The sequence below is a fragment of the Struthio camelus genome, chromosome 1 (assembly GCF_040807025.1).
Source record: "Struthio camelus isolate bStrCam1 chromosome 1, bStrCam1.hap1, whole genome shotgun sequence".
Taxonomy (NCBI): domain Eukaryota; kingdom Metazoa; phylum Chordata; class Aves; order Struthioniformes; family Struthionidae; genus Struthio; species Struthio camelus.
Genome location: NC_090942.1, coordinates 89,039,120 through 89,318,308, shown reverse-complemented (window position 1 = coordinate 89,318,308; position 279,189 = coordinate 89,039,120). Strand labels below are relative to the sequence as shown.

Sequence of the window (279,189 nt, the reverse complement as noted above, 5' to 3'; positions counted from 1 at the left end):
TGAAAGAACACATCACAATACAAGCTGGCCAAAACACAGAACCCAAGAGCAAGTTTTAGTGACTGCAGAGAGCAGGCAATCCTGACAGTCAGAAAGGAGAATTTTCCATCTTCGCTCAAAACGCTGCAAGCAAGAAGGACTGTGCTATAAATCACTAGAGAAATTAGTTGGTCTAGTTATTGAATTTGCACCTTCATGGGATCAAATCATGTTTCCAAGACAAATACTGAGGTAGTTCATTCCACTGCTCGCTCCTGCTAGGGTAAGTAGTGCATCCCACAGCATTTCAGCAACATAGAGGAACACTATAGAATAGCTTATTATAAGCTGCAAGATCAACTTGCAACTGAAACTTCCAAGTGAACTGAGCAAAAGCTGCATTATTTCCCTGTCATCTGAGAGACACCACTGTCTTCACTCCCAGCTCAGCAGGAGAGGAGGGACACCGCTTGCAAGAGACAAAAGCTGGAAATCAGGGACTGTGCAAGAAGAAGAATAAAGCACCACAACAAAATTTGTAATGTAAATTGTTTCAGTATACAAATCACCTGCAAAAACTCATTCACTGAAAGCAATCCCCACCTAGCAAGTGAAAATAGAGAAACCTTTCTAAACCAGAAAGAACCAAATGCCTTTTTTAAGCAGGCCTAACACTTTGGGCTTGAGCAAGAAATGTACACATGGAAATATTAATTGCTTGACTCAGCTAAAGATTTTTTATCTCAGTAGAGTGCAGTAGAGACAAATTTACACATAATTTTGTTTCTAGTAGTAACTCACTTGTAACATGCCAGCAGAGTTCGATGCAGGGCTATAAATTAATGATTGGTTGTAGCTACCTGACAGTAACTGTATATCTGGGATGTATATCTGGGATGTCATGTGATATCCTGAATACGCTGCCAGAAAGATTTAAGGCTAAGTACAGCAATAATGAGAAAAATGTCTAAATAATCTGAGGATTGATGCTTTATACCCCATTCACAACTTTGGAAGTTTTGGCCTGTTTATTTCTAAGACCTACCCTTATTCACTGAAATGCTTGTTATCCTCCTTAACATAGATTAAAATAAATACTACTTACTTCTTGCTTCAGTGCCTTGTGTCATGACTTTATAGACTGTTACCATATTGGGCACAACATGCTACATGCTCTTTCTTACTAGAAAGAGATATTGTAACTGTGCTAGCAGCACTTTTTGGTTTTTATTCTATTTTGGTTAGCAGTGGCACAGAAGTTATTTTAGATCTCCTCAGAGTGGGAAAATGCATTTGAATGTACAGCAAGATACTTGCATTCCATCACACTGTTACTTCTACTACTGGGTTTAGAGTTCACCATAATGAAGTAAACAGGGATAAGCTGACGAAACAATAGTTTCTTCTTACACAAGGCAAGGGCAAGCCTTCAGACAGTAAGAAAGTGGATGTAATCTGTTCTTGTAGCCTTGCAATGCATTCCTCAGACACGCAGAACTCTGAGTTTCTTTACAGAGTCATGAGCGTAATTCTAGGTGCTCTAAGTTCTTTCCTCCCTGAACACATGTGGAAGAAGTCAGCTGTTAGGCAACTGCAGGGTACGTGACAGAAAGGGCACTCTTACACTGCAGAAACATTGGTACAGTTCCTGTTTCACACGGAAGACATTTTGCCATTTTAATAAGTCCAGCAGTCTCATCAGTTTGATGTCCACGCTACAAACTTCCTTCTTGTCTCTCTTCAGGGACCTTGTTCCCCTGCCGTCTTGAATCACCTTACAAAACCCAGGGCCTTGCAATTTTCAGTGATGCCATTGAAACAAGTCCCTGGAGAGGCCAGCGATGCATCACAGTCAGCACAAGGAAAGGAAGAGGGAAAGAGCGTGGCAACCAATAGTGAGATATTCAGCAGTGTGACATCTGAGGTCATCATCAGTGAAGCCTCAGAAAGGGGGGTATCACCCAGACACAGACTCATGCATAACTCAGATGCCCAGGACTGTCCTGTACGAAGCATGTGCACAGGCCCAGGAGGCATATGCCAGTGCTAGCACTGCAAAACAAAGCCGTGCCAGCGAGCGTGGTGCTCCCACTGAGCCATGAGCAGGTTTTCTCCTGGAAAAGTAAATTCTGCCATCCACCTTCTACCAAACAGCAGAAACTACTCTCTCTTACTCCAACATCTGTGCAGCACCCTAGCTGGGCACCACCCAGCTTCCCCTGGGAGCTTCGTATGCCTCTCCGCGTGGCTGTCGCCTTGGCTTGCCTGAACCTCCAGGGACCAGGCAGGGAGAGCCAGCCCGTCAGCCTAGTGGCTTCTTGCAGCATGTGTCTGAAAGTGGAACAATTCTCTTCTGAGGCAATAGCTCTCTTTGATAAATAACAGAGGCTGACTCCATCTATTAGTACTGTAAAACAAGAGCTTCTCCTCTCTTTTGGTTGAAGGACTTTGCCTTCTGCTTAGAAAGCCAGAGCATCCCTACAGATACTGTGCACAGTAGCTACACGTTATTGCTGCAGCTGTAGTGAGCAGGGCTTCAGAGCAGGGCTTCAGACAATTCTTGGTCTCTCTGAATGGCTGCAGACGTTCATCACTTGCCCACTGCTTGGGTCCAGCCTCCTACTCTGATAGAAGGCGTATCTTGAATTATTCCCACCAGTTTGCTACCAGACCCTCTCCTCTTCCTCCTTAGCACTCTTCCCCTTGTCAGAGGGCAGTTCTGCACTATTTGACACAAGAAAATTATCCAGTGATAATTTTGCCCTTTAGCTTCCTTTTGCTTCCTGTTCACTTTTCTGTGCTTTTAATGACACACCCGTGTCCACCACTCCCAGTTCCTGGCAGTTCCAAAGACAGTCAAGAACGTCATCCGGAGAATTTTGAACGATTGCTGCTTAATTAGAAGTAGCCATCATCAGATAATGAAAACAGTAATTATTGTTTATAATGGTGCTATTCTGGTACATCTTGTAAGAGTGGTTTGGCACTGTTGTGGAAGAGCCCCGGGGAACATACTACGGCTATAGTGAAGTGCAGCATCTCCATACCAGTTCTACTTTAGACTACTGTTGGAGGGCCTCATTCCTCTTTGTATAGGGCAGCCTTGAGTTATGCAGCAGGGGTCATTCCTGTGTTCCCTGAGGAACTGCAATTGTTATTTCCTCTTATGCAGCCTAAACTAGGAGCAGAGAGCTACAACACAACCGTATAATCCAGGATCATAGTGATTATACACAGGGTGAAGACGCCACGTATAGTAGCACAGGGGAAACATTTAGTGACTGGTGTCACTGTGGTGATATAGGTTTATCTCTTCAGTTGCAGATTGTCATTTTACTGTCTAACTTTTGCCAGAGGGGCTCCAAATTCAGTGCTGTTCTTTTTTCATGGCAGTATCAGTCCAAAAGTGGAGTTTTATAGGTTAGAAGGCAACATAGCCCAGTTCTAGGGAGTCTCACACTTGTCTTGAGTTGTAGAAGCCCCCAAAGTGTTTGGTTTCAGCACTGACCTAATTGTGTTTGCTGCCTCATAAGAGAGGTGATCCATTCCTATTAGACTGACCTGAACTAGACACACTAAGAAACAGAACAAGTACTAACCTAACAAAGTGAAATGTTTGGGCCTTGATTATATACTTTAAAACACTGCTACTAAAAATAAAGGTGCATACAATAAAATGTAGATTTGGGCTACACCCAGAATTATTCTCTTACTCTAGTAGGTACTCAGAATGTTTTTCTGAGGTATTTCTCAGCTACAAAAAAATACAGCTCCTATATACGTTTCAGAGTAGTACCTGTCTATGTTCTGTTACATAGTTATATATGAGGGTTCTCTAGGGATACTGCATACAAATAATGTTTCAAAGCACTTCTCTAGAAATTTAAGGGACCTTTTTGCATTATAGCCTTATTTTTAGCAACTTGGCAGCTAAGAGCACTAATAATTTCCTAAGATTTACACTGATGAGGAGAGGGAGACCTGAACACTGATGCTTCTGCTCATCTTCCTTTTCTCTTAGGAAGCCAGCTGAATTATGAGTTTACACAGAAATAATTTGCAAATCAAGTAACATACTTTTTCGGAAGACTTGCAATAAGTTGTCTTTCAATACACTGCATTTTATAGAGACCACACATTAACACACAGAACACACTGAGCATGTTCTGTGCAGTAGTCATTGCATAATATGTACTGCAGGTAAAACTGATTAATGAGCTGTCACCTGCTGGCTATGCAGCCAGAGAAACACAGAGCTCTATGTAGCTTAACTCCTTCTCCATTTACCGAGCTATCTGGGATGAGTTTGATGATTTTCACTGAGCTCTGTACAGTTGCAACCACTCTTAGCAGTACCTCTTAGCTGAAGAGGAAGTATTCTAACAGGCAAACTAACATATGTGCTTGGCTATAAGCAGTGAATTCAGATACGCTGATGTAAGGATTTTTTACGGAGGAGGCTTTCAGTTTTTTGATGATTTGTGGATCTGCACATCCATGCAGTAAAAGTGTGGACTCCTTTAGAAATGTCATATATCCTGACTGTGGCCAAACACAAACAAAACTGTTTTTCTGATTCACCTTTCAAGAACTTCTTAGAGATGCTCAGAAGTCCATGGCTTAGAAGTTGAAAGTGACTGCTCTTTGAAACATGGATGCAGTTCTGATCATTAACACCTTAGGAAACAGTAATTTTTTTTTACATTTCTGTACAGAAGAAACCAATAACACATATGACTAAAAGCATAAATTGTCCTCTTTTCATTTAGCTAGTTTATGTGCATGTATGTTTATTAACATTTATTTATTTTTGTTTGAATTTACCGTTCTCTTGCAAAACAAAATGTTAGCAAGTAAGGTACAACAGATAGACAATGATGTCCATGGCTTGAATGTGTTATATAAAGATGGATAAAATTCTGTAGCTCACTGTGGGTCTTCTTTCATTTATCTGAGTAAACTGCTGTGATAAAAATTCAGTTTTGATGCAATTCTGTCCTGTGGTTCCAGATTGCACAGGCAAAAAGTAGCTTATTGTTCTCAGAAGAGTGGAAACATCCAACACCAGATGAGTTTCAGTTTTGGGCTTCTGTTGTTACCTACTGAAGGGAGCTACTCATCAGGTTCTTGTTGCCGCAGTGAATTGGCTATGATGTAGCCCAGCGCTCCTCTAACATCAGATCTGATCTACAGACTGACTGAGAAACAACGTTTTGGTAATTAAAGCATGGAAAGAGGCATCTGCTTTACACTTTTTTGTTATTTATGACACATTGTAATCAACATACTGTGTTTTCCTTTTCCAAGCAATTGATTGAATTTTTTCTTTTAGACAACTAAAATATGGTGACCTGTATTACACTTTGCATCTTGTGTGGCTTATCTAAGCAGTTACCACTGAGGTAATTGTTGATTGGTTGCTGTTGGTGACAACCCCCCAAGCAGACCTGCTGTGTTCAAATTCTTCAGTACAAACCATTATTTTTTAGGTCAGCAACAGGAAAGAGTGACTCCACTCAGGGAAGTAAATAGATTCCCTCCACATGGGAGTCAAGTGGTTTACCAGTGAATATATTCCCAGATAATGAGGTGTTAGCTTAAGGAGTACAGGGTGACAATGTGAGCTGAATACGTGACAGTGGTGGTGTGTAAAGGTACACAGGGCTATAAAGGTTGTAATACCCTGTCAGGGCTTTGTAGCATCCAAGGTGTTTCTCCTTGAAAATGCAGGTTCTTCCAGGATCCAGGTGATCTCTTTGGTTGGAAAAAAGTAGGATGAACAAAAAAGTGAAGTGATTTGAGCTGGAGAGTCTTTGTTCCCTGATCCCTGCAAAGACAACTGGCTCTTCAGAATGGGGAGGGATTCAAAAGTCTTGTCTTTGCTGCCTGAAGAATGGCTCTGGAAGGCTTCTCCAGCTTCCTGTTGCTTACAGATGAATTCACTGAGCGCTGCCACTTGCAAAGTTACAGTGGATATCAGAGCAGGTACATGTGGCAACTGCAGTTGTTTCATATCATCAGGAAGATGGAGAAGTTTCCAGCAGCCCAGCAGCTTTTGTTATAGGAAATAATAATACACCTGAAAATGTCTTCTAGAAAACAGTAGTCCTTGGAGCTATGAGGTATGTGTTGCAGCCATTATTCATACATTGCTTGAAAGACTGGGAAAAGCCAAACTTAGAATGCAAAGATGAATAGTATCACTTTATACAGTATCTCTTGCGTCTCTTAACTGCTGATTCTCGTAAACTACTGGTGATCCAAAGGCTGTATTAAGTAGTTCTCAGCTTATCCATGAGATCGTATCATCTTTGTAGTGCTTTCAATTAGAAGTGTCAAGATTAAGGTGCTTGATAATCTGTGGGAAACACATGGTGATCCACTCATGTTTATCAGTGCTTAGTAGTGGTTCATTGGACCAAAAAGTTGGGGAAATATTGCTCTTAGCTATTTTGTCTGACTTGATTCTAGCTGATGCTACAGAGTCAGTGATGATAGAGTCTGTCCTGGCTCATGCACCAGCCACTGCTTCAACCTGATACACATTGTAAAAACTTTATTAGCCAGGATCATCCCAGAGCAGGAAAAGTAGCAATCCTTTTAGATCTCAAGTTTGGCTTTGCTATAGTTACAAAATATTCCTTTGAGTTTTAAATAGTTTGGATGTTCCCAAACAAGTGAAAATAAGAGGATCCCATGAAACGGGCGGTAACTGAATGGGCTAGTGTGTGGGCTGGCTTATTGTTTTCTTTTTTAAAAAAACTAGGTACGGACCCCAAATGGATTCCTTTAAGCACAGTGAGCAGGAAGTTGTTCAAAATCTGAATCTGGAGGGAACTGATTCTAACCCATTTTCTTTGTAACAGATCGAATTGCAAATTTTAGATACTAGCATTCCAAAAAATCTCTGTCAAATCTCTTTCTTTATTTTAACTCAACTACTGTTTGCCTTTTTTAAAGCCCTGTGTCCTGCTCTGCCCATTTCCACCTGAAGTAGCAGAATGGTATAGAGAGTGGATAAAGGAAATAGTGAAGATAGGAAAACTTTACTACTGAATGCGAAACGATTTTTGCCCCTTAAAAGGCTTCATATTACACATTTTGTAGTCCTCTATGTTCAAGTTAAACACGTGTTTATGGTCCTCTATGACAAAAGTTTTTAATAACCAAGTCTTAAATGAAATTGGTGTATTATCAGACCTATGTCTTTGGTTTAAGATTTTGAGCTTATTCAGAATGGCAGTGATATAATTACTGCATCAAAATTGCACTGTCTATAGCTTTCTGAAGTTTTTTACTTCTTGCAAAATGGAATTCTATATCAAGTAGTTTATGTGAATATGGTAATATTTAATATCTATTATATTATCTAAAACAATAGTGAATAAAAGTAATTGTACCACTGTTGCAAACAGTAAATGTTTTTTTTCTTTCTTAACTGTATCTGTATCTCAGTCCTTTTAACTGGTGTACCAGAGAGTGGATAATTTCCCCAGGGTTCTCTAAAAAGAGAGGATGAAGTTCTGCAGTGTGTGATTTGAATATGACTGTCTATACAATTGCCTATGTTAGTAATATATCAGATCCAAAAGCAATATTCAACTCTTACCCTTTCCATCTGCAGCCAGATAGTTCAAAGCCTAACTGCACAGTGGAAATTAAAAATATATATATAATAATAAAATGAGGGAAGAAATCACTGCTCCACAAGGAGAGTCATTCCTATGTTTAAAGAGACCTGCATAATCCAAGAACCCCTAGGATGGTCAACTGAAGCTTCTCTTTTGTTTACCTAAAAGTTAGCTTGTTAATGGCTACAGTTTCAAGCAGATGAGGCATATTTAAGTTGTTTTGTGTCAATACAGACTTTGTAAGTCTTACAATAGTGCATTCATTGACATAGTCATAATTCCACTAAGTTGGGTAATGTAGATGAACTTGAGAAAATCTCTTATTAACAAAAGAAAATGACTTAAGTTTTATTAGTTAAAATATACTTCAAACACGTTCCAAGGTTTTTGGAGGCATTCACATGTCATCGACTAGCCCACAAAAGAACCTAGAATGTCATCTAGAATCAACATAAAGGAAAATAATCTGTCAGCAATACATTTCTGTAGTGATAATGATTTATCAACTCTATTTTTGCACTCACAAATATAACCTGAATACTCATCCTTGTAGGAGGTTAGCCAGCTGTTCAAGGCCAGCTCACTAATACAAGCTGTTGAGCCATTGTGAAGAAAGAACTGAGAAGCCTTAGTAGGACCTCTCCTCACCCTCACTTGGAAGTTGCTTTTAAGCTTTTAAACCCTTGGCCCTTGCCTGAACTACACTGCAGCTGCATTGCAGCTATGTCTGTGCCCATTCTTGTTCCCCCTGATTCTGACCCTGATCATGACCTGGTTATGACCTTCTGATTTGACCTTGGGCTTTCCTCATCTCTAAGGACTTGCTTGGTGATCCCTGGACTGTTGGATTTCCCTGGTTACTGTCTCTAGATCTGATCCTCACCCTGATTGCTGTCTTGACTTCCTGACTCCTTGTCAGTGAGGTCACTGTCCTTGCCTGCTTCACTGTGATTCCCAGTTCCTGGCTCACCTTCCCTTGCCAAGCAGCCTGCCCTTGCTGCTGTCTGACAGACTGGCACCAGCAACAGCATTTGCTGAGTGATTGATACTACAAGAAAAAAAAAACCATAACAGATCTATTCAGAAATTTTAGGAGACAATTGTTCTGTTGTAGGGCAAAGGCATCTGCGTACAGAAACAGGTAGAATAGTATCCTTTGGTGACTGGTTTAAATATGGTGGATATTGTTTTATTGTCAAAATTACTCATACTCTGACAGAATACCAGAGAATTCTATAAGTCTTTGCTATGCAGATCAGTGTTATTCTCTGTTTCTCTCAGAAATTTAATGAACTGAAAATAAAGGATAAGGAAAGAAAGGCAATTCTATGAAATATCCTCAGAGAGAGAAAAAAATTAAAAAAACTATTCTTTTGATCCAATTTAAGCTAATACTGCAGTCCTTGGCAGACTACAGTTGATAATAAATATAACTTCTCAGAGTGTCATCAGAATTGTTTTTCACCTCCATCAGCAAGTATTTGAAAATATATAAAGGTACAATATCCCGTTTGATGTTTGCAAATCAGGCCAATTTAATGTGTCACCAAAAACATTACGATAACAGATCTTGAAGGTAAATTTAGATTGCCTCAAGATTTAGCACTTGTTTTCCAATAGTTTTAAAGTACCAAGCAAGAAAACAGAAGTCACCATTTATAAAGGTGTCACCAACACCATTTTGGCTACATCAGGAATCAAACACTGTCTCATCTGTAGAAGAGAGTAAAGTTACTTCTATATGTACAAAATGTCAAACAGAGAAAATAGTTCATCTGTATGGATGCTGATTCTGATATAATTTGGAAAACTGATTCTTTGTTGAACCTGGAATGGCAACATTTTCCCATTTATTAATGTCACATAAGAATGGAAAAACTGGGTCAGACCAAGACCTGTATATTCCTGATCTCCCCCAGAACATAGTTTAAAAATTACCATCAGATTTGGTATTTCCACACCTCAGGTACAAGGTTGCTTCAAAACAATGATTACCCACCACCATTAGCAACTGTACTCTCTCATCCCAGAGTTCTTTAGAACTCCTTGGTCCACCTTGCGTGGTTCCGGCAACATGTCATTACTCATTTTGCCTATTTTTTCTACAGTTCTTTCACAATCACTTCTGTTTCAGACAGATCCTCTGATGAGTTGTCCCTAAAGGAGTTTTCCAGTGTGGGAATTTCCAAAGTTTCTTCCATGGTGAACAGTGATGATGCAGTTAATTCAGTTAGCTCTTCTGCAATCTACTTGACCTCATCTTCTTCCCTGCTCATGGTCCTGTGGATGGTGCTGACAGCATATTAGTCAATTTATGATCAGTCTACCTGTAAAAAGATCTTACAGGGGTGGAGCAGTAGGCTGTTTACTTTTCTGACTACAACAACAGTGCTGCAATGCTTAATATTGCGTGATATATATATATATATATGCATTTTATTACAGAAAATGACCGATACCAGAAACTGTTCCATCCATTCAACCTGAAATAATATAGTGTATTGTATCAGCAGCACTATGAGCTGTCTGTTGTCAGCAAACATTCTCAGAACTGCCATCAGTTGCTAATCCAAAAGCTTGCAGCTTGGGATATGCCTTGGAAGACTGGAAGGCTGTGAAGACAAATTGATCTAAAGTATCCAAACTGTGAAAGCACTTGTAGAATACCACTGTAAAAAAGGTACAAAGTTATGCAGTCCTCTAAAGTGTGACATATACAATACTATTCTGAGACATGTTGGCTTTTTAGAAAAAAACATTTTGTCAGAATGTGTTTGACGAATGTTCTGTGGGAAAGTATTTCTCAGACTTAGAATAGAATTTCTTTAGAAGCTCACAGGGTTGCAAATAGTCCAGAACTTTTGATAAGGATATCTGCATAAATGATATAGAAGCTGAGGCTCTGGCCCCACATCTACCTGTTTTAGAGACAGAAACTGGGCTGTAAAAAGATAATGTAGCATGGAGTGGATTGTTTGAACTTATGAAGTGAAGTTATGACTTAGAAAGTACTCTCAGTCCCTCAGTGTTATGCAAATGTGAAGTGGAGCCACAGAAGGAAAACTAGTAATTATATATTACTCAATCTTTTGGAAAATCCAAGGCTTCACTGCTGAAAGAAGTTCATGTTTCCATTGCACTTTCTGCTCTTTTTCTGACACAACGGAAAACAGGAATGTCTTAGATCTATACTGACAGAGAATTTGAATGTCTCACCTCCACTTCCAGTGTTCTGCATAGCCTATAGTGAGTCTTTGACTTTGTTATTTTCTAATTTATGACTATAGTGACTAGATTCTGCACATATGGTTATATTGAACATTTAGGGACAGTATAGTACTGCTATGAGTCCTATAGCAGTCCTGTGTGATGCTCTACATAAGCTAACTAGGATGTTGGATGTGGTTTAGCCACAGTCCCATAGAATTCTCTATTGAGAATGCAGTTTATATGCAAAACACTGAGCTTGTTGTAAACCTTTACATTGTCCTGCAGTTATGTACATCTGATGTAAAAGAGAAGACAATCACAGAAGCATCTGATGTGATAAAATGGATTGGCAGATTCAGCTTTATTTGTAAGGAAAGTAAATTGTCAAAGTCGTGTCTCCAATGCACAAACTGCAAAAACTGTCCCTCTGACTCATAGCCATTCTCATTTCAGATCTAGAAAAAGAATGAAATAAGGATACATGTGCATGTGTATATAAGGTTTCTTCATAACAGGCAGAAAATGCATTAACTTTCTGAAGTCCAGACTGAACCAGTTGAGGACAACTTGATTCCCTGTTGTCTTAAGAGCATATAACACGACTCTTCTATGAAAAACAAGTATACTTGTAATATTTACATTTGGATATACATTGTTTTCATCTTGAAGGGCATTTGAAAATGTTTCTCATTTCATCAGTATTCTAGCCAGACTATCATCTCTAGCTACATCCTTTCTTAGGGCAAAAAAAGTATGTGCCAGTCTAAAGTTAATAGGTTAGTTTATATGGTCTCCAGTATCAAGGTATCTTCTCAGCCCCTGTCTTGCAGCAACTGCTCTATGTGAGTATTCACTGTTTCCCCACAAGGTAAATCCTGATCCCCATACTTCCAGATGACTATTCCTTTCCCGTTCCTTGGTCCTAAATCATACAACGCAAAACATTTTATTTTTTCCCTGCTACTAAGGACAATTGGAATAACATTTTAATTGCACTGTGGTCTTCTTAAGAATAGTACTGGCACAGTACAAATGTGTATGAAGAGCTGAGCTTGTTTTTATATCACACCATTGCTACAACTTAAAAAGTTCCTCTGGGATCAGAAAATTCATTAAGGTCATGAATTCAATAGCAAGTCTTCAGAGAAATATGTGCTACTTAATTGCTCTGAACATAATTTCTAATAAAAATTCTTTTTCAAATCACAGAATAGTTGGAGTTTGAAGGGATCTCTGGAGATCTGGTCCAATGATCATCTGATTACCTAGTGCAAATGCCTTTTCCTTTTCATGTCTATGTATCATCAAAAAAGTCCTTTTATATAAAGGCATATTGCAATTTAACAAAAGGTGAGTTTCTGGAGCAATTTCCATCAAGGATCTGGAATTGATTACTATTTCCTCCTCCTTTTTTTTTTTCCCTATTGCTTTACCCCCTCACTATTATTTCCTAATACAATATTGCCCAAGAAAACATAGTACTTTAAGTTCTTACCTTGAACATGCCATCATTGTCCAAATATTTCTGAGGGAGCTTTTAATTTTGCCAAAATATATTTTCAAACTTGTTTGTCAGATAAAAACTTTAACTAGCTCTGTAAAGCATATTCTAAGAATCTTCCAAGCTTTCTCAGAGGCTTGAAGATCAGAAAAAAAGAGGGTTCTGTTTATGGGTTTTCTTTTACCATTTTTGACAAGATTGTGGCCTGTTTGAAGTAATATATGGGGTCTGAGGCATTTCAAAGCTGCAAACACAGATATGTTTGTAACATTTTCTTAGCTATCTTCTGCCTTCTACAATCAAAACAGCAGCTTTCTTAACAGTTGGACTGCCCTATTTGCACAACACCCACTTGCCATGCAGCATCATCACACTGATGTCAGGTCTTTCTGGGAACCTTTGTGCAATGTTTCTCACTAACATGTCGGTGGGAATAGACATTAGCTCCAGCAGCACCTGAGGCAATTTTCTGTGTGTCCTAGTTGGTCATCAGAAAGCTGCTGGAAAAGATGTGTAGCTGAGCTGGATAGACAGGAATAGTTCAGGGTATTGCCTATGCTGCTAGAAAGAATAACGACCGTATGGCTGAATCATTAGCAAGACCATATTATACCATAAGCAGTGAAATTACTAACGTCTGGTTTTCAACAGTTCTACCTCCCTTTATACCTCATCACTATAATAGTCTTCATTCCCTTCTCAGACCTTCTACAACTGAAATAACTTCAGACTCACTCTGCATTGCCTAACCCCTTCTTCAATACCCCTAGCTCTCATCCATGTCACTAGTTACTCCTATAGTATGCTCAGCTTCCTCTTCCCATTCATCACCTGTTTGGCTGAGGAAGAGGAAGGGAAGTTGCCTTTTATTTTCCCAAGGTGGGAGCTACACATATGTTGATTGGCTACCTTGTTGATTTTTTTTTTCTTTTCCCTAGGAAAGAGTGTAATGCACTCACCCACTGCCGCAGATTATGTAGTTTCCTATATTTGGGCTGTATTTGGAAGAGTGTAGCTAGTAGGCCAAGGGAATTGATTCATCTCGTCTATCTGACATTGGTGAGACCATATCTGGAGTTCTACGTCCAGTCTTGGGCTCCCCAGTATAAGATGTTGACATACTGGAGACAGTCCAGTGGAAGGTCACTAGAATGATTGGGGCTGGAGCACACAATCTACAGAGAGAAGTAGGATAGTCGGCTTTGTTCAGCCTGGAGGAACAAAGGTGGCCTAATTGCCATCTTCCAAAACTTAGAGGGAGGTTGTAGAGAAGACAGAGCCAGATTTTTCTCCAGGGTGCAAAATGAAAGGACAAGGGGCAACAGACACAAGCTTTAGTAAGCAAATTGTGATATAAGGAAAAAGGTTTTCCACAACATGAGTAATTAAGCATGGCAGAGATGATGTGGACTCTCCATCTTTGGAGATATTCAAAACTTTACTGGACAAGCCTTGGTAACTTGCTTTTGCTTTGGAGTTAGCCCTACTTAGAAGGAGAGTTTAGACCAGATAATGTCAGGAGATCCCTTTAAATCTAAATTGTTTTATGATCTTATGCCTTGATTATTCTGAAACCTCTACTTCTTAGTCAAATTTATTTAATATTCACCAGCAGGCTTAAAAGTTATTTGATGGGGGGACAGGTGTAAGGGGAAGAAGCTGACTGACAGACAGATGAGTGAACAAACGAAATAATGTCATAAGATTCCTTTCTCTAAAAAGAAATATACTTGTCCTGACCACTGGCAAAAATGATACACAGTCAAGGTCATTCCTTGCTAAGTGTTACTATGTACAGTAAAAAATTCAGTTTAGGATTAGGAGTTTCCTCCTGTGCCATACTGAGTGCAGATACAGTCTAATGCCATATTATTACTGCCCAGCCCCCCGTTCAGGCATACAATAGTGTTATGATTACTTTTGTTTTGTGAGCTGTATCTGGGAGATATCTTCACAGAACAAGGAAATACTTAAGCAATTGCAAACACAAGTTGGAACAAGTTGGAACACTAAGGGATCTTCAGTGACAAGGAATCAATGACATGATAATGAGAAAGGTAAACTATAAAACATTCAGATGAGCAGGAACCGGTTTGGCTTGCAGTACTTAGCAAAGCTATTTGAAATATGAAAGCTTCCCTATGCTATTGTTTGGCAGTTCAAAGAGCATGAGAACAGACAGGAAAGGCAAAGATGAATCTATGCAAATTTTATGTAGATCTCTTTTATTGGAATATGACTGAAACTGTGGAGGAGGAGCATTATGTCAGGCCAGTTTAAAAGCCAGAAGACAGGCTGCCTGCTTGAGATCAGAGTCTCTACTCTTTCTTCTTCAAGGACAGAGATGTGGTCAAGGATTCTTCTGAGTGTTCTTTCCTTGCGCTGGGTTGCCACAGTGTCTCCTGAACCGTAAGAGATCATGCATTCTGTGCTTTTATGATAAAATACTTCATTATATTTCCTACCAGTTAATTTCTTCAGGGACACTGCTATATAATATCTGGGCATTTGAGACCTAGGTTCTGAAATGTATCTGAAATGAATGTTGATGACACTGAAGCATGGTGTGGAATGATGGTATCCATCACAAAATTGGTATGAAATCTGATTTGAGTGTCAGAAACCTAGAACTGGCCTAGATAAAGTTCTAACTGCATTGGTAAAGTTGGGAGGAGAATCAAGACTAGATTAGCAATAATGGGATTGACGTGCATTGGCAGTGAAGAGAACATGGCGTATGAAGAGATGTTTCAGTCCAGAACTGAGTGCTATCAGAAAGATGTGCTGAACGGTAATCCTATTATTTTATAACTGCTGCGCTGTGACGGCTTATACAGATCTCTCAGTGTGCATGGCTTCATACAGACAGAAGATTTCACAGACAATTTTCAAAAATATACAAACACTGGAGCTTAAATCCCCATCTCAAAAGTGCTTAAGGAAAGCACTCTGTGAAAGTCAGAGGGCTTTAGGTTTCTCAGATACACATTTGATTTTAATCATTTTACTCCTGGTCTCTGAATATCATGAAGTCTGAACTGGGTAAGTGAAAATAGCAAGCAAGATAATATAAGCAAACAAAACTGTGGGGGAAAAAAGGAAAGAGATCACATTATCAAAAGACTGTGTGATTCATGTTGCTTTGCAGACCTAGCTCATCAGTTCTGTCATGAGTTATTTGGAAAGACCAGTCTAGGCAGCAGAGAAGGGGAGGTCAGCAACAGAAGCTCAGCCAAATATAGCAAACCTTGAGAAAAGATTATAGAGAGGAAGAGTTTGGGGGAGGAAGACTGCCCTAATTACAAAGGACAGCATAACTAAGAAAGTCCAAAGGAAGAAAAAAGGGAAGGCAGCAACATAGTGAGAGGTGTGGAAAGACACTAGAGTACTCAAATTAGGTTGAGTATTTCCTGGAAGATTCTGCAAGATGGGATAGCTATGGCAGGATCATTTCTTGCACATTATGCTGTTTGACTTGTGATATGTCAATTCATATCCCGAGGGAGAGACGTCCAGAGAAAAAGAAATGAAAAAAAAATGTTGCAACAAGAAATTGGTATTTTTGTCAATAATCTCAAAAGGAAGGTAAATAGGACTCCTTTTTTCAAGAGGTTTCAGGGTTTTATGTACATATATACATATACGCCATGGGAGGATAAATGCATCTATGCCTGTCAGGAAGTTAGATACTTTAGTAATTGGGGCTCTCTACATACCTGAAATGGAAAGATGGATTTTCATGCTGGATAAGATACTGCATAGAATAATGCCAGTCTTTCAGCTCAGAAAAAAAGGTATGCAGGACATAAATTTGTCATCTGTACTTTACTGGCATATTATGAAAAATCCACTGTAATAAATGGAAATCCTTCTACCACTTTGAGCAAGCTTTGGACCAGGTACCACATCTTCCTTTAGATATGTGGCATTTTTGCAGTATTTTCCTGTCTTTTTTGCTCTGGCCTTCCTCCATAACAGAACTCTGGTCTCTGGTCTGATCTTGCTTTCTTGCAGACAATATGTGCTGCTGGTCCCTACCGTAGTGCGGAGTGATTCTCCACAGAGTGCTTGTGTGCAGTTCCACAACCTCAGTGAGCCTCTGTCGCTGAGCGTTTTCTTGGAATACAGCAGTACCCAGACAACTCTTTTTGAGGAATCCGTGATAGAGAATGATTTCTTCAAGTGCAGCAAGTTCAAGGTATTTTCTATTTTGAGACTATTAAAGAGGGAGTAGAAGCTGGAAATACCTCAATCTGAAACTCTCTTTGTCAATGAGGGCAAGAAGATGGAGAGAGTGGGTGTGGAATATGAAATAAAAAGGTAAACTTCTGGAAAAGCTGACATTACAGACATAAAAGAAGAGAATACAGATGGGTTGTAGGGGAGAGCTGGAGAAAGACTTTCCATCTCCATTCACAATGTGAACAGAAAAAAGCTTTTGACTGCTGTCCCCGGTGCATGTGCCCTATGAGACTGTCATAGCTGCCATGCTGGAGAATCCAGCTGGAACATGCTTGTTCCCTTTCCTCTGACTCTGCAGGATTAGGATAGATATCACAAACATGACTCAAGATTAGATCTTCCAGTATGCAGCAGGAGAAACACTTCAGAACTGGGCTACATGGCTGGGCAACCTGCATATAAGCAGACAGCTGTGTGAGATCAGGAAATGCTTAGGGCAGAGGATGGTTTAATACCTTAGCACCTAGTAGGAAATTATGGGACTTCCACAGCCTCCACTCTCAGAGACTGTGTCACTAGCAAATATGGGGCTTCTCATGACTTTGCACAAGCTTTTTATGATTCACTTAACACTCAGTATTTCACTCAAGAACTATGGGTAGTAGGGGACCTCAACATGTCTTATTTGCCAACTTTATTATGGGAATTTTGTTTCTCTCCAGGTTCCTCCTGCTACTTCTGACCCCCTGGCTTTCATTACCTTCTCTGCCAAAGGTGCCACGATCAGCTTAGCTGAGAGAAGATCAGTGGCAATTGAGAATGTGGATAACACTGTCTTCATTCAGACGGACAAACCCATCTACAAACCAGGGCAAAAAGGTGGCTGTGCAGTTAGTCAGCTAGTGAAGTGGGAAACTGAGTGCAAGGGTGGGTCTAGAATGACAAGGACTTCTCTTTTGGAGGAAAAGTCCATGGACTGTGATGGCCATAAGCAATCCTTTAGATAGTGTATATTTGTCATCTGAGGTTGGGCTCATCAAAAGGCAGTGAAAAATAGAACTAGCTCATAAAATTGCAACAAGTGAGTAGAATTCATGTGTCTGTACTGAGTTAATTTACTCTACAGGAACATGACTTCTGCAAGGTTTACAGGGCCCAGTTACATAAGGAGTTCTATTTCTTAAGGAATATAGAAAATAGTAGGTTAAACTTTTAATTAATAAAATTCATATTAAAAAAAAAATATCATTTCCTTTCAACTGTTTCTTCTACTTAACTGCTAATCTAATTCGTGGATAGTCCCACTGAGTCAATATGGAAGATATTTCAGAGAACAAGGTTATTCTAGTTTTCTTTTTCACTAGCTAAAATAATATTCCAATCCTTTCCAGTTCTTCAGAGGCTCTTTATTACTTCTAAATAGCCTGGAAAAACTTTGTTTCAGTTATATATTACTAGTGACATACCACTGCTCAAGTGAATTATTTTTCTTTCCTTTATCTCTTTTTCAGTGATGTTTCGTGTGGTCGCTTTGGATAGCCAGCTCAGACCTGTTCAGGAGACAGTAAGTGTGATGGATAGTCAAGATTTTTCAAGCACCATCTTGGGCACACTCTTCACTGAAGCTCTTCCACTTTTAAATTGAAAACAAAGGGTCTGAGATAGGCCTCTTGATATTTTTGAAGGATAGTTTAACTCCTTAACTTCATACTTCATCCCTTCCCTGCCTTTATAGAAGGCAAGGGTCTGAAAACACTCCTGGAAAACTTACAGATTTCAGACTTTGTAGTCACTTCATTTCCAACCATCCCAGATACGTTTTGAGTAGAAAAAAGAAATCCATAAATAGATTATTCTCCTTTAATTTATCACTTCATTACATAAATGAATTTCAAATTGTTTTCTTGATCCAGTCTTCTGTATTCATAGAAAGGGTTCACAGCCTTCTTTGTATTCTAGTATTTTTCAAGCTCCAAGTTAAGCTTTCAAGTTAATTTCTTGATATTTTGACCATTTTTGTTCTTTCTCTCTCTTTTCTCTTCCTCCAGTATCCCCGAATCATCATAGAGGTAAGAGATTTACCATGTCATTAAATAGCAAGTTGCTTTGGAAAGCAAATTGCTTTGGGAAGCAAACCTCGACTAGTTGTGCTCATTTACCTCTCCAAGGGTATATTACTCACTATTCCTACTGTGAGATTGGGGTAGCCAGAACGAGTGAAATTTATTCCCACCACCACTTAAGGATATATATCAATCAATGAATATGGTAGAAGGCTGACAGCAAAGTGTCCCAAGATGATACCAGCTCTGCTGTGCAAGCATGGGACTTTCAGGTGCCTGTCATTACCTGAAATGGGCTCATATCTAACACTAAAGAAGAAAGTTTACCATGACTATAACAGGAAACTGAATTGTTTGTCTTAATGGAAGTTTCAAGAATCATAGCTCAGCCAAATATCCATGAGTCAGAAGATGTTAGCTTTCCTCCCACCTTTGCTACATCTGGCTGGGTACAACTTTGGCTTTAAAAGTTTTATCTGACATTATTTGTAAGTTAGAATTGATTTGTGTCAGTCAGACACTTTAACATCTGCAGATGGAGCATAATAATAGTAAATAGCCATTTTCCATGCACTCTATTACCCCAAAGAGAAAATAATTATACCCTTCTGCACAGCTATAGTGTGGATCCTTCTCAAGTAATTTTGACAAAGAGCAAAGCCACAGTATCAAACATGATTTTGATTTATTATTTTTAATGTATTATTTACATATGTATTTAAATTACAGCGTTAAATCCAGACCTTCATCTCCCTGATATTCTTTCTTGATGCAATATCTCTCATTTGCTTTCACAAATATGATCTCCCCACACTGCCACAACAAGGTGGGTGTGCACATGCTAGCATATCTAGACACAGCTCATCAGAGAGTGAATAGCAGAGGAAGGCTTGCCCAGAGCTCACTGTCTAAAGCAAATGGACTTGAGGCTGAACAGTGGCAGTACCAAGTGTCAAACACTGGAGGGGCCAAGATAAAGGAGTCAGCAGAACATTAGTCAGAGGTGGCTTGGGGTTATTGCTGCAACTTTTGTTAGAATTTGAACAAGCTGTTCAGTGTAATCTTACCTTGGTAAAACTACAGCAAATTGGCTGGTGAGATAGCCTTATTCCCATATAGACATGAGATTGGTGTCTTTCTGAAATATCATGTTCTGCAGAGGACAGGCTAACAATGATTCAATCTTCTACAGCATTTCACATCGCTAGCTCTCAAAGCACTTTTCAAGGAAGGCCAGCTGTACAAAACTGCCATATAATACTGCCATTTTACAGAAGGAGGAGTTGAGTCAGAAAGACTTATGCTAGAAAAGCTACAGATATTCAATCTGAGTCCCAATCAGGTAGTACTCCTGGATGATCCCTGATCATCAGGCAGCGTAGAGAATTTCCAGTTAACATAATCTTAGGCTTGTTTAACACACAAAGGAAACTGGAAAACTAATGGGAAGTCAAAGCACACTTCTCATCAGCCCAAACTCATATTCTGTAATGCACTAAACCAGTATGCCAGGATACAAAACTTAAAAGAAAGCAAGAACACAAGAAAGAGAATGATAAAGGTTTTGGTATTTAACTCTCTCCCACTCTTCAGGATCCAGAGCACAACCAGATCTTCCAGTGGCTGGAGGTAACATCTAAGCATGGCATTGTCCAGCTTTCCTTTCCATTAATCCAGGAGCCAATTTTGGGGTCCTACCACATCATTGTGGAGAAGAAGTCAGGAGAAAAAGAGTACCACTCCTTAATAGTGGAGGAATATGGTAAGCATGAACTGTGAATTTCCCTACAGCAGCAATAAGGCTGGCCCTGCCTAAGTCAGAAAGGGGCAGCTAGTGCAGAGTTGAAGTGCTTTGAAATCTCCTATTCATGCCTGAGAAAAAAGTTAGACATGGAGAGCAACGGGTGGAGAAAGTGAAGGCAAGCAGGAAACAAAGAAAGGATGAGAGAGGTGGAGTAGCATTTTTTTTTCCAGATATTATATTAGGAGCCTGGTTCTTTTCTGGGTTTGGCACAAACTCACTGTTTGACTTCGGGATCCACATCCTAACACTCAGGCCTTAATTTCTTCATCTGTTCTGAGGTAAAATGAATGAATCAGGCCTCCCCTGTTCCGTGGAGGTCATCACTGTATAAAGGCTAAAATATGCAGTAAAAATCTGAAGATATTATGTATAAGATAGATGAAATGATGGGTACCAGGTTGTTACTGGGGGAGTGCTGGATAACGAGTGGAAGTACAGGATGGAAAATATTGGGCAGTGGAGGTGCAAAAGCCCTCAGTGCCTGATCTGCTTACTCTCTGAAACAGTCCATATCAAGGGAGTCGATCTACTTTTTTTTATTTCACAAATTTCCTGATCTTACAGTGGCAACTTTTCCTTAATAGTCTGCAGGTAGGGCTTGGACAACTTCCAGGGGTGTTTGTTTGTTTGTTTGTTTGATTTTGTTTGTTGTTGTTGTTGTTTTAAAGATAGTAAAGCACCTTTCTTGCTTACCCTCCAGAATTATTTCCTACCTTCCTGTCTCCCGGGTACAAGTGAGTGAGAAAAAGGCCTGCTCCAGCTGTGATGTCACTATTGCTGGTGACCTGGAACAAAAGATAGGCTGAAAAGGGAGAGTAACAGCGGAGTGGGATCTGTTTGATCTCTTTTAATTTGTTGCCTTTGTCCTTTAGTGGAGTACAATTGTGTCATACATTCTGTTCTTCAGGGCTTTAAATAGTTTTAGACATCAACATTATTCCCTCATTCCTCTTGAAGACAATGTACAGCCTGATTAGTGATTTATCACTTTTCTTACTGTGGCTATTATATTAGCATTAGTATTAGTATTACTTTTTAAAGAAGTTACTCATCTTACCATTAACAGTTCTTTATTTCTCCAGCAATATCCTACAGCTGACTTCCGCACTGAACCATTTCATCCCCCTTTTTGGTGGAAATGCCTTTACCAACTGTTTTTTACTCTTAATTTCCACATGCACACATCTACCTGTGGTGTGCAACTGCTGATCAGTCATATTCACCTTACGTTCCCAGTGCTGCCAAAGTTTGAAGTGGTAACCAGTGTGCCAAAGAGGATCTCTTTCTTTGATGAAGAATTGAAGGTCAACGTTTGCGCCTTGTAAGTATCAGGGCTGAGAACAACACATATGCGGTCAAGAAAGGTGAGCTGAAGGATGGTGTGCTATGCTGGGAAATGGGAACACTGCTACTGATTCAATGTGTGAACTAGAGCAGTTCCTTTAACTACTACTTCCATGACAGGAAATACAACGATAACTCTCCACCTGCTACATAGCACAGTTAGAACTGGGAGGGTTTGTGTTTGCCCAACAGTTTGAAGGTATCAAGCAGTACATACCCACTAGCTGTTGTTTTTTATTATTACAGAAAATGAGAGAAATAGTATAGCAGTAGAGTCTAGCGTTAAGATCACTGGCTATGGTAGTGCTAAAGGTCAAGGTCGGATGAGTCTGGGCACCACGGGATTAATGAGAGCATTTTTGTAGTACATCCTGCTTTGTGTAAAGTGCTTATGAGAAAAAGCAAACAGCGGGGAATGAAATTCCAGCCCTGAGCCCACCATTACCTTCCAGCTTCAGACTTTAAGGAAAGGTTACATCACAGGCAATAGCACAGCAGGCTTTTTTGACGAGACCCCAGAAGCAGCCTAAAAATAGTCAAAGGGAATTCAGCAAGGGCTGACTGGTTCTGATATCCAGCTGCTCTTCTGTCTGTGCTCTGGGCACTCTTGAGGGGTTTAGAGTATGCATTGCTCTGCAACCTTGACAGGCGTCATGATAAATTCATGACTGGGTTCTTGTATCTCCTCCTCTCCTAGGTACACTTACGGCCAGCCTGTGCAAGGGAATGTTCGAATCAGTGTGTGTCAGCAGCACTTTTATAGTGCACGATGTGAGCAAAACCAGAAAGAAAATTGTGAGACTGTCACTGCACTGGTATGATACAGGGCAAGACCTTTCTTCCTAGTGAGCTTTATTACCCAACATGTAACATAGTGATTGGAGGCCTCATTCACTTCCTGGGGAACAACAGAGAAACAATGCCCCAGGCATATGTTTTCTCAGTGTCTCACAGACAATGCTGAAAGACCATGGGGGTAGATTTTCACAATGACCTCATTAAGAGACTTTGTTTTTATGCACCTCCCTTTCAACAAAGTGGTGGTTGGGGTTGGGGCGGGAGTGGGGGGGAACATACCATTCATTAGAAATTTTAATACTATCTCAGAAAGATCAGTAGAAGAGAGGGAAGTTTATGAAGCTCTGAATTTATATTTCCTAAAACTTTTGAGCTGTATTCTTACAGAATATAATCAGCGCACCTCTGTTGGGAGTGTTTGAGGTCACTTAGTGTTAAACTAATGATGAATTTCTCCACTTGCTTAGGCTCAAACTGAGCTTTGCTGAGAGAGCTCAGGCATCATATAAGATGTATTTGAAAAGGAAGCTGAGGGCAGAGAGGTTTATGGGAAATGAGGAGAGAGGGTTCCAGGTGCAAGAATAGTTCATAATGAAACAATGAGCTGAGAGGGCAGCCAGGGAATGAGAAATGTGAGGTAGGAGGACAGTGAGTAGAAAGTAAGAGCTGAAAGAAATGTAAGCAGAGGCATGAAGACCTTTGGAGACCCACTGATACAGGTCGAGGAGCAGTTGTCCAAACCTTGAGAAAATTAACTTTCCTCTTTGTGCTCTTTTTCAGTTGGGCAGAAATGGCTGCCTCAGCACTGTCATTTCCACCAAAACCTTCCATCTCTACCGCAGCTATGCCAAGATGTTTGCTAGTCTCAGCGTAGAAACCACTGTCACTGAAAATGGGACAGGTAACACCAAGTGGAGGTTGGGAAGCAGCTCAGTGAAGCTTAATAGGTGGAACTTTCTGAAAGGAATCCCTTGAATCCTAACCCATGCAGCAAACAATGATCAAGCTCGTTCCTCAGAGCAGAGCAGAACTCTTCTTTCAGAGCTTCACTGCTCCATATAAACTTTCAAAAGAAACAATTATCTTCCCATGTCTAATTCCTGTTTCCTTCTCTTCACACTGGGTGTGTCTCACAGGTATTCAGATGAAAGACTCTGCCTATGTTCCAGTTGTCCAAGAAAATGACAGAGTGATGTTCAAGAACATGGATCGCTACTACAAGAGAGGAATTCCTTACTTTGGTCAGGTGGGTGGCTGAGAGGGTACATCCAGAGCAAAATCTCCATGAGATCCAGCATAATTTCTTTGTTGGCCTATTTATGACCATCCTCTAATTCTATACTGACAATTCCCTTCAAAATGTTGCATGACAGTGACTACTGTATAGTTTTCCCAACAATTTTCATTTCCTGCTTCTAGAGAAAATAAGAAAATTATATCATAAAACCTGTAGTGTTGGGGGGCTCTTTTCAGCCATGATTACATAATGGCTAAGAGGTAGGATAATGAAAGGTCATATCAGTGGAGAAGACAGATCCATAAGAAACTACTTCAGCAACAGCTGTGCTGAAGGCAGAATTTGCTCTACATTGCATCACAGTCCTGTGGCTGTTTGCTTAAATCAGTATAGCTATTGGAACACATTTCAAATTCTTCCTGACCTGCACACCCAGGATAAGCCCAGGCATAGGAGGAGGATGAGCCCTACAACACTGTCCTGATACGCAGTGGGTGGGTGTGGAGGCCAAGGAGTTAGGAAGTGCTACAGAGCCCCACAGTTTGCCTGTGGCCATGGAATCATCTGATTGCTTCAGGTTTGTGAATCAGTGCCCTCCAAAGAGTGTGTGCTCTGGAGTCCCTCTGTCTCTATTTGCTCAGGAAGGGAGAGTATAAGGCAAGAATTTAAACTATGATGTCTCACACAGTGGCTTTTAACTTATATGATGGCCCACTGAACTAAGTCTTTGGAGGATCACAGAGGACTTCTCATAAGAAGAATCTTCTATACCATACCATGTATATAAACCATACCTTCTCCCTCTGTGGCACAAGGTTTGTCCCTGCACTGAAAAGAATTGCCTCTCTTTACTTGTCACAGAGTTCCTGCTCCTTCAAAATATTGAGGGACATGTGACTTTAATACATTTCACTATAGATTTCTACTCCCTGCAGTTGTCCTAAGTGCCTAACTGAGTGTCCTCTGATTAGCAGAGCTTTTCCTGTCTTTTTTTTTCCTGAATTCCTTGAGTATTTGTGTTCAGGTCACTGTGACAAATGTGGATGGCATGCCCATTGCCAATAGGATTGTCCTGCTGGAGCTCAACGATGAATATATTGCAAACTATACCACAGACAAGAATGGCACTGCTGCCTTTTCCATCAACACCTCCAACTTCTTTGATCCCAGTCTTAAGCTGAGAGTAAGTAACTGCAGGACCCAGTTTAATTACCAGAATACTTCAATTGGGAGAGGGATTAGAAGCAAGTGAGTGGGTGTTGGCAGGATTATTTCAGGTGAGGAAAGTAAGCAGTCATTTCTTCAACAACCTACAGCCTGTGTGAAACTTATATGAGGGAACATCAATGCCTGAGGAACGGCAAGACTGCACCACAGGAGTGTTTGGGCTCTAGGGATTTTCAGCATCTCCCTACTTTCTCCTTAGCTCCTTTCTGTAGCCATCTTCTTTCTCTTTATTCTGTGTGGTATAGGACTTTCCTCACAGCCTGCTTGGCCGTCCACACCCAGCCTGGATGCATGTCAGCTTCTTTCCCTGCTGCTGCCTGCTTCCTGCATTCCTGCTGACACAGATTCATGTCTGTCCCCCACTACATAGTCTTCTCATGGTCTCATGCCTTTTCTCTGGTGTCAGGGGAAGAGCTTGAAAGACAGCAGAAGCAGGCTGTTTGAGATCAATGCTGTTCTTTCAGCAATGACCCCTAGCAGCTTACACAACCTGTCCCAGTTTGATAAGGATCTGAAATTACCTCTCTACTGCAATATGCCATAGATGTCTGGATGCATTAACGTCTCCAGAAGGATACATTAAGGTCTCCTCCACTCTGGACTTGTTGAGCAAGCAATTTTCATACCAGCTCCTGCTCTTGGGTTAAATAGCCCCACAAGATAAGCTTCCACACAGAATATTCTAGACAAGGGAGGTGCCTTTGCCTCACACCTGCCTGCTAACATTTTATTTTCCGCTTGGTTGATTCCCATGTATTCCTCAGGCCAGACAGGCACCAGATGGCTGTATAGACTTTCCTATGTGGACAAACCATGATGAGCCCCATGCCTTATTCTCTGTCCGGCGTTTTTACTCACGGACCAACAGCTTTGTGAGGATCGAGCCAGTGCAGGAGAAGCTAAGCTGTGGCCAGCAGAGAGTAGTCAATGTTCTCTACGTCCTGAACAGAGAGGGGTATGGGAATGCCATGTACACAAACTTCTATTATGTGGTAAGTGCTGAGTGCTACCTTGATTCCTGAATGTCTCTTTCCTTTCGCCTTTCTTGAGCACCATATAAGGCAGAAATCTTCAGGCCAGCCAGCAGCTACAAATTGTAGCAAGACTTAACGGCCCTTGAAGCCTATCAGAACACCACTCAAAATGAAAGATTTCACTGGGAGAAGGGAAGAAGTGCTTTTGATTCTGTCTCATGTTTTTTCTATGTCCAGGTGATGACAAAAGGAAAAATTGTTCTCAGCGGCCAGCAGCAAGTCAGTATTTCTGATGGTAAGTTCTGGGCCATATTATTACTGATGCTCCAGAGGACCATAACATTAGTACGAACTAACCAGAACATTATTCTGAGCACCAGAACATTAGTAAGTTATGTGAGATGGGACGAAAGTAGAGAACTGCAGCCAAATTAGATATAGTTCTGAAAACCCATCATCCATCACCACTCACAGTATCATTAGCTTTTGCTGCACTGAGTGGTCACTCAAGTCACATCATATGATATGACATCCCAATCTTCCCTGAGTGGAAAACTAAAACTTTTTAAAGACTGAGAATGACAGATATCCTGTTTGACAGGGGTATTTGGTAAATTACTGCTTTGGAATTCATTACAGTTCAGAAGTCTCCAAATATACGAGTGACAAGGAATATGATCCTACTGATCACAACAAACTGAACTCTGTTCTTTCATTGTTAAATATAATTTATTTCAGAAGCAGGTCTATTTCTAACCTGTCTTCAGTAGGTGGCTTATGTAGGCCTCATTCCACATATAGGACTTAATCATTGCTTAGTATTTGCCGTCCTTAGTCCTTCTTCAGGTGTTCATGACTATGGCTACACAGTATATGTTCCCCTATGGTACAGGGAGGAGCATTTCACTTACCAAAAGGCAGAAATATTATATGATTTTCCCTTCAGAAAAATGGCTTTAAGTGATGGGGTTTTTTGTTTTGTTTTGTTTTGTTTTCATATTATTGATGGCACTAAGGTCTGTGATAGAGTGAGACTCACCAGTACATATATGAAAGCTTAGTACTCTGTCCCTGCTCTAGAGGTTGTCCTCCAAGTTGACAACAACCTCTTATTTTTGGCATTAAGAGAGACCTCTCATAGGTCAGGAGATAGTCCTGTCTCATCTGGTATAGGAGGTTCTACAGAACCTCCTTTGAGATTCAAAGACAATCTTGTGCTCTGCTTGTAGCAGTCATGCACAAGATCATGCACATGGAGAGATTTCTCTGTCCAACTTCTGCTCAGCTCAGACCTCTCTCCGCAAAACACCGTGCTCTCAGCATCCTCCAGTTTGTATCTGGTATCTTGCTGATGGGAGCTGTTCCTCAGCCACTAAGAGATGGATCTCCCAGTATTCAACTTCTCTCTTTTAAGAGGTGCTGTTAGGTTATGGACAAACATATGATCTTTCTACCAAAGCTCAGGTTTGCCTAATCTCTTTTGTTGACTTCCCCCCTTATTCTGTTTTCTTTGCACAGCTCACGGAGGCACATTCTCCATCACACTGACTGTCACTGAGAAGTTTACCCCCAGTGCCAGACTGCTGCTCTACACAGTGCATCCTCACGGGGAGATAGTGGCTGACAGTTCTTGGATACGCAGCGATGTATGCTTCAAGAACAAGGTGAAAATGTTTGCTTTCTTGTGAAGGACTATACTGGCTAGCTATTTGCTGAGTGAAAAGTCAAGGAATGACTTCATCAACAGCCCTGCTCTCAGGATGGCCTTTACAAGTGGAAGAGGTACAGATGTGTACCTCTGTACAGAACAGGAGAAGCTATCCCTTGAATGGACGTGTATGCTGAAGTTCAGACTAGGCTTTCAAAGAAATGGGGAGAGGGAGATGGTGAGAGGATTACACATCTAATCCAAGTGATGTGTATTTTCACAGGAAAAGGATTCAGGAGGACCATTTAGTGGTAGGAGTTCTGCCCCATAGAGAATGTGTGTGTGATGGTGAAAGATGAGTTTCAGCTCTATGCACCCAACTGATTTTCTTAATTTTTCTGTGGTTCTCTTGGATTTACTCATTTCCAGCTCCAGCTCCAGTTCTCCAAGAAGGAGGGTCTCCCAGGCTCTAACATCAGCCTCCACCTTGAAGCTGCTGCCAACTCCTACTGTGCCTTGCGCGCTGTAGATAAGAGCATCCTTCTCCTTCAGCCTGAGCGAGAGTTCTCTCCTGAGACTGTAAGCCATATTCCCAACTCTGTGTTCTTTTGACCTAGGGACATCCTGAATAACACTTCCAGGGACCAGCTTCTGATCTCTTTGGTGCTGGTTCTGTTTATCTTTTCCCCCTGTAAAAAGACATCTCAGTGATTGAAACAAGGTCTACAGGAGTTGTGTACTTCAAAACTAGAAATTAGGAGTGGAATATTTATTTTTGGAAAGCACAGAAGTGTAAAACATGTCTTAAGACTATGCCTACTGTATATCATTTAACACATAGTCCTACTCTGAGGAGTGATTACGTCAAAATCACATCTTCTGACTCAAATAGGCCTCGGTCCCAGACCAAATACTATGGAAATCCCTTAGAGTCTTGCCAGAGTCCAGTCTCATCCCTGAATACCTTAGCAGTATATCTTTTTGGTTGTTGATCATGTTCAAGCCACAAAACCATTGCAGCTCAGAAAAAAGGGGCCAGAGGCCAGTCCTTCTCCTGCATCACCAGTAAAATTGCCTGTTCATCTCTAAGTAGACATCACTGTGCAAAGCCATCATAGGCTATGGGATTGCTCGGGGGCCATCATGAGTTTAGATTCTAAGTGAGAAAGGAGCGCAGGAAGAAATAAACTCACATGATCAAAAAAGAAGTCTTGTGTTTCTGAGAAGTGACAAACAGAGGCCTTGCTAGTGCCGTGCTTTAAGAGAGTCAGTTTGCTCTTAAAGTAGGAGGGTGGATATGTGCTGTGCAAGGAGAAAAGACTACACTGTAATCCCAGTCTCTAAGATAGTTTTAATGAGTTTTCTTTCTCCTTTTATCAGCCTGCAGTCATACTGAAACAGCATTTTTTTGTGGTATGATAGAGCCCTTATGTTATACCACTCTGTCTTGGAGCTGGCTAACAACTAGTCAAATGCTTTGGTGAAGCACTATTTTGCACCTGCCTGGAACCTTTCATTATGATAACATGAGTCATTCCCACCTCCCAGGTGTACTACCGGCTTCGTGTGAGTGATTTGTATGGCTACTACTACAATGGGCTCAACCTGGAAGATGACAAGCCAGAGCAGTGTACACCAATCAAAACAACTTTTTTTGATGGCTTGTATTATGAACCTGTGAATGTCAGCCATGATGGTGATGTCTACAGGATTTTCAGGGTATGTATTCTGCATGATTCCTTAAGCAGGAGATATTCCAGATGAATTCATGTGCCTTAACATTAACTTGCTCAGGTGGTGGCTTTTACTGCTAAGAGAAAGGGGCTATTCTCTGGAACTGACTAAGGTCTCCAACCATCCAGTTCCTGCCTTCTCACCTCCACCTCTTTTCTCGGGGAGGCTGAGAATCACTGTTAGATATATTCAGTGGGATCCTGCCCATGCTTCAGTAGACATTTCCTAAGCAGGACTATGACCTTGACTTATGACCTTAGGCACTCTTAGTGAAAGTCTGAGTCCATGATGCGTACTGTTTGTTTCCTGATGCACTTCCCTCCACTCCCATTGGCCCCAAGTCTCATGACTCCCCTTGTCCAGTTGCAAAGACCTAACATGCTTTTCGCAGAACAGTAGGTCCTACTGCTCCTTGGGAAAGAGCCAGAGGTAAGAAAGGAAGAGTGGTTTGTGACTTTCAGGTTTGAAAAGGCAGGATGTGAGGAGAGAGGAGGTGTGTTAACCTAGATATGAGAAGTAGTAACATGATTGATTATTTTATATTCAGGATATGGGCCTAAAGGTTTTCACTAACTCTATGTTACGGAAGCCGGTTCTGTGTCAAGCAGACAAGTCAGACCTGGAAGATGACCGTGTCTATGCTGATTATACGCCCAAGTTTGTCAGCAGTGGCAGTGGCTCTGGCACAGGTAAAAGAAGATTCGTGCCATGTCTCCAGTCCCAGTCTGCCTGCTCTTTCATACTTTTGCCTGCGTAAAAGAACAGTTTCTTTGGGGATAGGTCTCTGTGTCACAGTTTTCCTCAAGTAATCTCTTGCAGAACTGAAAAGTCAGTTCTCTCTCGCTTAGCTACAGGGTGCATATAGAAAAGACAGGGAATACTGAGACTCTAATTCTTCCATAAGTCAGTATTAGTTTTTCAGGGTTTTTCATGATAGAACCTTTCACCAATTCAATTAAATGATTAAAAGGAAATGGTAAAGCAGAAAAATAATGGAAATTCCTGCTATAAGAATTCATGGGGCACTTTTAGCATACTTAGCACATAGTTTCCAAAGCACTTTATAGATGGGCAAGAATTTTCATTATCTTTCTCTAAGTCAGAGTTGCACAACAAAATGCCAAAAGTAACAGTTGTAGGTTGCCACGAGGGAAATTGCTATTCAACATGAGGAAAAAGTTATTCCCCATGAAAGCTGTGCTGCACTGGGACAGGTTCTCCAAGAGGTTTTGGAATCTCTGTCCTTGCAGGTTTTCAAAACTCAGCTGGACAAGACCCTGAGCAACATGATCTGACCTTGAAGTTAGTCGTATTTTGAGGAGCTTGGACTACAGACCTCCAGAGGTTCCTCTTAATCTGAATTTTTCTATGATTTTGTGATTCTATGATTTTAGTCCAGCAAAATAAGGAAGTATAATTATTTTGATGTTATGGCTAGGAAATCTAAGGTTCCTCCATGCTAAATGAGTTGTTTGACATCACAAGCAAGGCAAAACCGGAAAGCAAATCTAGGTCCTCAGTCTCAGCCTTGTATTTTGACCATTTGAGCCAAAGTTGTTTTCCAATGGCATGTATATTCAGCACTATTTTTAAATACTGTACAGGGTAAGAACAACTAAGTTCTTGGGAAAGTTTTAAAGCAGTATATGCTTTGGTGACAATACTGGGTCCTGTTGCCCATTTGCAAAAAGAAGAGAGCTAATGGTAGAGGAGAGGGAACCTGCCATCCTAACTGGATGATAAGGCCTTCTAATATGAAAAAAAGTGAACTGTCATTTGAAATACTAATTTCTCCATATTTCCCCCAGAAAAAGAGACTAAAAAAGAAATTGTTTCTTCTCACACCCTCTATCTTGTTAGAATTTTCTTTTTTTAGGGGAAAAAAAAGAACAGAAAAATGTTCAAACGGGATACTTTGTGTTCATTCATGGTGTTGAGCATGTCACAGGTCAGACCTTATTTCACTAGTTACTGCTATCCTGACCTCTCTAATACTACACTTTAATCATACACACTCTCCCTAGATGAGGGAAGAATTAGTGGTGGCCCTGTTAACAGTGTTCGGAAATTCTTCCCTGAGACCTGGATTTGGGATCTGGTTCATACTGAGTGAGTATTTTCACTTTCACTGCTTTCTACCTCTCTTGTGGCTTTCTGAGTTAATGCATGCTGAATGAAATGAAGGTTGTGAAGGAGCTGTGGAACACTGTAGATCTGAATCTTCTCTACCCATCTTGGTCAGTGACAGTTGCGCTCCCAGCCTTTTATGCTGTGTCAAACTTACCTGAACAGTGAATCTAACCTGCTCTGTGCTCTGTCTCCCACCCTCCTGATGAGGAGAAAGAATAAGGGCTAATGGTATAATAACAGCATCTGGTTAGGAAACATCAGGAGCAAAACCTTTGATTTTTCATCATATTTTTAATTTTCATTAGCAGAAAATTTAGGTTATTTTGTTTTTCTTTTCATTATACCATCTGCAAAGAGAATATCTCCATCTTAACTGTGCATCCATGGGCTGTTCTAGAATATTAATCCCCGGCTATTGGTTCTAATCTGTTGGTTGTTTTTTCTTTTCTTTTCTTTTTCTTTTTTTACAGAACTTTAGAATATTGTTGTGCAGCTCTTTTAAACAAATGGCATCTATTATTTTTCTAAATTTAAAAAGCCCAGTATTTTTCCCCCAAGTGCTTTTTACACTTAGTTCACCAGCATGAACCTTCATCTTTATTTCCAGCTTGATAATAGCTCTTTTAAATATGGAAGGGTATCTTGTAGAAACTAACGTGAAAACAGAAGCTCTAACTCAACCAGAGACCCTATTCTATATTTGTCTTGAAAACGGTGAAGCTCATTTCTTGTTCTGCTTTTCTTACATTCCTCAGTTCCAATGGAGAGACCAATATCTTCTTCACCATTCCTGATGCCATCACAGAATGGAAAGCCAGTGCTTTCTGCTTGCAGGATGACGCTGGGTTTGGCATGTCCTCAACTGTTTCGCTAACAGCATTCCAACCATTCTTTGTTGATCTCACCTTGCCCTACTCTATAATTCGAGGGGAAAAGTTTAATTTAATAGCCAATGTCTTCAACTACCTTGACAAATGCATCCAGGTACATGAAGTCCCTCTTTATTTCCTTTATGGTTTACGCATTTCCCAGAGTTCACAGCATAGTTCCAGCTTCTTGCATAATGCATTAGAAATGCAGAAATGAGTGTTTTATTTGTCCTGTAGCCTAACACATTCCTCTCCCCACTCTGTCCCAGGACTTATCCCTGTGTCATAACATTAGGAAAGTGTGACTGATGATCACTGTGGCTGGTCCACAAAAGATGAGAGTCTGCTACTATTTCCTAGATAATTCAGTTCTTCCTTGTACTTCTGAAGGAGGGACTTGAGCAGAGAGTACTGGTACTGTACTGCGCAAAACAAAATACACACTGAATACGTAGTATGTAGCGATAGCTCATATGAAGACTTGACTGCTAACATGAGCACAGACACCCTGGGATTGCTGTGTTAAAAACAGCCACTGACACTGGGTAGAATACAGACAGGTTTGTCGCTTCCTCAGAAAAATGACCCATCCTTCTTTTCTGGTACCATCCCACAGGATCAGATGACAAATAGCTTCTCCAGTGAGAAACAGTCTCCCTTGATCCTGCAGCCTGGCTTTAGGGGCAGTCTACCTCTTTGTATTCTTTCTCTTTCTCTCTTGTTTCTCAGATCAGTGCTACACTGGCAGAGTCAAGTGACTACAAGGCAGAAGTCCTTTCACCAGGGGAAAACACAGGAAGAGTGTGTGCCAATGAAAGAAAAACCTATATTTGGGCTGTTAGCCCACACAGACTTGGTAAGCTTGTCTTTTTGTCACCCCGATATATCCCTTTATCTTTTCTACCTTTGTCACTCCCAGTCTTCAATGAAACATCAATAATCCACAGACAGGCATTATGGAGCTGCTCCATTAATTGCTCGTCAAATTTACCATTGGACCTTGGCTAAATTTGCTTTATATGTACTGAAGGGGGAGTGAACGGGTGTTTTATCTCTTCTGATTTTTACCAGTCCATTTCTTGTCTGTATTAGGAAGGATTGTTCAGCTTATTTCATTATATGTGAAATACTGGTAGGATTTCTGTGCTATGATCTTTCTATTCACAGTGCCTACTTTTTTGCATATGCGGAACTTGCCACTCCTCTGCAGAGGAGTGGCCTTCTGATCACCAGCTTCTAGACTTTGACAGTTTGGACATCTAACCAACCATATTCAGTAATAATAAAATTCACAAATAATTTTGGGCTAGATTTTCAATGGTCTAGAATGGCATTGCTTCTCCCTTATTTTACATTGCCTGCAAGTCAACATTGTCTTTTAAAAAGCAGTTACAATGGTTTGCATATGTACATCCCCACACAGTATTAAAAAAAAAAATCACTTTTAATTTCCAAAGCGGGTCAGAATGAACCACAGATGGGCCTTTTCTTTAAAAAGTTGTTTCTAAAACTGCAGAGGAAGTATATTAGTATGACTGATTTCTTCCAAACTCATTGATAAAGGAGCAAACTTACACTGAAATGAAAACTGATATACAAATAGTGCTTGCAAGGCTGAAAAAAAGCAAGGTGCTATCTCTCCCTAATAACTTTTATGTTATTACATTTTGTTCCAATTAAAAAATTCCTTTGGATTTCCAGTGTGCAATGATTGCAGAGGTGAAGTGAGCAGTGCCTGCCAAGCTGCTCCTGTTGATGGCCTCTGAGTTATCTCTTGATTAATAAATTATGTATGCAGGATAGAGGCAGCAGAGCTATAAGTATTCCAACACTGTCCTAGGCCAGAGAGAATTGGGCGCGGGGCTGAGAAGAGATGGAAATTGGTAATGAGTATGGTCAGTTGTTTAGGCAGGATCTTGATTTTATTCCTTGTACCAGGACTGCAGGCAACCACTTCTTGCTGCTAATGCACAGATCTGGAGCCTTAATGAAATTTATTCTTCTTGAACTGCCTTGGGAGGGAATACATTTCTCAGCAGTCCAGCCTGGAAGGAGGTGCTAAAAACAGGCGTGACTGTAGACATTGAAGATAAATTTCTTTTCTTAGGCAGTGGGGCTGGGTGGGTTCCAGGTGAGGAGAATTTCATAGTTACTGCTGAAGTCACACTGAAAATGAATTTCCTTTCTTGGGCTGGTGGCTGGATTTCCAGGTGAGGTGAAGTTCACAATTACTGCTGAGGCTAAACTGAATGCTGGAGCTGCTGGACACAGCACATCCTCGGAAGAGGAAACAATTCACAGGGACACCCTGATTCAAACTCTACTAGTTGAGGTATGGTAGAAAATCGGTATATATTTTCTGCTTTCAGGAAAATGCAATTTCTATAGCTGGGGGTTAGATGCAGTTAGCTACTGCAAGGAGGCAAGATTCATGACAATGGTGGAGCTACATACGACTGACTTTTCCACATGTAACTCAGAGCGGAATTTACAATAGTGACATCTACACTCTTCCTGTCACTACGTCTTTCCTGGGACCAAAAGTATCCATTCCTTACCCATATGTGCCTTTAACCTGTGACTCTACTAATACTGTGGCGGGGCGGGGAAGGGGATATGAAGAGGAAGTGTGGATATGAAAGGAGTAAGATTTATCTTGAGCACCATAAAGCAGCAGCTACAGAAGATTAGTTAGATAGAGACACCCCCAACTTTTTTCCTGCAGTTCCTCTTGGAGGTTGGAACTGACTATAGTGTTCATTTTATAGCTGCTTTCTAAGAAGGAAGGTGCTCTGGACAGTCAGTTAGGTAAGAAAGAGAGAGAGCCATGTATCAAGAGATATTCCACTGAAGACAGGGCAGGACTGTGTATAAGGGATGAACTGTCAGGACAACCACATTCATGTAGTATTTTACACTGTTAAATTGCTCCTGAGTTCATGGTGATGTTCTACACCTTTGTTTCTCTCCCTGACCATTTCCCTGCAATCAAACAGCCTGAAGGCATTAAAAAAGAATTGACTTGGAGCTCCCTCGTCTGTACAAAAGGTAAGGCAGGTGCATAACACTCATTCCACTGAGTGAGTTGAACTACTTCACTCTGTCTTGTATAAGTTTTGTCCTACAAACCAGAGACCCCTTCTGGGGAGAAAGGACGATCTCAAGGTTAAGGTACTGGATTATAGTTCAGTATATTCATAGATACCTTTGACTCAGTCTCTCCAGTTTCCTCATCCAGGCTGCAGATTGTAGCAGTCATTGTAATAAGACTTGCAAACTGCACACTTCTGAGAAAAAAGATGTTTTTTATCATTCTTATTGTTACATTTTATCATCAGACAAAACAGTTTCTGAACCAGTGGCACTCAACCTGCCAGCAAACGTGGTGCAGGGATCAGCCAGAGCTTATTTTTCCGTCATCGGTAAGTTTAGTACTTAGATTGAAATTGAAATGGAATGATTTTTCCTTTATGCTGCACCCAGTGCCATCATGCATAAACGTGGAAAATTAATGCAAAGTTGAGGAGATACTTCATCCTATTTTTATAGAAAATGTTTCCTACTTTGTAAAATGACAAAGGCAAGAGTTGCTCAGTACTCTGCCATATTACATCAAAACATGACAGAACAATATATTAAAAATATTTCAATTTACATCACACTTCAGTTTATACCACATTACCATATACTGTTCTGTATATTAAAACAGTTAATTCAGCTGAAAAGTAAGATAAAGCAGATATCTTTGAAAAAATATTATTTTAATTTATTGGAAAAAAAAATCACAATCTTACTGACTGCAAAATTTCAAGTTTATGCTTTGCATAATGAAAAATATTTGCAAACTTTTATGTTCCTATAGAATAAGACTTTTAGGTCCCAATCAGTTCTACTAATCTTCAAGTCCTTATTAAGCCTGGCAGTTCTCTTCAGTGCAAATTTTATGAGGTTCTGAACTCAGATTAAAAAAATATATGTCTTGCATGCCTGGGTCTGTGTGAAGTGTGTTGACATCATGAAATGAAGCCACATGTTCCCAAGCCCTGTCCTCACATGTACACGTTAAATGTGATGCATGTTGAAAAGCCAGGAAATGCCCTTTTTAGGGGTTAATAGCTATTTCTTAGAATCCATTCCTGCTAGTATTCATGCTGCATTCCTTTTCATATTCTCAGATTTTGTCGTGTAACTACTATTTCTAAATCAAAATTGGGTGTTTTCAGCATTTCTTCTTGGCTGTGGCTTCGCATACCATGCTGTGATTTCTCTATCAGTCATTGCCCATAAATTCATAATCTGGTAATTTAAAGCAATGTATAATGTTATGTATTAAAAAACATTTTTGAACTGCACTCCTCATACAGGCTATATAACTCCTTATATCTTTCATTCTCCAGGGGACATTTTGGGCACAGCCCTGAGGAACATGGAGAACCTGCTCCATATGCCTTATGGCTGTGGAGAACAGAACATGGCCTTGTTCACACCCAACATCTATGCCCTGGATTATCTGAATAAAATCGGGGAGCTGACTGAAGAGATTAGAGCCAAGGGTACTGGATATTTATCCAGAGGTGAGAGCTTTTCAGATTCTCCCATCTCATTTTGTGACTGTGCATGCTGAACTCTATGGATTGCGAACACTGATCTCTGAATTCTAGCACCACATTTACTGCATCAGAACTGACGGTGAGAGTACCCCAAAGAAGCATTTGGTACTTCCAGGAGCAGCTACAATTCATAATAGCTGATATGATTTACCAGACTTCCATTACTTAATCTGAAGTCCTAAAGTCTTACTGCTTCAGTTGAACAAACAGCAGAATTAGACCTTTATTATGATTAGAAAATGTCTTCTTTCTTATGTCTTCAGGGTACCAAAAACAGCTATCATACAAACATCGAGATGGATCCTACAGCTCGTTTGGGACAAGAGATAGGGAAGGGAGCATATGGTGAGTGTTGACACTTCCTAAGATTCCTGAGCTAGAGAAACAGACTTGGAAGCATAATCAAAGCACTGTTATTTTTAATAAGCTAAATGATCACAGCTCACACTTGGACCACAGAATCATAGAATTGTTGAGGTTGGAAGGGACCTCTGGAGATCATCTTGTCCAACCCCCCTGCTCATACAGGGTCACCAAGAGCACATGACCCAGGATTGCGTCCAGACAGCTTTTGAATATCTCCAAAGAAGGAGACTCCACTACCTCTTTGGGCAACCTGGTCCAGGGCTCAGTCACCCTCAATACAAGAGATGTTAACAAACTGGAGAGAGTGCAACAGAAATAAGATAAAATGGTCAGGGAGCTGGAGCACATACTGTTCAAAGAGAAGCTGAAGGAATTATATTTGTTCAGCCTGCAGAAAAGAAGGCTAATGGTGAACCTAGTCGCAGTCTACCACTACCCAGCTGGGGGCTGCAGAAAAGGGAGTCAGGCTCTTCTCAGCGGTGCATAGAGAAAGGACAAGAAGTAACACGCAGAAGCTGCAATGGGGAAAACTCCAATTGGACAGAAGGAGAAAAAAAAAAGTCTTCCCCAGGAGAGTGGTGGAGCACTGGAACAGGTGCCCATAGAGGGTGTGGAATCTCCATCCCTGGAGATTTTCAAAACCTCACTGGACAAGGCCCTGGGCAAGCTGATTGAGCATTGAAGTCAGCCCTAATCTGAGCAGGTGGCTGGACTGGAGACCTCCAGTTTTCCTTTCTGCCTAGATTATTTCATGATTCTATTAATTAAGGTTATACATTTCTATCATCAATCACCAAGCTGTATCTATACTTTAGTGATATGCTGCAGGAGTGGCTTTAGCACAGTAATGGAGAAATCTCTGCTCAGTTTTTATTGCTACGATTTTAACTACTCTGTTATCTAAAACTAATGAAACGCTTGTTTCTTTTGCCTTATGGAGTTCATTCTGTGCATTCCCTATGCATGTCCAGTTGCTGGTAAGCCTTTATGATCTTGTTCACACCTTGTCTCCTTTTTGTTTATGGTTGACCTTCAGGCTCACTGCCTTTGTATACAAGTCATTTGCACAAGCCAAACGCTACATCTACATTGACAACACCGTCCAATCTCAAACCTTGATCTGGCTGGCAAGCAAGCAGAAGTCTGATGGCTGCTTTGAAAATGCTGGGTCCCATTTCAACAATGCTTTGAAGGTGACTGAGCTCAGTATGTTCCTAAGCTTCCAGACCTGCCATTGTGGTAGAGTTGGGTCACTTCTGCTAGTTGCAGCTTATCACCACACCCTTATTCTGTCACATTAGACTAGGTAGTGCAGCTCCATGCCCCCAAGACCAACCAGCAGTGAGACTTAGCATATATTCCCAACAGGCACACACACAAACAGATGTACACAATTCACATCTAGACATACACACACCAGCCATACAGGTCAACACAGACAGAAATACTCAGCACTCAAACACAAACAGCACCAAGGGCCTCGTCCTTTTCCTCTCTCTGGCTGATCAGGCTGAAGGTCCATTAGTGGGAAATATATATATATATGTATGTACAATGTAAATCCTCCAGTAGCTGAGCTTTGACACTCAACCATCCTAGCAACTGCCCCAGTCTTCTCATGTGCTGGAAGCTGGGCGTATAAGCCCTGAGACACGTAGCCCCACTCCAGTTGCTGGTACAGACCCCCCCCCCCCACTCACAGATACACACAGACATATATAGACAGGCACACTGGATTCCTCAGTAGTTGGCCTTGGACACACAGTCTGTCCAGTAGCTGGCCCATGGATCCCCAGTCTTCCCGGTTACTGCCACCTGGGCATGTGAGTCCCTGAGGCCCACAGCCCCACGCCAGCTGCTGGTATGGACCACCTTATACACATCAACACACACACCAACACAAACACACACTCACTGTGGATGCTTCCAGTAACTTGGCTTAAACACACAGTCCATTCAGTAGCTGGATCTAGATCTGAGCTATCCCCAGGTGCTTCACACCCAGAGACACACAAACATGCATATACACCCAAAGATAAATGGGTCTTTCAGTTGACCCCCCAGAACCCATGGTCTCTCTAGTCTGGCTGAATCTGATTATGAATGCATTCATATTTTGTTTCATTTTAAGATAGCTGTACTCTCCTGTTCTTTGCTTGTGTTTTCTTTAGGGTGGAAAGGAAGGAGAATACTCACTCACAGCTTATGTCATGGTAGCCTTGCTGGAGGCTGGACACCCTGTTGTGGTAGGTATTTGATGCTTTTCTGCTTTATTAGTCTGATCAGGCACGTGTCAAACAGTGCATAGGTGAAAGTCATCACATCTGTATTCTTTAACAGTGTCATAAATATTGATTCTAGGATACCAAGCCTTTGTATGGTCAGCTCAAGAAATCTGTTTCCAGAACCCTGCAGTGCCATGAGCATTTGATGTGTGTTACAGATTAGTTATGTATCCAGTTCCTATGAATTCATATGAAGGTGAAAAATCATAATCTCCAGACCTACAAACTTTCTCTATACACACAGATCCAAGCTGTGTATCCATTTCCCTTTGCCATTGTTAATAATGGAAGGAAATGATAAGCTGCTGCTTAGAATACTTGCTAGGAGTTGGGGTATTAGAGCTGATTTCTGTTCTCTGCAATATACTTTCTGTATATCCTTGAGACTATGACCTGATTCTTCGCTTCTTTGTAAAATGAGGAAGGAGGTACAAATTGTTCCCAATTTGAAAAGTGTGTTCTAGGCACACAGAGTTTTGCAAGACCTTCTCATACTGTAGCATGGGGAATAATTGTAAGTACAAGATGTAAGAAGTAAGTAGGCAAGATAAAAACATTGTGCAGGATCAAATATTACTTCAGCAACATGGGTTTAGATCCTGTTATGTTCATATGAAGCTCCTAAACCTGGTGGCACATCTGTGAGGTTCTACAGAGAGACTGTGGTTAGTAGTCTGCTGGTGATGTCTGAGCTCAACTAGAGTTCACAGAGATAGTCTATGAAGCTAAAAGGGCTGAAAAACTATCTTGATAGCTTCAGTGAGCAAATGAGTAATAATACCCATCTGAAAAGGCCCGTTTCATCTTGAGGTCTCAATACAACTTACATAGCTCTGTAAAAATGATCCCCATTTTACAGCAGAGGATTGACCTGCATAAGGTCATCCCACAAGTCAGGAAAAGAACCAATGCTCTGTTAATCTGGCCATGCTGCCTCCAAATAAATACAGAAAGAAGGCAGCATTGCTGCATGGTCACTTTTAACAGGAGATGTAAGGTGCAGGCCCTTAAACATGCCATGTGTATACTTTTAGCATAAAGTGTCAGTGATGTTACATTAAGCAGTGTTGGAAGTCTTTAAGGAGAAGCTGAGGCACAAACCTGACAACCCTATTATGTTTTGCATTACTAGCATCCTGTGGTTCAGAACGGCATGAACTGTTTGGAGACTGCATTTAACAAAGGGGTCCACAACACTTATACCCAGGCCCTTCTTGCCTATACTTATGGCTTAGCTGACAAAGAGAAAAAACAGCAATTCTTTCTTGAGAAGCTCGACAAAACAGCTACCAGAATTGGTAAGTGATGTATGGCCGTGATACAGGCAATACAACCGGTGGAATGGCTTGTTGTATGATATAAGTTATTCTGATGGTCAGTATTGTCATTCATGCTGCTCTCTTCCCATTCCCTGTCTGCTGTGCTACTGGATTTCTCCCTAAACTGATGTGATGTCTATGAACTTCTCTATCTGTATCTCTTGGCCTCACTAAAGGGTGAACTGTGGCCTGATGTTCTTAGAGTTATGAAAGGCAGAAAGGAACTTCTGGAGGTCTCCAGTCCAGCCACCTGCTCAGATTAGGGCTGACTTCAATGCTCAATCAGCTTGCCCAGGGCCTTGTCCAGTGAGGTTTTGAAAATCTCCAGGGATGGAGATTCCACACCCTCTATGGGCACCTGTTCCAGTGCTCCACCACTCTCCTGGGGAAGACTTTTTTTTTTCTCCTTCTGTCCAATTGGAGTTTTCCCCATTGCAGCTTCTGCATGTTACTTCTTGTCCTTTCTCTATGCACCGCTGAGAAGAGCCTGACTCCCTTTTCTGCAGCCCCCAGCTGGGTAGTGGTAGACTGCGACTAGGTTCACCATTAGCCTTCTTTTCTGCAGGCTGAGCAATCCATTTCCCTTGGCTTCTTCACATACACCCTGTGCTCCAGCCACCTGACCATTTTAGCATCCCTCTGCTGCACTTTCAAGCCTCCTTTGATTTATACAGCTCACTTTCATTAATACCCTTTGCATCCCTTTCTCTTTGCTTTTCCTTTCTTGAACTAAAAAGCCATCATGTGCAGCACATTGAAATCTGTAAAACCTTCTGGGCAAGGGAAGAGAAAGAATAGTATGCCTGTCTCCCAAATGATACTGTCATGGATTAGCCAGCAAGTCTTATTTTCATTCTCCTTACACCCTACCTTTCTGCTTTCAGGTGGTTCAGTTCACTGGGAGAGAGAAAACAAGCCACCAGCAGAACATTTCCCTGCCTTCTATTCCCGTGCCCCTTCTGCTGAAATTGAAATGACCAGCTATGTTCTGCTGGCTCTGCTCAACAAAACCAAGCTCACTCCAGAAGAATTATCAAACGCTTCTCGCATTGTGCACTGGCTTGTCAAACAACAGAATCCCTATGGTGGTTTTTCCTCTAGCCAGGTGACAATTAGGGGTGATTTAAAACAACAACAACAACAACAAACTTCTGGGAACAGTCTGCTGTTGCAGCTTACAGGCTGTATCTCAATATTATCATATTTCTTCCTGATTGTATATATTTTGAATAATGCTTGATGAATGGTGCTTGCAGAAGTCTCCTTGACAGGGCACATCATGCTCTTCGTAGGCAGCTTCTTATATTTTTTAGTCTTAGGAAATGAGAATTTACCTGAGTTTACACATCAAATTAGCAGTAGACAGCAGTCATAAAGGTGTTCTGAGATATTCAAGTCCATTGCCCCAGAACTTGCAGCTCTTTTCAAAGTCCTCCTCCATTTAGGGGCACTGACAAAGTGCTGGGGAAATAGGAGCTGTGCTAATCTCATGCACCATCTCACAGTTGGGAACCTCTCTAATTAGGGATCATGTTGGTTTTTTTTTCAGGACACTGTTGTTGCTCTGCAAGCTTTGGCTCAGTATGGGTACCTCACCTTCTCTAAGAAAAGTCTTAATACAATCAAAGTCAGCTTCATGCAGCTCCCAAGTAAGGTTTTCCAGGTGAATGACAAGAATCGCTTCTTACTGCAGCAGGCTTCTTTGCCTACTATCCCAGGGAATTACAGTGTGGAAGTGAATGGCACCGGTTGTGTCTATCTGCAGGTAAAGAAGCTGAAACTCAGCACCACCTAGCTGAAGACTCAGCAGACTTTCTCTCCATGCCTCATGCCAAACCCACAACAAACTGTAGATCTGTGACCATCTCACACTTTCCATTTCTTTTAGACAACCCTGAGATACAACATCCACCTACCCAAAAAGGTTGCAGGATTTTCTCTCTCTGTACGGCCAGACAATGTGTCCTGCACAGGCAACTTCCCACCGAAGTTTGACCTTGTCCTCTCTGCCAGGTAACTTCTTATTGACCACTTCCTTGCATGCTCAGCTGGGTAAAGCATCCAGGGAAGGATTTACATGCAGGCAGTTAACTGCTACTGTGCAGCTGCAGGAAGACAAACAGGATTATATCTTGAAGAACTCTCATTCTTCCTTGCTAAATTTCACACATTTGCTGTAAGCAAGTGGAACACCAGAACCATCCAGTACAGAGATTATCTGAGTTTTCTGTGGGTGGAAGCTGAAAATGTCATTCACTGGTCTCCTCCCTGATTGCAGTTCAGATAAGCAGAGCTTTTTTCTTTTCAGTTACACAGGAAATCGCAATGTCTCCAACATGGCCATTATTGATGTGAAGATGCTCTCAGGTTTCGTTCCCATCAGATCTTCCCTGAAAAAGGTAAAGAATGGGAGCAAAGTAATTGATCCACCTTGAAAATATAGGAGGTTGATAAAAATAGTGTCTGATTAGCAAATTGTAGCATCATGGAAATTCTGCAAAATCCCCCAGGTGCAGCCTTCTGCCATATACTCTCTGTTTCAGACTGATAACTCTTCATCTGTTGAAGATAGATCTGTTAAGAGTTGCCAAATCCAGTAGCCCAACAGAGGTGAGGCTGCCACAACTTCCTGTCCCCAGGTCCAGCCAGCAGTGAGGCCAAGTACATATTCCCAATAGGCACATGTGAACACAACACGTATATATACGTAGGTATGCATCCAGCCACACAGATCAACAGATACAAAAGAAGCAGCACTCACACAAATACAAATAACACAAATGGTCTTATCCTGTTCCCTTTTCTGGCTGATCAGGAAGAAAGCCCATTAGTGGAAAATATATACATAGCTATTAATACATACAATATGGATCCCTTCAGTAGCTGGTCTTAGACACTCAATTTATCCGATAGCTAGCCCCTGGATCCTTATTCTCCACAGTTGTTGGCACCTGGACACATAGGCCCTCGAGGGCCATAGCCCCACTCCATTTGTTAGTACTCAGACCCTCTCGCGTGAATACTTATCCCCCTGTGGATCCCTCCAGTAACTGGCCTTAGACACTGAAGTCTCCCCAGTAGCTGCCAGTTGCTTCTCACACACACACACACCTATATACACACACGCACACACACATCCATGCAGGCGCACAGGCAAATGAGCCTCTCTGCTAGTTGATCCAGACCTATGGCCTTCTCAATAGCCATCCCTAGGTCTTACTGTCTCTACAGTGGCTGGCTTGGACATCCTGGTACCTCAAGTAGCCAACTCTCAGACCCTCTAGTCTCTCCAGTATGCAGTCCAAACTTATGCTCTCTTCAATACCTGGCTGCCAAGCCACTTATCTCACTTGTCAGATAGTTCAGCTTGGTATTTGCTAGCGATCACACGCTGACATACACACCCACACACTATGCATTCACTCTGGTCCCTATGGTCCCCTCTCCAGTGGCTGGCACTAAGACATCCATAAGCACACATTCGCACAGAATAGAGTGTCCCCTCACCCAGGGAGATAGTTAGAAATGGAGTTTAATAAGAAGACTGGACAGATTGTGCTGACCAGGTGCAGGGCACGGCCAGAAAAGCATACTGACCAGCAACTTATTTACACAAAACTAGCCCATTTTATCCCATTTTCCCTCTATTTTGTGATGTTGTTCCTCCTCAATCCACCTTCATCCCTCCCTTTCCCATCTGTGGTTCTTCCCCTTACAATCCCATAGCAAGTCTTGCATGATTCCAAAATGCTCTTCCCTGTATCCTATAGTGTATCCTATAGTGTGTCCCATACCCCTATAGGGGGCATCTCCCCTCAGTCTGCAAGGTGATCCAGGGGTCCTCTCCTCTTGATTCACCTGGTAGGTCCCATGCCCAGAAAATGGAGATCATCGCTGTCTTGTGAGGGCCCTCGGAGGAGCTGGGTCAGCCCTGTTTGCTCTGATTAGGTTACTGGGGTTCCTCTGCTTGCCATTGTTCCTCTTTGCTCCTTTGTGTTAATGGAGATGAGCCTTTAGTCACATGATCTAACTAAATCTATGTAGGAAATGGCATTGTTCAATTGCTTAACACAGGCCTTTTGCCCTCTTAGTCCTCTGAGATGATTATTCATTCCTATCTAGACATCCAGTATGTGATTGTGCTAATATATGTTCAGTGCAGTTTAACAAACACAGAAAAAGTGGGTATTGCTCTTCAATTACTATCCACAAATTTGGTCATGATGATGATAATACTGAGAAGAGCTTTGATAATCAACTTGTTTCAGTTCCCAATGCAATTCAGGTTCTACAACAGATGTATTACCTTCAAGCCATGCATCTTTTCTTCAAGTAGATAAAAAGAGATTTGGTCTGGAAGAGTACAATTAATTGCAGAGTCTGCTCATAGCATTTCTACTGAGTCATCACTCAAGTTTGAATTTCTTTGTATGAAATTCATAACTTTTCTTTGAAAGATTTTTTCATTGAATGCATATATATATATATATACACTTGGTAAAAATATAGCTGTTATTTAATATTTGGAATATTTTATTTTTGTATATTTTCATGGTAAAATAATTCTGCTCACATGGTTTTAATAAAACCTTTAAAAATATTTTTAAATATACAATTCACTAAAAAGTGAGTCAGTTTAAGCTGCAGAAATGATCAAATCATCACAAATTCTCACCGAAATGAGGGCACTGTTAAGCTGATAAAAAAATGCACACACACCAAACCTGACTAATAGAGGCAGTTTATTTTTCATTGTTTCATTGATTTGCACTTGCCACCTCATGAAAATACAGAACTACTCCTTTTACGCTTCTTATTTTGGCCATGAGATGTCATGGTGACACAACAGGAACAAGGCAACTGCTTCAAACATACTTTGCCAAGAAATGGTTATTTGTACTTACTTGGCACATCTCCTATGTTAAAATCACTAACATTTATTTTATTTTAAGCTTCAATACCATGATTCTATTGTGGCTCAAGTAGACATCAAGAACAACCACATCCTCTTCTATCTGCAGAAAGTAAGTTTGGGGAGGGGGTTGTCTTTGGTTTTATTAAACTGGAAGTTTGAAACAGGCTCCAAGATAAAACAGAAATTTCATCCATAGCAGATTAGCAATATATGTATCTTAAAGAAGCAAAAGGACTGCACTCATTCCATCATCAGTAAATGTCTTGTTCTCCTGACCTAGTCATAGTATATAGCCTCAAGTACTCTGTTAGGCATATTCTTTTGTCTACTTTACCAAAATAAGTAGAGTACAGATCTACAGAAACACAATAGTTATAGTCTATTGTGAAGAAAGATATGTATTTATTACTGCTCTTTATGAAGAATGCTGCATGACTAAGTAGTATTTCACAAACATAGCTAAGTTGCATTCCCTGTTGCAAAAAATTCAAAGTCTATGTAATAATCCTCAGCTTCAGTTATCTCCGAGTGTTTTACAGAGAGTCAACAACATGAAGAGACTTCTGTAGAAAGAGAATACTCCTTCCACACTAAAGACTTACTAATAAAAGGAATGAAAAAAGATGAAAATCATTTAAAACACAAGCGATCTTAAAATGCCCAGAGGGGAAGGAGAGAGAAAGTAAAAAGAAATAGTAATGATATCTACCTCTCGAATAGTAATTTTTATCAATTGATCTCCAAAAGTCTTAAAAGGAATATTAGAGTAAGGATTGCATAATCACAGACAGAGAAGCTGAGATGTGGAGATGTGAAAGATCTTCCCCAAGTTCACCTAGCAGGGCATCAGTGTTGGAGAATGTTCTCCAGAGTCCCTGTCCAGTGCTCCATTCCTATAAAGAGACTGGTGAGATAACAACAAGGACAAAGGGAGACAAGGGCAGGGGCAGAGTCCCAGGCATGCAGAGGAAAGACTGAAGCTGAGGAAGATGAGGAAGGAAGAAAGTTTGGGAAGTCTGACTGCAAGAGCACAGAATGAGGAACAGAACCACAGAGGAGGTTGGGGATCTTGAATTCAATGTCATGAGAGAGAGGAAAGTAGTGAGGAAGTTCAGACAGGTACTGAAGGTGGTTTAAGCTAGGAAAGGACAAGGAAAGGGACTGAAAGCAACTTGCAGTCACAGGATGATTGTGTGTTGAAAGCAGCAGTATTCAGGGCATGACTGGAGTATTTGGCAGAGAAAATAGGAAGAGGAAACAAAAGGACATACAAACTTATCAACAAAAGGTATTTAGCAACAGATTTTAAGCAATTATCTGTTTTGACATCAAGTATACAAGCTGGAAAGGAGAATGGCACTTTGTCACCCACTCTGACCTAGAAATGTATCTATTCAGCTTTAGACTTAGGAGTAGATAGAAAAAGTCTGATGTGTTTTCTTGCCCTTCTGTTTCCAGGTGTTCCAGAAGGAAATCAGTTTCTCCTTCAGTGTGGAGCAAAGCCTGCCTGTGTCAGATATTAAAGCAGCCTCTGTACATATTTATGACTACTACGAAACAGGTGGGCAACCTCAGTAGGCCTGAGAAAAACCTATGAAATCAAACTACTGATCTCAGTATTTGCAAGATGAGGACAGTAGATTTTCCCTTGCTGTTTCTGTGCAAGTTTCTCTTCCCCTTTCTGCATTTGCTGCCTTTGTTTCTCAGGAGAGGTGAGTAGACAGCAAGCTAGTGATTCTGCTGCTTTCAAGCAGTCCTTACTTGTTACTAGACTGCAAAGGGATTGCAAAGGTGTATAGAGTTTCTTTCCCACATCTTTTCATTTCTATTTGCATTTTAACATAAAGCAGCTTAGAAAGTGATAGAGCAAGAGTACTTTCTTTACAAACCTACAGAAATAAGTATGGTTCCACATAAATGTTCTGGCCCATCTTGTATACTTGTTTTACATTGCCAGAGTAGGCTGTGGCCAAATAACTGTTCTATAGTAGAATTTAAATACTTAAGTGGGAATTACAGTTTAAGCATCTAACTAGAATATTAAGTGCCTGAACTCCTTTCTAGATCTGACCTCAAAGAACTACAAAGGCAATAGACATTATTCAGTTGCGGTAGTTATGTTATCAAAACTGTGCATCAAATTCCCATATGCTTTTCTCAGGCTTGGTATAACCTTTGGAAAGTGCCTTTTAGCAAATTAGCAGCAGTATCCAGATAATTCTATCTGGTGTGTGCATTCTGTCACCTGATACACATCCTATATAGTCACAGTGATGATGTGTCCTGCCAAACACTGCCAGAAGAGTGTATTGGGCACTGACTTTGCAACCCTAGAATTGGGTGCCTTGACAAGTGGAAGGCTACAGCAAAATCTGTCAGATATTTAATGGTTCGGCATAACGTGTTAATCACTAGTGCACATGAACTGGGATCAGAATGACTTCTCACTCTCATATAAATATCATCTTCCTTTTCTCTTTCTAGATGAATATGCCCTTGCAGAATACAAAACACCCTGCTCCCAGCCTTCCAACTGATATCAGAGACATGTCAGAAGAGGTGATAGGTCAGAAGGTAACAGGCAAGCATTAGTGAGAGAATAAGAGGATAAGAGAAATGGTTGTTCCTTGGGATGGCAGTGACAAGCACACAGAATAATGACAAATAAGTAAATCCCAAATTGTTGTAGATCAGAATGACCCATTCTGACCCACACGTCAAAAGTACTTGGGGTCAGTGTGGATAAGAAATTTCAAATGAAGTACTTTTCCTAACAAGGGAGATACTGTGGAATTGCTATCCATGACCATCTATCTTTTTGGAAACTCACGATATATATTTCAGTGGGAGATTTGAGTAAGAGTAAATTATTGAAATTTGTATTTCTGGCAACAGATTTGTCTTAAGAAATCTAAGATTAGGAGAAAAAAACTTTCTGCTACTGCTTCTTTTGAGGATTTAAAATTTTTTTTGATCTTTTTATTTATCCCGATGAAAGAGTTCAAAGACGTGACTTTGATACTCCCTCTTTTTAGTGATTGATCTTGGAGAGCACTGTTTAAAGATGTGGAACTTCTAGTCATAGGAAGACAACTTTTATGTAATTTTAGGAAGACAACTTTTATGTAATTTTGGTCTCTATTTAGAAAGAAAGCTTCTCTCCAGATCAATGTCTCATATTCTACTATTCTTTGGAATTAAACCCTCTGATTGTTAAAGGTATTTGTCCCAGTCTCGACTCTTTGTTGTATCTATCACTGGATGCTGTAAGATATAACCTAATAATATCATATTATGCACCAAATGATCAATGATATCCTGAGGCACAGACAGGATCAGGTCCTTGCCTTTTCTGATGGAAGCTTCACAGCCAAAGCAGAGGTCTATCTCTGGCCACATTGGACCTGCCACAGCTGCTGATCAGTGTGTGCCCAGGAGAACCCTTTCACACATGCAGAGCCTATACTCTCTATTTCATCAACTGTCTCATCTTCTGTGCTCACATGCATACTGTGCCCAGGAGCTCCTGATCACCCTTTGATCTGTGATGTGCAGGAAGCTGTTCAAAGCTACAGGAGTCTCGCCCAGTTGATTACATAAAATGAATTCTAAACATCAGCAAGGACAGGATGCAAATAGAACAGTACAAGTTGGATAGTCTAAGCTAAAAGAACTGAGAAGTGGATTGGTCCTCAGAGTTTCAAGTAAAGTCATGGGTTAGCATTGTAGTAAACTGATTCAGTGGAAAACCTGGGACTGCCCAAAGCTGCAAGCAGGAAGACTGTATCTGACACACAGATCCCCAGAAGCATCATCTTAACCTACTGTAGGAGCTAACTTATAATATATGGCTACCATAAACACAGGGCTTTATAAGGAAGGTTTAAAGGGAAAAACATCAGGATTTGCCCAAGGGGAAGAGAGCAAAGCAGGAGTTAAAAATGAGTCAAGAATGGGGAAGGAGGAAAGTGGTGTGTAAAGAGGAAAGACAATAGGAGAGAAACAGGAACCCAGTGAGAGGATGATCGTAATTGTGGAAAAAAACAGAGGAGGGTAACACAGACACCTTCCAGAAGGGGCTAGGAAGGACTGGTGAATCCCATGGAGCCCTTAGCTTTGGATGGAGAAAAATAGGAGGGTTTGAAGGGAGTGGAAAGGAAGAGAGCCAAGGGGAGCTTTTGATGGGGTGACAAAGTACAACAAATTTCCTGCCACGCTCTCTGCATTTAGTGAACAAGAGCAACAAACAGCCACATACTGGGGCTACAGATGCTCATAGCCTGCTTGGACCTGAAATGACTTGTCCTGACCACACCATCCTGGGGAAAGAGGCAGAAACCATTCACATATCCGTAACAATTTGAGCAGACATCTGCCCATTGAATCATACTGCTCAGCTGCTACATCTCCACTCTGGGATGCGAGAACATTGTCCTGACTAGTCTTGCAGGAAGTTATCTTATTTGCTATGAGAATGAGCTTCTCAAAGCAGATTTTGATTCCTACAAACAAACACTTTACTCCAATAGCAATATGTCTGCTGTGGGGGAGGCCATACAAGGAACAACAGCACAGGCAATGGTAAGAGAGGAGAAGCCCTTTGAACACCCTGAGAACACTGTTCAGTGAGATGTCAGGCTTGCCCAGAGATAGTTTACATGCAACTGAGCAGTACTGGAAGCTTTGTGCCAAGTGGCAGCTTGGCAGAAACCCACAGGCTTAATCTCAACCCAGAACGATGAAAAAGACATTTGGAAACTGTAGAAACACAGAAATGTTGGTTTGGAAGGGACGTGGGGAGGACACCGACTAAAACCTCCTGCTCCAGTCACAACTAACCAGTAGAAACCTTCAACCCATAGAAGTAGACAGTTCTGAAGGAAGAACCTCTACTTAGTTCCCAGGAACTCAGCACCCTGCAGCTGTCAACACTGGACAAGGTCACCTGTGGAATGCACACTCTGTAAGACAAGGACTAACTGCGAGCAATGTCTCTATACCTAGATATGTGACCCAAGTGATCAGATCACATTGAGACCTGCGTCCAGCCCTGTTTATCACTCGGTATGCTCTGCACTTACTGTTGCAGATCCCAGTCCCTCCACCACATTGCATCACTATTTCCTCCAAACTTTCTCTTCTTTTTCCCCATTTTCCTTTTTACAGTTCTTAGTTTTTTCAAATACATTACCCCTCATTATGAGCCTTGACTACTCTGTGAGTGAAGGGATTGTGGGGATGCAAGGACAGTCACTGTTCTTGTGTTGGACAGTCTTTGTGAACCCATCTCTGCTCAAGTGCCTTTCTGGATAAAGGGCAGGGGCTAGAGGCTGTGGCCTCATAGCTCATATTCCCAGAGAACCTGCCAAAGAGACCCCAGCTCTCTGGAATGCCAAATCACATTGCAGTTAAGCCAGCTAAGCAGACAGGTGTTGCAGAGTGGGGCTATCTCAGTCCTACTCAGCTTTTCCTGCTTTCTCTCCCACCCCTGCACTCCTGACCCTTGGGCTGGTGCTAGTGATCCCCCTCAGGGAGCAGGTCAGAGACAAGAAGCCAACTAAAAACTGATGTGATTTAGAAATAGAATATGTTTGTTTCCTTTGATCTCCTTGAACGGCTTGCGCTGGGGTCAGATAAGCACTATGCAGAAATGGATGCACTTGTCCCTTTCAGCAACAGTGAGGCATGGCATCAGATTGTCTGTATCAGAGACCCATGCTGCAAATCTTGGGAGCCTTTGTAGGGAGCAGTGCTGGCACTCCATCTCCTATCCCTATTTCCCTTCTTATAGCAGTTTTCCTTGGTGTGTGCTCTGTGGCATCTGGTTGCCAGTGTGATTTGTAACAAGTCTGAAGTTCCTCCTTCTCTCCATTCAGACACCCAATGACAGGATAAGTCTTCCTTTCCATTGCTATAATTGTCCTGCTTATGTTTATGAAGTTGAAAATAATGTCCTGGTACAGCCTAACAAAGCCAGAGAGCTCTGGTCTGTGAATGCTCAGAGTTCAGATCACAAAGATGGTAATAGGCATGTGTCTTATGACAGCCTTGGTACCTGAATGCCAGCCATCATCTAAAAAGAGAAATGGCCTGCACTGTGGTATTTCTACTCATATGAGAGTCCATCCTTTCTTCTCTTTGGAAATCCATTTCTATTTCCTCACACGTCCTATGAAGTTGTAGCTGTGAGCAAGTTGAGCTGTGCTCTGAAGACATGAAGGACTTACTTAAGAAAAAAAATCAACCAAATAATGAATCTTCTCTCCCTGCAGGGTCCCAGAGTCTGCTGGGTCTTACATTTCAGTAATTTCCACAGTTTTGTCTGTGAAGATGGTTTCACACCCTGAGGCCAAAGAATGGCTCTGTGCATGGCTGTCTCTGCTTGGTCATGCATCAACAGGTCCAAACAAATAAAAATCCTTCTGCCCAAATCTGGGTTGAAAGTTGGAGGGTAACTGGCCTAATTCTGGTTAAAACCCAGATGTCCTACCCCTACTCTTTCTGTTCCCATCAGAAGGTTCTCCCTGAGAATGACGCTTGACACTTGCTGAGGAACCAGCTACAGCTGTGAAGAAATTATGGTACTCAATGACCCCAGCCTCCCCCTCATCCCTGTCGGCAGAAAAGATCGTGTGAGCTTCAAGAGGGGTCAGTCAGACTAGCACAAACTACCTTATTCAGCTGTGTACTCTCAACCTGCTACTGAACAAAAGCCTTTATTCAATGTAATTCCAGTGAACGGCCAGCTGCAAGGCTGGGCAGATGAAAACTGATATGAAATGCAGCTTCTTTCAAAAGTGCGATTTACATCTTGTTACAGATCTCCAAAACCCTCAGCAATGTGTTCTGGGCTCAGAGGGAGGGGCTGGGACAATGCCAGCAGTATCTAGCAAAATCTGCTTTTTATAGCTTCATTTTACCTCTACAACTTTCCTCTTTTACTTCTAGCACAACTAGTCCTGTGACCTAGTGAATTTGTTCTCATGGAGCTTGCATCATATCAAGTCCTTGATGTGGAAATTCAGGAATCTACTCAATCCCAGTGCAAGTCAGATAAGTTGAACTATATTCCATGCTTTCATTGTATTGAGACTTGCATTTTGTTTGTTTGTCAGAGGTAAAAAATAGAGCTTTGGGCATTAGTGCCCTTGGCTTAGGCTCACTGTGTTACTTCTGCATATCTTTCTCTAACTCGTGAAGCTGAGAAATATGGCTACCTCCATATTATGCTGTTTTACATTCTTTCTCCCCAAGCATTGCTACCTAAGCAATTTTATGTATAGGTGATTTGTGAGTTCCATTAGAAGATCTTTTATTTTTTAAATGATGAGAAAAATTAGATCCTGCATATCTACAGCAGAAGCATATCACATGCAGTAACAATCAGGTCACCTTGCTATCGTCCAGTTGGTTGTCCGCTACAGTTTTTTTTCCTTACGAGTTCCATCTTTTTTGCACATGACAGCCACCCAACTCTAAACATAGCCTTCTAGAAAGAAAATTCCTTCCTGTAAAAAAAAAAAAAGCTTACTTTAAGTGGTAAAAATATAAATGAAAGATGCAGTGTGCAGATACAGAAGAAATCTCTAGAAATGCCACATAAGCCTGAGAAATTGATTTGGGAGTGAGAGAAGGTCAAATGTTTCTCACTCGTGATGATTCAGACGAGTCACTGGAAGCCATTTTAATCAGGCCCATTTTCACTAGCAGAGGATGCAGCTTTCGTGTCCTCTCTCAGCCAGTAAATAAAAATACTGGTTTCCACATTCTTTGAAAGTTGCCTAGCAAGGACCTTCTGTTCTATTTCCCAGGACAAGAAGGAAAAGGGTCATTGCTCTACTCAAAGAGATTACATGGGATATGCAGCCTGTGTCCTCCAGCAAAGGCACCCATGAAAACCTAAGTCACTGGGAAGGTATAATAATCTTCACCCTCTTTTGGACACCAAAAAAGCACATGAGACTCTGAACCAAAGGAATTTTTTGTTGAAATTGCAGATGAAAAGATGTTACAGTTGCCAGAAACTTCATATAAGGAGTTTTTAGCATCATATGAGTCAATGACTTGGGTTCCCCCCAACCTCAAAAAATGTCAAATATTTTCTCATTAGATGCCAAATACATCACGGTTGCATTCAGTTCTTTAGTTTTTACACATGCACGTATCTTCTGAGCATGTATGTTGTTTTCCTGTTTTAAAAAGTCTTTGAAATGGCCCACCTGTTTAAAAGCCTAAATTCTTATAAATTATAAATTCTTGTAAATTCTTATATTAAAGTCTTATTCTTTTAGCAGCAACACCTGGCTACTAGGTAAGATTTTAGGAAATGCCTCCAACTCAGTTACCATCCTCTTGGATCCCTCAGCTCAGTCATCTTGTGGAAGCTCTAGATTGATGCCTGAAGCTATGCTAAACTCATGGCTAGTAGATTTGCCCCAGGAGTCTCTCCCAGAGCAAGCACATGCAGCATTTGTTGCACTGTTTCACCTTTATTCTTTCCTTCTTGTCTACATTCTCTTTGCATTTGTTAGGGAAAAGCAAAGAGCCATTGGCAAGGAGCCCCTGAAGGCAGAGGGTAATTAACCAGAGAACTAGATATGGAGGCATGAATGAGGAAGCGACAAATAAAAACTTATCTCCAATATTTCAAAGGGGGGGCTTTATGCACTTCCTGGGCATCTGGTCTGATCTGAAAATCAAGATGCCATGACTCTGAGACAATCTTACTTTATCAAATTTAGCTCAGCTACAGAATCACAGAATGGCCAAGGTTGAAAGGGACCTCTGGAGATCATCTAGTCCAACCCCGCCCTGCTCAAGCAGGGTCAGCTACAGCATATTTCCCAGGATTGTGTCCAGGTGGGTTTTGAATATCTCCAGCGAAGGAGACTCCACCACCTCTCTGGGCAACCTGGTCCAGTGCTCAGGCACCCTCAGAGTCAACAAGTTTTTCCTCATGTTTAGATGGAACTTCCTGTGGTTCAGTTTCTGCCCGTTGCCTCTTGTCCTGTCACTGGGCACCACGGAGAAGAGTCTGGCCCCATCCTCTCAACACCCTCCCTTCAGATACTTATACACGTTGATCAGATCACCTCTCAGTCTTCTCTTCTCCAGACTGAACAGGCCCAGCTCTCTCAGCCTTTCCTCATAGGAGAGGTGCTCCAGTCCCCTCACCATCTTGGTAGCCCTCCGCTGGACTCTCTCCAGTAGTGCCATGTCTCTCTTGTACTGGGCAGCCCAGAATTGGACACAGTACTCCAGGGGAGGCCTCCCCAGGGCTGAGTAGAGCAGGAGGATCACCTCCCTCCACCTGCTGGCAACACTCTGCCTAATGCACCCCAGGATACCCTTGGCCTTCTTGGCCACAAGGGCACACTGCTGCCTCATGCTCAACTTGTCGTCCACCAGCACTCCCAGGTCCTTCTCTGCAGAGCTGCTTTCCAGCAGGTCAACTCCCAGCCTGTCCTGGTGCATGGAGTTCTTCCTTCCTAGGTGCAGGACCCTGCACTTGCCTTTGTGGAATGTCAGGAGGTTCCTCTCTGCCCATCTCTCCAGCCTGTCTAGGTCCCTCTGAATGGCAGCGCAGTCCTCTGGTGTGTCAGCCACTCCTCCCAGTTTAGTATCCTCAGCAAACTTGCTGAGGGTGCACTCTGTCCCTTCTTCCACTGATGAATAAGTTTAACAGTACTGGACCCAGCATTGATCCCTGGAGGACACCACTAGCTACAGGCCTCCAACTAGACTCTGGGCCACTGACCAATATTAAAGTTACCTTAGTATTTTCTGGACAGTCACCAGGATGTTGTTTAATCTCAGAAATAAGTGGAGAAATTGATTGCTGGAGAAAATTGATTTCTTCTAGCTACAGCCACTATTGGTACTATTCAACTAAAACTACTGAACTAACATCTGCTTGGTACTCTCTTGCACAGAGTCATAGGGAGTAGAAAAGATTTGTCTGATATATGTGCTGGTATAGTGTATTCTTCAAAGGATCTTCCTTCTGGAGAGTAGTCTGAACTATTCATTAAACTGAGGAACTCTTCCTCTACATCTTTCTTGTGTCCCATGATGTCTTTAGGTCTCCAGCCTGCTTGGCTTTCCTAGGCATTTTCTTTCCTTCTCTGTACTTATCTTCAGTCTTGTTTTTATTTCACTGTTCAAAGTAAGGTTTGAATGGATTTTGTACCGGATAGATTACTTCTAGAAGAGTTAGAAAAGGGCTGGGTAGTCCCATGATGTCAGGAAGCACTAGCATTAGTTTAAAGAGGATTATTTAGTAAGCCTGCTGGTCATAATTCTTGTCCCAGACTGACTACACATTATGAGACACATTTTCAGAGACAAACCTAGCATCGAAACGGAGTTACCAGTTTGTTGTTGAAATGGTTGACATGACTGAAATTCTTCTGAACATCCTTGAGAGTTCACTCCAGCACCTTATATAGGGGTTGACCTCTTCTAATAATCAAAGGTAGGAGTCACATATATCCAAGAAACAAACAAGAATCTAACCCAGTTATTTTGTTTAGTTTCTGTGATTTATGTTTCCTTCTTAAGCTTCACTTCGTCTTCCTGGACTACATAAATATGAAAGCTAGGTGTGTGTGTGCGCTTTCAGTATTCCAACTGTTTGCAGGATCATGTCTCAGATCATGCTAGTCCATGTCATCACCATTTGTTTGATGTAAAAACAGTGGGAGTATAACTTGAACAATGCTAAGTCACTGAATCCCCTCCAAGCATTCTCACTCACCCAAATCAAGCGTCAGCAAGAATAAAAAAATCACCAGAGAACAATGAAAAAGCCATGATAGATGTAAAGCTCAACAAGAAGGGTTTAACCACTGAAAGGTCAAGGGAAAAATGCATTGAATACACAGTATCTGCTGACGATCAAATTCTGCCCAATTCTATATTCATTGCACTCATGAGCCTATCTTCATTTTATATTTGAATAGCTGTGGAATAGATACTTTATTTCAAGATTTCTGAAGTATTCTTCATCAAAGGAATTTTCAGAGCTAAGCTATAGAAGTCACCAATTTAAAAATTATCTTTTTCAATACTTACAGCATTGGCATAGTTAAGATATAAGTGTGTAATGCACTTATCATGGGAAGGACTGATACTACAAATAAAGGATACGTGAATAAACTCTCTTTTTTTTTTTGCCTAGGTGTCTTTTTCTTCTTAATTCCTCACAATTATCAATTCATGTCAGAGTAAAATGTAAAGGATTTACTATTTCACACCAAAAAGAATGTATCATATGTCTTAACTTGGAACAAATCACTTCCATTCTAGCCAACTTTAAAAACAGAGATCAATAAAAATGAAGGACTAAATCCTGATTCCCCTGCATAGAAAAGCTGAGAGCTTCAGTTTGTGCTCTGCTGTGTGCTCAAAAGGGACTGTTCCCAAGCTTTTCTGCGGGAATTGCTCTCTTTGTGTATGGGTGTAGTAACGTCACTTGTACAGCTGACTGATAAACCCATTTTCTCAGCAGTGCCCAGAAGATAGAGATTTTTGTGTTCAAGTATCCCTCACATTATCATGAAGAGGGACCTTGAGACATGTGAATTCCCTCTGGGGTGCCGGTCAGTCACATTTCTTTGGTCAGACAGATCATACAGTCACCTCCCTGAAGAGCAGAATGTGTGTGATATGGCATGGATAGCACTAATGAGTAGCATTAAAATGCTGTGTTCTAAGAAGCACTTCAGGTTCTATGTCTTTTACATTTTCTCTTATTGAAAAACCAAGAACATCTTTTAATACTTACTGAGAACAGTCTTGATGCCTCTTTCTCCTCCCCCCACCCCCAACTGTGAATGTTTTTGCAAGTACATAGTAAATAGTATGTGTAAATAGCGAAAACTTCACTGAGCCAAAGCCAGGGAGCATTTGATAGCAACTTTCTAGCCTAGTGATCAGGACACTTATCCACTGAGATGGGACAATTGCTTTTTAGTCTTTGCTTCAATCTGTATTTAAACTGTCTGTGCTGCAGGAAGGGAGGCTGAGGCAGCTCCACCTCAGGATGCTCTCTACCTAGTGAATAGTATGGGAAATGGGAAATATCAAAGTTCTAATTCATGCTATGCCAGAGTCAGAACCAAGAGTTGAACCACTATCTCAGTGAATCACTGAATATTGCTCTAGGTTCAGGTTAAAGCTGCAGGGTGTCCTTAGCTCTTACTGCAGATTGGAATGCTGGAATAGTCTTTGAATGAAGTGTGGGACACAGGAGATCCTCTACTTGCCTAGTGTCATTCTTTTGCTGTCTCAGTGAGTAGCTGTGCTTAGCATGCAAAGCAGGGAGTTGCAAATGGAGAGCCTGAGAATCATCTCCATCCTGCAGAGCTCAGACACATGTAGAACTCACTCCATTTCTACTTAAATCTGGAGGAAAAAGAGCACAGTCATCCTTCCTTTTTGTGACTCAGGGCCTAATAATGCATGTGCAGCTGAAGTGATTTGGCAAATATGCAAATACTCAAAGCTTTACCAAAACTGTATGTTTTTGGAAAATGAGCTATTCCTCCACAATAACTCTTAAAAAAAAAAAAGGTACTCCTGGCCTTACCTTTAGTAAGGTCGTGTTAGTTTTGAGAGACTTAGGAATTTCTGTTTCTATGTCAGCTGTCTGGATTTTGACATTTAGAACAGGAGATAGATAAGTGGTTTAGTTATAGGATCAGCAGGAGGGAGTCATAGCATTAGAGCAGAAGTAACAGTTAGTGTAGATATCTGAAGAAAAATTAAAATAAACACTGCACAGAATGGTGTAAAAATACAGTGAATGAGAAATACAGTTGGGTCCCAAAATTGCACGTTTTCTGAATCTGTTCAAACATACAAGTCCTAGCCACATTCCTATTGCTTTTGTGGCTAATTCTTGAAATATGAAATCCTGCCAGTGTCAGTGGAGACCTCACAAAATAGTTTAAAGAGTCAAGCCTATTGGTATATACTGACGGAAATAAAATGATGGAAAGCCAGAGCAAAGGTGAGCCAAAGAAATCAAGAAGTCAGCAAAGCGGGTAGATCTTAGTCCCACAGAGCTGCCTATCACTAATGTTTGCTTCACTGACTACTTCTGGCACTCTCTTACCTGACCAATTAATACAGTGGGACACCTGAAATATTTGGAATGCAGTACTCCATAAAGTCAATAACTACACCCTGAAGAAGGGAGCCTGATCCTTATGCAAAGGTTATTTCAGTAGCTGTGTTATAAGGACATAACACAGGGAGAATCATTTTCCAGTTCCAAACTCATAAACACTGTGTTATATGACTGGGAAGGATAGGTAAATGGTATCACTTCAGTATTGCAGGGTGCAGATATTTTTTAAATTAATGCCATTTAAAATTACTTTAAATTCAATTTTAATTGAATATACACTTTAAAGCTTCTTTAAATTAATACATTTAAAATAAATATAAGTTTGAAATCAATTGAATTTAAATATATTTGTTTTAAATTGCAGTTATATACAATAAATGTTAATAAAAATTGTGTATGTGAATCAATCTTTTGAACAGAAAACCTTCCAGAATCATTGTCTCATTTTCAGAGTCAGTATAAACAGGTGACAGTCCCCAACAATATGGCTCTGACAGCCTCTCTCCTTCTTGTCCCATAGCATCCCTTCGGTATTCCACCCCTGGGATAACTCCCTGCTATCTCACAGTAACTACAATCTACATTCACCATTTCTGGGAGGAAAAAAAGCCTTAAATTAAGCAACACTAATTTCAGAGACATTTATTTATTCTTCCAGGTTCACTTGGAAAATAGATTTTTGCTTAATGGCAAAAACTCATTTCAAGGTTGCAGAGATCACTCCAGTGATCCTGTATCAGTCTAGGTGCCAAGAAGAAAAGGATACAGCTTTAGAGGGATTTACTCTGTATCTAAAAAATATTGTTCATTGTTCACATAGGCCTATGATTTTGTGAAATGATCTTGTTAGAAATTATCACTGAGCAAAGCAGATTTTTTAGAAAAGTCTTTTCAACTACATCTCTCTGTATTCAAGTCTGAAAAAGAGCAGGGAAACTTCCCCTCATCCTATTCATCATCATAGTTTTTAGGGATCCTTGGCCTAGTATCCTTAAGATTCCTGACTGCTTCATTATTTCCTCCACTGAAGTTCTGATGGATGTGTCAGAGATTAAAGATGGATGAAGTCTTGTAATTCTCATCTGATAACTAGACTTTGAAGAAGTGATTTGAAGTCGTACCACTATGGTTCTGTTTCCTTTGATTTTTTCTAACAATCAACTTTATTTCTTCTGGTCTGTACCAATAGAGCAATGTCTCCTTAGGTTTTGCATAAGCCTTACTTAGAAAATGTCTTTGTTCTGTTTTTCAAAAATAAGCAGTTACCAGACATGAGAGAGGCAGGTATTACACTGAGGCCTTGCATGCAGGAATCTATGAATAAAACACATTTAGGGGATCCATCAATGCCTGATTGCTCCTTCATTTTATTTTTGTCAGATAAAGAAAAAGGATTTATTGTGGTTTTACTTTTTTATTTTATTAATATTTAATTAATTAAAAATAATTTAATCAAAAATTAATTTTATGCTCACTGTATCTTTAATAAAGAAATCTTTGAATATTCTGAGTTCAGAACAGTTTCTGAGGTATAACTGCCATTTCAGTTTGAGTGTAAATCACACAGGCTATGTCTATTCAGCTCAGGTCTAATGAACAGCCTCTCATTGATTTCATTATTGCTGTATCCATCCATTTCTAGAGTCTGGATCCTACTGAAGTCACTCTTCCTCTTGACTACTCTGGACTTTGGAAGGATTTGAAGTCTGCTGAGCTCTTACACAGAAACACAGGACTGATAGGAACAATTGCTCTCCTGTCACAGCCAAACGTGCCATAAAGTTTTGTTCTGAACTGGCATGCTCTGTCTTAAAAATAAGTGAGTTGGGTCATGTTTTGTTACCCTGATTACTCTGGTTAAAAAGGTGTTCCAGAATCTTAACCCCATCAGTGATCAATCTTTTCTTTAATTTCCAGAGTAAGAAAAAGTTACCCATCTGCTTCCATTTCATCCAGCATTTCATACAGGATCATTGTCCTGCAATGCACCGGAACATGACAGGGAAGGTTGAAGCTTTCCTCAAAAAGGTGAGCAGCCAGGCCTTTGCCACTCAGCGTAAAAGAATTTCTTTATACTTTGTCTAATACTAAAGTCCTTGTGTTAACATCAAACTAGAAACCAGGAGTGACATTACACACGGACGGAGTCACACTCTCCAGTCCATCATCGATCTCTGCCCAGGGCCCTCCAGCAAACAGTCTTTCCTGTCACTGGTCGTTTATGATCCAGTAGCCTTAAAAAAAATCTAGTTCATTAAAAGGACAAATTTTCAACCATAACTGTCTCTTCCTCATTTTTTGGCTGAAACAATTAAAATGGAGGACTGAGTCCATTCAGAAGCATTAGATGTTTAGAAAGATAATAGAAGATAATAAGGATTGACAGCTCTTTATCAAGGAAACATTCTCAGATTGTTCTGTACCGTGTTCAGCAGTTAATTATGTACCTGCAGACTATATTAGCACTGGAGAGGAAGCAGGAATAGCCTTTATGTGTGAGAAATAAGACCAGAAAATTTGTTAGGTATGAGGTCAGGAAAGGGAGACACAAATACAGGCTCTCCCTGGGAGGTATCCTTAAATTAGTGCAATTTAACATAAGAATATTGTGGTGGTGCCAAATAGATAATAATAATAGATAAAGGTAGAGAAACCTGCAGGCTTTGAATAGAATTTGCATACCTCCCATAATGCGACTGCAACAGGTTAAATTTCTGGTATGTCAAGGCGGAAAAAAAAGTCTTTGTAATAGACAAAATGTTTTTGGAGGTTAGACTTTCGTAAATGGCAAGAGCTCAAAAATGATGCCTTTGTACTCATAAAGAGACTGCAGCCTCCAACATTTGCTGTTACCAAATGGAGTACTCCTAAGCCTCCTTTGCTTTTTCAAGTTGGAGTCGTAGTGATATCATGCCTACACAGAAGACAGGCTTGAAATAAATGAGAAGAGGCAGCATCTGCTCTTGAAGATGTAAGTTTGTTCCATTTCTTGCATTTGTCATCTTCTACGAACTCCTGGTTTTGGAAACGTCATCATTTAACAACCTTGAAGTGACTACACCAAGATACACCGTTTCCTGCTCAGAACAGCTGGAACAGTCATACAGCTTTTTCCAGCCCCAAACCTGAAAATGTCTGAGAAATGAAGCTTATGGCCTGGCATGCGGTATTTCATTTGGCCCAGATCCTCATCACAAAGTTGCATTCATGTAGCTGTGTCTGAAGAAGTATGTAAAGACATCATACTCCTCCACAGCTCCCTTCTGACAGACAGCCCGACCTGCTGTTCAGAGAAATGATTCATATCTTTTATCTGAGAGTGCAGCTAACAGAGGCAGCCAACAGATGCAGCAGATTGCACAGCAGTTCACGCAGAAGGACACAAAGAAAGGGTCCCCATATCTGCTCAGAGCAGCATACACATTCTCAGTTATCATAACATGCCACAGGGCACATTCCCCAGTAGCTTCTGGAGTTGCTGCCTGTGCCATGTCAACAGGCTTTGACGCAGACAGACCTTCAGGTGGAGGTTGCAGCTTTGCAGATCTCAGACTGCAGAGATTGCCTGGGATCTCTCCATGAGATTGGGAGTGACAGACGTCTTTTCTGCAGAAGGTGTGCTGTTGTTGATGAGTTGTGTAACTAGGTAAAGGAGTTATAGGAGGAAGTCAGCAGGCTGTGTAGCATCAGAGAAGACGAGCGAGAGAGAGAGGATATTCTCAGAGACCCTACAGCTTCAAGAGCCCCAACCCCCAACTGCAGTGGAGATGCAAGTAGAGTCCATGTCTTGCAAGACAGTAAGTCTTTGAGGAAGGCGAAAACTGGAAGCTGGTGACTTCTTCTATGAGGAGGAAGACTTCTGCTCCTCCAGAGGGCTTGCAGCTACTGAAGAGGTTCACTGCCCTCAAAGCTCAGGAGGAACTGGGTGTGCATTTGAGTGAAGCATCTGGACTGTTGGACCCTGTGCCATATAGAAGCACCTAAAGGAAGTGGCAAGTAATAGTAGTGGGTGCCTCCCTCCTGCAAGGGAAGAGGTACCCATCTGCTAACCTGACCTGCTGTCTAGAGAGATTTGCTGCTTGCTAGAGGCTTGGATCCCAAATGTTGTGGAGAGACTGCTGGGGCTTGTCTGGCCCTCTAACTCTTACCCCCTGCTGCTCTTCCATGTGGGTACCAATGATACCGCCAGGGGCAACTTGGGAAAATGTGAATACAGAGCTCTGGGGTGGTGGTCAGGGGTATGAGGGCCCACGTGGTTTTCTCCTTGGTCCTGCCAGTGAGGGGGAAGCATGGGAGGAGGAGTGGATGGATACTGCAAGTCAACAATTGGCTGTGCAGCTGATGTTGGCAACAGGGTTTTGATTTCTGTGATCATGGGACCCTGTTTGAAGAGTGACATCTGCTTGGAGAGATGGGATCCACTTTACTAAGCTGGGCAAAAGCATCTTTGACAACAGGCTGGCTAACCTGGTAAGGAGAGCTTTAAACTAGGAAAGATAGGGGAAGGGGAGAGTTATAGGGATCACAAAATCAACAAAATAAGACTTATTTGGGGGTACCCAAATGTACTTGGATGCAGGCAAGGAAGCGCCTACAAGAAAAGACTATGGAGAATCCTCCTGCATCCCTTCTGTGAAATCAGCATGCTTCAATACCTCTCTGAGGTGCCTGTACACAAATGTACGCAGCATGGGGAATAAACAAGAGGAATTAGAGCTCTGTGTGCAGTTGCAGGGCTATTATCTCATTGTGATTACGGAGACGTAGTGGGATAGCTTGCATGACTAGAATGCTGCAATGGATGGCTACAGGCTCTTTAGCAAAGACAGGTAAGGAAAGTGAGGAGGGGCAGTCACCCTTTATGTGAGAGAGCAGCTGGAACGTATGGAGCTCTTCCTAGGGGTGGATGATGGGCTGGCCAAGATCTTATGGGTAAGGATTAAGGGGCAGACTAACATGGGTGACACTGTTGTGGGTGTTTCCTGCAGGCCACCTGATCAAGAAGAAGCAGCAGATGAGGCGTTCTACAGACAGCTGGAAGTAGCCTCACGTTCACAGGCTCTCATCCTCATGGGGGTCTTAAACCACCCCAACATCTTCTGGAGAGATAACACAGCAGAGCATAAGCAATCCAGGAGGTTCCTGGAGACCATTGATGACAACTTCCTGATACAGGTGATAGAGGATCCAATGAGGAGAGTTGCTCTGCTGGACCTCATACTTATAAACAAGTAAGCACTGGTTGGATATGTGAAGGTCAGGGGCAACGCTGGCTGTAGTGACCATGAGATGGTGCAATTCAGGATCCTGTGAGGAGTGAGCAAGGCAAAGAGTAGGATCACAACCCTTGGATTCATGAGAGCAGACTTGGGTCTCTTCAGAGACCTGCTTGGAAGAATCTCGTGGGATAGGGCCCTAGACAGAAGAGGGTCTGAAAGAGCTGGTTGATATTCAAGGATTACTTCACCCAAGCTTGAGAACAGTGCATCTCAATGAGCAAGAAGTCAAGTAAAGGGGGCAGGAGACCCGTATGGATGAACAAGGAACTCCTGGCAAAAATCTAACATACTAAGGAAGCATACAAAAGGTGGAAGCAGGGACAGGCCACTTGGGAGGAATATAGGCATGTTATCCATGTATGCAGGGATGGGGTGAGGAAGGTCCCTCTAGGGTTTAATCCACCAAGAGATGACAAGGATAAGAAGAAGGGCTTCTGTAAATTACATTGGCTACAAAAGGAAGACTAGGGAAAATGTGGGCCCACTGCTGAATGGGGCAGGGGTTCTGATAACAAAAGATATAGAAAACACAGAGATACCAAATGCCTTCTTTGTCTCAGTCTTTACTGCTAAGACCAGTCCTCAGGAATCCCAGACCCCGGAGACCAGGGAGAAAGTATGGAGAAAGGAAGACTCTCCCTTGGTGGGGGAGGTTCGCGTTAGAGATCACTTAAGCAAACTTGGCATCCACAGGTCCATGGGCCCTGATGGGATGCACCCACGAGCGCTGAGGGAGCAGGCAGACATCATTGCTAGGCCACTCTTGATCATCTTTGAAGGGTCATGGAGAACAGGAGAGGTGCCTGTGGACTGGAAGAAAGCCAGTGTCACCCCAGTCTTCAAAAAGGGCAAGAAGGAGGACCTGGGGAACTACAGGCCGGTCAGCCTCACCTCCATCCCTGGAAAGGTGATGGAGCAGTTCATCCTGGATGACATCTCCAAGCATGTGAAGGATAAGAAGGTGATCAGGAGCAGTCAGCATGGATTGACCAAAGGGAAATCATGCTTGACCAACCTGATAGCCTTCCATGATGGGATGACTGGCTGGGTAGATGAGGGGAGAGCGCTGGATGTTGTCTACCTGGACTTGAGCAAAGCTTTTGACACTGTCTCCCATTACATCCTCACAGACAAGCTTCAGGAAGTGCTGGCTAATTGAGCAGACAGTGAGGTGGATTGAGAACTGGCTGGATGGCTGAGCTCCAAGGGTTGTGATCCACAGTGCAAAGTCTAGCTGGAGGCCTGTAGCTAGTGGTGTCCTCCAGGGATCAATGCTGGGTCCAGTACTGTTAAACTTATTCATCAGTGGAAGAAGGGACAGAGTGCACCCTCAGCAAGTTTGCTGAGGATACTAAACTGGGAGGAGTGGCTGACACACCAGAGGACTGCGCTGCCATTCAGAGGGACCTAGACAGGCTGGAGAGATGGGCAGAGAGGAACCTCCTGACATTCCACAAAGGCAAGTGCAGGGTCCTGCACCTAGGAAGGAAGAACTCCATGCACCAGGACAGGCTGGGGGTTGACCTGCTGGAAAGCAGCTCTGCAGAGAAGGACCTGGGAGTGCTGGTGGACGACAAGTTGAGCATGAGCCAGCAATGTGCTCTTGTGGCCAAGAAGGCCAAGGGTATCCTGGGGTGCATTAGGCAGAGTGTTGCCAGCAGGTGGAGGGAGGTGATCCTCCTGCTCTACTCAGCCCTGGGGAGGCCTCCCCTGGAGTACTGTGTCCAGTTCTGGGCTGCCCAGCACAAGAGAGACATGGATCTCCTGGAGAGAGTCCGGCAAAGGGATCCTAAAATGATTAAAGCAACTGGAGCATCTCTCCTATGAGGAAAGGCTGAGAGAGCTGGGCCTGTTCAGTCTGGAGAAGAGAAGACTCAGGGGGGATCTCATCAATATGTATAAATATCTGAAGGGAGGGTGTTGAGAAGATGGAGCTAGACTCTTCTCAGTGGTGCCCAGAGATAGGAAGAGAGGCAATGGGCACAAACTAAAACACAGGAAGTTCCATCCGAACATGAGGGAAAGCTTCTTTACTGTGAGGGTGCCTGAGCATTGGAACAGGTTGCCCAGAGAGGATGAGATATTCAAAAGCCATCTAGATAGGGTCCTGGGAAACATGCTGTAGTTGACCCTGCTTGAGCAGGGGCGTTGGACTAGATGATCTTTAAAGGTCCCAACCTCAACTGGTCTGTGATTCTGAGTTACTTCAATAGCATTTGCAACTCTGTTAAAGGGCTTTAGGGATACAACTGTGTCAATAAAGCTTTTGTAGGTTTTGTAGTCTGATGACTGAGATGCCACTATTACCTAGTGAAATGAAGGAGAGGCAAATAAAAGGGACTAATGGAGAGTCCTGAACACATATATTTTAACAACATATTTGTGAGGCATTTCTGCAGGGGGAAATTAAAAAACAGGCTTTCCATAAAGCAGAAAAAAGTCATTACAATATGAAAGCCTGGGACAACTAGTACTTTCTACATGTGATTGAGATGAGTTGTCACCTGAAATCAAAGCAAATGCTTCTTCCTATGGAGTGCAATTGCAGCTCAAAAGAGAGGACAGCTGTGCATAGCTGTGAAGGAGGAACAAGGAGTTGGTGTTTCGTTATGGGCTGAAGCGTGAAAGAATATGTTTGTCAATTTTCAGCCTGCTAGAGAGGGCTATTTTAGTCTTAAGTGCCATGATAGACATAAGAGTGAATACATGGCAACATCACGTGCAGCTTGTGTCATCTTTCGGTAGACAAGAAGATTTCCCAGTTCTTGTCATGAGTTGAGTGTTATCGTGCAGCTTTAAGGAGAGAGCATACAGTCAACCTAGTTGTCTCACTAAAGGAGAGGATTGAACTATTTATATTTTAAGAATTAGGTATTTCATGCTCCTGTCTTGATATATCTTACTTTTAATCCCCTTCCTCCCTCCTTCCCCCCTCCTTAATAAAAACTTAGTTCACATTTACATGTAGGAAGAATGAACTTACTAAGTACCACAGATTTTTCTTGGGGCTTATTCAGGGTGTTTTACTAGTGATCGCTTTACATTTGAACCTAACCCTTGGTGCTGCTTATTAAGACCAGGCAGAAGACAGGGTTGAATAGTCCTTGGTTCTGTCCATACAAGGAGAGAAGTATAATAGCAAAGCACTCCCAGAATAAATGCAGATTAACATGACAGCCTAACTAAACCACTGTACGTATAGCTTAGTCCAAGTTCTGCCATGTAAACTGTATATAACTAGGAAAGTTAATTTCCTTGGTATAATGGTATCCACACCTGGTCTTATATAGGTGCAATGACAGCAGTCAGATTCCAGTTCAACACACTTTTGACTGTCACTTTTGCTAGAAAAACTGCACAGCAAAGACAGTTTTACTACTTTAGCTTACACACAGCTATTTATGCTCCGACCTCAGCCTCTTCACATAGGAGGACAAAGGTCCCAATTTTAAAAACAGGCTCAGGATGACTCATCCACATTCACAAGAGTCTTTGGAATAGCAGAATTCCTTGACTCCTTGCAATTGGCTGACCATCACATTCACTCCTTACACTATTGCCTTCTCCAAGAATGGAAACAACATAGGCCACTGAAATAAATTACAGCATCTCTGCACATAAACACATACATATTTTGTTGAATGAAATTCCATCACTCATCAAAATCACTGCAAGATGTGACTTTTCATGTAGGGAATTGTATATTTTCTTTAATGAACTCACCATTTTCTTAACTTGCTGAGGTGCTAGGAAGCTTTGCCAGGGCCCACATGTCTTAGAACAATGAAAGAAATTGTACATGCTTGACTGGAGAGCCTACCGGCCAAACAGGACTTTATCTGTAGTTACCATGTTTCAGCATTGTTTCCCAGACACCTGGACCAAACCAAGCATTTCGACCTTTACTATGCCTAATCAAATTGTTACAATCTAATCTGCCTAAAAAGGTTTTATAGGAAGCAGTCATAGTCAAAGACACAGACTGCTTCAGTGCTTTTCAATTAATTTTCCTTTCTGTAATGACCAAATTTCTTTGTGTTGATCCTCCTTGGAATGCAGCAATTAACCCACTTACTCGAAAGGTGTCAGTTCCTGTCTACACCACAAAGATACGTCTACAGCTTTTACGGACATATACAGGTTGGCTTCACACTGCCAGCTGGGGTGCTGCAAGCAAGGCAATCCTAGAACTCCTCAAATGGGTTTTGCCAGAGGTCATGCCAGTATCTACTGCAGTGCCTAGCTAGCTATTTTAAGCTAATTCTGATGTGCTGTGTAAAATCTCTCAGTACTGACACTTTCCACTGATTCAGTCAAATGCAAAGAATGGTTGGAGGAGGACTGTAAACTGCAAGAGTATGAAGGAGTATCAGAAGGCATTGAAATGTAAGCAGCTACAAATACCGCAACACAGAAAAAAATATGGATCTCTAGGGATCACTGGAATTTTCCTAGAGCCATTTTGTGACTCCTGCAGGAAAAAAAATAGGGCTCTTCGCAGCAACAGCAAGTGAAATTTGAGGCCAGGTCATTCTCTTATGCAGAAATCACTGTGAGTAGTATTAACATAGTCTATAATCATAACACAGCTTCTATTAGCAAACATAAACTTTTGTTGATAGAATATACACAGTGCCTCAAATAAACCAAATCACAAACATAAAGGCACATGTTTTTATAGTTCAACTATGCCTGTGGCAAGGTTGTTTAAGTGGAAGAAAGCTATCTATCTTCCTCAAATACAATCTCTTGACCAGATGAAGAAGCAACATCTCTAATTTTCTTTTAGAGCAATGTCCACAAACTTCTTGAATATGCATAAATGAGCTAAGTGGAATAGGAAGGATTTGAAGCAAGGACATTCAGTCAGCAGCAAAAATAGTCTGGTACTCTGAATTGTTACTTTGGTGATTTTGCAAATATCTGTCCTGAAAACAACACTTTTGTTAATATTGTTTTATAAGGTGGAATTGTGTTTGATTTTTCTATGAAAGATAAATAATTCTTTTTCATTGCCATGGAGATGAGCTAACCTCTAGTTTCATTTATTATAATAAAGGATAGTGGCATTTTTTCATCAAGAGCATCTTTCACCTGCAAACACATTGGTCCAATAATTACTGTATTCTAGAAAATTGCACTTCTCATTATTGCTTATTTCACTACTACATTCACTATCTCCTTTATAGTTAGTAGAGAGTTTAAAATAGTGTGATGAGTTATTTGGCTATGGGATGCATGGATTATTTCTGTCTTACATTTAGTTACCATCCAGAAGGCAAATACGCACAGGAGACACTGTGGCTAGTGCCAGTTCTTGGAGATATGAGTGCGGACTTTCTAATCAAGGCCAGAATCCAATCTATATTTGGGCCAAAAAATCTGCACATTGTAACAGAAGGATTAGCACAGCTACCCCACCCTATTTGTACAACCTCTGAATGTCACCTAACCCACTTATCTCTTGTTTAAACTTTCAAAATTCACCTCAAAAAACTACTCTCTTCATAGGGATGTGGACCACAATGATTAACAAATAGGCTTGTTCCTGTATTATGTTGCAATAAATTCACATCTATCTGGGAAACCTGGAAAGAGCAAGCCTATGCAACACTGATCATTGGAGAGTACTCTCTTATTTTACAATTTCAACTCAAGTTCAAGTCTCTGTCAGTGGATTTCTGCTCTTGAGCACTCCTGATGGAGTATCTCATTGGAGAGAAAATCGAGCCTGATCCCTAGTGAAGTTCCTGAACTGTTAAAGCTCATGGAAATCCTCTTTAATAAAAATGATAAAGACCTGGGCTTTCAGAGCAGAACATCATAATGTGGTCTGCAGTAGGATCTAAGCAACCACAGCGTGCCACAGAGATCGCTGTGGGACCACCGGTTGCTGCTGCTCTGGTCCAGTTTCATATAATTTGATATTTGTGTGAAAAATTACAGATATAAATTAAGAGTTTCACAGCTGCCCTGTGAGGCAGATACTAAGGTTCCCTGCATTACACACTGGGAAGTCACACAGTAAATCAGGAGAGTAGAGAAAAGCACACTCCCACAACAGATGCTCTACCTTTGAAATCATATCCCTCTGGATTCAGGTCTACAAAATTTAACTGTGTTGCTAATGAACCAAGATGAATGGAAAAAAAAGAATTATAGTTATTAAACAACTGCTTTCCAGCATTGCTTTTTTTTGTGGGGAACAGAACAGAGAGGACTGGTGTTTTATTTTCTCTTTAAAACAAGAGAGAACAAAAAGAGGAAGTAATTCTTTATTCTAAAATAAGATCATCAGCTGCAAGCAGTTTTATTTTCCCTAAAAAAACTGTATAGCCACCAGAGAGGTGGGAAAATTAGAATTCTAGGGCATTGAAAAATCTCTGTGGACCCATCAGCTGGTTAACACCAAGTTGAAATAAACAAACCTTCAGTAACACTGCAAATAAAAGTGTTCAATGTCCAGGGTAGAAATAACTTAGGCCTTTTAGATCTCTTTCTATCTTTTTTTTTCCTATTACATCACCTCATCATTATATTCAATATTCAAAATATTTATAAAGCAAGAAAAAAGAGAGATCAACAGATTATTTCAATAAGAATCAAGCACAGAAATGTATAAAGTAAGTTTGCTCCACCCAACCTGTGAATCCAGTAGGCAGATTCCAAAAATGATAGAGAAGACTCTCAAATATTAATCTAACAAACAGACTCATTCTGCTTTGGGTCATTTTATGCTTTTCTGTGCCAAGTATCAGTGTAAGAAGCAAAGCTTCTCACCTTGAAAACAAAACCATTACAGACATTTTGCACAAACATTCAGAGAACTGTTGCAAGGTGTTTCAATCTGAAGACAGCGAATTGGTTTAGGCCGCAGTAGGGTAAGGGGAGGTTCTTGAAAACAGTGGGATAGACTAGGATCTCCACCCCTTGCTGCAAATATAAAGGCACTAGCACCTAAGGAAGGAGCCAGGGAGGAGTTGAAGAGCAGATTCCTTTCCTCTGGAGGAATGTTGCAGGGCTGTTAAAACTAGTGGGCAATGCATTGTTCCTTGGGAAGAAAGTTCATCTCTTCCTTCCGTCTCCCTGGGAGAAAAATGTGGCTAAAGTTTATTTTGGCTATTTTTCTCCTGCATATAACAGCTACAAAGGAACCTGAGCCGTAAGAACTACCACATTATTACTAACAGTATTCACTGTAAGGCTTTAAAGGCAGTGCTAATTGGTGCCACTACTTTTACTTCAAATATTGCTATGATTCACCTTTTGTATCTGAAGAGCTAAGTTAAACTGGAATGTGGGTGGCAAGTGAGTGGTTCTTAGTTAATACCAAATAGACCTTCTGCCTATTGCAGAATTTCTTTAGAAGTTGATATCTATGTTCAGAAAAAGGTAATAGCAGAGGGATCCAAAACTCAGGTAATGGGCTAAAGAACAAAATCTGGGGGCACTGGCAGAGCTGTGTGGGGAGCCCAGGCTAGGCTACTTGGGTGCTAAAGGGCAGGAATGAAGGGCATTGGCTGAGTGTGTGGATTCTATGTTTTGATCTAAACTAATCAACGGGTATTGAGCATTGAAAAGGAATCCTAAATACTTTCCATTTGTTTCTTGCTGATGAGGCTGCTTTTTCATTCTCTATGATGTGATCAATGTACTGTTTGGATCTCACAGGCAGTATGTCCTGATGGTACCGGCAGTCCTCCAGAATGACTCTCCGGGTCAGGTTTGCTTGCAGTTCCTCAATCTCAATCAGACAACATCCGTAAAAGTCATCCTAGAATATGGTGCTGTTAACACCACTATTTTGGAGAAGACCATGATGGCAAGCAATGGCTTACAGTGCTTCAACTTCAGGGTAAATTAATTTTTATTTGTGTCCCAATGAAAAAGTCATAACCTAGAAAGCCTGTGTTGGAATACCTGATGCCAGAGGGTTATGAGGAAGGTAGGGAGGAGGAAAGAATAGAGACCAGGGAACAGAATAGAGGAACAAAGCAATGAAAGGAATAAGACATGCTGAAGGAAAATGGAAGCAAAAGAGGGAGAGAAAGTGAGAGACAAGTAGAGCTTTTTAATAGGTAGTAGAAGTGAGCAGGGTGTATCCTTGCAGGAACCTAGGCTGTAGGTTGAGCTGTCCTATAGATTCTGGAGCTGACAGCTTCAAGACTAGCAACTTCTCCTTCGCTTTTCTATTTCCTCACAGATTCCTCCTGTCAGTTCTGTCCCATTGGCTTTCATTTCCTTCTCTGCCAATGGCACCACAGTCAGCCTAGAAGAGCGACGGTCAGTGATGATTTGGAACTTGGAGAGCATTGTCTTTGTGCAGACGGACAAACCCATCTACAGACCAGGACAGAGTGGTGAATATCAAGTTTTACTTAATAGTAATTACTTCCTTTAGGAAGTAATTTCTTCAGACTTAATTTCTTTGCTAGGTGTTCTTCAGACTGAGACATAGTCTAGACTGGATTCAGCTTCTTTAGAATTTCTTACAATATTTGTAGTTTCTGTTAAAATGTTTGTGAGCGCTTGCTGTGGAGCTCAGAGAGCCATCTTTAGGATGGCCAGAGAACGTCATTCCATGGTCTATTCATTTTCTTTGTTCCTTCTGCCCAGATAAAGGAAGAGGGGAGCTTTTGCTGCCACTGTTTTATTGCTGAGGGTAGGTCAAGCAAGTAGAAAGAAATGATTAGTCACTATTTACCTGCCTGGCATAAAACAATGCTCCCACAGTCTCCTGTCTGTAATACCGGTCAGCATCAAAGACAGTCGAAAGAACAAGAGTCATTTCCATGATTTAAAAATGAAATATAATTTTTTTGAAGACAAATTCATGCTATTTACCCTCTGAGTTCTGAGGTTTTTGGACTGTTTATTTTCATGGACTATTTTTTCATCTAAGAGTTGGACACTTATGCCATTCCATTATCCATACGTCTTATCTGGCTGTAGAATAGACCTTCATGTATACAAAGAACTCTTTATGTAGATATGTTCCTTAATTCACTGCTAGGCTTTCAGACTTCTAGGATACAACTAGAATCCTGTAGGAAAAACTAGGAAGGCAGCCAAAGAATATAGCAGTTTGCCTGTATCAGGCATACTTTAATTAGGGATGAGTTCTATCATAATACATAGCACAAAGGAAAGCTTTCCAGTCAGAATTTGGTGGCAAATTCTCCTAAGGTGTCTCACGAGCATGTCTTACTTGTCAAATTGCTTGATTTTGAGGTTGAGGGAGCAGTAGATTAAATTAAATTCCAAAAAGGACATTTTTGAACCACATTTTTCTATTTTTCATTGTGCTGTAATTCATAATTCTCCTTTCAGTTTTTGTTTTGTAAATAAAAGAAAAGTAAGGAAAAAAAGTACGCAAGATGAGGAAAAATTGGACTAACAAGAATTACACTGCATTAGAAAAAAATGATACTTCACCTAGCACCAGTAATATTTGAAACTTTCATATATTCACAGCAACAAACCCTGTTGTAAAGATAGATAGGGAAATGAAGAGGAAAAAAATTTGCCTAGAGCATGCAGACAGCCATTGAAAGAATTATGATTGCCACTTGAGACCACCTGACTGCACTGCAGTCCTTATTAATCGAGTTATCCCCTCTTTCTAATGCTAAATAAACTTTGATGAGAGAGAGTAAGAACTCAATGTTGCACTAAGCAAAGTCTCTGTAGGATTCTTCTGCCCTCAAAGTTTATCACTTGCATCTTTTGCAAGGGGGAGTGTTAGAAGATTCAATGAAACTGGAAGTACTAATGAAATGAAAACATTCATGAAAATGAAAACTCAGCCAAACTCCAGCTAATGCTAACACCTTGTTCCTTATCTTTCCAGTGTTGTTTCGTGTTGTTGCTCTGGATTTAAATTTTAAACCTGTTCAGGAGATGGTGAGTGAAAAGAAAGCAGAAAGCAGATTTTACAAGTTACTCCTCCGACTTTTAAATTTGTTCAGAGACAAAACAGTTGCTGTGGATAAAATAAGCTTTTGCATAAACTAAATGCCAAAGGATAAACATCATTTCCTAAGCGCATGCAATATTCTACCCTTATCTCAGAGTCAGATGGAACAGTACAAGCGTGTAGCAGATTGTATTCCTGACATAAAACTTTCTGCCATTGCTGAGAAAGAAGCTCAAAAAAGGCTCTGCTCTGTTTTTTCAGACATTACTTATAACCCTGACCAGAAAGCCTGCTTGATAGTCTCCTGCTGTTACTGTTTAGCAATTTTTGCTTGCAAAAATAGGCAGGTCATCCATCTATGGTACTTCATGCATTTTAGAAATGGGGAAATGAAAAGGAAAACACTTACTACAATCATTTGTATCATCTCATCAGAGGCACACTCTTTTCATTGCCAGTAAGCTGTCTTCAGACACATAGTGCAAAAGTCAAGAGATGGAAGGATATTTACTGGCCTCCTCTCATTTAGTTGTAATGCTGAAGAGAGCAAGATGTTACCCAAAGAGCTGGTGCTAGATAAGCAGAATGAGGATATAAAAGAAACCCAGATCACAACTTACTTGTATTCCTAGAACTCTATTTACTCAAATGCTCCTGGCTTGCATTAAGTCCAGTATGGTTAGAATCTGCTCCAGCATTCTCACTTCATCTGCTCCCTTTATGTAATATTGCTATTCAAGTAAAACTGTTATTTAATCTAGCTATAAGAGGTGAGGTTGTCTTATAACTGGTATTATACTGATAATTATTCAGTTCTCATAAGCCTGAAAGAAACTTACTTGTATTTGTTCAAACCCCTAATCTCCTAATCTCTTCTCTCACTTTTTTTTTTTTTTTTACTTTTTCAGTACCCCTTGATTACAATTCAGGTAAGAGATTTTTCTCTTTGTAATGTATTGTACCTATAAAGATAAAATCTAGAGCACATGTGCTTACATTAGTTTGTGTGTTTATACACAGAATCAAATTCTGTTCTTGAATAGATTTACAGAAATTAACAGTAACTCCATGGAATTCAAGAATGCTGTTTAAGCTTTACTGATATGGAAAATATAGTTGCATTCATCTAGCAGCCATAACAGTTGCCCTATTCTTACGTGTATCTTTGACTTCCCTCCACCTCCTCCAGTTTCTTCCCCTTGTTTTGGTGGATGACTTTTCATAACTCAAGCCTGCTGAGAACTATGAACAAATAGAGGCAAGGGATACAATTATATATATACAAGCTGTAAATATAAATATACAAGCTATATTAGCATTTTCATGGTACTTTGTGCAGTTTTTAAACATAGCAATAGTAGTCCAAATCTGGACAACATTCTTGCAAGATTCGATGCTATATGGTGAGGTCAAGTCACTTCTTTGCTTTTTTTTTTTTTTTTCCAGAGAAACATAAATATTACCTGCATCTTTTGCAGTCAGTGCTCTAAAGAGTTAAAGGAAATGGTGTGAATGAGTTTTTAACCAATTATCTAGCATGAAATATAATCAGAGGCAAATGACAAGCCACTGAATGTGGAAGAAATGTTTCCTTCCTTCATTTTGCAGCTGGAAAAAAATGGGACTGCTAAGGGACAAAATTTGTATGGAATAAGCTAGTCTGAAGGGGAAGCACAAAGAAGAAGGGATTTTCTTTCTCTCCCCCTTTTACACAAAACTAGATACTTGCACAAAACTAGAAAGTTCCCCACTAAAGAGTGGGGAAGGACAGTATAGTGCAACTTTCTCTGGTCATTGAGATTTGTACCTGGGATGGGAGCAGATGGCTAAATCTGAAATCAACAGACAAGAATATAGCAGCATTAATAATAGGATTACTGTGGCATAATTTAGCTCAAAGCATATGCAGTAAGTGACTTTCTCAATGCAAGTTAAAGCAACTTGCCCTATTTGTTTCCCTGTTTCTGGTTTTGTATGCTAGTAGCAAAAGTTTTCCAGCGGAAACAAACTGTGAGTCTATATTCTTTTTCTTTCAGGATCCAAGGGGCAACAGGATCTTTCAGTGGCAAAATGTGACATCGAAGATGAACATTGTCCAGATTGAATTCCCATTAACTGAAGACCCTATCCTGGGGAACTACAAAATTATCATAGCAAAGAAATCTGGAGATAAAACAGATCACTCATTCTTTGTGGAGGAATATGGTAAATGCCACCTGCTGTTTTTACTCAGAGTAGAAAACATTATTAGAGATGAGACCCTATCACTCAATCCTTTTGATTACTAATACTTCAGACATCTTCCTGGCAAATGTAACCTTAATTAAATGGCATTAAGAACTAAAGGAAAAAAAAGACTGTAAAAAGCCAAAAAAGAGAAATTAACCATTTCACATAGATTCAGTCAGGGAAAAAAGCTGTATAACAAATCAACCAGCTGAATGAAAAATTCACTGTGACAAACCAACCTTCTCCCAGCCATGTCCGCAAATTTTCTTGGTCATAGATCTGCAAAGCATCTAAACATTGCAGGATTAATCTCAGAAGCCCCTGACTTCCCTCCAAAGGTTTGTTGAAATAGTTAAATGGAGCTTTTAATCACCATGAACCTGAAATTTTCTTGATCATTTTGACACTCCAATTCTGAGAGCTCTCACTCCATCTGTGACTAATGCTGATGATATATCCTCCTTCTCTCTTTTATATTGGGAGAGCCTGCAACCTGACAATGTGTTGGTGGTTTTATTTTCTTTTTATTCTTCATCCTAGTGTTGCCAAAATTTGATGTCACTGTCACTGTGCCAGAAAGCCTTACAGTCATGGATACAGACTTCACAGTGAAAGTCTGTGGAGTGTAAGTACCAGATACAGAATGATTAGGAAATATGCTGAAGAGCAAGAACTTCTCAAAGATGGGGAAACAGAAAGGGCTTAGAGGGACAAGAGAACAAAATCAACAGGGCATCAGAAGAGGTTGGTCAGAATTGACTTGATGGTTGGAGCTTCCATTTACTTGTGTTTGCTCACATCTCATTTTATTTTCTGAGTATTCTTTTCATGTTGGTGTTTGATGGGTTGCCCGAATCTTTTGAGGGATCCTCTGTTATAGAAGAAGGTGTCCTTTCCCAATAACTCACACCAGAAGGAGGCCTTTATGTAGCAGACTACTGTTAAATTCCAGTAGGGGTTTTAGAGTTCCAGCTGGCTTTAGTTCTCCCATTAGACTTAGTTCTTCAGAAGGACCTTGGTTACTCTTCTACCAATATCTTGTAATTTAGAAACTAGCTCTAAAATGCTGATCCCCTTGTAGATAGGAATTTTACTTTGATTTCAGCGGGTCCAGGACGCACTCTAAGCTGAAGAGCGGAGAGAATAGTCATAATTTGTTTGGAAGCCATGTCAAGCCATCATATTTATAAAAATATTTGTTTTGAGGCTTAAGCTGTGGTTTTGTTTCATGGGTTTAGGGGTGAAATAAAACTCCTCAATATTTCAATTTCTAAGTTGCATTAGCTTTCTGCAATAGAAGGGGAGTAAGTTAAAAGACAGTGAAACCACTCCAGTCTCTGTCTTCCCAGGTCAGTACTCATCCTGGGTCTATCCCTGCATAAGTTAGCTTAGGTCAATTTTTCAAGCATCAGCTCATGGACTTATTTCCTCTTTCACCAGGTATACCTATGGCCAGCCTGTTGAGGGGAAAGTCCAGCTCAGCGTGTGCAGGGATTTTGATTCATATGGGCGGTGCAAGAAAAGCCCAGTTTGTCAATCATTTACCAAAGATGTATGATATGTAATGATTATTCCTCTCCCCTGTGTTCTTCCTTCTCTCCCTTTTGTCATTGCACTTTTCTTTCTTTCTTTGATGCTTCACTTCACTCTATTTGTCTATTGCTCAGATTACTAGCTAGAAACTCAGGACATAGCTTTTCTTCTTGGTTTTCCTTCAGGCCTGAAGGGGGACTGACATGGTCTTTCTTCATGCCTCAGCTTTCCACCTGAAAAGTGTAGATAGTGATGTTTCTGTCAATCCTGTATAAACAACTTCGAAAGTTGTGGGAAAAGACCCCTGTTTTAAAGCAATGGAAAATTGAATTGTTTCCCTACTCTCCTCTTGACTACTGAACACTCATTTCAACTGATAAAATTCAGTAACCACTTTTTCCCCATTTTTCACTCTCCTGTGGAAGGCTGGCATCCTTTAGGAACTATTTCCCAGTTATAGAAGATTCAGAGATACCTTGGCTCACTGGTTAATTACCTAATCTCATTAAACATGGCTGTGTTCATATAGTACAGTATGCAGCATTGTATTTCCGTATCTGTAGACTGAAAAATTCTAACATAACAATGGGAAGAAAGTAGAACATGTGATGCATATACAACCGTGTTGCATGCATCAGGAATCTCCCAGGCAGAGCCAATATTTGTCTGACAGGGAGAGGAAGACAACTCTGCAAGTTTCTTCCCTTTTCTAACTCAGAAACAGATGGGAGCAGATTTCCTTAAAGCTCACTTGAAATATGAAGAAAGTCTTCTGCCTAGTGTGACACGCTCTCCATCACTGCCTGTCAATGATAGCCCTAAGCACCTTTCGTGAGGTAGAGTAAACAGAACTGGAACAGACTTACAAACACTGAATGCTTTAACAACAATAAAAATCTCACTAAAGCAGGGTCCAGTATATTGCCATTATCCTTTGTAAGCTATGAACCTTGCTAACAGCATTTGTTTTCTTCCTTTTCCAGTTGGAGTCAGAGGGCTGCCTCTCCCAGGTTTTCAGCTCCAACATCTTCGAGCTAAACCGCATTGGTTACATGAGGAATCTTGATGTGAAAGCTACTGTCACCGAGAAAGGAACAGGTAATACCTTCTAGACAGTTAGAAATAGCAACAGAAGAGAATAAGAACTATTCAGTCTCTGCCTGCTGAGCACAAGGATCTCTTCCTGAAGAAGAAGAAGATCCATTTTTATAAGCACATCTCCAGGCAAACACTCTGACTCTGTTGAAGCTATATGCAAGACAACGTATATTTTTCTGACTCTGGGCATGTCTTACAGGCCTGCAACTTACAGCTACTCGGTCTATTTCCATAACTCGGGTGATGAGCAGTATCCAGTTTGAGAATATGGATCGCCACTACAGAAGGGGAATTCCTTTCTTTGGGCAGGTAAGCAAGTGGATAGAGAACTCCTTGTATTGAAGATGACTGAAGAGAGATCATATGACAACAGCAACAGGAACATCTAGGGGACTGTTTGGATGATTTTTTTTTCTCTCAAAGCTTCTCTCTTTACATATTGGTTGCCCTATTAGTAATTCTGAATTCTGAGGAATATAAATTTATTCTGAGCCCTTTTCACTTTGAATCTGAGAATATTTTGATCAAAATAAACTATTAATTAGCATTTTCCTTACTTGCATTTTCAGCTTGATTCAATTCACTGCTCTCCTTTCAGAACTGACAATGATATCCTAGCCACAGGTGACTAGATGCTGTTCAATGGCAAACCCGGCATAACTCTGTCGGTGGTTTAATGTGGTGGAGTAAATCTCATTTTCTTTCTCTTTCCTTCAATTCCTGTTTTTCCAATGAGGAAAGGATAAGGAGGGTATCTTACCAGTAGCACTGAGGCAAGGGAATTAATTTTCTTTTAAGGATTTTTTTTCCCCTCTGAAAGATGGCTGTATAACTTTCTCACTCCCACACCAATTCTTCAGACTGTTATGCACTTTACCACCTCTTACTGGAGAAGAGGGGTCAACAGGTTCCTTAGGCTGATGTGCCATAGTGAATTCCTACAATACACACAAACATTCTCACACACACTAGAGGTTAATCAAGATGGAAGACACTTGATAGGAGGCTGGGGTGTCATATCTCAGACTAAAGGTGTTACTGATAACTTTAAGCTGTTTCCTTGTTTCTGTGCAAAAAAATAAAAAAACAAAAACAAAAACAAAAAACAAAAACCCTTGAGGTTCAAATCAGGGGAGCCACTGACACACCTTCTCAGATCGCAGCCCCTATGCTGTCCCAGTCACATGCCATTCACAGTTCTCCCCTGCACAATGAAGCATTATCATCTGCTGCTGGCATATTCTGCATGCCTTCACTTCAGGTGCATTCAATTCCACTGATGTCAACATCCATTTGCATAACTTTTACTTTTCTTGTATTTCTTTTTCCAGAGTTAACTTGTCTCCATGCTGTTTATGGACAGTAAGGGTAGTCAGTCTCTTAAGTTTGTATTTAATATGTTCTTACCTCTTTCATCTTTTCTAGAAAAAAATAAAATAGATGTCCAGTTCTAGCAGCTTAGAATTTACCTAATGGTCTCTGCTATTTCTTATTTGTTAATTTAACACAGAAATAGCACAGATACTGGAGACAGAACCATAACAATTGTCAAAGCAAAGATTTGGACAGAAGGCCTTCAGATGTGGAAAGTACCACCAGCAGACTCTGAAGACTAAGAAAGGAAAAAAAACAGAGGACAGGAAGTGTATCCTTAAACTGGAAATGTGCAGTGACAAGGCACTGGGCAGAAACGAGATGAGAAATAAGTCCTTGATTTACAAAAGGATGTCATCAGTGATGCAGCATCTGAGAAAACTTCTAAGAGAGCTGCCAAGTTTTAGTTCTTAAGTATTTCTTAGAAGGGGGAAGAAAAAAGCAGTTTTGCTGTGTAGAGAGCAAAGGTATGCAAAACATGAATATCTATATACAGAAAGATATCAAGCTGAACACATCTGGCATTCTCTTCTCCTACAGATCAAGCTGGTAGACAAAGACAACTCTCCTATTTCCAATGAGGTTGTTCAGCTATTTGTGAATAACAAGAACACAGACAACTTCACCACTGATGTTAACGGCATCATTGATTTTAGCATTGACACATCTGAAATGTTTGACTTTGAGATCAATCTAAAAGTAAGTACAAAACAAGGCTGAATAGGGAGAGAGAGGGCTGATCTCAAACTGAACCCAAAAAGATGGGATGAAGCTTAAGTTCTAGTAATAAAATGTGCTTTCGCTGGCTTATTTCATGTTCCAGAGCTCTCAGCAATACCATTAAATAAGTGAGGAAAATATCTGAGTAGTTTCAATGCCATTGTTTGCTCCAAGGCTGAAAGACCATTATGCTACTTCTTCCTCACCTGTTTGGCTTTAGATGCAATGCTCAGACTTGTGAATTTTGTGAACGGATCATTCCGATGTCGATTTGTGATAATGATTTGGCATTCCATAGTGAAATATTTTTGTTTTGCTTTTCTTCCCTCCTCCCTGTCCTAATTAGGCAATATATAAAACCAGTGACCAGTGCCATTCTGAAGGATGGATAGAGCCTTCCTACCCCGATGCATCTATCTCTGTCCAGCGCTTTTACTCCTGGACTAACAGTTTTGTGAGGATTGAACCACTGTGGAAAGATCTGAGCTGTGGGCAAAAGAGGGTAATCACTGTGCACTATCTCTTGAATACAGAAGAATATGAGAACATCAACACCATGAACTTCTATTATGTGGTGAGTGTGGGGTTTTTCCATGGCTTTGCTGAAAGAGGTTGACTAGGGATTTATCTGGTAATCCATTCACTGCAATTATGGCAGTGAGTGCTCTTCCAGCCTTTGGATTACCAGCCAGCCCAATACATCCTTGATCAGCAACCCAAGGACAGAAACAGCACTGAGGTGGCTTGGCAAAGCTGCTTGCACAGGCAAAATGGGACGCACTTCTGGCCATGTTACTCCATTTCAGAGTAAGGAACCACTTTCATAATGTCACAGGCAAGGGTTCTTGTCCCTTCTCTCCAAGCAGCTCTTTACAGTATTCTGTGATTCCCCTGCTATCTGATCCCCTCCTTTTTCTGCTGCTTCCTGAGCAGTGTACACAGCCATAGCTGTAGTAGCAGCAGTGGCAGCATCCAGCAAGCCCTAGGGTTGATGCTTAAAACATTTGAAGCCATCTCAACACACATGCTATTCCTTGAAGTGGATTTGTCACTGAAAATGACAACTTTCTCCCTCCAGCCTTCACCAACCCATAAATATGTTGTTGTTCTCTGCACAGGGCATGGCCAAAGGCAAGATAGTCGTTACAGGGGAAATTAAAGTTAATATCAGAGCTGGTAAGTGAAGTAGCTGTGCATAGTTCTACATAAAAAAGGCGGGGGAAGGTGAACTGGGGATCAAGAGAAGACTTCTTGGATGTACATAGCAGTTATTGGGCGGGCTTTTTCTCTGTTCACCCTTGCATGTGTACATGATACTGGCACTACCAGTAACCTTACTGTAACCTGTTAAGTTCAACAATCTCAACATAGAGGCAAAGAGGAAGGAATCAGTTGACACCAGCCAAGAAGCAGTGTTCTGTAAAGATCTGCCTAAAGGACAGCGGGAGGGAAAGCAGAGAGTTTGGCATGGAAGCCTGTCTGAATCTGAACACGTATTCAAATCCACAATAAATCTGAGGGCATTTTTGTCTGAACTGATTCGTGTCACCTCCAGGTCACTCCATGTTATTCTAGGATTCTTTAGTTTATTATCCAAGCACAAATTGCTCCACTAACTGCATGTCAGCCTAGGATGGCCACTGTAACAGCAGACCCTCAGGTTTCTCTTTTTATTAGTCCCTTTCCTTCTACTGACAGATCAAAATGGCACTTTCACCATCCCACTTGTGGTCAATGAGAAAATGGCTCCAGCCCTTCGATTGCTAGTATATACCTTGCACCCTGCAAAAGAGTTGGTAGCAGACAGTGTCAGATTTCCAGTTGAGAAGTGCTTCAAAAACAAGGTGAGAGGCACTAAGATACCACTAGTACTACCTGCTGTCAAATAAATATGAATTCTTTGCACACACACTCACAACACATTTCCAGTCTTATTTCTTCTTTGCATCTATGCCTCTCACTATTACTCTCTTCATTCTTCACTTTTTAACTTGGCCTTGTATCCTTCCCCTACCAACACCTCTGTCTGTCCTTATCTCCAATGAGTAAATCCTCTTTTAACATTAAAAACTACTTTCTCAGGAAATCGGCAATACTCCCAAATTGTACCTGATGCTCTTGAACTATGCTAGTGTCCTATTTGGTCTGTTCTTTAATATAGCTTTATTCTTACCTCACTCTACTGTGTAATCTAATTTCTTATAGTCCATAGCTTATTTGCTGAAAAATGCAATTTTGGTTTATCACAACTAAACACATACATAAAATAAAGTAAAAATAAAAATCTTAGGAGATTTTTAAGTTTCATTTCTGTCTAGTCAGATGAGCTGTACTTTAATTTAACAGATGAGTCTTCTGCTCTTCTTCTTGCCCTGCCATCTACACAGACATACCGAGCAGCCCTGAGCAGAAGAGGTTAGCCATACCAACAAGTCTCTGATCAATTTCAGGTCCAGTTGCAATTCTCTGAAAAGCAGATGCTCTCAGCTTCCAATGTCAGCTTAGTCATTGAAGCTGCTGCCAACTCCTTCTGTGCTGTGAGGGCTGTGGATCAGAGCGTCCTGCTCCTGAAGTCTGAGACAGAGCTGTCTGTTGAAACTGTAAGCTACTAAAAAAATACATCTTATCCTTCTACTGCAGCACTGCTTCCTTCTCCTCTATTACAGTGTCTCTCCATTTGTGATTGTTAGACTGTACTTTCTCCTACTGCTTTTTGCACCTGATTGATAGTCATTCACCATCTAACATGTGCAATACATAGCTCTTATTTCTTGGCAGTCAGAAGTTTGTTTTAATTACTAAATTATTTAATCACTAACTTAGGGGTTCACACAATCGTTCTGGATGCTTCAGTAGATGATCACAAGTCAACAAGTGTGAGTATTCTAATAAATACCACAGCCCCATACAGGCATGAGCTCTGTCCTAGGTATTATATACCCAGAAAGGCCAAGAACAAGAAAAGACATTCCATAAAGAGTAAGAACCCAAAAAGGAAAAAGAAGCCCTAGCATATTCTCCAGGTAGCAATCCCACTGTCCTTGTGGTATATGAGAAAAGAGCATAGCTCAAACACACCAGCATCTCAGCTCTGGCAATGGCCAGCACATGATTGCATAATCTTAATTATCTTTCCACACATTGGTTTTAGTTTTTCCTCCCTCTCACAGGTATATAGCCTGCATCCCCTGCAAGATTTACAAGGCTATATCTTCAATGGGCTCAACCTAGAAGATGAACCCCAAGACCCATGTGTCTCATCTGAAAACATCTTTCACAATGGCTTGTATTACACACCTATAATGTCTGGATTAGGCCCAGATGTCTATCATTTCCTCAGGGTAAATGTCCTACAAGTTATTCAAATCTTTTGAAATGAGATTCCACTGATGAAACTCCAGACCTTCCTGCAAATGGCACTGTCAGCAAAACTCATATGTGACAAACTTTCTGTGTGGATGTGCATTCTCAGTTGACTCCCATGCATACTGTGATTTTCCAGCATGTGCAAAACTCCCACGGGTCTCTGCATAGACTATTCTGGCCTGGGCTTCTCTGTGGGACAAAAGAAGTAGTGGGAAAGAGGGAGGAGCAGAATAAACCCACATGGCAATATATTCGTGGCTGATACCATGATGTGTTTTTTTACAGGATTTGGGCATGAAATTTTTTACCAATTCAAGGGTTCGGCAACCAGTCATGTGTGCTAGTGAGACTGTAAGACCTCAGCCGTATTTCTTGAATATGGGATTCACAGCTTCTACACATCATGTCAAATCATCAGGTAAAACAGGGTACAGAAAAGACTTTAATACAGGGCATAGATAAAACTGTGTTTTCCCCCTTATATGAACAGATACTTCTGTGGAAAGGAAATGTAGCATGGATAGTACTCATGAATATCATTTGGCAATGTTCAAATCTTTACTGTGGATCACTTGAATCCTGGTCTGGCACAGAATGAGATGGTTTAGGATAATGGCCAATGCCAAAAGAAGCCTTTCAGATCTAAACCTTTGATTCATGTTCAGTTCCATGCTGGGAAGTGTTGGCCACGAGGAGAGTGTCATACAAAACTGGCACTGTAGGCACTGATTCCTTTCTGACCAGAGCCTGTTTGGAGAGACAGTGTGACATTGTAGCTAGCACACAGATCTAAGAGCCGAGGACAATTCCAGTAACATTTTCTTTATCTGTGATATCAAGTTATACCTACCTCAGAGATGTATTAGTGACATTAATACTTGTGTGGAAATGTTGACAGTCTCAAGCAGAAAGAGCTGGGTAAACATTAATCATCCTTCACACTGGCCCAAGCATATTAAAGCCTGTCCTTCCTGGGAGTCTTCACTATGTGAACCAGGTTTGACCTAACCTTCCATTATCTCTCAGCAGGTGAAGTTGCTAGAGAGGAACGTGGGAAGAAACTCATACTTGAGACTATACGAGAATTCTTCCCTGAAACTTGGATTTGGGATATAGTCGTAATAAAGTGAGTACTGCTTCTTTTCTTTTTTCTTTTTTGCCTTGTCCCCTGATGTCCTGCAAGATGATAATAATGGTCTGGAAGATCTAGCTGCTTCAATCCTCATCCAACCTTTTGCCCTCCCCTTTTCCAGGATAAAATTACCCTGCTGGGTAAGTGATTTGGGTGATGAGTTCTGGGGGCTTGGTGTGGGATTTCTGTAAACAGAGTTGGAGCAGTGCTGATAGGGACAGTGTTCCCTGTACTGAGAACTAAGTATGTGAAACTTCTCTTCCAAACTCATTCTCTATCTATTCCCATCAGCTCTACTGGAAAAGCAAGTATCCCATACACCATCCCTGACACCATTACTGAATGGAAGGCCAGTGCCTTTTGTGTGCAAGACTTGGTTGGATTTGGTATCTCTGTGCCTGCCACCCTAACCGCCTTCCAGCCTTTCTTTGTGGACTTGTCTTTGCCATATTCTATCATCCGGGGAGAAGATTTCCTGCTTAGAGGCAATGTCTTCAGCTACCTCAACCAGTGCATTGAGGTATTACTTATGCTCACATTTTTAGTCCCTACTTCATCCCTAAAGAAGTTGCAGCCTTTGTAGTCTGAAAAACACTGCAACATAATTGGTATACATGACTAAAGCTGTCTTTGCTCTTGATTGGTGTATTGCTCTATCTATCTGATGAAAGATTATCCTGATTGGTTTTTTTCTCCTAAGCTACTATGAAGCAGAGGAAGATCTGTTTGAACTGTGCCTAAGCTTGATGTACAAGCAAACTTCTCTAGAGGTCCACAGAGGAAGGAAACGATTGTTTTTCAAAGTCTATCATTCACCCTTCACAGTCTTGCAAGCCATTAATGGTTTCAGTAGGGTCTTTAGAATTAAGTATGAAGTTGTGAAGAACTGAAGGACTTGTGGCCCCCTAATAGAAGAAACGGGGAAAGGCAAGAAGTGGAGAACAGACAATCCCTACTTCTCTCTGGCAAAAGTCCCCCAAACTATGAAAAAAAGAAGCAGAAAAGTCCCAGTACTTCTCCTTGGGAGTGATTGTTCAGCTAGAGATTCTCTATTGCTCCAAGTTCTGGGAAATCATACTCTCAGTACTTAGTACTCTCCAGAAAAAATGCCTCCAGACCATACCTCTGTAAGCACCTCTGTACTGAGGGAGCTTTCACACAGTATAACTATTACTTAAAGAAAGAAAAACAGACCTTTTCTATTTGGCTGCCCTTTTTTTTTTTTTTTTTACCTCCTTATATGTTGCATTTAAGTATCCTGAAAAGAGAGGGAGGTACAGAGTCTCAATTTTGTTTACTTGATTCGAATGCTGACAAATTAGCTCTCTCGTCTCATAAGGAGATCATCACCAAAGGAAGAAAAATCAAGACACAATTTAAAAACATTTTTCTAAACTTTCTGTTAACACTTTGACCTAAAAAAGCAGAAAGGTCTAGGGTAAACATCCTAGGAAAAAATTTCTGTTGTTGAGGCTTTCATTTCTTAACCTCAGTTTTCAAGGATTCCCGTAGTAACAAAATCAAACATTAGATAGTGGTTTCCTTTGCAAGTCAGTTCAAAGCCATTGGCACTAGGTCAGCTGAACATAACTTAATACCCTGATCAGGAATCATATGCATGCATGGGATATTTAACACTGAGAATGCCAGTACAGCTAAAAGATAACAGTTACGATTTGCTCTGATGGATGGTTCATCTAACAGCATCATCATCCCAGGCCTTAATTCTTCTCCACACTGTTAACACTGGACATAAGCGAAGATCTCACTTCCCCTGACAATAAAGTAACATTTGTCTGTGGTGCAGAATCTTCATTCCATCCCATTTTTCTTTCTGTTCTCAGGTTGATGTTTTTCTGTCTGATTCCCTTGATTATGAAGCCAAACTCATTTCCACAGAGGGAGATGGATGTGTATGTAGCAAGCAAAGAAAGACTTATGTTTGGAATGTTTTCCCCAAAGAAATCGGTAAGTGCCTGTGAGTGCATCTGCTTTTCTGTCCTGAAGTAGACGCTAAACAATTTATACATCGCCTAAAAACTGAGCCTTGAAAACCTAGGCTACCACTATTTCAGCTTTCTGGGCCAAAGAGCCCCTGTAGAACTGCAGTGCAGTTATTGTTCCCATTTATAGAGATCAGTTCTCTTCCCTCTGTGTTTCACCTAGAGTCACTGACCATTCATTATGTTACATCATTCAGTATCTGTGGAGATTCATTATCAGATGAAACCACTTAGTTTGATCATCATTCTGTACAATAAAGGTCACTTTTTTCTCCTTTTTTGCTACCATTTAAGGTGATGTGCTATTCAGTATTACTGCAGAGACCAAGGACAATGGAGACTGTGGAGATAAAGCAGCCAGGAACATCAGTATTGACTACAGGGACACCCAGATCAGAACGTTGTTAGTTGAGGTACTGTTGACAGGTCTTCCTGTTTTCTCTTTACTTCCATCCATGAAGAAAGAATAAAGCAGCAAAAGTATCAAAAGTAAGTAAAAGTTTTCCAGATTCCCTAAAGAACTCCTAGTTTGGCTCCACCTTCAACTGGCTAGGACCGTGTCTGGCTATTCAGTCTAAAAGCAAGTCTGTTCGGATCTGATGTCCTCTTCCATGAGGATCAGTGGTTGTTGGTAAATGCACAACATCTTCCTCATGAAGAGGAGAAACTGGAAATGAGGGGCTTCATTTGACAGGAACTCCCCTTTGGTAGCAACAACATCAAGCATCAGTCCGTGAATTATTGTTTGAATCCAGCCTTCTTATGATGCAGGAGGATGAGATTGGGGCTGATGCTTCTGTCACTGCATTATTTACTTCTGCTTTGTTCTCATCCGCTGCATGTGTCTCTTTTTCCCATCACCATTCAGCCTGAAGGCATCAGAAGGGAAGAGACTCAAAACTCCCTCATCTGCACAAAAGGTAAGGGCCTTACATACTTATGTTCTGAGAGGATCTGAAAGGAAGGTTTGCACTCTTTCCTGCAGTGCTCATTCATGCTGTCCCTCCCCTTTTCCCTGAGGTGTTCAGGTCACTGTGCAAATGGAAACTAGTATGAGTGTGATTGCTTATAGATCAATTCCTTGCTACAAACTTCACATGTGATCTGGTGCATATCATTTAGGCAGTGTCTGTGCTGCAGGCAGAGGTGCTCAGAAACTGAAGGAAGGCTGCTGTGAAGATATCTGAGGGAGATGACCTTTCTGTGCAAAATCTATTGTGGTCTGCATGCACTCATTTTGATCGATGTTTTGTCTTCCACAGATAACTGTAGCTTGCAGCTTTCCACTTCTAGTGGGGATGGGAAAGCAAATACAGACATTTCCCTCCATGCCACCTAGGTGCTGACTGCAAATGGTTTCCAAAGTTTCCTGGAAGTCCTACCTAAAAAAGGCACAAGGGCAGCCCTGACCCTCACCAATGAGATCTCCCCAATGTCTCACTGAAGAGCTCTTCAGGGTTTACAGCCACTAAAGCCAGTGAGCACCAGCCTTATAAACTGGCTTCTGTTGCACAATGACAGTTACCGCACCATTTGGTCTGTTTTTCCCTAGTTTGGTTTCGCTATGCCTCTTTCTCTCCTGACAGCTATGTTCTTGGTGACATCTGTGGGGTTCTGCCTATTGCTGTCTCTTGTGTGTACCTTTTCATTGTGCAATTTCTACCAGAAGCATTTTGCTGCTATGACCAATGTTCCTATACAAATGACCACAATATCCTCAATATTTTTCTCTACAGATGATATGGTTTCTCATGGTGTTGCTCTAGATTTACCTACAAACGTGGTGAAAGAATCAGCCAGTGCCTCATTTTCTGTTGTTGGTAAATATAAAAATAATAAAAATATAAAAAGAAAGAAAATATGAAAATATAGAATAAAAGCTTTATTGGGATTCAAGATGCAACTTTTCACTCTTGGAATACAAGACTTTTGAGCAAAGAGCATGACTCTTGTTCTGCCCAGTAATGCTCTTTGCTGCATCAGAAAAATCAAATTTCTAAATATTGGTAACATCCTTCTTCAATTTTCTATTTAAATTTATTGTTATTTGAATGTTTTCCTCAGAAGCAGCACAGTTTTTATTTATGCCTTCAGCCAGACTCATGCCAGTAAGAATGTCTTCCATTCATCCACTTGCAGATCAGAGGTGTTAGTGAAATCTTTTCAGTCTTTTACTGGATAGGACCTGGGCTGGTTACATTACTCACACGTAATAAAATCTTTGCTTTGATATGTTGATGATTTCAGCTCATCCCAGAAAACCATTGCTGGGTCTATAACTACTCTCTTTCCTAAGAATAGCAATTTAGAGATGGTTTATGATGCATCTACATAACTAAGGTTTCTATTCAGCATTAGCTGTTAATTCTGCAGTATCTCTGGTCTGCTACCCCTCTCTCCCCTCCAGCATACATGGAAGAACAAAAGTTTCCTGGCAGTTCTTGTTTTCATTTCTAATGAAAGGCATCTGCTTGAAGTGCCACTAAAATAACCAGTGTTTCTGGTGTGGGCAATTCAGTCTATGTAATAAGAGTTGGGGAAGGGATTTTTTTGTTGACTGTAAAGCAGAACAGAACAAACCACTCAGCACTGAGAATTCTAGGCTTATTAGAAAGTTGTGTGGTACCATAGAGGCTTGTAAGCCCAGCCAGGACCTTCCAGAACTCTGCCTACTGAACTGAAATTACTGTTTATTTCAGTGGCCCTGAGTTGGGCTAACCTCCTCTGGCATCTCCCATTTCCCAGGTGACATCATGGGCACTGCCATGCAGAATGTGCAACAGCTCCTCCAGATGCCATTCGGCTGTGGGGAACAGAACATGGTCCTATTTGCACCCAACATCTATGTCCTGGACTATCTGAACAAGACAGAGCAGCTGAGTGAGGAGGTCAAATCCAAGGCCATTGGATACTTAGTAAGCGGTAAGAGTACTATCCTTCTCTTAGATTGTGTGCTAAAATCCCCATCGAGGCCCAGTGAGTAGAAACAGTAGCATGGCTATCCTAGCAGTATGGCACTGCCACTGTAGCACAGCACAATGACCCAAGGAACTGCCCTGATTATGACATTTACTAGCTTTGCTTCGTGTTCTTTCTTTCCTCATCCTGTTTTTCCTAGGCTAAGATGTCATGTTTGCTTTGAGGTTCTGTCTTTCATTTCCTTCCTCCTCTTCCACTCAGACCCAGCACCTGACCTGATCCTGTTAGCTCAGCTGGAGCACAAAACTGATGCAGCTTTGCCTATTCTTTGTCTCAGTTAGCGTTTCTGCAGTACACAAGTCCCATGGCTACATCTAATCTCTCTCAGGGCTGCAGTAGGGCTCTCACTGTTTGATTGATATATGTTACCTTTCCTCATTTCCCACTATGGTTCCAGGTATATCTGATAGCAAACAGAACAGGGTTTTGTTTTTAAGTTAGAGAACAATTCCTGTTCCATGTGCTTGCAGGATACCAGAAACAGCTGTCATACAAACACCCGGATGGGTCCTACAGCATCTTTGGCACCAAAGATAAAGAAGGGAACACCTGGTAAGTAACTAGGAGTGGAAATGGCTCCGAGACTAACTTGCATTCAATTCATATGCTGCATGTAAAAGACATCTTTACTAGCTAAATTAGATGTACAGAGGTGGCCAGGACTAGGACTCTTAACATGTACTAAGAACAAGGCTCTCCACCTCCTCTCAGGGGGTGTGTGGGGAGGGAAGACGATCCCTAAAGACTCAGCTGCTTTTCTCACTGCCACTCCTCCCGTTTCCTGTTAGAAGTCAAACACAATGCCAACTAACTACTATTCCTTTTGCTACCTCTTTATCCTGGAGAAACACACATGAACAAAACAAGTCAGCAACAAATTGGCCATAACTCTTTAGGCTTGTGCCTAGCATGAGCAGAAGGGCTGATTTTTTTCTGCTCCTAGCTCCAATGTTCAGCTCACAGCTTCATGTTTCCCTTGCAGGCTCACTGCCTTTGTGTACAAATCATTTGCACAAGCCAATCGCTTCATCTACATTGATGCCAATGTCCAGGCTCAAACTCTGATATGGCTGGCAAGCAAACAGAAGCCAGATGGCTGCTTCCAAAGTGTTGGGACACTCTTCAACAATGCCTTGAAGGTGGTAGAGAATTACTTCTTGGTCAAGTTTACCCTCTCATAATTGAAAAGATGCTCTCCCATTACTACTAAATATTATACTTTTCTCCAAATGCCTGTCCTTTGCCAAGAGCTATCTCTCCACACCTTACACTGACTATTTCCAACTCAGTCAACTTCCCCACACTGTATTTTACAGCTCAGAAGCACCTGAGAGAGGATTATGGAACTGTAAGCTTGAGGGAATAATATTTTTTGAGGTGACAGCAATGGGCTTCTCTTAGTTTAACAGCTTGTCCAGCTATGTGTGTGCTCTCCTCCTTTTTGGGCCACCTCCAGAGCTGGCCACAGTCTTCAAGCTGAGAGATTATGCTTCATATTTAAAGGCTTCTCACTCATGCCATTCACTTATTATTCTTCTCTCCATGTCCTTTTCAGGGAGGAGTAGATGATGAGCTGTCACTTTCTGCCTACATCACTATTGCCATGCTAGAAGCTGGACACTCTAGCTTGGTAAGATCTTCACTACTGGTATTCAGCTGCAATTGGTCCCTCGTTGTTGGCTTGGCTCCAGCATCTCCTAAAAACTGTCTAGGTACTACAGAAAGAGAGAGAGAGAGAGAGAGAGAGAGAGAAAGAGCGAGAGAGAGAGAGAGAGAGAGAGAGCGAGCGAGCGAGCGAGCGAGCTCCCAGGGGACCTTGCATAGAATGTATCTGTCTTAATTGCTATGATATCTCAACACCATCAGTATTCAAGCAGAAATTCTACAGATCTCAGTGAGATCTGATCTTCTGCTTGGGAGGTGCAGAATATTCAATGACATGTCTTAGTTTGCAGTTAAAAAAAAAAAAAAAACTGCCAGGTAATAGCCATGCACTATGCTTAGCCTCAAACATGGCTCAGTCATGAAGGTAAAATACTGTAGGTAAATCCATAAAGTTTCCAATGGAACTATATAGCCATCCTGGGAAAAAGATCCATCAGAGTGAAAAGCAAGCGTTTCCTTTTTTTGAAATAGCTAATATAGAGTAGAGTAAAGCTGGGATGTTAGACTTCAATATATGAGTTTCCCTGTCTTCAATTTTTCATGTTTTTTGAAGACCTTCCTGATGAGATAATGCGTTAGTGAGGACACGGAGTCACACTGTGGTCTCAGGGTTACTGACTGAGGTTCTTTTATTTGATGTCAAGATAGTATATCTCCACAGAAGTAACTGAAGTTACACTAGAGTCACTGAGGATAGAATCTGCCCCATAAAGTTGGATTTGTTCAAGACAACAGACTCTTGACTGTAAAGTACAGGGTGAATTGTTATCATACAGGTACCAGAAGGAATTAGTTTCAAAAAAAAAAAAAAAGGGAGTCTTCTTTTAGTGTATTTATACACTAAAATCTTCAAGAACACATTGAAAAGCTACTTTATTTGTATGCTGTTTCCGTCTGAAATCCCTCCCTGAAGAATTCTACATACTCTGTCCTGAAGTCATTATACAAACTGAAGGTCTCATTTTCATTGCTATGGTGATAGCATGAACCATTGATATGGTTCAAAGAAGAATAGGTTCAAAGAAAAGAAATGTTTGGCCAGGTGAAAACAACCGTACTGAATTCAGACCCATGTGTTACTTTTTTCTTTAAAGTCCCCTGTAGTCCGAAATTCCTTTTTTTGCCTGGAGGCTGCATCTGAGAAGAATATCAGTGACATTTACACTCAAGCACTCATGGCCTATGCTTTCTGCTTAACTGGCAAGATGCAAAAATGTGAATCATTCCTCAAAGAGTTACAGAAATCAGCAAAGAAACTTGGTGAGTTTCAGTTGTTTGAGGTATTTGTAAAGTGGGGAGAGGGAATAGACGATGGCATGTGATCTAGCCTTGACAAAATTGACAGTATAGGCACATGCATCAACCATCACGTGTCCCAAGATAATCTGTGGGGTGAATTTACAGCACATCTGTTGCTCTGTAGTAAGTATTTGTGAGAAAGAGCCCAGGACACAATATATCTATGGGGCAGCATAAAGCAGTGACACCTGTAATCCATCCTGGTTCCTTCCCACTCTCTCTTTATGTTTTTCAGATGGCTCAATGCACTGGGAGCAGGAGCAGAGATCCCCATTAGAAAAATCTCCCTCCTTCCTTGACCATGCCCCATCAGCTGAAGTTGAGATCACCAGTTATGTGCTGTTAGCATTGCTCTACAAACCCAACCGGAATCAAGAGGACCTCACAAAAGCTTCAGGGATTGTGCAATGGATCATCAGGCAACAGAATCCCTATGGAGGTTTCTCTTCTACCCAGGTGCAATAACACCCTTCATCTCCCCAGTCATTTCTAGGAATTTGGACACCCACTCAGTGTGCCAGTGGGGCTGTGATTAAGTAGAGCTACTGTCACTTCTCTCTTCTGTCTGCTGTCTCATATACACAGAGAACAAGCCTTTTTCTTAGAGGGCCCAAGGTCCTTTCAATTGGAGGGTGAAAGTCATACAATAGTAAGCTGACTAGCAACAAGTGCAGATATTCATGTGGGAAATTAACCTAGTTTCCAAGTCCCAGATGCTAAATGACCAAGAAGTGCTCTGCAGTTGCCTAGGAGACACATACTTTGCCACTAGAAATATGCAGTTGAAAAAATTGAACGTGTGCCCTAGCGCTCAGATTTGATGTTCTGAGACCTTCATTATAAGTAGAGAGATTTTTTTTCTCCCTAAACTGTGCATGCCAGACCTAAACTGCACCCTATAAATGGGAACCCTGGAATCGTACACAAGTTCAAGGCTTTTTTAGCCAGAGTGCAGTGACTTTGCTTTTTATTGGAACTTTGACTTTGATTTCCTCTTCATGAGGCACACTGAGTAGCTAATTGTCTTTTATTATTTTCCTTTCCTTCAGGACACGGTCATTGCTCTTCAAGCTCTTGCTGCTTATGGTGAGGCCACCTACAATTCTGTTATGCAAAATGTAGTTAAGATAACTTCCAAAAAGCATTTTGAGAAGATATTTATTGTCAATAATGAGAACAGGCTCCTGCTGCAGCAGATTCCCCTGCCTGAGGTCCCTGGGAATTACACTCTAACGGTGAATGGCAGTGGATGTGTCCTTATGCAAGTAAGTGTCTGCCCTCCTCTTCGATGTGTCCTACATTCTTCATATAGTACAGCCATGTTTCTGATGATTCTCCATCCAACTTTTCTTTATTTGTCCTAATTATTTGTCTTCTCTAAAATCTTTAAGACAGTCTTTTCCTCATCTTTTTCTCTTCCAGACAGCACTGAAATACAACATTCACCTTCCAGAGGGAGCCTTTGGATTTTCTCTCTCAGTGCAGATAGTAAATGCTACCTGCCCATTGGATCGACCAGCAAAATTTGATATTGTCCTCATAAGCAGGTAATGTGCCATCAGCAAGCCCAATCACGCAGATGACAAGACATGCAGAAGAAGATTGATGTGTGTATTTAGTTCTGCTTAAGATCAAGACTGTGAGCTGATCAGTGCTGGAGGGTGGTGATGATATCAGCCTATAAGACATGTGCTCAAAGATCTTGTGATACCCCAGGTAACTGATTGTATTAGCATATACTTGGCCCCTTCATATAGTGGGCCTCTCTAGCATCTCCCATGTTAGCCAATCAGCAAGTATGTGTGATTCACTCCAGTCTTCCCACACCTTACGAGACCAGGAGCAGAGAGTAAGACTGGCTTCCACAGATATGGGCCAGACTGATGGAGGCCTCTGTTGTTTCAGTTACACAGGGAAGCGCAGTAGCTCCAACATGGTCATTATTGATGTGAAGATGCTCTCTGGCTTTGTTCCTGTTAAGTCCTCTCTGGATAAGGTAAACTATAGGAGCAAGATTAAACGAGTCACCCCAGGGACAGAGATGACTGGTCATATAGCAGGAGCTGCATGAAAGCAGAGGCTTAGTTAAGAACAATTTAAATATAAACTGTGTGAGGTGTTTCCATGGCTGCATTGTCTTTATTATTGCCCTGAGGGCATGGAGCTTTAAACACATAATGCAGACCTTGCTGTATTAAAAAATAAGAGCTAGAGCCTAGCCAGATAGCAACTGCACCTGGGACCTGGCACTACCCAAGTAGGGAAAGGGTGGAAATCTACCAAACTAGTTTTGAAACCTATACAACACTGGAGATGGACAGTATTCCCCTAATGAACTGCAGTGCATCTCATTTTGGGGAGTGCTCATAATACGCACTAAATCAAGTGACAGCTTTTGCTCAGTCCCCTCTGTCTATTCAGCAGCATTTAGACTCTACAAATCAGCTAGCCCTCAATACCTAGCTAGGCATAGAGTGAATCCCACAATTAGACTGATAGGTTGTGAGGTAGTACTTGTTTTCTAATGGTTTATAAATATATCAATTTGTCTCCATGTCCTTGTTTTAAAGCTCATTGATGACCATACAGTGATGCAAGTAGAAAACAAGAAAAAACATGTTCTCTTTTATCTGGAAAATGTAAGTTCTGAACTCTGATCATTTGGTTTGAAAACAGCATGTAATAGATGTACCTACAGAGCAGATACACTTTATAAAGTGCATTTATTATGTTTCTTTCCCTAACAGTTTTGCCCTCTATTCACAAAGCTGCTTATTCCTCAAACTGCATGTAACATCCCAAGTGCTCAAATAGCGTCAAACTGATGTCTGTCCTATTAGCACACAGAAATTAATCAAAATTCTTTCCTTTATTCAGTCAAAAGCTGATAAAGACCAAGAAGGAGGTTCTCTTGAGTATATGTCCCCTTGGTAGGCTTCTACTATATCTCAGGCCTTCTAACAGGACCTGGGATCACTGTTCTGATATCCTCTGGAAAGATTTCCATTACTTCTCTTCCTCCAATTCATTCCCAAATCTAAAATTTGGAATCATCTCTAACCTGTAATCTAATCCCTGGGTCTGAATTTGCATATCAAAAGTACATTTGCTGGTGGCTCTGTAGGACTAAAAACAGAAGCCAATATCCCAGTGATACATATTGATTCCCAGTTTCTTGGTGGCACATAATGTTCATATCTGAAATGGGAGAGGTTAGAATACCAGATTTTTATATTCCTGACCCTTAGGAGATCCTGGATAATTCAAACTGTGTCCTTTGTGTGTCCTTTTTTCCCTCTAGCCTTGGTGCAATAAAATGTGCAATAACTGTAGAATATGGCAATGTAAGCACGATAAGAAACCTATAACTCTTCACTTCATTTTCACTGTGGACTCTCTAAACATGTTTCTGGTCTGAATTTGGCAGGAAGATAATGGATGTCCTGCATATGTATGTGGGATACTGGTGGGGTGTGGAATATATGCTCTGTCAGCTACCCACTTTAGTCTGCCCCAGAGGTTGTTATATGAATAAAAAGATTTATGACAGCCCTGCCCCTCCATTCCCAGATCTTGCAGAAGAAAAGAAAAGAAATCACTTTTTCAGTGGAGCAGGACTTTGTAGTGACTGATCCAAAGCCAGCTCCTGTGCAGATCTACGATTACTATGAAACAGGTAGCTCTTTGATTTTTGCAAGCATGAAGTGTGGGAGGGGGAGGGACAGGAACAGACATTGTATGCATTAAGACAGCCAAAGGACCAATCCTTCTGGAACTAACACTCCCCTGAACTGTATCAGGAGCTAGTGCCAGGGGGAGAGATTCAGAGATTCATTTTACTCTAGGGAGCTTGGTCTCATGTCCAGGGTGACAAGTAGGCATGACTGGAGAGCTACAAAAATGCATGTTCCAGAACTAAGGAGATTTCAAGGAGCTCCAGCTTAAGCTTGTCTGGTGCATATCCACCTCCAGGAAAAGGGACAGAAAGTGCCCTCAGAATAATGGGAGCATTACTTTCCTTTTTTTCCAGAAGAGTATGCTGTTGCTGAGTATAAATCACCTTGCAAAGAAGCTGTTGCAGGAATGGGCTAATGGTTACAAAAGGTAAGTGAAAGCCAGAAAAAATCAAGCAGAAATAAGGGAGAAGAACAAGGGAGGGAAAGAAGAGTAAACAGTTAAGAAGTAAGAAAGTGAAATATAAAGCTGCGTGTACAGAGAGACTGATATGGTGAGTAGAGTGATAGCTAGTTTTGCAGGAAAGGAGTTTCCAGCAGGCTCTCAAGCGTTAGCAAAAGATAGCAGCCGGATCCTGTCCTGTGCCACGTGCACTGTGGACTCAAAGTGGAGATCACTTTGCTCTTCATGGGAAGAGCTCATTTTCCCTATAGGGTGAGAGCCAAAGTGCAGAAAAACAGATAGGAAAACACCTTCAGTTTCCTCAAAAGCATCAGCACTTAACAAACTTAATATTCCACCTATAGCCTCCTTTCAAAGCCTGCCCTTTAAAGCCTACCTTTCACGGGCACAGGCAGGGTATTTCACATGGACTCACAGAAAACCTTTTCAGGACAACTAATACATTTTCTGAGGAGAACGCTTGAGGTGATATGAATCATGGAGGTGGTGCATTAGCTAGTCACAGGTACGATCTCACCTCACTGCAGAGGAGGTTCAGTTCTGTGTCCTGTTCAACACAGCAGTTACGCTGGCTGTTATCTGCTGAACAACTCTCTGGGAGTACAGACATAGCTTGTTGCCAGCCCTTGGTCCAGCTCCTTCCCATTCTGCACAGAATGGGCTGTCTTCTCAGTATCTTGAAACCATCCTGTATATTCTGTACCTGTTGGGTCATTCTTATTGAGCTAATTTTCTTTTGGATTTCTGCCTGCAGAACCATCATAAATGTTGAACAAGTGGTCGAGCACCCTATTTTCTTCTGCAATTCAGTCCCAGAAAGGGCTATTTCATCTTACTAATCTCAGTGGGAGTCTGTGATGTCATTTGAGCTAGTATCTGATCTTTTGCTTCTTTTCATGGCACTTCTCTCCAGATCTGCACCATAACCATGTATCCCTTTTCAACAATAAACCTTCCTTTTACACTAGGCATTGTTTTTTTTTCAGGGTCACAAAATAGATATTTTAATGGCAGTCCACATGTCATGGTTGCTGATCGGGGCAGGAAGAGGCGAGGAACATATCTGCCCTGGCTGCATCACCCAGCTTTCTCTCCCAGCTACAGCTCATAACTACTGGCAACTACTATAATACACAGTATGTTCAGTCACAGCCCAGTTTCCCACCTCCTGAGTTTAAGCCTGATTTGCCACGGCTACTGAGCAGCCCTTTCCCAGCCCTACTAAGGGATTGCCCCTACACCATTGACAAAAAAGTATGTTCCCTGTGGTGCCTTCTAGAGTCCTGTAGTATGTACTTCACAGCACAGGCCTCGAGGCTCAGCCAGTCACAAAACATGCTGTAAAACAGAGGGAAGGCTGTGTGTAGTTCCCTCTGCACACACCTGTTGATGAAAGGAAACTGAATGCTGCCAGGGGTATCGTTGCTGGCCTCTGATTCAGACAGCAATCTATTTCATACACAGACATCAGCGAGTGTCTCAATATCATGCTAAGGAGAGGAGAGGGTGAATGCAGGGGAAGGTTTCTGCCAAGATCTGTGACTGCCAGGTCCAACATCCTGATGCACAGCACCCGCTCTAGGATTCCTCCCCTTATTGGAGCTGCTCCAGGCAGCTCTGACATGCTGTGTTAGTGACCATGAGCAGGTCTGTCCCGCCTCTTCATACTCCCAGATCCTTCCACCCCCCAAGCTATCCAGTTCATCAGACCAGCTGTCGTTTTTTCAGAGGTGGCAGCAAGCCTGGATCATATTGCTCTAGCTCAGCCATGAGCAATAGGCCTCCCTGGTTTCCTGCACCACTTCTCAGCCCCTCCTGTCATTGTAACTCCAGAAGTCAAGAGTGGTTTCCACAACGGGAAAATACGCTTGGGCGGAACCACGCCAGAGTCTGGGAATGGATGGGAACAACCTGAACCAGCCACTACAGGTGCCCTGGCAGAAGGAACAAAGGAATGGGGAAACTGGACGATAATGCATGAATGAGGGGTGGGAAGAGAGTGGTTCTGTTCCAGCTCTTGGGGAAATATGAATGTTGCTACTCTTATCCGCGAAGAACAACCGCACCTATAGCCCATGCCCAAAGCACCTATGGATCCAATGGCACCTGGCTGGAGGAGGGTGCTGCGCCTGGCGGCCTCGGTCCGTCTCTAGCGGCAAGGTGGCGCGGCAGAGCCCCGCGGAGGGGCGCAGTGGGGCGCGTGACCTGCTGCCGCGCAGCTCCGCCCTCGCCCAGCGGGTGGCGCCGCAGCTCCGCGAAGGAGGCGCCGGGTAATGCGCGAGGGTGCCTGGTGGTGCCGGCGCGGGGCTGCCCGTGCATGGAATCGCACAGCCCTCCGGTGTTGCGTGGAGCCATCACGCGCTCTGCTCCCGGGAGAGGGTTAGTTCCAGTAAAGCTGCTCACCCTTTCTCCTCTGAACCCGGGAAGCCTAGCACGGCAGCGAGGCGGCTGCGGAGCTGGGGGAGCTGGGGGGGGGGGGGGGTCTCTGAGCAGGCTGTGCTGTGCAAAGCTCTGTGCTCCAAGACCACTTTTAGGGGAAAAATAGGAGTCCTGCAGATCCCGGACTTGTTCCTGCATCTTGCAGAAAGAAATAGGTTTCTCAGGTAAGCAAGAAATAGAAGTGCCTGAAATAAAACCCCCTTCAATGCTGGTGAATGATTGTTGTAAAACAGCTTAGATATCAATGAGAACCAGCCCAACATCAAGTTTATTTTCAGTATTTTGTAGGGTAGTGATTTACACACTGCAGGATTCTCTTTACCGCAGGCTTACCATCCACCATGCCCAGCTTCAGCGTTGGATGCTGGCCTCCTACGTTTTCTTAAGTTAAGATGAGTAGACTCACTAGGACTGACCAGGTTCTCAATGAGAAATGACAAGATTTCAAGAAAGAGTCCATAACTTATTAAATTCTCTCACAGATCCGGGCCTGTTGAGCTGTTTGAGTATGTGGCATTATAAAATAAAGTGTAGAGTCTAAAGCTACCCAGTAAATGGGCCAGAAACTGTATTTATACTGAGGACACTAACATTTATTGACTGACTGTCATTGTAACATGCTTCATGGTGTTTTCCAGCATGTGATGTGCCATTCAAACTGCAGCCAATGTTTTCATGCTGAACATGATGAGCCCAGAATTTGATGGAGCAATTTGTGATTTACAGTCTACATTAAAGAAGATTAAAGTGGACACTAGAGAAAGGGGCAGAGTAGGAGGAAAAAAACCTGTCATGTAGGGGTGTAAACAATAGTTTGAGTGAAGATGAGAATAGGTCAAATGCTGAGGGCTTCCATATACTTAGAAAAGAATTGAAAAAGGGATCCATTTCACTGGAGGATTTGAAGATGTTGTATGTGGAAATAGATGCCTGCATTTCTTGCAGTGAAAATGAACCTGAACCAATGTGTCAACTGTGTGTTAAGCCCCTTCCCAAATCAGAATTTTTTCAGAAGGCACTAATAACTTGAAAATCAGTTGCATTTGTGCATTACTCAGGCCTGGATCCTCAGGAAATGAGATATCTGAGTCTCCACAGGTAGCAAGACATTCAAATACTCAAAGGATTGATTGGCTACGTGTGATTTTAGTATTGTGAGGGGTTGGCCATTCAGGATCTGCATGATACCAATGTTAGGAAAAGCCATTTCATTAAATTTCATAGACAAGAGGAATCTGTGGGGCATGAAATTGCTTTGAATAAAGTGCAGATTTCTATCCTAAACTCCAAAATTAAAACTTTACTGGCAGTCAGAGGGAAGCAAGAAAGGCTATGAATTTTGGTTTCCTAACACACCCAAAACTGTAGCAGCTAGGCTGCTTTCTGATTTAATTTATACTAGCATCAAACAGGACTAGCAAGTAAAATCAATAGTTAGAGCAACAGGGTTGAAAAGGAGAGCAGTCAGAGTACGTGTGGATATAGGATATGCATATTTCTGGGGCTTTTGAGGCCTTTAAGCCAAGGCTACACTTTGTGCCACATGGAATTCATAAAAAAATCCCCTTCAGGTCTGGCCAAATGTCTTTCTGTTCTGCCGAACATAGTTTTCTGGGAAGAAACAAGGTTCTGAAAAAAAAGGTACATTTTTATCATTCTTGTAGAGATTTCTTTTCCTCTTAGGCCAAACTTGAACTATTAAAACATCAAAAGCATATTTCCTACTGTAGGCTCTTCCTCTGCATACTGGAAATGTAATATTTATAATCTGATTTTATCCTGTGACTGTCAAACTGATAATTGCTGATTGAGGTCAGATCTAATAAACATCCCGTTCTCAGACGCTTCCTCCAGATTTTTACGTGCAGGCCATATTCTTCCCAACTCTGTGTTCATACAGGGAACAGTAATATTTCTCAAAATACATTCAAACACCTCCAAGATTTCTAGAACTTGGATGTCTTGTTTTAGCTACATGCTTCATGGCACGTACCTGAAACCAAAAGTTTCTTACAGGGATTGAATGCCATTTCTTCTTCTCTAATCTGATAATCTTGAAGTATTGTATCATTCAGTCACAGAGATTTAGAAAGTGTTCTAGGCCTCAGAAAGCCAGAACTACTTTAATTTTGGCAAGGCTAGATAAACTTAGTTTCTCTAACTGTGAGAAAATGAGGCCCACTAGCCCAAGAGGTGCTCTGAACTACCCTACTGCTGCCGTCTCCATGGCACAAATGGTTGCTTACTGTACTCCGGTGGTGCACAGCTCAATTTATAAAGGCTGTCAGAGAATGGAGACAGTTACGAGTATCCAGTGAAACTGGTATGCAGATCCTTGGACTAAGTCAGCAACACTATGAGAAATGGGAAATACAAAACTTCATCATAGTGTTCTGCCAGTCCCCTCATGCCAGTCTTGTAGCACCCAGCTGTCCTATAGCTCTGTGCATAGCTCTGTTAAAAATGGTTTTAAAGCTATTCTGAAATGCATCTTCATATGAGTAAGAAAGGGATAACAAAGAGTGTGAACACATGAGAATGTCTGTGACTAAAATGCTCCATCATGTTTACTTCCCTTTCTGTTTAAGTCTTCTCTGTAGAGATTATTTGTGTCATGAGGTCAATGAATTGCTTTGTTACTCTTGCGGATTCACACTGACGAATCTGCTAAAGGCTGATGTGATGGCCTAGTAAAAAGAAGGGGACTTGTAAATGCCACACATGTTCTGAAAACTAAACATTACTTTTTTTACTACAGATGATGGGTCTCACCCACAATGTGGTCAGCAGGATGCAAAATCCAGAGAAAAAACAAATGGACCTTTCCTGGAAGGATGAGCTCCAGTGCAGCTGCGTTCACTTGCTGAGGCCCTTCTGTTGCTTAGTGCTCTCATTAGAAAAAATCAGCCCTGGGTCCAAGGCATTTGGTTGCTCCACCTTTTGGATCAAATCCATTGTGTTCCCCTTCTGTATAAAATGTAGTAGTGTCAAAATGTTAAATGGCAGCACACCAAATATTGTGCTGTATGACTTCTCTCATTTTTCAAATCCTGTTTAATATTTGCTGATGTTCAGGTCTTCTGCTGAGTACCCTCTATCTGTATCAAATACTAAGTGTCAGTACTGACTAACCAATTTGCTGGTTAGAGACGACCAGAAATGTTCCAGAGGAACCTTCTATCAAAAAATCATGTTGTGTTAAAATGATCTAAGAAAACAACCAAGCTTAACTTGCTCTCTGTTTATTCAGAGTTACAGTGAAAGATTTTGGATCTTCTCAAAAAATATTTTGCATGGAGAAGCAACATATTTTTAGCTACTCCTGCAACTGAACAGCAGTACACAACTCTTTGCTGCTCAGTCTCCTAAAGGGTCAGCTTTTGAGGGTCAAGGAGATTCTAAAAACAAAGCAAAAGCAACATACTGAATACAGGACCTACAAACTTCCCACCTACAAATTTCTCACATGTCCCCTTCCTGTTCCTCTTGTGACTTCAACACGCAAGTCTCCTGCTGTGCTTCACTCCTGCCCTGTAGTCCTCCTCTCCTTCTTCCACCATACCAATGTTCCTGCTGGGCAAACCAGGACGTCCCTTAAGAACGTGATTTCAGCAGGGCTCCCTGACCCTGTATTGCCACACTGTGTATATAACCTGACCGCTGGGAGATTAAAACATTCATGTTTGAGAGTGAAGGGAGGGTAAATATGAATGTGACAGGCAGAGGTGGAGGGAATAAAAATCCCTATACTCTCTATTGGCAGGGATCTATGTGCATGCTATTAAACTGCTAACCTTGCATATTTTGTTCAGCCTCCCACTCTCTGGCTCAGTCCCCACTGGGAGGTGAAGGCTGAGTTATTACCAAAGGCAACTGCATAACTGCACCACATGTTTATCTTTTCTACTTCACTTTACTGGAAGTGACTAGGTCTAGGCCCCCCCGGTTTGGTGTTATCAGCTGACACCTGTTCTTCCCATTGCAGTCCTTCCTGTCAATGCAAGGTGTATCCACAGTTACTCAGTGACCTGAAATCTATGCTGAGGTAAAGCAGCATAGGATCTAGGAAGTCTTATGCATCACGAATGGGATGAACAGCTGGCTCTCCCCTCACACCACCCCTGTGCAGGTTAGGCTAAGCCTTGTGCATTTACAGTTTGTCCTGTTCCCTACCAAACACTTGTGTCCAGTGCAGAGCATTCTGAAACAGGAGGGAAGCACAGTGGTGTAATGCAGCCAAGGCAGGCTATGTAGCAAGACACTGTGGTCAAAAGAGCCCTGCTACATGACATATTTTCCAGCTGCATTCTAGCATTATGTCTCATGCCTGTTTCCGTGATCCAAAGGGCTAAACACGGCCAACTCTGTAATGCCTAACAAGATGGAATAGAAGAATGCAGAGGTGTGTGGGAAAGGATTAACTGTAAGAATATCTAATTTCCTTGTCTTTGACTCCATTAGCACCTTTTGTCTTGCTTTTCTATAGCATCTTCCGTCAGAGAATCTCAAAAGTCAGGAAGAACATTGGTGAGGTGAATCCCACTTCTCTGCACTGGGGAAAGATCCACGTCATGAGCACCAAATTACAGCTGACTTAGCTGCAGCACAGAGAGAGGCCTGGGCTTGCCTGGTGTTACCCAGCAAGTCAATAACTGAGCTAAGCATAAAGCCTTTCCATCTCACTTGTGATCAGCCAGCCACAGAGCCCCGAGGTGTCTGTGGCACAAAGCCAGCGTTCCGTCCGAGAACTGATGGAGGAGCAATGCCTGTTGCACAGCCTTTGGAGAAAGCTGATATTGCAGAGGGCAAGTACAACTTACTCCTGCTGGTAGGTGGCGCTGACGCAGCTCACTGCTGCTTTTTCTGGCAAGGCCATTGAGCCAGTGATTTCGATTTTCATCTTTTTGCAACTATATGAACTAACATGAAAATCTAAATGGGAAAAATGTTTGAGAAGCAAGTCAAAAGTGGATGTTTTGAAATACCTCTGCCATGTTAGCACAGTCGTCTTTTGTGAAGGCCCTCTTGCTGAGGGCCTTGTGCCATGAGGTTTAGACCGTCTCCAGGGCTGGAGATCCCACAGCGCCTCTGCTCTAGCGCTGGCCCACCCTTGGGAGGAAGCATTTTCTCCTTCTGTCTAATCAGAATTTCCCTGGATGCAACTTGGCCTGTTGCTTCTGGTCCTCTCATTGTGCACTTGTGAGAAGAGCCTGGTTCTGTCTTCATTCCACCTGTCTTGAGAATCAACCTTGGAAAAGGCAGAATCACCTTCAAGAGGTGTCTGTATCCCTTCTGAAAGGCAGCCCAGACAATAACATCACAAAGATAAGGCTAAGGCTAAAGATAAACATGGAATTTTATATACATTTTTTATGTCTTCTTGTAAGGTGAAGTTTTGTCTGAAAAGAGGATTAATATGACTCATAAAGAATATTCTTAATTGTACCAACTGCTGTTTTCAGACACCTCTGTAAACACTTTCGATTTTCCCTTCCTTGGAAACAGTCTGAGGAACATGGATGTAATAGCTTTTCATTCTTTATTACAACAGGAACTTTATTCATGTTTCTGTAATATCAAATATATATCTATGAACATGCAAACAGCTAATTTCTTAGTTATATATTTTTAAAAATCTTATATATTGTTCACTGGTTACCTTTAATGGATTTAATTGGGAGATTTCAAGAAACGATCTTGTTCTGTATGCATTATATGCTATAAATCTCAGAGGGACACACTGCAGATTTCTAGCACCTTAGGCTTAACAGCCTTGGTTGCAGCCTATTTTGCAACATACAGTCTAGGTGTCTTTTAGGGCAACACAAAGTTTATACATAGAGGTAATGGTTTTTATTATTATGGTATAGCAGGGAAAAGTGGATAAAACCCAATTCAGGTAGGTCTTGCCCTACAAATGGACTTGCCCTGCATCACATAGAAAGTCAGTCACAGAACTATTTATAAAATCCAGCTACACATTTGGTTTGCAATTTAATCTACAAAGTACATTGAAATTAAAGTAATTCATTGGTATCTTTGCCATATCTGAATTTACTCATGTGTTCAGACAACACCACAGAAAGATATATGAGTTATATTTGACAGGCTAGCTGTCTTCGCTTAGGAAAGGCAGTTAATCTGCCACCAGGGCCTTCTATTAGGTTAAGACACTCAATACAGTGCTAAAGTGGATAATCTTTACTTGCTCTGAAATTTTCAGTTTGATTTGAAGACAAGTTGATGAGACTTTTTAATGGTATTTCATTTGAATAAAAACTATATATCTTCATTTATTTGCATGTTGCAATTTGTATAACATTCTTACTTTCTGAGTTTTCCTAATAAGTTGTAGAGGAGCTTCTCTTCATTATGGTGGTGAAATATTTTGTTTCCAACCCAGTAAGAAATCTTTTTTTATCTCTCTGGATATTGTTGTTGTCTGTGTTGATTTATACTGGTACTTTTCTTTGTAATGCCTTTTTTGTCATTTGAAATAAATTGTTTGGGGGTTTGTTTGCTTTAGATACTTAGGCCAGGAAAAATAATATCATTATTTACATTTAAAATAAAAATAAATGAAAATATTTAAAAATATGTAAGTCTTTGGGGGATTTTTTTTTTCTTAAGCTTTTGGTTGCATGGTTAACAACATTTTCTTAATCTGAGCTGTTAGCATAACACTGTCCCACATTTTAAGATGAATATTTTCTTACCAGTTGCCATGCAAAGCTGATGTAGGTACTGAAGAGAAGGAGTCCTTTACTAGATCCACTGAGTCTAAACAGTCACCACAAGGTTTTCATCAGGGGTTCTTCTGTGAAACTGCCTTGATCATCCCGGGCATGATACTGATGTTACCAAGAACTGTTTCCTGAGCTGCTTCTTTTAGCACAGTTCTCTTCTTGAAAGCCAAAGGTTGAAGTTCAGTTTATTGAATTGGTCTTGCTTCAAAGGCTGAGCATTATGCTACAGTCCTTGAGGAGGACGAACAGTAATATAGTAAGGAAACAGTAGTCTTTCTTGGGATTATTTACATTTAGTAACAGTGGCTCCAAAATTGCTTAAGACTGTTGGGGCAGATAAGGATTCCTGCACATAATAGCTTCTTGATAGTACTGAAGGTACTTGCACCCACCCACAGATACCCTTTTTTCCTGCAGTTGCAGTGACTGGCGAGCCAATCTGTTATTGGACAATTGGTAATCATTTACAAAACTGAACAACAGAAATTGAAAAGAAGTAGGAGGAAAAAGTACCACAAGTGTGTTATGGTAATTAAAAATTCACAGCTCAGTATCTTACTTTATTATCATGGAAAAGAAAAATATGCTTGATCTCTACAGTAGTCATAACCTTGGAGGTGTAGAATACATCAAAATTTTCTGTCTTTTTGCAGGGCAATGCTGTCAAGGCTGTATGGTTCATGGGAACTTTTGCAGAATAAGGTTTGCTGTGATCAGGATTTATCAACATTTATAATGGTCTGTATTAACTTATTAATTGCAACTTCTGTGCAAGTTAGTCCAATTCAAAATAATATATTTAAAAGGAGTGAGTGGAAAGAAGCCTGCAAAGAAAGTATGATGGAGAGTGAAGCACTCCAGAACATAAAAAAGATAATAACAATAATACATTCAGAAGTGCTACCATGGCATTCATTTCTGAATCTGGTCTGGTATCTTACCTCATTTCAATATGATAATGCCTAGAAAGGAAATCGAATGTATCAGCACTACCAGTATAGCACTGTGGCTTCTCTGAGAATTTTTTAGAATTAAGCTGATTTACCTAAATGTTCTTGCTCCAAAATATGGCCAAATCTATATAATGGAACAAAATAAAGTTTTAGCATAATGTTATATTTTTCATTTTGTAGTGGAAATAAAGAAGTTCCAAAAACCTTCTCTGGAACAGGCAAAAGATATACTACCTTTAAAAGTGAGAGTAAACTTATGTAGTCTTTTCTTTTCTAGCAGGATGAATAAAAAACCATTACTATCATTCCGAATAGAAACTGACTGTGCTTGGAGGATTATAAGAAATGTGATTTAGGCATTTTGGCTATAGTGGCTATTTATTGTGACATGGCCTAATTTAAATTCTTTGTGATCAAGAGTTAGGCACAATAGTCCACTTAGCTTTTGTGCTAGTTTAATATGAGGACTAGTTACTGAAAGTATTACCTACTTGCAGAGTGGGTCTTAATGTATCAGGTGTGCAGTGAGCAACATGTATGGGTTAGTTCTGGGAAGGAATGCTATCTTAAGAGGAAATATCTTTCATATGGTTAGAATTATGACTGCCAATTTGCTCAAGTCATGACTGCATTTGGCAAATATGTTGCATGCCTTTTCCAGCAGATGTTCTGGATTGGTTCTGAGCATGCAGCTTTCAAGTGCTGGTTAAGATAGGGTAATAAATTTATTGGCAACTGTTGTGACCAAACAGATTATTAGTGTGCTCTAGTAATCTTTTATTTATCTCATTAATTAATTTTATTAATCTAATCTTTTATTAGACCAGGTGGCCTTGTTGGAAGAAGTAGCCAATCATTTGGACATAATCTCTTCTTTAGGTCTGAAATAGAACCAAAAGACTTTCAAGCTAAATACAAGTTTGGAACAATTGTTCTGAGCTTAATGAAATATTTATTAGTTAGACAACTTGAGATAAAAGGCAGTTTGTACTCCTGGAGCAAAGCAGACATTAGAGTGTCACAAACCTGATAAGCAATTTCTAGGGGACTGAGAAGCTGATATTTTATGGATGATGAATAGGTTAGCAGAAGAAAGAAGATTATAGTGAGCAGGATCTCCACTGAATACATGGTTTTGATGGTCCTGTACAGATATGAATTTTAGTTTTGCATGCTGATCCTTAAAGGATATTTTGCATGCCTCTACTCTTATTTCTTTCTGGTTTCAGTTTACAACATCCTGAATGAAAACAGGCAACTTGGGGTGAATGATGTTTTCCAAAAAATACTCAGGACACCATAGCTTTGAAAACTGCTACTTTGCAGCAGTTATTTACTGCAGAGATGGGAGTGAGAGGAGAGATGATAGGGGGCATTTCTGGAGAAGAATCTGTATGTTTTTTATTATTTTGTAGTTACACAACCACTTTTTTATCAGTATTTCCATCTGTAACTGATAATCTGCTGATTTTTTTGGTTCACATGAATATGTGTGCGTTCAGTCCTTCTCTGAAATTTATATAGCACTTCCCCCCAGCAGACAATGGCTGCCTCCTGATTGTTTTCCTGTTTTTTGTGGCATATAGAAGGAGTAATATTTTAATCCATCAGAGGCTATGCCTGATTTTTTAACCCCCTTCTTCAGCCTCCTTTCATTCCCAGACTTTTTTCCTGCTTCTTTGCAGTGTTCTTCACTACGACACACTACATAGCTACCATTCAGTCTTAACATTCACACTTTTTCAAGGCTTACTCTTCAAACAAAGAGCAAATAGGGCTGCCTCTGCTGCTGTGATCTAATAAGCTCTCTTGTACAGAACAGAGAATCTCTGCTATTAATGTGGCTTCATATAAACACATTCAGGATGGCTTGTGCTGAAGCATTTTCTCTCCTAGCTCATTCTTAAAACACAGAACTTTTCAGAGAGATCATGAATCTCTCTATACAGGGGGATAATGAAGTATTTCATGGAACAAGGAATTATAGGGCCCGCTGACAGCCACTCCCTTTATCAATTGGCATTTAGAAATATGTAAGTGTTTCTTTCATGGGGTACAAATATCCCATCTAGTCAGGCTACTCAGGGAGTGCAGATACTTTGAACTGAATATTTCTGTTCATCTATCCGCTGGAATTTATCAAGCTTTTTTCTTACTAGATTCAACTTCTGTATAACCTGCAACAAAAAGAGGTTCACAGAAGACTGAGTCAAGTGAGCAGTGCTTTTTTCTGAGTGACTTTTGTTGCAAAGCTACATCAGATCAGCACCATTCTGAACCTGACAAAGGGTAGGAGAAGCCACCTGGAACACCTGGCACCTGCACTGTTTAGACTCTATGCCCGAGAGACCCAGAGTAAGCTACACAGAACGACAGAAGATAATCAAAATGCTGGGGAGACAAGGATATCTCCCAATGGCTTTGCATATTGTTTATGTATATTCGCAGTAGAAACAGAATTTATTTCCCTATCTAGACCAGTACTTCACCTCAGCTTGGATTATATTCCAGACAGGTTAACTGTCTAATCCATATCTGGCTTTTTTTACAACTGCATCAGCAAATTACTGCAGTATTCTGTTTGCATAATATGGGCAACATGTCTGCCTATGGGTTTCCTTTTGTTCTTAAAATACCTGTAAACCTGGGTTGTGGCTTCAGAAGATCACAGTACCCCACATCAGAGTGCTGTGATTGGACACCACCCACACAGAACAACCCAGCAATTCCTGATGGATTAAAGAAAGGAGGATGTAAATGGCTAAAAGATTTCTAACACAAACACTACTTGGTTAATACCCTTCCCCCGCTTTTAAAGTCTCTGGCCAAATACCCTCCCTCTGCCAGGATTCAGAGCTGCTAGCTGCAGCTCCTCCTTACACTTCTCTCACCAGTTCCGGATGGGCCCTGGCCCTCAGCCCTTATCTCCTCCAGCCCATGAGCTATTTACAGAGAGCAGTTATAAAGGGGCTGAGCCAGCAGAGAGTGGAGGGGAATTACAGGGTACAGGGAAACAGCAGCACCAGATCAGGCTGGTGTCTGCTTGACTCACCACATCCTGCTCTGCACCATGAGGAAGGATGGGCTGCTCAGCAAACCAAACATCTTCCTCCTTCTCCTCTTCTTCCTCCCTGGAAATACCTCACCCACCACAGAACCGTAAGCTAAACACAGGGAGGGGGATCTTAGTGTTCTTCTTCGGTTTTCTTCCTTTCTATCATTCTTCAAATACCTCTGCCAGTTCCCCCATTCCTGCCCTGCATCCCACTGCTAGCCCAGCCCTGAGCTCACTGCACATCTCTGCTCATGCCCACAATCCTGCTCTGCAGCCCCCTACTAGTCCAGCCCTGGGATTCTCTCAGCATCTCCAAGTTAACTAGAAATCTTCAGGTTCTCCTGGGATTTTGTGGGCATGATGCCAGAATCATGTACTTACCTTTTCTGTAGTGTCCTCGTTTCAAACACTCAGTCGTTTCTCCTTTCTCCTGTTTCTTTCAAGCCAGTTTGTTTCCCTTTCTCCCATTTCTTTCAAGCCAGTGTGTTTCCTTTGGCAGCATCAGATGTACTTGTTCCCAAAGAGAATCTGTGACCTAGATTCTCTTCCGTCAGTGCGGAGTCTGGCACTAGGCAGTCACCAGTGCATATCCACCTCTGGGCCCTGCAGATGAACAGCATGGTAACAGTGTCCATTCTGCTGAGGGCTCTGAGGAGAGGGGCCACCTTGAACAGCAAGGGCAGACATGAGTCTGCCCATCTCCACTGCAGCCTTGCCTACTGGAGGGTTGTTCCAGAGGCTCTAGTTCAGATGGGAGCCAGATGGGATTCAGAGCCGCTCTGCTGTCACATTTTGTGCCCCTTGGTGTGGTGACAGAAGTGCACTTTTCACCACCGGAGTTCTAAATCTGTTCTCATAATGCCTATTACAGAGATTTCAAGAGCTCTGTGTTAGCATTAGTAGCTGTAGCAGAAAGTGCAATGTGACTGCTGTTGCTTTTGCTGTTGCTTACTGTGTGGTCAGAGATGAAGTGGTAACCGACTCAGAGCTGAAAGACTTTTGACTCACAAAGTAGTATCAACCTCTGATTGTTCATCTACCTTATTTGGCTGCTCCTGGGGTAGATCAGGTAACCAAGGCTGCTTCAGGGTCAGGTAGAGCTCTCTGATATCTGATATTCCTGCCCAAGATCAGGTGGGAAGGGAATGGGTCCCTACCACTCATCCCTCTTCTCCTATGAGCAGTGTGCTGCTCTTTTTCTCTAACTTGATCACCATTTTGGGAGGGAAGAAGGAGGAAGGGTTGAGAAGAAGTGGGGGAGAAGTAGAAATGTAGTTAGGATCTACAGAATTAAGAAAGGAAACAGAGCAAAGTAGACAGCTGGGGGGAAGGGAGGCAATGGAATCTAAGCAGTGAATTGCTAGGTAGGTGTGAGAGCAATGGCTCTCTCTCACACTTGGTTTAGACTGTTTTAAATGCTGCTGGGTTGGTAATATAATGTGTATAACAGAAAAGGAAAGCTTATCTTGAACTGGAGACCTCCCAATCAAAATAAGATGAAGCTTCTAACCAAGACTTGCTTCCTGTGCCCTGCACAAGCAGAGTGATAACATCTTTTTGTAACAGAAGCTGGTGCTATTTATGTTTCAGATGTGACCAGTTGCATAGGAGAGATTATTAAGGCTTATTTTAAATATATCAGAAAAAACTTCTTCACCAGGGAGTTAGTGCAGCACTGGAACAAGTCACACAGAGTGACAGTGGAATTTCCATCCTTGGAGGTCTTCGCAACAGTCCTGTTGCAAGAGAGAATTTGAGCTTGAGACCTTTAGAGGGCCCTTTCAACCAACGCTTTTACAATTTTGTAACACATGAATCGTATGATTTTGCTCTTTTTTATTCTAGATTTTTTGCAGGAAGAATTCAACAAGAGGCATTGTCCTCCTGTTCTGATATGTGGCTGTGCATGCAAGTTAGTTTACAATGTAAGGTATATGCTCGTGAATATATTGCACATGGTCAGAATGCAAGCTTATAATGGTACTTGAGCTGGCTGGTGTGGAGTTAGACTGTTGGAACTGATGAAATCCATTGGTGGCTTTGGTTGGGTGTTTGTGCTGGAAAGTAGCTGAGAATCAATACGAGGAAGTTAGTCCATCGTAAGTTAGCGTATTAACTTCTCTATATTGACAAACCCTCATTTTTGCATCAGCCACTTTCTCTATTTTCATAATACTGAGCTTCTTTCTCACAGCCTCTGCTTTCAGATTACTGAGCTGCATGCTGCAAGGCTTGCGATGTCTCTTTTGTTGGTCAAAAGCATTTTGTCCTGGAATGTGCATGCTTGGACTATGTGACCCAAGCTATTTAAAGCTCTCACAGTATTTTAATTTAGCTAACCCTTTTCACGAAAACATCTCAAGGCAGCTAAAAGGAGCTGTATAAACAGCCTATTTCATATAATAGGAAAGCTGATGTAGGGGGATGTTCTGCATGTTGGCCAAATTTCTAGTGAAACAGTGGACAAGGAAAGGAATGAGGCCAAATTCCCCATAAACTAGGTCACACTGTCCCTTCAGTAGACTGAGCATTATAGTCATATTGACAGTGCCCCTGACAGGGAGGAGGGGAGATGAGATTAGGGGAAGAAGGCATAGGGTGAAGCTGTGATGAGGAGATTGTGCAGGAAGGGCAGAACTGGAGCAAATAGCTAGTCAGCACAGCTTAATTACAATCTGTAAGTCATTCCCTGAGTGGTTGGAGGTCCCTCTTTTCACTGACTCTGCAGCTGCACCTACTGGCCAGAGTTGCCTCCTGACCCTTTTCCACACTTTAACCCATGGCCTAGTTGTGAGGCAGATGGAAGCACTGTTTGAGTCCTACTGCCTTCCAAAAAACTCAGAACCCAGGCAATAATGTCGCTTTAGATGGCCCCGACCATATCGCTCCCCAGGCTGAAAGAAGAGCTTTCATTTTCTGCACTTCTCGCATCAGCTTTCCCTGAATACATTCAGTCCTGCGAAAGACCATTTCTTTGTTCTTCAGAGCTAGGTATGACTCCCATTCCTCAACAAAGCTCTTAGTACATGACAACACCATGCTTTTTCCTAGGTCATTTGTGACTGTGTCATCTTTATAGAGTGTTCTTTCTAACCATTTGGCAAAGTGCACGTCAGCCTCCACTAGTGAAGGTGTTGTAGCAAAGCAGTGTGAGAGTTCCTGGCCACAGGTTTCCTCCCATACATGTAGTGATGAATATACCCTACAGATTGAATTGTCACCAGGAATTGTTGCTGCTGCAGCTGGAGAACTTGGTTTTGCACAGGGAAAGAGGGATAGCAGGTCCATAAAAGTGAGCCTGCATCAAACCAGAGGACCATTTAGGTCTGCATGCTGCCTGCACCAGTGGTCAGACAGAGGTCCTGAGGGACAGAGTTCAGGAGCAAAGTATTGTAGAAATGAATTTTCCATCTTCTTTACCCTTCTGGAGTTTCTACTAATAGGTAGTTTAAGGTCTTCCTGTGGCAGGAATTAAACTTGTGCTGCTATGTTTTCTACCCTTTCTTGGCAATGAATTTCCTAGGCCTTTTTAATAACCTTTATACCAGGAGTAACTAAAGTAACTGACCTTCTTGCTCTTGTAAGCCTCATACCAAAATCCTCATGCAGCTGATGCCATTAGATACATGCGGTATACCTTGGAGAGCTCCTGGAGTAGCTGACAAGTGTGGAGTAACAACTTTTTTTAAGGGCCTGCATTTAGCTGCACACGCATGTAGCACCCAAATTATCCAAGTCAGCAGCATCTACTGTATCCTTTTGTCCCTTACCCGGAGATACAGATTATGCAGAAATCTCCTTGTCAGCACAGCCCTGTTGTTTATCACATGATGCAGCCTGGGTATGTGAGTCATTCTTGGGCTGCTTGGCAGAACCAGGGGGCTCAAGACCCATAGGCTGGCCAGAATTATACTTTTGGACTTTATGGTACCTGGTAGCATTAAATTCTTCAATTTAATTTTGTACTTGGGTGAAAAAGCTTGTGCTCCCTTCTATTTGCTCTAAGCTAGCTGCTTAATATTTTCACCTGGTGTTGTTTAGCTCATGCTAAGTCACGCTTGTGCAAGTCATAGCTTTATAGCTTCCATCATGCCTTTTCCCAGGCTGAAGAGTCTCAATCTATGCAGTGTCTCCTTGCATGGAAATTATTTCAGACTTCACATCATCTTTGTCATCTTTCTCTGTATCTCTCCTACTAAATCCGATTTTAAAATGGGAGCAACACAGCACAGCATATTCAAGATGTTGATATACCTTGTAATTTAGATGATGGCAAAAGTCCTTTTGTCCATCCACACTGCATGCAAATTTTCTTAGAGTGATCCATAGGGTTCATCTTTGAGTGGTAACAGCCCACTTAGTGACATACAGTGATTGTATACACAGTTGAGGTGATTTTCTCTTCCTGTATTCATTATTTTCCCTTCATGAACACTGATTTTCATTTGCAGTTCTTGCTACACAGTCCCACAATACGATAAGGGTTTTCTACAACTTATCTAAGTCACTTTTAGATGTTTTCTTATCCTGGATAATTATCAGAAAATTATACGTCCCAGATCATTTAGCAGTCTACTGAACAACAGGGATACTAATACAGATTCCTGAGATTCTCATGGGTAACCACCTTCTGCTGTACAAATGCACTATTTGTTCATACCCTTTGCATCCTATTTTTTGCCAATCATTAAAGCAGATCAGAATTAATAATTGAATTTCTTAATAAAAATTAATGAAGGGATCCCTTTTATAGCATGGAAGCTTAGTTTAAGGGTGTTACATGAGGATCTTTGCCAAAAGCTCTTCGAAAATGCAAAAATACTTGTGTTGTAATAAACCACTACTCTTTGAAATCCTTTGTGTGCTTATCTTAATAAGGTCCAAAACTGTAAGCACTCACATTTTTCCTCAGCTGGAAAAGGGTTTGGAAATCTGAGTAGGCAAAGACAGGAGCATCCAGAGAAGTGGGTGGTTTCTTCAGTCGCTGAATTTCTAACCTATTTTAGCTAATGCCTTTGAGTCTCAAAAGGGTATTGTGGGATATACAAAAATAAACTAACAGTCTAGAACTTTTCAAGCCACCCTTACTCCCTGCTGCGAAGCTGAACAAAACATCCTATATAAAGGACTCTCTATTAACATAGAAATAGTTCCTTCTACTTCAAGCATTTCCCTGCTTGTAGGCTAATCAGGCAGTTTAGTTAGGCGGTTTAATATGTATAAACACAAAATAAAATGAATGTCCATTTCTATATGTACTTCAACTCACAGGGATAGTAATGGATTAAGTTGCCAGTTTGTTAACTTATTTTCATTAATACTGTTTCACATTTCTGATTCTTGTTTCCCTCCTCTTCCTAGGCAGTACATGGTGCTACTACCTTTTCTGATACACACTGATGCTCCTGAGAAAATTTGTGTTCAGCTGACCCACCTGAATGAGTCTGTGACACTGAGTGCCACACTGGAATACCAGGGGGAAAACAGGAGCTTGATTGATGATATAGTATCGGAGAAGGATGTGTTCACCTGTATCCCTTTCTCTGTGAGTATCTCATTCTTATGGGCTGATGCTCTGTGTTTAACTACAATTATGTGGTAGAACTAAACAGTTTCAGAAATCAGAAATAAGACATATTGCAGTCAGAGACTTCTAAGCTAAGCCAAGCAAAATATAAATTTGATGTGGATAAATGACTGTGGTAGCCTTATAAGAAACAATTTTCCTCCATTACCAAACTCTATGCCCCACACGGTGTTTTTGTGCAAGCAGGGCTTAAGGAACACTTTTGGAATGCTTCACCCCCAGAACTTTGACTTTAAAGCAGAGCATCCCCCATGTTTGTTTATCTGCATAAGCCTCAAAGGAAAAATAATGAAGTGGAATGAGAACTCTAGAAGCTGGGGAAGTGGTTAATGAAAGTGAAGTCCATGAGGTCATCTTGTCTCTTCCTGGCTCTCATTCATGATTGTTCCCTGCAGTACCCAAGGCTTGTTGGTGGGATAACGTAATCAACTGGTCCCACCCTGCAAAAATCAATTTGGGATGACTTCCACTTTCATAAATCATAGGAAGGAGTAAGATCATCTTGAATATTTCTCTGTGGAAAGAGTATAAATGAAAGAAGAGGAAAGGCTTCCAGTATGGTAGAAAAGACAAGAGAAGCATGGAGAAGATGCAAGGAAATGGTGGAGTTATCATTATAACAATCCCTGAAAGAAAGAGAAGACTTTCCTGAGATAAAGGAGATGAACATCAGAAAATTGTGTTTTTCTCTTTTTTCCAACATTATGATGTCCATTTAGGGAATTTTGGGACCTAGCTAATACTCTGTTCTTCAAAGGCTTATTGCAATGGGCTGAATTAGTAAGGTCGTTTTCCTTTTCTTTTTCCCCAGCTTCCAAAATCAAATAGCACATCAGCGGCACTTCTCACTGTGCTGGTGAAAGGGGCAACACTGGAGTTCAGGAGCCGCAAGTCAGTGCTGGTTAAGAATTCTGAGAGCTTGGTCTTTGTCCAGACAGACAAACCCATTTACAAGCCTGGACAGACAGGTACATGGAATTGGATTAGTGCTGACTCTGAGAACAGAAAATCTTCTAGGCTTTATTCCTAAGAGGCCCCATGCTTTTATTAAAGTTTTCAGACATCTTTGTTGGGAGGAATTAAAACCTAAAGTAAATCTTTTTTCTGCTAACTGAAATCTAGGGCAGCTGGTACCCTCATCACTCCTATTCTCCATCCTCTAGGCACAGCATCTCAACCAGATGTAGCCACAGGCTCAGATTCATCCAACATAACTACAGGCACATACCTGGCTTGATTTCAAAGCATAATTTCCTTTAGCTGCACTTGAATGAATCAACAGAGCAGGACGGGCACTCCCAAGAGACAACTCAGTTCAGCCAAGATCTGATTTTCCCTCTAGAGGTATCTGCCTCTCTCCACCAGCCAGAAAGAGTGCCTGAAGTAATTGCTTCCATAACTTAGGGATCTCAAATAACAGCCTGCTGGTCCATGGAATGAAGTTAGGTCTTAAATTATTGAAATATTGAAGTTTGCTGATAATGACTATAAACTTAACACTGAATTTCTTTTTTTTCCATTACACTCCTCAGTTCTGTTTCGGATCATCTCTCTGGATGAAGAATTCCATCCCCTGAATGAGAAGGTGGAGCTGTGATTTCTTGTTGCTAACCAGGAGACTTAATGTTGCTGCTCTGAAGTCCTTCGTAATTCCCAAGGAACTTAATACTATTACTGCCCCTATCCAGAAATACTCAAGAGACTCTTTAAAGCAAATGATCCTTTCCAACTCATACCATTCTTAACTCATCCCATGGCTCTTATTCTCTCTTGGGATACACTCCATCTATCTCCATTGACTGAGAAACATATCCCCCTTTTTTAAAGGGATATAAGTTTTTAACACTAAATTTGCAAAGGAATATGCATGGCTATCCATGCAGGCAGGGATCTCATTAGCAAAAAAATGGGTGAAGCAAATTTCCATTCAATGTGATAGACGTACATATGTTTATGGCAGTGGATACAACCACATGCTTACAGACATAGAGCGCATCATGAAAGGAAATTGTTTTGCGGGAACTGGTCAAGAGCGTAAATCCATCTTTTAGCTTATTTAGCAATTAGTTCCTCATGTGGAAAAGTTCCTCAGAAATTCTTACTCCATCACATTCATACTGTGGTAAGACAAAAAAGTTAGGGCTCTGAAATATTATAGAGGATTAGTGGAGATTCCCTTAATTATCAAGGACTGACAGAGTAGAGTAAATACAGAGAAGGAAGAACCTAAATGACCTGTCAGTAGATTTTTCTTCTGACCTTCAGTCCAAATGTGTAAACTACTTCAGTCCAAATGTGACCTATATTTCTAACTCTGATTTTCCTTTATTGTTTCCCCACAGTTTCCATTTGTCTATGTTCAGGTGAGTGGCTAATTGCACGTATATTATTTCAGCTATTAGTAGAATGTGCAGGCACAGCAACATTTGTCTCCAGCAGTGGTGTTTTCAGGATGAGGTACAAATGAGGAAAATGGGTTCATGACCATTTTTCTTTGTATAAAGGAAGGCTGAACAGTTGGGCATCAAAATAAGTTCCAATAAAGGTTCTTTCAGTGAGAGATGTGCTGTAGGGCCAAAAGAGTTAACTAGTGCAAGCCTTATTATGACCAAATTTATACATGCCTAAAGGTCATATCAGAATGGTTTATTCCTCTTCTCAAACAGAACTAAGATTTTCTATCTATCTGCCGAGTGTGGCCAAAACCACAGAACTGCTTTCAAAAAACTAGCAAAATTAAAGACATGAAATTATATAAGTAGACATTCTCTATCTTTCTGAAAATACCTTTGTTTGCTTGTTTGTTGTTTTAACAGTTAAACTTCAGTGACAGATAAGCAGCTGATAGGAAGGGTGTTTCTGTCAATGATTCAGGTACCGTCTTTTTCAGCCGAGAAACTGGAATTTACAATTACTATCTGGGACATTTTCTAGTAGAGAACTATGATGGGAAGGACCCAGTAATGGGCAATATTCTGAAGTCATTATAAGAGCACAAAAAATGCTGAAATTAGTATGCAAAAATCTTAAGCTGGTTTCCATGTTTAGTCTGCGCAGTCCTATGTAGTCTGTCCTGGCAGAGCTCCTTGCTGCTTGAGACTGCTGTGTTTCTGTCTCTGCTCTGCCCAGTCTCTCTCCACAGTGGGAGAGTGCTGTTGCAGCATGGGAGGCAGAATGTGGGCCATGGGTGGGCTACACTCCTTTTTTCTACCCTTCTGTCAGGGTGCTGTCACTCTTTCTTCCTCTCAGCAAACTACCAGAACTGAGCTGCAGAGCTGTGCCACTAAGGGCCTGTGAACAGTGGGAAGAAGAGGGTAAGAGAGTGTCTGGTGTGAGATAGCAGGTGTAGGAAAGCATCTCAGCAGTGCCGTCTGCTGAGCTCTCGCTCACAGGATTGAAGTCTCATAGAAACAGGTCCCTTCCCCTTCAGTGAGATGATGTTTGACTGAGTGCAGAAATTCCATAATGCGAACAGCAAGAAATTCTATCCATGGCCTCCAGATATCCCATCATGCCTTTGTCCAGAAAGCTGAATAATTTCATAACTTTCTTTGTGTTGATACCGTGACAGACTTCAATTGTAAATTACTAGGAATGACATCCTGGGTTTCCAGCCCCAGGAGGTGCAGTGTTTGTCAGTGCTGTTTAAGTCAGCTTGTGTGGGTCCTGCCACCCATCCTTACCATCACCCTTCCTCTCTGGCCTTTCTCAGTCCAGCACTAGCTTTCATTTTGCTTTCAAAGATATCTATGAGGCAGCATCTCACAGACTGGGAAGCTCAACTGGCCGCAAAACAGCTGTTTGTTTTTTCTCTAGGGTATTTTTTTTTAAGCCAGATCAGATCCCCCAGTGAAGTTCACCACATGTTTGCAAAAAATTTGGACTGGCCCCAAGGAGGGAGCGACAGGACTGAAGGAAGGTGACAGCTTAAATCAGCAGTACCAAGGAAAGAAGTGTTCATCAGTCCACACCCTTAATAGCTGCATCACTAACTGATTGCAGTCAATCACAAAGGCAGCTGTTGGTATGAACTTATTTCCAACCCATTGTTCCGACCTATTGTCATTGCCATTTAAATAAAAAGAGCCTTTCTGGGCAAAACCAAACAAACTTACTTCTAGGCCTTCCCTATAAATCTGTCATAAGAATGACAACAAGACTATAAGCCCAGCTGTAAACATTTTCTGAATTCCTCCTCTAAAGAGATCTGGTGGATTTTTTCACAGTAAGTGTTGAGCTTTTCACTGGGCTTGAAATGTGATGACAGAGGATTTGGTCAGAGCTGCAGGATGTGTTTTACTGACCGTGCCTTCACAGTACTCTCAGGTGCCTTGCTCTTCTGCCCTCTGTCCTATGTCCTTCAACTGGGATGTCATTCACACCCCCCTTTCCATGAGCCCAAGGATAAAATCGTAGTGAAGTAAATGCAGCCCATCAGCAGTCACTCACCTTGAGCTATCTAAACTAAATAGACTTTTGGTGACAGACAAGGTACAATGGATAAAGCAGACAGAAAATGAAAGATGGTAAACATTAACTATGCTGCTGAGGGGCCTGAAAAGGGTACATCAAGCTACACAGCACCATTGCTTTTATTCATTGACCTTTATAAGAAATTTGAGGCTGAGCTGCTGAGTTTGGAGGACTGCAATGTCATGACCACCTCAAACCCAGTCTGCTCCATTAATTCAGCCTATTGATAATCAATGCATAATGAACAACATTCACCTGTTGTAGGGATGAGATTTCAGCTCCAATATTAAGAGTGGGAGGGGAGAGAAAAGAAGGGAGAGGTCTGAGCTGGATTTAGAAACGTGGGATATACTCTCCTCTGTTCCTCTTCACAGTTCCCCTCCCCACCACAAGCTTTTGGCTCTTACACACACAGATTTCACTGTCCCATAGATAAATCAGGTGTCTCATTCCTCATCAAGCTGCTCACTGATTTTCAAGCTGCTCACTGATTCTATTCCAAGCACAGAAAAAACCTTGTAGCAGGCTGTACAGTCACTGAAGGAGACTGAAACTTCCCTCCTTTTTCCCTGTGCTCCACTAAATCCTGCTGTCTACCTTTTTTATATTGTTACCTTGTCAGCCTCTCTCCCATTTTCCTGTCCCCATTCTTTGTAAGCATGCATGTAGAGCTGAGGGGGAGACAAGACAGCACCTCTGTGATTAATATTTTGTCCACTTTCTTGCATGCCAGTTACGCAGAATTGACGGGTAAGTGCTGCTGGAGTTACAGATCTTCACAGGTTATTGAGTAATTACAGCCGTGCACTTCCCAGCCAAGATGTTTCCTCCATTGTAGAAAAGGGAATAAACAAGTATTTACTGTATATTTCCTAGACACTCCACTGCTATGGTCCTGGAAGCCTCCTGCACCAAGCTTCCTGACAGTATAAATCCTGTCTTCTGATACTGAGTTATCCTCACTTGCAGGATCCCCAGAAGAACCGTGTGTACCAATGGCAGGGGGTGGAACTAGAGACTGGCCTTATACAGCTCGCCTTCCCTCTCACCTCTGACCCCATCCATGGCTCTTACAAAATAGTCGCGCAGAAGAGCTTGATGTCCCGAGTAGAACATTCCTTCAGCGTGGAGGAATACGGTAAGGAAAGGAGATAGTGGCTGCAAGTGGGGCTGACAGAAATGCCTTTCACTGTGGGCTCGGGATTTGGGATTTCCTGGAGACAGCTTGGGGAAAGGAAGGATTCTGAACACATAGGCAATGGGGTTCAGAGGAGCTGACCCAAAAGGCACTAAATGCCAAAGGTGGTTGGTCACTTTCTGGCCCCTCTGTCCTCTGCCCTGGTTGAATTTACTCACAGCACTCTCAGGAGTACAGGACTTGTCTGACAGGCTTCCTACACATGGCTTGTGACACTAGTTTCAACTGACTTTGTTTCAGCTGCTTTTCAATCCAGCAGCATGTTGCAAGCAGCACTGGATAGAGGAAGCAATGATGATGTTTAGTGATACTGGTTTGCCTCTCTTATTTCTGCATCCCTTCTGTTTTTCCACTTGTAGCCCTCTCTCTTTTACCTTTCCTTCCTTGCTTCTGCAAAAGTTAAGAAAATATCTTTGGTTGGAGATGAGCCATAGAAAACTTCAGTTCAAAGAAGAACATTCCAGAAATGTTACAAGCAAATGAAAGTAGGCTGGCAGTAAAGACCAAGTAGGAGAAATATGCTGTCCTGAGGACCACTCTAACCCCCAGTTCTGTAACAAAATTTTTCAGGGCCTTGCAGAAGTGTGCTCTGACTAGTCTGTGTGCCTTTGAGGAACCTGCTTGTCCTGTACTGTTTAGTGATTCTCCCACTGCTCCCCTGAGCTGTATATAGAAACAGAATTACCCAGAACATTACTCAGAACCTGCTGTTTCTGGAATATATAGGGTGCATACCTAAAGAGGATTATAACTGAAGTCTTTTGGAGCTGCCTCACCTGGTTGAAAATTAGGCATTGAGGCTACTATGAGCACAGTCAAAAGTCTGAACATAAACTTTGTTATAGGCTTTAACCTGCCATGGTAAAAGATGAGCTGTGCCTCCTTCCACAAAGATCTATCTAACCTTCCTAGTCAAAGTCTTTTGTCCTTTTCATAGCCTCACACTAAGCTAGTTTTTCTTTTATTTGATCTCTAATCTTAGCCCCAGGAATCTTTCCTATTGCTACCTCTCTTACAGCTTAGGTAAAGCCTTTTGAGGAAATGCATCCTGCTGTTGAAACACTGAGCTCTACCTCCTATCGTAGAGGCAAATTTATGTTTAAACTGTATAACCCAGGAGTGCTTTCCAGTTCCTGGGTCTAGGGGTGCAACCTCCCTCCTCTTACTTCCTTGCATTGGGGAAAAAAAACTCAGGTGCACAGGCTGGAAGCAAGCCATTAACACGCTTCAGTCCGGTCTTCAAGTTGAGTAGTTGAGGGTTTAGGGTTCCAGCATGCAATATGGGAAGAAGGGTGTAACTTAACACTCAGGGGCACAATATGGTTTTTACAAGCCAGCCTTTATCAGGCTTTATTGCTGCCTCTTTCACTTGAAAAGCTAGATCTGAGATTCCAGAGCTAGATTCACTAGAAGAGTCTAGACATGCAGAACAGTTTCACATGAAACATATGAGGGAGCCTAACAGCAGCTTTGAATCTCCAGAACGATAAGAAACAGCCAGAGGAATCCAATTATTCAAGCCTTTTCAATGTAGTAAATGACACAGGTGGTGAATGTGCTACTCCAAGTCCTAACTGCAAATTATGCATTATAAAATATGGAGCACAACACACAGGAATGGTATGACCCTCTGAATGGGCAGAGGTAAGGGGGTCTACAGAGCTGTCTGGCACCAACAGAATCACAAGAGCATGTGCTGAAAATCAGGGAAGGCAGGAGCTACAACCTTCGTTAACTGCCTTCAAACGCAAATGGTGATGAAGGCTGGCAAAAGGTAGGGGAGGAGTAGCAGAGCCATACTGAAGACCATGGAGAGGTGACAGTTCATATTAGGCTGATTCTGGCTCTGTATCTCAGGGCAGCAATATGCAGTCTTCTGCATACTGAAGACCATGGAGAGGTGACGGTTCATATTAGGCTGATTCTGGCTCTGTATCTCAGGGCAGCAGAAGGTAGCTGTTGTGCATCCTACCCAGCAAGGAGATAACTGTACAGCACTAGAGTTTCGCCTCACTCTGCTCATATCAACCCTTCTCTCTCCCATCTAGTGCTACCCAAGTACGAGGTGCTGGTGAAGTTGCCCAAGCTGATCACTATTGAAGACAAGGAGTTTCCAGTGTCTGTCTGTGGTCTGTGAGTCACAAAGCTGGAGTACATCATCTTTTCTCATTCTTCCCTTTTCCTTTCTTCTGAGAAGGACAGAAGCAAGATCTGGGGTAGGCTTTTCACACTTTTCCCAGACATCTGGTGTAGATTTTTTCCACTCTATTTATTCTGAGCCTACAGCTTGAACAGAGAAAGTGAAGGGGCTTCTCCACACTTCTTAAAAGGTGATGACAAACCAATCAGGAGATCTCTCCTTCCAATTTACTCTGCATTTTCTCCTTCTTTTTGTTTTTACATTTCTTCAGCTAGAGCTTCTGTGCCATTCCTGGCCCCTTGAATATTTGGAGATGTCAGATCAGACATCACTTAAACAGATGATACAAACCCAGTACTCTTATTCTTAACTTTGCTCTTTCTAAGCCCCTAGTCACCTTTCTGCCTCTTCACTGAACCCTCTGTGGTTTGTGAATGGCTACCTGGTACAAAGACACTCCAGGATGAAGGTAATTTACTACAGATAATCACTTTCTGTATTCCTGCAGAGACCTCCCACCTAGAACAGATTCTAGTGGATAATATAAGAGTCTCACCAGGGAAATGTTGTAAAAGTAATCACTATAATCATTAAAATATAAGATTAGCTGGGCTTTAGAGAAAAAACATTAGGGAACCATCCCCAGTGGCCCTCAGAGAGCTTAACAGAAACTGTCTGTTGTGTCTGAGTGTGACTCTATCTGCTTGTCTCATCACTTAGTATATTCTTTAACACTCTGTGATTATAGGTACACCTATGGGAAACCTGTTCCTGGTTTGGTGAATGTCCAAGTGTGCCGGAAATTTTCCCATTCTAGTTCAAATTGTTATGGGAAAGAAGCAGAAGCAGTATGTGAGGAATTCACTAAGCAGGTGAGTCCAAAGATTAAAATCTAGGGGTCTTTCCCATTGGTAATGTTGTCCAAAGGCAGGCAAATCTATGTCTGTGTTGGGAGATAGTAGTACTGCGGTGATATGACTCTGTCCATGGAAAAGCAGGTGCTCTCAGAGGAAGACATTATTAGGCCGTGAGTCATTGGGCTTGAAACGGAAATGGTGAAGAAAACTCTTCAGCTGAAATCCTGACCCAATTAAAATTAATGACAAATCTCCAGTTAGCAGCTGTGAGGTCCCTGGCATTGAAACTCAAAATGAGAAAGGAATCTTGAAAAGTTTTTGTAACTATGGGAGAAACTGACATGGAGCAAAGAGCAAAGAAGATGAGTAGAAATCAAAAAGTTAATATAGGATATGGACAAAACACAAGAGAAAGAAAGGGTGACAAGGAAGAGCATAAAGATGACAGAAGAAGCAGGAACAGAAGTAAGACAGAAGGGAATTAACAAGGAAACCATTGTGTGCCTTGGAGAATTGAGCTTGAAGTGCCACACAGAACATAGAAAATATGTGAATGAAACACTAGGAATAAGGTTGTAAACAAGTTCTGGTGTCTGAGACAACCCTACAGTATAAGGCTGGGATTATAGTGAGCAAAAGTTGGGCATGTTAGGTATTGTGGTATCTATTCCTATTCCACAAGGCATGAAACTTGTTCACTGAATTTTAGTTTTCTCCCCAATCCCCTTCTTAGGCAGATGCTCGTGGATGTGTCTCTGATGTAGTAAGGACAAAAATATTTCAACTCCAACGCAGAGGATATGAGATGAACATTGAGGTGCAAGGCAAGATCATAGAAGATGGTACAGGTATGTATGACATGGAAATGGCAGAGGTGGAGTAGCATATCCAGAAATGCTGCAACTCATTAATAATCTCTCTTTGCTGTGCTCTCTCTCAGGAATAGAAATTACTGGAACAGGATCTTGTGAAATCACATCCATCATGAGCAAAGCCAGCTTTGAGCTGTTGGACTCTTATTACAGACCAGGGATCCCACTCTTTGGGAAGGTAGGAAACTTTTGAGGCCCTGGACGATGAACGACATCGCAAACCCACATGTGTACAATCCCATCAGATGGAATGGCGATGTGCAGATGACATGGTCCACTTTCCTTTGCCTCTGCACAGGCAGACTAATAGCCATTAGCCAGGGCACTCTAACACATGTCACTGCACCTCCCAATAAACAGCTTGGTACAGAATAGAAGACCCATTGTTCTGACACATAAGAATAATACAAGAGTGGGCTGCTCTATAAAGGAGTATGAGCCAAGAGCTAAGAGTGACAGCACAGGTAAGAGTATTGACCTCACCAACAAGGGCATAGTCCCATAGTACACAAGCAGAGGGAGCAGAGCAAGGGTGGTGACAGTAACAGGCTTCACCAACAGTCCAGTGATCATCAGACAATGTGAGTTGATTAGTCAGGGTTAGGCTCAACCCAGAAAGTCAAGTCAACAAGACAGGAATAGCAGGAGAAATGACTGGACATAGGTCTACCTCTAACATAACTTAGGCAAAGATTGAGGCAAGGCACAAGCCTGAGCTCAGGTGGAGTTCCTTAACCAATGGGTAGATGATAAATGGTGGGGGGTCCCAGGTGAAGCTTGTCAGGGAATTAAGACCTATTGATGAACTCAGGGTCCTGACAAATAATTTCTATGGGATGACCAGATTATTTTGCTGAGGATGATCTTCTGCCTTAGGCAACTCAGGATTCACCCCATGCATTCCCATGCACCTGTCTTTTGCTCTTTTTCATAAGAAACATCCTGCCTGGAAAGGAGGAAAAGCAGGAACAGTCTTTAGGTCTTGAGAATTAATTTCTGTTTGTAGTCTAAAACCTCAAGTTTGGTTTTGCTCTATTAGGTGAAGCTGGTAGATGGGACTGATGCTCCAGTCGTCAATGAAACCATCATGATTTCTGTGGATGGAGACAGATACAAAGGCAATTACACCACAGATGAGCAGGGACAATCCTGGTTTTCCATAGACACTACCACCTTCACAGAAGTCTCCTTGGAAATCCAAGTGAGTGGCAGAGATAGGGCAGAGGGATTGGTGTAAACCTATCTTACTGATCTACAGAAGAAGTATCTATCCATAGATTATCAGTCTTTCAGCCAATTAGGAGATGAAGCTAGTTTCTTGGTGGGGAATCTCTCTTCTCTCTGTCTCCTGTGCGTGTTCTCCTACATCTGTTTTTCTTTATCTTCACATAAGAATGGGAAATACAGAACATAGCCGGTGTTTTCCTATGGAAGCTCATGTGACTTGTTACCTGTTTTTTGTCAGCTGTAAAGTTTTTATTCTTCTTTATCAGGCTGATCATAAACCTGAACTAAACTGTTATGACAGTGACTGGGTCACACCTTCATATGAGCATGCAATGAAGAGATTAAGTCGGTTTTACTCTCCCAGTAAGAGCTTCCTCAAAATTGATCCAAAGCCTGAGACATTAAGCTGTGGCTCCACCACAGAGATCCGAGTGCACTATATCTTCACTCCAGAGGCCATAGGAGAGCAGAAGAAAGTAGTCATTTACTATTTGGTAAGAAATGTGCTTACTTTTTTTGTGGTTACTTTGATCTATGGCCACAGAGAGCACTGTGGCACAGTATAGCTACCTTCCATGATGGACAGCCATTATACATAGTCTTTAGCCAGCAATGGGAGAGGAGAGTTGAAGCTGAAAAGGTAGCCCCTGGCAGCAGGATATAAACTCATTCCCATAATATTTCCAGTGTTGTCTCCTAGGTGCAGGCCTGGGTAGGGTGTCCATGTTTTATCAAGAGCAGAAGAGGGACAAAATGGTAATATAGGGAGCATTGTCTTGGATGCAGCCATACAAGATGCTCATTTCCTAATACTCCACTCCTATTCAAAACTCTGGTACATATATGGTCACAGTGCAGAAACCAGCATCCTACAACAAGACGAAAAACGAAAAATGAGGTGGGAACCTTTCTCCTATGTGGTTTTGTCCTTTGGCAGTTACCTGGCCACTGAAACAAAAGCTGCACCTCCAACCACAGCAGCAGAAAAGCCCAATAAGCTTAGAGGTTAGACTGCATAATGAAAAATAATGAAAAGTTTGGTATTCCAGAGCAAATGCAACTGGAACAGACCTGTTGGCATTGAAAGCCATGAACTGATTCATTTTGAGAGTAGAGAGAGTAATTCAGCTGCAACTGAACAATGATCTGTCACTCTCACTTGGGAAAACAGGAAAAATCAGATGAGTACTCAAATAGAACTTCTTTCCCTCTGAATTTATTTTCTTGTTTATCCAGTTTAAGTATAATAGCAGAAGAGGTGAGGCGTAGAGTAGCCTTGAATAGCTAGAATGAATCAGGGGAACAAGCATTTCTTCTGTTCTGATGGAGTCACATACAGAATATTTGTGGGGAGTTAGAGTGAGATTACAAGAAAGAGAATAGAAACTTGTGGCAGAGATGTCCTCTGTGCTTATTTTCAAGACTGCTAACAATAATTTAAAGCACAAGACTCCTGCTTATCCCCATGGCTTGGAAAAGCTGATCTTAAATATATACATACAGCAGGTAACCAAACAGTGAACTTATATTTTTATGGGTGTGTATGCCACACCTTGAAACTAAAAAATAGTGCTATTGACTACATATCCTGCATGGACAGTAGTTGTATAAAAGGCCTTTTGGATTTGGAAAAAAGAAAACTATTTCCAGAAATAAGGAAATTACAGCTAGTGTTCAGGCCACTGTTTACTGCCTGACTGCAGGTACCTTTTCCAAGCTGTTCTTATTTACAGTGTGTGATCTTCTATATGAGTTATCAAACTAATCATGATTTAATTTTTCTCTACACTGTTTCACAGTGCAAGTGAGAGTGGAGCAAGGAGAATCTTTGATCAGTGTGTTTCTAAATGTTAGAAATGTGTATATGTATGACCCACCAAACTTCTGTGTACTCAGACAAAAAATACATTTTAACCTGTTGTCTACATGCAACATATGCAAAAGGGAAGCAAGATCTGACCATTGAGGAAACATTGGTCCTCCTAGAAGTCAGCATTTCTGGCTTTAAAGATCTATTAAACTTCAGTTAGGCTCTTCCTTAGTATCTTCCTGGCTTTCCTCACAGTCAGCAGTGCTATTCATACGCACACCCTACAGGTGAACACAATGAACATTCATTCTCCTTCCCCTCCTCACCTGTAGCAACAATCACAGGAAAGTTTCTCTGTCATACAGGTGATGGCCAAGGGAGGCATTATGTTAGCAGACACCCATGATCTGACTGTGAATCCTGGAGATGGTGAGCAGAACTATGCGTTTTCAGCATCTCTGATGCAAATTTGGGGAAAACGGGATGTAGTGAAATTATTTCAATTCAAATATTTGACAAAATGGAAAGACATCTTGAAATTTAAATAATTTTAAATGAAAGTAGTTTGGGTTATTTGCGTTCCCCCTGAATTTTTTCTGTTGCTATGTTTTAGACCAAAACATTTTTAGAAAACTCAGCAAAAAATACGAAGAACACTGATTAGTTTTTCCTCAAACCAAATGCTTTCTGCTGAGCACTCTACACTATTCTGCTCGTGGGTACCTATGCTGTGACACCCACATGTACAGTGAGCAGGAAGAAGAGTGTGTCTCCTTTTCTTTCTCTCTCTGTCTCCTTTTCATTTCTTTTAGTATTGTCATTCCATTATAAACATGCAAACCTGCATATATATATATATATATATATATATATAAAATATACATATATTCTAACCTATATGCTTAATTTTATTCATATAAATGTCCAAGGATTACACATTTCAGTAACTGAGACTGGCTGGATAAGGTGCATCTTTAAAAGTCTTTGAACAATGAGATGAGGGAGATCATTTTAGAAGTCTACGAGGAGTTATTCTGCGGTGGGTATAAACAGTACATGAAAGGAGAAGATCTTGGGTGCTACATGAAGTGATGTTGAGGGGCTCATTCTGCTTCCTGACTCAGTACTAAACTAACACCCTGGCTCATGTCAACAGATGTTATATCACCTTCATCCAGATATGACATGAAACTGAGGCCTGGTTAGAAAGCGTATCCCAACAGAGGGGCATTTCCCAGTGTGGCTGTAGTATTAGTATTGGTGTTCCATCTAAATACTAGCTTGGAAGTAACTTTGGAAAGTTTTTCTTCCAGCCAGTCTGCAACCTTGACTGCTTCCACCCATTACCACAGTCCCATTTCTGTTTTTTCCTTTCTCTTTCTCTCTCTCTCTCGGAAGGAAGGAAGGAAGGGATTGGGAACATCTGGAAATGATGCTAGATGTTAACTGTGGAGAATCTAGAAGGCACGTTGAGGCCTACCAAACTCATCTCACTTGGCTACTATATGATCGGTGTTTGAATGCAGGTATCTTCAGTAAGAACCATAGATTTCAGTTGTGTATCAGTATTCCTGCCCCTGCTAACTAAACATTTTCAGCAAGAGTGAACTTGACTTCCACATGTGGGGAAGGCAAATACATGAACTGGAATTTCTTACGTGCGGCTTAGCTTTTTTTCTTTCTGTTAGCTTATGGGACGTTTCTGTTGACCTTCCCTGTTGAGGCGGCAATTGCTCCTCTGGCACGGATGCTTGCGTACACCACTTCACCCAGTGGGGAAGTCATCACCAGTTCAGCAGATTTCCAAGTTGAAAGTTGCCTCCCCAATAAAGTGAGTATAAGTCAGTGATTATGCAACCCAAGTTTGTCTTTTGGTCAGTAGCTCAGTTGTCAGTTTCAGAATGGAGGCAGACTTCACAATGGATTCATGAAATGGTCTGATCAGATATTGGCTGTGGATTAGCGACTGAATCTCCAGAATAAATTATGGCTGTAACTATAAAAGGTGGAGCAAGATAGGATAAGGAAGAGAATCGCTGGTCAATATGGATTACATTGATCAAAGTTGAATATATCAGAAAAGCTGTATGGCAGGAGCTGGGTACTAGCAGAGCTTAGTTCACAAGGCTAGATGCTTTAGCATGTAACAATGTCTGGAAAAGTTGTTCCTTTAAATCCCTTCTGGGGTTGCAGGTCAGCTTGAGTTTTGCGCCCCAGGAGGGTCTCCCCTCGTCCAACACACGCTTGCAACTGCATACCTCACCAAGGTCTCTGTGTGCTCTCCGTGCTGTGGAAAAGAGTGTTCTCCTCATGAAGCCAGAAGATGAGCTCTCTGCCAACTCTGTAAGTCTTGGCCATTTCTGGTAATGAGCAAGTACAAGAACCAATCAGGTACCTATGAACACCAGTGTGGACGTGGGGCCATGTGTTATGACAGCTTGAGTCTGCACTCGCTCCACTTGTTTTTTAAAAGCTCACTTTTATCAATGGGGCTTTAGGTAGTGCCTGTGTCTCTGTGAGCGCTGACCATGCCACGCTTGTTCTTGGCTGTTTGCATCTCCCCAGGTGTATGATCTGCTCCAGCGGAAGGAAATCCAGGGCTATAGCTTCAAGGACTACTACCTGGAAGAAGACGGTGCAAACCCTTGCGTGTCACTTGACAACATATTATTAAATGGATTCCTCTACACACCCATTTCTCCTGATGGTGAAGGGGATGCCTATGACATTCTCAAAGTGAACACCAGCCCTACTTTCTTTTCTTTTTTTTTTTTTTTTTTTTGCTATTCCTTTTTGGAACACAGTATCCTCTCCTTTTCTTCCCTGTCCTGAATGTCTTTTTCAGTGAACCTTACTATGAGTTTGCTAGTTTGCTAACCTGTGTATGCAAGCTGATAACCAGGTCCAGGCCCTGCATCTATGGGCTCATCACTGGTACCCGAGTGCTTCTCTCGGCCATTATACCTTTGAAAGGTCTCCCCACTGCTAGCAGAGGAACCCCTAAAGGCTCAAGTAAGGAAATGGTCCTGGGAATTGATCCCTGGTGTCATAATATTAGAGACCCTTCCTTGATCATGCCTGTTCTCTCTCTGTCTGGTATAGATAGCCTTTAATAAAGTGTTAGTTCCTATGATAACCCACAAACACTCCTATATGTATCTAGAGAATCCTGCATAAGACCTTTTGGGTATTCCAAACTGGTGCTTTGCACACATATCATTTTCACCCAGATGGATGTTCCCAAGGTAGACCTGTGGCCTTAGCTTTCCACCTGATCATACCAGGATTTAGCCTTAAAATTAGTATAACATGACCAAGTCTCAAGAACTGTGTTGAATCAGCCTATTTGGCATTTATATATGAAACTTTGTTGTTCTGATTGCTTCTAGACGTATGTACATCTCCTTCTTGACGTGTTAAACATTGTTTGTTTTCAAGTGTATTTGCATATTTTTGTTCTGCTCCTTTCTTTTAATAGGAATTGGGCTTAAAAGTCTTCACTAGCAGCAAGATCCATAAGCCTCAAATCTGCCAGCGTTACACAGGACACATGATGGAAAGGAGTTACAGTGGTTCTAGTAAGGCCTGCTTCTTTTTACCTCACAGACAACTACCTAAAATTTACCCTTCCTGTATCGTTCCTCTCCTCTGCTTATTTGAATATTAATTACAAGAGCCAGATCACATTCTGTTTTCCAATATGCTGGTTTTATTCAGAATTGCTCCCTTCTGGACTCAATCCTGAAATATGAAACTAATACACCTTTGCCTGCTTATCTCCAGTGAGACATATGTGCCTGGCTAGAACAGTGTGTGCTCAGTGATTCCCGTGCCAGGTCATACAGAGATCGTGTAGGCCCTCATACAGTCCACCTACATTGGACAGACTATGCCAGCACAAAATAGTAGCTTGGTCCATCAAATCTCAGTCCAGCTGTGGAACCCTAGAAAAGGATAGTCTCTACTTCTAGGTCCTCACCTTACAGCAATAATTAGAGGAACAACTGAGGTGAGAGTGGGCCAAGATAAATGAGGGTGACGTGATTCTGTGGGTAGATGCTTTACCACTCTAAGCTGAGAAATTTGGATTCTGTTCCGAGCTCTCTCACTCATGTGACTATAGAGGTCAAGGTAGATCACTTCACTCTGCAGCTTCAGTGACTGCGAAAAGAGAGTAATGACATTTTTTATTTTTCTGATGAGTTCTGAAATTCGAAAGGCTATATAACACTCTCAGTTACATGACTTCCTATCACTGACTTTTCTGGTGTAGCATGCCAGGTCCTATTAAAAAGCAATAGCTTTTGGTCTGGTATTAGCCTATCTTCTAGTCATAACAGATCAGATTTTTGGCCTGAGGCAGCTGGCTACTTTGAGGAGATGGAGAGTTTTCTAAGACTGATGGAAAGCCTTCTGTAAGGCACAACACTATGCAGCGCTGTAAGAAGGAGTCTCCCTATTTTGTGACATTTGCTAACAGCCAGAAATATAAGGACACATGTTCAACCCAGAAGAATCTTAGATGAGGGAGGAGACAGATAAGTGTGGCTGCTGCTTCTGGTCATATATAAACACAACCAATTTTTCATTCAAACTTCAACTATATACAACGGTAGTATCTGGAAGTAATGAATTCCACATTTGACTTCCATATTTCAATAGAAAATTTGACTCTCCTTTAGTAGAATCAACATAACTGGCTCTTTTTGCACTCCTAGGTTTTCTAATGGGGGAATAATTATCCACACTACCCAAAATCTGTTAGAAGAGCAACAGCATTAGGAACAATAAAATATTGAGGTCACAAGAGAGCAATACATATGTTTTCAGTGGCTTCTAAAGAGAGCAGTTAATGTGAGACTAGCAGTGTGTCAGGGAATGCTGATTAATTACAGATGGAGACAGTTCAAAGTTTGAATCTGAAAGTCTGGCCATGCCCAGGGTTTGAAAGCTGTTCTTTCAAATTTAATATTTTAACTCAGAGTAACTGCTGACTGGAAGGAATGTGTCCTCCTGATATAGAATAGAGTTTGACATTTATTTTTCTTTCTTCCTTCCTTTAAATAAATTTGTTAGTCAGTGCATTGCGACTGGTTGAAGATTTAGACTATACAATGATGGAACAGACTGATGCTGGCAATCCTGTGGAGACTGTCCGGAAGTACTTCCCTGAGACATGGATTTGGGAGGTAGTTTCAGTGAAGTAAGTGTTTACGGGAATGGAGAGTGCGGACACTTTGATAAAACCTCGGAAAATATTTAAGCTTCAATGAAAGTGTCAATACTTCCACAACAGGGGTATTTTTAATAGGCAGAGAGATTGTTTAAGGTCATTAAGCAGAGGATGCTTTGGGAGGAAATGCAAAAGCCGATGCCCATATTCCAACAGCTCAGGAAGTTGCTGTCAATAAGCATTTTTCAGGAGGCTGGGAAAAACAGATGATCACCAAAATATGATCAAAATCTTGCTCTCTGTCTCTCATCAGCTCAGAGGGAAATGCTGAACTAGATGTGACCATCCCTGACACCATCACCGAATGGAAAGCCAATGCATTCTGCACCTCAGCAGATGCTGGTTTTGGCCTGTCCCCGACCGTGTCCCTCAGAGCCTTCCAGCCCTTCTTTGTAGAGCTCACTCTGCCCTACTCCGTGGTGCGCGGTGAGGCCTTCATGCTGAAAGCCACCGTTTTCAACTACCTGACAGCCTGCATCAGGGTAAGAGACTTTCACAGCTTTATTCAGACTGACAGCTTAGGGAAGACTACAATGGGCCAGTTACGATATAGTTTTCCAAACCAGCTGACTGATCCCTAAATATAATGTTGCATATGTGTATCAGAGGAGGAATTCTCTGTGAATTTCATGGCGGGGGCGGAATATGTTTTTCTGATAAACTTTTGAAAAGTTGACTTAAACCTAACACTTTGCTACTGAAGATCCCTGGACTTTGACCTCTTAGATTTATGTTGTGAACCCATAGAAACAAGGAATTTAGGTTATCCACAGACCATAGCATTATTGCATACCTACATGGAAACTCCAGGGTCACAAAGGTGGATACACTTGTTCAGCCTTTAGCTTCACCTAACAAAAGCATCTCACAAAGTATCACACCAGATTTGCTGGGATATGCAGATTTCCTGTGATTTATTGCATCCATCCCTAAGGCACTAAGCAGAGCTCTATAGCTTCCCTATTGTCCTCTGCATTCTTTCATCAACAAAAAGACCAGAAGGAACCTGGGAGGAGATTCCAATACAAGTTAAATTGTCTTTGGTTGTAGTTTTACAAACACAGATTTTCATTCTAAAAGCAATGAAGCAGAAACATGAAGGGGCACTGATCCAGTCATTCCAATGCAGTCTCATATATTTTGCTGTCTTTCCTATTTTGTATACTGTCTTCAGGTTCTTTGTTCCATTCTCCCTTGTCTCCCTACCAGGAACTTTTTGTCAGTTTTACCTCTTCCCCTAACTAATTATGAGGAGTGTCTTTAATTTATGTAGAGGTGTTAAGTTTGTAGCTATTGCTTTGCTTTTAGTCACACAACTGATCTATACTCTCCATTTCCCCAAAATGAATTCTTTTTCCAAAGACACATGTCCTGTTCTCTACACTTCCCTCCCTAATCTCTTGTAATCATTCACACCTCAGTCTTTTTCAACTTTATCATCCACTTCTTGCTCTATCTGTAAAGGCTCTCAGTCTCACAATATAACCGGCTCCGCTATCCTTTCCTATGTACTGCTCCACCTCTGGTGACCCCTTCTTCACTGCAGTTCCACCTTCATGACAACATTCTGTACAACTGGCAGGTCAGCATGTCTCTAGCTAAATCTACTCATTTCTGGGCTACTCCAGTGGAGAAGGAAGAAGAATCTTACTGCATCTGCGTGAATGAAAGAAAAACCGTGGCTTGGGCAGTAACACCAAAATCGCTAGGTAAGAGGCTGGACAATAAGAAAATACTGAGATCAAGTATCTGTGGATGACATCAGATCCTTGATGTGAGGAAGCAGGTGATTCCAAACCTACCTGGAAGGAACCAGTCTATGCTAGAAGTGGGGAGTCCACCCCTGAGGCTGAGACACTCCATTAGGATGCAGTTTCCAGGGCATAGATTATTTCAAAAAAAAAAAAAAAAAAAGGGGGGGGGAGAGGGTTATGGGCCATGGTTTTCTCAGCACTTCAACAGAAATTACAAATTTCCTGGGGCATGTGAAGTGCATTCTTGTTGTGGAAGTACCTGTGTTGAGAAGTACCTCAGTGTGGCTGGGTCTGAAATATTTGAATCACAGATTGCTTTCTCTGAAGCCTCCCAGAACAAATGTGTTTGATTTAGAAGACCTGCGTGGGTGGTCATCACAAAGGAGGAGGCCTGTGTTGCAGCTGGATCAAGATAAAATACTGCCTTGAGTTTAGCTGTCCTTCTCAAAAGGTCCTCTGTAACACATCAGAGAGGGCCTACAACAAACAGAAACCCACATTTCCTGTGAGATGCCTGACATAAGTGGCTGACCCCTCTTTCTTACAGGGCAGGTAGAGTTCTCGGTGAGCACTGAGGCCCTGCAGGACCAGCAGCCCTGTGGGAATGCAATAGTGGAGACTCCTGAGAAAGGGCGGAAAGACACAGTGATCAGGCAGCTGCTAGTGGAGGTATGTGAACTGCTGAGTTCTGGTCACACAGAAGAGTAATAGTAATTTCATGCTCCATAGTAACTATTGTTATATGATGAAGGTCTTCTCTTTTAGCAATGGTAGCAGCCATAACGGATTTTGTGACTTTTATTCTTCATACATGTATAAAACAAGTATTTGTGTATCTCACACCTGCCAATAGAGCCCATAACTCCTAAAGTTACCATCTTATAGTAAAAGCAGGGTATTGTATTATATAGTGAGATAGAGCTATCATTATTGCTTATTATTTCTATCATCTCAGACACATCATCTGAGACAAAAATGAGAACTCCTTGGTTTTGTCTCTAATAAATCCGAGGGATAGACTGCAAATGGAAGCCTTTCCAGAAACCTTATGTATCTCCTCCAGCACATGGCCAATCTTCTGGAATGTGGAACAGTCACCAAAATCTACAAATATTTCCAAACAAAACTACCATCATTGTTTGGAATTGTTTTTATTATACTTTTAAAAGTATTCAAAACAATAGGAACTAACTCATTTTTTTTTCATTCCTTTCTACAACTTTTTCTCAGGCAGTGTTTTGTGATGGTAAAACCACAGCTTTTCCCATGACAAATAACAATCTTAAAATGAATCCATTGTATAAGACTCCCTGTGACATTAATAGCAAGGAAATAGTATTCACTTGTTACATAGTGAGCTCTATACACTATCACATGTTGTAACATTATCACTCCTATGCATGAGAGGAAAGAAATAATCTCATATTTAATAAAGTAAAGTCAGGAGTAATATATAACATTGAAACACCTCCTTGTATTACAGACATCCCATTTTTCAGTAAGCTAGAGCTAGGATTCATGTAATAGAGTGCTTCAGAAAGTGTTTTGTTAACCTGAAAGTGAGGATGGTACAACAATCCTATATATTAGACCTATTTTTTAATTATTATTATTAATTTAACTTATTTACAAATGAACTTGATTGTATAGTGCATTCCACACACTGAGGCATGAAGAACTGTTGAACATCTCAGGAAATTTTTCTGAATTCATACATGCCTTCAGAAATAATAGTATTTACTTTGTTCCTTGAAGATATTGAAAGATAACTAAGTCTAAATCGTAAAGTTTTTTCTCCCAGATGGTGAAGGAGTAAAAATAACTGAATGAGCATCAAAATAATTTTGTCGAGAGGTTACTGGTCTTATCCTGTTATTGTAATGAAGTAATTAATCTGTAACTAGCCCTGACTGGATAGAATCAGGAATTAGCATGTGAGGCTTCACAGTTAATCAGCAGGGTGGATATAGTGTAATTTGTTTGAGGTGCAGCTTCATTGTCCCAGACACGTGGGTGACAATATCCCCTGCAGCAAGCAGTGTGTTCTAGGGAGCGAAAAGGGATTGCACTAGAGCCCTTGCGGCATCTTCTTGCACCTGGGGAAACCGACCCTTGATGAGAGCTAGTTGGGAAGCATGATTTATTTTTTTTTCACCCAGCAATTTCTCAGCCCTAAAGGAAAATCTTTCAAACAGTTATGGGTTTGTAGGTTTTAATTTCCTGTTGAAATGTTCAAAATCAAACAAAACAATGGATTTCTTATTTATTTACATTTCAAAGTGACATACTGAAACAAACAAGCAGAACTCTTTACAAACAGAAACATTTAAATCTGTCTTAGTTTATCCTAAATGTTTAGATTTTTTTTCTTTTTTATAATTTTGGATTTTTCCCATGCTTTTAAATTCTCTCTGTATTTTCATATTGAGGAATGAGAGAACGTGTTTCAACTGTGTAAGAAAGTGAAGGTAATAACATTTTTCATGTTGGAAAAAATTTTAGCTGGCAAAAGGTGGAAACCAGTAATGTAGCAGGGGAAACTCTCCTATTTGGAGGTTAAAAGAATGGATGAAGAGATCTCACTGAAATAACTTCTGATAAATGTGCTTTCTGGTAAATATTTGATTCCTGAGTTTTATGTTGAATATTTTGGGCCAGATCTACAGATCATAGGGTTTCTTTTCTAACTTCAAAAATTGGGACAGATGCATTTGAAACAGAAGGTTACAAGAGGGTTCTTTAAATGTGGCCATAAATCAACAACTGACTGTGGCATGTATTTACATTTGGGTGCTTTAGTATGTAACTTCTGAGAACATTAAAGTGCTTTAGTCATCACCTGGTGAAACTCTTGCACACCTGTCTTACCAGTATCACTGGCACTCAGATGTAATCACAGTCTAAAATGTTCTGCTAGATCGCACCAAGGTGAGTAGCACTTTGGAAGACAGAGCCTGGTGGCTCTTTGAGCACTATCTGTCTGTAACGTTACCTTGTTTGCTATCAGTATCGTAACCTGTGAAGCTACAAGATCTCTCTGGGTAATAACAAAGGAAAGAACGTATATTAAGTTGCATGTTTGTAATTAGCCAATATGCTATAATCCTGCAATACCCTCCCTTTGGTGCATGGAGGAAATCCCTTTGCAAGCGATTTCTAAATACTTTTCAGTATGATGGCATTATTATCACAGGGCAGTTTGTAAGTATTTCATTTTCTTAGAGTCAATCTTAGTTTCCTTCTTGATATTTTTTCCCTACTTTTTTACATGCCTGCTTCCCCATCTTCGTTCTCCTGCTGTTTTTCCTCACCACTTCTATACAAATCTTTTTTTTTTTCTTTCTCATTTTTTACTTTTTTATTCCCTTTTCCCCAAAGCCGGAAGGGATTGAGGTGGAAACTACCTACAACTCTGTGCTCTGTGCATCTGGTAAGAGCATCTTCTTTCCTGGGACTCTCCTTGTCAAGAGAAAGACAAGGAAAAAAGACAAGGATTGAGAAGAAGTCATCTCTGAGAGGAAAAGGGTAGAGATGTGATAAAATAGAGCAAAGTAGAGGTATGTCCAGCTGGTACTGAAACTAATTCTTCCCAGAGGAGAAGAGCTGTGATTGTGTGTAATTTTCCCTGCACTGACAGAGGCAGGAGCATAGCTTTTAGGAAGTGAAGCTGGTCTGGACCCTATGGGGAGAGAATATCTGAGATTTTATGGGATTATCTCTGAGGTCTTTCATTCTGTGGGAGTAAAATCCCAAACTGTACTCTATTGTCTGCCAGATCTGCCCACCAAAGAAGAAAGGGATGGAAAAATACTCTGGAAAAAGTATTTGTCAATCATGGCCAAGCAGTAGTGCCATTTAGAAGCCTGTGGCAGTCTGTATGTAAGGGCATTGCAGACCCAATGCGGAATTTGCAGGATGGGAGTATTTCACAACAAAAATAAAGATGAGTGCATTTGCTGAAGGCAGGGGGCCTGGGTGGAGGGGATGGTGTCACAGCTTCTGATCTGGTACCCATGCATGCAGACCTACATACTCTATTTCTTTTCCTCAGAAAAGTCAATGTCAGAGCCAGTTGCCCTGGTTCTCCCAGAGAATGTGGTGGATGGCTCAGCCAGAGCATATTTCTCAGTGCTGGGTAAGTGAAACAGTCTGCATCTCGAAAGTATCACGTGTTATGTTGAAGCACTGCCACGTTTCCTCAGCCTGTGCTTAGTCCACTGGCCAAACCCTGAACTATACACCTTGGCAATTCTCCCATTCCCCAGGTGACATCCTGGGCACTGCCATGCAGAACCTGCATCAACTCCTCCAGATGCCATTTGGCTGTGGGGAGCAGAACATGGTCCTGTTTGCACCCAACATCTACATCCTGGACTATCTGAACAAGACAAAGCAGCTGAGTGAGGAAGTCAAATCCAAGGCCATTGGATACTTAGTGAGCGGTGAGTTGGGACTCACCAGGGAAGCTTTTGCTTCTTTGTTCGTTCCTTCCGTTGGTGAATGGATAAGGACGCTATTGCTTCCTTTGCTAGAGTGAAGGAACTGGGGGAGGTTTTCCTAGTGCATTCTTTTAAAGGGAACATAATACTGTAACAAGTCAGGTTTATATAATGCAATATCTGGAAGAGAGAGAATCCTGAATTCAGGTGGAGGTGCAGGATGAGATAGGACAAGTTCCACAAAGAAACATAGAAAAGGTTCAGGACTGGCAATACCTCAGTGGTCTCTCTGTAAGAAAATGGATTTATGAAGTACATAATTCAGGCTATAGTCATTAATCATGGCAGCTGCTCACAGTAGATCGCAGGCTCTCTTTAGGATTAAGATTTAGAAAGTGTCACTCATCTTCATCTAGGCCAGAATTTTAGCACAGTAGCTAGGACATGTTGGCAGATGTAAAATGAATATTGATTGACATGGTGGATATCTGTTGAATGACAAGTGACCATTTTTACTCAGTCATTTCTCAGAACAATTGGACTTCCTCCAATGAAGTGACACATTTTTCTCCTTTCTTATGCTGTTTGTGGCACACCCTTGTATTCAGTTGTCCTCTGGGTGCCATTTTCCCATTTCTCTCAAGTCTAGTATACATTTACCTCTCCTGTTTATCGTCAAGTCTAGGGCAGAGACCTGCAATGACTGCAGATACCCAGTTTCCAGGTGTTTTAGGAGAGAGGAAGAACACAAGGGTGGAGGTACCTGGGGCTGTGGGTTTGCCTTAACTTTCATTGCAGTACTGATTAGTGTAACTCACACTTGTGTTCTGTGAAGGGAAACAGTCTTGTCCCATGTCCAGTACATTTTCTTTACATGGCTGCTTGAAAAGTACTGTGGCAACTAAAATAACCTTCCACTCTCCATTTCAGGATATCAGAGGCAACTGAACTACAAACACTGGGATGGCTCTTATAGTACCTTTGGTCCCCGTTATGGGCAAGCTGGGAATACCTGGTAAGACTTCAGTACACTGGCTTTTTTTTTCTGCCCTTCAACCCATCCCTTCTCCCAATGTCCCCTTGTGCTTGGTCACTATCAATGGGAGCTGGTCAGAAAGCAGATTGTGGGTGTGGAAATGAAATGATAATCGTAGCATAACAGGATAATCATGTGGGATAAAGGAGCTAGGAAGAATGTTAAGGGAGATCCACCTTAGGTTTGTAACACTGCATTGATAAGATATTTACTTCCCCTGTCACCCTGTTTCAGCTCAGATGAGGATGACCTGCAGGCGGCCCTAATTCCTGCTAGCAGAAGTTACTAGTGGATCCCCAGAGTGCCATTGCCCAGCTCCACGCAGCCCTCAGACCTATGGCAAGCTCCATTTAGCATTCATCCCTATCTCAACAAGTCACTAAGCTATCTTATGATTTCCAACTGCACCTAAGTCCTGTAGCCTCTATTGCTTTCCTCCAGACAGGTGATGCCCATGTGGACCCTTTCACCTAAGACAGACACAGCGCATCGTCAGGCACTCTCACTGCTCTCTGTCCTTACAGGCTCACGGCCTTTGTCCTCAAGTCCTTTGCCCGGGCCCGGCCTCACATCTTCATAGATGAGAAGCACATCCAGGATGCCTTGGTTTGGCTAACTCGGAAGCAGAAGGAGAATGGCTGTTTCCACAGTTCTGGAACACTCTTGAACAATGCCATGAAGGTAACATGTTTGCCCAGTCAGCTCCACACGGGCTTTGTGATGCTGGAACTTGCCCATAAACCAACCTGGGACCAATGAACTTTCAGCATTTGGATAGATTGGGGCAGAGGGAGAGATATATGGGTGTTACCACAGAACCAAGGAGAAGCCAATGTCATCTTTTGAAGGAATTACCATGATAAGGAGGCCAAGGGAGAATTTGTCCCTGTGGGATGTAGATAGTGTAGCATAGGCAGAAGCCAGTGGTGCTGTGTGGGGTCAACATTTAATTTTGTGGTTCTCTGTAGGGTGGAGTAAATGATGAGGTCACGCTAACAGCCTACATCACTATCGCATTGCTGGAGATTCCTCTACCTATAACGGTATGTGTCTGCACCTGATGAGCCTGAGTCACACAAGCTACTAAACTGCCCTTCTAGTCACCACTAGACTTGGTCTAGACAGGCCTCTAAACCTTTGAGAAAAGAAATCTCATCTAAATATTCTTCAATATTCTCCAAGTTCAATTCTAGATTGGAATAAGCCTTTCCCTCAAGTTTTCTTCACACTTGTATAAGCTGATTGTGTTGACACAACAGCACAGGTATGTAAAAAAGGTGGCATTCAGGGAGTCATTCTCATTTTCTCTGCGTCGTGTGGATTGCCATATGGGAAATTTCTATCCTTAATGTGTGGGCAATATAAGACTATCAACAGTCGTCTGTGAAGAGCATGAGGCTTACTTAAAAGCATATGGGTTTGGTCATTCTTATCCCTGAGTTCATAAGTGCTGTGAAATAAGCTACTGCCTCAGCTGAAATTGGGATGTGAATTGCAGCAGGACTGCTGAGCCAGGATGGTTGCAGAATGTTCTCACTACTTTTGGGCTGGAATAATCCCTCTGCTCCAAATGTAGTGGGGGCTATGTTGTGTTCAAAGGCTTTTCCTGTATAGTGAGGATGAGTAGAAGGAGTTATTTTGTCAGTAGAGTGATATGGATAACATTAACTTCACCAAAAGAAGATTTTTTCTTTAGTAGGGGTTATGTTTAGAAGGCAGCTTCTCAGGCAGAACTGTACTGATAAGAACATGGATTTTTCACCTCCTTTTTCACCTCCCCATTTAAGCCTAAAAGTGACAGTGAATTTTGTCAGAATCAGACTGGATATGGATACATTTCAAGTCCAGCTGAATTCACTCTTAAGCAGAGAACAGCCCTTAGGTATTTGATGCTATTGACAAGCATAAGATTATTTCTATAAATAAAATAAGCCATATTAGGCCCTTCATTTAAAAAAAAAAAAATACTGTCCTGAGCATATGTCATCTACTGTCAGGCTCTGTCATTAGACTGAACTTCCATATGCTTACCTTAGAAAGAGTAAGCATAGGAAAACTTAGATGAGGCATAGACCCAAACAACTTTGTTTTTATTCTTTGATCTCTCAAAATCAGCTGAATTGCTTCTTCAAAAGTGTCCACAAAATAATTCATCTTCCAGGAGACACCCAGTGAAGGAAAAGTTTCAAGAGATGAGTAGTTGGAGAAATATACAAAGCCCACAAAAGGAAGTCTCTTCCTTCTGAGCCATTGATTAAGCTGTAACTGTGTTGCTAGGCTGCATATTCAGCAGATCATATGACAGCCCTTTGCAGTGTCATTGCTTCAATCTTTTAGTAATTTTTTCCATCACAAGTGAGGAATGATCATGTGTCAAGCTGAAAGGTCCTGCGGTGACAGTGGCTGTTTAGAAGTACTTAATATAGTGTAAAGTAGCTACATTTTGCATTGCTGTGGGGATTGCACTCTTAAACTGTACTGGAGATTCTGGCTTTAAAAAGTCATGTATTGTTAATGTTCACATGTCACAAAACTATTTCAGAAAATAGAAAAAAAATACTCTTATCTTGTGCTGAGATAGAATTTACTTCCAGGCTAGAAGCTAGAATGTCAAGTTCCAGCCAGAAGGAAATGTTCTCAGAAGGCTCTGGAAAATCTGAAATAAAGAATTAAAAGGAAGGGCTAGAACAGAAGGTGAAACCAAAGAGCAATCTCAGGGTGATAGATAGAAGAGGAAAGCAATTATCCAATTAATCTCCAGAACAGAGGTATAGCACAATATTGTAGGTAAGTCTATAAAAAGAGAAAATTTAGACAGAATATCAGGAAACTCCCCTTCCAGTGAGAGACAATCAGGCAATGGATTCATCTCTAGGCAGAAGGGTTGGAGCCCTGCTTCACAGTCTGTGCGTCAAACTGGGGAAAAATATATCAGAGCAAGATGTAATAACAAGAGATACATGATAAGGAAGAGTCTTCTGCTGCCCATTTATTACCTGGGGTATCTGACCTTCAGGGGAAGGCATAAAATGTGATGTTAGCTCCCTCTAGCAGACAGGGCAGTAGGAGTGTAGAGGGTCTGTAGATACCAATCAATTCCCATTCTTCTAAAAATGGATGCCACAAGCCTCATTTCTCTCCCGCCTTCCAAACACTAGTTATCTCTTCCCAGCACTCCGTGGTGCGTAATGCTCTGTTCTGCCTGGAGACGGCAGCAGATGAGAAAGGAAGCCATGTGTACACCAAGGCACTGCTGGCCTATGCCTTTGCCCTGGCCGGGAAGGAGGAGAAGAGGAGGGCGCTGCTTGGCTCACTTGAAAAGGAAGCCGTGAAAAAGGGTGAGTGCTCCTAGTGGGACATCTCTTTCTTCCAGCCCACTGGCCTCACACCTTCCATTGATAAAAATGGCAGGGGGTGGGTGGGGAAAGCTCTCGAGGAGGTGACGTACTTGTGCAAAGACACAAGTCAAGCTGGTGTCGTGCTAAACGGTTATATTTTTGAAAGAAACCCTCTCAGTTTTCAGTCCTACATCTCTGCTCTGAGGAAGGTGATCATGAAACACTATGCACCATCCTCATCTCTGTTGAAAAGGAGGGTAGCTCTGCTAGCATCTCACCTCAGTCAGGGCCTCTTGTCACACCAGGCACTGCTTAGCAAATGAACGCTCCTTCCAGTGGACCTGCTCAACACGGAACAAAGTTTACCTTGCACAGCATAAGAGAAAGTACATCAGAGAAGAGCTGCGTGTGCTGAGGGAGAAAATCATTATGCAGGTCATTTCAGAGGTGCTGGTGTAAGCTCTGAGTGTTCCAGGGAATCGTGTAACAACTCAGAACCACCCCGGTAAAATCAAGTTGGAGAGTCTGTTTAGCCAAATGTTGAGTAGCATGATTGTGAAGGAAATATCACCATTCCTTTTTTTGTCTCCTCTCCATACTCCCTGCCTCCTGTGAAGATGGGTCTGTTCATTGGCAGAGGCCTGGGAAAGAGCCAGCGGTTGATCTCCCATACTATCACTACCGAGCTCCCTCTGCTGAAGTGGAGATGACAGCCTATGTGCTCCTTGCTCACCTCACTGCACAGCCAGCACCTTCCCAGGATGAGCTGTCATTTGCATCACTTATTGCAAAGTGGATCAGCAGTCAGCAGAATCCCAATGGAGGCTTCTCCTCCACCCAGGTGAGCTGCTTCCCTCCTGCAGCCTCACACATCAATGTCAGAAGATAAGAAGTGTGCGAGCATGGTGGGAGCATGGTAAGGTATGCCAGGGTGGGTGCTATCTCCCTGTGGTACATACCATGATTACCAAGTTTCCAAGAGGCTAGAGGCTGGTATTTCAAGAAGCCCCCCTGGGAATGACTGATATTGCCAGTAACGACCTGGCTTTCTTGACACAGTGGGGCAGAAAGGTAGAGGCATGAGGGACCTGTTTCTGTGCCTTTGGAGGGAACTCCCACTACAGTTTATTTGTGCATACAAAGTTGTTATTTCACCCTAGATGTTGGTGGAGTGTGAGAAAAGGCTTCTCTGAGCTCCACATCAGGGAGTTCAGGGAACACGTACCTACTGTGCAGAGGACAAAGGAACAGAATGGAAACATGCAAAAGCTGATCTTCCTGTCTCTCTTTTTCACTTAAAACTGGAGAAAATCAAGTATGGAGAGGAGGAAACATGCTGACAGCAAAGGACAGGCCTACGGAATGGCTAACTGTGTTCCCCTGGGTGCTGTGACCCACTTCTTGCAGGACACCGTGGTGGCTCTCCAAGCCCTGTCCCTGTATGGAGCTGTCACCTATGCCAAGAGTGGAGCATCTTCCAAAGTGACCCTGCGATCTGGAGGGGACTTCCAGCAAGACTTCCAAGTGGATCCCACAAACCGGCTGCTGCTCCAGCGCATGCCACTGCCCACAGTGCCTGGGGAGTACAGCACAGAGGTGTCTGGTGAAGGATGTGTCTACCTGCAGGTGAGGGTGATGGGGACAGGTGCTATCCTGGACCATGGGCTATGAGGGGAGCCCATTTCCAGGCAGAAGTCAGGGAGAGGGCAGAAGAGAAAGAGGAGAAGGGAGGAGTGAGAGGGAAGGCTCTGGGGAGAGGGAAGAGGAGAAGAAGAGTAGAGGTATGCGGAGGTGAAAGAGTGGGAGGGAAAGAACAGGGAGCTTGGAGTAGTTGTAAGAATGGGCAAAGTGGGGAAGGCTGGGCAGGGAGAAGGCAGTCTCTCTCACACGTGAGCACACACACGCTCACACAGTTGCTGGCTCTCCCCTAGACAAGCCTGAGGTACAACGTGCAGCCCTCGCAGGAGAATGCACCCTTCATGCTCCAGGTGCACACGGTCCCAGAGATGTGTGATGACTCGAAGGCTCATAGGATCTTTGACATAGCCATAAATGTCAGGTAAGTCTACATTTGGCTCTGAGATTCCTTGAGAAGCCGAGAGAGCTGGAGGGAGGTCTGGTGGCCCAGGGTGAGCCACATGGAAGCCCTGGATGGGCAGGGCACTTCCTTGGGAAAGCGAGCAAGCTGGGAAGCAGCTGGGCTGGGTGGAGAAGTTGTGTAAGATGGGGTTGTCTGGCACTGGTGGAGCTGTGTGGGGAGCCTAGGGCTGGGCTTGTAAGGGGGTGCATGGGTGATTGGGGGGGGCACTGACAGAGCTGAAGAAGAAGGTGCTGGACTTCCAGGAAGCAGAGGGATGTCAAGTTATGTGGGAAAGGGGGAAGTGTCCCAGCTTTGACCTGAGGTGCACTACATCTTTGTTGCGTGCTTCCTTAGTTACACTGGGGAGCGCAATGTCTCCAACATGGTGATTGTTGATGTGAAGATGCTTTCAGGATTCATCCCTGTGAAGTCCTCAGTGAGGAAGGTACGTGCCTGTGTGGTGTGTTTTCTCTGAATGAATGTTCCCCTTACACTCTTTTACCCAAGAAACTTTGAATTCCTTGTTTTTTCCAAGACAAATTCCAAGAGTCTGGATGAGACTAGGCCACTGCAGGACTGGTATCCTCTTGACCTTACCTCTGTTCCTTGCACATTTCCACTGTGCAGAGGTTCTCCTTCCACGCCTGGCTCAAGGCCAGCACAAGGGGAGGCAGCCAACAGAGGCAGCAGTTTGCGCAGCAGTGTCCGGGCTCTGCCTGGGCCTTTTGTGGGCCTTGTTGGAAGTTGTGGAGGCTTTCTGGGGAGCCCTGAGGAACTAGACAGTGCTTGCTGCTAGCAGGAAGGGAGAGCTAGGCAAGGACTCCTGCAGGGGGCCTTGACTTCACTCCTCCTGGGAAGTTCTAGCTAGGTGGGGCTGCTGCTAACGAGCTCTCTGGGCTGCCCTGGTCAGAGGGAGTTGGGGCTTTTGTTTCAGGTGGCTCCTCATTGGGTGGGTCAAGCACCCTTGTGAGTCACTGCTGGGCAGAGGCCTATATAAGAGCCAGGCCCAGAGCGCAGCCAACAGAGGCAGTGAACAGACGCAGCAGTTTGTGCAGCAGTTCACGCAGAAGGGCGCCAGAAGGCAAAGAAGGCACCTCTCCATTTTGCACAGTGGTGTGTCCTTCCCCGGGCACGGTCATGACACGCTGCAGAGCATGTTCCCCAGTGGCTGTTGGAGGTGCTGCATCAGCTGTGTCTGAGGCTTCAACCCAGACAGACCCTCAGACAGCAGATGCAGCTCTACAGGTGTCAGGCTGCAGGGAGTGCCTGGGACCTCTCTGTGTGGGGCCTGGGCTGACAGTCAGCTCTCCTGCGCGAGATGTGCTGTCGTTGACCAGTTGCATCACCAGATAAAGGAGTTACAGGAGGAAGTTAGTAGGCTGCGTAGCATCTGAGAAGATGAGCAGGAGATTGACAGGGTATTCTTGGAGACTGTGCAGCTCCAGGAGTCCCCCTCCCCCCCCCCCCACAGCGGAGCTGTCAGAGGGCTCTGTACTGTGTGTAAAGGTACATCATAACACTGTTGAAGAGGGCTGGAAGCTGGTGACCTCTCGTAGAAGGAGAAAGGCTCTTGCTCCTCCTCAAGACTTACCCTTGAAGAACAAGTTTAGCACCCTCCAACCTGAGGAGGAGCTGGGCACGACTCCAAGGGAGGCAACTGGCCTGTCAGAACCTGTGCCGTGCAGGAACCCCCGGAAGAAGTGGCGAGTGATTTGTTGTGGGAGACTGCCTGCTGCAGAGGATGGAGGCACCTATCTGCCGACCTGACCTCTTGTCCAGAGAGGTTTACTGCCTGCCAGGGGCTCGAACAAGAGCTGTCATGGAAAGACTGCCAAGGCTTGTCCATGCATCAGACTACTACCCTCTGCTGCTCTTCCGTGTGGGCGCTAACGACACGAAAGGCAAATTGGAAACCATCAAACGGGACTTTGGAGCTCTGGGGATGGTGGTCAAGGGTCTGGGAGCCCAGGTTGTTTTCTCCTCAATCTTGCCTGTGAGGGGAAAGGACAGGAGGAGGAGTAGACGAGTTTTCCAAGTTAACAACTGGCTGCGCCGCTGGTGTTGGCAACAGGGCTTTGGTTTCTATGACCATGGGACCCTGTTCGAAGATGGGCAGCTGATAGGGAGAGATGGGATCCACCTTACCAAGCGGGGCACACGCGTCTTTGCCAACAGATTGGCCAGCCTGGTAAGGAGGGCTTTAAACTAGGCAAGACGGGGGAAGGGGAGTGGTATAGTGGCAGGAGAGTCAGTAAAACACCGCTCGAGTCAGGATGCCTCCAGCGGGTGCATGCAGCCAGGGGAGACAGCATGGAACATGGCTATGGAGGATCCTCTTGCACCTCTCCTGGGAAACCTGCGTGCTTGACTGGCTCTCTGAAATGCCTGTATAGCAATGCGCGCAGCATGGGGAATAAGCAGGAAGATCTGGAGATCTGTGTGCGGTCGCAGGGCCATGATCTCGTTGCAGTTACAGAGACATGGTGGGATAGGTTGCATACCTGGAATACTGTCATAGATGGCTACGTGCTTTTTAGGAAAGACAGGCCAGGAAGGCGAGGTGGTGGAGTTGCTCTTTATGTGAGGGAGCAACTAGAACACATGGAGCTGTGCCTTGGGGTTGGTTGAAGAGCAAGTTGAGAGCCTATGGGTAAGGCTTAAAGGGCAGGCTAACATGGGTGACACTGTTGTGGGGGTCTACTACAGGCCACCTGATCAGGAGGAAGTGGTCGATGAGACCTTCTACAGACAGCTGGAAGAAGCCTCACGATCACAGGCCCTGGTTCTCATGGGAGACTTCAACCACCCTGATATCTGTTGGGAAGACAGCACAGCTAGGCACAAACAGTCAAAGAGGTTCCTGCAAAGCATTGATGATAATTTCTTGACTCAGGTGGTGGAGACGCCAACGAGGAGAGGTGCAATGCTAGACCTTGTACTAACGAACAAAGAGGGTCTAGTTGGAGATGTGAAGGTTGGAGGCAGCCTTGGCTGCAGTGACCATGAGATAGTGGAGTTCCCGATCCTACGAGGAGGGAGCAGGGCAATGAGTAGGATTGCAACGCTGGACTTCAGGAGAGCTGACTTTGGCCTCTTCAGGGACCTACTTAGGGGAATCTCGTGGGGTAGGGCCCTAGAAGGAAGAGGGGTCCAAGAAAGCTGGTTCATATTCAAGCGTCACTTCCTCCAGGCTCAGGATCAGTGCATCCCTCTGAGGAAGAAGTCCAGCAAAGCGGGCAGGAGACCTGCATGGATGAGCAAGGAACTCCTGGCCAAACTCCAACAGAAGAAGGAAGTGTACAGAATGTGGCAAAGGGGACAGGCCACTTGGGAGGAATACAGGGACATTGTCAGAGCGTGCAGGGATGCGACAAGAAAGGCTAAGGCCCAGTTGGAATTAAATCTGGCAAGGGATGTCAAGGACAACAAGAAGGCCTTCTTCAAATACATCAATAGCAAAAGGAAGACTAGGGAAAACGTGGGCCCGCTGCTGAATGGGGCAGGTGCCCTGGTGACAAAAGATACAGAGAAGGCAGAGTTATTGAATGCTGCCTTTGTTTCAGTCTTCACTGCTAAGGCCAGTCCTGAGGAATTCCAGACCTTGGAGACAAGAGAGGAAGGCTGGAGAAAGGAAGACTCTCCCTTGGTGGAGGAGGATCAGGTTAGAGATCTTTTGTCCAAACTTGACATCCACCAATCCATGGGCCCCGATGGGATGCACCCACGAGTGCTGAGGGAGCTGGCGGATGTTATTGCTAGGCCACTCTCCATCCTCTTGGAAAGGTCATGGCAATCAGGAGAGGTGCCTGAGGACTGGAAGAAAGCCAGTGTCCCTCCAGTCTTCCAAAAGGGCAAGAAGGAGGACCCAGGGAACTACAGGCCGGTCAGCCTCACCTCCATCCCCGGGAAGCTGATGGAACAGCTCATCCTGGAGGTCCCCACTAAGCATAAGGAGGACAAGAAGGTGATCAGGAATAGTCAGCATGGATTCACCAGAAGGAAATCATGCTTCAACAACCGGATAGCCTTCTAGGATGGAATGACTGGCTGGGTAGATGAGGGCAGAGCAGTGGATGTTGTCTCCCTGGACTTGAGCAAAGCTTTTGACACTGTCTCTCATCCCATCCTCATAGGTAAACTCAGGAGGTGTGGGTTGGATGAGTGGACGGTGAGGTGGATTGAGAACTGGCTGGATGGCCGAGCTCCGAGGGTTGTGGTGAATGGCGCAGAGTCAAGTTGGAGGCCTGTAGCTAGTGGTGTCCCGCAGAGGTCAGTCCTGGCTCCAGTCTTGTTCAATGTATTCATCAGTGACCTGGCGGAAGGGACAGAGTGTACCCTCAGCAAGTTGGCTGATGATACTAAACTGGGGGGAGTGGCTGACACACCAGAGGGCTGCGCTGCCATTCAGAGGGACCTGGAGAGGTTGGAGAGCTGGGCGGAGAGGAACCTCCTGACATTCCACAAAGGCAAGTGCAGGGTCCTGCACCTAGGGAGGAAGAACCCCAGGCAGCAGGACAGGCTGGGGGCTGACCTGCTGGAAAGCAGCTCTGCAGAGAAGGACCTGGGAGTGCTGGTGGACAACAAGTGAAGCATGAGGCAGCAGTGTGCCCTTGTGGCCAAGAAGGCCAAGGGTATCCTGGGGTGCATTAGGCAGAGTGTTGCCAGCAGGTGGAGGGAGGTGATCCTCCTGCTCTACTCAGCCCGGGGGAGGCCTCCCCTGGAGTACTGTGTCCAGTTCTGGGCTGCCCAGTACAAGAGAGACATGGCACTACTGCAGAGAGTCCAGCGGAGGGCTACCAAGATGGTGAGGGGACTGGAGCACCTCTCCTATGAGGAAAGGCTGAGAGAGCTGGGCCTGTTCAGTCTGGAGAAGAGAAGACTGAGAGGTGATCTGATCAACGTGTATAAGTATCTGAAGGGGGGAGGGGGGTGGTTGTCAAGAAGATGAGGCCGATCTCTTCTCCGTGGTGCCCAGCAACAGGACAAGAGGCAACGGGCAGAAACTGAACCACAGGAAGTTCCATCTAAACCTGAGAAAAAAACTTCTTGACTGTGAGGGTGACAGAGCATTGGAACAGGTTGCCCAGAGAGGTGGTGGAGTCTCCTTCGCTGGAGATATTCAAAACCCGTCTGGATGTGATCCTGGGCAATATGCTCTAGAGGACCCTGCTTGAGCAGGGGGGTTGGACTAGATGATCTCCAGAGGTCCCTTCCAACCTAAACCATTCTGTGATTCTGTGAATGTGTTGAATGCAGGAAAAATCAGGAATGCAGGAAAACTTTGTATCACTGATGGGCATCCCAATGTTCACTGTGTCCAGATACCTCACTAAAACCATTAGCTGTGCACATCATGTTCAACTGCCTATCACACATTGGCTTGTAAGTTGTTCAGGCCTTGGGTCATTGTGTGAGATGCTGAGGAAATGAGTGGTCTGGAAAACAAAGGAGACCTTGATAAGACATTGCAGAACTAGCAAGCGAGAAAGACTCTCTTTTCATTCAGTCCGTCCACTGTGGTGTCTGGACCAAAGCTCAGTTCCGTACTAGAGCCAGGCTGTACTTTGATGAAGAGGAGGCCTGGGCATTATAACAATGAGAGGTGCACCAAGGAGGCAGTTCCTTGCCTCCCAATCAACTTAGTTGATTCCCTCATTACCCCCGTGTCTCATGTACAGTGTGTCCCACCCATAAAGCTCTGCAAGGGGGTACAGGGAGACCACCCTCAACTCAGTACCATCTTTCTCTTCTTTCTTCAGCTGGAAGGCAACCAACTTATTGAGCGCACAGAATTGAGTACCAACCATGTCCTAGTATATCTGGAGAAGGTGAGCATATGTCTGGTTCTAGGATGGGAAAGGGAAATGCATACCTTGGGACACTTGGCTGCTTGGGGCAGAAGATCTAGGCCTAAAAAATCCCAAGCATCTACTAAGAATATGAATGAATCTCACATGAATTTTTAACCCTTCCTAGCCTTACTGGTACCTTCCTCCAAACCCTCAACATGCTTTCCCTCTGCCCCTGCACATAGATCAGGCTCTGACCTCCCCCCCAGCCAGAGCCTCTCCCACTGTGGGGAAGGGCCCAGGGCCAGGCCTGCAGCCCCATGCACAACCTTGGGCCTGGGACGCTGGTGGCAGGGAAGAGTGAAGGAACCTGGGGCAGATGTAGAATTGACCGTGAGTCTCCACCCCTTCCTTTCCCCAGCTGAGCAACACGACCCTGAACTTCTCCTTCACGGTGGAGCGGGACATCCCTGTTCAGGGCCTAAAGCCAGCTCAAGTGAAGGTCTATGACTACTATGAGACAGGTGAGTGTTGGGGTGGGAGGGTACCCACGGGAGTGAGTCCTGGACATAGGCCATGCTGAGATACACAGGAGCTTTTGGGACATACAGCTGCCCCTGGCCTCAAGCTCTCCATCAACCTCAGCGCTTTCCCACTCTGCCTCAGCAGTGCTTTCTGAGAGCAGGGGGGCCCCTGGACTCTACCAACCTTCAAACCCACAGTGCCAACAGCCCAGACAGATGGAGGCAACCACCCTCCTCCTTTCTGCTCCTGCCCAGGCAGGGCTCTGCAACGATAATGGGGCACAAGTTTGGGCAGTGTGGGTAGTATGTGGATCCCCACATGGCTGTCCTCACCTGTGGGAGCCACTGTGCAGCTGTCCTCACCTGAGGAGAAGGTGAAGGCCATGGGGTCCTAGGGAGGAGGCCATCCTCTCCAGCCTTCAGACTCTCCCCTTGGGATCTTGGTGCCTGTAAGCCTTTCATGCCTCCCCAGGGAAAGGAACCAGGCCCTGAGGTAGACCCAAGGAAGCTAGGAGGAGTCCTGTGTTCAGATCCTGCCCCAGATTGCAACCATTCCAGGGCGGATGCTGCGTCTCCTTGTGCTTCTGTTTTCCCAGCTGCTACATCAGGGTGACAGAGACAGAGACCCTCTGTGTGCTTGAGACAAGGCCTCAAGGCATAAGGCAGAGCCCTGCTGGGGCTGACTGTGCAGAGTTGCTCTGCCTTGCTGCCGCGGTATCCGGATGGGGCTGGGATTGGGGCTCCCTCCCCCCAGGGCTGGGATCTCTGCAGGGAAGTCAGGGATGGTGCTAGCTGTCCGCTGTGGGGCATGGAAGAAGTGTCTCTCTGGAAGCCCTCTGCCAGGAATGCTGAGGGGGTCTGACAGCCCTGCTCTCTCCCTTCCCTTGTGTCTTCCAGATGAGTTTGCTGTTGAGGAATACAATGCTCCCTGCACCACAGGTAGAGTATTAAGAGCCTTTTCAAAGTCATACTCCACATCTTCTTCATTCTGCATATATTTTTCTCGCCCATTGTTGTCTCTGCATGCTCAATAGATAATCCTGATGAGTATGGCCCAACTCAGAGGTACAGATTTTGGATGCAAAACTGGGAGCACAGAAGGCACAAGAGGCATAGAGGTGTTAATTAATTCAAAATCCCTCATCCCTGAATTTTCAGCCTGGTTTCCATACTCAGTTTTTGCTGATTTGAATGAAAGCTATGTCTGTATTGTCCTTCTAGTGCCCCTGGGAATTTTGCTTTGAGTTTATGTTTCTTATATTACTTGCATTGTCTTGCCTTTCGGGTATCCCTTCCTACTTCCTTAGAGCTCCTGCTTTTGTAGCTGTGGGATCATTCTGAATAGGCTTGGCCCTTTCAAATCACCTGACATTCGCTTCACTGGGGTGCTCTATCCAGAGCAAATCAAGGCCACCAAAACATATCCCACAAAGCAGTAATCATGATCTGAGCTACCATGATTTCACACCACATTCTAGGACCTCTTGCCCAAACTTGGCATTCCTTTTCATAAAGCTGTAGCATAGGCACTACTCTGAACACCTCATTTCCTACCTATCTGAGCACATAGCTGTACCAGCAGTGGGGAGTCCTCATCAGAGATGAATTACTCATAGCTCTTCTTATGAAAGAGGTAAACATTGGCCATTACGGGACTTGAGCTTGCCTCTCTTGCATCGTGACAAAAAGATGTCCTGATGGCAGACCCAAACCTGTAAACACAGCTAAGTCACTTATCTGGGCAGGGGGAGACAACAGGGTGGAAAGCCATAGTTTTCCAATACGGCAACTGTAGTCTACTTAGCAACCCTTTTCCTGTTGCAAAGCCCAAGACTGTGACAGACCAGTATATGCAGCATGCCTTTAAGGCAGTGCCATTCTTTTCTGATCCCAAGAGATCTCATGTTTGTCTTTAGCTGTTATTATTCAGAGTAACAGCTGCTTCTTTCTCAGCCACCATGCTGCCTAAGCAGGAAGTGGAGTTGTCTCAGGAGGCAGGTCATGACTCACAGACCTGCTACCCCTCTTCCACATTTCTGATAGTATTTAAGCATGCTGGATTTTTTTCTTGGTGATTTCTGCTTTTGTCATCCCTTGCCCTGTGTTTTTTACCTCAAGTCGGCTGTATGTGTGCCTGGTCAGCCAGCCCTCAGTCTTGTTTGGAGTTTGAGCTGGCAGGATAGAGCAGCTGTGATCTTTGGTAGAGGTCTCTGCAATACAAGGCCCCATGTGGTTGGCTCAGGAACACATGTAGGGGCTTCTGTGGAAAGGCCTCACTAGGGATTCTTCTCCTGTCCTATGTGGAATCTTTGTCTTGGGTTCATGGCAGCCCAGATCTGGCTTCCCGTCAGTTGCCTGGCTTCTGGTGTTTGGAGTACAGAGGCTCCTGGAAAGCACTGAGGCCCTGGGAAGTGGTTTTCCACAGGGGCTGACTGTAACCCATGGGATATCTGAGAAAGTAGAGAAAAAGTAGTTTTGATAAGGAAAAGAAGAAAGTTTTGTCTCTTGCTGGTGGCAAGTGATGAAACGTATCTCCTTTTCTGTTCTTATCTGGTGTCTTGGAAAAGAGCCTGAGCGTCCATGTTTTTGTCCTACACCATTTGCTACCCTGGGCTGTTTCCCTCGGAACAGCTGGGCTCTGCTGATTCTGGGCCTACAGCCTCCCTCAATGGAAAAAGGTGCATAAGTCCTAAGATAGACACTGGATGGACAATAAAGCATGCCTAAAGGGTATATTGATGTGATCTTGTTGTCCAGTCTGAGACCAGGAGGAAGGCTTTAGGTTTTGGGCTACTTTTCCCAACGTGCACTAAAAGGCATAGATTGCCCTCTTCTGGGGAAGGATCATGGCAGATTGCTAATGCAGAGGTCCATCCACTGGTCTAGGTGTCAAAGGTTTGTGTTTCAGCTTACAAGGTACTCTGCATTGACTAAAAAGCAGATCTCAGTTGCAAAGCAGAAAGCTGCCTTCTCTGCCTTGAACAGTGCTGTCCACCAGGGCAGCAAACTTCTTCCATGCTCTGCAGAGAAATAAACAGACTTGAAGAGCATTTCTTACTGCCACAGTCAATGTCCTTGCTGCCTGCTTGCACTTTGGCCCTGTGTCCAACCCAGCTGTACTAAATTCCCTTCTGTGTATCTGTCCCACTGGGTCAAAAAAAGTCTCAGCCCCACATGACTTTGAAGGTGACATGAGTGCTGAATGTTGTGGATCACCCTTGACAGCTTGAGATATCCCCTGTATGACGGATGATGAAGGAACATGTCACCCCCAGTGAAAGAGCAACTCGCTGTCCTGTGCTATGCTTCACACACCAGCTTGCTTCCCACATCCACACCTTTTTCTCTCTGACTCTAGGCCTGAGAGAAGAAACTGGTATACTTCTGTAACTCCTGTCCCTTCCTTTCTCCTTTCATCCTTGCAGAGCAAGCAGATCAGGGCAATGCATGAAGAATATTCCAAGCTGCTGGACCCCCCAATGGCCTCACTGCCACCACCAGCCAGGCTGAGGGGATAGGATGTAGTGACAGATGGATAATGACTGCAAGGAATGGGAAATGAACTTTACAAATAAATTAACAGTACTGACCAATGATTTTTGAACAGTTTATTCCCAGTTCTGTTTCTTCATGCTCAGCCTCCAGTCACACCTTTAATCTCTTTGGCTTTTTAGGCTATAAAGCATCACGTTTAGCCACACTTCTGTGCAGGGCAAGAAGGCTGAAGGGTTTAAAAAAAAAAAAGAGAGTGAGATAGAGGAGAATGATCTAAGTTGAGTTCAGCCTCTCTTATGTTGCCCTCTCAGTGTTACATACTGTAAACTTATCATCTGAGATCCTATCTAACCAATGGAGGACAGGTACTTCTTGAGAAAAAGTTCTCTCCCCTGTCTTAAGCACTGTGACTTAGCTGAATTGCTCTCTGCAGGTGCTTGACCATGTCTCCCGTCTGCAGGCAACCTCAACGGCAAGCTAATGTTAAGTGAAGTTAAACCGCTCTGCTGTGCCTAGTGGACACCTCTTGCAGGTTTGTCTCCTGTTTGTAAAAAAAAAAAAAAAAAAAAAAAGTGAGAGGAGATACATAGCCTGCCCGCTTCTGTGTTTATATAAAGATTAGACTGTGCATGAGGGAGTTGTACAAGTGCAGATGGGTGTATGCATGCATTATGCCTTCAGCTGCTATCTTATAGTGGCCTGTCCTCCAGCTCAAGCTTGGGCCTTGTGAAAACTTCCATATGAAGCCTGCTGCTTCTGGCAGATTGCCAGGGAGTTGTGGGTAAACACATATGTGGCAAGCAGGTTGGCCTGTAAGCATTTTCCAGTCTAGTTTAAATGACTCATTCATTTAAATCAATGAATTGCTTTGAGGGAACTGTCCATAGTCCTCTCACAGTTAGATATCTCCAAGGACTTTTCCATTTTCTTGGTTTTGTCACATTTATTTCTGGTTTTAACCTTTCAAATGGCACAGAGAATCTTCCTGTATGACTGTGTTTATTCTCATGAAATGCTTATTGCTGGTTATCATGACTTACTGTGTACCCAAACTATGCACAGCTAGTTTTTACATCCAACCCTTTCTTAGTTTGCCTATCCAAACAGTGTTATTCAGAACAAATAAAGTTCTTCATATATTTTGCTAGATTTTAATATTATTTCATTTGTTTTTGTTTCCTGTGGTGATTGGTGTCTATTCACTCAAAACCTTATCAACACCTCACATTTAAAAGAGCCTACAGAACAAACCGAGTTCAGTGTCAGCTGAGTAAAATTCATAAACAAGCAAAGATCCTAACTGTGTTTTGATTTGATTTAGAAATAATAGAATGGTTCCCTTTCCTACTATGAGGCAATTACTTTTCCAAGCTCTCAACATACTTAGTTTTTGGTTGCTGAATGAAACTGTTTGTTTTCATTTCAGACCATTGTGATCTGCCTGAAGCTTTTAACAAACATTCCCTAAGGGTAGAAGTTCAATGTTCAGACATTCCTGTGCTTTCCTAAGGTAGCCTTGCTGAAGTGTCCTATGTGGTATGCCATGGAGGTCTTGCAAGCATGTGCCTTTGACAATTTACATCCTCGTCAGGCAGAGGGATGTTAAACTGCTTTACAGAAGATGTGAGTTTGCAAGGAAGCCCCAGAGGACAATTGATATGGCTGTTTATGGGCTACAGTCAGGTGTTGTCTAATTTAAAACTGGGCTGAAGCAAAATGCTATGTTAACTCTTTCCATGGTGGAAAACAAAAAACATCAAAACTTTGTGAATGGAACATGCTTCAGTGATTTTATAGCTTTTTAAAATAAATTATTGTGATGATCACTTTGTGATCTAATATGAAGATCCAAAGATCTAACATAACCATAATAGAGCACTTGCCAAGAAGTGACTGAAAATAAAGGAGCTGTTGCCATCCATGTACAGTCTGCTGTGAAGGAGAGTCTGTATTTGTAGACTTTTGTTTATACACACAAGTGTGCACATATACCAGTATGCAGGCCTGGCACTTTTGAACATGCTTGTCCTTAACTGACAGTCTCAGCTGGGACTGTGCATCTCCAGTGCAATCTCTTATGATCTCACAGGAGGGGAGCAGCTATGAAAGACACCAAAGTGAACTGCTCTCCTCAGTAAGGAATTCTAGCTCAAGAAGGGGAAAGAGATTTTTGAGACACCCGTGTGGACAATGACAACTCAAAGAGCTTTCAGGGTCACTGAAGCAAGTACACTGCTCCTTCTCTACAGCTGTTTGCAGACCCCTCAACAATGACACGTTTGATGCGGCTTCAGTCCCTGCCTAAATAGTGATTGTATGATAGCTTTGCCAAACTCAGCATCTGCCCAGGGAGCCAGATCACCAGAGTGGTGATTAATGACTGTATGAATCAAATTCCAGGTTTGGGCTATGGGGACAAGCACTGCACCTACCAAGTGAAAAATAGCAATATTGCTCATAACCTATTTAGCTAATCCTTATCTGTGGGAATAACCTCTACTTTTGACATAAAGCCAAAGTCACAGGCCCAACACATTGAATTGGTTTCATGGCGGTTAAGGAACCTTAAGGGAAAAATGAAGTTTAAACTCAGCTGATTTATAGAAAGGTGTCAAAGTCCAATACTCCCTGAACAGGTTCTTTTCGATATTCCACACGTGGAGAGTGTAATGTTTAATATAAAAGATATTGAAGATATTTGATATTACACAGGATTTTTGATTTAGCAGAGTGATATGGCAATATCCTGAAATCATAATGTAAATGAAAATTTACTTAGCAAAATATAGCAATTGCAATATACAGTTCAATCACAGTACCAATGTGATCCCCATTGCCAGTCTCTGTAATATGCTCACCGTCACGATGATGGGTGTCGCCAGTCACCAGGAAGGAATATGTGGGTTGAAACCAGCTCAAGCCCATTGCTCTCTTTGAAATTCCTTTGATAATTGTCCAGATTTTATATTCTATGTTGGGCTGAGCTGCATATACACTTCCCCCATGCTGCTCTGGCTAATTTAGGGAGACATTCACATTCTTTTGATAAACTCAGGAAGAAACATTTACACCAGCTGATCTGCTCAACAGATACAGCTGCTTATGTAAAACAAAGGTCACCCTCTGGTCCCCTTCGTGTAGAGATAAAGTCAGCTTTCTGTGCAACAGCTGTGATTAATGAATCACACTCTACATTATTCCTGAGCTTCATGGGCACCTCACCCTTGCCCATCTCCTCTGAGCCTTTCTCCATTGTAGGGGTTTATTGGTCAGTCACAAAGGGTGGGTCTCAGTCAGCACTGCCAGGTTGGAATGAAGACCTGTCTCTACAGAATGCCACATGAGGTTCTCCAACCCGGATGCTGTGGATATATTCTACCCTACAGGCAGCAGTGATCTGATCACAACCTACAGTATAATGGCTAATGATATACCATGAGCTCATGGAGGGGCTGGGGGAAAAACCTGTCAGAGGGTTAAATCCCTTATTGAAGTCCTGAATATGAGCAGTTCTTCATTTGTTGATGACAAATCATCCCAGGTTATTATACAGAGAACCAAATGAGGGAAAATTTGTGACCATGTCAGCGGTAAAAAGGTCTGCAAGAGTTCTGGGTTTTTTTAAGATTCCTAATCTGAGACAGGCCTTTAATTCCAGCTCACGAATAATAGTTCTCCTCCTCAGAGGACTGCATTCTTTAGAGAAGTGACATTTTAGGAAGAAGAAAGGTATGAACACAGTACTGTAGTATTTTATCCTTACCAAGGTGATCTGAGTGGTGGCTGCACCAGTTCCCCACCATCATCTTGGTCTCCCTGTCTTTCTTTATGGCACACAGCTGTTGTCCTCAGTTCCTCCCTTCACTTCTATCTGGCTTGTTGAGAAGGATCTGATAGGGCAGGTTTTACTCTGTCCTCCTTTCTCATAGCACTGATTTAACACTGCAATCACACAAGTTATGGGAGGACACAATTATGTCCAAGGATTACCTCACAGAAAACACCGACATTTAAAGACAAGAAAGCAAGTCTCCAGAGAATAACAGCTCAGGAAGGATTTCTTCTCCTCTTGGAGGTTTGGCAAATATGTAGTTGAAACTTCCCCACTGTGAAAGCTATGTGCCTCCTGGTGTTCATGAGAACTTGCCAAAAACCAGCTTGCCATTACCTAGTCCAACTCCCCTGCTCAAGCAGGGTCCTCTAGAGCATATTGCCCAGGATCACATCCAGACGGGTTTTGAATATCTCCAGCGAAGGAGACTCCACCACCTCTCTGGGCAACCTGTTCCAATGCTCTGTCACCCTCACAGTCAAGAAGTTTTTTTCTCAGGTTTAGATGGAACTTCCTGTGGCTCAGTTTCTGCCCGTTGCCTCTTGTCCTGTTGCTGGGCACCACGGAGAAGAGATCGGCCTCATCTTCTTGACAACCCCCCTCCCCCCTTCAGATACTTATACACGTTGATCAGATCACCTCTCAGTCTTCTCTTCTCCAGACTGAACAGGCCCAGCTCTCTCAGCCTTTCCTCATAGGAGAGGTGCTCCAGTCCCCTCACCATCTTGGTAGCCCTCCGCTGGACTCTCTGCAGTAGTGCCATGTCTCTCTTGTACTGGGCAGCCCAGAACTGGACACAGTACTCCAGGGGAGGCCTCCCCAGGGCTGAGTAGAGCAGGAGGATCACCTCCCTCCACCTGCTGGCAACACTCTGCCTAATGCACCCCAGGATACCCTTGGCCTTCTTGGCCACAAGGGCACACTGCTGCCTCATGCTTCACTTGTTGTCCACCAGCACTCCCAGGTCCTTCTCTGCAGAGCTGCTTTCCAGCAGGTCAGCCCCCAGCCTGTCCTGCTGCCTGGGGTTCTTCCTCCCTAGGTGCAGGACCCTGCACTTGCCTTTGTGGAATGTCAGGAGGTTCCTCTCCGCCCAGCTCTCCAACCTCTCCAGGTCCCTCTGAATGGCAGCGCAGCCCTCTGGTGTGTCAGCCACTCCCCCCAGTTTAGTATCATCAGCCAACTTGCTGAGGGTACACTCTGTCCCTTCCGCCAGGTCACTGATGAATACATTGAACAAGACTGGAGCCAGGACTGACCTCTGCGGGACACCACTAGCTACAGGCCTCCAACTTGACTCTGCGCCATTCACCACAACCCTCGGAGCTCGGCCATCCAGCCAGTTCTCAATCCACCTCACCGTCCACTCATCCAACCCACACCTCCTGAGTTTACCTATGAGGATGGGATGAGAGACAGTGTCAAAAGCTTTGCTCAAGTCCAGGGAGACAACATCCACTGCTCTGCCCTCATCTACCCAGCCAGTCATTCCATCCTAGAAGGCTATCCGGTTGTTGAAGCATGATTTCCTTCTGGTGAATCCATGCTGACTATTCCTGATCACCTTCTTGTCCTCCTTATGCTTAGTGGGGACCTCCAGGATGAGCTGTTCCATCAGCTTCCCGGGGATGGAGGTGAGGCTGACCGGCCTGTAGTTCCCTGGGTCCTCCTTCTTGCCCTTTTGGAAGACTGGAGGGACGCTGGCTTTCTTCCAGTCCTCAGGCACCTCTCCTGATTGCCATGACCTTTCCAAGAGGATGGAGAGTGGCCTAGCAATAACATCCGCCAGCTCCCTCAGCACTCGTGGGTGCATCCCATCGGGGCCCATGGATTGGTGGATGTCAAGTTTGGACAAAAGATCTCTAACCTGATCCTCCTCCACCAAGGGAGAGTCTTCCTTTCTCCAGCCTTCCTCTCTTGTCCCCAGGCTCTGGAATTCCTGAGGACTGGCCTTAGCAGTGAAGACCGAAGCAAAGGCAGCATTCAATAACTCTGCCTTCTCTGCCTTCTCTGCCTGGTCCTTTGTTACCAGGGCACCCGCCCCATTCAGCGGCGGGCCCACATTTTCCCTAGTCTTCCTTTTGCTATTGATGTATTTGAAGACGTTCCTTCTTGTTGTCCTTGACATCCCTTGCCAGATTAAACTCCAAATGGGCCTTAGCCTTCCTTGTCGCATCCCTGCACACTCTGGCAACGTCCCTGTATTCCTCCCAAGTGGCCTGTCCCCTTTGCCACATTCTGTACACTTCCTTCTTCTGTTGGAGTTTTGCCAGGAGCTCCTTGCTCATCCACGCAGGTCTCCTGCCCGCTTTGCCGGACTTCTTCCTCAGAGGGATGCACCCATCTTGAGCCTGGAGGAGGTGATGCTTGACTATTAACCAGCTTTCTTGGACCTCGCTTCCTTCTAGGGCCCTGTCCCATGAGATTCCTCCAAGAAGGTCCCTGAAGAGGCCAAAGTTTGCCCTCCTGAAGTCCAGGGTTGCAATCCTGCTTATTGCCCTGCTCCCTCCTCGTAGGATCGGGAACTCCACTATCTCATGGTCACTGCAGCCAAGGCTGCCCCCAACCTTCACAACTCCAACTAGACCCTCTTTGTTTGTTAGTACAAGGTCCAGCAGCACACCTCTCCTTGTTGGCGTCTCCACCACCTGGGTCAAGAAATTATCCTCGATGCTCTGCAGGAACCTCTTTGACTGTTTGTGCCTAGCTGTGCTCTCTTCCCAGCTCATGTCAGGGTGGTGGAAGTCCCCCATGAGAACCAGGGCCTGTGATCGTGAGGCTACTTCCAGCTGTCTGTAGAAGGCCTCATCTACTTCCTCTTCCTGATCAGGTGGCCTGTAGCAAACCCCCACAACAGTGTCACCCATGTTAGCCTGCCCTTTAAGCCTTACCCATAGGCTCTCAACTTGCTCTTCAACCAACCCCAAGGCACAGCTCCATGTGTTCTAGTTGCTCCCTCACATAAAGAGCAACTCCACCACCTCGCCTTCCTGGCCTGTCTTTCCTAAAAAGCACGTAGCCATCTATGACAGTATTCCAGGTATGCAACCTATCCCACCATGTCTCTGTAACTGCAACGAGATCATGGCCCTGCGACCGCACACAGATCTCCAGATCTTCCTGCTTATTCCCCATGCTGCGCGCATTGCTATACAGGCATTTCAGAGAGCCAGTCAAGCACGCAGGTTTCCCAGGAGAGGTGCAAGAGGATCCTCCATAGCCATGTTCCATGCTGTCTCCCCTGGCTGCATGCACCCGCTGGAGGCATCCTGACTCGAGCGGTGTTTTACTGACTCTCCTGCCACTATACCACTCCCCTTCCCCCGTCTTGCCTAGTTTAAAGCCCTCCTTACCAGGCTGGCCAATCTGTTGGCAAAGACGCGTGTGCCCCGCTTGGTAAGGTGGATCCCATCTCTCTCCATCAGCTGCCCATCTTCGAACAGGGTCCCATGGTCATAGAAACCAAAGCCCTGTTGCCAACACCAGCGGCGCAGCCAGTTGTTAACTTGGAAAACTCGTCTACTCCTCCTCCTGTCCTTTCCCCTCACAGGCAAGATTGAGGAGAAAACAACCTGGGCTCCCAGACCCTTGACCACCATCCCCAGAGCTCCAAAGTCCCGTTTGATGGTTTCCAGTTTGCCTTTCGTGTCGTTAGCGCCCACATGGAAGAGCAGCAGAGGGTAGTAGTCTGATGCATGGACAAGCCTTGGCAGTCTTTGCACGACATCTCATTAACAAAAAACAAGGCCAGAGGCAGCTGAAGAGAATCAAGACTTAATTTATTTATGGTATTACTTCTTTTTTTGGTGTTGAGGTGTCCTTCTCTAGTATTTCAATAGGCCACCTTACCAAAAGGATCCTTTAGGGACATAGATAAGACAGCTGATCCAACAGGACTCAGACAAGATTGCTCATCAGGCATTTCCTTGCTCAGCCTTGGCTGGAGTGGAGAAAAGGACAGAGTGAGAGAAGGTTCCTGAGAAACAGTATTCTGAACCCTGGACATCCTCCCTATGTTTAAGTGGCCCCTGCTTGCATGTTACATAAGTTCAAGACCTATTAAAGTCTGGGGATTTGCTTCACCTAAAAAATGCCTGGTCCCAGACAGATAACATAATAGGAATGGCTGGTTACTTTCAAGATATCCATGTTACAGAGAAGGGAGGGGAGCGGAGGCAGATACTGCTCTGCTCTGGAGAGTATGAGCTAATCAAGTACATATGTCCTCTCTCAACATGTGGATTCTCCAACAAAGGGCAAAAAACACCCAGGGCAGAGTTTGAAAGGTCCCAACTGAAGATGTGAATAAACTCAACATTTCACCAAAATGCTTGGGAGATGATGTTTAAGACGCTTCTGTGTCCACAGCATTGGTGAAAGTGGCCAAGGAAAGGGCAGATCCTTAAAAGCTGAGTGTCATATTCAGCGCCAAGGAAGACTTCAATCTTACTTGTACAATGTGACACAAAGACACAGGAAAAAACAAGGAGCTCTGTACGACTGAAGAAAATAACACTCGGATTGCCAGCCTAAGTAAACCAAAACCAAATTTCTATCTAACCTTTTACAGGACATGAGGAGGTGGATTTAATTTACCTCTCTGCACTGAGGTGTGCTAGGAGCCTGCTGTGGGCATGGTGAAAGAAGTCTTGAGATTCTACCCAGGCTGAGGAAACCCACGCTCTGCACAGATTCTTACACAAACTAACCAGCAGTAGCCCTTACTGGAACACCTCAGTTGTTCTTATGTACTCTACCTGTGGTGCAGGGAGCATTGTATTCCTCAACAGCAAACTCATCTGGAAGACACAAGGGAAGGGAGAGAGCAGGGCTGTCAGACCCCCTCAGCATTCCTGGCAGAGGGCTTCCAGAGAGACACTTCTTCCATGCCCCACAGCGGACAGCTAGCACCATCCCTGACTTCCCTGCAGAGATCCCAGCCCTGGGGGGAGGGAGCCCCAATCCCAGCCCCATCCGGATACCGCGGCAGCAAGGCAGAGCAACTCTGCACAGTCAGCCCCAGCAGGGCTCTGCCTTATGCCTTGAGGCCTTGTCTCAAGCACACAGAGGGTCTCTGTCTCTGTCACCCTGATGTAGCAGCTGGGAAAACAGAAGCACAAGGAGACGCAGCATCCGCCCTGGAATGGTTGCAATCTGGGGCAGGATCTGAACACAGGACTCCTCCTAGCTTCCTTGGGTCTACCTCAGGGCCTGGTTCCTTTCCCTGGGGAGGCATGAAAGGCTTACAGGCACCAAGATCCCAAGGGGAGAGTCTGAAGGCTGGAGAGGATGGCCTCCTCCCTAGGACCCCATGGCCTTCACCTTCTCCTCAGGTGAGGACAGCTGCACAGTGGCTCCCACAGGTGAGGACAGCCATGTGGGGATCCACATACTACCCACACTGCCCAAACTTGTGCCCCATTATCGTTGCAGAGCCCTGCCTGGGCAGGAGCAGAAAGGAGGAGGGTGGTTGCCTCCATCTGTCTGGGCTGTTGGCACTGTGGGTTTGAAGGTTGGTAGAGTCCAGGGGCCCCCCTGCTCTCAGAAAGCACTGCTGAGGCAGAGTGGGAAAGCGCTGAGGTTGATGGAGAGCTTGAGGCCAGGGGCAGCTGTATGTCCCAAAAGCTCCTGTGTATCTCAGCATGGCCTATGTCCAGGACTCACTCCCGTGGGTACCCTCCCACCCCAACACTCACCTGTCTCATAGTAGTCATAGACCTTCACTTGAGCTGGCTTTAGGCCCTGAACAGGGATGTCCCGCTCCACCGTGAAGGAGAAGTTCAGGGTCGTGTTGCTCAGCTGGGGAAAGGAAGGGGTGGAGACTCACGGTCAATTCTACATCTGCCCCAGGTTCCTTCACTCTTCCCTGCCACCAGCGTCCCAGGCCCAAGGTTGTGCATGGGGCTGCAGGCCTGGCCCTGGGCCCTTCCCCACAGTGGGAGAGGCTCTGGCTGGGGGGGAGGTCAGAGCCTGATCTATGTGCAGGGGCAGAGGGAAAGCATGTTGAGGGTTTGGAGGAAGGTACCAGTAAGGCTAGGAAGGGTTAAAAATTCATGTGAGATTCATTCATATTCTTAGTAGATGCTTGGGATTTTTTAGGCCTAGATCTTCTGCCCCAAGCAGCCAAGTGTCCCAAGGTATGCATTTCCCTTTCCCATCCTAGAACCAGACATATGCTCACCTTCTCCAGATATACTAGGACATGGTTGGTACTCAATTCTGTGCGCTCAATAAGTTGGTTGCCTTCCAGCTGAAGAAAGAAGAGAAAGATGGTACTGAGTTGAGGGTGGTCTCCCTGTACCCCCTTGCAGAGCTTTATGGGTGGGACACACTGTACATGAGACACGGGGGTAATGAGGGAATCAACTAAGTTGATTGGGAGGCAAGGAACTGCCTCCTTGGTGCACCTCTCATTGTTATAATGCCCAGGCCTCCTCTTCATCAAAGTACAGCCTGGCTCTAGTACGGAACTGAGCTTTGGTCCAGACACCACAGTGGACGGACTGAATGAAAAGAGAGTCTTTCTCGCTTGCTAGTTCTGCAATGTCTTATCAAGGTCTCCTTTGTTTTCCAGACCACTCATTTCCTCAGCATCTCACACAATGACCCAAGGCCTGAACAACTTACAAGCCAATGTGTGATAGGCAGTTGAACATGATGTGCACAGCTAATGGTTTTAGTGAGGTATCTGGACACAGTGAACATTGGGATGCCCATCAGTGATACAAAGTTTTCCTGCATTCCTGATTTTTCCTGCATTCAACACATTCACAGAATCACAGAATGGTTTAGGTTGGAAGGGACCTCTGGAGATCATCTAGTCCAACCCCCCTGCTCAAGCAGGGTCCTCTAGAGCATATTGCCCAGGATCACATCCAGACGGGTTTTGAATATCTCCAGCGAAGGAGACTCCACCACCTCTCTGGGCAACCTGTTCCAATGCTCTGTCACCCTCACAGTCAAGAAGTTTTTTTCTCAGGTTTAGATGGAACTTCCTGTGGTTCAGTTTCTGCCCGTTGCCTCTTGTCCTGTTGCTGGGCACCACGGAGAAGAGATCGGCCTCATCTTCTTGACAACCACCCCCCTCCCCCCTTCAGATACTTATACACGTTGATCAGATCACCTCTCAGTCTTCTCTTCTCCAGACTGAACAGGCCCAGCTCTCTCAGCCTTTCCTCATAGGAGAGGTGCTCCAGTCCCCTCACCATCTTGGTAGCCCTCCGCTGGACTCTCTGCAGTAGTGCCATGTCTCTCTTGTACTGGGCAGCCCAGAACTGGACACAGTACTCCAGGGGAGGCCTCCCCAGGGCTGAGTAGAGCAGGAGGATCACCTCCCTCCACCTGCTGGCAACACTCTGCCTAATGCACCCCAGGATACCCTTGGCCTTCTTGGCCACAAGGGCACACTGCTGCCTCATGCTTCACTTGTCGTCCACCAGCACTCCCAGGTCCTTCTCTGCAGAGCTGCTTTCCAGCAGGTCAGCCCCCAGCCTGTCCTGCTGCCTGGGGTTCTTCCTCCCTAGGTGCAGGACCCTGCACTTGCCTTTGTGGAATGTCAGGAGGTTCCTCTCCGCCCAGCTCTCCAACCTCTCCAGGTCCCTCTGAATGGCAGCGCAGCCCTCTGGTGTGTCAGCCACTCCCCCCAGTTTAGTATCATCAGCCAACTTGCTGAGGGTACACTCTGTCCCTTCCGCCAGGTCACTGATGAATACATTGAACAAGACTGGAGCCAGGACTGACCTCTGCGGGACACCACTAGCTACAGGCCTCCAACTTGACTCTGCGCCATTCACCACAACCCTCGGAGCTCGGCCATCCAGCCAGTTCTCAATCCACCTCACCGTCCACTCATCCAACCCACACCTCCTGAGTTTACCTATGAGGATGGGATGAGAGACAGTGTCAAAAGCTTTGCTCAAGTCCAGGGAGACAACATCCACTGCTCTGCCCTCATCTACCCAGCCAGTCATTCCATCCTAGAAGGCTATCCGGTTGTTGAAGCATGATTTCCTTCTGGTGAATCCATGCTGACTATTCCTGATCACCTTCTTGTCCTCCTTATGCTTAGTGGGGACCTCCAGGATGAGCTGTTCCATCAGCTTCCCGGGGATGGAGGTGAGGCTGACCGGCCTGTAGTTCCCTGGGTCCTCCTTCTTGCCCTTTTGGAAGACTGGAGGGACGCTGGCTTTCTTCCAGTCCTCAGGCACCTCTCCTGATTGCCATGACCTTTCCAAGAGGATGGAGAGTGGCCTAGCAATAACATCCGCCAGCTCCCTCAGCACTCGTGGGTGCATCCCATCGGGGCCCATGGATTGGTGGATGTCAAGTTTGGACAAAAGATCTCTAACCTGATCCTCCTCCACCAAGGGAGAGTCTTCCTTTCTCCAGCCTTCCTCTCTTGTCCCCAGGCTCTGGAATTCCTGAGGACTGGCCTTAGCAGTGAAGACCGAAGCAAAGGCAGCATTCAATAACTCTGCCTTCTCTGCCTTCTCTGCCTGGTCCTTTGTTACCAGGGCACCCGCCCCATTCAGCGGCGGGCCCACATTTTCCCTAGTCTTCCTTTTGCTATTGATGTATTTGAAGACGTTCCTTCTTGTTGTCCTTGACATCCCTTGCCAGATTAAACTCCAAATGGGCCTTAGCCTTCCTTGTCGCATCCCTGCACACTCTGACAACGTCCCTGTATTCCTCCCAAGTGGCCTGTCCCCTTTGCCACATTCTGTACACTTCCTTCTTCTGTTGGAGTTTTGCCAGGAGCTCCTTGCTCATCCACGCAGGTCTCCTGCCCGCTTTGCCGGACTTCTTCCTCAGAGGGATGCACCCATCTTGAGCCTGGAGGAGGTGATGCTTGACTATTAACCAGCTTTCTTGGACCTCGCTTCCTTCAAGGGCCCTACCCCATGAGATTCCTCCAAGAAGGTCCCTGAAGAGGCCAAAGTTTGCCCTCCTGAAGTCCAGGGTTGCAATCCTGCTTATTGCCCTGCTCCCTCCTCGTAGGATCGGGAACTCCACTATCTCATGGTCACTGCAGCCAAGGCTGCCCCCAACCTTCACAACTCCAACTAGACCCTCTTTGTTTGTTAGTACAAGGTCCAGCAGCACACCTCTCCTTGTTGGCGTCTCCACCACCTGGGTCAAGAAATTATCCTCGATGCTCTGCAGGAACCTCTTTGACTGTTTGTGCCTAGCTGTGCTCTCTTCCCAGCTCATGTCAGGGTGGTGGAAGTCCCCCATGAGAACCAGGGCCTGTGATCGTGAGGCTACTTCCAGCTGTCTGTAGAAGGCCTCATCTACTTCCTCTTCCTGATCAGGTGGCCTGTAGCAAACCCCCACAACAGTGTCACCCATGTTAGCCTGCCCTTTAAGCCTTACCCATAGGCTCTCAACTTGCTCTTCAACCAACCCCAAGGCACAGCTCCATGTGTTCTAGTTGCTCCCTCACATAAAGAGCAACTCCACCACCTCGCCTTCCTGGCCTGTCTTTCCTAAAAAGCACGTAGCCATCTATGACAGTATTCCAGGTATGCAACCTATCCCACCATGTCTCTGTAACTGCAACGAGATCATGGCCCTGCGACCGCACACAGATCTCCAGATCTTCCTGCTTATTCCCCATGCTGCGCGCATTGCTATACAGGCATTTCAGAGAGCCAGTCAAGCACGCAGGTTTCCCAGGAGAGGTGCAAGAGGATCCTCCATAGCCATGTTCCATGCTGTCTCCCCTGGCTGCATGCACCCGCTGGAGGCATCCTGACTCGAGCGGTGTTTTACTGACTCTCCTGCCACTATACCACTCCCCTTCCCCCGTCTTGCCTAGTTTAAAGCCCTCCTTACCAGGCTGGCCAATCTGTTGGCAAAGACGCGTGTGCCCCGCTTGGTAAGGTGGATCCCATCTCTCTCCATCAGCTGCCCATCTTCGAACAGGGTCCCATGGTCATAGAAACCAAAGCCCTGTTGCCAACACCAGCGGCGCAGCCAGTTGTTAACTTGGAAAACTCGTCTACTCCTCCTCCTGTCCTTTCCCCTCACAGGCAAGATTGAGGAGAAAACAACCTGGGCTCCCAGACCCTTGACCACCATCCCCAGAGCTCCAAAGTCCCGTTTGATGGTTTCCAGTTTGCCTTTCGTGTCGTTAGCGCCCACATGGAAGAGCAGCAGAGGGTAGTAGTCTGATGCATGGACAAGCCTTGGCAGTCTTTGCACGACATCTCATTAACAAAAAACAAGGCCAGAGGCAGCTGAAGAGAATCAAGACTTAATTTATTTATGGTATTACTTCTTTTTTTGGTGTTGAGGTGTCCTTCTCTAGTATTTCAATAGGCCACCTTACCAAAAGGATCCTTTAGGGACATAGATAAGACAGCTGATCCAACAGGACTCAGACAAGATTGCTCATCAGGCATTTCCTTGCTCAGCCTTGGCTGGAGTGGAGAAAAGGACAGAGTGAGAGAAGGTTCCTGAGAAACAGTATTCTGAACCCTGGACATCCTCCCTATGTTTAAGTGGCCCCTGCTTGCATGTTACATAAGTTCAAGACCTATTAAAGTCTGGGGATTTGCTTCACCTAAAAAATGCCTGGTCCCAGACAGATAACATAATAGGAATGGCTGGTTACTTTCAAGATATCCATGTTACAGAGAAGGGAGGGGAGCGGAGGCAGATACTGCTCTGCTCTGGAGAGTATGAGCTAATCAAGTACATATGTCCTCTCTCAACATGTGGATTCTCCAACAAAGGGCAAAAAACACCCAGGGCAGAGTTTGAAAGGTCCCAACTGAAGATGTGAATAAACTCAACATTTCACCAAAATGCTTGGGAGATGATGTTTAAGACGCTTCTGTGTCCACAGCATTGGTGAAAGTGGCCAAGGAAAGGGCAGATCCTTAAAAGCTGAGTGTCATATTCAGCGCCAAGGAAGACTTCAATCTTACTTGTACAATGTGACACAAAGACACAGGAAAAAACAAGGAGCTCTGTATGACTGAAGAAAATAACACTCGGATTGCCAGCCTAAGTAAACCAAAACCAAATTTCTATCTAACCTTTTACAGGACATGAGGAGGTGGATTTAATTTACCTCTCTGCACTGAGGTGTGCTAGGAGCCTGCTGTGGGCATGGTGAAAGAAGTCTTGAGATTCTACCCAGGCTGAGGAAACCCACGCTCTGCACAGATTCTTACACAAACTAACCAGCAGTAGCCCTTACTGGAACACCTCAGTTGTTCTTATGTACTCTACCTGTGGTGCAGGGAGCATTGTATTCCTCAACAGCAAACTCATCTGGAAGACACAAGGGAAGGGAGAGAGCAGGGCTGTCAGACCCCCTCAGCATTCCTGGCAGAGGGCTTCCAGAGAGACACTTCTTCCATGCCCCACAGCGGACAGCTAGCACCATCCCTGACTTCCCTGCAGAGATCCCAGCCCTGGGGGGAGGGAGCCCCAATCCCAGCCCCATCCGGATACCGCGGCAGCAAGGCAGAGCAACTCTGCACAGTCAGCCCCAGCAGGGCTCTGCCTTATGCCTTGAGGCCTTGTCTCAAGCACACAGAGGGTCTCTGTCTCTGTCACCCTGATGTAGCAGCTGGGAAAACAGAAGCACAAGGAGACGCAGCATCCGCCCTGGAATGGTTGCAATCTGGGGCAGGATCTGAACACAGGACTCCTCCTAGCTTCCTTGGGTCTACCTCAGGGCCTGGTTCCTTTCCCTGGGGAGGCATGAAAGGCTTACAGGCACCAAGATCCCAAGGGGAGAGTCTGAAGGCTGGAGAGGATGGCCTCCTCCCTAGGACCCCATGGCCTTCACCTTCTCCTCAGGTGAGGACAGCTGCACAGTGGCTCCCACAGGTGAGGACAGCCATGTGGGGATCCACATACTACCCACACTGCCCAAACTTGTGCCCCATTATCGTTGCAGAGCCCTGCCTGGGCAGGAGCAGAAAGGAGGAGGGTGGTTGCCTCCATCTGTCTGGGCTGTTGGCACTGTGGGTTTGAAGGTTGGTAGAGTCCAGGGGCCCCCCTGCTCTCAGAAAGCACTGCTGAGGCAGAGTGGGAAAGCGCTGAGGTTGATGGAGAGCTTGAGGCCAGGGGCAGCTGTATGTCCCAAAAGCTCCTGTGTATCTCAGCATGGCCTATGTCCAGGACTCACTCCCGTGGGTACCCTCCCACCCCAACACTCACCTGTCTCATAGTAGTCATAGACCTTCACTTGAGCTGGCTTTAGGCCCTGAACAGGGATGTCCCGCTCCACCGTGAAGGAGAAGTTCAGGGTCGTGTTGCTCAGCTGGGGAAAGGAAGGGGTGGAGACTCACGGTCAATTCTACATCTGCCCCAGGTTCCTTCACTCTTCCCTGCCACCAGCGTCCCAGGCCCAAGGTTGTGCATGGGGCTGCAGGCCTGGCCCTGGGCCCTTCCCCACAGTGGGAGAGGCTCTGGCTGGGGGGGAGGTCAGAGCCTGATCTATGTGCAGGGGCAGAGGGAAAGCATGTTGAGGGTTTGGAGGAAGGTACCAGTAAGGCTAGGAAGGGTTAAAAATTCATGTGAGATTCATTCATATTCTTAGTAGATGCTTGGGATTTTTTAGGCCTAGATCTTCTGCCCCAAGCAGCCAAGTGTCCCAAGGTATGCATTTCCCTTTCCCATCCTAGAACCAGACATATGCTCACCTTCTCCAGATATACTAGGACATGGTTGGTACTCAATTCTGTGCGCTCAATAAGTTGGTTGCCTTCCAGCTGAAGAAAGAAGAGAAAGATGGTACTGAGTTGAGGGTGGTCTCCCTGTACCCCCTTGCAGAGCTTTATGGGTGGGACACACTGTACATGAGACACGGGGGTAATGAGGGAATCAACTAAGTTGATTGGGAGGCAAGGAACTGCCTCCTTGGTGCACCTCTCATTGTTATAATGCCCAGGCCTCCTCTTCATCAAAGTACAGCCTGGCTCTAGTACGGAACTGAGCTTTGGTCCAGACACCACAGTGGACGGACTGAATGAAAAGAGAGTCTTTCTCGCTTGCTAGTTCTGCAATGTCTTATCAAGGTCTCCTTTGTTTTCCAGACCACTCATTTCCTCAGCATCTCACACAATGACCCAAGGCCTGAACAACTTACAAGCCAATGTGTGATAGGCAGTTGAACATGATGTGCACAGCTAATGGTTTTAGTGAGGTATCTGGACACAGTGAACATTGGGATGCCCATCAGTGATACAAAGTTTTCCTGCATTCCTGATTTTTCCTGCATTCAACACATTCACAGAATCACAGAATGGTTTAGGTTGGAAGGGACCTCTGGAGATCATCTAGTCCAACCCCCCTGCTCAAGCAGGGTCCTCTAGAGCATATTGCCCAGGATCACATCCAGACGGGTTTTGAATATCTCCAGCGAAGGAGACTCCACCACCTCTCTGGGCAACCTGTTCCAATGCTCTGTCACCCTCACAGTCAAGAAGTTTTTTTCTCAGGTTTAGATGGAACTTCCTGTGGCTCAGTTTCTGCCCGTTGCCTCTTGTCCTGTTGCTGGGCACCACGGAGAAGAGATCGGCCTCATCTTCTTGACAACCACCCCCCTCCCCCCTTCAGATACTTATACACGTTGATCAGATCACCTCTCAGTCTTCTCTTCTCCAGACTGAACAGGCCCAGCTCTCTCAGCCTTTCCTCATAGGAGAGGTGCTCCAGTCCCCTCACCATCTTGGTAGCCCTCCGCTGGACTCTCTGCAGTAGTGCCATGTCTCTCTTGTACTGGGCAGCCCAGAACTGGACACAGTACTCCAGGGGAGGCCTCCCCAGGGCTGAGTAGAGCAGGAGGATCACCTCCCTCCACCTGCTGGCAACACTCTGCCTAATGCACCCCAGGATACCCTTGGCCTTCTTGGCCACAAGGGCACACTGCTGCCTCATGCTTCACTTGTCGTCCACCAGCACTCCCAGGTCCTTCTCTGCAGAGCTGCTTTCCAGCAGGTCAGCCCCCAGCCTGTCCTGCTGCCTGGGGTTCTTCCTCCCTAGGTGCAGGACCCTGCACTTGCCTTTGTGGAATGTCAGGAGGTTCCTCTCCGCCCAGCTCTCCAACCTCTCCAGGTCCCTCTGAATGGCAGCGCAGCCCTCTGGTGTGTCAGCCACTCCCCCCAGTTTAGTATCATCAGCCAACTTGCTGAGGGTACACTCTGTCCCTTCCGCCAGGTCACTGATGAATACATTGAACAAGACTGGAGCCAGGACTGACCTCTGCGGGACACCACTAGCTACAGGCCTCCAACTTGACTCTGCGCCATTCACCACAACCCTCGGAGCTCGGCCATCCAGCCAGTTCTCAATCCACCTCACCGTCCACTCATCCAACCCACACCTCCTGAGTTTACCTATGAGGATGGGATGAGAGACAGTGTCAAAAGCTTTGCTCAAGTCCAGGGAGACAACATCCACTGCTCTGCCCTCATCTACCCAGCCAGTCATTCCATCCTAGAAGGCTATCCGGTTGTTGAAGCATGATTTCCTTCTGGTGAATCCATGCTGACTATTCCTGATCACCTTCTTGTCCTCCTTATGCTTAGTGGGGACCTCCAGGATGAGCTGTTCCATCAGCTTCCCGGGGATGGAGGTGAGGCTGACCGGCCTGTAGTTCCCTGGGTCCTCCTTCTTGCCCTTTTGGAAGACTGGAGGGACGCTGGCTTTCTTCCAGTCCTCAGGCACCTCTCCTGATTGCCATGACCTTTCCAAGAGGATGGAGAGTGGCCTAGCAATAACATCCGCCAGCTCCCTCAGCACTCGTGGGTGCATCCCATCGGGGCCCATGGATTGGTGGATGTCAAGTTTGGACAAAAGATCTCTAACCTGATCCTCCTCCACCAAGGGAGAGTCTTCCTTTCTCCAGCCTTCCTCTCTTGTCCCCAGGCTCTGGAATTCCTGAGGACTGGCCTTAGCAGTGAAGACCGAAGCAAAGGCAGCATTCAATAACTCTGCCTTCTCTGCCTTCTCTGCCTGGTCCTTTGTTACCAGGGCACCCGCCCCATTCAGCGGCGGGCCCACATTTTCCCTAGTCTTCCTTTTGCTATTGATGTATTTGAAGACGTTCCTTCTTGTTGTCCTTGACATCCCTTGCCAGATTAAACTCCAAATGGGCCTTAGCCTTCCTTGTCGCATCCCTGCACACTCTGGCAACGTCCCTGTATTCCTCCCAAGTGGCCTGTCCCCTTTGCCACATTCTGTACACTTCCTTCTTCTGTTGGAGTTTTGCCAGGAGCTCCTTGCTCATCCACGCAGGTCTCCTGCCCGCTTTGCCGGACTTCTTCCTCAGAGGGATGCACCCATCTTGAGCCTGGAGGAGGTGATGCTTGACTATTAACCAGCTTTCTTGGACCTCGCTTCCTTCAAGGGCCCTACCCCATGAGATTCCTCCAAGAAGGTCCCTGAAGAGGCCAAAGTTTGCCCTCCTGAAGTCCAGGGTTGCAATCCTGCTTATTGCCCTGCTCCCTCCTCGTAGGATCGGGAACTCCACTATCTCATGGTCACTGCAGCCAAGGCTGCCCCCAACCTTCACAACTCCAACTAGACCCTCTTTGTTTGTTAGTACAAGGTCCAGCAGCACACCTCTCCTTGTTGGCGTCTCCACCACCTGGGTCAAGAAATTATCCTCGATGCTCTGCAGGAACCTCTTTGACTGTTTGTGCCTAGCTGTGCTCTCTTCCCAGCTCATGTCAGGGTGGTGGAAGTCCCCCATGAGAACCAGGGCCTGTGATCGTGAGGCTACTTCCAGCTGTCTGTAGAAGGCCTCATCTACTTCCTCTTCCTGATCAGGTGGCCTGTAGCAAACCCCCACAACAGTGTCACCCATGTTAGCCTGCCCTTTAAGCCTTACCCATAGGCTCTCAACTTGCTCTTCAACCAACCCCAAGGCACAGCTCCATGTGTTCTAGTTGCTCCCTCACATAAAGAGCAACTCCACCACCTCGCCTTCCTGGCCTGTCTTTCCTAAAAAGCACGTAGCCATCTATGACAGTATTCCAGGTATGCAACCTATCCCACCATGTCTCTGTAACTGCAACGAGATCATGGCCCTGCGACCGCACACAGATCTCCAGATCTTCCTGCTTATTCCCCATGCTGCGCGCATTGCTATACAGGCATTTCAGAGAGCCAGTCAAGCACGCAGGTTTCCCAGGAGAGGTGCAAGAGGATCCTCCATAGCCATGTTCCATGCTGTCTCCCCTGGCTGCATGCACCCGCTGGAGGCATCCTGACTCGAGCGGTGTTTTACTGACTCTCCTGCCACTATACCACTCCCCTTCCCCCGTCTTGCCTAGTTTAAAGCCCTCCTTACCAGGCTGGCCAATCTGTTGGCAAAGACGCGTGTGCCCCGCTTGGTAAGGTGGATCCCATCTCTCCCTATCAGCTGCCCATCTTCGAACAGGGTCCCATGGTCATAGAAACCAAAGCCCTGTTGCCAACACCAGCGGCGCAGCCAGTTGTTAACTTGGAAAACTCGTCTACTCCTCCTCCTGTCCTTTCCCCTCACAGGCAAGATTGAGGAGAAAACAACCTGGGCTCCCAGACCCTTGACCACCATCCCCAGAGCTCCAAAGTCCCGTTTGATGGTTTCCAGTTTGCCTTTCGTGTCGTTAGCGCCCACATGGAAGAGCAGCAGAGGGTAGTAGTCTGATGCATGGACAAGCCTTGGCAGTCTTTGCACGACATCTCATTAACAAAAAACAAGGCCAGAGGCAGCTGAAGAGAATCAAGACTTAATTTATTTATGGTATTACTTCTTTTTTTGGTGTTGAGGTGTCCTTCTCTAGTATTTCAATAGGCCACCTTACCAAAAGGATCCTTTAGGGACATAGATAAGACAGCTGATCCAACAGGACTCAGACAAGATTGCTCATCAGGCATTTCCTTGCTCAGCCTTGGCTGGAGTGGAGAAAAGGACAGAGTGAGAGAAGGTTCCTGAGAAACAGTATTCTGAACCCTGGACATCCTCCCTATGTTTAAGTGGCCCCTGCTTGCATGTTACATAAGTTCAAGACCTATTAAAGTCTGGGGATTTGCTTCACCTAAAAAATGCCTGGTCCCAGACAGATAACATAATAGGAATGGCTGGTTACTTTCAAGATATCCATGTTACAGAGAAGGGAGGGGAGCGGAGGCAGATACTGCTCTGCTCTGGAGAGTATGAGCTAATCAAGTACATATGTCCTCTCTCAACATGTGGATTCTCCAACAAAGGGCAAAAAACACCCAGGGCAGAGTTTGAAAGGTCCCAACTGAAGATGTGAATAAACTCAACATTTCACCAAAATGCTTGGGAGATGATGTTTAAGACGCTTCTGTGTCCACAGCATTGGTGAAAGTGGCCAAGGAAAGGGCAGATCCTTAAAAGCTGAGTGTCATATTCAGCGCCAAGGAAGACTTCAATCTTACTTGTACAATGTGACACAAAGACACAGGAAAAAACAAGGAGCTCTGTACGACTGAAGAAAATAACACTCGGATTGCCAGCCTAAGTAAACCAAAACCAAATTTCTATCTAACCTTTTACAGGACATGAGGAGGTGGATTTAATTTACCTCTCTGCACTGAGGTGTGCTAGGAGCCTGCTGTGGGCATGGTGAAAGAAGTCTTGAGATTCTACCCAGGCTGAGGAAACCCACGCTCTGCACAGATTCTTACACAAACTAACCAGCAGTAGCCCTTACTGGAACACCTCAGTTGTTCTTATGTACTCTACCTGTGGTGCAGGGAGCATTGTATTCCTCAACAGCAAACTCATCTGGAAGACACAAGGGAAGGGAGAGAGCAGGGCTGTCAGACCCCCTCAGCATTCCTGGCAGAGGGCTTCCAGAGAGACACTTCTTCCATGCCCCACAGCGGACAGCTAGCACCATCCCTGACTTCCCTGCAGAGATCCCAGCCCTGGGGGGAGGGAGCCCCAATCCCAGCCCCATCCGGATACCGCGGCAGCAAGGCAGAGCAACTCTGCACAGTCAGCCCCAGCAGGGCTCTGCCTTATGCCTTGAGGCCTTGTCTCAAGCACACAGAGGGTCTCTGTCTCTGTCACCCTGATGTAGCAGCTGGGAAAACAGAAGCACAAGGAGACGCAGCATCCGCCCTGGAATGGTTGCAATCTGGGGCAGGATCTGAACACAGGACTCCTCCTAGCTTCCTTGGGTCTACCTCAGGGCCTGGTTCCTTTCCCTGGGGAGGCATGAAAGGCTTACAGGCACCAAGATCCCAAGGGGAGAGTCTGAAGGCTGGAGAGGATGGCCTCCTCCCTAGGACCCCATGGCCTTCACCTTCTCCTCAGGTGAGGACAGCTGCACAGTGGCTCCCACAGGTGAGGACAGCCATGTGGGGATCCACATACTACCCACACTGCCCAAACTTGTGCCCCATTATCGTTGCAGAGCCCTGCCTGGGCAGGAGCAGAAAGGAGGAGGGTGGTTGCCTCCATCTGTCTGGGCTGTTGGCACTGTGGGTTTGAAGGTTGGTAGAGTCCAGGGGCCCCCCTGCTCTCAGAAAGCACTGCTGAGGCAGAGTGGGAAAGCGCTGAGGTTGATGGAGAGCTTGAGGCCAGGGGCAGCTGTATGTCCCAAAAGCTCCTGTGTATCTCAGCATGGCCTATGTCCAGGACTCACTCCCGTGGGTACCCTCCCACCCCAACACTCACCTGTCTCATAGTAGTCATAGACCTTCACTTGAGCTGGCTTTAGGCCCTGAACAGGGATGTCCCGCTCCACCGTGAAGGAGAAGTTCAGGGTCGTGTTGCTCAGCTGGGGAAAGGAAGGGGTGGAGACTCACGGTCAATTCTACATCTGCCCCAGGTTCCTTCACTCTTCCCTGCCACCAGCGTCCCAGGCCCAAGGTTGTGCATGGGGCTGCAGGCCTGGCCCTGGGCCCTTCCCCACAGTGGGAGAGGCTCTGGCTGGGGGGGAGGTCAGAGCCTGATCTATGTGCAGGGGCAGAGGGAAAGCATGTTGAGGGTTTGGAGGAAGGTACCAGTAAGGCTAGGAAGGGTTAAAAATTCATGTGAGATTCATTCATATTCTTAGTAGATGCTTGGGATTTTTTAGGCCTAGATCTTCTGCCCCAAGCAGCCAAGTGTCCCAAGGTATGCATTTCCCTTTCCCATCCTAGAACCAGACATATGCTCACCTTCTCCAGATATACTAGGACATGGTTGGTACTCAATTCTGTGCGCTCAATAAGTTGGTTGCCTTCCAGCTGAAGAAAGAAGAGAAAGATGGTACTGAGTTGAGGGTGGTCTCCCTGTACCCCCTTGCAGAGCTTTATGGGTGGGACACACTGTACATGAGACACGGGGGTAATGAGGGAATCAACTAAGTTGATTGGGAGGCAAGGAACTGCCTCCTTGGTGCACCTCTCATTGTTATAATGCCCAGGCCTCCTCTTCATCAAAGTACAGCCTGGCTCTAGTACGGAACTGAGCTTTGGTCCAGACACCACAGTGGACGGACTGAATGAAAAGAGAGTCTTTCTCGCTTGCTAGTTCTGCAATGTCTTATCAAGGTCTCCTTTGTTTTCCAGACCACTCATTTCCTCAGCATCTCACACAATGACCCAAGGCCTGAACAACTTACAAGCCAATGTGTGATAGGCAGTTGAACATGATGTGCACAGCTAATGGTTTTAGTGAGGTATCTGGACACAGTGAACATTGGGATGCCCATCAGTGATACAAAGTTTTCCTGCATTCCTGATTTTTCCTGCATTCAACACATTCACAGAATCACAGAATGGTTTAGGTTGGAAGGGACCTCTGGAGATCATCTAGTCCAACCCCCCTGCTCAAGCAGGGTCCTCTAGAGCATATTGCCCAGGATCACATCCAGACGGGTTTTGAATATCTCCAGCGAAGGAGACTCCACCACCTCTCTGGGCAACCTGTTCCAATGCTCTGTCACCCTCACAGTCAAGAAGTTTTTTTCTCAGGTTTAGATGGAACTTCCTGTGGCTCAGTTTCTGCCCGTTGCCTCTTGTCCTGTTGCTGGGCACCACGGAGAAGAGATCGGCCTCATCTTCTTGACAACCACCCCCCCCCCCCCAGATACTTATACACGTTGATCAGATCACCTCTCAGTCTTCTCTTCTCCAGACTGAACAGGCCCAGCTCTCTCAGCCTTTCCTCATAGGAGAGGTGCTCCAGTCCCCTCACCATCTTGGTAGCCCTCCGCTGGACTCTCTGCAGTAGTGCCATGTCTCTCTTGTACTGGGCAGCCCAGAACTGGACACAGTACTCCAGGGGAGGCCTCCCCAGGGCTGAGTAGAGCAGGAGGATCACCTCCCTCCACCTGCTGGCAACACTCTGCCTAATGCACCCCAGGATACCCTTGGCCTTCTTGGCCACAAGGGCACACTGCTGCCTCATGCTTCACTTGTCGTCCACCAGCACTCCCAGGTCCTTCTCTGCAGAGCTGCTTTCCAGCAGGTCAGCCCCCAGCCTGTCCTGCTGCCTGGGGTTCTTCCTCCCTAGGTGCAGGACCCTGCACTTGCCTTTGTGGAATGTCAGGAGGTTCCTCTCCGCCCAGCTCTCCAACCTCTCCAGGTCCCTCTGAATGGCAGCGCAGCCCTCTGGTGTGTCAGCCACTCCCCCCAGTTTAGTATCATCAGCCAACTTGCTGAGGGTACACTCTGTCCCTTCCGCCAGGTCACTGATGAATACATTGAACAAGACTGGAGCCAGGACTGACCTCTGCGGGACACCACTAGCTACAGGCCTCCAACTTGACTCTGCGCCATTCACCACAACCCTCGGAGCTCGGCCATCCAGCCAGTTCTCAATCCACCTCACCGTCCACTCATCCAACCCACACCTCCTGAGTTTACCTATGAGGATGGGATGAGAGACAGTGTCAAAAGCTTTGCTCAAGTCCAGGGAGACAACATCCACTGCTCTGCCCTCATCTACCCAGCCAGTCATTCCATCCTAGAAGGCTATCCGGTTGTTGAAGCATGATTTCCTTCTGGTGAATCCATGCTGACTATTCCTGATCACCTTCTTGTCCTCCTTATGCTTAGTGGGGACCTCCAGGATGAGCTGTTCCATCAGCTTCCCGGGGATGGAGGTGAGGCTGACCGGCCTGTAGTTCCCTGGGTCCTCCTTCTTGCCCTTTTGGAAGACTGGAGGGACGCTGGCTTTCTTCCAGTCCTCAGGCACCTCTCCTGATTGCCATGACCTTTCCAAGAGGATGGAGAGTGGCCTAGCAATAACATCCGCCAGCTCCCTCAGCACTCGTGGGTGCATCCCATCGGGGCCCATGGATTGGTGGATGTCAAGTTTGGACAAAAGATCTCTAACCTGATCCTCCTCCACCAAGGGAGAGTCTTCCTTTCTCCAGCCTTCCTCTCTTGTCCCCAGGCTCTGGAATTCCTGAGGACTGGCCTTAGCAGTGAAGACCGAAGCAAAGGCAGCATTCAATAACTCTGCCTTCTCTGCCTTCTCTGCCTGGTCCTTTGTTACCAGGGCACCCGCCCCATTCAGCGGCGGGCCCACATTTTCCCTAGTCTTCCTTTTGCTATTGATGTATTTGAAGACGTTCCTTCTTGTTGTCCTTGACATCCCTTGCCAGATTAAACTCCAAATGGGCCTTAGCCTTCCTTGTCGCATCCCTGCACACTCTGACAACGTCCCTGTATTCCTCCCAAGTGGCCTGTCCCCTTTGCCACATTCTGTACACTTCCTTCTTCTGTTGGAGTTTTGCCAGGAGCTCCTTGCTCATCCACGCAGGTCTCCTGCCCGCTTTGCCGGACTTCTTCCTCAGAGGGATGCACCCATCTTGAGCCTGGAGGAGGTGATGCTTGACTATTAACCAGCTTTCTTGGACCTCGCTTCCTTCAAGGGCCCTACCCCATGAGATTCCTCCAAGAAGGTCCCTGAAGAGGCCAAAGTTTGCCCTCCTGAAGTCCAGGGTTGCAATCCTGCTTATTGCCCTGCTCCCTCCTCGTAGGATCGGGAACTCCACTATCTCATGGTCACTGCAGCCAAGGCTGCCCCCAACCTTCACAACTCCAACTAGACCCTCTTTGTTTGTTAGTACAAGGTCCAGCAGCACACCTCTCCTTGTTGGCGTCTCCACCACCTGGGTCAAGAAATTATCCTCGATGCTCTGCAGGAACCTCTTTGACTGTTTGTGCCTAGCTGTGCTCTCTTCCCAGCTCATGTCAGGGTGGTGGAAGTCCCCCATGAGAACCAGGGCCTGTGATCGTGAGGCTACTTCCAGCTGTCTGTAGAAGGCCTCATCTACTTCCTCTTCCTGATCAGGTGGCCTGTAGCAAACCCCCACAACAGTGTCACCCATGTTAGCCTGCCCTTTAAGCCTTACCCATAGGCTCTCAACTTGCTCTTCAACCAACCCCAAGGCACAGCTCCATGTGTTCTAGTTGCTCCCTCACATAAAGAGCAACTCCACCACCTCGCCTTCCTGGCCTGTCTTTCCTAAAAAGCACGTAGCCATCTATGACAGTATTCCAGGTATGCAACCTATCCCACCATGTCTCTGTAACTGCAACGAGATCATGGCCCTGCGACCGCACACAGATCTCCAGATCTTCCTGCTTATTTCCCATGCTGCGCGCATTGCTATACAGGCATTTCAGAGAGCCAGTCAAGCACGCAGGTTTCCCAGGAGAGGTGCAAGAGGATCCTCCATAGCCATGTTCCATGCTGTCTCCCCTGGCTGCATGCACCCGCTGGAGGCATCCTGACTCGAGCGGTGTTTTACTGACTCTCCTGCCACTATACCACTCCCCTTCCCCCGTCTTGCCTAGTTTAAAGCCCTCCTTACCAGGCTGGCCAATCTGTTGGCAAAGACGCGTGTGCCCCGCTTGGTAAGGTGGATCCCATCTCTCCCTATCAGCTGCCCATCTTCGAACAGGGTCCCATGGTCATAGAAACCAAAGCCCTGTTGCCAACACCAGCGGCGCAGCCAGTTGTTAACTTGGAAAACTCGTCTACTCCTCCTCCTGTCCTTTCCCCTCACAGGCAAGATTGAGGAGAAAACAACCTGGGCTCCCAGACCCTTGACCACCATCCCCAGAGCTCCAAAGTCCCGTTTGATGGTTTCCAGTTTGCCTTTCGTGTCGTTAGCGCCCACATGGAAGAGCAGCAGAGGGTAGTAGTCTGATGCATGGACAAGCCTTGGCAGTCTTTGCACGACATCTCATTAACAAAAAACAAGGCCAGAGGCAGCTGAAGAGAATCAAGACTTAATTTATTTATGGTATTACTTCTTTTTTTGGTGTTGAGGTGTCCTTCTCTAGTATTTCAATAGGCCACCTTACCAAAAGGATCCTTTAGGGACATAGATAAGACAGCTGATCCAACAGGACTCAGACAAGATTGCTCATCAGGCATTTCCTTGCTCAGCCTTGGCTGGAGTGGAGAAAAGGACAGAGTGAGAGAAGGTTCCTGAGAAACAGTATTCTGAACCCTGGACATCCTCCCTATGTTTAAGTGGCCCCTGCTTGCATGTTACATAAGTTCAAGACCTATTAAAGTCTGGGGATTTGCTTCACCTAAAAAATGCCTGGTCCCAGACAGATAACATAATAGGAATGGCTGGTTACTTTCAAGATATCCATGTTACAGAGAAGGGAGGGGAGCGGAGGCAGATACTGCTCTGCTCTGGAGAGTATGAGCTAATCAAGTACATATGTCCTCTCTCAACATGTGGATTCTCCAACAAAGGGCAAAAAACACCCAGGGCAGAGTTTGAAAGGTCCCAACTGAAGATGTGAATAAACTCAACATTTCACCAAAATGCTTGGGAGATGATGTTTAAGACGCTTCTGTGTCCACAGCATTGGTGAAAGTGGCCAAGGAAAGGGCAGATCCTTAAAAGCTGAGTGTCATATTCAGCGCCAAGGAAGACTTCAATCTTACTTGTACAATGTGACACAAAGACACAGGAAAAAACAAGGAGCTCTGTACGACTGAAGAAAATAACACTCGGATTGCCAGCCTAAGTAAACCAAAACCAAATTTCTATCTAACCTTTTACAGGACATGAGGAGGTGGATTTAATTTACCTCTCTGCACTGAGGTGTGCTAGGAGCCTGCTGTGGGCATGGTGAAAGAAGTCTTGAGATTCTACCCAGGCTGAGGAAACCCACGCTCTGCACAGATTCTTACACAAACTAACCAGCAGTAGCCCTTACTGGAACACCTCAGTTGTTCTTATGTACTCTACCTGTGGTGCAGGGAGCATTGTATTCCTCAACAGCAAACTCATCTGGAAGACACAAGGGAAGGGAGAGAGCAGGGCTGTCAGACCCCCTCAGCATTCCTGGCAGAGGGCTTCCAGAGAGACACTTCTTCCATGCCCCACAGCGGACAGCTAGCACCATCCCTGACTTCCCTGCAGAGATCCCAGCCCTGGGGGGAGGGAGCCCCAATCCCAGCCCCATCCGGATACCGCGGCAGCAAGGCAGAGCAACTCTGCACAGTCAGCCCCAGCAGGGCTCTGCCTTATGCCTTGAGGCCTTGTCTCAAGCACACAGAGGGTCTCTGTCTCTGTCACCCTGATGTAGCAGCTGGGAAAACAGAAGCACAAGGAGACGCAGCATCCGCCCTGGAATGGTTGCAATCTGGGGCAGGATCTGAACACAGGACTCCTCCTAGCTTCCTTGGGTCTACCTCAGGGCCTGGTTCCTTTCCCTGGGGAGGCATGAAAGGCTTACAGGCACCAAGATCCCAAGGGGAGAGTCTGAAGGCTGGAGAGGATGGCCTCCTCCCTAGGACCCCATGGCCTTCACCTTCTCCTCAGGTGAGGACAGCTGCACAGTGGCTCCCACAGGTGAGGACAGCCATGTGGGGATCCACATACTACCCACACTGCCCAAACTTGTGCCCCATTATCGTTGCAGAGCCCTGCCTGGGCAGGAGCAGAAAGGAGGAGGGTGGTTGCCTCCATCTGTCTGGGCTGTTGGCACTGTGGGTTTGAAGGTTGGTAGAGTCCAGGGGCCCCCCTGCTCTCAGAAAGCACTGCTGAGGCAGAGTGGGAAAGCGCTGAGGTTGATGGAGAGCTTGAGGCCAGGGGCAGCTGTATGTCCCAAAAGCTCCTGTGTATCTCAGCATGGCCTATGTCCAGGACTCACTCCCGTGGGTACCCTCCCACCCCAACACTCACCTGTCTCATAGTAGTCATAGACCTTCACTTGAGCTGGCTTTAGGCCCTGAACAGGGATGTCCCGCTCCACCGTGAAGGAGAAGTTCAGGGTCGTGTTGCTCAGCTGGGGAAAGGAAGGGGTGGAGACTCACGGTCAATTCTACATCTGCCCCAGGTTCCTTCACTCTTCCCTGCCACCAGCGTCCCAGGCCCAAGGTTGTGCATGGGGCTGCAGGCCTGGCCCTGGGCCCTTCCCCACAGTGGGAGAGGCTCTGGCTGGGGGGGAGGTCAGAGCCTGATCTATGTGCAGGGGCAGAGGGAAAGCATGTTGAGGGTTTGGAGGAAGGTACCAGTAAGGCTAGGAAGGGTTAAAAATTCATGTGAGATTCATTCATATTCTTAGTAGATGCTTGGGATTTTTTAGGCCTAGATCTTCTGCCCCAAGCAGCCAAGTGTCCCAAGGTATGCATTTCCCTTTCCCATCCTAGAACCAGACATATGCTCACCTTCTCCAGATATACTAGGACATGGTTGGTACTCAATTCTGTGCGCTCAATAAGTTGGTTGCCTTCCAGCTGAAGAAAGAAGAGAAAGATGGTACTGAGTTGAGGGTGGTCTCCCTGTACCCCCTTGCAGAGCTTTATGGGTGGGACACACTGTACATGAGACACGGGGGTAATGAGGGAATCAACTAAGTTGATTGGGAGGCAAGGAACTGCCTCCTTGGTGCACCTCTCATTGTTATAATGCCCAGGCCTCCTCTTCATCAAAGTACAGCCTGGCTCTAGTACGGAACTGAGCTTTGGTCCAGACACCACAGTGGACGGACTGAATGAAAAGAGAGTCTTTCTCGCTTGCTAGTTCTGCAATGTCTTATCAAGGTCTCCTTTGTTTTCCAGACCACTCATTTCCTCAGCATCTCACACAATGACCCAAGGCCTGAACAACTTACAAGCCAATGTGTGATAGGCAGTTGAACATGATGTGCACAGCTAATGGTTTTAGTGAGGTATCTGGACACAGTGAACATTGGGATGCCCATCAGTGATACAAAGTTTTCCTGCATTCCTGATTTTTCCTGCATTCAACACATTCACAGAATCACAGAATGGTTTAGGTTGGAAGGGACCTCTGGAGATCATCTAGTCCAACCCCCCTGCTCAAGCAGGGTCCTCTAGAGCATATTGCCCAGGATCACATCCAGACGGGTTTTGAATATCTCCAGCGAAGGAGACTCCACCACCTCTCTGGGCAACCTGTTCCAATGCTCTGTCACCCTCACAGTCAAGAAGTTTTTTTCTCAGGTTTAGATGGAACTTCCTGTGGTTCAGTTTCTGCCCGTTGCCTCTTGTCCTGTTGCTGGGCACCACGGAGAAGAGATCGGCCTCATCTTCTTGACAACCACCCCCCTCCCCCCTTCAGATACTTATACACGTTGATCAGATCACCTCTCAGTCTTCTCTTCTCCAGACTGAACAGGCCCAGCTCTCTCAGCCTTTCCTCATAGGAGAGGTGCTCCAGTCCCCTCACCATCTTGGTAGCCCTCCGCTGGACTCTCTGCAGTAGTGCCATGTCTCTCTTGTACTGGGCAGCCCAGAACTGGACACAGTACTCCAGGGGAGGCCTCCCCAGGGCTGAGTAGAGCAGGAGGATCACCTCCCTCCACCTGCTGGCAACACTCTGCCTAATGCACCCCAGGATACCCTTGGCCTTCTTGGCCACAAGGGCACACTGCTGCCTCATGCTTCACTTGTCGTCCACCAGCACTCCCAGGTCCTTCTCTGCAGAGCTGCTTTCCAGCAGGTCAGCCCCCAGCCTGTCCTGCTGCCTGGGGTTCTTCCTCCCTAGGTGCAGGACCCTGCACTTGCCTTTGTGGAATGTCAGGAGGTTCCTCTCCGCCCAGCTCTCCAACCTCTCCAGGTCCCTCTGAATGGCAGCGCAGCCCTCTGGTGTGTCAGCCACTCCCCCCAGTTTAGTATCATCAGCCAACTTGCTGAGGGTACACTCTGTCCCTTCCGCCAGGTCACTGATGAATACATTGAACAAGACTGGAGCCAGGACTGACCTCTGCGGGACACCACTAGCTACAGGCCTCCAACTTGACTCTGCGCCATTCACCACAACCCTCGGAGCTCGGCCATCCAGCCAGTTCTCAATCCACCTCACCGTCCACTCATCCAACCCACACCTCCTGAGTTTACCTATGAGGATGGGATGAGAGACAGTGTCAAAAGCTTTGCTCAAGTCCAGGGAGACAACATCCACTGCTCTGCCCTCATCTACCCAGCCAGTCATTCCATCCTAGAAGGCTATCCGGTTGTTGAAGCATGATTTCCTTCTGGTGAATCCATGCTGACTATTCCTGATCACCTTCTTGTCCTCCTTATGCTTAGTGGGGACCTCCAGGATGAGCTGTTCCATCAGCTTCCCGGGGATGGAGGTGAGGCTGACCGGCCTGTAGTTCCCTGGGTCCTCCTTCTTGCCCTTTTGGAAGACTGGAGGGACGCTGGCTTTCTTCCAGTCCTCAGGCACCTCTCCTGATTGCCATGACCTTTCCAAGAGGATGGAGAGTGGCCTAGCAATAACATCCGCCAGCTCCCTCAGCACTCGTGGGTGCATCCCATCGGGGCCCATGGATTGGTGGATGTCAAGTTTGGACAAAAGATCTCTAACCTGATCCTCCTCCACCAAGGGAGAGTCTTCCTTTCTCCAGCCTTCCTCTCTTGTCCCCAGGCTCTGGAATTCCTGAGGACTGGCCTTAGCAGTGAAGACCGAAGCAAAGGCAGCATTCAATAACTCTGCCTTCTCTGCCTTCTCTGCCTGGTCCTTTGTTACCAGGGCACCCGCCCCATTCAGCGGCGGGCCCACATTTTCCCTAGTCTTCTTTTTGCTATTGATGTATTTGAAGACGTTCCTTCTTGTTGTCCTTGACATCCCTTGCCAGATTAAACTCCAAATGGGCCTTAGCCTTCCTTGTCGCATCCCTGCACACTCTGACAACGTCCCTGTATTCCTCCCAAGTGGCCTGTCCCCTTTGCCACATTCTGTACACTTCCTTCTTCTGTTGGAGTTTTGCCAGGAGCTCCTTGCTCATCCACGCAGGTCTCCTGCCCGCTTTGCCGGACTTCTTCCTCAGAGGGATGCACCCATCTTGAGCCTGGAGGAGGTGATGCTTGACTATTAACCAGCTTTCTTGGACCTCGCTTCCTTCAAGGGCCCTACCCCATGAGATTCCTCCAAGAAGGTCCCTGAAGAGGCCAAAGTTTGCCCTCCTGAAGTCCAGGGTTGCAATCCTGCTTATTGCCCTGCTCCCTCCTCGTAGGATCGGGAACTCCACTATCTCATGGTCACTGCAGCCAAGGCTGCCCCCAACCTTCACAACTCCAACTAGACCCTCTTTGTTTGTTAGTACAAGGTCCAGCAGCACACCTCTCCTTGTTGGCGTCTCCACCACCTGGGTCAAGAAATTATCCTCGATGCTCTGCAGGAACCTCTTTGACTGTTTGTGCCTAGCTGTGCTCTCTTCCCAGCTCATGTCAGGGTGGTGGAAGTCCCCCATGAGAACCAGGGCCTGTGATCGTGAGGCTACTTCCAGCTGTCTGTAGAAGGCCTCATCTACTTCCTCTTCCTGATCAGGTGGCCTGTAGCAAACCCCCACAACAGTGTCACCCATGTTAGCCTGCCCTTTAAGCCTTACCCATAGGCTCTCAACTTGCTCTTCAACCAACCCCAAGGCACAGCTCCATGTGTTCTAGTTGCTCCCTCACATAAAGAGCAACTCCACCACCTCGCCTTCCTGGCCTGTCTTTCCTAAAAAGCACGTAGCCATCTATGACAGTATTCCAGGTATGCAACCTATCCCACCATGTCTCTGTAACTGCAACGAGATCATGGCCCTGCGACCGCACACAGATCTCCAGATCTTCCTGCTTATTTCCCATGCTGCGCGCATTGCTATACAGGCATTTCAGAGAGCCAGTCAAGCACGCAGGTTTCCCAGGAGAGGTGCAAGAGGATCCTCCATAGCCATGTTCCATGCTGTCTCCCCTGGCTGCATGCACCCGCTGGAGGCATCCTGACTCGAGCGGTGTTTTACTGACTCTCCTGCCACTATACCACTCCCCTTCCCCCGTCTTGCCTAGTTTAAAGCCCTCCTTACCAGGCTGGCCAATCTGTTGGCAAAGACGCGTGTGCCCCGCTTGGTAAGGTGGATCCCATCTCTCCCTATCAGCTGCCCATCTTCGAACAGGGTCCCATGGTCATAGAAACCAAAGCCCTGTTGCCAACACCAGCGGCGCAGCCAGTTGTTAACTTGGAAAACTCGTCTACTCCTCCTCCTGTCCTTTCCCCTCACAGGCAAGATTGAGGAGAAAACAACCTGGGCTCCCAGACCCTTGACCACCATCCCCAGAGCTCCAAAGTCCCGTTTGATGGTTTCCAGTTTGCCTTTCGTGTCGTTAGCGCCCACATGGAAGAGCAGCAGAGGGTAGTAGTCTGATGCATGGACAAGCCTTGGCAGTCTTTGCACGACATCTCATTAACAAAAAACAAGGCCAGAGGCAGCTGAAGAGAATCAAGACTTAATTTATTTATGGTATTACTTCTTTTTTTGGTGTTGAGGTGTCCTTCTCTAGTATTTCAATAGGCCACCTTACCAAAAGGATCCTTTAGGGACATAGATAAGACAGCTGATCCAACAGGACTCAGACAAGATTGCTCATCAGGCATTTCCTTGCTCAGCCTTGGCTGGAGTGGAGAAAAGGACAGAGTGAGAGAAGGTTCCTGAGAAACAGTATTCTGAACCCTGGACATCCTCCCTATGTTTAAGTGGCCCCTGCTTGCATGTTACATAAGTTCAAGACCTATTAAAGTCTGGGGATTTGCTTCACCTAAAAAATGCCTGGTCCCAGACAGATAACATAATAGGAATGGCTGGTTACTTTCAAGATATCCATGTTACAGAGAAGGGAGGGGAGCGGAGGCAGATACTGCTCTGCTCTGGAGAGTATGAGCTAATCAAGTACATATGTCCTCTCTCAACATGTGGATTCTCCAACAAAGGGCAAAAAACACCCAGGGCAGAGTTTGAAAGGTCCCAACTGAAGATGTGAATAAACTCAACATTTCACCAAAATGCTTGGGAGATGATGTTTAAGACGCTTCTGTGTCCACAGCATTGGTGAAAGTGGCCAAGGAAAGGGCAGATCCTTAAAAGCTGAGTGTCATATTCAGCGCCAAGGAAGACTTCAATCTTACTTGTACAATGTGACACAAAGACACAGGAAAAAACAAGGAGCTCTGTACGACTGAAGAAAATAACACTCGGATTGCCAGCCTAAGTAAACCAAAACCAAATTTCTATCTAACCTTTTACAGGACATGAGGAGGTGGATTTAATTTACCTCTCTGCACTGAGGTGTGCTAGGAGCCTGCTGTGGGCATGGTGAAAGAAGTCTTGAGATTCTACCCAGGCTGAGGAAACCCACGCTCTGCACAGATTCTTACACAAACTAACCAGCAGTAGCCCTTACTGGAACACCTCAGTTGTTCTTATGTACTCTACCTGTGGTGCAGGGAGCATTGTATTCCTCAACAGCAAACTCATCTGGAAGACACAAGGGAAGGGAGAGAGCAGGGCTGTCAGACCCCCTCAGCATTCCTGGCAGAGGGCTTCCAGAGAGACACTTCTTCCATGCCCCACAGCGGACAGCTAGCACCATCCCTGACTTCCCTGCAGAGATCCCAGCCCTGGGGGGAGGGAGCCCCAATCCCAGCCCCATCCGGATACCGCGGCAGCAAGGCAGAGCAACTCTGCACAGTCAGCCCCAGCAGGGCTCTGCCTTATGCCTTGAGGCCTTGTCTCAAGCACACAGAGGGTCTCTGTCTCTGTCACCCTGATGTAGCAGCTGGGAAAACAGAAGCACAAGGAGACGCAGCATCCGCCCTGGAATGGTTGCAATCTGGGGCAGGATCTGAACACAGGACTCCTCCTAGCTTCCTTGGGTCTACCTCAGGGCCTGGTTCCTTTCCCTGGGGAGGCATGAAAGGCTTACAGGCACCAAGATCCCAAGGGGAGAGTCTGAAGGCTGGAGAGGATGGCCTCCTCCCTAGGACCCCATGGCCTTCACCTTCTCCTCAGGTGAGGACAGCTGCACAGTGGCTCCCACAGGTGAGGACAGCCATGTGGGGATCCACATACTACCCACACTGCCCAAACTTGTGCCCCATTATCGTTGCAGAGCCCTGCCTGGGCAGGAGCAGAAAGGAGGAGGGTGGTTGCCTCCATCTGTCTGGGCTGTTGGCACTGTGGGTTTGAAGGTTGGTAGAGTCCAGGGGCCCCCCTGCTCTCAGAAAGCACTGCTGAGGCAGAGTGGGAAAGCGCTGAGGTTGATGGAGAGCTTGAGGCCAGGGGCAGCTGTATGTCCCAAAAGCTCCTGTGTATCTCAGCATGGCCTATGTCCAGGACTCACTCCCGTGGGTACCCTCCCACCCCAACACTCACCTGTCTCATAGTAGTCATAGACCTTCACTTGAGCTGGCTTTAGGCCCTGAACAGGGATGTCCCGCTCCACCGTGAAGGAGAAGTTCAGGGTCGTGTTGCTCAGCTGGGGAAAGGAAGGGGTGGAGACTCACGGTCAATTCTACATCTGCCCCAGGTTCCTTCACTCTTCCCTGCCACCAGCGTCCCAGGCCCAAGGTTGTGCATGGGGCTGCAGGCCTGGCCCTGGGCCCTTCCCCACAGTGGGAGAGGCTCTGGCTGGGGGGGAGGTCAGAGCCTGATCTATGTGCAGGGGCAGAGGGAAAGCATGTTGAGGGTTTGGAGGAAGGTACCAGTAAGGCTAGGAAGGGTTAAAAATTCATGTGAGATTCATTCATATTCTTAGTAGATGCTTGGGATTTTTTAGGCCTAGATCTTCTGCCCCAAGCAGCCAAGTGTCCCAAGGTATGCATTTCCCTTTCCCATCCTAGAACCAGACATATGCTCACCTTCTCCAGATATACTAGGACATGGTTGGTACTCAATTCTGTGCGCTCAATAAGTTGGTTGCCTTCCAGCTGAAGAAAGAAGAGAAAGATGGTACTGAGTTGAGGGTGGTCTCCCTGTACCCCCTTGCAGAGCTTTATGGGTGGGACACACTGTACATGAGACACGGGGGTAATGAGGGAATCAACTAAGTTGATTGGGAGGCAAGGAACTGCCTCCTTGGTGCACCTCTCATTGTTATAATGCCCAGGCCTCCTCTTCATCAAAGTACAGCCTGGCTCTAGTACGGAACTGAGCTTTGGTCCAGACACCACAGTGGACGGACTGAATGAAAAGAGAGTCTTTCTCGCTTGCTAGTTCTGCAATGTCTTATCAAGGTCTCCTTTGTTTTCCAGACCACTCATTTCCTCAGCATCTCACACAATGACCCAAGGCCTGAACAACTTACAAGCCAATGTGTGATAGGCAGTTGAACATGATGTGCACAGCTAATGGTTTTAGTGAGGTATCTGGACACAGTGAACATTGGGATGCCCATCAGTGATACAAAGTTTTCCTGCATTCCTGATTTTTCCTGCATTCAACACATTCACAGAATCACAGAATGGTTTAGGTTGGAAGGGACCTCTGGAGATCATCTAGTCCAACCCCCCTGCTCAAGCAGGGTCCTCTAGAGCATATTGCCCAGGATCACATCCAGACGGGTTTTGAATATCTCCAGCGAAGGAGACTCCACCACCTCTCTGGGCAACCTGTTCCAATGCTCTGTCACCCTCACAGTCAAGAAGTTTTTTTCTCAGGTTTAGATGGAACTTCCTGTGGTTCAGTTTCTGCCCGTTGCCTCTTGTCCTGTTGCTGGGCACCACGGAGAAGAGATCGGCCTCATCTTCTTGACAACCACCCCCCTCCCCCCTTCAGATACTTATACACGTTGATCAGATCACCTCTCAGTCTTCTCTTCTCCAGACTGAACAGGCCCAGCTCTCTCAGCCTTTCCTCATAGGAGAGGTGCTCCAGTCCCCTCACCATCTTGGTAGCCCTCCGCTGGACTCTCTGCAGTAGTGCCATGTCTCTCTTGTACTGGGCAGCCCAGAACTGGACACAGTACTCCAGGGGAGGCCTCCCCAGGGCTGAGTAGAGCAGGAGGATCACCTCCCTCCACCTGCTGGCAACACTCTGCCTAATGCACCCCAGGATACCCTTGGCCTTCTTGGCCACAAGGGCACACTGCTGCCTCATGCTTCACTTGTCGTCCACCAGCACTCCCAGGTCCTTCTCTGCAGAGCTGCTTTCCAGCAGGTCAGCCCCCAGCCTGTCCTGCTGCCTGGGGTTCTTCCTCCCTAGGTGCAGGACCCTGCACTTGCCTTTGTGGAATGTCAGGAGGTTCCTCTCCGCCCAGCTCTCCAACCTCTCCAGGTCCCTCTGAATGGCAGCGCAGCCCTCTGGTGTGTCAGCCACTCCCCCCAGTTTAGTATCATCAGCCAACTTGCTGAGGGTACACTCTGTCCCTTCCGCCAGGTCACTGATGAATACATTGAACAAGACTGGAGCCAGGACTGACCTCTGCGGGACACCACTAGCTACAGGCCTCCAACTTGACTCTGCGCCATTCACCACAACCCTCGGAGCTCGGCCATCCAGCCAGTTCTCAATCCACCTCACCGTCCACTCATCCAACCCACACCTCCTGAGTTTACCTATGAGGATGGGATGAGAGACAGTGTCAAAAGCTTTGCTCAAGTCCAGGGAGACAACATCCACTGCTCTGCCCTCATCTACCCAGCCAGTCATTCCATCCTAGAAGGCTATCCGGTTGTTGAAGCATGATTTCCTTCTGGTGAATCCATGCTGACTATTCCTGATCACCTTCTTGTCCTCCTTATGCTTAGTGGGGACCTCCAGGATGAGCTGTTCCATCAGCTTCCCGGGGATGGAGGTGAGGCTGACCGGCCTGTAGTTCCCTGGGTCCTCCTTCTTGCCCTTTTGGAAGACTGGAGGGACGCTGGCTTTCTTCCAGTCCTCAGGCACCTCTCCTGATTGCCATGACCTTTCCAAGAGGATGGAGAGTGGCCTAGCAATAACATCCGCCAGCTCCCTCAGCACTCGTGGGTGCATCCCATCGGGGCCCATGGATTGGTGGATGTCAAGTTTGGACAAAAGATCTCTAACCTGATCCTCCTCCACCAAGGGAGAGTCTTCCTTTCTCCAGCCTTCCTCTCTTGTCCCCAGGCTCTGGAATTCCTGAGGACTGGCCTTAGCAGTGAAGACCGAAGCAAAGGCAGCATTCAATAACTCTGCCTTCTCTGCCTTCTCTGCCTGGTCCTTTGTTACCAGGGCACCCGCCCCATTCAGCGGCGGGCCCACATTTTCCCTAGTCTTCCTTTTGCTATTGATGTATTTGAAGACGTTCCTTCTTGTTGTCCTTGACATCCCTTGCCAGATTAAACTCCAAATGGGCCTTAGCCTTCCTTGTCGCATCCCTGCACACTCTGACAACGTCCCTGTATTCCTCCCAAGTGGCCTGTCCCCTTTGCCACATTCTGTACACTTCCTTCTTCTGTTGGAGTTTTGCCAGGAGCTCCTTGCTCATCCACGCAGGTCTCCTGCCCGCTTTGCCGGACTTCTTCCTCAGAGGGATGCACCCATCTTGAGCCTGGAGGAGGTGATGCTTGACTATTAACCAGCTTTCTTGGACCTCGCTTCCTTCAAGGGCCCTACCCCATGAGATTCCTCCAAGAAGGTCCCTGAAGAGGCCAAAGTTTGCCCTCCTGAAGTCCAGGGTTGCAATCCTGCTTATTGCCCTGCTCCCTCCTCGTAGGATCGGGAACTCCACTATCTCATGGTCACTGCAGCCAAGGCTGCCCCCAACCTTCACAACTCCAACTAGACCCTCTTTGTTTGTTAGTACAAGGTCCAGCAGCACACCTCTCCTTGTTGGCGTCTCCACCACCTGGGTCAAGAAATTATCCTCGATGCTCTGCAGGAACCTCTTTGACTGTTTGTGCCTAGCTGTGCTCTCTTCCCAGCTCATGTCAGGGTGGTGGAAGTCCCCCATGAGAACCAGGGCCTGTGATCGTGAGGCTACTTCCAGCTGTCTGTAGAAGGCCTCATCTACTTCCTCTTCCTGATCAGGTGGCCTGTAGCAAACCCCCACAACAGTGTCACCCATGTTAGCCTGCCCTTTAAGCCTTACCCATAGGCTCTCAACTTGCTCTTCAACCAACCCCAAGGCACAGCTCCATGTGTTCTAGTTGCTCCCTCACATAAAGAGCAACTCCACCACCTCGCCTTCCTGGCCTGTCTTTCCTAAAAAGCACGTAGCCATCTATGACAGTATTCCAGGTATGCAACCTATCCCACCATGTCTCTGTAACTGCAACGAGATCATGGCCCTGCGACCGCACACAGATCTCCAGATCTTCCTGCTTATTCCCCATGCTGCGCGCATTGCTATACAGGCATTTCAGAGAGCCAGTCAAGCACGCAGGTTTCCCAGGAGAGGTGCAAGAGGATCCTCCATAGCCATGTTCCATGCTGTCTCCCCTGGCTGCATGCACCCGCTGGAGGCATCCTGACTCGAGCGGTGTTTTACTGACTCTCCTGCCACTATACCACTCCCCTTCCCCCGTCTTGCCTAGTTTAAAGCCCTCCTTACCAGGCTGGCCAATCTGTTGGCAAAGACGCGTGTGCCCCGCTTGGTAAGGTGGATCCCATCTCTCCCTATCAGCTGCCCATCTTCGAACAGGGTCCCATGGTCATAGAAACCAAAGCCCTGTTGCCAACACCAGCGGCGCAGCCAGTTGTTAACTTGGAAAACTCGTCTACTCCTCCTCCTGTCCTTTCCCCTCACAGGCAAGATTGAGGAGAAAACAACCTGGGCTCCCAGACCCTTGACCACCATCCCCAGAGCTCCAAAGTCCCGTTTGATGGTTTCCAGTTTGCCTTTCGTGTCGTTAGCGCCCACATGGAAGAGCAGCAGAGGGTAGTAGTCTGATGCATGGACAAGCCTTGGCAGTCTTTGCACGACATCTCATTAACAAAAAACAAGGCCAGAGGCAGCTGAAGAGAATCAAGACTTAATTTATTTATGGTATTACTTCTTTTTTTGGTGTTGAGGTGTCCTTCTCTAGTATTTCAATAGGCCACCTTACCAAAAGGATCCTTTAGGGACATAGATAAGACAGCTGATCCAACAGGACTCAGACAAGATTGCTCATCAGGCATTTCCTTGCTCAGCCTTGGCTGGAGTGGAGAAAAGGACAGAGTGAGAGAAGGTTCCTGAGAAACAGTATTCTGAACCCTGGACATCCTCCCTATGTTTAAGTGGCCCCTGCTTGCATGTTACATAAGTTCAAGACCTATTAAAGTCTGGGGATTTGCTTCACCTAAAAAATGCCTGGTCCCAGACAGATAACATAATAGGAATGGCTGGTTACTTTCAAGATATCCATGTTACAGAGAAGGGAGGGGAGCGGAGGCAGATACTGCTCTGCTCTGGAGAGTATGAGCTAATCAAGTACATATGTCCTCTCTCAACATGTGGATTCTCCAACAAAGGGCAAAAAACACCCAGGGCAGAGTTTGAAAGGTCCCAACTGAAGATGTGAATAAACTCAACATTTCACCAAAATGCTTGGGAGATGATGTTTAAGACGCTTCTGTGTCCACAGCATTGGTGAAAGTGGCCAAGGAAAGGGCAGATCCTTAAAAGCTGAGTGTCATATTCAGCGCCAAGGAAGACTTCAATCTTACTTGTACAATGTGACACAAAGACACAGGAAAAAACAAGGAGCTCTGTACGACTGAAGAAAATAACACTCGGATTGCCAGCCTAAGTAAACCAAAACCAAATTTCTATCTAACCTTTTACAGGACATGAGGAGGTGGATTTAATTTACCTCTCTGCACTGAGGTGTGCTAGGAGCCTGCTGTGGGCATGGTGAAAGAAGTCTTGAGATTCTACCCAGGCTGAGGAAACCCACGCTCTGCACAGATTCTTACACAAACTAACCAGCAGTAGCCCTTACTGGAACACCTCAGTTGTTCTTATGTACTCTACCTGTGGTGCAGGGAGCATTGTATTCCTCAACAGCAAACTCATCTGGAAGACACAAGGGAAGGGAGAGAGCAGGGCTGTCAGACCCCCTCAGCATTCCTGGCAGAGGGCTTCCAGAGAGACACTTCTTCCATGCCCCACAGCGGACAGCTAGCACCATCCCTGACTTCCCTGCAGAGATCCCAGCCCTGGGGGGAGGGAGCCCCAATCCCAGCCCCATCCGGATACCGCGGCAGCAAGGCAGAGCAACTCTGCACAGTCAGCCCCAGCAGGGCTCTGCCTTATGCCTTGAGGCCTTGTCTCAAGCACACAGAGGGTCTCTGTCTCTGTCACCCTGATGTAGCAGCTGGGAAAACAGAAGCACAAGGAGACGCAGCATCCGCCCTGGAATGGTTGCAATCTGGGGCAGGATCTGAACACAGGACTCCTCCTAGCTTCCTTGGGTCTACCTCAGGGCCTGGTTCCTTTCCCTGGGGAGGCATGAAAGGCTTACAGGCACCAAGATCCCAAGGGGAGAGTCTGAAGGCTGGAGAGGATGGCCTCCTCCCTAGGACCCCATGGCCTTCACCTTCTCCTCAGGTGAGGACAGCTGCACAGTGGCTCCCACAGGTGAGGACAGCCATGTGGGGATCCACATACTACCCACACTGCCCAAACTTGTGCCCCATTATCGTTGCAGAGCCCTGCCTGGGCAGGAGCAGAAAGGAGGAGGGTGGTTGCCTCCATCTGTCTGGGCTGTTGGCACTGTGGGTTTGAAGGTTGGTAGAGTCCAGGGGCCCCCCTGCTCTCAGAAAGCACTGCTGAGGCAGAGTGGGAAAGCGCTGAGGTTGATGGAGAGCTTGAGGCCAGGGGCAGCTGTATGTCCCAAAAGCTCCTGTGTATCTCAGCATGGCCTATGTCCAGGACTCACTCCCGTGGGTACCCTCCCACCCCAACACTCACCTGTCTCATAGTAGTCATAGACCTTCACTTGAGCTGGCTTTAGGCCCTGAACAGGGATGTCCCGCTCCACCGTGAAGGAGAAGTTCAGGGTCGTGTTGCTCAGCTGGGGAAAGGAAGGGGTGGAGACTCACGGTCAATTCTACATCTGCCCCAGGTTCCTTCACTCTTCCCTGCCACCAGCGTCCCAGGCCCAAGGTTGTGCATGGGGCTGCAGGCCTGGCCCTGGGCCCTTCCCCACAGTGGGAGAGGCTCTGGCTGGGGGGGAGGTCAGAGCCTGATCTATGTGCAGGGGCAGAGGGAAAGCATGTTGAGGGTTTGGAGGAAGGTACCAGTAAGGCTAGGAAGGGTTAAAAATTCATGTGAGATTCATTCATATTCTTAGTAGATGCTTGGGATTTTTTAGGCCTAGATCTTCTGCCCCAAGCAGCCAAGTGTCCCAAGGTATGCATTTCCCTTTCCCATCCTAGAACCAGACATATGCTCACCTTCTCCAGATATACTAGGACATGGTTGGTACTCAATTCTGTGCGCTCAATAAGTTGGTTGCCTTCCAGCTGAAGAAAGAAGAGAAAGATGGTACTGAGTTGAGGGTGGTCTCCCTGTACCCCCTTGCAGAGCTTTATGGGTGGGACACACTGTACATGAGACACGGGGGTAATGAGGGAATCAACTAAGTTGATTGGGAGGCAAGGAACTGCCTCCTTGGTGCACCTCTCATTGTTATAATGCCCAGGCCTCCTCTTCATCAAAGTACAGCCTGGCTCTAGTACGGAACTGAGCTTTGGTCCAGACACCACAGTGGACGGACTGAATGAAAAGAGAGTCTTTCTCGCTTGCTAGTTCTGCAATGTCTTATCAAGGTCTCCTTTGTTTTCCAGACCACTCATTTCCTCAGCATCTCACACAATGACCCAAGGCCTGAACAACTTACAAGCCAATGTGTGATAGGCAGTTGAACATGATGTGCACAGCTAATGGTTTTAGTGAGGTATCTGGACACAGTGAACATTGGGATGCCCATCAGTGATACAAAGTTTTCCTGCATTCCTGATTTTTCCTGCATTCAACACATTCACAGAATCACAGAATGGTTTAGGTTGGAAGGGACCTCTGGAGATCATCTAGTCCAACCCCCCTGCTCAAGCAGGGTCCTCTAGAGCATATTGCCCAGGATCACATCCAGACGGGTTTTGAATATCTCCAGCGAAGGAGACTCCACCACCTCTCTGGGCAACCTGTTCCAATGCTCTGTCACCCTCACAGTCAAGAAGTTTTTTTCTCAGGTTTAGATGGAACTTCCTGTGGTTCAGTTTCTGCCCGTTGCCTCTTGTCCTGTTGCTGGGCACCACGGAGAAGAGATCGGCCTCATCTTCTTGACAACCACCCCCCTCCCCCCTTCAGATACTTATACACGTTGATCAGATCACCTCTCAGTCTTCTCTTCTCCAGACTGAACAGGCCCAGCTCTCTCAGCCTTTCCTCATAGGAGAGGTGCTCCAGTCCCCTCACCATCTTGGTAGCCCTCCGCTGGACTCTCTGCAGTAGTGCCATGTCTCTCTTGTACTGGGCAGCCCAGAACTGGACACAGTACTCCAGGGGAGGCCTCCCCAGGGCTGAGTAGAGCAGGAGGATCACCTCCCTCCACCTGCTGGCAACACTCTGCCTAATGCACCCCAGGATACCCTTGGCCTTCTTGGCCACAAGGGCACACTGCTGCCTCATGCTTCACTTGTCGTCCACCAGCACTCCCAGGTCCTTCTCTGCAGAGCTGCTTTCCAGCAGGTCAGCCCCCAGCCTGTCCTGCTGCCTGGGGTTCTTCCTCCCTAGGTGCAGGACCCTGCACTTGCCTTTGTGGAATGTCAGGAGGTTCCTCTCCGCCCAGCTCTCCAACCTCTCCAGGTCCCTCTGAATGGCAGCGCAGCCCTCTGGTGTGTCAGCCACTCCCCCCAGTTTAGTATCATCAGCCAACTTGCTGAGGGTACACTCTGTCCCTTCCGCCAGGTCACTGATGAATACATTGAACAAGACTGGAGCCAGGACTGACCTCTGCGGGACACCACTAGCTACAGGCCTCCAACTTGACTCTGCGCCATTCACCACAACCCTCGGAGCTCGGCCATCCAGCCAGTTCTCAATCCACCTCACCGTCCACTCATCCAACCCACACCTCCTGAGTTTACCTATGAGGATGGGATGAGAGACAGTGTCAAAAGCTTTGCTCAAGTCCAGGGAGACAACATCCACTGCTCTGCCCTCATCTACCCAGCCAGTCATTCCATCCTAGAAGGCTATCCGGTTGTTGAAGCATGATTTCCTTCTGGTGAATCCATGCTGACTATTCCTGATCACCTTCTTGTCCTCCTTATGCTTAGTGGGGACCTCCAGGATGAGCTGTTCCATCAGCTTCCCGGGGATGGAGGTGAGGCTGACCGGCCTGTAGTTCCCTGGGTCCTCCTTCTTGCCCTTTTGGAAGACTGGAGGGACGCTGGCTTTCTTCCAGTCCTCAGGCACCTCTCCTGATTGCCATGACCTTTCCAAGAGGATGGAGAGTGGCCTAGCAATAACATCCGCCAGCTCCCTCAGCACTCGTGGGTGCATCCCATCGGGGCCCATGGATTGGTGGATGTCAAGTTTGGACAAAAGATCTCTAACCTGATCCTCCTCCACCAAGGGAGAGTCTTCCTTTCTCCAGCCTTCCTCTCTTGTCCCCAGGCTCTGGAATTCCTGAGGACTGGCCTTAGCAGTGAAGACCGAAGCAAAGGCAGCATTCAATAACTCTGCCTTCTCTGCCTTCTCTGCCTGGTCCTTTGTTACCAGGGCACCCGCCCCATTCAGCGGCGGGCCCACATTTTCCCTAGTCTTCCTTTTGCTATTGATGTATTTGAAGACGTTCCTTCTTGTTGTCCTTGACATCCCTTGCCAGATTAAACTCCAAATGGGCCTTAGCCTTCCTTGTCGCATCCCTGCACACTCTGACAACGTCCCTGTATTCCTCCCAAGTGGCCTGTCCCCTTTGCCACATTCTGTACACTTCCTTCTTCTGTTGGAGTTTTGCCAGGAGCTCCTTGCTCATCCACGCAGGTCTCCTGCCCGCTTTGCCGGACTTCTTCCTCAGAGGGATGCACCCATCTTGAGCCTGGAGGAGGTGATGCTTGACTATTAACCAGCTTTCTTGGACCTCGCTTCCTTCAAGGGCCCTACCCCATGAGATTCCTCCAAGAAGGTCCCTGAAGAGGCCAAAGTTTGCCCTCCTGAAGTCCAGGGTTGCAATCCTGCTTATTGCCCTGCTCCCTCCTCGTAGGATCGGGAACTCCACTATCTCATGGTCACTGCAGCCAAGGCTGCCCCCAACCTTCACAACTCCAACTAGACCCTCTTTGTTTGTTAGTACAAGGTCCAGCAGCACACCTCTCCTTGTTGGCGTCTCCACCACCTGGGTCAAGAAATTATCCTCGATGCTCTGCAGGAACCTCTTTGACTGTTTGTGCCTAGCTGTGCTCTCTTCCCAGCTCATGTCAGGGTGGTGGAAGTCCCCCATGAGAACCAGGGCCTGTGATCGTGAGGCTACTTCCAGCTGTCTGTAGAAGGCCTCATCTACTTCCTCTTCCTGATCAGGTGGCCTGTAGCAAACCCCCACAACAGTGTCACCCATGTTAGCCTGCCCTTTAAGCCTTACCCATAGGCTCTCAACTTGCTCTTCAACCAACCCCAAGGCACAGCTCCATGTGTTCTAGTTGCTCCCTCACATAAAGAGCAACTCCACCACCTCGCCTTCCTGGCCTGTCTTTCCTAAAAAGCACGTAGCCATCTATGACAGTATTCCAGGTATGCAACCTATCCCACCATGTCTCTGTAACTGCAACGAGATCATGGCCCTGCGACCGCACACAGATCTCCAGATCTTCCTGCTTATTCCCCATGCTGCGCGCATTGCTATACAGGCATTTCAGAGAGCCAGTCAAGCACGCAGGTTTCCCAGGAGAGGTGCAAGAGGATCCTCCATAGCCATGTTCCATGCTGTCTCCCCTGGCTGCATGCACCCGCTGGAGGCATCCTGACTCGAGCGGTGTTTTACTGACTCTCCTGCCACTATACCACTCCCCTTCCCCCGTCTTGCCTAGTTTAAAGCCCTCCTTACCAGGCTGGCCAATCTGTTGGCAAAGACGCGTGTGCCCCGCTTGGTAAGGTGGATCCCATCTCTCCCTATCAGCTGCCCATCTTCGAACAGGGTCCCATGGTCATAGAAACCAAAGCCCTGTTGCCAACACCAGCGGCGCAGCCAGTTGTTAACTTGGAAAACTCGTCTACTCCTCCTCCTGTCCTTTCCCCTCACAGGCAAGATTGAGGAGAAAACAACCTGGGCTCCCAGACCCTTGACCACCATCCCCAGAGCTCCAAAGTCCCGTTTGATGGTTTCCAGTTTGCCTTTCGTGTCGTTAGCGCCCACATGGAAGAGCAGCAGAGGGTAGTAGTCTGATGCATGGACAAGCCTTGGCAGTCTTTGCACGACATCTCATTAACAAAAAACAAGGCCAGAGGCAGCTGAAGAGAATCAAGACTTAATTTATTTATGGTATTACTTCTTTTTTTGGTGTTGAGGTGTCCTTCTCTAGTATTTCAATAGGCCACCTTACCAAAAGGATCCTTTAGGGACATAGATAAGACAGCTGATCCAACAGGACTCAGACAAGATTGCTCATCAGGCATTTCCTTGCTCAGCCTTGGCTGGAGTGGAGAAAAGGACAGAGTGAGAGAAGGTTCCTGAGAAACAGTATTCTGAACCCTGGACATCCTCCCTATGTTTAAGTGGCCCCTGCTTGCATGTTACATAAGTTCAAGACCTATTAAAGTCTGGGGATTTGCTTCACCTAAAAAATGCCTGGTCCCAGACAGATAACATAATAGGAATGGCTGGTTACTTTCAAGATATCCATGTTACAGAGAAGGGAGGGGAGCGGAGGCAGATACTGCTCTGCTCTGGAGAGTATGAGCTAATCAAGTACATATGTCCTCTCTCAACATGTGGATTCTCCAACAAAGGGCAAAAAACACCCAGGGCAGAGTTTGAAAGGTCCCAACTGAAGATGTGAATAAACTCAACATTTCACCAAAATGCTTGGGAGATGATGTTTAAGACGCTTCTGTGTCCACAGCATTGGTGAAAGTGGCCAAGGAAAGGGCAGATCCTTAAAAGCTGAGTGTCATATTCAGCGCCAAGGAAGACTTCAATCTTACTTGTACAATGTGACACAAAGACACAGGAAAAAACAAGGAGCTCTGTACGACTGAAGAAAATAACACTCGGATTGCCAGCCTAAGTAAACCAAAACCAAATTTCTATCTAACCTTTTACAGGACATGAGGAGGTGGATTTAATTTACCTCTCTGCACTGAGGTGTGCTAGGAGCCTGCTGTGGGCATGGTGAAAGAAGTCTTGAGATTCTACCCAGGCTGAGGAAACCCACGCTCTGCACAGATTCTTACACAAACTAACCAGCAGTAGCCCTTACTGGAACACCTCAGTTGTTCTTATGTACTCTACCTGTGGTGCAGGGAGCATTGTATTCCTCAACAGCAAACTCATCTGGAAGACACAAGGGAAGGGAGAGAGCAGGGCTGTCAGACCCCCTCAGCATTCCTGGCAGAGGGCTTCCAGAGAGACACTTCTTCCATGCCCCACAGCGGACAGCTAGCACCATCCCTGACTTCCCTGCAGAGATCCCAGCCCTGGGGGGAGGGAGCCCCAATCCCAGCCCCATCCGGATACCGCGGCAGCAAGGCAGAGCAACTCTGCACAGTCAGCCCCAGCAGGGCTCTGCCTTATGCCTTGAGGCCTTGTCTCAAGCACACAGAGGGTCTCTGTCTCTGTCACCCTGATGTAGCAGCTGGGAAAACAGAAGCACAAGGAGACGCAGCATCTGCCCTGGAATGGTTGCAATCTGGGGCAGGATCTGAACACAGGACTCCTCCTAGCTTCCTTGGGTCTACCTCAGGGCCTGGTTCCTTTCCCTGGGGAGGCATGAAAGGCTTACAGGCACCAAGATCCCAAGGGGAGAGTCTGAAGGCTGGAGAGGATGGCCTCCTCCCTAGGACCCCATGGCCTTCACCTTCTCCTCAGGTGAGGACAGCTGCACAGTGGCTCCCACAGGTGAGGACAGCCATGTGGGGATCCACATACTACCCACACTGCCCAAACTTGTGCCCCATTATCGTTGCAGAGCCCTGCCTGGGCAGGAGCAGAAAGGAGGAGGGTGGTTGCCTCCATCTGTCTGGGCTGTTGGCACTGTGGGTTTGAAGGTTGGTAGAGTCCAGGGGCCCCCCTGCTCTCAGAAAGCACTGCTGAGGCAGAGTGGGAAAGCGCTGAGGTTGATGGAGAGCTTGAGGCCAGGGGCAGCTGTATGTCCCAAAAGCTCCTGTGTATCTCAGCATGGCCTATGTCCAGGACTCACTCCCGTGGGTACCCTCCCACCCCAACACTCACCTGTCTCATAGTAGTCATAGACCTTCACTTGAGCTGGCTTTAGGCCCTGAACAGGGATGTCCCGCTCCACCGTGAAGGAGAAGTTCAGGGTCGTGTTGCTCAGCTGGGGAAAGGAAGGGGTGGAGACTCATGGTCAATTCTACATCTGCCCCAGGTTCCTTCACTCTTCCCTGCCACCAGCGTCCCAGGCCCAAGGTTGTGCATGGGGCTGCAGGCCTGGCCCTGGGCCCTTCCCCACAGTGGGAGAGGCTCTGGCTGGGGGGGAGGTCAGAGCCTGATCTATGTGCAGGGGCAGAGGGAAAGCATGTTGAGGGTTTGGAGGAAGGTACCAGTAAGGCTAGGAAGGGTTAAAAATTCATGTGAGATTCATTCATATTCTTAGTAGATGCTTGGGATTTTTTAGGCCTAGATCTTCTGCCCCAAGCAGCCAAGTGTCCCAAGGTATGCATTTCCCTTTCCCATCCTAGAACCAGACATATGCTCACCTTCTCCAGATATACTAGGACATGGTTGGTACTCAATTCTGTGCGCTCAATAAGTTGGTTGCCTTCCAGCTGAAGAAAGAAGAGAAAGATGGTACTGAGTTGAGGGTGGTCTCCCTGTACCCCCTTGCAGAGCTTTATGGGTGGGACACACTGTACATGAGACACGGGGGTAATGAGGGAATCAACTAAGTTGATTGGGAGGCAAGGAACTGCCTCCTTGGTGCACCTCTCATTGTTATAATGCCCAGGCCTCCTCTTCATCAAAGTACAGCCTGGCTCTAGTACGGAACTGAGCTTTGGTCCAGACACCACAGTGGACGGACTGAATGAAAAGAGAGTCTTTCTCGCTTGCTAGTTCTGCAATGTCTTATCAAGGTCTCCTTTGTTTTCCAGACCACTCATTTCCTCAGCATCTCACACAATGACCCAAGGCCTGAACAACTTACAAGCCAATGTGTGATAGGCAGTTGAACATGATGTGCACAGCTAATGGTTTTAGTGAGGTATCTGGACACAGTGAACATTGGGATGCCCATCAGTGATACAAAGTTTTCCTGCATTCCTGATTTTTCCTGCATTCAACACATTCACAGAATCACAGAATGGTTTAGGTTGGAAGGGACCTCTGGAGATCATCTAGTCCAACCCCCCTGCTCAAGCAGGGTCCTCTAGAGCATATTGCCCAGGATCACATCCAGACGGGTTTTGAATATCTCCAGCGAAGGAGACTCCACCACCTCTCTGGGCAACCTGTTCCAATGCTCTGTCACCCTCACAGTCAAGAAGTTTTTTTCTCAGGTTTAGATGGAACTTCCTGTGGCTCAGTTTCTGCCCGTTGCCTCTTGTCCTGTTGCTGGGCACCACGGAGAAGAGATCGGCCTCATCTTCTTGACAACCACCCCCCTCCCCCCTTCAGATACTTATACACGTTGATCAGATCACCTCTCAGTCTTCTCTTCTCCAGACTGAACAGGCCCAGCTCTCTCAGCCTTTCCTCATAGGAGAGGTGCTCCAGTCCCCTCACCATCTTGGTAGCCCTCCGCTGGACTCTCTGCAGTAGTGCCATGTCTCTCTTGTACTGGGCAGCCCAGAACTGGACACAGTACTCCAGGGGAGGCCTCCCCAGGGCTGAGTAGAGCAGGAGGATCACCTCCCTCCACCTGCTGGCAACACTCTGCCTAATGCACCCCAGGATACCCTTGGCCTTCTTGGCCACAAGGGCACACTGCTGCCTCATGCTTCACTTGTTGTCCACCAGCACTCCCAGGTCCTTCTCTGCAGAGCTGCTTTCCAGCAGGTCAGCCCCCAGCCTGTCCTGCTGCCTGGGGTTCTTCCTCCCTAGGTGCAGGACCCTGCACTTGCCTTTGTGGAATGTCAGGAGGTTCCTCTCCGCCCAGCTCTCCAACCTCTCCAGGTCCCTCTGAATGGCAGCGCAGCCCTCTGGTGTGTCAGCCACTCCCCCCAGTTTAGTATCATCAGCCAACTTGCTGAGGGTACACTCTGTCCCTTCCGCCAGGTCACTGATGAATACATTGAACAAGACTGGAGCCAGGACTGACCTCTGCGGGACACCACTAGCTACAGGCCTCCAACTTGACTCTGCGCCATTCACCACAACCCTCGGAGCTCGGCCATCCAGCCAGTTCTCAATCCACCTCACCGTCCACTCATCCAACCCACACCTCCTGAGTTTACCTATGAGGATGGGATGAGAGACAGTGTCAAAAGCTTTGCTCAAGTCCAGGGAGACAACATCCACTGCTCTGCCCTCATCTACCCAGCCAGTCATTCCATCCTAGAAGGCTATCCGGTTGTTGAAGCATGATTTCCTTCTGGTGAATCCATGCTGACTATTCCTGATCACCTTCTTGTCCTCCTTATGCTTAGTGGGGACCTCCAGGATGAGCTGTTCCATCAGCTTCCCGGGGATGGAGGTGAGGCTGACCGGCCTGTAGTTCCCTGGGTCCTCCTTCTTGCCCTTTTGGAAGACTGGAGGGACGCTGGCTTTCTTCCAGTCCTCAGGCACCTCTCCTGATTGCCATGACCTTTCCAAGAGGATGGAGAGTGGCCTAGCAATAACATCCGCCAGCTCCCTCAGCACTCGTGGGTGCATCCCATCGGGGCCCATGGATTGGTGGATGTCAAGTTTGGACAAAAGATCTCTAACCTGATCCTCCTCCACCAAGGGAGAGTCTTCCTTTCTCCAGCCTTCCTCTCTTGTCCCCAGGCTCTGGAATTCCTGAGGACTGGCCTTAGCAGTGAAGACCGAAGCAAAGGCAGCATTCAATAACTCTGCCTTCTCTGCCTTCTCTGCCTGGTCCTTTGTTACCAGGGCACCCGCCCCATTCAGCGGCGGGCCCACATTTTCCCTAGTCTTCCTTTTGCTATTGATGTATTTGAAGACGTTCCTTCTTGTTGTCCTTGACATCCCTTGCCAGATTAAACTCCAAATGGGCCTTAGCCTTCCTTGTCGCATCCCTGCACACTCTGGCAACGTCCCTGTATTCCTCCCAAGTGGCCTGTCCCCTTTGCCACATTCTGTACACTTCCTTCTTCTGTTGGAGTTTTGCCAGGAGCTCCTTGCTCATCCACGCAGGTCTCCTGCCCGCTTTGCCGGACTTCTTCCTCAGAGGGATGCACCCATCTTGAGCCTGGAGGAGGTGATGCTTGACTATTAACCAGCTTTCTTGGACCTCGCTTCCTTCAAGGGCCCTACCCCATGAGATTCCTCCAAGAAGGTCCCTGAAGAGGCCAAAGTTTGCCCTCCTGAAGTCCAGGGTTGCAATCCTGCTTATTGCCCTGCTCCCTCCTCGTAGGATCGGGAACTCCACTATCTCATGGTCACTGCAGCCAAGGCTGCCCCCAACCTTCACAACTCCAACTAGACCCTCTTTGTTTGTTAGTACAAGGTCCAGCAGCACACCTCTCCTTGTTGGCGTCTCCACCACCTGGGTCAAGAAATTATCCTCGATGCTCTGCAGGAACCTCTTTGACTGTTTGTGCCTAGCTGTGCTCTCTTCCCAGCTCATGTCAGGGTGGTGGAAGTCCCCCATGAGAACCAGGGCCTGTGATCGTGAGGCTACTTCCAGCTGTCTGTAGAAGGCCTCATCTACTTCCTCTTCCTGATCAGGTGGCCTGTAGCAAACCCCCACAACAGTGTCACCCATGTTAGCCTGCCCTTTAAGCCTTACCCATAGGCTCTCAACTTGCTCTTCAACCAACCCCAAGGCACAGCTCCATGTGTTCTAGTTGCTCCCTCACATAAAGAGCAACTCCACCACCTCGCCTTCCTGGCCTGTCTTTCCTAAAAAGCACGTAGCCATCTATGACAGTATTCCAGGTATGCAACCTATCCCACCATGTCTCTGTAACTGCAACGAGATCATGGCCCTGCGACCGCACACAGATCTCCAGATCTTCCTGCTTATTCCCCATGCTGCACGCATTGCTATACAGGCATTTCAGAGAGCCAGTCAAGCACGCAGGTTTCCCAGGAGAGGTGCAAGAGGATCCTCCATAGCCATGTTCCATGCTGTCTCCCCTGGCTGCATGCACCCGCTGGAGGCATCCTGACTCGAGCGGTGTTTTACTGACTCTCCTGCCACTATACCACTCCCCTTCCCCCGTCTTGCCTAGTTTAAAGCCCTCCTTACCAGGCTGGCCAATCTGTTGGCAAAGACGCGTGTGCCCCGCTTGGTAAGGTGGATCCCATCTCTCCCTATCAGCTGCCCATCTTCGAACAGGGTCCCATGGTCATAGAAACCAAAGCCCTGTTGCCAACACCAGCGGCGCAGCCAGTTGTTAACTTGGAAAACTCGTCTACTCCTCCTCCTGTCCTTTCCCCTCACAGGCAAGATTGAGGAGAAAACAACCTGGGCTCCCAGACCCTTGACCACCATCCCCAGAGCTCCAAAGTCCCGTTTGATGGTTTCCAGTTTGCCTTTCGTGTCGTTAGCGCCCACATGGAAGAGCAGCAGAGGGTAGTAGTCTGATGCATGGACAAGCCTTGGCAGTCTTTGCACGACATCTCATTAACAAAAAACAAGGCCAGAGGCAGCTGAAGAGAATCAAGACTTAATTTATTTATGGTATTACTTCTTTTTTTGGTGTTGAGGTGTCCTTCTCTAGTATTTCAATAGGCCACCTTACCAAAAGGATCCTTTAGGGACATAGATAAGACAGCTGATCCAACAGGACTCAGACAAGATTGCTCATCAGGCATTTCCTTGCTCAGCCTTGGCTGGAGTGGAGAAAAGGACAGAGTGAGAGAAGGTTCCTGAGAAACAGTATTCTGAACCCTGGACATCCTCCCTATGTTTAAGTGGCCCCTGCTTGCATGTTACATAAGTTCAAGACCTATTAAAGTCTGGGGATTTGCTTCACCTAAAAAATGCCTGGTCCCAGACAGATAACATAATAGGAATGGCTGGTTACTTTCAAGATATCCATGTTACAGAGAAGGGAGGGGAGCGGAGGCAGATACTGCTCTGCTCTGGAGAGTATGAGCTAATCAAGTACATATGTCCTCTCTCAACATGTGGATTCTCCAACAAAGGGCAAAAAACACCCAGGGCAGAGTTTGAAAGGTCCCAACTGAAGATGTGAATAAACTCAACATTTCACCAAAATGCTTGGGAGATGATGTTTAAGACGCTTCTGTGTCCACAGCATTGGTGAAAGTGGCCAAGGAAAGGGCAGATCCTTAAAAGCTGAGTGTCATATTCAGCGCCAAGGAAGACTTCAATCTTACTTGTACAATGTGACACAAAGACACAGGAAAAAACAAGGAGCTCTGTACGACTGAAGAAAATAACACTCGGATTGCCAGCCTAAGTAAACCAAAACCAAATTTCTATCTAACCTTTTACAGGACATGAGGAGGTGGATTTAATTTACCTCTCTGCACTGAGGTGTGCTAGGAGCCTGCTGTGGGCATGGTGAAAGAAGTCTTGAGATTCTACCCAGGCTGAGGAAACCCACGCTCTGCACAGATTCTTACACAAACTAACCAGCAGTAGCCCTTACTGGAACACCTCAGTTGTTCTTATGTACTCTACCTGTGGTGCAGGGAGCATTGTATTCCTCAACAGCAAACTCATCTGGAAGACACAAGGGAAGGGAGAGAGCAGGGCTGTCAGACCCCCTCAGCATTCCTGGCAGAGGGCTTCCAGAGAGACACTTCTTCCATGCCCCACAGCGGACAGCTAGCACCATCCCTGACTTCCCTGCAGAGATCCCAGCCCTGGGGGGAGGGAGCCCCAATCCCAGCCCCATCCGGATACCGCGGCAGCAAGGCAGAGCAACTCTGCACAGTCAGCCCCAGCAGGGCTCTGCCTTATGCCTTGAGGCCTTGTCTCAAGCACACAGAGGGTCTCTGTCTCTGTCACCCTGATGTAGCAGCTGGGAAAACAGAAGCACAAGGAGACGCAGCATCCGCCCTGGAATGGTTGCAATCTGGGGCAGGATCTGAACACAGGACTCCTCCTAGCTTCCTTGGGTCTACCTCAGGGCCTGGTTCCTTTCCCTGGGGAGGCATGAAAGGCTTACAGGCACCAAGATCCCAAGGGGAGAGTCTGAAGGCTGGAGAGGATGGCCTCCTCCCTAGGACCCCATGGCCTTCACCTTCTCCTCAGGTGAGGACAGCTGCACAGTGGCTCCCACAGGTGAGGACAGCCATGTGGGGATCCACATACTACCCACACTGCCCAAACTTGTGCCCCATTATCGTTGCAGAGCCCTGCCTGGGCAGGAGCAGAAAGGAGGAGGGTGGTTGCCTCCATCTGTCTGGGCTGTTGGCACTGTGGGTTTGAAGGTTGGTAGAGTCCAGGGGCCCCCCTGCTCTCAGAAAGCACTGCTGAGGCAGAGTGGGAAAGCGCTGAGGTTGATGGAGAGCTTGAGGCCAGGGGCAGCTGTATGTCCCAAAAGCTCCTGTGTATCTCAGCATGGCCTATGTCCAGGACTCACTCCCGTGGGTACCCTCCCACCCCAACACTCACCTGTCTCATAGTAGTCATAGACCTTCACTTGAGCTGGCTTTAGGCCCTGAACAGGGATGTCCCGCTCCACCGTGAAGGAGAAGTTCAGGGTCGTGTTGCTCAGCTGGGGAAAGGAAGGGGTGGAGACTCATGGTCAATTCTACATCTGCCCCAGGTTCCTTCACTCTTCCCTGCCACCAGCGTCCCAGGCCCAAGGTTGTGCATGGGGCTGCAGGCCTGGCCCTGGGCCCTTCCCCACAGTGGGAGAGGCTCTGGCTGGGGGGGAGGTCAGAGCCTGATCTATGTGCAGGGGCAGAGGGAAAGCATGTTGAGGGTTTGGAGGAAGGTACCAGTAAGGCTAGGAAGGGTTAAAAATTCATGTGAGATTCATTCATATTCTTAGTAGATGCTTGGGATTTTTTAGGCCTAGATCTTCTGCCCCAAGCAGCCAAGTGTCCCAAGGTATGCATTTCCCTTTCCCATCCTAGAACCAGACATATGCTCACCTTCTCCAGATATACTAGGACATGGTTGGTACTCAATTCTGTGCGCTCAATAAGTTGGTTGCCTTCCAGCTGAAGAAAGAAGAGAAAGATGGTACTGAGTTGAGGGTGGTCTCCCTGTACCCCCTTGCAGAGCTTTATGGGTGGGACACACTGTACATGAGACACGGGGGTAATGAGGGAATCAACTAAGTTGATTGGGAGGCAAGGAACTGCCTCCTTGGTGCACCTCTCATTGTTATAATGCCCAGGCCTCCTCTTCATCAAAGTACAGCCTGGCTCTAGTACGGAACTGAGCTTTGGTCCAGACACCACAGTGGACGGACTGAATGAAAAGAGAGTCTTTCTCGCTTGCTAGTTCTGCAATGTCTTATCAAGGTCTCCTTTGTTTTCCAGACCACTCATTTCCTCAGCATCTCACACAATGACCCAAGGCCTGAACAACTTACAAGCCAATGTGTGATAGGCAGTTGAACATGATGTGCACAGCTAATGGTTTTAGTGAGGTATCTGGACACAGTGAACATTGGGATGCCCATCAGTGATACAAAGTTTTCCTGCATTCCTGATTTTTCCTGCATTCAACACATTCACAGAATCACAGAATGGTTTAGGTTGGAAGGGACCTCTGGAGATCATCTAGTCCAACCCCCCTGCTCAAGCAGGGTCCTCTAGAGCATATTGCCCAGGATCACATCCAGACGGGTTTTGAATATCTCCAGCGAAGGAGACTCCACCACCTCTCTGGGCAACCTGTTCCAATGCTCTGTCACCCTCACAGTCAAGAAGTTTTTTTCTCAGGTTTAGATGGAACTTCCTGTGGTTCAGTTTCTGCCCGTTGCCTCTTGTCCTGTTGCTGGGCACCACGGAGAAGAGATCGGCCTCATCTTCTTGACAACCACCCCCCTCCCCCCTTCAGATACTTATACACGTTGATCAGATCACCTCTCAGTCTTCTCTTCTCCAGACTGAACAGGCCCAGCTCTCTCAGCCTTTCCTCATAGGAGAGGTGCTCCAGTCCCCTCACCATCTTGGTAGCCCTCCGCTGGACTCTCTGCAGTAGTGCCATGTCTCTCTTGTACTGGGCAGCCCAGAACTGGACACAGTACTCCAGGGGAGGCCTCCCCAGGGCTGAGTAGAGCAGGAGGATCACCTCCCTCCACCTGCTGGCAACACTCTGCCTAATGCACCCCAGGATACCCTTGGCCTTCTTGGCCACAAGGGCACACTGCTGCCTCATGCTTCACTTGTCGTCCACCAGCACTCCCAGGTCCTTCTCTGCAGAGCTGCTTTCCAGCAGGTCAGCCCCCAGCCTGTCCTGCTGCCTGGGGTTCTTCCTCCCTAGGTGCAGGACCCTGCACTTGCCTTTGTGGAATGTCAGGAGGTTCCTCTCCGCCCAGCTCTCCAACCTCTCCAGGTCCCTCTGAATGGCAGCGCAGCCCTCTGGTGTGTCAGCCACTCCCCCCAGTTTAGTATCATCAGCCAACTTGCTGAGGGTACACTCTGTCCCTTCCGCCAGGTCACTGATGAATACATTGAACAAGACTGGAGCCAGGACTGACCTCTGCGGGACACCACTAGCTACAGGCCTCCAACTTGACTCTGCGCCATTCACCACAACCCTCGGAGCTCGGCCATCCAGCCAGTTCTCAATCCACCTCACCGTCCACTCATCCAACCCACACCTCCTGAGTTTACCTATGAGGATGGGATGAGAGACAGTGTCAAAAGCTTTGCTCAAGTCCAGGGAGACAACATCCACTGCTCTGCCCTCATCTACCCAGCCAGTCATTCCATCCTAGAAGGCTATCCGGTTGTTGAAGCATGATTTCCTTCTGGTGAATCCATGCTGACTATTCCTGATCACCTTCTTGTCCTCCTTATGCTTAGTGGGGACCTCCAGGATGAGCTGTTCCATCAGCTTCCCGGGGATGGAGGTGAGGCTGACCGGCCTGTAGTTCCCTGGGTCCTCCTTCTTGCCCTTTTGGAAGACTGGAGGGACGCTGGCTTTCTTCCAGTCCTCAGGCACCTCTCCTGATTGCCATGACCTTTCCAAGAGGATGGAGAGTGGCCTAGCAATAACATCCGCCAGCTCCCTCAGCACTCGTGGGTGCATCCCATCGGGGCCCATGGATTGGTGGATGTCAAGTTTGGACAAAAGATCTCTAACCTGATCCTCCTCCACCAAGGGAGAGTCTTCCTTTCTCCAGCCTTCCTCTCTTGTCCCCAGGCTCTGGAATTCCTGAGGACTGGCCTTAGCAGTGAAGACCGAAGCAAAGGCAGCATTCAATAACTCTGCCTTCTCTGCCTTCTCTGCCTGGTCCTTTGTTACCAGGGCACCCGCCCCATTCAGCGGCGGGCCCACATTTTCCCTAGTCTTCCTTTTGCTATTGATGTATTTGAAGACGTTCCTTCTTGTTGTCCTTGACATCCCTTGCCAGATTAAACTCCAAATGGGCCTTAGCCTTCCTTGTCGCATCCCTGCACACTCTGGCAACGTCCCTGTATTCCTCCCAAGTGGCCTGTCCCCTTTGCCACATTCTGTACACTTCCTTCTTCTGTTGGAGTTTTGCCAGGAGCTCCTTGCTCATCCACGCAGGTCTCCTGCCCGCTTTGCCGGACTTCTTCCTCAGAGGGATGCACCCATCTTGAGCCTGGAGGAGGTGATGCTTGACTATTAACCAGCTTTCTTGGACCTCGCTTCCTTCAAGGGCCCTACCCCATGAGATTCCTCCAAGAAGGTCCCTGAAGAGGCCAAAGTTTGCCCTCCTGAAGTCCAGGGTTGCAATCCTGCTTATTGCCCTGCTCCCTCCTCGTAGGATCGGGAACTCCACTATCTCATGGTCACTGCAGCCAAGGCTGCCCCCAACCTTCACAACTCCAACTAGACCCTCTTTGTTTGTTAGTACAAGGTCCAGCAGCACACCTCTCCTTGTTGGCGTCTCCACCACCTGGGTCAAGAAATTATCCTCGATGCTCTGCAGGAACCTCTTTGACTGTTTGTGCCTAGCTGTGCTCTCTTCCCAGCTCATGTCAGGGTGGTGGAAGTCCCCCATGAGAACCAGGGCCTGTGATCGTGAGGCTACTTCCAGCTGTCTGTAGAAGGCCTCATCTACTTCCTCTTCCTGATCAGGTGGCCTGTAGCAAACCCCCACAACAGTGTCACCCATGTTAGCCTGCCCTTTAAGCCTTACCCATAGGCTCTCAACTTGCTCTTCAACCAACCCCAAGGCACAGCTCCATGTGTTCTAGTTGCTCCCTCACATAAAGAGCAACTCCACCACCTCGCCTTCCTGGCCTGTCTTTCCTAAAAAGCACGTAGCCATCTATGACAGTATTCCAGGTATGCAACCTATCCCACCATGTCTCTGTAACTGCAACGAGATCATGGCCCTGCGACCGCACACAGATCTCCAGATCTTCCTGCTTATTCCCCATGCTGCGCGCATTGCTATACAGGCATTTCAGAGAGCCAGTCAAGCACGCAGGTTTCCCAGGAGAGGTGCAAGAGGATCCTCCATAGCCATGTTCCATGCTGTCTCCCCTGGCTGCATGCACCCGCTGGAGGCATCCTGACTCGAGCGGTGTTTTACTGACTCTCCTGCCACTATACCACTCCCCTTCCCCCGTCTTGCCTAGTTTAAAGCCCTCCTTACCAGGCTGGCCAATCTGTTGGCAAAGACGCGTGTGCCCCGCTTGGTAAGGTGGATCCCATCTCTCCCTATCAGCTGCCCATCTTCGAACAGGGTCCCATGGTCATAGAAACCAAAGCCCTGTTGCCAACACCAGCGGCGCAGCCAGTTGTTAACTTGGAAAACTCGTCTACTCCTCCTCCTGTCCTTTCCCCTCACAGGCAAGATTGAGGAGAAAACAACCTGGGCTCCCAGACCCTTGACCACCATCCCCAGAGCTCCAAAGTCCCGTTTGATGGTTTCCAGTTTGCCTTTCGTGTCGTTAGCGCCCACATGGAAGAGCAGCAGAGGGTAGTAGTCTGATGCATGGACAAGCCTTGGCAGTCTTTGCACGACATCTCATTAACAAAAAACAAGGCCAGAGGCAGCTGAAGAGAATCAAGACTTAATTTATTTATGGTATTACTTCTTTTTTTGGTGTTGAGGTGTCCTTCTCTAGTATTTCAATAGGCCACCTTACCAAAAGGATCCTTTAGGGACATAGATAAGACAGCTGATCCAACAGGACTCAGACAAGATTGCTCATCAGGCATTTCCTTGCTCAGCCTTGGCTGGAGTGGAGAAAAGGACAGAGTGAGAGAAGGTTCCTGAGAAACAGTATTCTGAACCCTGGACATCCTCCCTATGTTTAAGTGGCCCCTGCTTGCATGTTACATAAGTTCAAGACCTATTAAAGTCTGGGGATTTGCTTCACCTAAAAAATGCCTGGTCCCAGACAGATAACATAATAGGAATGGCTGGTTACTTTCAAGATATCCATGTTACAGAGAAGGGAGGGGAGCGGAGGCAGATACTGCTCTGCTCTGGAGAGTATGAGCTAATCAAGTACATATGTCCTCTCTCAACATGTGGATTCTCCAACAAAGGGCAAAAAACACCCAGGGCAGAGTTTGAAAGGTCCCAACTGAAGATGTGAATAAACTCAACATTTCACCAAAATGCTTGGGAGATGATGTTTAAGACGCTTCTGTGTCCACAGCATTGGTGAAAGTGGCCAAGGAAAGGGCAGATCCTTAAAAGCTGAGTGTCATATTCAGCGCCAAGGAAGACTTCAATCTTACTTGTACAATGTGACACAAAGACACAGGAAAAAACAAGGAGCTCTGTACGACTGAAGAAAATAACACTCGGATTGCCAGCCTAAGTAAACCAAAACCAAATTTCTATCTAACCTTTTACAGGACATGAGGAGGTGGATTTAATTTACCTCTCTGCACTGAGGTGTGCTAGGAGCCTGCTGTGGGCATGGTGAAAGAAGTCTTGAGATTCTACCCAAGCTGAGGAAACCCACGCTCTGCACAGATTCTTACACAAACTAACCAGCAGTAGCCCTTACTGGAACACCTCAGTTGTTCTTATGTACTCTACCTGTGGTGCAGGGAGCATTGTATTCCTCAACAGCAAACTCATCTGGAAGACACAAGGGAAGGGAGAGAGCAGGGCTGTCAGACCCCCTCAGCATTCCTGGCAGAGGGCTTCCAGAGAGACACTTCTTCCATGCCCCACAGCGGACAGCTAGCACCATCCCTGACTTCCCTGCAGAGATCCCAGCCCTGGGGGGAGGGAGCCCCAATCCCAGCCCCATCCGGATACCGCGGCAGCAAGGCAGAGCAACTCTGCACAGTCAGCCCCAGCAGGGCTCTGCCTTATGCCTTGAGGCCTTGTCTCAAGCACACAGAGGGTCTCTGTCTCTGTCACCCTGATGTAGCAGCTGGGAAAACAGAAGCACAAGGAGACGCAGCATCCGCCCTGGAATGGTTGCAATCTGGGGCAGGATCTGAACACAGGACTCCTCCTAGCTTCCTTGGGTCTACCTCAGGGCCTGGTTCCTTTCCCTGGGGAGGCATGAAAGGCTTACAGGCACCAAGATCCCAAGGGGAGAGTCTGAAGGCTGGAGAGGATGGCCTCCTCCCTAGGACCCCATGGCCTTCACCTTCTCCTCAGGTGAGGACAGCTGCACAGTGGCTCCCACAGGTGAGGACAGCCATGTGGGGATCCACATACTACCCACACTGCCCAAACTTGTGCCCCATTATCGTTGCAGAGCCCTGCCTGGGCAGGAGCAGAAAGGAGGAGGGTGGTTGCCTCCATCTGTCTGGGCTGTTGGCACTGTGGGTTTGAAGGTTGGTAGAGTCCAGGGGCCCCCCTGCTCTCAGAAAGCACTGCTGAGGCAGAGTGGGAAAGCGCTGAGGTTGATGGAGAGCTTGAGGCCAGGGGCAGCTGTATGTCCCAAAAGCTCCTGTGTATCTCAGCATGGCCTATGTCCAGGACTCACTCCCGTGGGTACCCTCCCACCCCAACACTCACCTGTCTCATAGTAGTCATAGACCTTCACTTGAGCTGGCTTTAGGCCCTGAACAGGGATGTCCCGCTCCACCGTGAAGGAGAAGTTCAGGGTCGTGTTGCTCAGCTGGGGAAAGGAAGGGGTGGAGACTCATGGTCAATTCTACATCTGCCCCAGGTTCCTTCACTCTTCCCTGCCACCAGCGTCCCAGGCCCAAGGTTGTGCATGGGGCTGCAGGCCTGGCCCTGGGCCCTTCCCCACAGTGGGAGAGGCTCTGGCTGGGGGGGAGGTCAGAGCCTGATCTATGTGCAGGGGCAGAGGGAAAGCATGTTGAGGGTTTGGAGGAAGGTACCAGTAAGGCTAGGAAGGGTTAAAAATTCATGTGAGATTCATTCATATTCTTAGTAGATGCTTGGGATTTTTTAGGCCTAGATCTTCTGCCCCAAGCAGCCAAGTGTCCCAAGGTATGCATTTCCCTTTCCCATCCTAGAACCAGACATATGCTCACCTTCTCCAGATATACTAGGACATGGTTGGTACTCAATTCTGTGCGCTCAATAAGTTGGTTGCCTTCCAGCTGAAGAAAGAAGAGAAAGATGGTACTGAGTTGAGGGTGGTCTCCCTGTACCCCCTTGCAGAGCTTTATGGGTGGGACACACTGTACATGAGACACGGGGGTAATGAGGGAATCAACTAAGTTGATTGGGAGGCAAGGAACTGCCTCCTTGGTGCACCTCTCATTGTTATAATGCCCAGGCCTCCTCTTCATCAAAGTACAGCCTGGCTCTAGTACGGAACTGAGCTTTGGTCCAGACACCACAGTGGACGGACTGAATGAAAAGAGAGTCTTTCTCGCTTGCTAGTTCTGCAATGTCTTATCAAGGTCTCCTTTGTTTTCCAGACCACTCATTTCCTCAGCATCTCACACAATGACCCAAGGCCTGAACAACTTACAAGCCAATGTGTGATAGGCAGTTGAACATGATGTGCACAGCTAATGGTTTTAGTGAGGTATCTGGACACAGTGAACATTGGGATGCCCATCAGTGATACAAAGTTTTCCTGCATTCCTGATTTTTCCTGCATTCAACACATTCACAGAATCACAGAATGGTTTAGGTTGGAAGGGACCTCTGGAGATCATCTAGTCCAACCCCCCTGCTCAAGCAGGGTCCTCTAGAGCATATTGCCCAGGATCACATCCAGACGGGTTTTGAATATCTCCAGCGAAGGAGACTCCACCACCTCTCTGGGCAACCTGTTCCAATGCTCTGTCACCCTCACAGTCAAGAAGTTTTTTTCTCAGGTTTAGATGGAACTTCCTGTGGCTCAGTTTCTGCCCGTTGCCTCTTGTCCTGTTGCTGGGCACCACGGAGAAGAGATCGGCCTCATCTTCTTGACAACCACCCCCCTCCCCCCTTCAGATACTTATACACGTTGATCAGATCACCTCTCAGTCTTCTCTTCTCCAGACTGAACAGGCCCAGCTCTCTCAGCCTTTCCTCATAGGAGAGGTGCTCCAGTCCCCTCACCATCTTGGTAGCCCTCCGCTGGACTCTCTGCAGTAGTGCCATGTCTCTCTTGTACTGGGCAGCCCAGAACTGGACACAGTACTCCAGGGGAGGCCTCCCCCGGGCTGAGTAGAGCAGGAGGATCACCTCCCTCCACCTGCTGGCAACACTCTGCCTAATGCACCCCAGGATACCCTTGGCCTTCTTGGCCACAAGGGCACACTGCTGCCTCATGCTTCACTTGTTGTCCACCAGCACTCCCAGGTCCTTCTCTGCAGAGCTGCTTTCCAGCAGGTCAGCCCCCAGCCTGTCCTGCTGCCTGGGGTTCTTCCTCCCTAGGTGCAGGACCCTGCACTTGCCTTTGTGGAATGTCAGGAGGTTCCTCTCCGCCCAGCTCTCCAACCTCTCCAGGTCCCTCTGAATGGCAGCGCAGCCCTCTGGTGTGTCAGCCACTCCCCCCAGTTTAGTATCATCAGCCAACTTGCTGAGGGTACACTCTGTCCCTTCCGCCAGGTCACTGATGAATACATTGAACAAGACTGGAGCCAGGACTGACCTCTGCGGGACACCACTAGCTACAGGCCTCCAACTTGACTCTGCGCCATTCACCACAACCCTCGGAGCTCGGCCATCCAGCCAGTTCTCAATCCACCTCACCGTCCACTCATCCAACCCACACCTCCTGAGTTTACCTATGAGGATGGGATGAGAGACAGTGTCAAAAGCTTTGCTCAAGTCCAGGGAGACAACATCCACTGCTCTGCCCTCATCTACCCAGCCAGTCATTCCATCCTAGAAGGCTATCCGGTTGTTGAAGCATGATTTCCTTCTGGTGAATCCATGCTGACTATTCCTGATCACCTTCTTGTCCTCCTTATGCTTAGTGGGGACCTCCAGGATGAGCTGTTCCATCAGCTTCCCGGGGATGGAGGTGAGGCTGACCGGCCTGTAGTTCCCTGGGTCCTCCTTCTTGCCCTTTTGGAAGACTGGAGGGACGCTGGCTTTCTTCCAGTCCTCAGGCACCTCTCCTGATTGCCATGACCTTTCCAAGAGGATGGAGAGTGGCCTAGCAATAACATCCGCCAGCTCCCTCAGCACTCGTGGGTGCATCCCATCGGGGCCCATGGATTGGTGGATGTCAAGTTTGGACAAAAGATCTCTAACCTGATCCTCCTCCACCAAGGGAGAGTCTTCCTTTCTCCAGCCTTCCTCTCTTGTCCCCAGGCTCTGGAATTCCTGAGGACTGGCCTTAGCAGTGAAGACCGAAGCAAAGGCAGCATTCAATAACTCTGCCTTCTCTGCCTTCTCTGCCTGGTCCTTTGTTACCAGGGCACCCGCCCCATTCAGCGGCGGGCCCACATTTTCCCTAGTCTTCCTTTTGCTATTGATGTATTTGAAGACGTTCCTTCTTGTTGTCCTTGACATCCCTTGCCAGATTAAACTCCAAATGGGCCTTAGCCTTCCTTGTCGCATCCCTGCACACTCTGGCAACGTCCCTGTATTCCTCCCAAGTGGCCTGTCCCCTTTGCCACATTCTGTACACTTCCTTCTTCTGTTGGAGTTTTGCCAGGAGCTCCTTGCTCATCCACGCAGGTCTCCTGCCCGCTTTGCCGGACTTCTTCCTCAGAGGGATGCACCCATCTTGAGCCTGGAGGAGGTGATGCTTGACTATTAACCAGCTTTCTTGGACCTCGCTTCCTTCAAGGGCCCTACCCCATGAGATTCCTCCAAGAAGGTCCCTGAAGAGGCCAAAGTTTGCCCTCCTGAAGTCCAGGGTTGCAATCCTGCTTATTGCCCTGCTCCCTCCTCGTAGGATCGGGAACTCCACTATCTCATGGTCACTGCAGCCAAGGCTGCCCCCAACCTTCACAACTCCAACTAGACCCTCTTTGTTTGTTAGTACAAGGTCCAGCAGCACACCTCTCCTTGTTGGCGTCTCCACCACCTGGGTCAAGAAATTATCCTCGATGCTCTGCAGGAACCTCTTTGACTGTTTGTGCCTAGCTGTGCTCTCTTCCCAGCTCATGTCAGGGTGGTGGAAGTCCCCCATGAGAACCAGGGCCTGTGATCGTGAGGCTACTTCCAGCTGTCTGTAGAAGGCCTCATCTACTTCCTCTTCCTGATCAGGTGGCCTGTAGCAAACCCCCACAACAGTGTCACCCATGTTAGCCTGCCCTTTAAGCCTTACCCATAGGCTCTCAACTTGCTCTTCAACCAACCCCAAGGCACAGCTCCATGTGTTCTAGTTGCTCCCTCACATAAAGAGCAACTCCACCACCTCGCCTTCCTGGCCTGTCTTTCCTAAAAAGCACGTAGCCATCTATGACAGTATTCCAGGTATGCAACCTATCCCACCATGTCTCTGTAACTGCAACGAGATCATGGCCCTGCGACCGCACACAGATCTCCAGATCTTCCTGCTTATTCCCCATGCTGCGCGCATTGCTATACAGGCATTTCAGAGAGCCAGTCAAGCACGCAGGTTTCCCAGGAGAGGTGCAAGAGGATCCTCCATAGCCATGTTCCATGCTGTCTCCCCTGGCTGCATGCACCCGCTGGAGGCATCCTGACTCGAGCGGTGTTTTACTGACTCTCCTGCCACTATACCACTCCCCTTCCCCCGTCTTGCCTAGTTTAAAGCCCTCCTTACCAGGCTGGCCAATCTGTTGGCAAAGACGCGTGTGCCCCGCTTGGTAAGGTGGATCCCATCTCTCCCTATCAGCTGCCCATCTTCGAACAGGGTCCCATGGTCATAGAAACCAAAGCCCTGTTGCCAACACCAGCGGCGCAGCCAGTTGTTAACTTGGAAAACTCGTCTACTCCTCCTCCTGTCCTTTCCCCTCACAGGCAAGATTGAGGAGAAAACAACCTGGGCTCCCAGACCCTTGACCACCATCCCCAGAGCTCCAAAGTCCCGTTTGATGGTTTCCAGTTTGCCTTTCGTGTCGTTAGCGCCCACATGGAAGAGCAGCAGAGGGTAGTAGTCTGATGCATGGACAAGCCTTGGCAGTCTTTGCACGACATCTCATTAACAAAAAACAAGGCCAGAGGCAGCTGAAGAGAATCAAGACTTAATTTATTTATGGTATTACTTCTTTTTTTGGTGTTGAGGTGTCCTTCTCTAGTATTTCAATAGGCCACCTTACCAAAAGGATCCTTTAGGGACATAGATAAGACAGCTGATCCAACAGGACTCAGACAAGATTGCTCATCAGGCATTTCCTTGCTCAGCCTTGGCTGGAGTGGAGAAAAGGACAGAGTGAGAGAAGGTTCCTGAGAAACAGTATTCTGAACCCTGGACATCCTCCCTATGTTTAAGTGGCCCCTGCTTGCATGTTACATAAGTTCAAGACCTATTAAAGTCTGGGGATTTGCTTCACCTAAAAAATGCCTGGTCCCAGACAGATAACATAATAGGAATGGCTGGTTACTTTCAAGATATCCATGTTACAGAGAAGGGAGGGGAGCGGAGGCAGATACTGCTCTGCTCTGGAGAGTATGAGCTAATCAAGTACATATGTCCTCTCTCAACATGTGGATTCTCCAACAAAGGGCAAAAAACACCCAGGGCAGAGTTTGAAAGGTCCCAACTGAAGATGTGAATAAACTCAACATTTCACCAAAATGCTTGGGAGATGATGTTTAAGACGCTTCTGTGTCCACAGCATTGGTGAAAGTGGCCAAGGAAAGGGCAGATCCTTAAAAGCTGAGTGTCATATTCAGCGCCAAGGAAGACTTCAATCTTACTTGTACAATGTGACACAAAGACACAGGAAAAAACAAGGAGCTCTGTACGACTGAAGAAAATAACACTCGGATTGCCAGCCTAAGTAAACCAAAACCAAATTTCTATCTAACCTTTTACAGGACATGAGGAGGTGGATTTAATTTACCTCTCTGCACTGAGGTGTGCTAGGAGCCTGCTGTGGGCATGGTGAAAGAAGTCTTGAGATTCTACCCAGGCTGAGGAAACCCACGCTCTGCACAGATTCTTACACAAACTAACCAGCAGTAGCCCTTACTGGAACACCTCAGTTGTTCTTATGTACTCTACCTGTGGTGCAGGGAGCATTGTATTCCTCAACAGCAAACTCATCTGGAAGACACAAGGGAAGGGAGAGAGCAGGGCTGTCAGACCCCCTCAGCATTCCTGGCAGAGGGCTTCCAGAGAGACACTTCTTCCATGCCCCACAGCGGACAGCTAGCACCATCCCTGACTTCCCTGCAGAGATCCCAGCCCTGGGGGGAGGGAGCCCCAATCCCAGCCCCATCCGGATACCGCGGCAGCAAGGCAGAGCAACTCTGCACAGTCAGCCCCAGCAGGGCTCTGCCTTATGCCTTGAGGCCTTGTCTCAAGCACACAGAGGGTCTCTGTCTCTGTCACCCTGATGTAGCAGCTGGGAAAACAGAAGCACAAGGAGACGCAGCATCCGCCCTGGAATGGTTGCAATCTGGGGCAGGATCTGAACACAGGACTCCTCCTAGCTTCCTTGGGTCTACCTCAGGGCCTGGTTCCTTTCCCTGGGGAGGCATGAAAGGCTTACAGGCACCAAGATCCCAAGGGGAGAGTCTGAAGGCTGGAGAGGATGGCCTCCTCCCTAGGACCCCATGGCCTTCACCTTCTCCTCAGGTGAGGACAGCTGCACAGTGGCTCCCACAGGTGAGGACAGCCATGTGGGGATCCACATACTACCCGCACTGCCCAAACTTGTGCCCCATTATCGTTGCAGAGCCCTGCCTGGGCAGGAGCAGAAAGGAGGAGGGTGGTTGCCTCCATCTGTCTGGGCTGTTGGCACTGTGGGTTTGAAGGTTGGTAGAGTCCAGGGGCCCCCCTGCTCTCAGAAAGCACTGCTGAGGCAGAGTGGGAAAGCGCTGAGGTTGATGGAGAGCTTGAGGCCAGGGGCAGCTGTATGTCCCAAAAGCTCCTGTGTATCTCAGCATGGCCTATGTCCAGGACTCACTCCCGTGGGTACCCTCCCACCCCAACACTCACCTGTCTCATAGTAGTCATAGACCTTCACTTGAGCTGGCTTTAGGCCCTGAACAGGGATGTCCCGCTCCACCGTGAAGGAGAAGTTCAGGGTCGTGTTGCTCAGCTGGGGAAAGGAAGGGGTGGAGACTCATGGTCAATTCTACATCTGCCCCAGGTTCCTTCACTCTTCCCTGCCACCAGCGTCCCAGGCCCAAGGTTGTGCATGGGGCTGCAGGCCTGGCCCTGGGCCCTTCCCCACAGTGGGAGAGGCTCTGGCTGGGGGGGAGGTCAGAGCCTGATCTATGTGCAGGGGCAGAGGGAAAGCATGTTGAGGGTTTGGAGGAAGGTACCAGTAAGGCTAGGAAGGGTTAAAAATTCATGTGAGATTCATTCATATTCTTAGTAGATGCTTGGGATTTTTTAGGCCTAGATCTTCTGCCCCAAGCAGCCAAGTGTCCCAAGGTATGCATTTCCCTTTCCCATCCTAGAACCAGACATATGCTCACCTTCTCCAGATATACTAGGACATGGTTGGTACTCAATTCTGTGCGCTCAATAAGTTGGTTGCCTTCCAGCTGAAGAAAGAAGAGAAAGATGGTACTGAGTTGAGGGTGGTCTCCCTGTACCCCCTTGCAGAGCTTTATGGGTGGGACACACTATACATGAGACACGGGGGTAATGAGGGAATCAACTAAGTTGATTGGGAGGCAAGGAACTGCCTCCTTGGTGCACCTCTCATTGTTATAATGCCCAGGCCTCCTCTTCATCAAAGTACAGCCTGGCTCTAGTACGGAACTGAGCTTTGGTCCAGACACCACAGTGGACGGACTGAATGAAAAGAGAGTCTTTCTCGCTTGCTAGTTCTGCAATGTCTTATCAAGGTCTCCTTTGTTTTCCAGACCACTCATTTCCTCAGCATCTCACACAATGACCCAAGGCCTGAACAACTTACAAGCCAATGTGTGATAGGCAGTTGAACATGATGTGCACAGCTAATGGTTTTAGTGAGGTATCTGGACACAGTGAACATTGGGATGCCCATCAGTGATACAAAGTTTTCCTGCATTCCTGATTTTTCCTGCATTCAACACATTCACAGAATCACAGAATGGTTTAGGTTGGAAGGGACCTCTGGAGATCATCTAGTCCAACCCCCCTGCTCAAGCAGGGTCCTCTAGAGCATATTGCCCAGGATCACATCCAGACGGGTTTTGAATATCTCCAGCGAAGGAGACTCCACCACCTCTCTGGGCAACCTGTTCCAATGCTCTGTCACCCTCACAGTCAAGAAGTTTTTTTCTCAGGTTTAGATGGAACTTCCTGTGGTTCAGTTTCTGCCCGTTGCCTCTTGTCCTGTTGCTGGGCACCACGGAGAAGAGATCGGCCTCATCTTCTTGACAACCACCCCCCCCCCCTCAGATACTTATACACGTTGATCAGATCACCTCTCAGTCTTCTCTTCTCCAGACTGAACAGGCCCAGCTCTCTCAGCCTTTCCTCATAGGAGAGGTGCTCCAGTCCCCTCACCATCTTGGTAGCCCTCCGCTGGACTCTCTGCAGTAGTGCCATGTCTCTCTTGTACTGGGCAGCCCAGAACTGGACACAGTACTCCAGGGGAGGCCTCCCCAGGGCTGAGTAGAGCAGGAGGATCACCTCCCTCCACCTGCTGGCAACACTCTGCCTAATGCACCCCAGGATACCCTTGGCCTTCTTGGCCACAAGGGCACACTGCTGCCTCATGCTTCACTTGTTGTCCACCAGCACTCCCAGGTCCTTCTCTGCAGAGCTGCTTTCCAGCAGGTCAGCCCCCAGCCTGTCCTGCTGCCTGGGGTTCTTCCTCCCTAGGTGCAGGACCCTGCACTTGCCTTTGTGGAATGTCAGGAGGTTCCTCTCCGCCCAGCTCTCCAACCTCTCCAGGTCCCTCTGAATGGCAGCGCAGCCCTCTGGTGTGTCAGCCACTCCCCCCAGTTTAGTATCATCAGCCAACTTGCTGAGGGTACACTCTGTCCCTTCCGCCAGGTCACTGATGAATACATTGAACAAGACTGGAGCCAGGACTGACCTCTGCGGGACACCACTAGCTACAGGCCTCCAACTTGACTCTGCGCCATTCACCACAACCCTCGGAGCTCGGCCATCCAGCCAGTTCTCAATCCACCTCACCGTCCACTCATCCAACCCACACCTCCTGAGTTTACCTATGAGGATGGGATGAGAGACAGTGTCAAAAGCTTTGCTCAAGTCCAGGGAGACAACATCCACTGCTCTGCCCTCATCTACCCAGCCAGTCATTCCATCCTAGAAGGCTATCCGGTTGTTGAAGCATGATTTCCTTCTGGTGAATCCATGCTGACTATTCCTGATCACCTTCTTGTCCTCCTTATGCTTAGTGGGGACCTCCAGGATGAGCTGTTCCATCAGCTTCCCGGGGATGGAGGTGAGGCTGACCGGCCTGTAGTTCCCTGGGTCCTCCTTCTTGCCCTTTTGGAAGACTGGAGGGACGCTGGCTTTCTTCCAGTCCTCAGGCACCTCTCCTGATTGCCATGACCTTTCCAAGAGGATGGAGAGTGGCCTAGCAATAACATCCGCCAGCTCCCTCAGCACTCGTGGGTGCATCCCATCGGGGCCCATGGATTGGTGGATGTCAAGTTTGGACAAAAGATCTCTAACCTGATCCTCCTCCACCAAGGGAGAGTCTTCCTTTCTCCAGCCTTCCTCTCTTGTCCCCAGGCTCTGGAATTCCTGAGGACTGGCCTTAGCAGTGAAGACCGAAGCAAAGGCAGCATTCAATAACTCTGCCTTCTCTGCCTTCTCTGCCTGGTCCTTTGTTACCAGGGCACCCGCCCCATTCAGCGGCGGGCCCACATTTTCCCTAGTCTTCCTTTTGCTATTGATGTATTTGAAGACGTTCCTTCTTGTTGTCCTTGACATCCCTTGCCAGATTAAACTCCAAATGGGCCTTAGCCTTCCTTGTCGCATCCCTGCACACTCTGGCAACGTCCCTGTATTCCTCCCAAGTGGCCTGTCCCCTTTGCCACATTCTGTACACTTCCTTCTTCTGTTGGAGTTTTGCCAGGAGCTCCTTGCTCATCCACGCAGGTCTCCTGCCCGCTTTGCCGGACTTCTTCCTCAGAGGGATGCACCCATCTTGAGCCTGGAGGAGGTGATGCTTGACTATTAACCAGCTTTCTTGGACCTCGCTTCCTTCAAGGGCCCTACCCCATGAGATTCCTCCAAGAAGGTCCCTGAAGAGGCCAAAGTTTGCCCTCCTGAAGTCCAGGGTTGCAATCCTGCTTATTGCCCTGCTCCCTCCTCGTAGGATCGGGAACTCCACTATCTCATGGTCACTGCAGCCAAGGCTGCCCCCAACCTTCACAACTCCAACTAGACCCTCTTTGTTTGTTAGTACAAGGTCCAGCAGCACACCTCTCCTTGTTGGCGTCTCCACCACCTGGGTCAAGAAATTATCCTCGATGCTCTGCAGGAACCTCTTTGACTGTTTGTGCCTAGCTGTGCTCTCTTCCCAGCTCATGTCAGGGTGGTGGAAGTCCCCCATGAGAACCAGGGCCTGTGATCGTGAGGCTACTTCCAGCTGTCTGTAGAAGGCCTCATCTACTTCCTCTTCCTGATCAGGTGGCCTGTAGCAAACCCCCACAACAGTGTCACCCATGTTAGCCTGCCCTTTAAGCCTTACCCATAGGCTCTCAACTTGCTCTTCAACCAACCCCAAGGCACAGCTCCATGTGTTCTAGTTGCTCCCTCACATAAAGAGCAACTCCACCACCTCGCCTTCCTGGCCTGTCTTTCCTAAAAAGCACGTAGCCATCTATGACAGTATTCCAGGTATGCAACCTATCCCACCATGTCTCTGTAACTGCAACGAGATCATGGCCCTGCGACCGCACACAGATCTCCAGATCTTCCTGCTTATTCCCCATGCTGCGCGCATTGCTATACAGGCATTTCAGAGAGCCAGTCAAGCACGCAGGTTTCCCAGGAGAGGTGCAAGAGGATCCTCCATAGCCATGTTCCATGCTGTCTCCCCTGGCTGCATGCACCCGCTGGAGGCATCCTGACTCGAGCGGTGTTTTACTGACTCTCCTGCCACTATACCACTCCCCTTCCCCCGTCTTGCCTAGTTTAAAGCCCTCCTTACCAGGCTGGCCAATCTGTTGGCAAAGACGCGTGTGCCCCGCTTGGTAAGGTGGATCCCATCTCTCTCCATCAGCTGCCCATCTTCGAACAGGGTCCCATGGTCATAGAAACCAAAGCCCTGTTGCCAACACCAGCGGCGCAGCCAGTTGTTAACTTGGAAAACTCGTCTACTCCTCCTCCTGTCCTTTCCCCTCACAGGCAAGATTGAGGAGAAAACAACCTGGGCTCCCAGACCCTTGACCACCATCCCCAGAGCTCCAAAGTCCCGTTTGATGGTTTCCAGTTTGCCTTTCGTGTCGTTAGCGCCCACATGGAAGAGCAGCAGAGGGTAGTAGTCTGATGCATGGACAAGCCTTGGCAGTCTTTGCACGACATCTCATTAACAAAAAACAAGGCCAGAGGCAGCTGAAGAGAATCAAGACTTAATTTATTTATGGTATTACTTCTTTTTTTGGTGTTGAGGTGTCCTTCTCTAGTATTTCAATAGGCCACCTTACCAAAAGGATCCTTTAGGGACATAGATAAGACAGCTGATCCAACAGGACTCAGACAAGATTGCTCATCAGGCATTTCCTTGCTCAGCCTTGGCTGGAGTGGAGAAAAGGACAGAGTGAGAGAAGGTTCCTGAGAAACAGTATTCTGAACCCTGGACATCCTCCCTATGTTTAAGTGGCCCCTGCTTGCATGTTACATAAGTTCAAGACCTATTAAAGTCTGGGGATTTGCTTCACCTAAAAAATGCCTGGTCCCAGACAGATAACATAATAGGAATGGCTGGTTACTTTCAAGATATCCATGTTACAGAGAAGGGAGGGGAGCGGAGGCAGATACTGCTCTGCTCTGGAGAGTATGAGCTAATCAAGTACATATGTCCTCTCTCAACATGTGGATTCTCCAACAAAGGGCAAAAAACACCCAGGGCAGAGTTTGAAAGGTCCCAACTGAAGATGTGAATAAACTCAACATTTCACCAAAATGCTTGGGAGATGATGTTTAAGACGCTTCTGTGTCCACAGCATTGGTGAAAGTGGCCAAGGAAAGGGCAGATCCTTAAAAGCTGAGTGTCATATTCAGCGCCAAGGAAGACTTCAATCTTACTTGTACAATGTGACACAAAGACACAGGAAAAAACAAGGAGCTCTGTACGACTGAAGAAAATAACACTCGGATTGCCAGCCTAAGTAAACCAAAACCAAATTTCTATCTAACCTTTTACAGGACATGAGGAGGTGGATTTAATTTACCTCTCTGCACTGAGGTGTGCTAGGAGCCTGCTGTGGGCATGGTGAAAGAAGTCTTGAGATTCTACCCAGGCTGAGGAAACCCACGCTCTGCACAGATTCTTACACAAACTAACCAGCAGTAGCCCTTACTGGAACACCTCAGTTGTTCTTATGTACTCTACCTGTGGTGCAGGGAGCATTGTATTCCTCAACAGCAAACTCATCTGGAAGACACAAGGGAAGGGAGAGAGCAGGGCTGTCAGACCCCCTCAGCATTCCTGGCAGAGGGCTTCCAGAGAGACACTTCTTCCATGCCCCACAGCGGACAGCTAGCACCATCCCTGACTTCCCTGCAGAGATCCCAGCCCTGGGGGGAGGGAGCCCCAATCCCAGCCCCATCCGGATACCGCGGCAGCAAGGCAGAGCAACTCTGCACAGTCAGCCCCAGCAGGGCTCTGCCTTATGCCTTGAGGCCTTGTCTCAAGCACACAGAGGGTCTCTGTCTCTGTCACCCTGATGTAGCAGCTGGGAAAACAGAAGCACAAGGAGACGCAGCATCCGCCCTGGAATGGTTGCAATCTGGGGCAGGATCTGAACACAGGACTCCTCCTAGCTTCCTTGGGTCTACCTCAGGGCCTGGTTCCTTTCCCTGGGGAGGCATGAAAGGCTTACAGGCACCAAGATCCCAAGGGGAGAGTCTGAAGGCTGGAGAGGATGGCCTCCTCCCTAGGACCCCATGGCCTTCACCTTCTCCTCAGGTGAGGACAGCTGCACAGTGGCTCCCACAGGTGAGGACAGCCATGTGGGGATCCACATACTACCCGCACTGCCCAAACTTGTGCCCCATTATCGTTGCAGAGCCCTGCCTGGGCAGGAGCAGAAAGGAGGAGGGTGGTTGCCTCCATCTGTCTGGGCTGTTGGCACTGTGGGTTTGAAGGTTGGTAGAGTCCAGGGGCCCCCCTGCTCTCAGAAAGCACTGCTGAGGCAGAGTGGGAAAGCGCTGAGGTTGATGGAGAGCTTGAGGCCAGGGGCAGCTGTATGTCCCAAAAGCTCCTGTGTATCTCAGCATGGCCTATGTCCAGGACTCACTCCCGTGGGTACCCTCCCACCCCAACACTCACCTGTCTCATAGTAGTCATAGACCTTCACTTGAGCTGGCTTTAGGCCCTGAACAGGGATGTCCCGCTCCACCGTGAAGGAGAAGTTCAGGGTCGTGTTGCTCAGCTGGGGAAAGGAAGGGGTGGAGACTCATGGTCAATTCTACATCTGCCCCAGGTTCCTTCACTCTTCCCTGCCACCAGCGTCCCAGGCCCAAGGTTGTGCATGGGGCTGCAGGCCTGGCCCTGGGCCCTTCCCCACAGTGGGAGAGGCTCTGGCTGGGGGGGAGGTCAGAGCCTGATCTATGTGCAGGGGCAGAGGGAAAGCATGTTGAGGGTTTGGAGGAAGGTACCAGTAAGGCTAGGAAGGGTTAAAAATTCATGTGAGATTCATTCATATTCTTAGTAGATGCTTGGGATTTTTTAGGCCTAGATCTTCTGCCCCAAGCAGCCAAGTGTCCCAAGGTATGCATTTCCCTTTCCCATCCTAGAACCAGACATATGCTCACCTTCTCCAGATATACTAGGACATGGTTGGTACTCAATTCTGTGCGCTCAATAAGTTGGTTGCCTTCCAGCTGAAGAAAGAAGAGAAAGATGGTACTGAGTTGAGGGTGGTCTCCCTGTACCCCCTTGCAGAGCTTTATGGGTGGGACACACTGTACATGAGACACGGGGGTAATGAGGGAATCAACTAAGTTGATTGGGAGGCAAGGAACTGCCTCCTTGGTGCACCTCTCATTGTTATAATGCCCAGGCCTCCTCTTCATCAAAGTACAGCCTGGCTCTAGTACGGAACTGAGCTTTGGTCCAGACACCACAGTGGACGGACTGAATGAAAAGAGAGTCTTTCTCGCTTGCTAGTTCTGCAATGTCTTATCAAGGTCTCCTTTGTTTTCCAGACCACTCATTTCCTCAGCATCTCACACAATGACCCAAGGCCTGAACAACTTACAAGCCAATGTGTGATAGGCAGTTGAACATGATGTGCACAGCTAATGGTTTTAGTGAGGTATCTGGACACAGTGAACATTGGGATGCCCATCAGTGATACAAAGTTTTCCTGCATTCCTGATTTTTCCTGCATTCAACACATTCACAGAATCACAGAATGGTTTAGGTTGGAAGGGACCTCTGGAGATCATCTAGTCCAACCCCCCTGCTCAAGCAGGGTCCTCTAGAGCATATTGCCCAGGATCACATCCAGACGGGTTTTGAATATCTCCAGCGAAGGAGACTCCACCACCTCTCTGGGCAACCTGTTCCAATGCTCTGTCACCCTCACAGTCAAGAAGTTTTTTTCTCAGGTTTAGATGGAACTTCCTGTGGTTCAGTTTCTGCCCGTTGCCTCTTGTCCTGTTGCTGGGCACCACGGAGAAGAGATCGGCCTCATCTTCTTGACAACCACCCCCCCCCCCTCAGATACTTATACACGTTGATCAGATCACCTCTCAGTCTTCTCTTCTCCAGACTGAACAGGCCCAGCTCTCTCAGCCTTTCCTCATAGGAGAGGTGCTCCAGTCCCCTCACCATCTTGGTAGCCCTCCGCTGGACTCTCTGCAGTAGTGCCATGTCTCTCTTGTACTGGGCAGCCCAGAACTGGACACAGTACTCCAGGGGAGGCCTCCCCAGGGCTGAGTAGAGCAGGAGGATCACCTCCCTCCACCTGCTGGCAACACTCTGCCTAATGCACCCCAGGATACCCTTGGCCTTCTTGGCCACAAGGGCACACTGCTGCCTCATGCTTCACTTGTTGTCCACCAGCACTCCCAGGTCCTTCTCTGCAGAGCTGCTTTCCAGCAGGTCAGCCCCCAGCCTGTCCTGCTGCCTGGGGTTCTTCCTCCCTAGGTGCAGGACCCTGCACTTGCCTTTGTGGAATGTCAGGAGGTTCCTCTCCGCCCAGCTCTCCAACCTCTCCAGGTCCCTCTGAATGGCAGCGCAGCCCTCTGGTGTGTCAGCCACTCCCCCCAGTTTAGTATCATCAGCCAACTTGCTGAGGGTACACTCTGTCCCTTCCGCCAGGTCACTGATGAATACATTGAACAAGACTGGAGCCAGGACTGACCTCTGCGGGACACCACTAGCTACAGGCCTCCAACTTGACTCTGCGCCATTCACCACAACCCTCGGAGCTCGGCCATCCAGCCAGTTCTCAATCCACCTCACCGTCCACTCATCCAACCCACACCTCCTGAGTTTACCTATGAGGATGGGATGAGAGACAGTGTCAAAAGCTTTGCTCAAGTCCAGGGAGACAACATCCACTGCTCTGCCCTCATCTACCCAGCCAGTCATTCCATCCTAGAAGGCTATCCGGTTGTTGAAGCATGATTTCCTTCTGGTGAATCCATGCTGACTATTCCTGATCACCTTCTTGTCCTCCTTATGCTTAGTGGGGACCTCCAGGATGAGCTGTTCCATCAGCTTCCCGGGGATGGAGGTGAGGCTGACCGGCCTGTAGTTCCCTGGGTCCTCCTTCTTGCCCTTTTGGAAGACTGGAGGGACGCTGGCTTTCTTCCAGTCCTCAGGCACCTCTCCTGATTGCCATGACCTTTCCAAGAGGATGGAGAGTGGCCTAGCAATAACATCCGCCAGCTCCCTCAGCACTCGTGGGTGCATCCCATCGGGGCCCATGGATTGGTGGATGTCAAGTTTGGACAAAAGATCTCTAACCTGATCCTCCTCCACCAAGGGAGAGTCTTCCTTTCTCCAGCCTTCCTCTCTTGTCCCCAGGCTCTGGAATTCCTGAGGACTGGCCTTAGCAGTGAAGACCGAAGCAAAGGCAGCATTCAATAACTCTGCCTTCTCTGCCTTCTCTGCCTGGTCCTTTGTTACCAGGGCACCCGCCCCATTCAGCGGCGGGCCCACATTTTCCCTAGTCTTCCTTTTGCTATTGATGTATTTGAAGACGTTCCTTCTTGTTGTCCTTGACATCCCTTGCCAGATTAAACTCCAAATGGGCCTTAGCCTTCCTTGTCGCATCCCTGCACACTCTGGCAACGTCCCTGTATTCCTCCCAAGTGGCCTGTCCCCTTTGCCACATTCTGTACACTTCCTTCTTCTGTTGGAGTTTTGCCAGGAGCTCCTTGCTCATCCACGCAGGTCTCCTGCCCGCTTTGCCGGACTTCTTCCTCAGAGGGATGCACCCATCTTGAGCCTGGAGGAGGTGATGCTTGACTATTAACCAGCTTTCTTGGACCTCGCTTCCTTCAAGGGCCCTACCCCATGAGATTCCTCCAAGAAGGTCCCTGAAGAGGCCAAAGTTTGCCCTCCTGAAGTCCAGGGTTGCAATCCTGCTTATTGCCCTGCTCCCTCCTCGTAGGATCGGGAACTCCACTATCTCATGGTCACTGCAGCCAAGGCTGCCCCCAACCTTCACAACTCCAACTAGACCCTCTTTGTTTGTTAGTACAAGGTCCAGCAGCACACCTCTCCTTGTTGGCGTCTCCACCACCTGGGTCAAGAAATTATCCTCGATGCTCTGCAGGAACCTCTTTGACTGTTTGTGCCTAGCTGTGCTCTCTTCCCAGCTCATGTCAGGGTGGTGGAAGTCCCCCATGAGAACCAGGGCCTGTGATCGTGAGGCTACTTCCAGCTGTCTGTAGAAGGCCTCATCTACTTCCTCTTCCTGATCAGGTGGCCTGTAGCAAACCCCCACAACAGTGTCACCCATGTTAGCCTGCCCTTTAAGCCTTACCCATAGGCTCTCAACTTGCTCTTCAACCAACCCCAAGGCACAGCTCCATGTGTTCTAGTTGCTCCCTCACATAAAGAGCAACTCCACCACCTCGCCTTCCTGGCCTGTCTTTCCTAAAAAGCACGTAGCCATCTATGACAGTATTCCAGGTATGCAACCTATCCCACCATGTCTCTGTAACTGCAACGAGATCATGGCCCTGCGACCGCACACAGATCTCCAGATCTTCCTGCTTATTCCCCATGCTGCGCGCATTGCTATACAGGCATTTCAGAGAGCCAGTCAAGCACGCAGGTTTCCCAGGAGAGGTGCAAGAGGATCCTCCATAGCCATGTTCCATGCTGTCTCCCCTGGCTGCATGCACCCGCTGGAGGCATCCTGACTCGAGCGGTGTTTTACTGACTCTCCTGCCACTATACCACTCCCCTTCCCCCGTCTTGCCTAGTTTAAAGCCCTCCTTACCAGGCTGGCCAATCTGTTGGCAAAGACGCGTGTGCCCCGCTTGGTAAGGTGGATCCCATCTCTCTCCATCAGCTGCCCATCTTCGAACAGGGTCCCATGGTCATAGAAACCAAAGCCCTGTTGCCAACACCAGCGGCGCAGCCAGTTGTTAACTTGGAAAACTCGTCTACTCCTCCTCCTGTCCTTTCCCCTCACAGGCAAGATTGAGGAGAAAACAACCTGGGCTCCCAGACCCTTGACCACCATCCCCAGAGCTCCAAAGTCCCGTTTGATGGTTTCCAGTTTGCCTTTCGTGTCGTTAGCGCCCACATGGAAGAGCAGCAGAGGGTAGTAGTCTGATGCATGGACAAGCCTTGGCAGTCTTTGCACGACATCTCATTAACAAAAAACAAGGCCAGAGGCAGCTGAAGAGAATCAAGACTTAATTTATTTATGGTATTACTTCTTTTTTTGGTGTTGAGGTGTCCTTCTCTAGTATTTCAATAGGCCACCTTACCAAAAGGATCCTTTAGGGACATAGATAAGACAGCTGATCCAACAGGACTCAGACAAGATTGCTCATCAGGCATTTCCTTGCTCAGCCTTGGCTGGAGTGGAGAAAAGGACAGAGTGAGAGAAGGTTCCTGAGAAACAGTATTCTGAACCCTGGACATCCTCCCTATGTTTAAGTGGCCCCTGCTTGCATGTTACATAAGTTCAAGACCTATTAAAGTCTGGGGATTTGCTTCACCTAAAAAATGCCTGGTCCCAGACAGATAACATAATAGGAATGGCTGGTTACTTTCAAGATATCCATGTTACAGAGAAGGGAGGGGAGCGGAGGCAGATACTGCTCTGCTCTGGAGAGTATGAGCTAATCAAGTACATATGTCCTCTCTCAACATGTGGATTCTCCAACAAAGGGCAAAAAACACCCAGGGCAGAGTTTGAAAGGTCCCAACTGAAGATGTGAATAAACTCAACATTTCACCAAAATGCTTGGGAGATGATGTTTAAGACGCTTCTGTGTCCACAGCATTGGTGAAAGTGGCCAAGGAAAGGGCAGATCCTTAAAAGCTGAGTGTCATATTCAGCGCCAAGGAAGACTTCAATCTTACTTGTACAATGTGACACAAAGACACAGGAAAAAACAAGGAGCTCTGTACGACTGAAGAAAATAACACTCGGATTGCCAGCCTAAGTAAACCAAAACCAAATTTCTATCTAACCTTTTACAGGACATGAGGAGGTGGATTTAATTTACCTCTCTGCACTGAGGTGTGCTAGGAGCCTGCTGTGGGCATGGTGAAAGAAGTCTTGAGATTCTACCCAGGCTGAGGAAACCCACGCTCTGCACAGATTCTTACACAAACTAACCAGCAGTAGCCCTTACTGGAACACCTCAGTTGTTCTTATGTACTCTACCTGTGGTGCAGGGAGCATTGTATTCCTCAACAGCAAACTCATCTGGAAGACACAAGGGAAGGGAGAGAGCAGGGCTGTCAGACCCCCTCAGCATTCCTGGCAGAGGGCTTCCAGAGAGACACTTCTTCCATGCCCCACAGCGGACAGCTAGCACCATCCCTGACTTCCCTGCAGAGATCCCAGCCCTGGGGGGAGGGAGCCCCAATCCCAGCCCCATCCGGATACCGCGGCAGCAAGGCAGAGCAACTCTGCACAGTCAGCCCCAGCAGGGCTCTGCCTTATGCCTTGAGGCCTTGTCTCAAGCACACAGAGGGTCTCTGTCTCTGTCACCCTGATGTAGCAGCTGGGAAAACAGAAGCACAAGGAGACGCAGCATCCGCCCTGGAATGGTTGCAATCTGGGGCAGGATCTGAACACAGGACTCCTCCTAGCTTCCTTGGGTCTACCTCAGGGCCTGGTTCCTTTCCCTGGGGAGGCATGAAAGGCTTACAGGCACCAAGATCCCAAGGGGAGAGTCTGAAGGCTGGAGAGGATGGCCTCCTCCCTAGGACCCCATGGCCTTCACCTTCTCCTCAGGTGAGGACAGCTGCACAGTGGCTCCCACAGGTGAGGACAGCCATGTGGGGATCCACATACTACCCACACTGCCCAAACTTGTGCCCCATTATCGTTGCAGAGCCCTGCCTGGGCAGGAGCAGAAAGGAGGAGGGTGGTTGCCTCCATCTGTCTGGGCTGTTGGCACTGTGGGTTTGAAGGTTGGTAGAGTCCAGGGGCCCCCCTGCTCTCAGAAAGCACTGCTGAGGCAGAGTGGGAAAGCGCTGAGGTTGATGGAGAGCTTGAGGCCAGGGGCAGCTGTATGTCCCAAAAGCTCCTGTGTATCTCAGCATGGCCTATGTCCAGGACTCACTCCCGTGGGTACCCTCCCACCCCAACACTCACCTGTCTCATAGTAGTCATAGACCTTCACTTGAGCTGGCTTTAGGCCCTGAACAGGGATGTCCCGCTCCACCGTGAAGGAGAAGTTCAGGGTCGTGTTGCTCAGCTGGGGAAAGGAAGGGGTGGAGACTCACGGTCAATTCTACATCTGCCCCAGGTTCCTTCACTCTTCCCTGCCACCAGCGTCCCAGGCCCAAGGTTGTGCATGGGGCTGCAGGCCTGGCCCTGGGCCCTTCCCCACAGTGGGAGAGGCTCTGGCTGGGGGGGAGGTCAGAGCCTGATCTATGTGCAGGGGCAGAGGGAAAGCATGTTGAGGGTTTGGAGGAAGGTACCAGTAAGGCTAGGAAGGGTTAAAAATTCATGTGAGATTCATTCATATTCTTAGTAGATGCTTGGGATTTTTTAGGCCTAGATCTTCTGCCCCAAGCAGCCAAGTGTCCCAAGGTATGCATTTCCCTTTCCCATCCTAGAACCAGACATATGCTCACCTTCTCCAGATATACTAGGACATGGTTGGTACTCAATTCTGTGCGCTCAATAAGTTGGTTGCCTTCCAGCTGAAGAAAGAAGAGAAAGATGGTACTGAGTTGAGGGTGGTCTCCCTGTACCCCCTTGCAGAGCTTTATGGGTGGGACACACTGTACATGAGACACGGGGGTAATGAGGGAATCAACTAAGTTGATTGGGAGGCAAGGAACTGCCTCCTTGGTGCACCTCTCATTGTTATAATGCCCAGGCCTCCTCTTCATCAAAGTACAGCCTGGCTCTAGTACGGAACTGAGCTTTGGTCCAGACACCACAGTGGACGGACTGAATGAAAAGAGAGTCTTTCTCGCTTGCTAGTTCTGCAATGTCTTATCAAGGTCTCCTTTGTTTTCCAGACCACTCATTTCCTCAGCATCTCACACAATGACCCAAGGCCTGAACAACTTACAAGCCAATGTGTGATAGGCAGTTGAACATGATGTGCACAGCTAATGGTTTTAGTGAGGTATCTGGACACAGTGAACATTGGGATGCCCATCAGTGATACAAAGTTTTCCTGCATTCCTGATTTTTCCTGCATTCAACACATTCACAGAATCACAGAATGGTTTAGGTTGGAAGGGACCTCTGGAGATCATCTAGTCCAACCCCCCTGCTCAAGCAGGGTCCTCTAGAGCATATTGCCCAGGATCACATCCAGACGGGTTTTGAATATCTCCAGCGAAGGAGACTCCACCACCTCTCTGGGCAACCTGTTCCAATGCTCTGTCACCCTCACAGTCAAGAAGTTTTTTTCTCAGGTTTAGATGGAACTTCCTGTGGCTCAGTTTCTGCCCGTTGCCTCTTGTCCTGTTGCTGGGCACCACGGAGAAGAGATCGGCCTCATCTTCTTGACAACCACCCCCCTCCCCCCTTCAGATACTTATACACGTTGATCAGATCACCTCTCAGTCTTCTCTTCTCCAGACTGAACAGGCCCAGCTCTCTCAGCCTTTCCTCATAGGAGAGGTGCTCCAGTCCCCTCACCATCTTGGTAGCCCTCCGCTGGACTCTCTGCAGTAGTGCCATGTCTCTCTTGTACTGGGCAGCCCAGAACTGGACACAGTACTCCAGGGGAGGCCTCCCCAGGGCTGAGTAGAGCAGGAGGATCACCTCCCTCCACCTGCTGGCAACACTCTGCCTAATGCACCCCAGGATACCCTTGGCCTTCTTGGCCACAAGGGCACACTGCTGCCTCATGCTTCACTTGTTGTCCACCAGCACTCCCAGGTCCTTCTCTGCAGAGCTGCTTTCCAGCAGGTCAGCCCCCAGCCTGTCCTGCTGCCTGGGGTTCTTCCTCCCTAGGTGCAGGACCCTGCACTTGCCTTTGTGGAATGTCAGGAGGTTCCTCTCCGCCCAGCTCTCCAACCTCTCCAGGTCCCTCTGAATGGCAGCGCAGCCCTCTGGTGTGTCAGCCACTCCCCCCAGTTTAGTATCATCAGCCAACTTGCTGAGGGTACACTCTGTCCCTTCCGCCAGGTCACTGATGAATACATTGAACAAGACTGGAGCCAGGACTGACCTCTGCGGGACACCACTAGCTACAGGCCTCCAACTTGACTCTGCGCCATTCACCACAACCCTCGGAGCTCGGCCATCCAGCCAGTTCTCAATCCACCTCACCGTCCACTCATCCAACCCACACCTCCTGAGTTTACCTATGAGGATGGGATGAGAGACAGTGTCAAAAGCTTTGCTCAAGTCCAGGGAGACAACATCCACTGCTCTGCCCTCATCTACCCAGCCAGTCATTCCATCCTAGAAGGCTATCCGGTTGTTGAAGCATGATTTCCTTCTGGTGAATCCATGCTGACTATTCCTGATCACCTTCTTGTCCTCCTTATGCTTAGTGGGGACCTCCAGGATGAGCTGTTCCATCAGCTTCCCGGGGATGGAGGTGAGGCTGACCGGCCTGTAGTTCCCTGGGTCCTCCTTCTTGCCCTTTTGGAAGACTGGAGGGACGCTGGCTTTCTTCCAGTCCTCAGGCACCTCTCCTGATTGCCATGACCTTTCCAAGAGGATGGAGAGTGGCCTAGCAATAACATCCGCCAGCTCCCTCAGCACTCGTGGGTGCATCCCATCGGGGCCCATGGATTGGTGGATGTCAAGTTTGGACAAAAGATCTCTAACCTGATCCTCCTCCACCAAGGGAGAGTCTTCCTTTCTCCAGCCTTCCTCTCTTGTCCCCAGGCTCTGGAATTCCTGAGGACTGGCCTTAGCAGTGAAGACCGAAGCAAAGGCAGCATTCAATAACTCTGCCTTCTCTGCCTTCTCTGCCTGGTCCTTTGTTACCAGGGCACCCGCCCCATTCAGCGGCGGGCCCACATTTTCCCTAGTCTTCCTTTTGCTATTGATGTATTTGAAGACGTTCCTTCTTGTTGTCCTTGACATCCCTTGCCAGATTAAACTCCAAATGGGCCTTAGCCTTCCTTGTCGCATCCCTGCACACTCTGGCAACGTCCCTGTATTCCTCCCAAGTGGCCTGTCCCCTTTGCCACATTCTGTACACTTCCTTCTTCTGTTGGAGTTTTGCCAGGAGCTCCTTGCTCATCCACGCAGGTCTCCTGCCCGCTTTGCCGGACTTCTTCCTCAGAGGGATGCACCCATCTTGAGCCTGGAGGAGGTGATGCTTGACTATTAACCAGCTTTCTTGGACCTCGCTTCCTTCAAGGGCCCTACCCCATGAGATTCCTCCAAGAAGGTCCCTGAAGAGGCCAAAGTTTGCCCTCCTGAAGTCCAGGGTTGCAATCCTGCTTATTGCCCTGCTCCCTCCTCGTAGGATCGGGAACTCCACTATCTCATGGTCACTGCAGCCAAGGCTGCCCCCAACCTTCACAACTCCAACTAGACCCTCTTTGTTTGTTAGTACAAGGTCCAGCAGCACACCTCTCCTTGTTGGCGTCTCCACCACCTGGGTCAAGAAATTATCCTCGATGCTCTGCAGGAACCTCTTTGACTGTTTGTGCCTAGCTGTGCTCTCTTCCCAGCTCATGTCAGGGTGGTGGAAGTCCCCCATGAGAACCAGGGCCTGTGATCGTGAGGCTACTTCCAGCTGTCTGTAGAAGGCCTCATCTACTTCCTCTTCCTGATCAGGTGGCCTGTAGCAAACCCCCACAACAGTGTCACCCATGTTAGCCTGCCCTTTAAGCCTTACCCATAGGCTCTCAACTTGCTCTTCAACCAACCCCAAGGCACAGCTCCATGTGTTCTAGTTGCTCCCTCACATAAAGAGCAACTCCACCACCTCGCCTTCCTGGCCTGTCTTTCCTAAAAAGCACGTAGCCATCTATGACAGTATTCCAGGTATGCAACCTATCCCACCATGTCTCTGTAACTGCAACGAGATCATGGCCCTGCGACCGCACACAGATCTCCAGATCTTCCTGCTTATTCCCCATGCTGCGCGCATTGCTATACAGGCATTTCAGAGAGCCAGTCAAGCACGCAGGTTTCCCAGGAGAGGTGCAAGAGGATCCTCCATAGCCATGTTCCATGCTGTCTCCCCTGGCTGCATGCACCCGCTGGAGGCATCCTGACTCGAGCGGTGTTTTACTGACTCTCCTGCCACTATACCACTCCCCTTCCCCCGTCTTGCCTAGTTTAAAGCCCTCCTTACCAGGCTGGCCAATCTGTTGGCAAAGACGCGTGTGCCCCGCTTGGTAAGGTGGATCCCATCTCTCTCCATCAGCTGCCCATCTTCGAACAGGGTCCCATGGTCATAGAAACCAAAGCCCTGTTGCCAACACCAGCGGCGCAGCCAGTTGTTAACTTGGAAAACTCGTCTACTCCTCCTCCTGTCCTTTCCCCTCACAGGCAAGATTGAGGAGAAAACAACCTGGGCTCCCAGACCCTTGACCACCATCCCCAGAGCTCCAAAGTCCCGTTTGATGGTTTCCAGTTTGCCTTTCGTGTCGTTAGCGCCCACATGGAAGAGCAGCAGAGGGTAGTAGTCTGATGCATGGACAAGCCTTGGCAGTCTTTGCACGACATCTCATTAACAAAAAACAAGGCCAGAGGCAGCTGAAGAGAATCAAGACTTAATTTATTTATGGTATTACTTCTTTTTTTGGTGTTGAGGTGTCCTTCTCTAGTATTTCAATAGGCCACCTTACCAAAAGGATCCTTTAGGGACATAGATAAGACAGCTGATCCAACAGGACTCAGACAAGATTGCTCATCAGGCATTTCCTTGCTCAGCCTTGGCTGGAGTGGAGAAAAGGACAGAGTGAGAGAAGGTTCCTGAGAAACAGTATTCTGAACCCTGGACATCCTCCCTATGTTTAAGTGGCCCCTGCTTGCATGTTACATAAGTTCAAGACCTATTAAAGTCTGGGGATTTGCTTCACCTAAAAAATGCCTGGTCCCAGACAGATAACATAATAGGAATGGCTGGTTACTTTCAAGATATCCATGTTACAGAGAAGGGAGGGGAGCGGAGGCAGATACTGCTCTGCTCTGGAGAGTATGAGCTAATCAAGTACATATGTCCTCTCTCAACATGTGGATTCTCCAACAAAGGGCAAAAAACACCCAGGGCAGAGTTTGAAAGGTCCCAACTGAAGATGTGAATAAACTCAACATTTCACCAAAATGCTTGGGAGATGATGTTTAAGACGCTTCTGTGTCCACAGCATTGGTGAAAGTGGCCAAGGAAAGGGCAGATCCTTAAAAGCTGAGTGTCATATTCAGCGCCAAGGAAGACTTCAATCTTACTTGTACAATGTGACACAAAGACACAGGAAAAAACAAGGAGCTCTGTACGACTGAAGAAAATAACACTCGGATTGCCAGCCTAAGTAAACCAAAACCAAATTTCTATCTAACCTTTTACAGGACATGAGGAGGTGGATTTAATTTACCTCTCTGCACTGAGGTGTGCTAGGAGCCTGCTGTGGGCATGGTGAAAGAAGTCTTGAGATTCTACCCAGGCTGAGGAAACCCACGCTCTGCACAGATTCTTACACAAACTAACCAGCAGTAGCCCTTACTGGAACACCTCAGTTGTTCTTATGTACTCTACCTGTGGTGCAGGGAGCATTGTATTCCTCAACAGCAAACTCATCTGGAAGACACAAGGGAAGGGAGAGAGCAGGGCTGTCAGACCCCCTCAGCATTCCTGGCAGAGGGCTTCCAGAGAGACACTTCTTCCATGCCCCACAGCGGACAGCTAGCACCATCCCTGACTTCCCTGCAGAGATCCCAGCCCTGGGGGGAGGGAGCCCCAATCCCAGCCCCATCCGGATACCGCGGCAGCAAGGCAGAGCAACTCTGCACAGTCAGCCCCAGCAGGGCTCTGCCTTATGCCTTGAGGCCTTGTCTCAAGCACACAGAGGGTCTCTGTCTCTGTCACCCTGATGTAGCAGCTGGGAAAACAGAAGCACAAGGAGACGCAGCATCCGCCCTGGAATGGTTGCAATCTGGGGCAGGATCTGAACACAGGACTCCTCCTAGCTTCCTTGGGTCTACCTCAGGGCCTGGTTCCTTTCCCTGGGGAGGCATGAAAGGCTTACAGGCACCAAGATCCCAAGGGGAGAGTCTGAAGGCTGGAGAGGATGGCCTCCTCCCTAGGACCCCATGGCCTTCACCTTCTCCTCAGGTGAGGACAGCTGCACAGTGGCTCCCACAGGTGAGGACAGCCATGTGGGGATCCACATACTACCCACACTGCCCAAACTTGTGCCCCATTATCGTTGCAGAGCCCTGCCTGGGCAGGAGCAGAAAGGAGGAGGGTGGTTGCCTCCATCTGTCTGGGCTGTTGGCACTGTGGGTTTGAAGGTTGGTAGAGTCCAGGGGCCCCCCTGCTCTCAGAAAGCACTGCTGAGGCAGAGTGGGAAAGCGCTGAGGTTGATGGAGAGCTTGAGGCCAGGGGCAGCTGTATGTCCCAAAAGCTCCTGTGTATCTCAGCATGGCCTATGTCCAGGACTCACTCCCGTGGGTACCCTCCCACCCCAACACTCACCTGTCTCATAGTAGTCATAGACCTTCACTTGAGCTGGCTTTAGGCCCTGAACAGGGATGTCCCGCTCCACCGTGAAGGAGAAGTTCAGGGTCGTGTTGCTCAGCTGGGGAAAGGAAGGGGTGGAGACTCACGGTCAATTCTACATCTGCCCCAGGTTCCTTCACTCTTCCCTGCCACCAGCGTCCCAGGCCCAAGGTTGTGCATGGGGCTGCAGGCCTGGCCCTGGGCCCTTCCCCACAGTGGGAGAGGCTCTGGCTGGGGGGGAGGTCAGAGCCTGATCTATGTGCAGGGGCAGAGGGAAAGCATGTTGAGGGTTTGGAGGAAGGTACCAGTAAGGCTAGGAAGGGTTAAAAATTCATGTGAGATTCATTCATATTCTTAGTAGATGCTTGGGATTTTTTAGGCCTAGATCTTCTGCCCCAAGCAGCCAAGTGTCCCAAGGTATGCATTTCCCTTTCCCATCCTAGAACCAGACATATGCTCACCTTCTCCAGATATACTAGGACATGGTTGGTACTCAATTCTGTGCGCTCAATAAGTTGGTTGCCTTCCAGCTGAAGAAAGAAGAGAAAGATGGTACTGAGTTGAGGGTGGTCTCCCTGTACCCCCTTGCAGAGCTTTATGGGTGGGACACACTGTACATGAGACACGGGGGTAATGAGGGAATCAACTAAGTTGATTGGGAGGCAAGGAACTGCCTCCTTGGTGCACCTCTCATTGTTATAATGCCCAGGCCTCCTCTTCATCAAAGTACAGCCTGGCTCTAGTACGGAACTGAGCTTTGGTCCAGACACCACAGTGGACGGACTGAATGAAAAGAGAGTCTTTCTCGCTTGCTAGTTCTGCAATGTCTTATCAAGGTCTCCTTTGTTTTCCAGACCACTCATTTCCTCAGCATCTCACACAATGACCCAAGGCCTGAACAACTTACAAGCCAATGTGTGATAGGCAGTTGAACATGATGTGCACAGCTAATGGTTTTAGTGAGGTATCTGGACACAGTGAACATTGGGATGCCCATCAGTGATACAAAGTTTTCCTGCATTCCTGATTTTTCCTGCATTCAACACATTCACAGAATCACAGAATGGTTTAGGTTGGAAGGGACCTCTGGAGATCATCTAGTCCAACCCCCCTGCTCAAGCAGGGTCCTCTAGAGCATATTGCCCAGGATCACATCCAGACGGGTTTTGAATATCTCCAGCGAAGGAGACTCCACCACCTCTCTGGGCAACCTGTTCCAATGCTCTGTCACCCTCACAGTCAAGAAGTTTTTTTCTCAGGTTTAGATGGAACTTCCTGTGGTTCAGTTTCTGCCCGTTGCCTCTTGTCCTGTTGCTGGGCACCACGGAGAAGAGATCGGCCTCATCTTCTTGACAACCACCCCCCTCCCCCCTTCAGATACTTATACACGTTGATCAGATCACCTCTCAGTCTTCTCTTCTCCAGACTGAACAGGCCCAGCTCTCTCAGCCTTTCCTCATAGGAGAGGTGCTCCAGTCCCCTCACCATCTTGGTAGCCCTCCGCTGGACTCTCTGCAGTAGTGCCATGTCTCTCTTGTACTGGGCAGCCCAGAACTGGACACAGTACTCCAGGGGAGGCCTCCCCCGGGCTGAGTAGAGCAGGAGGATCACCTCCCTCCACCTGCTGGCAACACTCTGCCTAATGCACCCCAGGATACCCTTGGCCTTCTTGGCCACAAGGGCACACTGCTGCCTCATGCTTCACTTGTTGTCCACCAGCACTCCCAGGTCCTTCTCTGCAGAGCTGCTTTCCAGCAGGTCAGCCCCCAGCCTGTCCTGCTGCCTGGGGTTCTTCCTCCCTAGGTGCAGGACCCTGCACTTGCCTTTGTGGAATGTCAGGAGGTTCCTCTCCGCCCAGCTCTCCAACCTCTCCAGGTCCCTCTGAATGGCAGCGCAGCCCTCTGGTGTGTCAGCCACTCCCCCCAGTTTAGTATCATCAGCCAACTTGCTGAGGGTACACTCTGTCCCTTCCGCCAGGTCACTGATGAATACATTGAACAAGACTGGAGCCAGGACTGACCTCTGCGGGACACCACTAGCTACAGGCCTCCAACTTGACTCTGCGCCATTCACCACAACCCTCGGAGCTCGGCCATCCAGCCAGTTCTCAATCCACCTCACCGTCCACTCATCCAACCCACACCTCCTGAGTTTACCTATGAGGATGGGATGAGAGACAGTGTCAAAAGCTTTGCTCAAGTCCAGGGAGACAACATCCACTGCTCTGCCCTCATCTACCCAGCCAGTCATTCCATCCTAGAAGGCTATCCGGTTGTTGAAGCATGATTTCCTTCTGGTGAATCCATGCTGACTATTCCTGATCACCTTCTTGTCCTCCTTATGCTTAGTGGGGACCTCCAGGATGAGCTGTTCCATCAGCTTCCCGGGGATGGAGGTGAGGCTGACCGGCCTGTAGTTCCCTGGGTCCTCCTTCTTGCCCTTTTGGAAGACTGGAGGGACGCTGGCTTTCTTCCAGTCCTCAGGCACCTCTCCTGATTGCCATGACCTTTCCAAGAGGATGGAGAGTGGCCTAGCAATAACATCCGCCAGCTCCCTCAGCACTCGTGGGTGCATCCCATCGGGGCCCATGGATTGGTGGATGTCAAGTTTGGACAAAAGATCTCTAACCTGATCCTCCTCCACCAAGGGAGAGTCTTCCTTTCTCCAGCCTTCCTCTCTTGTCTCCAAGGTCTGGAATTCCTCAGGACTGGCCTTAGCAGTGAAGACTGAAACAAAGGCAGCATTCAATAACTCTGCCTTCTCTGTATCTTTTGTCACCAGGGCACCTGCCCCATTCAGCGGCGGGCCCACGTTTTCCCTAGTCTTCCTTTTGCTATTGATGTATTTGAAGAAGGCCTTCTTGTTGTCCTTGACATCCCTTGCCAGATTTAATTCCAACTGGGCCTTAGCCTTTCTTGTCGCATCCCTGCACGCTCTGACAATGTCCCTGTATTCCTCCCAAGTGGCCTGTCCCCTTTGCCACATTCTGTACACTTCCTTCTTCTGTTGGAGTTTGGCCAGGAGTTCCTTGCTCATCCATGCAGGTCTCCTGCCCGCTTTGCTGGACTTCTTCCTCAGAGGGATGCACTGATCCTGAGCCTGGAGGAAGTGACGCTTGAATATGAACCAGCTTTCTTGGACCCCTCTTCCTTCTAGGGCCCTACCCCACGAGATTCCCCTAAGTAGGTCCCTGAAGAGGCCAAAGTCAGCTCTCCTGAAGTCCAGCGTTGCAATCCTACTCATTGCCCTGCTCCCTCCTCGTAGGATCGGGAACTCCACTATCTCATGGTCACTGCAGCCAAGGCTGCCTCCAACCTTCACATCTCCAACTAGACCCTCTTTGTTCGTTAGTACAAGGTCTAGCATTGCACCTCTCCTCGTTGGCGTCTCCACCACCTGAGTCAAGAAATTATCATCAATGCTTTGCAGGAACCTCTTTGACTGTTTGTGCCTAGCTGTGCTGTCTTCCCAACAGATATCAGGGTGGTTGAAGTCTCCCATGAGAACCAGGGCCTGTGATCGTGAGGCTTCTTCCAGCTGTCTGTAGAAGGTCTCATCGACCACTTCCTCCTGATCAGGTGGCCTGTAGTAGACCCCCACAACAGTGTCACCCATGTTAGCCTGCCCTTTAAGCCTTACCCATAGGCTCTCAACTTGCTCTTCAACCAACCCCAAGGCACAGCTCCATGTGTTCTAGTTGCTCCCTCACATAAAGAGCAACTCCACCACCTCGCCTTCCTGGCCTGTCTTTCCTAAAAAGCACGTAGCCATCTATGACAGTATTCCAGGTATGCAACCTATCCCACCATGTCTCTGTAACTGCAACGAGATCATGGCCCTGCGACCGCACACAGATCTCCAGATCTTCCTGCTTATTCCCCATGCTGCGCGCATTGCTATACAGGCATTTCAGAGAGCCAGTCAAGCACGCAGGTTTCCCAGGAGAGGTGCAAGAGGATCCTCCATAGCCATGTTCCATGCTGTCTCCCCTGGCTGCATGCACCCGCTGGAGGCATCCTGACTCGAGCGGTGTTTTACTGACTCTCCTGCCACTATACCACTCCCCTTCCCCCGTCTTGCCTAGTTTAAAGCCCTCCTTACCAGGCTGGCCAATCTGTTGGCAAAGACGCGTGTGCCCCGCTTGGTAAGGTGGATCCCATCTCTCCCTATCAGCTGCCCATCTTCGAACAGGGTCCCATGGTCATAGAAACCAAAGCCCTGTTGCCAACACCAGCGGCGCAGCCAGTTGTTAACTTGGAAAACTCGTCTACTCCTCCTCCTGTCCTTTCCCCTCACAGGCAAGATTGAGGAGAAAACAACCTGGGCTCCCAGACCCTTGACCACCATCCCCAGAGCTCCAAAGTCCCGTTTGATGGTTTCCAATTTGCCTTTCGTGTCGTTAGCGCCCACACGGAAGAGCAGCAGAGGGTAGTAGTCTGATGCATGGACAAGCCTTGGCAGTCTTTCCACGACAGCTCTTGTTCGAGCCCCTGGCAGGCAGCAAACCTCTCTGGACAAGAGGTCAGGTCGGCAGATAGGTGCCTCCATCCTCTGCAGCAGGCAGTCTCCCACAACAAATCACTCGCCACTTCTTCCGGGGGTTCCTGCACGGCACAGGTTCTGACAGGCCAGTTGCCTCCCTTGGAGTCGTGCCCAGCTCCTCCTCAGGTTGGAGGGTGCTAAACTTGTTCTTCAAGGGTAAGTCTTGAGGAGGAGCAAGAGCCTTTCTCCTTCTACGAGAGGTCACCAGCTTCCAGCCCTCTTCAACAGTGTTATGATGTACCTTTACACACAGTACAGAGCCCTCTGACAGCTCCGCTGTGGGGGGGGGGGGAGGGGGACTCCTGGAGCTGCACAGTCTCCAAGAATACCCTGTCAATCTCCTGCTCATCTTCTCAGATGCTACGCAGCCTACTAACTTCCTCCTGTAACTCCTTTATCTGGTGATGCAACTGGTCAACGACAGCACATCTCGCGCAGGAGAGCTGACTGTCAGCCCAGGCCCCACACAGAGAGGTCCCAGGCACTCCCTGCAGCCTGACACCTGTAGAGCTGCATCTGCTGTCTGAGGGTCTGTCTGGGTTGAAGCCTCAGACACAGCTGATGCAGCACCTCCAACAGCCACTGGGGAACATGCTCTGCAGCGTGTCATGACCGTGCCCGGGGAAGGACACACCACTGTGCAAAATGGAGAGGTGCCTTCTTTGCCTTCTGGCGCCCTTCTGCGTGAACTGCTGCACAAACTGCTGCGTCTGTTCACTGCCTCTGTTGGCTGCGCTCTGGGCCTGGCTCTTATATAGGCCTCTGCCCAGCAGTGACTCACAAGGGTGCTTGACCCACCCAATGAGGAGCCACCTGAAACAAAAGCCCCAACTCCCTCTGACCAGGGCAGCCCAGAGAGCTCGTTAGCAGCAGCCCCACCTAGCTAGAACTTCCCAGGAGGAGTGAAGTCAAGGCCCCCTGCAGGAGTCCTTGCCTAGCTCTCCCTTCCTGCTAGCAGCAAGCACTGTCTAGTTCCTCAGGGCTCCCCAGAAAGCCTCCACAACTTCCAACAAGGCCCACAAAAGGCCCAGGCAGAGCCCGGACACTGCTGCGCAAACTGCTGCCTCTGTTGGCTGCCTCCCCTTGTGCTGGCCTTGAGCCAGGCGTGGAAGGAGAACCTCTGCACAGTGGAAATGTGCAAGGAACAGAGGTAAGGTCAAGAGGATACCAGTCCTGCAGTGGCCTAGTCTCATCCAGACTCTTGGAATTTGTCTTGGAAAAAACAAGGAATTCAAAGTTTCTTGGGTAAAAGAGTGTAAGGGGAACATTCATTCAGAGAAAACACACCACACAGGCACGTACCTTCCTCACTGAGGACTTCACAGGGATGAATCCTGAAAGCATCTTCACATCAACAATCACCATGTTGGAGACATTGCGCTCCCCAGTGTAACTAAGGAAGCACGCAACAAAGATGTAGTGCACCTCAGGTCAAAGCTGGGACACTTCCCCCTTTCCCACATAACTTGACATCCCTCTGCTTCCTGGAAGTCCAGCACCTTCTTCTTCAGCTCTGTCAGTGCCCCCCCCAATCACCCATGCACCCCCTTACAAGCCCAGCCCTAGGCTCCCCACACAGCTCCACCAGTGCCAGACAACCCCATCTTACACAACTTCTCCACCCAGCCCAGCTGCTTCCCAGCTTGCTCGCTTTCCCAAGGAAGTGCCCTGCCCATCCAGGGCTTCCATGTGGCTCACCCTGGGCCACCAGACCTCCCTCCAGCTCTCTCGGCTTCTCAAGGAATCTCAGAGCCAAATGTAGACTTACCTGACATTTATGGCTATGTCAAAGATCCTATGAGCCTTCGAGTCATCACACATCTCTGGGACCGTGTGCACCTGGAGCATGAAGGGTGCATTCTCCTGCGAGGGCTGCACGTTGTACCTCAGGCTTGTCTAGGGGAGAGCCAGCAACTGTGTGAGCGTGTGTGTGCTCACGTGTGAGAGAGACTGCCTTCTCCCTGCCCAGCCTTCCCCACTTTGCCCATTCTTACAACTACTCCAAGCTCCCTGTTCTTTCCCTCCCACTCTTTCACCTCCGCATACCTCTACTCTTCTTCTCCTCTTCCCTCTCCCCAGAGCCTTCCCTCTCACTCCTCCCTTCTCCTCTTTCTCTTCTGCCCTCTCCCTGACTTCTGCCTGGAAATGGGCTCCCCTCATAGCCCATGGTCCAGGATAGCACCTGTCCCCATCACCCTCACCTGCAGGTAGACACATCCTTCACCAGACACCTCTGTGCTGTACTCCCCAGGCACTGTGGGCAGTGGCATGCGCTGGAGCAGCAGCCGGTTTGTGGGATCCACTTGGAAGTCTTGCTGGAAGTCCCCTCCAGATCGCAGGGTCACTTTGGAAGATGCTCCACTCTTGGCATAGGTGACAGCTCCATACAGGGACAGGGCTTGGAGAGCCACCACGGTGTCCTGCAAGAAGTGGGTCACAGCACCCAGGGGAACACAGTTAGCCATTCCGTAGGCCTGTCCTTTGCTGTCAGCATGTTTCCTCCTCTCCATACTTGATTTTCTCCAGTTTTAAGTGAAAAAGAGAGACAGGAAGATCAGCTTTTGCATGTTTCCATTCTGTTCCTTTGTCCTCTGCACAGTAGGTACGTGTTCCCTGAACTCCCTGATGTGGAGCTCAGAGAAGCCTTTTCTCACACTCCACCAACATCTAGGGTGAAATAACAACTTTGTATGCACAAATAAACTGTAGTGGGAGTTCCCTCCAAAGGCACAGAAACAGGTCCCTCATGCCTCTACCTTTCTGCCCCACTGTGTCAAGAAAGCCAGGTCGTTACTGGCAATATCAGTCATTCCCAGGGGGGCTTCTTGAAATACCAGCCTCTAGCCTCTTGGAAACTTGGTAATCATGGTATGTACCACAGGGAGATAGCACCCACCCTGGCATACCTTACCATGCTCCCACCATGCTCGCACACTTCTTATCTTCTGACATTGATGTGTGAGGCTGCAGGAGGGAAGCAGCTCACCTGGGTGGAGGAGAAGCCTCCATTGGGATTCTGCTGACTGCTGATCCACTTTGCAATAAGTGATGCAAATGACAGCTCATCCTGGGAAGGTGCTGGCTGTGCAGTGAGGTGAGCAAGGAGCACATAGGCTGTCATCTCCACTTCAGCAGAGGGAGCTCGGTAGTGATAGTATGGGAGATCAACCGCTGGCTCTTTCCCAGGCCTCTGCCAATGAACAGACCCATCTTCACAGGAGGCAGGGAGTATGGAGAGGAGACAAAAAAAGGAATGGTGATATTTCCTTCACAATCATGCTACTCAACATTTGGCTAAACAGACTCTCCAACTTGATTTTACCGGGGTGGTTCTGAGTTGTTACACGATTCCCTGGAACACTCAGAGCTTACACCAGCACCTCTGAAATGACCTGCATAATGATTTTCTCCCTCAGCACACGCAGCTCTTCTCTGATGTACTTTCTCTTATGCTGTGCAAGGTAAACTTTGTTCCGTGTTGAGCAGGTCCACTGGAAGGAGCGTTCATTTGCTAAGCAGTGCCTGGTGTGACAAGAGGCCCTGACTGAGGTGAGATGCTAGCAGAGCTACCCTCCTTTTCAACAGAGATGAGGATGGTGCATAGTGTTTCATGATCACCTTCCTCAGAGCAGAGATGTAGGACTGAAAACTGAGAGGGTTTCTTTCAAAAATATAACCGTTTAGCACGACACCAGCTTGACTTGTGTCTTTGCACAAGTACGTCACCTCCTCGAGAGCTTTCCCCACCCACCCCCTGCCATTTTTATCAATGGAAGGTGTGAGGCCAGTGGGCTGGAAGAAAGAGATGTCCCACTAGGAGCACTCACCCTTTTTCACGGCTTCCTTTTCAAGTGAGCCAAGCAGCGCCCTCCTCTTCTCCTCCTTCCCGGCCAGGGCAAAGGCATAGGCCAGCAGTGCCTTGGTGTACACATGGCTTCCTTTCTCATCTGCTGCCGTCTCCAGGCAGAACAGAGCATTACGCACCACGGAGTGCTGGGAAGAGATAACTAGTGTTTGGAAGGCGGGAGAGAAATGAGGCTTGTGGCTTACTTGTAATCCATTGTTCCCCAGGATATTGAGGAAGTATCTGCCAGAATGAGGTGTAGGAACAATCACAGTACCATGGTGTCTAGGGATGCCAAAAGTGACATCACACTTTTTTCATATCACAGGACCCAGTAACCACCTCATCTTTCCGTTATGGAACAGGTAGTGGCCTGTACTGGGCCAGCATAGAGTGTCTCAGGCTGGGGTGCAGTCACATACAGTTATAGGCAGAGGAATCTCCAGCAATGCAATAGCGATGTAGGCTGTCAGCGTGACCTCGTTGTCCACTCCTCCCTGTGGGGAACCACAATGGCATATGTTGACGCCACACAGTTTTTCCTTTTCAGTCACTTCTCCTACTTCTATTGGAATACTCTACTCTGCACTGTAGACCCTTAGATCATCTCCTTGCCCCTGCAGCTCACATGGAGGTGTCAATACCATTTATGTACTGTGGGTTTGCCTTCATTCTCCTTCCTATCGTGGCTTGCATACAGGATGGCTTCTGATTCCTTCACTTTTGCCATGGGCATGAGAATTCCCCATCCACTTACACGGTCAAGAATCTCAACTGGACCCCTCTAACTTATTGGCAAGTTCCAGCATCACAAAGCCCGTGTGGAGCTGACTGGGCAAATATGTTACCTTCATGGCATTGTTCAGGAGTGTTCCAGAACTGTGGAAACAGCCATTCTCCCTCTGTTTGTAGGAGAGCCAGACCAAGGCATCCTGGATGTGCTTCTCATCTATGAAGATGTGAGGCCGGGCCCGGGCAAAGGACTTGAGGACAAAGGCCGTGAGCCTGTAAGGACAGAGAGCAGTGAGAGTGCCTGACGATGCTCTGTATCTGTCTTAGGTGAAAGGGTCCACATGGGCATCACCTGTCTGGAGGAAGGCAAGAAGGCCTGGAGAATTAAGGCCTGATGAGTTGTACCACAAGAATATATTATATCTTCACCTCAAAAAAACTGTCTAGTGTTTCTTGCCTTGATGTATTCTCTCTCTCTGGGCTCATAAAACCCTGTGATCCCTATGTGTTGACATTACAATTAGAAGGACAATGAACATTGATATATATCTAAACAAGTCTCTCTGGAAAAAACAAGTAATCGCATGTCAATTAGCTTAGCATCTGCATGACAATAAAAGTCAAAATGACAGAGGAGAATAATTAAATTCCTGGAAGCTCATGGTCTGCTGGCAGGACTCCTGCACTGGCAATCTATGTCTCATGGATTTCTCAGAACTCCCCAGATGTGTCAGTAAAACTGTGGATAAGGAAGAACCGATTAAAAGAGTCTTTGTTAGAGCTGTTACAAGCAGCTATGAGAGAGAGTAAGGTATGTGGAGAGAAGCCAAGGTTCTGTCAGGACCCAAATACTGTTTCAGAAACCAACAGCAAACAGAAGGTGATGAAAGCATCCATTTTCACCCTTATCCAAAGTTAAAAATGCATGGCAAGGAGATGCTGGCGCAACTCAAAGCTTTGCAGTCACACTGGCAACATACACTCTCCTGCAGAGAATATGTCAATATTATCATCCTTTCCACTTATATGGAGCCTCTTTCTCAGCAGATTCTAGTCTAGAAGAGCTGCCACTGCAACTCTTCAGCCTTCTTCAGCTGGGATGTGAAACCCCCGCTCCTTTTTTCCACAGTTGCTCTCTATTTCTGCCTACCTCTATCATGGTCTTCAAAGCTGTTGGTGAGAAGAGGTGCTTCAGCTACACAACCAGCTAATGCAGCCTATTTTATCAACAGAGAGGCACCACAATGGCCATATCAGCTCTAGAAAGCCTGCTGGTCTACAACTGCATTTCATATTTACTGTCATGCAACATTTACTGTAACTGTGTAGCTGAGAAAGAGGAGCATGTAGGAGAGGCATGGGCAACACTGAAATCTCACCAGGTGTTTCCTGGTTGGCCATAACGTGGTCCAAAGGTGCTGTAAGAGCCATCTGGGTGCTTGTAGTTCAGCTGCCTCTGATAACCTGCAATGTAAAGTTAAAGCAAGATTCAGATGCCAGAGAAAGTCTGAGAGATGTGGGAACAACAACAAAAACAACAACAAAACCCAGCTGTATCAGCAAAGGCAAAGGAGAGAGGAGTAGGTCAGTCCTACCCTAACCAGTAGGAAGCACTGAAACACCATCCCTGCAATCACTGCACACCTAGCAGCTTCTACTGCATGAGGAGAAGGAATCCCTGCCTTTAGAATAAAGGCAGGGCACACTGATTACAACAGGCAAGCCACTGTAGCAGGCCATCTGACAAGTGTGCACTGCATTGCAGCCCTATGAGGGAGCACAGAAAAGCTGATGCAATGACTTGGTACCCTGATACTTAAGCAGCAGAGAATAACGAAGGAAGAGTATGGAAGGGGCTTCTCAGCAGAGACCATCTGAGTAAAGGAGAAGCTCTCTTTGCATATCTGGCAGTCATTGATAGAAACACTCCAGGCAGGTTCTGCAAAAAATCCAAAGCAGAAGCAAAAGCTGTGTCCCAGCTCACCGCTCACTAAGTATCCAATGGCCTTGGATTTGACTTCCTCACTCAGCTGCTCTGTCTTGTTCAGATAGTCCAGGATGTAGATGTTGGGTGCAAACAGGACCATGTTCTGCTCCCCACAGCCAAATGGCATCTGGAGGAGTTGATGCAGGTTCTGCATGGCAGTGCCCAGGATGTCACCTAAGAGGAGATACCACAAGGAGATTAGCAAAACTCAGGGCTGGCTGGCAGAATCAGAGGGAGCTACAGAACAAGAGAAGCAGGAAATGACAGAGAAGAACAGGAAGAAAATGTATATTAATAAAGATCCTGGAATGAAACACAGAGCAAGGACAGAGAAAAGGAAAGGAGGAAAAGGAGGGAAAGGAGAGAAAGTTTAAGGCACCGGTAAGCAAGGCAGAGAACTCAAAACAGAAAGAGATTTAGAAAGGGGGAAAGGAAGAGCAGAACTGGAAGGGAAAGTCCTTGAGAAAGAAGTGATAAAAGACAGAAGGCAGGTGTGCTGAGAACTAGGAGAAAAAGCTGTGAGGTAGGAGGCCAACACCATCAGGCAGAGAGGCAGAAACAGTACAGTGACGTTTCTCACATCAAATCTTTCCAAGGCTGCTCACTCACCCAGCACCGAGAAATATGCTCTGGCTGAGCCTTGTACGACATTTGAGGGGAGCGACAGGGAAACCTTCTCTTTTGCAGGCTCTCCTGAGAGGGAAACAAGACCCAAACAGCTTTAGTGCAGCCCCCAGAAATGCCCAGTGGGGAAGGGACCTCACTAGAACACCAGATAAACTTCATTTTCCCTTCATCCCTTCCTAGAAATGTTCTGACTTTAGACACTTCATTTTTCCCTGGCTATGAGGCAGCCCCTGCATGAGAACACTCACAGCCACTGCTAGGCACTACAGACCTTATCTCTAAGACTTTTCCTGGGGGAGCTGGAAGACAGGATACCTCTCCGATGCCAGAGAATGAGAGATTAGGGATGGAAATAGTCATGCTAAATCCCAGCTAGGCTATATTCTGGTGCCTATGCTTATTCCTTATGGTCCATTCCCTAGGACTCTCTGCATTAGCTTCTAGGCAATCAGGAGACATACGTTGATTATCTAGAAATATCACCCTATCTGGAAGACTGTAGAGACAGCACTATCATTCTCCTCCAGGGATATCCCACCCTTCACCCCACAAAAGAACAAGTGGAGAGGAGGGAGAGAGAAGGCCTTACCTTTTACACAGAGCACATAGTTCTGCGCTGTTTCCTTTTCAATCCCTTCAGGCTTGGGTGGGGCGAAGGAAAACAAGAGGGGTGAGAAGTTAGTGAGATAAGAAGTACAGACAGACAGAGGAGTCCTTAGCAAGGACAGAGGGGAAAGTGAAAGGCAGAGCGTGTGGAGAAAGAGGCGCACTCACAGACACTTACTGGAATGTGTATGGAGAAATCTAAAATAATAATCTAAACAAGTTAAAGAAACATGATCATAATAAGTGATTGATGTTGAATATGGAGGGAGGATAGGAAAAGGAAAGGGAGAACACTGCAGGACTATCATGTGGGTGGCAGTGAATGCAGTGAGAGAGTCTTACATCCCTGTAACAAGAGGACTGCAGCATTACAACAAGTGCTTTTGTTAATAACAGACCACAAATTGCACAGGTCACAGTAAATCTAAAGAGTTGTCCTGGAGAGATGTCTGCAGTACTATTTATTATAATGCTGCTTTAGAAAAAGTATTGTGAAAGTTGATACTAGAGAAGGAAGATGTTGTGCATCTGGTGACATACTATAATATATGGTGACACTACTGATACCATATGATGTAGTAGGCAAGCGCTACTATCTTATGACACAAAGAAAAGCTAAGAACACAGCATCTATCTGTCTGATTACAACACCAAGTATAGCAAGCTAGCATTTTCCTAAAAAGAATATGCAGTACTGTCATGCAGTATTTAATTCTGTACCACATAATAATATAAACAACTGCCCTTTCCATGGGAAAAGGATAAGCTGTAAAATCTTGCCACTTATCTGGAGTTTAGGCGGAGTTTTCTACAGGTGTCTAACTTCCATAGGTACTTCTGAATCCCCCACCTTCCTCCTGATACCAGACTACATAGCAAATCAGAGTTGCATAACACTCAACTGAAGAGGCAGTTTGCTTGGCCAGTCAGCTAGCAGAGATGTAGCATGTGCTAACAGATCAAACATACTGGGCATGTCACAAAAGGCGGAGAGAAACTGTAAAGAGGGTGTATTGCAATAGGAGGTCACAGGTAGGAGATACAGGGAAGGAAGAATTGGAGGAAGAGTCCTTTTTTCAACAGAAGATGGGGAACTTTTAGCATATCAGGGGAGATACATTGCCCAGTGTCATTAAGCTGCAATCTCTATGCAGCCCTGTCAAAGTCTAAAGATGATGTAAGACCATCAGATCATCACACTGCATAGAGAACTCATAGAGTTCTGTTTCCCATGGATATACAATGTAAGCTCTAGTCTGTGGTAAAGTTTAGTTATTCCCCATCCACAGCACACATACCTCCACTAGCAGCTGCCTGATCACTGTGTCTTTCCGCCCTTTCTCAGGAGTCTCCACTATTGCATTCCCACAGGGCTGCTGGTCCTGCAGGGCCTCAGTGCTCACCGAGAACTCTACCTGCCCTGTAAGAAAGAGGGGTCAGCCACTTATGTCAGGCATCTCACAGGAAATGTGGGTTTCTGTTTGTTGTAGGCCCTCTCTGATGTGTTACAGAGGACCTTTTGAGAAGGACAGCTAAACTCAAGGCAGTATTTTATCTTGATCCAGCTGCAACACAGGCCTCCTCCTTTGTGATGACCACCCACACAGGGGTTAGCCAGCCAGCAGGAAGAGATGTGGAAGGGCTGTGGGAGTCACTACCAGTTCTGGGAGTTTCAATCTGCAGGCCCACGGATGGGATTCCCCGTCGCACCTGGGCCCTGCTTCTTTTCCATAAGAACATAGCTATATCAGGATCCATCCTGGAGCAGATGGACTGCACTGCCATGAAAGGTAACTCTATTTCGATGTCTGTTTTCCAGAATTTAGGACACTACAATGGTGGGACCGACCAGTCCCACTGTCATTCGGCACACTGTCACTCCACATGCGCACTATAGCTGCTATGACAGCATGTATCAACACCAGTGAAAGAAAAGCGTGAGAGTCCTGTAGGGCTATTGTCTAATCTCTAGATTAGCTGTCAAAATGTCCCTACTGCCAGCCATGTCTCTGGCTTCAGAAGGTGTTGTTTAATGGCTATAAGGTTTGGTGGTGTTGCATGTGGTGCCAGACATGACCTAAGACACTATGAATCTGACAGCATTTGCTTCCCAGGTGATCTCAGATGACACAAACAGTCAGCTGCCCAGTATTTCCCAGGAAATTGTGGAGCTCTAGCCTCAGATACTGAACTGGGAGAACAGCATGGAGAAACCCTTCTCTTTGACAAGTTGGTTAACCAAAGAAAGCAGGGGCTTTCATCGGGAGATGCATTTGCTTAAAGGCTAATTTCTTACTAACCCATCAGAGCAAAAGAAAAAATAGAAAGTGTCCAAGAGGAGAGGGGTAATGAATCTCATTATTATGCCTGTTTGCTCATGGCAAAATGAGATCATGACAGAGTTTTGCAGCCAAGTCTGGTTCAAATGATCACATCCACCAAGATCAAAGCTGTTTGGCTGAGAGGTTGACTTCCTACCAGGCTTTAATTCAGTATATTTCCCCCTCATACCTTGGTCAAAGTGGCTGCTAATCTGTATTGTGATCTGTAGTTTCCTATAAAGGGAATATGTGTTGAGTCAGAACTGTACCTTACGCTGCTGAATTCCTGAAGGAACAGAGCTGGGGCCAAATACTGCTAAAGAGTAAAGAGGAACTGGCAAAGGCTCTGCAAGGTGCCACTGTGAATACAGATAGGGCACCCATGGCCAGATAGAGCTATCCTGGCCTCTTGTACAGTAAGCCCATTCTTGTTTCATGAGAGACATTTCTGAAAGCACACTCTAATCAGTGTCACCTGACAGGAGGAACAAAAACAACTAACACCTATCCCTCTACAGCCACTATGATCTGATCGTCTCTTTTCTCCCCCTCTACAGCCCTGAAAAAAACAAACCAAAACAAAACAAAACAAAATAAAGGAATGTTTGAGAAAAGTTCAATCCTCCCTGCAGAGATTTCAGTGCCGTTAGGCTTTTACCTAGAGATCGGGAAGTCACCAGCCAAGCCACTGTTTTCCTTCCATTCTCACAGAGACAATAAGATTCTTCTTCCTTTTCCACTGGGGTAGCCAGGAAATTAGTAGATTGAGCTAGAGTCACACTGACCTGCCAGTTGTAGAGAGACATGTAATCAGTGAGAAGTGACCATGAGAGATAGGGAGAGCATATCAGGGAGCTAGGAAGAATCATCAGTCATCTTGTAGCGAAAGACCAGGGAGCTGGACTGGTGAATTTTCGTGTTCAGAGAATGTGGGAGCTGTAAGAATTTCAGGGGTGAGGGGTATAAGGCTACTGAGAGATGAGATAGAGTGTAGGTGAAGGAAAGAGGTATACAAGAAGGTACGCAAGTACACAGAAGAATTTAAACATTCCTTACCCTGATGCAGGCTGTCAGGTAGTTGAAAACAGTGGCTTTCAGCATGAAGGCCTCACCGCGCACCACGGAGTAGGGCAGAGTGAGCTCTACAAAGAAGGGCTGGAAGGCTCTGAGGGACACGGTCGGGGACAGGCCAAAACCAGCATCTGCTGAGGTGCAGAATGCATTGGCTTTCCATTCGGTGATGGTGTCAGGGATGGTCACATCTAGTTCAGCATTTCCCTCTGAGCTGGTAAGGGACAGACAGCAAGGACAGAGTGGGGATTTTTATGTTATTTTGGTGACTATCTGTATCCCTTTCAGCCTACTAAACAGTACTCCCTGTGTGAATGATGGGGCACAGTGTGTTTGTCACTGGAGGGCCACTCCTACATATCTTCTTCCAGCCCCCTGCCACTCCTTCAACAAATCTAACCACAGCTGTAGGTAATTCCATCTCAGCGGATTGCCGAGTAATGTCTGCAAACAATGAAAGACTTTTTTGGAACTGAAAAGGCCTGGCAAACATGTGAGATTCATGTTTTCACCTTATAAAACCCATTTCATTAAAAAATGATCCAGCCCAAGGCACCTACCTTACAGATACTAAACTCCAAATCCAAGTTTCTGGGAAATACTTTCTAACTGTCTCTGTCACCTCTTCAGGAGTGCTTGATGTGGTATACAGTCTATCACCTTGTGAACCTGAACGTGATGAGACGGAAAAGAAATCTACTACCAATAATTCCAAACAACAAAGAGCTACATCAGCATGATACTGTAGTCTGAGAAAGTGACAATCTATGTGGTAATCAGAATCTGTGCTGGCAGCAGATAGTTGCTGAGTAGTGAGAACTGGTACCAACAGTAGTGAAGTTTCAGGGGCAGGAATTATTAGCAAGGGCTATCCCTCCAGCATTTCCCATTGGTCTCCAGAACTGCTCATAATATGAGGTTAAACCAAATATGTTAAAGCATAGAGCCATTTACGACCTTCTGTTCCTGCAGCCCTTTCCCTTTCAGGTACACTGTCTTAGCATGACATTCTTCTCCACCCTATCAGACCAGCTAGCAATGGAACATCTTGTGTTGCAGTGGTTTTTGCAAGGTTACTATGCCTAGGAAAACTGCCTCCCTGCCAAACCTATGGCCTCCAAAAGAACCAGGCTGAGAGATGCACAGACTAAAAACATGCCACTGAAATTTGGGAATAAGAGGGGTGAAAATAGACTTTTTGACTACAAGGAAGTTTTCACATGGAAAAAACATTCCCAAGAAAATATTCTGAGTTTGAGATGAAAGTTTGGTTAAAAAAAAAAAAAAAAAAAAGCCTTTGTTTCACTTTGATTTTGAACAGCTTGGAAAAAAAAAAAAGGTGGAGGGAGAGGGGCTGGGTTTGCTTGTCTTGGACAAAAGAAAATAGAAATACACCCAAACAAACCACTAAAGATGAAAAGTTCTCATTTTCCACACACTGAAGTGTTTGAGCTAAAGTCTATTTCTGGTCATCTTTAGGTAGGCTAAATTCCTTTCTACATTTGGATAAGAACTGTGAGGGCTGCAGGGATCCATATTATCTGTGTTAGTGGGCACCTCCAGAGTCTGAGAAGGTCTTGGGGCAGGAGTGACAGATGCTATCAAAGCTGTATCATATAGCTCCTAGGACAGCAGGAGTGACAGGTGGTCTGCTTGTATTTATCTTTTTAGCAAGGTATTTCAGTCTTCTCACTGCTATCTATTTCAGGTTAAAATAATATAAAAGTATCCATCCTGCATTTTAGCAACCTGTGTCATAAGCTGAAATTGTCTTAAAACAGGATATGTAAAAAAGAGCAGTTTCACATGCCAAAGGAAGACTCTGAATTAGTTATCCAGCAAAAATAACTCAGGTTTTCCAGCATGCTTCCTTTAATAAATCCACTGATTAATACCTTGAAGGATGATATGGCAAACTCTGCCTCCCAAAAAGCTTCAGTATAACAGTTAAGACACCCCGTAGAAATAGAATGGGTCCATTTCAGCTGAGGTTTCTGTCAGCTGCATCTTATGGTTCCTGGTCCCTGGAATGAAGCCTATGTATTTGTCACTGAAAATCTTCTCATCCACTCTGTTTGGTTTTAGCCTCTGACGCTGAAGATGATGTTGGAGAACCCTTAAGTGATAGCTGGGAAAAGAAGTCTAGTCTAAAAGCTTAGTAAACAGGGAATCCATCAGCACAATAATATCCTGTGCTTTGTCAGAGCATCTGGAAACAATCTGATCCAACTGACTTGTGATGGGGAGTTATCAAAGCTAATCTGCAGGCTTCCACAATCCAGCAAAAGAGACATGCCCTGCACTCATACAGGAGCTGACATCTGTGGACCCACCACATCAGTACTGCTTCCAATGGTTCAATGCACAACCCGAGCCCTTGTTTGAGTGTTCACCCCAAAATATAGACAGGATCTCTGCGCAGAACAGAGGTGATAGCAAGGCCCTGGTCCTTTACCGCTTGTCCTGAGTGCATGCATAGGTGCTCCAGGCAGGATTGCGCTTGATACAGGGCCGGCTTCTAGAGATATGTGATTCCCAGTGCTGCAATACCAAGGTTTCCTCACCTTGGAATTTGTGAAAACCTTTAAACCCATTTCCTATGGGAGAAAAACCCAACATGATTTTTGTTACTGATCCTTGTTGAGGATTACACAACGGACCTGACATTGGCATTTTATTGCCTCAAAAGCAGAACCTGCTACTCTCTATGGACTGGACTTTAAGCTGATCCCCCCCCAAGCCTGGATCTGGGTGCCTAGGAGACTCAGGGACCAAAGAATAGATCCCCCTGTCTAGGGCATTGGTTCCAGTCCTGTTCCAGCCAAGGGGTCAGGATGAGTCAGGGAGTAGATATAAAGTGTCCTTTCTGGAAGGAGATGTCTGAGCTACAATGCAACTCAAGGGTGTATTGATTTATTTGGGGTAACTGTAATGGCCCATGAATATTTAACTTCAAAGTCACCAGTTAGAACCTCATGTCAAGTTAACCCCAAAGTTTTCCATATAAGAAGAAAACTTCATATGGGCAGAATCCCTTTTCCACCAAGTCAGGGGCAAAGCTGGCAGGACAGGTGAAACTTATGACCTTCACTGAACTTGCCTCTGGACAAAAATTAGTCCAATCATTCAGATTCATGAGCCCTTCCCTTGCTATATTGCAGCTGCCACAGAAGGCTTAAGCATTCTCAGTCTTACCCCCTCTCCAATCCCCAACAATGGAAGAGAGCCATACCTTTAGGATGCTGTAAGTGTCCTCTTCGTTCACCTCCACTACTGGAGAATAGGTAATCCCATTCAGAATTATCTTCTTCAAAGGGATGCAGTCCTCTAGGGGATCCTCCAAGATCATGTGTGGGCCATAGCGATAGTCATGCAATTCCTTCACTGGCAGCAAATTATACACCTGGGCAGAAAGAGATAGGGTAGGCTGCATTTTCAATGCCCATTGTCACAGAGCACAGTTGAGGGAGATGGGTGCAAGCACCATAACAGCCACATCATCTGCACTTGTAGCCATACAATCATGGTCCTCCTTGTGGTAGGAGCAATGAAATTTGGAAGTCCAGAAAAGTAGGTCCAAATTTGGAGATACTCCCTCTTTTGTTATAAGCAGCGTGTTGGTCTAGTTATTATGGCTCAGATATGTTAATTATATACTCTGGCAAGCCCAGCTGCAGCATTTGTCCTTATACAGGGATTGTTGTTTGCTGCTTGGCATGAGGGGAGTAAACTCTCTGACACTTCTAGACACTACTCCAAGAAAATAAATTCATGGCCAGAGAGAATAACTAAATAACTATCATTAAGCATAAGATCTGTTTTTGGCTCTGGCCAAGAGAAGCAGCGTCATTGAAAGAGCTTCCCAATTACTATCCCTACAGTCAGGCAAAATCCTTAAGAAACATCTGCTGCCCAGTTCTTTTTGCCTGTTGAAGGAAGATGAGAAACATGGCAGGAGAACATTCCTGGGCCAGCACTGACAAGGATTGGTCACTGTTTTCACCCCAGCACTGGGCTGCTGTTGTTCTAACCGAGCCCTGAGTTAGTACACAGACGTAGCACTTACAGAGCTCGGTGACAGTTCAGCTTCTGGCTTCATGAGGAGAACACTCTTGTCCACAGCACGGGCAGCGCAGAGGGAGTTTGGGGAAGCTCTGAACAGCAGGTGAGTGACAGAAGAAGGCAGGCCTTCAGAAGGAGAGAAGCTCAAGTCCACCTGTAGCCATAGAAAAAGCTATGTCTCAGATTCTCTAAGCCTTACAAGACTTTTACCTTCAGTTGGGTGTATCAGTTCTAACCTTAAGAATCCCACACACACATGCACACTCATGCTCCTCTTTCCTACTGCAGAGTTGGGTTTTCTTCCTGCAGTGGCAGAAGAGTCAACATTAACAATTATTGGCAACTCAGTATAAGGTTTACTTATATGACTTTAAAGGTAATTTAGGATGTTATGGCCACTGTGAATGGAATGAGTCCCATAGAGTAGCTAGATCTGTTTAGGCAGCAGGGCATGGTCTTAAACCAGGTCCAGTCTCTGTGCTGCACCCAGCTACTGTATGTGAAGGGACAACAGGCCTGCAGAGAGCTCACTTGTCATATTTTCTGGTAACATGAGAAGCAGTGATGTCTTGGAGAAATACTGTAAAATTTACTGTCTGGCAATGTTTCTGAAAAACTGGCCTGCTGAGTGAGGCCTGCCAGACCAGTGTGCCCTCCCCAAAACCTAATTCACAACTCTAAAACCTCCCTACCAACCTCTGCCCTGCAAGTTCTTGCTAGCAGAAGTTGCTTTTCATCACCTTCTCACACAATTTTGTAAGATGGCTGTTCTGTACAAATCTTCCCTCTCCTCAACAGTGCAAACTCTTCCCCGATATAAAACCTTCAAAGCATCCTCAGAGTAAACAGGTTCCTTGACAAAGCAAGACGAGCTACCAGTATCCCTGGTGTCCCAATCAGAACACAGCATGGCTTCTGCTGACACTCCCACCTCTGTCAGGGCAGTCTCACCACACTAAGAATAAAAAAGCAGTATTCTTCAGGAAACTGTAGAATAAGGACTGCAGTAAAATTGCTACTGGAAAAACCATCTAGCATAGGTATGGTCCAAAGCCTGTACTGTACTAACACCAGCTCTGAATACAGGAAGCTTTTGGAAAGGAAAACAGTACATAAGCACATAAATCACTTGACACTTGTCAGCTTGCACCCAGACCTAGATACAGTGCATAGATTGACCACTGAGATATGAACAAAGTTCAGGTCACCAAGCTTCTACAGTGATACCTGTCTCATGAAATCATTTAGCCTGGCTTCAAACAGGATAAGGCGCAGTATTTAGCAGTGTCCTGTCTACCATTATGAAGTCCTCCAGGGCAGTTGTGAGGCTTCTCTGTTCTGAGGACTGCTCATACATCATCATGCTGTTCTTCTATATGAGGAATATGTGGGGTCATAAGGGAATCATGGTCCACATGTTAACAGAAGGCTTTGTTCCTCTGCCTTCTTTCAGTTTCACCAGTGCTACTGAAGCACTGCTCATTGTTCATATGCAGATGGCATATGCAGGTAAGATTTCGCTCCATTTTCATACATCAAAAATTACAATGAGAGGATGGGATGTAGGGAAGATGAAATATCCAACAAGTACTAGCTCTGCTCCTTGGCTGTGTGTGTTTTACTTGTATTCCATGACCACACAAGCTGCCACGTTGTTGCTGGAATAAGTTTGCAGGAAAAGGAAGGAAACACATGGGCTGCAGTATGACTATAAGGCATACAGGTGGCCTCCCTTTTCCTTATGCATGGCCAGCTGGGAAATCAGTGGCTGTGACTTGCTGTGAAGAGGGGTTTTAGCAGTGTGGTCTCCTCCAAGAAAAAAGCTAGCACCTTTTCCCAGCAGTTGGTCTCCTCCAAGATAGCACAAACCCGTAAGCAATGAAGCTACCGAGAACTTTTGATAGGTAGCTTGTCCAGTTATAATAAATCTAAATAAATGAACTTGTCCAGACTTCAGTCTAATGGTTGCTCCCTCAAGAAGTAAACACTTACCTTATTGCTGAAACATCTTTCCACCTTGAACTTGGCTGAGTCAGCGATAACCTCCCTGCTGGGGGAAGTGGTGTAGACAAATATTTGGGCCACTGGAGCAATGTCAGCTTGTATAGGCAGTTGTAGCAAGAAGACTCCATTGACTAGCAAACAAAACAAGAGTAAAAAGCTAAGGGACAGGAAACCTGTTCTTGGAGCAGCCAAATTTCTAGATTTGACTTCATGCTGAACTTCATCCCAGCTATGATGAAACCCCAGGACACCAAGTGGGAATGCATTTGTGCCCATAGAGATGTATAACCCTCACTCTCTGACTGAAAAGGCCTGGTTCAAGTCTTGCTTTTCACTGCACAAGCATGCTGACTTTTGCTCTAACTTCTAAAATCAGACCATCAAACTGTGTGTTCTACGAGCTCTGGAGCCCCAAAGAATGCAGTGGTCAGAAGAAAAAGAGCCGGCACATGGCATTAGAGCAAAGCTTGTGCAAAGCTTGGAATAAAAGTAGAGAAAAGAAAGCCTCCACATTTCCCACATCTTAGGGGACAGGGAGATGTGGATCCCTGAATTGCATGTGGAAGTAGCCTGTGTATACAGTCATACAGCCTCCCAGGGCAGACATAATTTGAGGGGTGAAGGGAACTCACCACTTTCATGGTCCAAATCCAGAGTGTTGGTGCCTGCTCGCTTAATGATTCCTTTGGCCATCACCTGAACAGAAGGAGAAACCCTCCTGTGACTGAGGTTATGCATGAACCAGACCTTAAAGGCAGGGAACCTGAGAGGGGAACAACTGAGTCACATCTGCTGGTTGCACCCTGCTCAGCTGCTCTCTGCCCTTCTGCAGTTGGACATCCTCCCTCTTCTGCTTCTAACCCAGGCCCTCTTTTTCTGGGGAAAAGAACATGTGAAGGATGATGGGAAACTGTTTAAAGCCTGCAGCCTCAAACCACAATTTCCGTCTCTGTCTTCCCCTACAATTACCAATGACAACCTGACTGTTTGGCTGGTGCAAGCTTACCAGGTAGTAAAAGACAATTTTCTTCTCCTCTCCTATGGCCTCTGGTGTAAGGATATAGTGCACCCGTACTTCCGTGGTGGAGCCACAGCTTAGTGTCTCAGACTTGGGCTCAATTTTGAGGAAGCTCTTGCTGGGGGAGTAAAAGCGCTGTACTTGGAGATATCCTTGTTCATAATATGGAATAACCCAGGAACGGTCATAGCAGTAGGAATGTGTTTTGTGAGTTGCCTGGAAAATAAGAAAATATTTTCATATATCATCAACTACAGGGTGCTGACCTGGAGCCAAATTTCATAGCCTAATATTAAAGGTTTGCTATTTCTTGTTTAAAAAAAAAAACAGATAAACCACAAAGAACAACCAGATAGTCTACAAAAAAACTCCACAAGTTTGGAAGACGCAAGGCAATGGGAGCATCCTCAGCAAATCATTGGGAATGATCTCACTGCCAGAGAAGGTGGGGTTTGGCTCAGACAAGCTGTATCGTATCATTTGCTTATTCACTATTAGTATCAGCTCAAGAGCTCTTTACCAGAATACCTTAACCTCTCTAATCCCTGTTAGTTTAATGGAAAAACAGAAGCTGCTTTATACTTTTCTTCTCATTATTGTTAATGGTGGTGAAGTTTGGGGGTTTAAGAGTGCCAAGATCAAGCTATGGATGCTATGGACAAGGAGGAAAAGGGTCTGCGTAGAGAATTAAAAAACCTAAAGCAAACAAGTTCAGCAGGTGAGAGAGTCCAGGTCTTATTAGCAATGAGAGCAAGGGGAAGATATTTTACATTTGGAAGGTGTTATTTCAGCATTTTGTTTGTCACGCGTGCTCTCATTTCCCTATCTTTCTCACTCTGCTTGGGAATTACTGCTTTTTCTTCACCTTGCAAATTTCTGAAAACCTCACACATACTGCAGTAACTTCTGGATAATTTAACAGGTCTTAATCTGTGACAAGAGAATTACAAGGAGAAGATAGAATATAATTCTAGACAACCTGCCCTCTCCCAGCTTGAGATACTAGAAAACTTGCAAATTACAACACGTATATGCTACACACATTGTATTTCCCACCAACAAAAGGATGCTCAGCAGCACTTATTTTTTCTAGATTAACAAATTCTACACCAGACAGACAATTTTTTTTTAAAGATTCTTTTTTCTATATATATATGGTAGGAAAAAAAAAGACAAAAGAGGAGGGCTCAGAGATTAAGAATGCTAAATTAAACCCTGAGAGATGCAGGTTGCCATAACCAACCGCAAAAGATATTTAGATGAGATAATTGAGAAATCATTTAACCAAACAGACAGCAAAGCACCATCAGTGCTTATTTAGAGAGGTTGTAGAATCTCCACTGTGGGAGGATTTTTAATAATAGGATAGATTATCCTGAGACAGATTTGTCTATGTATGGTTGGTGATTCCTTGGAGTAGAATAGACTATATGATCTCTTGAAATTTCTTCCAACCCTATATTGCTATTGCCAAGCAGAAATCAAGTAGATAAAAGCTAAATACAATTGTCACATGGCAACTTGGTTTGTTGTATGGCTATATCCACCACACTGATGTCAAGGCTGGCATGAACAGCCAGGAACAAGAAGCTAAGCGCTTTTGCATTCATAGTACAAACATCAGCGCTACTTCTCTTCTAGCCCTGCCAATCACTTCATCACCTCCTTGTCTCCCAGGACTCACTCTAATTCCAATAGAATCGAAGTAAAACATGGAAGTGTTCACGGCAAACCATGCTCGGCCCTCTTCATTTGTTGTGTAGTTGTTCTCCTGGCCTCCGTTTAAAGAAATCCTTATGGTTTCATTGGCAATTGGAGTACCAGATCCATCCTCTAGCTTCACCTGAAGGAGCAAAAACAATTCAGTATAGAAGGAAAACAATGCCTGCCAGCTGAACAGGCCGATATGCCATGAGGCCAACAATGTTCAGTCCATGTCAGACAGGGAAGCCTCCACTGTACTTTACATGTGCATCACCTATCTTTTTCAGAGAGCTGCAAACTTTCTGAATCCTATTTCTTCGGACCTTTATTATTTCCATCCCTGGGTCAGAGTAGTGGACCTGGAAATGACATGTCCTCACAGCTGTTAGGCTTCCTGGTCAGGAGCACACCAGAGAAACAGAACCTTGACTTGCCTTAAGAAGAGGAAGCCCAAGGACAGAAGGGTAAGCAGAATGAGGTCTGTGCTCTCAGCTGCTGTACCCTGCCTCCAGAGCCTGCAGAGGAGAGGAGGCCCCCAGGGATTTGCTGAGATCCAGCATCCTTCATAGAGGGGGCCATGAATCCATCCAGCAGGTTCAGTAGCATGGTTGGCACTCATGAAATTCCACTCCTCGTGGTTTCCCTACCTGCCCAAAGAAGGGGATTCCAGGTTTGTAGTGGGAGTCTGTCTGCTCAAAGGTGATTTTGCTAATCGTGGCTGTGATCTCAGAGAAGCTTGCTCCAGTCAACTCCACTCCTGCAGGAAGAAGCATCAAGAATTAATTTGTCTCTGCCTGATCAGAATTACTGTTCTTCCTGGCCAACTCTCCTTTGCTGGACAAGCAATTCTATTGATGTTCCTGGATTCCAAGGAGAAAAAGTTTAGGATTCTAGAACTAGGAGTCTGCTTTTGTCCCTATCCCTACTTGGCAGGCCCCTATGCTGATCTGCTCCCAGGCTGCTTATACAGCAGTTTGACCTAGATGATTCATACCTGTCTCCTCCTCTTTAATCTTAGCCTCCACATGGAGCTTATTCTTATATCCAGTTCTCTTGAGCTGGAATAACTTGGTCTTTACCACTTTAGAAACACAGCCATGGTTGTCAGTCTGTTGGAGGAAAACAAACAAGATTCTTATTGTTTCATGTACATAATGTTTATGCAACTTAATGAACCCATTACTGTGTACTATCTTGAAGTGGAAGAGAAGCCTATAATGTCATAAGGCATTCTCTTCATTATTTTTAGCAAAACTGGAAAAGAATATAACTTGGCAAGGAGCATTCTCAGCAACATCAGAGCAAAGAGTTTACCAGGCTTGAAACTCAGAAGATTTTTGTGTATGGGTGTTTGTGAAGTTTGAAATTCCAAATAGTTGATATAAAAGCATAGGGAATTATTTGGGTATATGTCACAGTGGAAAGGTTTGTCAGGTGTCAGGCACATTAGAACATAACTGCTGGCTTAAAATGCAAAAGCAATATGAGTGATACATAAGGCAAAGCCTAGGCGTGTGTAGAAAGATGACAGCTTTCCAAAGCTTGCCACCTGTCTTCAGTATCTTTGTCTACAAGGAAGGTTTCCACAGTAAAGGGAAGAGCTGCTTGGAATACAGATTAGAACTGCTGTATTCACACTCTTTTTTAGCGCAGATAACAACAGCAGTGGAAGAGTTGTAGGGATGATGCTGTAGAAAGCCCCAAGGACTATAAGCATGTCCTCTGCTTGTTCTCTTGTCCTGGCACTTTTCCATAGCTGTTATTACACCAGCTTCTATCAGCGAAGTTAGCATTGTTGCATTTGCAAATGCTCCAAACCGCCTTACATTTTGCTCTTAGACATGCTAGCCTGAAGAGTCAACTTTTTTTTTTCTTGTCTGACCTAATCACCGCTGCTAAAATCATATTCCTTTCCTCCTTGCTCAAACCACACCATCCTTCCTCTGGTTTCTGTTCTTTTCCTGCATCAAACACACATCAACCCCAATTCTGCTCTCATTGCTCATGCTTATTTTATCTCACTTCTCCCTGATACTCTCTACATTCCATCTAAACTTTTATTGTTTCTTTCATATTTTCCTTCTCCATCGGCTTATTGCCTTTACACAAATCTTTCTTATTGCACAAACCTTCTCCTTGTTTTTATGCATTTTATCTTGCATCCAATCTTCTTTCTTTCTTCAGTCTTCCTTAAAATACCTGGAGTCTCTCCCCTCTTCACACTCACACTTGTATATACTCCATCAGAACAAACCTGTGCCTAGGACATGTTCAGTACACCATATTCTCTCATATCATCCCCGCCACAAGAGTAATCATGATTCACCTGCCCAGAGAATTCATCGCACACTGCCTTTGCCTCTTCACCATAGCAGGTGGTGGCTGGGTATTCAAAATCCCGGCATACACGGAAGCTCACAAGGCCAGGAACAGGCTTTCCAAAGGTATATCTACCAGCAAGGAAGGTTGAAGGAAAAGCATAACCATTAGGAACATAAGAAGGATGGAGAAAAATGACCAGCCTATCCCCAGGAAAGACAGGACTTTTCCTTAGAGCTGCCTCCAGGACACAGCAGGATCATTACATAAAGTATAAGGTGGCAACAAATTTGATAGCATTTTAGGATCAAGTCTGGCGATGGGGGTTGGAGGCATGAACACTGAAACTTATACTCGTCATTTCCCTTCTGAGAATAAGACATAAGTCTGCAGAAATCACTTAGAGAACAGTGAGAACAGACCTTGTCTTGGAGAATATGTTACAGGTATCTACACCACCACCTGATTCTGATGCAACTGTTCCGTGTACGCATTTGTACTGCCTCTTTCAGCTCAGTTTGCAGCACCTACTGTGATTCTCCCTTTAGGATGCTGGGAACACATACCATGTAGAATCAAATGAGGTGGCCAAGAGGAAATAGGGCAGCTCCATCACTTTTCCCTCAGCAATGACAGGAGAAGCCATGCTTAAAATGTCATTCCCAGTTAAACTATACTGAAAACCTCCTCCTTAGCACTGCAGCCAGTCTTAAATACTCTATGATTCTTATGTCATTAAACATGTAAAAAATAAAAATAAAACAAATAAACAGAAAAGCAATGGATGTTTCTACATGTTACAGACAAACTGCCCCAAGCAATAATTGTTACAAAGCCTTTTTTTTAATGGTAGATGTAGTCCATTTGGACCTGGGACTACACATCTCTCTGTTTATTACCTCCCCACAAAAATTATTGAGAAAAATAATGAAGTATCATATCCCAGTACTCCAACTGGGCCTCTAGCAGCAGCTGAAGTAAAAGTTGAAAACAAGAAGGATTCAAAGAAGAATGAGACTCACAGACCACAAACTGTCACCTTCAGCTGCTCGTCAAGAATGCTGATCACCCTTGGCATTTTCACTGTTACTTCGAATTTCGGCAGCACTGCAGCAAAATTGAAGGGAACAAGTGGATGTGGTGGGGAATAACACAGGAGTGAGACATGAAGGCTGCTCAGAGGCTCCTTTCACAAAAGTCTTGAAAACCTTTCACATCTAACTAGTCAGATTTTAGAGGCCTGGGTCACCTGCAGGTCCCACTGAAGTCAATGAAAGCCACAAGTACTCAGCAAATCACTGTGCCAGGTTAAAAAGATAGGATTGTTACAGTCACTATTAAAATACAGCAGCCTCTTAAGTAGCACATGGGTTATCAGTCCCACAGAGGTAGGATAGAGTTAAATAGAGAATTAGTCAGCAGAAATCTCTCAGAAAAGTACAGAGCTGGGACCACAGCCTAGTCTTTGCATTTCCAAAGCATACAGTTCTTATCAATTTGCAAAACAGAAAAAAATACATAGCTTCCCTGATGACCCACTCACAACATGGTGACATCACATCCAAAGACAGCTGCAGGAGTGGAAGTGGATGGTGACTGTCTTGGGGCAACTAGGAAGAATTCAGGGCAGTGTAAAAGGCATGCAATTGAAAGAGGACAAAGGACTTTCAGAAGCCTCATCTCTGCTGCATGAGCCAGATCAAGCCGGACCATGTAACAGGGGCTGCAGCTAGCTTGCTGAAGTGTGAGGAAGGCTGTGCTTGTGCATGGGAAGAGGGGCCATTTGTGGGGGGCGGTGCTGGGATCCCATTTTCTAGCCAACCAGATGGACTGGCATGGGGGTGAGTGTACCAGAGAAGGGCTAAGGCAACCTGTGAGATACAGGCTTAGTTTTGTGGGAGAGCAGGCAGGATGTGAACTTATAGCCCCAGTCTAAACCAAAAAGTCAAGGTTTGGGACTCACACAGGGAAGACTCAGACTCAGAGCACAACACTTGACAGGTGTGGACCTATCTGCAGATGGGGCTATGGTCTTAAGCCACCTCTCAAAGCTTCTGACTGCCAGCACTGACTGCCCAAGTACACTCACTCCTGATGCGACCCTTGCTGAGGTGGACAGCCAGACTTCTCCAGGGTAGAATGCTTGTATGCTCTCAGGCTTTGAGAGGAGCAGAAAGCACTAGTTCAGACCTTCAGTCTTCACTCCTCAGAAGGGGATGATGCTTGTGAGCGAAAGGGCAGAAACACCTTTTCAGCTATGCTGGGTATCCTGCTCAGTTCTACTACCCTGTTCAACTGAACTTTCATGCCCCACTGGGTTAGTTGCCAGGGTCTTGAAACTGTGTACAGCAGCAGTAGTTACCATACTCCTCCACAGAGAAGGGATGTTGGATTGTTTTCCCCGAAACCTTCTGTGCCACAACTGTGTAGGTCCCTTGGATGGGCTCAGAGGTGAGGTTGAAGAACATCTGGATTAACCCTCCCTTTAACTCTGCCTTTGTCCACTGGTACACGCGGTTTTTCTTGGGATCCTACAGAAAACAAGAACACAAGGTGACTGGGACAATAGTGAGTGGTTCCAATGAGAACTAAAGAGCACTGCCAAAGGCAGTGGGGGGAGGCCCAAGCCCAGGGTTGCAGAGGTCTGCAGGGCAGGAGTGGGGTGCACTAGCAGAGCTATGTGGTGAGCCCAGGGTTGGAAAACAGAATTAGCTGTAACCTTGGTGCAGAGTATGTGGTTGCCACCGTATCAGTTAAAGCTTTGCATATTCAAATTAATGCTATGGATCTGCTATATAGGCAAGAATCATCTTGAGGCAGCTGGTAGTTACACAGCCCAGGTATGAAGTATGATAGAGCTGAACACGAACTGAATGTCCATACATACCTCAATATAGACCAGTGGGAACTAGAAACAGAAGAAATGAAACAGTGTATTTAGAATTCACATTTAGGCAAAGTGCAAGCAATACAATCAAATGACCATGGCTATGACCATCACATTTCAAGGAACAAGCTGATCACCCAAAGGGATAAGGAGGAAAGACTCTGATAGGGAGCAACAGAGCATTATGAGGTACATCAAGGGAGTGGCACTTTGCCTAAGGCATTCAACCAAGATAGAAAAGTCAGCTGAAATTACTAACTCTGGATGGTCTGGAATATCAATTAGAGCAGGCTAACTGAGCCCACGGGTACATTGTGATAAGGGCAGATTTGCTCACTGTTGAGGTGTTTACACAAGCATTGTCCATTTGCAGCTTCATTCTCAAACCTTTCCAAGAATGCAGAAGGTAGCCTTCTGCAGAAATCTGAAGAAGAGATCTGGTTAACAAGAAGTGAGATAGCCTATGAACTGTGTAACTACCTCAGCATAGTGACAGTTCTTCTCAAATGACATTTCTTTCCTCCGTTTTCCCACATAGGTGACTGAAGGCCAAATAACTACTGAAAAAGAAGTGCCATACTTACCACCTCATTCAAGGGATGGAAGTTTTCATCCAGTGAAACAATTCTGAACAGAACTGGTGGAAAAGGCAGACAGTGAGGTTCCACAGTGCAGTCACCAATGAGAAAATATCAGTTGCAAACACAGATGGTACAACAGAGAACAGAGTCATTCTCTTCTAAGAAAATTCCATTCACTAGAAAGCTAAGTTAGGCGAGGTTATCCGTGTGAAAAATGACATTAATAATAGGATGGTAAAAGCATGTTCACAGGCAGTGTGAATATCTTACTGACCATGGCATTCAGAAACTGACTAATCAAGACCAAAGTTACACTTTAGATCATCTTTGTCTACTTCAGCTGCAAGCGTGCATTTTTACATTGCAGTTAATATGGGTCTTCCAATTTTGTTCTAACCAGACTGACTTCTTAGGAAGGATGAATGCAAGGAAATCATTCCAGCACTGGTTGCAAGTTCCCTGTTGGTTCTGGACAGACAGGGTATTCAGTGTCTCTTTTAGGACATTAGTCCTTGTCCAGGACAAATTTAAGGGATGAATAGGCCAGAAGAAATGGCTTATATAGTTCTAATCTCATGTCTTCAGTGAGCAAAATCAGCTGCCGCTTTGAGAGCTATTTAGCCTGAATTTTGTCCCTGTTCTCTAATGGACAAATATCCAGTCATTGTTCCAGTTTTGGTGGTTTTAGCAAAGGGGATCAAAACTTTATGGAAGAGGGTCAAAATTGCATGGATAGAACTCCCAAGGGCAGAGGGAGTGTGCGCAGGTGCCTTTGGGTACATGTGTGTATCTTACAGTTCCCTAATTTATTCCCATACAGAGCATTAAAAACATATGACAAACTGTTGTTCTGACCCTCATTGACTGCACTGTCAACTTCTGGTCAGCACAGCCCAACAATTTTAATAGGAATATTTGCTTTGAATACAAATCTCTACCCGTTCCCTGGTACCTGTCTGTCCAGGCTTGTAGATGGGTTTGTCTGTCTGGACAAAGACTAAACTTTCAGAATTCTTGACCAGCACTGACTTGCGGCTTCTGAACTCCAGTGTTGCCCCTTTCACCAGCACAGTGATAAATGTGACTTGTGACTGGCTATTTGATTTTGGAACCTGGAGAATGGTAAGAAGACAACTGTGTTAGTGATCACCTGTAAAAGCCTATTGAACTGAACTGGCCTTTGTGAAATGAGGGACCTAACATAATCCTAATGGACCCAAAACAGAGGTGAGGGGAATTGGAATCAGGAACAAGAGACTGATCTTTACTTGTCCCATATTCCTACTCTTTCCTAATGTTGTGCAGTGGTTATGCAGGTAGTGTGCAGCAACTGAACTCCTAGCCTGCCACCTAATTTTAAAAACTGCTCACTGTTCTCACCAAAATGTTTTTGTTCTTTTCCTTTTGCCATTCCCAGAGGGATAGAATCATCCCCCTTTTCTCTCAGATACTGTCCTTAGTCCCCGCAGAAGGCTTTCTTTTCCAAACCAGCCATAATAGACTTCTGTACACCTCTCTCCAAATGGCAAATTCAGTCCTCACTCTGTATCTGATAAACCTAGCCAACATATTCAGTATCCTGAAGGCTAGTTCTTTAGCCTTCAGGCCAAAGATATAATCTGTTGTCTGAGTCAGGTAACTAACTCTCCTAGTTGCCCAGGACTGCTGTTATAGTCCTGGGGGCTCTCAGTTACATTAAGGTATGAATTCCCTGCTTCTCTGTATCTCATACACAGGCACATCTCCATGTTCTCACATTAATTCAGTGTATTGTATCCACAAGGCAAAAGGCATTTTAGGTACAAAAACTCTATCCTAGACTGAAGCTCCCCATATGACAGTCTGTGGCTGCTGAAGCCATCTGAGCAACATGTCCACCAAACAGCCATCAGGAGTGTGAAAACTAAATCCACTTCTTTCTCCTGGCCTCTCTCTTTCCTGTTCTAGGGAGGAGCTGGCTTTCCAGGATTCAATATTTCCCATTCAGGTAGCATGCTAAGGAGAGCTAAGCCATGAAAGGTTTTGAGGATGGACATGAATGTGGTCAAGAGGGAAGTGAATACCTACACAGTACCACTCTGTCCATTACTACTCAGAGCCCTTACAGTTTAACCCTCACACAAGCAGTTAGCCCACAAGCATCAGATACTCACTGAAAAAGGGATACAGGTGAACACGTCCTTCTCTGACACCACATCATCAATCAAGCTCCTATTTTCCCCTTGGTACTCCAGTGTGGCACTCAGCGTCACAGACTCATTCAGGTGGGTCAGCTGAACACAGACCTTTTCATGAGTGCCAGTGGATATCAGAAAGGGTAATAGTACCATGTACTGCCTAGGAAGAGTGGGAAGCGCAAGTCAAGCACAGAAGCACAGAGGAAGAAGCACAGGAGCAGGAAGAGGTAACAGGAGCTGTACCGAAAGAGCAAATAAATCAATCTGATGACTGCAGCCTTCACTGTACAGAGAGGTGTATTTTATAGGAGTGTAACAAGTTTTCCATCATGTCTCTGAAAGCTGGGGAAAGCAGAGATGCCAGGCTCAAAAGTAAAATACGGCTGGAAATTCTTGAAGCAAATGTCTGGAAGGGATATCAGGTTTTGGCACAATAGTAGCAGTTCTTCCAGGAACCCTAAATGCTGCCAGTAGGGAGAAGAGCAAAAAGTCAATTGTCACCTTTGCTAGATAATGTTAGTAGGATTTAGGAGTCACATAAGTGCTAGGACCTTGTGAATAAACAGCATTGACTCCACTCTGTCAACCATCTGTAGCATTATTCTCATTCCTTGCAGAGATCCAAAATGGCCACAGCGTGGTGCCAGATCTTAAGCAAAAACGCTGTAGCAAATTCACTTTTTCACTGAGAAGCAACGCCCTCAGGCTCAGCCTGAGCGCTGGGTCCCTGCTCTGCCTTACCCAGTCCCCATCGTGGCTGCGTATTAACAACTTGCTAATGGTGTCATGGTGCATAGCTCTGAGTCTGGGAATCAAACCCGAGTCTCCTAATGAAAACAGTGCTTCCCTTTGGATGAGCTAGGCTGGCCTTTTCAGTAGTTACCAGCATCCCCAGAGCAGTGAGTGGCTGGGAGAAGAATCCTCAACATCTCAAGAGCAAGGTAGGGCGTTCACCTTGGAGGATAAGGGAAGTCCTGGCACAGCTCTCTTATGTCCTTAAGTCAGTTTGCAGGGAGAAAACTGACTCCCTGGCTCTTGACCCTGCCATCTGCTTACTTTGTGTTTGATCGAAGTGCAGCACAGCCTTGCTTTGCTGGGGAGGAAGGGACATTGCAAAAAAGCCCAATAAGGTCTCTGGGATGTCAAAATCCTTTGTACACTGCTCCTGCCACCCACCCCCCAACATACACACACACACACTCACACCCCCCCCCGCCCACACACACTTTCACAAACAAGCAGGTATGGGCAAAAGGGAGTAAGGAAAGGACATGGTATAATACACCACCCTGGCAGTCTGCTAGCACCTCACAGACCTTAACAGTCATATGCCTCCTGTAACAGTGCCATATAATCCTAGTTGAGAAGGAAGTTTTTATTCTATTGGCTAAATTGAAAAATAAGAATAATAAAAAAAAATCTGGTCATGTCAGATCTGTTATTTGTTCCTTTTTTCTTGTTATTAGTGAAACAAATAAATACTCCCTTCTCCTGGGCATTATGACTTGGGAGTAGGGAGTCCACCCAAAGTGAAGCTCTTCATTGTCTTTTTTTAAAAAAAAATCTATATTTTATAAAATTTGGCTGTGTGTGTAAATAGTTATAAAAAGTCACTTATTAACTATAGATTCAATACTGAGCAGAAAAAGCTGTTGAAATGTTTTCAGATCATTCTCTCAAGAAGCAAAAAGTATTCTTGTAGCACCTTCTTTCCTTTTTTTTTTTTTTGTTAAAGTTAAATACAGATACCCCAATTGCACAGACTGTTTTGGGCCCCTTTGAAATACTAGAACTCCTTTTAGTTGAAGACTTTTTACCCAGCTCTAGTGTCTTTATTCCTAGATAAAAGAAAGCTGGCAGAAGATGACAGACAGAGTGAGGACAGAGTCAAGAATACTACCCAGGTCTCCTGCCTGCCCAAAGAACCCCATGTTTAGCTTACGGTTCTGTGGTGGGAGAAGCGTTTCCAGGGAGGAAGAAGAAGAGAAGGAGAAAGATGCTTGGTTTGCTGGGCAGCCTATCCTTCCTCATGGTGCAGAGCAGGACGTGGTCAGTCAACCAAATACCAGCCTGGTCTGGTACTGCTGTTTCTCTGCACCTTGAACCGCTCCTCTGCTCTCTTATGGATCAACTGCTTTATAGTCTCCACAGCAAATAGACTGTGGGCTGGAGGAGATAAGGGCTGGGGGCCAGGACCCATCCGGAAATGAGAAAAGGAATGCAAGGAGGAGCTGGAACGAGCAGCTCTGAATTCCCGGCAAAAGGCCAAGCACTGGAGAGAAGGGGGGAAGGGGGTTTGACAGCCTGGAGCTGTGTCTTTTTCAAGGGGGAGCAGTAATGGAGAAGGGAGAGTGACAGCTAAAGAAAAGAAAGGAAAACAGCAGAGGAAAAAGGCCTCCATTTCTGGCAGAGCTCTGTGTATGGAGCTGGCCACTGCCCAGATAATGGAGGCTGCTGGAGGAGGAAAGATGTTTCTTTCAACCTGGAAGCAGAAGGTTAAGCTAGTGTTTGCAAATTGGTGGGTGTACCCAACCTCCACTTATGGGCATAATGGCTACAGCAGTCCTACAGGATCTGAAAATGATGAATGCAAACTTTGTGAAAACCTTCCCCCTCCACCCTCTGTAATCTTTTGTGCTCTCCATTCCTGGTCCCATCAGGG

The 279,189-nt window shown here is 45.8% G+C and overlaps 14 protein-coding genes and 10 long non-coding RNA genes across 28 annotated transcripts; 10 read left to right on the top strand and 14 right to left on the bottom strand.

The window, feature by feature from the left end:
* Positions 1 to 14,467: 14,467 nt before the first annotated feature.
* On the top strand, positions 14,468 to 49,047 carry LOC104149282 (ovostatin). Its single transcript, XM_068955995.1, has 35 exons — positions 14,468 to 14,730; positions 16,336 to 16,519; positions 17,226 to 17,382; positions 18,015 to 18,067; positions 18,552 to 18,572; positions 20,160 to 20,328; positions 21,607 to 21,691; positions 22,412 to 22,529; positions 23,293 to 23,413; positions 23,649 to 23,758; positions 24,774 to 24,932; positions 25,741 to 25,968; positions 26,188 to 26,245; positions 27,469 to 27,614; positions 28,028 to 28,177; positions 29,147 to 29,317; positions 29,880 to 30,021; positions 31,357 to 31,441; positions 32,218 to 32,446; positions 33,061 to 33,187; positions 34,542 to 34,663; positions 35,328 to 35,379; positions 35,670 to 35,753; positions 36,729 to 36,905; positions 37,205 to 37,286; positions 38,344 to 38,500; positions 39,479 to 39,553; positions 40,725 to 40,890; positions 41,796 to 42,016; positions 42,461 to 42,676; positions 42,800 to 42,924; positions 43,220 to 43,310; positions 45,864 to 45,935; positions 47,285 to 47,387; positions 48,311 to 49,047. The coding sequence occupies exons 1-35, from the start codon at positions 14,585 to 14,587 to the stop codon at positions 48,361 to 48,363; spliced, it is 4,455 nt and encodes a 1,484-aa protein (XP_068812096.1). The 5' UTR covers positions 14,468 to 14,584; the 3' UTR covers positions 48,364 to 49,047.
* A 22,230-nt stretch (positions 49,048 to 71,277) lies between these two features.
* LOC104149281 (ovostatin) lies at positions 71,278 to 97,643 on the top strand. Its single transcript, XM_009682845.1, has 35 exons — positions 71,278 to 71,399; positions 71,909 to 72,092; positions 72,441 to 72,597; positions 74,088 to 74,140; positions 75,062 to 75,082; positions 76,190 to 76,358; positions 76,923 to 77,007; positions 77,823 to 77,934; positions 78,899 to 79,013; positions 79,213 to 79,322; positions 80,928 to 81,086; positions 81,454 to 81,681; positions 82,226 to 82,283; positions 82,806 to 82,951; positions 83,558 to 83,707; positions 84,278 to 84,448; positions 84,759 to 84,891; positions 85,503 to 85,599; positions 85,897 to 86,125; positions 87,450 to 87,573; positions 87,903 to 88,021; positions 88,477 to 88,528; positions 89,345 to 89,428; positions 90,354 to 90,530; positions 91,058 to 91,139; positions 91,570 to 91,726; positions 92,143 to 92,217; positions 93,347 to 93,512; positions 93,787 to 94,007; positions 94,601 to 94,816; positions 94,974 to 95,098; positions 95,457 to 95,547; positions 96,122 to 96,190; positions 97,122 to 97,227; positions 97,582 to 97,643. The coding sequence occupies exons 1-35, from the start codon at positions 71,278 to 71,280 to the stop codon at positions 97,641 to 97,643; spliced, it is 4,425 nt and encodes a 1,474-aa protein (XP_009681140.1).
* Positions 97,644 to 110,683: 13,040 nt separating this feature from the next.
* On the top strand, positions 110,684 to 158,659 carry LOC104149280 (alpha-2-macroglobulin). Of its 5 annotated transcripts, XR_011143273.1 has the most exons (37): positions 110,793 to 110,985; positions 116,243 to 116,426; positions 117,280 to 117,436; positions 118,001 to 118,053; positions 118,811 to 118,831; positions 121,911 to 122,079; positions 124,188 to 124,272; positions 125,028 to 125,151; positions 125,870 to 125,984; positions 126,077 to 126,186; positions 127,048 to 127,209; positions 127,502 to 127,729; positions 129,411 to 129,474; positions 130,734 to 130,876; positions 131,239 to 131,388; positions 131,611 to 131,781; positions 132,524 to 132,623; positions 134,122 to 134,248; positions 134,532 to 134,760; positions 135,861 to 135,987; positions 136,580 to 136,701; positions 139,411 to 139,462; positions 140,084 to 140,167; positions 140,298 to 140,474; positions 141,402 to 141,486; positions 142,032 to 142,188; positions 142,476 to 142,550; positions 144,680 to 144,845; positions 145,463 to 145,686; positions 146,253 to 146,471; positions 146,777 to 146,904; positions 147,280 to 147,370; positions 152,685 to 152,753; positions 153,136 to 153,238; positions 154,136 to 154,177; positions 157,167 to 157,265; positions 158,160 to 158,659. XR_011143273.1 is itself a non-coding variant. In XM_009682843.2 (36 exons), the coding sequence occupies exons 1-36, from the start codon at positions 110,897 to 110,899 to the stop codon at positions 157,172 to 157,174; spliced, it is 4,410 nt and encodes a 1,469-aa protein (XP_009681138.1). In that variant the 5' UTR covers positions 110,793 to 110,896; the 3' UTR covers positions 157,175 to 157,888. The 5 variants fall into 5 exon arrangements, 4 of the variants coding, with proteins under 4 accessions (XP_068812081.1, XP_009681138.1, XP_009681139.1 ...); XM_009682843.2 differs by lacking the exon at positions 158,160 to 158,659 and having other exon boundaries at positions 157,167 to 157,888; XM_068955980.1 differs by lacking the exons at positions 118,811 to 118,831; positions 158,160 to 158,659 and having other exon boundaries at positions 110,684 to 110,985; positions 121,895 to 122,079; positions 156,664 to 157,888.
* On the bottom strand, positions 153,335 to 154,129 carry LOC104149278 (uncharacterized). Its single transcript, XR_695310.1, has 2 exons — positions 153,602 to 154,129; positions 153,335 to 153,571 (listed from the first exon to the last, which is right to left on the bottom strand). It is a non-coding gene; the product is annotated as an uncharacterized lncRNA (long non-coding RNA).
* Positions 158,660 to 164,320: 5,661 nt separating the features above from the next.
* On the bottom strand, positions 164,321 to 167,864 carry LOC138068454 (alpha-1-macroglobulin-like). Its single transcript, XM_068955933.1, has 4 exons — positions 166,744 to 167,864; positions 166,259 to 166,361; positions 165,320 to 165,361; positions 164,321 to 164,502 (listed from the first exon to the last, which is right to left on the bottom strand). Exons 1-4 carry the CDS (start codon positions 167,002 to 167,004, stop codon positions 164,477 to 164,479), a joined length of 432 nt encoding a protein of 143 aa, XP_068812034.1. The 5' UTR covers positions 167,005 to 167,864; the 3' UTR covers positions 164,321 to 164,476.
* Positions 165,368 to 166,162, top strand: LOC138068460 (uncharacterized). Its single transcript, XR_011143270.1, has 2 exons — positions 165,368 to 165,895; positions 165,926 to 166,162. It is a non-coding gene; the product is annotated as an uncharacterized lncRNA (long non-coding RNA).
* A 2,937-nt stretch (positions 167,865 to 170,801) lies between the features above and the next one.
* LOC138068445 (alpha-1-macroglobulin-like) lies at positions 170,802 to 173,900 on the bottom strand. The gene is made up of 4 exons (XM_068955911.1): positions 173,225 to 173,900; positions 172,740 to 172,842; positions 171,801 to 171,842; positions 170,802 to 170,983 (listed from the first exon to the last, which is right to left on the bottom strand). The coding sequence occupies exons 1-4, from the start codon at positions 173,483 to 173,485 to the stop codon at positions 170,958 to 170,960; spliced, it is 432 nt and encodes a 143-aa protein (XP_068812012.1). The 5' UTR covers positions 173,486 to 173,900; the 3' UTR covers positions 170,802 to 170,957.
* Positions 171,849 to 172,643, top strand: LOC138068459 (uncharacterized). Its single transcript, XR_011143268.1, has 2 exons — positions 171,849 to 172,376; positions 172,407 to 172,643. It is a non-coding gene; the product is annotated as an uncharacterized lncRNA (long non-coding RNA).
* A 3,382-nt stretch (positions 173,901 to 177,282) lies between the features above and the next one.
* LOC138068452 (alpha-1-macroglobulin-like) lies at positions 177,283 to 180,381 on the bottom strand. The gene is made up of 4 exons (XM_068955923.1): positions 179,706 to 180,381; positions 179,221 to 179,323; positions 178,282 to 178,323; positions 177,283 to 177,464 (listed from the first exon to the last, which is right to left on the bottom strand). The coding sequence occupies exons 1-4, from the start codon at positions 179,964 to 179,966 to the stop codon at positions 177,439 to 177,441; spliced, it is 432 nt and encodes a 143-aa protein (XP_068812024.1). The 5' UTR covers positions 179,967 to 180,381; the 3' UTR covers positions 177,283 to 177,438.
* Positions 178,330 to 179,124, top strand: LOC138068456 (uncharacterized). Its single transcript, XR_011143267.1, has 2 exons — positions 178,330 to 178,857; positions 178,888 to 179,124. It is a non-coding gene; the product is annotated as an uncharacterized lncRNA (long non-coding RNA).
* A 3,379-nt stretch (positions 180,382 to 183,760) lies between the features above and the next one.
* On the bottom strand, positions 183,761 to 187,304 carry LOC138068441 (alpha-1-macroglobulin-like). The gene is made up of 4 exons (XM_068955904.1): positions 186,184 to 187,304; positions 185,699 to 185,801; positions 184,760 to 184,801; positions 183,761 to 183,942 (listed from the first exon to the last, which is right to left on the bottom strand). Exons 1-4 carry the CDS (start codon positions 186,442 to 186,444, stop codon positions 183,917 to 183,919), a joined length of 432 nt encoding a protein of 143 aa, XP_068812005.1. The 5' UTR covers positions 186,445 to 187,304; the 3' UTR covers positions 183,761 to 183,916.
* On the top strand, positions 184,808 to 185,602 carry LOC138068443 (uncharacterized). Its single transcript, XR_011143257.1, has 2 exons — positions 184,808 to 185,335; positions 185,366 to 185,602. It is a non-coding gene; the product is annotated as an uncharacterized lncRNA (long non-coding RNA).
* Positions 187,305 to 190,241: 2,937 nt separating the features above from the next.
* Positions 190,242 to 193,785, bottom strand: LOC138068428 (alpha-1-macroglobulin-like). The gene is made up of 4 exons (XM_068955868.1): positions 192,665 to 193,785; positions 192,180 to 192,282; positions 191,241 to 191,282; positions 190,242 to 190,423 (listed from the first exon to the last, which is right to left on the bottom strand). Exons 1-4 carry the CDS (start codon positions 192,923 to 192,925, stop codon positions 190,398 to 190,400), a joined length of 432 nt encoding a protein of 143 aa, XP_068811969.1. The 5' UTR covers positions 192,926 to 193,785; the 3' UTR covers positions 190,242 to 190,397.
* On the top strand, positions 191,289 to 192,083 carry LOC138068433 (uncharacterized). Its single transcript, XR_011143251.1, has 2 exons — positions 191,289 to 191,816; positions 191,847 to 192,083. It is a non-coding gene; the product is annotated as an uncharacterized lncRNA (long non-coding RNA).
* A 2,937-nt stretch (positions 193,786 to 196,722) lies between the features above and the next one.
* On the bottom strand, positions 196,723 to 200,251 carry LOC138068425 (alpha-1-macroglobulin-like). The gene is made up of 4 exons (XM_068955840.1): positions 199,146 to 200,251; positions 198,661 to 198,763; positions 197,722 to 197,763; positions 196,723 to 196,904 (listed from the first exon to the last, which is right to left on the bottom strand). Exons 1-4 carry the CDS (start codon positions 199,404 to 199,406, stop codon positions 196,879 to 196,881), a joined length of 432 nt encoding a protein of 143 aa, XP_068811941.1. The 5' UTR covers positions 199,407 to 200,251; the 3' UTR covers positions 196,723 to 196,878.
* LOC138068436 (uncharacterized) lies at positions 197,770 to 198,564 on the top strand. Its single transcript, XR_011143252.1, has 2 exons — positions 197,770 to 198,297; positions 198,328 to 198,564. It is a non-coding gene; the product is annotated as an uncharacterized lncRNA (long non-coding RNA).
* A 2,952-nt stretch (positions 200,252 to 203,203) lies between the features above and the next one.
* LOC138068427 (alpha-1-macroglobulin-like) lies at positions 203,204 to 209,022 on the bottom strand. Its single transcript, XM_068955855.1, has 4 exons — positions 205,627 to 209,022; positions 205,142 to 205,244; positions 204,203 to 204,244; positions 203,204 to 203,385 (listed from the first exon to the last, which is right to left on the bottom strand). Exons 1-4 carry the CDS (start codon positions 205,885 to 205,887, stop codon positions 203,360 to 203,362), a joined length of 432 nt encoding a protein of 143 aa, XP_068811956.1. The 5' UTR covers positions 205,888 to 209,022; the 3' UTR covers positions 203,204 to 203,359.
* On the top strand, positions 204,590 to 205,045 carry LOC138068440 (uncharacterized). The gene is made up of 2 exons (XR_011143254.1): positions 204,590 to 204,778; positions 204,809 to 205,045. It is a non-coding gene; the product is annotated as an uncharacterized lncRNA (long non-coding RNA).
* Positions 209,023 to 209,684: 662 nt separating the features above from the next.
* LOC138068416 (alpha-1-macroglobulin-like) lies at positions 209,685 to 212,939 on the bottom strand. Its single transcript, XM_068955810.1, has 4 exons — positions 212,108 to 212,939; positions 211,623 to 211,725; positions 210,684 to 210,725; positions 209,685 to 209,866 (listed from the first exon to the last, which is right to left on the bottom strand). Exons 1-4 carry the CDS (start codon positions 212,366 to 212,368, stop codon positions 209,841 to 209,843), a joined length of 432 nt encoding a protein of 143 aa, XP_068811911.1. The 5' UTR covers positions 212,369 to 212,939; the 3' UTR covers positions 209,685 to 209,840.
* Positions 212,940 to 216,165: 3,226 nt separating this feature from the next.
* LOC138068417 (alpha-1-macroglobulin-like) lies at positions 216,166 to 218,926 on the bottom strand. The gene is made up of 4 exons (XM_068955821.1): positions 218,589 to 218,926; positions 218,104 to 218,206; positions 217,165 to 217,206; positions 216,166 to 216,347 (listed from the first exon to the last, which is right to left on the bottom strand). Exons 1-4 carry the CDS (start codon positions 218,847 to 218,849, stop codon positions 216,322 to 216,324), a joined length of 432 nt encoding a protein of 143 aa, XP_068811922.1. The 5' UTR covers positions 218,850 to 218,926; the 3' UTR covers positions 216,166 to 216,321.
* Positions 218,927 to 222,646: 3,720 nt separating this feature from the next.
* Positions 222,647 to 225,849, bottom strand: LOC138068419 (uncharacterized). Its single transcript, XR_011143245.1, has 4 exons — positions 225,070 to 225,849; positions 224,585 to 224,687; positions 223,646 to 223,687; positions 222,647 to 222,828 (listed from the first exon to the last, which is right to left on the bottom strand). It is a non-coding gene; the product is annotated as an uncharacterized lncRNA (long non-coding RNA).
* A 3,275-nt stretch (positions 225,850 to 229,124) lies between these two features.
* Positions 229,125 to 232,379, bottom strand: LOC138068411 (alpha-1-macroglobulin-like). Its single transcript, XM_068955802.1, has 4 exons — positions 231,548 to 232,379; positions 231,063 to 231,165; positions 230,124 to 230,165; positions 229,125 to 229,306 (listed from the first exon to the last, which is right to left on the bottom strand). The coding sequence occupies exons 1-4, from the start codon at positions 231,806 to 231,808 to the stop codon at positions 229,281 to 229,283; spliced, it is 432 nt and encodes a 143-aa protein (XP_068811903.1). The 5' UTR covers positions 231,809 to 232,379; the 3' UTR covers positions 229,125 to 229,280.
* Positions 232,380 to 235,602: 3,223 nt separating this feature from the next.
* LOC138068418 (uncharacterized) lies at positions 235,603 to 238,099 on the bottom strand. The gene is made up of 4 exons (XR_011143241.1): positions 238,026 to 238,099; positions 237,541 to 237,643; positions 236,602 to 236,643; positions 235,603 to 235,784 (listed from the first exon to the last, which is right to left on the bottom strand). It is a non-coding gene; the product is annotated as an uncharacterized lncRNA (long non-coding RNA).
* A 3,984-nt stretch (positions 238,100 to 242,083) lies between these two features.
* On the bottom strand, positions 242,084 to 278,742 carry LOC104146506 (alpha-2-macroglobulin). Its single transcript, XM_068955797.1, is given in 37 exon segments — positions 242,084 to 242,265; positions 243,083 to 243,124; positions 244,022 to 244,124; positions 244,507 to 244,575; positions 249,890 to 249,980; positions 250,356 to 250,483; positions 250,789 to 251,007; positions 251,574 to 251,797; positions 252,415 to 252,580; positions 252,854 to 252,928; positions 253,280 to 253,436; positions 254,543 to 254,627; positions 255,148 to 255,324; positions 255,760 to 255,843; positions 256,367 to 256,418; positions 257,682 to 257,803; positions 259,363 to 259,489; positions 259,761 to 259,989; positions 260,336 to 260,444; positions 262,231 to 262,372; positions 263,008 to 263,178; positions 263,842 to 263,991; positions 265,830 to 265,972; positions 266,474 to 266,537; positions 266,848 to 267,075; positions 268,544 to 268,702; positions 269,211 to 269,320; positions 269,558 to 269,672; positions 270,890 to 271,013; positions 271,905 to 271,989; positions 273,245 to 273,413; positions 273,770 to 273,790; positions 274,354 to 274,406; positions 275,303 to 275,462; positions 276,504 to 276,687; positions 278,470 to 278,615; positions 278,617 to 278,742. Coding segments are annotated over 37 exon segments (4,620 nt in total). The 5' UTR covers positions 278,728 to 278,742; the 3' UTR covers positions 242,084 to 242,239.
* Positions 278,743 to 279,189: the final 447 nt, after the last annotated feature.

What these genes read in the sequence shown, in the direction of transcription:
- LOC104149282 (XM_068955995.1), top strand. Translation starts at nt 14,585, where the DNA reads ATGTCAGGCCAGTTTAAAAGCCAGAAGACAGGCTGCCTGCTTGAGATC. An exon ending in ACACAAACTTCTATTATGTG is followed by an intron (nt 25,969 to 26,187) that starts GTAAGTGCTGAG and finishes TTCTATGTCCAG; the next exon opens with GTGATGACAAAAGGAAAAAT. An exon ending in GACCTTGTCCTCTCTGCCAG is followed by an intron (nt 42,925 to 43,219) that starts GTAACTTCTTAT and finishes TTTTCTTTTCAG; the next exon opens with TTACACAGGAAATCGCAATG.
- LOC104149281 (XM_009682845.1), top strand. Translation starts at nt 71,278, where the DNA reads ATGCATTGTTCCTTGGGAAGAAAGTTCATCTCTTCCTTCCGTCTCCCT. An exon ending in CTACAGACCAGGACAGAGTG is followed by an intron (nt 72,598 to 74,087) that starts GTGAATATCAAG and finishes TTATCTTTCCAG; the next exon opens with TGTTGTTTCGTGTTGTTGCT. An exon ending in GTCAATCATTTACCAAAGAT is followed by an intron (nt 77,935 to 78,898) that starts GTATGATATGTA and finishes TTCCTTTTCCAG; the next exon opens with TTGGAGTCAGAGGGCTGCCT.
- LOC104149280 (XM_009682843.2), top strand. Translation starts at nt 110,897, where the DNA reads ATGAGGAAGGATGGGCTGCTCAGCAAACCAAACATCTTCCTCCTTCTC. An exon ending in AAGTAGTCATTTACTATTTG is followed by an intron (nt 127,730 to 129,410) that starts GTAAGAAATGTG and finishes TCTGTCATACAG; the next exon opens with GTGATGGCCAAGGGAGGCAT. An exon ending in AAGGATGTGTCTACCTGCAG is followed by an intron (nt 146,472 to 146,776) that starts GTGAGGGTGATG and finishes GCTCTCCCCTAG; the next exon opens with ACAAGCCTGAGGTACAACGT.
- LOC138068454 (XM_068955933.1), bottom strand. Translation starts at nt 167,004, where the DNA reads ATGAAGAGGAGGCCTGGGCATTATAACAATGAGAGGTGCACCAAGGAG. An exon ending in TCCTAGTATATCTGGAGAAG is followed by an intron (nt 166,362 to 166,743) that starts GTGAGCATATGT and finishes TCCTTTCCCCAG; the next exon opens with CTGAGCAACACGACCCTGAA. An exon ending in CTATGACTACTATGAGACAG is followed by an intron (nt 165,362 to 166,258) that starts GTGAGTGTTGGG and finishes TGTGTCTTCCAG; the next exon opens with ATGAGTTTGCTGTTGAGGAA.
- LOC138068445 (XM_068955911.1), bottom strand. Translation starts at nt 173,485, where the DNA reads ATGAAGAGGAGGCCTGGGCATTATAACAATGAGAGGTGCACCAAGGAG. An exon ending in TCCTAGTATATCTGGAGAAG is followed by an intron (nt 172,843 to 173,224) that starts GTGAGCATATGT and finishes TCCTTTCCCCAG; the next exon opens with CTGAGCAACACGACCCTGAA. An exon ending in CAATGCTCCCTGCACCACAG is followed by an intron (nt 170,984 to 171,800) that starts GTAGAGTACATA and finishes TCTCCACTCCAG; the next exon opens with CCAAGGCTGAGCAAGGAAAT.
- LOC138068452 (XM_068955923.1), bottom strand. Translation starts at nt 179,966, where the DNA reads ATGAAGAGGAGGCCTGGGCATTATAACAATGAGAGGTGCACCAAGGAG. An exon ending in TCCTAGTATATCTGGAGAAG is followed by an intron (nt 179,324 to 179,705) that starts GTGAGCATATGT and finishes TCCTTTCCCCAG; the next exon opens with CTGAGCAACACGACCCTGAA. An exon ending in CTATGACTACTATGAGACAG is followed by an intron (nt 178,324 to 179,220) that starts GTGAGTGTTGGG and finishes TGTGTCTTCCAG; the next exon opens with ATGAGTTTGCTGTTGAGGAA.
- LOC138068441 (XM_068955904.1), bottom strand. Translation starts at nt 186,444, where the DNA reads ATGAAGAGGAGGCCTGGGCATTATAACAATGAGAGGTGCACCAAGGAG. An exon ending in CTATGACTACTATGAGACAG is followed by an intron (nt 184,802 to 185,698) that starts GTGAGTGTTGGG and finishes TGTGTCTTCCAG; the next exon opens with ATGAGTTTGCTGTTGAGGAA. An exon ending in CAATGCTCCCTGCACCACAG is followed by an intron (nt 183,943 to 184,759) that starts GTAGAGTACATA and finishes TCTCCACTCCAG; the next exon opens with CCAAGGCTGAGCAAGGAAAT.
- LOC138068428 (XM_068955868.1), bottom strand. Translation starts at nt 192,925, where the DNA reads ATGAAGAGGAGGCCTGGGCATTATAACAATGAGAGGTGCACCAAGGAG. An exon ending in TCCTAGTATATCTGGAGAAG is followed by an intron (nt 192,283 to 192,664) that starts GTGAGCATATGT and finishes TCCTTTCCCCAG; the next exon opens with CTGAGCAACACGACCCTGAA. An exon ending in CAATGCTCCCTGCACCACAG is followed by an intron (nt 190,424 to 191,240) that starts GTAGAGTACATA and finishes TCTCCACTCCAG; the next exon opens with CCAAGGCTGAGCAAGGAAAT.
- LOC138068425 (XM_068955840.1), bottom strand. Translation starts at nt 199,406, where the DNA reads ATGAAGAGGAGGCCTGGGCATTATAACAATGAGAGGTGCACCAAGGAG. An exon ending in TCCTAGTATATCTGGAGAAG is followed by an intron (nt 198,764 to 199,145) that starts GTGAGCATATGT and finishes TCCTTTCCCCAG; the next exon opens with CTGAGCAACACGACCCTGAA. An exon ending in CAATGCTCCCTGCACCACAG is followed by an intron (nt 196,905 to 197,721) that starts GTAGAGTACATA and finishes TCTCCACTCCAG; the next exon opens with CCAAGGCTGAGCAAGGAAAT.
- LOC138068427 (XM_068955855.1), bottom strand. Translation starts at nt 205,887, where the DNA reads ATGAAGAGGAGGCCTGGGCATTATAACAATGAGAGGTGCACCAAGGAG. An exon ending in CTATGACTACTATGAGACAG is followed by an intron (nt 204,245 to 205,141) that starts GTGAGTGTTGGG and finishes TGTGTCTTCCAG; the next exon opens with ATGAGTTTGCTGTTGAGGAA. An exon ending in CAATGCTCCCTGCACCACAG is followed by an intron (nt 203,386 to 204,202) that starts GTAGAGTACATA and finishes TCTCCACTCCAG; the next exon opens with CCAAGGCTGAGCAAGGAAAT.
- LOC138068416 (XM_068955810.1), bottom strand. Translation starts at nt 212,368, where the DNA reads ATGAAGAGGAGGCCTGGGCATTATAACAATGAGAGGTGCACCAAGGAG. An exon ending in TCCTAGTATATCTGGAGAAG is followed by an intron (nt 211,726 to 212,107) that starts GTGAGCATATGT and finishes TCCTTTCCCCAG; the next exon opens with CTGAGCAACACGACCCTGAA. An exon ending in CAATGCTCCCTGCACCACAG is followed by an intron (nt 209,867 to 210,683) that starts GTAGAGTACATA and finishes TCTCCACTCCAG; the next exon opens with CCAAGGCTGAGCAAGGAAAT.
- LOC138068417 (XM_068955821.1), bottom strand. Translation starts at nt 218,849, where the DNA reads ATGAAGAGGAGGCCTGGGCATTATAACAATGAGAGGTGCACCAAGGAG. An exon ending in CTATGACTACTATGAGACAG is followed by an intron (nt 217,207 to 218,103) that starts GTGAGTGTTGGG and finishes TGTGTCTTCCAG; the next exon opens with ATGAGTTTGCTGTTGAGGAA. An exon ending in CAATGCTCCCTGCACCACAG is followed by an intron (nt 216,348 to 217,164) that starts GTAGAGTACATA and finishes TCTCCACTCCAG; the next exon opens with CCAAGGCTGAGCAAGGAAAT.
- LOC138068411 (XM_068955802.1), bottom strand. Translation starts at nt 231,808, where the DNA reads ATGAAGAGGAGGCCTGGGCATTATAACAATGAGAGGTGCACCAAGGAG. An exon ending in TCCTAGTATATCTGGAGAAG is followed by an intron (nt 231,166 to 231,547) that starts GTGAGCATATGT and finishes TCCTTTCCCCAG; the next exon opens with CTGAGCAACACGACCCTGAA. An exon ending in CTATGACTACTATGAGACAG is followed by an intron (nt 230,166 to 231,062) that starts GTGAGTGTTGGG and finishes TGTGTCTTCCAG; the next exon opens with ATGAGTTTGCTGTTGAGGAA.